The sequence below is a fragment of the Crinia signifera genome, chromosome 5 (assembly GCF_055691185.1).
Source record: "Crinia signifera chromosome 5, ASM5569118v1, whole genome shotgun sequence".
In the NCBI taxonomy this organism is placed as follows: Eukaryota; Metazoa; Chordata; class Amphibia; order Anura; family Myobatrachidae; genus Crinia; species Crinia signifera.
In genome coordinates, this window is record NC_139221.1 from 98,936,944 (window position 1) to 99,188,805 (window position 251,862).

A 251,862-nucleotide genomic window follows, 5' to 3' on the forward strand; every position below is an offset into this window, starting at 1 on the left:
CCATATTCCTAAGACTGTTTCTGTTTAAAATGTGTGTTACAAAAGAACCTAGTTATAACCGGTTCTTGCTGCTATTTACGACCCCTGACGACGATGCCAACACACAAAGGACTCCAAAGTTCACTCCCCCCCTGCACCTTTGCAAACCAGTTGTATTACTTTGCCCCAATCACAGAGGACTTGACATACGAACCCTGACCAATAGGAATGGCCTTTGACCTCCCCCTTCTGACCCTATAAGTTAGGTGACCCTGGGAGGCCTCAGTCACTTCGGCACTGCTTCTTTCCCTGACCATTGACCGGGCTATAGTTCAATCTGAACATAGTGAGCTCCGACCGGACTGCGCTGCGCTATTTTCCCTGACGGTAAACATTTGTATTCCCATTTTATGTAATGTGGCTGATTATGATTGTATCTGTTTCTGCATCTTTGTAAGTGTTTTAAGGTACTTATTCATTGTTAGACAATTGCATTACGTGTTTTCTGTACTTTTCCTATTTCTGTAATCCCCTGTTGTCCATTAGGGACTAAATACATCATTTACGGAGTTTCTATCTCCTCACCTTTATACTGTGGTCTCGTCTGTTATTCGCATATAGCGATAAGGTATAGTACGGACATTGTCCTTAAAGGTGTATTCGCAGATTAGAGACAAAGTACTGCGAAGGGATCTCTTATTAATACATTGGTTCTACCGTGTACAATACACGATAAAGGTACGCTACGCTGCGCTACGGATTGTTCGCACGTAGCTAGAAATAAAGGGTACGCAGGTTACGGACATAATACGTAACCTACGCTTTTCACTTATTGTTCTTTGATCATATAAATATCAGTATTGATAGTACTTACGTGTAAGATACGGTTCTGTCATTTTTCCCTTTTATTTTATTTCTGAAATTGCATTTAATCTTGTGTGTACATTTAAAATCATTTATCTTGTAACCATTTTCTAAAGCTCTGTAGTATTTCTAGGAATAAATAATACATATTCTCAGTCCTGGTTCTGTGTTCTTAAGACTCATTAGCCTCAGAAGAGTGGTCAGCGTTACCTTAGTTTAAATTGTATTGTGTGGTCTGGTGTGAGCCAAGCCGCCCCTTGCGCAGTTTCAAGTGCTAAAATCAGGTTTTGGCTGGTGGCAGTATACCTCAAAGAGGGGACCCGAGTGTCCAAAGTGAACCCCAGTCACGGCCGGAGCTGCTCAGATTGACGTATCGGAGCAGGCGACCGGAGGGTCCATGACATTTGGCGGCAAGCGGTGGGGTGGAGAATTCATTTTTCTCTTTAAGAACTTAAGTGAGTGTGGGTAGAATTTTGTGAGAAATACCCACATCACCAGACTCAGAACTCAGAGCTTTACTATAGTTTTAAGAGTCACACAGTGGATGCAATCTCTGTTCCCTCCCTTTTCTTGTTTTTCTTTCCTATCATTTTATTTGACAAGTGTGAGACTCAGGATGGCTGATTACCAGCAGATGAGGAGAGATGACCTGGCAGTCGTGTGTATGTAGAGGAATATCCCTTGGTCTGGCCAGAGTAGAAAACGTTTGATTCGGGCACTCGTGGATGCCGATCGGACTAGCTGCTGGAGGAAACCAGGCCATGGACAATCCTTCCCCAGGGGCTCAGTCAGCACTGGACAGTACAAACGATGCCGCGCCAGGGTAAAACCCTTCTGCTGGACCCAGCAAGTCTACACTGCAGAGCGACCTTCTAGTTGCTATCAGGCAAATGAAGAATGTGAACCCCGTATTCGCTTTGCAGCTGGTGCAGCACTGCCAAGCCATTGTCGACAGAGAGGCTGCGGAGCGCAAACCCAGACGAGAGGCTGAGGTTGCTGAGTGCAAAGCCGTACGAGAGGCTGAGGAGCGCAAAGCCGTACGAGAGGCTGAGGCTGCCGAGCGTCAGGCCAAGCGTGAGTACCAGTTGGAACTGGTGAGGCTCGGAGGGCTGATCGCTGTTGGTGAACCAGTGGAGGGTGATACAGGGCATCATGATGGCAACCTTTACGCGAGACTTTGTCTGCCGTGGCTACTGAGTTAGCAGGAGATGGGCTTCGTACTGAACTTTTACTGTCTGCGGAAGTAAATAATGTGTTGGATCATGATGTGGACTCTGTTATCAATCATGGGGAGCCTAACAAGGGACAGAGGTCCCAATTGACCGCTGACGCGAATTTCACCGGACCGCGTCTTGCACAGTTCCCTGTCTTGGAAGCAGACAGAGGAAGCCAAGTGAGTGTCAGCTTGGTTGCGAATAATGAGCGGGTCCTGGACACTACAGCCGATGCTCAGAGAGCTGACATCTCTGCTAGCACCAGGGAGACTGTAGGATGTGGGGCAGTCAGGGAGACTGCGGAGTACCAATCCCCTACGGTACCGGAGGAGTCCAGTGGGTATATTGACCCAGTGGAGGATGATGATGTGTTTACCCTAATGAGCACAGAGGAACTAACGGAAGAATGCCAGCTGCAAGGTATCGCCTGCCACAACCATACTCGTGGGGAGATGATCACGCAGCTCACCCAGGCAAGGGACGATGAGCCTTCAGCCAGTATCGTGCAGCATTTCGTGTCTGGGGTCCATCTGCATCTCCTGGGGTGCTGCTGAGAGAACTGGGAGAATGTTACCAATTCGCGCAGCAGGAGGTCGATGCTTGTAGAAAGCTGGATACCCCATTTTGGAGAGATCAATGCCGCCGGGTAGATGCGGAGTGGCATCGCCTAGAACAGCTGCTGTTACCAGGTCTGGAAGCAAAGTCCAAGTTTAAAATGCTGGGAGAGGGGGGCGTGGCCTGACGGAGGAGCAGAGAGGACGCCATTCTGCAGAGCTCCCTAATAAAACCTCCACAAAAAGGCACCCAGTGGCTACCCTAACTCACCCCCTGCCCGGCATCCACCTTGCCTACCCGGCGGGGTCCCCCTGTAAGGAGACTCGCAGCGCTGCGGAGCCGGGGGTGGGAGAGATCCTACCTCGCAGGTTGCGGCCTGGAGTCCAGAGGAAGCAGCGGCCTCAAGTTCAAGCTGCCCCCCGGCGGCCAGGCTCCACTGCGTGCACGTGACGCACTCCGGAGCCAGGAGCACTCCAACGGACACCCAGAGCCAAGCGGAGGCCCCCTCTACTCCAGGGACGGAGCTCCCCCATAACACCGCTCAGCAGGCTGCCTGGGGAGAGCCCGGAGCTCCGCTGTGATTCATCTCTCCTGCCGCGGCGGCCATTTTGGATTCGGCCGACAGCTGCCTGACAGCCTAGCAGCGTGAGGAAGGCGCAGAGACTGTTGGAGGGTTGGAGCTGGACCTCCCTGCACTTCAACCTGAAGGTACTGAGTGCCCCAGTTCCCCCAGCCCTATTATCAGTCCCCTGGGTTTGGGATCACCCCCTGGGCACCACCTTCCAGTGGGGAAGTGACCCCTGGTCCCCCCTGAGGTTCCTCTGGGCAGGCAGCCTATAGCTGTTCAAAAGCACAATTCAGAGGTGGACGGAATCCATCTCTGATTCACCCCCGGCCGTACCACGCAGCGTCGGGGCCGTATAGTCCACAGACCCGGTGCCCAGGACTCCTGCCCAGACTATCAGGTATCTGCACCCCCGAGGCCCCAACTGGACGAAACTCACCTGCCCCACTATACGGCAGTTTAGAGCTATCACTATTCAAGAAGGGATATACTGCTTAACAGAACTGAAACCATATAAAGGTCGGGGTCCCCCCCTCCCCCTCCCCAAGGGTCAAAGGAGAAGACGCAGTATATACTTACTTGGGGATACAATTACTGAAGGGCCTGACTCAGGAGTATTTACTACACACCTGGACATATTAACAAAATTTCGCCACATTCAAGTGCCCATGAACTCAACAGCTTCAAATATAGCACAACACTGCCACCCAGAGGCCTTTCTCTGCAACACCCTCTAATATCAGCTTTTGAACTCTCACACTTTCTACATTGCAAAGTGTCTTCCCAAATTCGTCAAAGTACCTGTGGGAGCAGGCAAACCCCAATGATGTTCTAAACCATCTCCATGCTTGTCCACCCGGAGCCTTTGCAGATTAAAACCAGTTTACCGCCTGCATATTGTGCTTTCCACCATGTCCAGGCAGCAGCAGAGTAAAACAAAAAAAAACGCCCAACAGGGCATCATGCAACATCTATCCCGCACGGACTCTGGCCCATCATCAGAATCGCCCCCCCCCTCACCAATGAATGCAAATGGTCACTCAATATCACCAGACGCCTCCTTCGCCACCAAAGAAGATATCCAGGCGATGATGACGGAGTTTAGTAAAACCCTCACGAATAGCTTCCAACAAATGTTCACTGACTTGAGAAAAGACATATAATCCCTTTCCACCCGCACGACTGACCTGGAAACCAGGATTGAATCACATGCCAAGGATTTACAAGTTTTCTCTCAGGATATAAACTATCTGTACCGAGAAGTGGAATTCTTACGCGACAAAAATGAAGATCTTGAAAATAGGGAAAGACGATGCAACCTCCGCATTCGCAACATCCCGGAATCCGTCGCACCCAAGGATCTCGATCCATATCTACACCGTCTATTTTACAAATTGGTCCCCACTCTAAAGGTTCAGCCCCTAAACATCGAACGGGCACATATAGCACTTCGCCCCAAAACCAAAAGACGGGGAACCCCCTCGAGATGTCGTTCTAAAATTCCTATCATTCAAAGTCAAAGACCAGATTTCCTTCTCCTGTAGATCGCTGCCCCATATCTTATTCGAAGATTCCCATCTGCAGATTTTCCAAGATCTGGCCCCATCTACTATTATCAAAAGGAGAGAAATGAGAGACACCACCAAGGCCCTCCGGGATAATGGTTATAAATACAAATGGGGATTCCCATTCCGACTAATAGTTGAGGTGAATGGCCGACAAGTCACAGTGAGGGACCCCAAGGAAGGGAAAGAATTACTCCACAGACTCAATCTTTTCGAAGCAGACACCAGTTTGACCGCCAGCGGCCCCGGGAGTTCCTGAGCCAGACTGTCGCGATCCCTCCAGAAGTTATCGTAAAGTATTAATGGACTGCGTCCCTTAACTCGTAGTCTTCTGCTTTCCTACTTACTCTAGGGACTAAGGTTTCTCACAGGAGTAACCAGATGACCCTCTACTGACACTTTCCCTGGCATATTGTCTCTGAGGTGGAGGATGCTGTCCCCAACAAGGCTTGTCCCCTGCACTTAGGTGCAGTGGTCAAGTACTCATCCGATCCTTATCCTTACAGTTATAGATGTTTTTCAATGTCATTCTGTTCGGACTAGGGAGGCCAATCCCGGGGCATTTTTTCAATCCCGGGATTCGGGATTGAAAAATGCTCAATCCCGGGATCCCGGGAATCCCGGGATTGGCCTCCCTAATAAAAAAAAAATGACCCCCCCCCCCAAATATCAATATAAATGCCCTCTTATTCGCCCCGCCTGCCCGCCCGCCACTCTTCCCCATCCCCCTGCCCTGCACTGTCACTTACAGAGGTATGGTGACAGGCAGCAGCAGGAGCGATGTCCGTCCGTCCATCCATGCAGCGGCCGGGCGGGCGGCTGAGCACTGTGCTTGTGCTGAAGTGCACTGACAGGCATGGCGGCGGACGGGCTTCGCAGCGTGGCGTGATGTCAGGGGTCACGCTGCACAGCCTGGGCGCCGTAATGACACTGACAGCGGAGCGGACCAATCAGCCACCGGGGGGTACGCAGCAGACAGCCGGGCAGCATCTGAGCCATTCTAAAGTGCTCAGCGCTGGAAAAAAAAAGTGCTCAGCGCTGGAAAAAAAAGTACAATTAGCACTGGGATACTAATCCCGAAATCCCGGGATTGAAAGCTTCAATCCCGGGATTCAAATCCCGCCGATTTTAGGCCTAAATCCCGGGATCCCGCCGATCCCGATCCCGGGATTGGCCTCCCTAGTTCGGACTATGTCACTATCCATGTATTCTGTTGTTTGGATATAAGTTCAAATGTTATACAAGTTCTTTAATTATTAACAATTTGCAGGCCTCACTATATTTTGGCTCCGGGTGGACGGGCTGAGGCACTGTCTCCGTTCGGCCACCCCCCTCCAATATTAGGGACTACTGCAAAGGTTGGGACTCTCTTTCCCACCTTCTTTAAATTTATATAGTTCACAGTTAGTAAGCAGTCCCTATTAGCGGGTCCACTAGGTTCGCTTACCGAGTAAGGCTTACCTGTTACCCCTAAGGACCCGCTCAAGGAGATCCTCGGGCCCCCATCTGAGGTCCCCAGAATTCTCTTCTTCATTCTACTTTCCTACACCCTCTCTATTCTCTCATTTCTATCTTTCTCTCACGCTTACCTCTCTTTTCCATACCCACCCCTCTCATTTTCCCTCCCTTGGCTGCCAGTCTCCGCGGGACGGACGACCGGCGAGTTGCACCCCACCAACATGCCCATTAACGTGATCTCTCAAAACGTCAAGGGGTTAAACACCCCACACAAGAGATCCCTACTATATCGCACACTCAACTCACTGCATGGCGACATTGCATTCATACAAGAAACGCACTTCAAGCACAACGCACATCCCTCACTAGTTTCTAGGCGGTTCCCCACAGTGATATACTCCTCCCACTGCACCAAAAAGAATGGAGTAGCAATAATGATTCGCTCTACAATACCGCTGCAGATTAACACCACTAAAATAGATAGAGAGGGTCGGTACATCATCCTGGTTTGCCAGTTAGGTCCTCATTTCATAACTCTGGTGAATTTATATGCACCAAATACAGGACAGGGGCTCTTTTTTCGAAAACTTTTCTTAGAACTTCAAACGATCCGCAAAGGTGCACTATTGATTGGGGGGGATTTTAACACGGTTATATCATCAGACCTAGACAAAAGTAACCCCACGAGCCAGTACCAACACAGCCACCCCCCGGGCAACCTAAGGAAACACATGTCCGAAGCTGGTCTCTTCGACACATGGAGGGCTCACTACCCGACCTCCAAAGATTATACTTTCTTCTCGAACCCCCACAGAACTTACTCACGCATAGACATGATTATGGGTTGTAGTAGTATATTGCAGTCACTGCTAAAAGTGGACATTCTTCCCAATGTTTGGTCAGACCACTCGAGCGTCTTAGCTACTATAGACCCATTGGGTACTCAAAAAGGCCTTCAGACTTGGAGGCTGAATGAAACCCTCCTTCGCATACCCCAATTTAAAGATCAAATTAACACCCAGATTCAAGATTACTTTCAATCTAACATCACAGACGGTATCCCCATGCCCACAGTATGGGAGGCACACAAGGCGGTGATCAGGGGAGCGATAATTAAATATGCCACACACAGGAAAAAAACTCAAAACGAAAAGATCTCCTCTCTCACCTCACAACTCTCCCAACTGGAACAAACACACAAACAATCCCACTCCCCTACCGTTCTTACACAGATCCAAGGGGTCAGAGGGGAACTGCAATCCATCTTAGCGGAACGCACAGAGAAGTCTCTTCGGTACTTAAGCCAAAGATTTTATGAAAAAAATAACAAGTCAGACTCACTTCTGGCAGCAAAACTTAGAGCCCAGAGAGCTTCTCAAACTATTTATGCGATACGTAACGACCAACACACCCTTAGTTACGACCCTGGCCACATTAATGATTCCTTCTTTAAATATTACAAGTCCCTTTACAACTTGAAAGAACCGGCTTCTGGCCCTTCTTTACCATCAGCAATAGCACAGGAATACCTGGACACATGTCACCTCCCCAAACTCTCGAAATCAGCCATCGAATCACTCAACTCCCCCATATCACCAGAGGAATTAACTAGGGCGCTAAAAACACAGAAGTCGTCGAAGGCCCCAGGCCCCGATGGGTTTCCTATGTCCTATTACAAATCTTTCTCAGGCTCATTGATCCCACAACTCGCGGTGGTCTTCAATAAAATCATGCAGGGGGAGAGGTTCCACACTGACTCAATGAAATCCGCAAACATTGTACTGCCAAAACCAGGCAAGGACCCTACATATTGCACAAGTTATAGGCCAATATCGCTCATCAACGCCGACATAAAGCTTTTCGCGAAAGTATTGGCCACAAGACTAAACTCCTATCTTACCTCGTTGATAGATGCAGATCAAGTGGGCTTTGTACCCACAAGACAAGCTCTAGACAACACAAGACGAGCCATTGACTTGATCTCATACATCAACAAGACCAATCCCCAGCGATCATGCTTTCCTTAGATGCAGAGAAGGCCTTTGACCGTCTTTCCTGGCCTTTTATGTTCCACGCGCTGAGGACATATGGTTTTGGGGGAAGCTTTCTTTCTGCCATACAAGCTCTGTATCACGGACCAAGAGCAGTGGTCTCTACTAACGGCATCACCTCCCAACCCTTCAATCTGGGAAATGGCACCAGACAAGGTTGCCCTTTATCCCCTCTCCTATATGCCCTCAGCATCGAACCATTAGCAGCCCACATCAGAAAAAACCAAGACATTCAGGGGATAAATGTTCGGGGCTCCCAATACAAAATAAAATATATTCGCAGACGACGTCCTGTTATCTATATCTTCCCCACTGACTTCACTCCCAAACTTACAGGCCGCACTAACACTATACGGTAATCTATCAGGTCACAAAGTAAATAACTCAAAGTCAGAAGCACTGGCTTTTCATTTACCAAGCTCCACTATGGAAACACTAGAATCAAACTTCAATTACATTTGGCGCCCTCAATCGATTAAATACCTGGGAATACAGATAACAAAACATCACGGTCAACTATTTAAAGCTAATTATATACCTCTTTTGAACTCCATAAAAAAAGACCTTACAAATTGGACCCCCTTATGCATATCCTGGACGGGCCGGATAAATACAATTAAAATGAACATACTACCCCGGTTGCTATACTTATTTCAAACTATACCTGTGACGGTCCCCACTTCCTTCCTCCGAGCCATTCAGTCTCTATGCGGCAAATTTATATGGTCAAACAAATCTCCCAGATTAAATAGAACCTGCCTTGCGAAGTCCTCGTCCAATGGAGGACTAGGCCTCCCTATGTTTGAACGCTACTTCCAGGCTACGCAACTGAGCCACGTGGTAGCATGGCACACACGGGCGGGTGGCAAGAAATGGGTGACCCTGGAAAGTGAACTGGTGGATTATCATTCGGTTTGCTTCCTCCCCTGGCTACCGCCGAAACTTAGACCAGCCTCAGTACTAGATACCCCTGGTGTCCACTCTGTGTTAAAAACATGGGACCACCTAAATAAAAAACTTCAGTTGGCACCCTACCCATCCCCTCTCACCCCCCTATGGCGACATCCAGACTTCCCTCTAGGATGCATTTCGCCATACTCACAACCCTGGATCTCGGCGGGTATCACCCGACTCTCACATATAGCAGGGGAATTTGCCCCCCAAAACTTTGCAGCACTTTGCGAAAAATATGACAACAAGCACCTTAGGCATTTTGATTACCTCCAGATATCAAGCTTTGTTAACTCCCTCCTCAAAACTACCAAACCCAGATCACCGCTTCCCCTTGAACGGTTTTGTATGTACAACCCAGAAAGAAGAGGAGCTATTTCATTACTATACTCCCTTCTGGCAGGCAAACCCCCAACTAAAGAACCTTTTGAAATTGCATGGGAAAAAGATCTAGGTGTAACTCTGGAGGAAGAAGAATGGATAGAAATAAAAACACAAGTAGCTAAATCCTCAATTAACTCAAATATCAAGGAAAATGCCTTCAAAGTCTATTCTAGATGGTACATGGTTCCCACAGTAATACACCGTATTTTCCCCTCCAGCTCTAACCAGTGTTGGCGGAATTGCGGCTCACAAGGTACATTTATACACACATGGTGGGAATGCCCCCAAATTAGTTCCTACTGGAACGAGATTTTCTCTCTCATGGGGATGATATTCGATTCCCCGATCCCTAAATGTCCCCTGTCGGCTCTACTTTGCAGACCTGTGGAGGGGACAGTTAACCACAAAAGCAGGCTATGTGGCCAAATACTTAACTCCGCCAGATTGCTGATTGCAACAAACTGGAAACAAACCACCGCCCCTTCCATTCAGTCTGTAATTAACAAAGTTTGGTTTGCAGCCTCCATGGAGTATATCACTGCCCTGTTACATGACTCGGTTGGGAAATTTGTGTTAATCTGGACCCCTTGGTACGTACACTTTCAGAGGCAGATTCCAGGTGGGGTGTGACCGCTGGATCTAGTCCGCCGCTCGGTTAATGACCCCCGACAAAAGGAAACTACTACATACGCATGTTGGTGAACCCCCCCCTTCCCTTACCCATCTTGTTACCTCTTCTTGCTTTCCCACCTCTGTTCTTTACCCTTCTTACACGCCCCATTACTATTGATTCACCATTTGTTTGTAAACACAGTATAAAGAAAAAAAACAAAAAATGACAGTGGTTTACACCTCAGTTTGACTTTTATTAGTGCAAAATAATACAGTATCTGTTCTAACTAGAATGTCGGATTTAGCACTGTACTGTTGGATTTATTTTTTTATTTATATCTTTCACTGCTGTGTTGTTTGCCACTGTAAAAATAAAGAGTTAAAAAAAAAAAAAAAAATGCTGGGAGAAGCAGAAGCTGAGGATATCAGCAGCTTGCTCTCACCAGGGGTGCCCTACCAGGTACCTCTGCCTACTACAGTCGTCATGGAACCTGCTCAGGAGACCTCACATCACAAGGCCCAGTTTAAACTGCTGGAAGATGTGAGCAGCATGTTCCCATCCGTTGCTCCAGATTTGTTGCTGGAAGAGGCTGACTGCATAGTGAAAGTATGCAGGGAAGAGACTATGTCAGAAAGAGGAATTGGACTTTCTGACTGTATGCACACAAATGTGTGTGGGACTACTGATGTGGGACTTTTATTCACTCCACACATATCTGTCAATGTTGTCCCCACTGCCGCTAACCCTTCTGAACCCTATAATGTATCTCAGGTAGTATGTAAGCATGCTGAACATTACAATGTTGTTATTTTGTGTGAAGCCCCTGGGATGATCTGTGATAGTGCCGTACCTTCGGTGGAGGTGGAGGGTGAGTTAGAGACAGGTATAGTGGGTAATCCTTGCCAGTTTGTGGGGTTAAATGAATGCCCTAATCTAGTTGGGAATGAGACACCATCACTCACCAGTGGTAGGAGTGCTGCTGGTGATGTCATTCATGTTGCTGTGCTAGAAGTTAACCCTGTTCCTCCAGTGATGTCTGGTTGTGACATGGTGCCAGGGGACGCTAACTGCACAAATGGGACAGATCTGAGTTGGTTGCAGGCAGAGCCTGTACCTGCCAATAAGTTAATGGTGACAACATGCTCAGATAACCCCATTCCTGCTCAGAGACAATGGGATCCAGATATAGAGGTTTTGCCACGGTGCAATTGTAAGCCAGCAGGATGGGCCCCATGTGTTGTGGAAGATGCACAGGCTAATTTGCAGGTATTGCAGGATGTCTCCCCAGGTTATGATATTGATGTTACTGTTGATAATGTGATGTCTTGCACTACTGTGGGCAATGTGGTACCAGGTATAATAAGTGACCCGGTGGGTCCTGTGTGCACTGTAGACCTGTCAGATAGGGAGAGAGTGTCCCTTACTGCAGCTTTCCCCCAAACCCCCCTCCTTACTGTAGCCACACAAACACAGAAACAGGAACACAGCAGGGGTTCCCTCCAGACACTAAGAATCCTCCAGAGAGTGCATTTTTCCAGCGTCACTGGATAACGGATGCCTCTCCTGAGAACCTCAGTGGCACCACTCCAGCCACAGAACCTGCGGGTCTGGGAGGGAAGGTCAGGCTCAGGAAGATGTCCTGGACTGCCATGGAAAGCTTGGCTTTCCACGCAGAACTGAGAACCAACCCTGCACAGGCTGCCCTGAACGTACCAGGTGAGCCAACTCCCACTGCGGCTGCCCCATACCTGGGAAGTGGGAAAGATACCCATGGGTACAGTGAGAGGGTTGTTTCAGGAATAGAGCCAGTGGCTAGTAGGGAAGCTGCTGTGTGTAACCAGAAGGGTGGGAGGGCACGCGAAGCACAGGTAAACTCAGCTCCATTAACCTCGGAAAGGCTGAGCTTGGATGTTCCCAAGACAGGGGACAATGACCTGCTGGTATTCCCCCTTGCAGAAACGTGCCGTTCACAATTCACACACACAGACACAGAGAGCGAATCTCCTCACAAAAGGATGAGGTGTGAGGTGTTGAGTGAGTGGACCTTCCCCCCAGTGAACGGGAGGGGGGGGGGTCAGTCAGCTCAGGAGAGGTGCTGGGAAGACATGTTTAAATCTGTATATAGTGCTGGGAGAATGCCCCACACCTGTGATATAGTTAAACGTGCTGAGTTACGAGTCCCAGGGGACAAGGGTGACAAGATTAGGCCCATGGCTGAAATGATGTCCATCCTAATTATAGGTTACCTTATGTTGTTCCAAGGAACATTACAATCCCTGCTAGCATTGGCCCAAAGTCACCTTATGGCTGCCGAAGCTAAGCAGAGGTTCTGGGATGTCTACACCACAGGGGGATGGCCGTTTGGGGTGTGGCGGAATGGTCTGGTACTGATTTCAGTGAGTCAAGCCAAACTGCCAGCTGCAGGGGAGAGTCCATGCCCAGGAGTCCGACGCACAGCTGTGGTGGGCTGTGTCAATGCCAGCCAGGATGGAAAAGGGGGACACAGCTCCCACTATATCAGTGTGCTCATAGACTATGGGTTCGAGGACACCGGTGTGCTTTTAGTTTGCCCTCTCCTGGTAGAGGGGCAGGGACTATGCCCACTGCCCACCCTAGCCACGGCTAGGGCGTCAGGTGGTACCATGACAGACGTCAAGTATAAGGAAGTGTTTGTACAAATTCAGCAGACTCAGTGGCAGTCTGTCTCAGCACAGAGACCACTGCTACCCGTCCAGGTGATGTAGTTAATAGCTCACTGATGAGACGGTGACGTGGGTCACCGCCTCTGTGCGCCATTTTAAAAGGGGGAGGTGTAACGATCAGATCAGGTGATCGATCAAATTAACGTATGCCTCCTGTTATGATTATCTGTTCGATCAATGTATGTCTGATATTGTTGTAAAGTTATGTCTCCTGTGAGTATTGGAATCAGGACATGTCTTTTATTATGTGGGTAAACTGTAGGTGACCCTGGTTTGAGTTTGAGGCCTGTATTCCCTCTGGTTGACATCTGTGGACACCTCTGGAGTTAGGATGTAAGATAAGATCTAAGACCCCTCATAAACCAGATTGGGGGGAGAGCAATAGTGTCCAACCAACAGGCCAAAGTTGCTCTGGCCCTCCACTAAATTACCTCTTATCACTTGAGGAATGTATAAAATCTACTTCAAAGCAGGGACAATTTCTTTATGGGAAAGATCCTATATCTAGGGACCTTCACTAGGCTCAGCAAGGGAATGGTTAAAAATCCCAAGGGTGGCAGGGATGAGGGAGGCTGCAGATAAAACCTCTGTACCTTTGAATACCCGGTTGTCACTACCTGGGGGTGTAGCAAACCGGCTGTAAGCGACCAGAGATTTCTTGTGGAGACCCCCCCCCACGTCAGGATTGGTACTTACGTGTAAGATACGGTTCTATCATCCCTTTTATTTTATTTCTGAAATTGCATTTAATCTTGTGTGTACATTTAAAATCATTTATCTTGTAACCATTTTCTGAAGTTCTGTAGTATTTCTAGGAATAAATAATACATATTCTCAGTCCCGGTTCTGTGTTCTTAAGACTCATTAGCCTCAGAAGAGTGGTCAGCGTTATCTTAGTTTATATTGTATTGTGTGGTCAGGTGCGAGCCAAGCCGCCCCCTTGCGCAGTTTTAAGTGCTAAAATCAGGTTTTGGCTGGTGGCAGTATACCTCAAAGAGGGGACCCGAGTGTCCAAAGTGAACCTCAGTCACGGCCGGAGCTGCTCAGATTGACGTATCGGAGCAGGCGACCGGAGGGTTCGTGACACCCTATTATACAGTCTTTTTGGTTTAAAGTGTTTACCCTCATCTCTGAAGTCCTAGGTCTCACACTATCTCCGGACCCTCTGTGGCTCTATTACATTGGTATCCTAGCTCAGTACCACAGTCTGCCCGTTATGTTTTATGCCATATTCTACTATCTGCCAGTGCCACTATTGCCCAACACTGGAAATCTTTCATACCCCCATTTACCAAAGTGGTCACTAAAACTTAATTTAATTTTGAAATGGAGACCAAAAGGTGTCTCTTACTCCACAGTACTCTATTCTCCTGTTATGAAATGGCTCCCATGGCATGTCTATGTAACAGAGGGAAAGGGAGCTCCATCAACACATACCATGTCAGTCTCAGCCTTCTCCTTTTTATTTAAACAAGTCGCCCTCAACGGCCTCTGATGTCTAACATATTCAATGTACTTTGCTTATTTTACCTCCTTTGTCTTTTTCTTTGTTATTACCTTAAATCATCAATACCTCTGTATGCCCTGCTCCCCCAATCCCTACTCCCCTTTTCCTTTGTTATCCCCCTCTTTTTTTACCCCCTTGTTATTACTAAGAAAATTTGAAATAAAGATTTAATGTTGAAAAAAAAAAAAGTGCCAGAGTTTTCGGGTACTCCAAATAGATACTACTTTATTTCCATGGGAATGTCTTCGTGCATGTGGAGAAATTAAAATAAATTGACGTTTTGTAAAAACTCCACTTCCAGAGAAGAATTGGTGTATTTATTTGTATTATGTAGCCAGTTCCTAAGGTGACGGAACAAAGCGGCATGATTGTAGTGTGTTAAATGTGGAAAATGAATTCCACCATTAAATTTTGGTTGCTAAATTCTTAATAGACCAATTCTATGACGTTTGTGATTCCGAATAAATTTGAGGAAACACGTGTTAATGTTTTTAGCATTTTCAGTAAAAGAGGAAGGGATTGTAATAAATATAGTATAGGGATATAATTTTTAGCAAGTTAGCCCTATCCAGGTAGGAGAGCTGAAGATGATGCCACCTTACCTCATCTTTAAACAAGGATACAATAGATCTAGAAATATTCATGTGGTATAAAAAGGAAGGGTTTTTGGAGATTAAACCTCCTACATATTCAAAAGACTTAGTGGCCCACAAGAATGACACAGAAGAATGCCAGACAGGATCGGAATGTCCAGGCCTCAGATACATGGCTATTGATTTTTCAGAATTAACTTGAAGGCCTTAAAGAGAAAGAGGTCTCCAAATTTTTGTAATAAAGACAATAAATGGCAGACTTCCAGTGGGAGCCGGGTATGGTCGCACGCTCGTGGAGCGCTCGGCTCAGTGCAGAAGGGGCACGAGAGAGCAGCAGGAGGTGGTCAGGAGGACGGAGGAGGCCCCGGTGCAGGACGTGGCTGCGCCCCCCCAACAAGGATGCAGCTGCAGCCCCGGGGCAGAATGAGGCCGCAGCACCCCAATGGCAGGATGCTGTGCCCCCCCCCCCCCCGTCAGCATGGAGGACCACAGGCAGGCAGAGGAGGGGTAAGGAGAAAAGCGGATGGGCCTCCGGCGCAGGATGCGGTACCCCCCCCCCCCCATAAGCCTGGAGGACCACAGGCAGAGGAGAGGTAAGACGGAGGAGGAAAGCTGATAGGCCCCCGGCGCAGGCTGCGGTGCCTGGCCTAGTGCGGCACCCCGCCTCCCTTGCATCCAGGACAGCAAGACCTCCCAGCCGAGAACACATAGCATGCGCTGCTAAGGCAGCCCCATGGAGAGGAGGTATGGCTCCTGCACCAGGCCAGAAGCGGTGGATTCCAGCCCAGGGCCCAAGCTCCAACTCCTGGCCTCACAGACTTTGAGTATTCCCCCCCCCTCTCTCTCTGCACACTGGCTCCTTCCCCCCAGCTGGAGCCAGGGCCCTGACACACTACCCCCTACAGCTTTAGGATCCATCCTGCTGTCTGCTGTAGGAAAGATACCCTGTTGAGCCCCTCTACTGCTGTGTGTAGCACAATCAAAATGGCACAGCAAATGTCAGCCTAGGAACTGTGCCACTCAGCCATATGTAACCCTGTGTCTTCCCTGTCTCATACATTGCATAGCAATCTATAGCTGCACTGTCTCTGCTCATATTGTTACCTACCTGGCTGCTGCAACAACCAGTGGTGCCGCTGATGGCGGCTTAGGTGCTGTGTGATAATAGTACTGTCTCTGCTTATCTGTTACCTACCTGGCAGTTGAAACGACCAGTGATGCCACTGAAGGCTGACTAGGCATTGTGCTGCTCAGGGAATAGATGTTCCCTGTGTCTTCCCTGTACATGTCCATCACCCTCCCCAAGGGTACATCTAGCATATACCTGTATGTTACGAATATCTGTATGGTCTCTGCTTATTTGTTACTTACCTGGCTGTTGCTATGACCAGTGTTGCCGCTGATGGCTGCCTAGGCGCTGTGCAGCTCAGCGAATATATGTTCCCTGCATCCATAATCCCCAGAATATATCTACCGTAGATCTGTATGGGTTATGTATATCTGAACTGTCACTGTTTAACTGTTACCTAACTGGCTGCTGCACAGCAATCCAAATCCAATTCCTAGTACATGCAAGTATACCTGGCCAATAAAGCTGAATCTGATATGGGGCATAGAGGATTTGGTATCTGACCAATATAAAAGCACGTCATCAGCAAAGGCTGTATATTTAAATTTTGCAAGAGCCTATTGCAAGGCTTTTGATCATGCGATTAGCCTGCAATATTCTAAGAAAAGGGTCAAGTGACAGGTTAAACAATAGGGGTGACATAAGACACCCCTGTCTTGTTCCTCTGTACATCTGCACTCCCTCACTACTCTTTCCATTAATACGAAAGGTTGTTTTTGTACAATTGCAAAATTAATGAATAAAACCTATGAATTCCTGTCCTAATGCTCTTCGCGTAAGGACGTCGTATAAGTGTGGCCTCAGGACTGTATCAAACGCCTTGTATGTCAAGACTCTAAAACAGATTAGAGGTCGTAGTGTCTCTGGAGGAAGCAACCATAGCTACATGGCTATAGCCGTGCGGATGTCTTTATATGAAGGTCTGTCCTTCACAAACCCTAGATGATTCGGAGTTAACAAGTCTGACTGTAATCTAATGGCCATTATTTCGGCTAACATTTTAAAATCTGAATTTAATAGTTATAAGTCTATTTCAAAGCACTAACTTGGGTCCTTATTGGGTTTAGCTAAGAATATAGAGTGATAAACATCAAAAGAAGAATACTACAGGCCTATGTTTTAAACAAAATAAATCTGGTGAATCGGTTTAAAAGATGGCTTATACCGCTTTCACATTGCAATTGCTGGGTTGGACTTGGGATCACATTAAACCTGGGTCACCCATTATACACAAAGCAACCCTGGTTTTAAGGTGCATACACACTGTACAATTTTTTTGACCAATTTGGTTGAAAGACATTTCCATTGAACCCAGTGTCCTGGACGAAAGATGTTGACAAAAGATATTGTCAACAAACAAACGATGAATGATGATGCGCATACCCGCCAGTTGTTCATCAAGATTGTTCGTCAACTGCGCATGCAGCTCAATTTGAATATCTTTCAAAAAGAACCTATAAACTGTAGCTAGATCTTTCTTCTTTCGTCTGTCGTCAATATCTTTAGTCAACATCTTTAGTCCAGGACACTGGATTCAATGGAAATGTCTTTCAACCAAATTGGTCAAAAAAATTGTACAGTGTGTATGCACCCTAACCCTCCTTTTATCCCGGGTCGAGTTGCTGGGTTGGTTGACCCGGGATATAAGGTTTGGTGCTTTCACACCGCACCTCAACCCCGGCAATAACCCTGGTTTAAAGTGTGGTGTGAAAGCCCTTGGAGTCCAGAGTCCAAGGTACTTGAAGCCGCTTTTAATTCCTTACTGGCCTATAGAGTACTGCGATCTGCTGATGATGAACTATTAACTGTATCTAGAATCTCTTGGAGTCGCGCTATCAGCTTTGTTAGAATCTATGGAACTTCCCTGCATAGGCCTCCACTGTGGAATAATAAAAAAAATAAGCTTGTGTTTTGTTGTATTTATGTGCTGTAAAGGCAAATAATGCTATATATATATATATATATATATATATATATATATATATATATATATATATATATATATATATATATATATATATATATATATATATATATATATATATATTGTGGAAGTCTAGTTACACACACGCCATTTTAGGATAGTATGGCCGCCATTTTGGTTCGCAGAGTTGCGCAAATAAAGTTTCCATACCCGAGTATGTGTGACAAAGTGGACCAGAAGAGTAGCCATACTATCACACATAAATTCATAATAACATACTTACACTAAATGAAATATAGTTAAAGGTTTAGAACGCCACACATAGCTTAGTTAGCCCTGCACGCATCTGTCTGTATCATGTTTAGTACCGTTCCGTTCATTGTGCAAAGTATTCCGGTCATTGCGAATATTTCGCAATATACACGGCCCGATAGTTATGGACATAATCCATATTCCAGGGACAGTTTCTGTTGAAAGTATGTAACAAAGGAATCTGGATGAAACTGGTTCTTATCACTGCTGACGCCGAAACCATCAAACAAAGGACTCTTAAAGTTCACTCCCCTGCACCTAGTCAAACCAGTTGTATCATCTTACCCCCAATCACAGTGGACCTGACATACGATCTCTGACCAATGGAAATGGCCTTTGACCTCCCCCTTCTGACCCTATAAGATAGGCAACCCAGAGCAGTCACAGTCTCTTCGGCACATCTACCTTTCCCTGACTTTCTACCGGGCTATAGTTCATCCCTGAACGATAGCGAGCTCTGACCGGACTGCGCTTTGCATATTTGATGAGACGGTAAACGGTTGCATTAACGGTATTTATTCTTATTATATTGTTGGCTGATTGTGTCTTGTATCTGTTTCCTTCCCCCTAGCAGAGCCTGATTATAGTATTTTATTGTTAGTCTATTGTATTACCTGTTAAACCTGTATTTTCTATTCCTGTAACCCCCTTTTGTCCATTAGGGACTTAAATACAACCTTTTTGCGGAGTTCTTATCTCCTTACTTCTATACTGTGGTTTGTGTCTGTTATTCGCATTTAGCGATAAAGGTATATTACGGACACTGTCCTTAAAGGTATATTCGCAGATTAGAGACAAAGTACTGCGAAGGGATCTCTTATTAAGGTATCGGTTCTTGGTGTATAATATACAATAAAGGTACGCTACGCTGCGCTACGTTTTGTTCGCACGTAGTTAGGTATAAAGGGTACTCAGGTTGCGGACTTATTACGTAACCTGCGCTTTTCACTTATTGTCTCTCTGGTCATATTTAATCACCATTAACAATATATATATATATATATATATATATATATATATATATATATATATATATATATATATATATATATATATATATATATATATACACACATACACACACACACATATATATACACACACACACACACACACACACACACACACACACATATACATATACATACATACAGCAGGTGTGGAGGTATCCTTGCGGGCTCCAACGAACGGCACTTCAGGATTTAGGAGAAAAACGTGCGTTTATTACAACGTTTCGGGGCGACTTGCACCCCGTCGTCAGGTGACCTGCTGTCTACATTATTTCTGAAAAGGCACTCAGGTTTATGAATTCTCTGTGGCCGAGTGCCGGATCGACCTAGGAGATAGATATATATATATATATATATATATATATATATATATATATATATATGTATATGATTGCGCATGATATGGTGTGCAAAAAAAGACAAAAATATGAGCCAAACATACAATAGGTTTAACAGTTTAATTGCAGTATGAACAAATTATATCAAATAGAAAAAGGAGAAACAAAATTCCCCTTTAAATTACTTAAAGAGTATAAAATTACTACCAAATCACTGTTGTTGTAACTTCAAATATAAAATCCATCTCAGAGTTGTATCCTGATATCTTATAAGACAATGCTACACCACTTGCTATGTAAGCATTCATGATCAGTAACATAACGGGGTACAAAGTCAGAGTTCACGGTAACGGATAGTGGAAACATTAATGTTTTAATGCCATTCTGCTGCATGATAAAAGCTATGCTGGCCACGCAAGCTGAAAAACCAATAGTAATATTGGAAATATTGTAGCACTGCATTGGGTCCCAAGATAACAATGTTGGCTAAATCATGATCAAACATTGCACTGGAATAAGTGCCCCTTTAACGGTTTACCATTTGATAACCTAACATAGAAAAAGGATTAATAGAATTGATAAAACATGTTATTTTTTTCCACGAGCTGAAAATGACCAGATATAGGATTTTTTTTGTCTTGCATGATTTCTTACAGTGGTGCAGAAAATGTTAATATACTGTAAGGAGCAAAAAGTCTCAAAATACAGATTTTAGGTAGATACCTTATAAGTTTATAGTGCTAGGTGCCATTAATCTTCAATTCTGGAATACAGTACCAGCACATCACTTTTTCTACCCATGTTTCCTTATAAAGCACAACAGTCAGGCACTGTAATACTTTACTTAATTCTAGAATGTGCCTCTGCTTTGCATAGATAACATTACACTGAACACTATCAGCTATTAAATCAACACTGTTTGCCTATTAATTCTGTGCATACTAATGTGATCTCCATTGTGTTTCGTTCTTCATACAGACACATTTAGATAATCAACATGTTTAAACACCAAAATCTAGATTAGTAAATCAATTTTACAATGTTTAGAAGGTCCAATTAGAAACATCACATCATGAGGGATCACAACAGTTGCTTATTAATTAAGCTTTAGCTGGGTTATCTTTGGCAATTTGTATAGCAAAACTGTTACTGGAATCTACAAATCTACGCATCAGTGAGTGATTTAAAAGAGCGGACCGTTTCCGAAAATGATGGCCTTATTCACCGAATATAAATGAGCAAAAAGACAAAATGGATGTAAAGAAACTGAATAATAATTACAACACCGTAAAAGGAAAACAAATAAGGCAAGCAAGAGAAACAAATTGTCCATCAAGTTCTCTATAAATACATTTAATTTGTCCAGTCATTTTCACAGATTAATATAAATTGAATTAAAAAGTGAATATAGTATAGTGTATGTGAGGATACTGAAGTTGGTGGACCACTGCGCACAGATCAAACACTAAATAACTGAATATTTGGCCATTGTAATATGATCATATTTCTGGAGCACTAATTCTTCTGAAAGCACTTATTCCTCAGACATGTAGAAACGATACATCAAGGCAACAACAGCAGCCGATATAGCAGGGATAATCCAATTACTCCACCAGCTAAAGGAAAAACAAAAATATACACAAAATACATCGGTCAGTGTTTATTAACGAAAGCTCAACATGTCAAATAAGAAATGTTAAAGGAATCGATATTTATTAACCAGTAGCGAAAGCATTCATATTTAGATCGTAAAGCAAGTTTTCCATAGATAAATATACAAATTCCTATACAAGTGTGTATTAAGTGCTCACTGGCTTTCATGGATTGAAAGCACATATTTAACAGGTCCTTATCAACTATGGCCATGCACACGGGAAAGGCAATGCCAAAAACATGGGCTCTTTGGATGATGACTTTACCGTTTGAGTGCCAAGTGAATTTGGTTAAATAGGTGTGACAATTGCCAAGCAATCATTCGTATTTTGTCATAATGACTTGTAATGTATACCTTTATTTAATTATATAATACCTTTATAAAATCCTCTTACACATCGTATTTGAATTTATATAACAAACGTGAGCAATGCTTTTTAGCAGATATAATGCACATCGGGTACTTGTGAGTTATCCGGGCGTCCGATTTTTAAATCGGGTCGGATCGGGACATCGCATCGCATCGCATGCGACCATCGGATGCGATGCGATGACCCGATTTTTCCATAGGAATCAATGTTAAAATGGACTGAGTCCATTTTAACATGGAATTCAATGGGAAAAAGGGTCCTTTTCATACCCCTACTATCCAAGTGGGCATGGAGTTGGATATAAACCTGTGGCGAGCGTAGCGAGCCACCGAGCCCGAAGCGTGGCGAGCGTAGCGAGCCCCGCGAGGGGACACGGAATACCGTCCCCTCGCGGGGCTCGCTTCGCTCGCCACGCTTCGGGCTCGGTGGCTCGCCACAGGTTTATATCCAACTCCATGCCCACTTGGATAGTAGGGGTATGAAAAGGACCCCTTTTTCCATAGGAATCATTTTAACATTGATTCCTATGGAAAAATCGGGTCATCGCATCCGATGGTCGCATGCGATGCGATGCGATGCGATATCGCATCGCATCTGATTGTATGCCTTAACTTAAGGCATACATTTAAAAAATCGGACGCCCGGATAACTCACAAGTACCGCACATCGCTCACAGAGATATTGGCACTCAAAGAGTTGAAGCTGTATGAAAGTATCCATTTAAGCTCATATTACATATCCCTGTTTAGAGGCAATATTCTACTTTTTGGAGTTTAGTGCGATCTCTACACATTAATGAGCATCTACAATAATATTTTATGATTCAATAACAATTATTTGTAATAGATCTTTTCCATTCGTGGATGTACTGTACATAAAATAAATAAATAAATGCAGAGGCATAGGGTTGTATTCAATGTGGCCGGCGATGGGGTTAAACGTCAGGGGTTCGCAGAAAATAAGCGATCCGAGCTGTTTGACCCCTGCGCCAGCTGCTCACCCTATTCAACGTTCTGAAAACGAGGATTCCCCCAAACAGCGAGGTTCGCAGCCAATGCAGGGAGCCTGCTGCATTTAGCCACGCTGTTTTAGTGGCCGCATATGCCAATTCCCCCTCGTTCCAAAAACAGCGAGGGGGAATTGGCATATGCAGAGGGTCAGTTGAATACTGTATGCTGTTTACTTGTTACCCACCTGGCTACTGCACAGCAAACCGAAAACAAATTCCTAGTATACGCAAGTAAACTTGGCCAATAAAGCGGATTCTGATAACCTGATTACTGCATAAAAGCAATATTGCTAATAGAAAAAAAACCTCTTAGCCATTTGGTCGCTCCGTGTGTACGTAAAACTAAGTCTAAGTGCCCCTTTTTCATCAGCAACCAGCAATGGTTGCTGATGAAAATGAGACACTCTTGCCGGGGAAAGCCGCTGGTTGCAGAAGCATGCTCCTGCGACTGACGACCACTGCAGGGCTAGTCGCGGGAGTGCGCTCCCGGCAACAGTCGTTCCGTACACACAGAAATATGGTCATTCAGCGACTATATCCGCGGTGATTGTGGCTGAAATCGACTCTTGTGTACAAATCTTTAATGAAAGCTTTAATGTTTTACATAGAACCATCTTACATAGTAGAAAAGTGTAAATACCTTGAATCTGAATCGGTAGTGGTAATATAAGTTTCCTGGAAAAATAAATGAAATGTCAATTCAAGAGTTCTTTCAAACATGTGACTTGCAAAAATATGACACTAATTATTAAATCAGCAATTATGAAACAAATCAAACCACAAAGATCTGTACAAGGACAAATTAAGCTGGAGGGCCACAGTTTGAACATACCTGTTCTTGGGGGTTCTCCACTACAAAACTTGCAAACATATTAAATTTGTCCCTGTACAGATCTAGAACAAAACCTAACTCACTGTAAAACATGTAGCCAGTTTTGCCCATTGATCTAATGAGGCCCTTTCTGAGTAAATGTTTTTTTCCCCTTCAAGACTAGACCAAATTTTATTTGAGGGAGGTTGGTTTCTTTTGAAATATCTGTACTTTAATTGCCTAAACACTATGGGACGGATGCAGACTTAAACATACAAACAATAAATTTGTTGGTAGTCACAGATTCTTGAAATAATGCTTTATTGGATAATAGTGATATACAATGGGGCATACACACGTGGCGATTTCAAGGCATTTTCTAAGCGAACAGACTTGATCGCTTAAAAAAATGCATCTACATTGCTCCGTGTGTAGCGGCCATAGCAATGCTCGTCCCTATCACCCATCGTTTAATATCCAGCATGCTGGATAAATCTAGTTACATTGCTGGTCAGGGCCAGTGTTCTCACAGGAGAACACTGGCCCTGATAGATAACTGTGTACCGAGCGATCTAGCATCGTTTAGCACAGTCACCACTTGTGAAGGCCCCTTTGGACTTGAATTATTATAACACATCTTCAATCTTCTAATCAGTCATACAGCGTATTTAAATTAAGAAAATAAGTTGCTCTGTTTATTATCATCCTGTGTACCAATATGAACATGGATCAGAGAAAGAGCAGGAGAGAGATGTCTGACAGATCAGAAAGAAATATGTATATACAAGGTAGGGGGTAAGTGTCCTGTGACTACATTTGCAAATATTAAGATTAAAGTCCACGGGACTGTAGCCAACCTCTAGATGTGGCCTTATTGAGAAAAAAAAACAGGAAAGCGTCCAAAGAGATACAGCTGAACTCCAAGGTCAATGTCAGTAATTGGAGTGCACCATTCAATACGTTTTGAGTGACCATGAAAGAAGAACGAGGAGGACTTTAGAAAAAAAAAAAAAAAACAACATGAATTGAACCTGGAATTTTCTAAAACACATATGGACATAGTATTTTTGAGAGAATGTCCTTTGGATGAGAAGCCAAAATTGGAGCTTTTTGGGAAAACACATTAATCTAAAAAAACGAAAGCGGGGTTATTGAATGTCCGCATTATATAGGTAAGTCCGGATTTTTTGAGCTGTAAAAGAAAGAAACATCATACCTACTGTGGCACATGGAGACTTATTTGGTCATGTCTTAGGGGAGCTTTCGTGTGTCTAGCACACAGTGTTTGGAATATGTGCAGGGCACAATTAAAGACTATCAAGGCAAATTGAAGTGAGACATACTGCCCAGCGTCAGAATGCTGACTTAGTTGCAGGTCATGTGTCCGCCAACAGCATAATGATCCAAAGCACATAGCTAAAAGCACCCAAGAAAGTATAATAAGGAAACATTGGACTGAAATGAAGTGGCAGTCTATAAGCCACGATCGTAATCATATCGAACATCTATGGAAAGAGGCGATACATACAGTTTGGAGAATACATCCATCACACCTGAAACAGCTGGAGAAGTTTGCACAGAATGGCATAACTATCTGTTGACAGCTACAGAAACCACATTAAAAGCTACAGAAATATATTAGGAACCATAATTTACATTTTCTGTTGAATCAGAAATCTAAAGCAGTGATGGCTAACCTTGACACTCCAGCTGTTGTTGAACTACACATCCCAGCATCAATAGTGAAACTGTAGCAGGGCATTCTGGGATGTGTAGTTCAACAACAGCTGGAGTGTCAAGGTTAGCCATCACTGATCTAAAGCAAAGCCTAATTTGTCAATTTCAAGTTATTGCAGTAAAAAACATGGACTCTCTTAGTGTTCATTCTAGCACCCACCTTCTTTAAAAACCCATGCAGTTCCTGTTCCTTGCCTGGGGTGTCGCTGTCTGCTGTGGTGTTTCTAGCACAGGTCTGGTTTGCATATAAGTGCTGATATACAGGTCACACTATGCTAGAAACACTACAGCAGACAGCGACACCCCGGGCAGGTAAGAGGAACTGCATGGATTTTCAAAGATAGCGGGTGCTAGAATGAACACTATCTCGGATGATTACCAACAAATTTGTCCACGTCTGTGTGTGAGATATATATATATATATATATATATATATATATATATATATATATATATATATATATATATATATATATATATATATATATATATATATATATATATATATATATATATATCAGCTTGAGAATCAAACAGCGGCACTCCACAGACAAATTCAAAGGTGCTTTTATAGGTGTCCCAACATTTCGGGGGATGGATACCCCTTTATCAAGGTGTACAGGCACTTGTACACCTTGATAAAGGGGTATCCATCCCCCCGAAATGTTGGGACACCTATAAAAGCACCTTTGAATTTGTCTGTGGAGTGCCGCTGTTTGATTCTCAAGCTGACTCATATACCATTGTGCCAGGAGGCACCCGCAGCAGTTGTTTTGTGTATTGGGAGTGCCAAGCTGAACGTGATAGATATATATATATTCGTATCCTAAAAAGGCTTACACATCTTGGTTCTCGTATCCCAAGAGGTCTTACACATCTTGAAGTTGGATCTGATGTCACTCACTTGAACAAAATTGTCATCTGAATTTGTAATTCGCATCAAATTTTGTACAAACTTTTTTATTGAAAATTAGAATAAAATACAAATTTTATGTACCAATGTATGACTATTAATGTACTAAAGTGGTGAAATAGACAGAGCGCACATATTATACCTGTTTGCAGCACACATGTCATATGACTAGGACTGCCTCCAGGACCTACCTTTTTACATCTAAAAAGGTGCAAGTGCACAATAATGAGAGATAACTTTGTAGTAAGCCAGGAGCCTATGCAGTTGCAACTCTGCGCATAGGTGAGTACACCCTTTTTTTTCTGTGCATGCTTCTTTTCATTAAAGTATGCCCAACCTACATCCAACTCTGCACCTTGCCCTATGTTGTTAAACCAAAGAGTGCTGACATCATTGCAGAGTTCAGGGTCAAATGTATGAATTTAGTTTGAATCTTTTCATAACCAGCCCTGTTACACTGGTAAAGTAAATGTGCTCAAACTACAAGGCGAGACGTAGGTAAAGGGCTTGGCATAAAGATGCAAACAATGGGGGCTACAGCCATTTGAGAAGCTTGTGCAATAACTGTGTGACGCACACACATTTTTTTTATACATTTAATGACACTTCTGATAAAACCACATTAACAGCAACATTGGCAGGTATTCAATGCGTCTGGCGAGGGGGTTAAACAGCAAGGATTGCAGAAAACCAGTAATCCTCGCTGTTTAACACCCGCGCCGGCCGCTCGCTCTATTCATTGTTCTGGGGAATTCCTCGCCGTCACAGGACAGCGAGAATTCCGCGAAACACCGAGACCCGTGGCAAATGCAGAAAACTCGCTGTATTTAGCCGCAAGTCTTGCTGCTTCTGGAGCTGCATGCGCCAATTCCCCCTCGCTCTAAAAATGGAGCGAGGGGAAATTGGCGTATAAGGGGGCTGCGTTGAATACTGACAGGGTGAATGGTGACAGCCAGCAGGAAGCTCTGCTCGCTGCCGCTCGCCCACAGCATTGAATACCTGCCATTATATTTCAAACCTCAAAGAGTTTACATTTGAGACTATTTACCATGGGTAGTTTATGTACAATAGATAAATACATTGAAATGTACACACTCCAGGTGGAAGCGGATAAACTATAAAATAAATACTAAATACTGAAAGTGCAAAAAAAAAAAAAACCCTTTAACAGTGGGATGTGAACATGTATAGAAAAAGTGTGAAAATCCCCACATCATGGCAAATACAAGTTTACTCTTTTCTGTTCCTTTGCTACTTAGCACTTTACTTCTAGAATATGCCATAACTAACGTAAACTCATAACAAGCTGAGGGCAATAAGACTTGCTGTACTCTGCCACCACACAACATAGACTGGCAAGTACAGTCAGTACCCATCAAGATAATCTCATGATTTAGCTTCTTTTTTAGGTATTTGCGGCTTTATCAAGTGGAAAAAAAAAAAACACACTTACCACTGGCTTTTCAATTTTGTGTCTATCGGCCTATAAAGTAAACAAAAAAATATATAATTATTAAAACTACCAGTAAAACGTAAATTCACAGAGCATATAGTTTTTGACACTTAAAGCTCATGTAACAAAGAATCATAGAATTTGATGGTAGATAAGAACCACTTGGCCCATCTAGTCTACCCCTTTTAAAACATGTTACCTCAAACCATATTTGAGCCTTATTTCCACTACCCTTTCTGTGAAGTAATTTTTCCTCTAATTTCCCCTGAATCTTCCTCCCTCTAGTTTCAGTGCATGTCCTCGTGTTCTGTTGCTCCTTTTTCCATGAAGAATGTCTCCCTCTTGTACCTTGTTAAAACCCTTGATATACTTGAAAGTTTCGATAAGGTCCCCCTTTTCCCTTCTCTGTGCTAAACTATACATATTAAGATATTTTAGTCTTTTCTGGTAAGTTTTGTGATGTAGGCCATGCACCATTTTAGTTGCCCTTCTTTGTACAGTCTCTAATGCTGGGGTAGCCAACCCTAGTCCTCGAGAGCTACCAACAGTGCATGTTTTGCAGGTCTCCTCACAGAATCACAAGTGAGCTAATTAGCTCCATCTGTGTATCTTTAAAAATGTGTCAGTGATTAATGAGTGCAGCAGCTAAGTTGTCTGGAAAATATGAACTGTTGGTAGCTCTCGAGGGCTAGGGTTGGCTACCACTGCTCTAATGTATTTATATCCTTCTGGAGATATGGTATACAGAACTGAACACAGTACTCTAGATGAGGTCGTACCAATGACCTATACAGTGGCATTATTACTTCTTTCTTTCTACTGCGGATACCTCTACCTATGCAACCAAGCTTCTGACTTATCTTCTTCGTTGCTTTGTTACATTGCCTACCTGCTTTTATATTACCTGAAATAGTGACACCTAGACCACTCGCCTCCTTAGTAGTTTTAGCATTATAGTGCCATTTATACTATATTTAGTCTTTGGGTTTTTGAGACCCAAGTGCATGATTTAGCATTTTTTGGAATTAAACTAGTTGCCATGCTCTTGACCATTACTCTAAGCCACCTAGATCATCCATCATTTGTTTTACCCCACCTGGTGTGTCTACCCTGTTGTATACCTTTGTGTCATCGGCAAAAAGGCATATTTACCTTCAATTCCATTTGCAATGTCAAAAATAAAGATATTAAAAAACACTGGATCCCTGGGGTACTCCACTGGTACCCTTTCCCTCCTGTGACTGCACTCCATTTACTACAACTCTCAGTTTTCTGCCCTGCAACCAAGATCTTCTCCATTTAACCATCTTACAATCCAATCCCAACATTTTGAGTTTATTTAACAGTCTGCAATGTGGGACAGTGACTAAAGCCTTATTGAAGTCTAGATAAGCTACATCTACAGCACCCCCTTCATCTATTACTTTGGTTACCCAGTCAAAAAAGTCAATAATTAGTTTGACATGATCTCCCCCCAGTAAACCCATGCTGTTTAGTATCCTGTAAGTTGCTGGTTTTGAGATATTGTACAACTCTTTCCAACAATTTCCCTACTACAGATGTAAGGCTCACTGGTCGGTAGTTGCTTACCACTTGCTTGCTTCCACTTTTGTGCAGTGGGACTACATTCACTATTTACCAGTACTCCAGTAGCTAGTGACTGGTTGAATAAATCTGTTAATGGTTTTACCAGCTCCCCTTAAAAGCTCTTTTAGTATTGTTTAGTATGTAGTGTAGTTAACCCTTTGATTGCGGACATCTCTGTGAGAGATGTTAAAAATATCAGCTAAAAAATGTCAGCGTAGCTTATATGAATTCAAATTTAAAATTTTTAAATGCTGTGTAAAAAAAGATTAGATTTCCTATATGAGGTAAACATTACAGGTCATTATGATGAATAAAAATGTTTGCTTGCCAATATTCACACGTATTTTGACAAATTCACTTGGCACTCAAAGGGATAATCGATATAATAATGTCCCCTGCATAAACGCTCTCTGTGAAAGTCATTCTCTCCCATTTTCCAATTTCTTATAGATCTTCCAACCCTTCATTTCTATCTCTATCACACTTCCATAATATTCTGTCTGTTTTATTGGGGCCTTTTCCCATTGATATGCGCCTTGACTTGTTTGTGAGTGCAATTTTGCTCCCTGCACCTTCAGTTCCCTGCAGCAAGCATACACACTCAGAGCCAGATCAAAGGGCCTGGTGCCAGCCAGAACCCAGCTACCAGGACTCATGTCACACACTTGTGACTATTCAATTAAGGGCAAGGCCTTCCTGCTCAATGGACTGGCACCAAAAACCTATCACAAGCCAGCAGCCTGTCCATGGGGACAGCTAGCGTTGCTGGAGTCCACAAATGCCAGAAGGGAGGGGAGACCGCATTGTAGTGTTATATCAGGCTTCATTGGTACCATGTTAGTACTCAGAGGGGAATACATGTGTAAATAGTTTATTTGTGAGGAAATGCAATGGATCATTGTGGTGTAGGGAGTTAATAATACATATGTAATTAATAGGATGGCAGACTAATGATATTGACAACTTAATTAAAGAAGGCTTTATGTGGAATAAAGTGGTTAAAAAACTGTTAATTTATGGGGAATTAATGATGAAGGATTGGCATAAAAAATGGGCAGGCTATTCAAAATTAGAAAGTTAATGATTTCTTGGCTTGAGGGTTAATGATTATGAAGTGATGAGTCAATGGTAATGTAACAGTACAGAAAGGCAAAAGTAATAAAGGAGACAATAATAGAATAAGGAATGGAAAAGGCGATTGAGAGGGCATTGATGATGCCGACGAATGTGTCTATGTGTTTAAGGCATAAAAGGGACAATAGAAAATATACTAGAGGACGCTAGAAGGCAGCAGAGTAATTGTGAAAACATGAGATGCTGGCTGGGTGAGGGGGGGGTGCACACCAGGTGTCGAAGCCACTACTGCAGGCTAACAGAGGACATGGTCTACTCTGTGCAAGGTGCTGCCCCATACTGACCCTTGCCCAGGCAAAGGAGGGTAATGTGTCCTGGGTAACCCCAATATGTATCAGCACAGAAGTTGTATGCACAACATGTACCGTTACTTGCGCAGCAGCATATCATAACACTGACATCACTCCATACACACTGATGCTCCAACTTACTGCTGGAGATGCCCGGACCCCATAATAATGAGCGTCCACCTAGAACAACCTAGCATTCCAGCTAGTATGGGCACACCACCAGAATGAATAAAAATGGGGCAAGTCATTCACCCTCACTCCTCAAGAAGTCACAGCTTTTTCTGGGGGCTTGTGCGCAAAACCTGCCCTAAAAAATATCTAACGCATGTACAATTCTAGGCCTGTGCCCATCCCTATATAGAAAACATAGAAATCTGCTACTGGTTTGCTTATTGCAAGAAACAAAAATATTTAACATGAACTAAGAACAAACGCGAACAGATGCTAAATTACAAATATAATGTAGTTAATGTCTACTCACTGGAAGAAGTTCTCCTATAACAAAATCTTTAGACATGTTTCTGGCATCTGTCGAATGCCCAATATCTTCAAAGGTCTCTGTTGCATCTCCTCCAGCTTGTTCGCGTAGAACTTCCTCTCCTCCCGGATGCTAAAAGTAAAACAAGAGAAAGAATTTAGCTTTTTTTTTGTGTCTTCCTGCTAGACAACTGGCTGATGTAAGGGGGTGGATTGCCACATCTAACTGAATTCCTCAAAAAGTGTAAAACTGGGTACATCACCATTTACTTCCAAATACTGGAAAAAAAGACAATGATTATTCAGACAGATTGCATAAACCCATTTGATTTACCAAATTTATCTGATCAATCATTTTTGTCCATTTCGGATCAAATGGTTATCATTGCTTTCAAGTATTACCAAATTTCTGTCCCAATAAGACAGGTAAACCTTTAGGTGCGTACCCAGCCTCAGGGTATACACTAGAATAAGTGCAAGCAACTCGATGGTTCTCCCGATTTGCCTTTAACTTCGAAACAAAGGATCTATCGGTATGTATACATACATACATACATACATACATATATATGTATGGGAGAGGGAGAGCCGCTGATACACTGGAACAATCTGGCAGAGTCTACAAACCAGCGTCTCTAGACCAGCGTGATTCCCCAGCTCCAATCTTCAAAGGAAAACTGACGGTGACGGCGGCTTTATGGAAATTGTTTATATCATGAGAGGTGTTACAACTTTCCCTGTATACCTGACGGGGTTTGCACCCCAAAATATAGCAATAATCAGTTGTTACCATATACAAAGCCCTGAAGTGGTGTGGGGTGAGTTAATCCTCTAGGGGTTTGTCTACACTGAGCAAATGTGTGTATACATACTGTATATATATATATATATATATATATATATATATATATATATATATATATATATATATATATATATATATATATATATGACAAAAATACCTTAGTTTGCGCTAAAAATGACAGCTGCACACGGGATGCGGTCATTTGGTCTACAGCATGATGGTCGACAGTCATTAGGTCGACACCATTAGGTCGACATGGGAAAAGGACGACATGTCGTTAGTTCAACAGTGTCTAGGTCGACAGTCAAAAGGTCGGCATGGCGTTTTTCAGGTTTTTTTGAGCAGACAGGCGGTATTTCATGCCCTACCATCCACTAGGGCGTGGTGGGAGAATAAAATATAGTGTGCCGAGCGTATCAAGGCAGCGTGTCCGATGCTTTGCGAGCGCAGGGAGCGATGTGAGGGGATGCGGTGCACTTTAAACTGTGTCCATGTCGACTATGTATACATTCAGGTAAAAAAAACAGTGAAAGACCCCATGTCAACCCTTTGACTGTGGACCTAGACATTGTCGAACTAATGACCTGTCGAACTATAACCATGTCAACCTAATGACTGGCGACCATCATGCTGTAGACCAAATAATCCCAACCCCTGCACACTGTAGTGCCTCCCTGTTAGCGGACGGACAGATAGATGTATATAGAAATAGCATGCCTTCAATCAATTTCACAGTGGGACAACTTATTAAAACATAAAATAATTAGACACAATGGGGCAGATGTATTAAGCTTTAACAAGAGATAAATGCAAGGGTGATAAGGAGAGATAAACGTCCAGCCAATCACCTGCTAACTGCCATGTTACAGGCTGCGTTTGAAAATAGTCAGTTAGCAGGTGATTGGCTGAACGTTTATCTCTCCGTATCACCCTTGCATTTATCTCTTGTTAAAGCTTAATACATCTGCCCCACAATCCATTGCTCTGTTCTTTCAAGATGGATAGAAATCCTCTTGAAATAGCAAAACAATGGATATTTTTAAAAGTTGTAACACTGTGAACTTGTCTACATGAGAGTGATGATCCAGGCCAGGTTTTGGAGCAGTAGCAGAAGCAAGGTTGGGTAATCAGCAGTTAGTTTCCAGAGCACATGGCATTGATGGCGGATTAGCTGCCCAAGCGATAGGCTAGGGTGTGGGGCGATGGTAGGGACCACTGGAGCTTTTTCAAGAGTTTGTTCTATGCTGGATTACCTGTATGCTGCTGCCTGTAACTATGCTTGCCTATGAAATTAATCTGCTGTGACCTGCTTTATAAAATAAAGATAAAAGTCTCCATTTGAATCCCAGTGTATGTGATCATTTTCACAAATATTCTCTATCTATCTCCTGAATACAGTATAAACATTCTAAAAGCATTTCATTTCCTTATTTTTTTATTCAATTATGAGTCTGGCTTTTGTCTTGTGGAGAGGGAGTTTAGAACAAATTTCCTTTCAAATTTAAATACAATAAGCAGTATTCAATGGTTATCGCTCCCAATCTGCCATTAATAGTGACAGGAGATCACTAGACCATATTCACATTTTTCTCTTTTATCACACTCATTAAGTGTCAGGTTTAACTGCATAAAGCCATGGTGTATGACCTGTGACATGAAACAATCTTCCACTACTCCACCTTTGTAGCAGAGTTTGGGTGTTCCTCATCCAAATTTAAACCTCCTAAACAGCTGTTCCTTTTAATGACTGTTTTAACCTACATATCAAAATGATGGTCATTATCACCTGTTTGGTATGACTGGATAGTACTTCAAAATCCCTGACTGTGCAAGTGTACATAGAAGAATTGATGCTGTTTTAAAGGCAAAAGGTGGTCAAACCAAATATTGGATTTAGATTCCTGTTCAGTTTATTCACTTTACATATTGTTAATTGATCATTTGAAAGTATACTCTAATGGTAGCAGTGCCAGTATCGATAACCAGAATAGTCAGAAGAAGAAAAAAAACAAAAACATAATAACAATCTTTTATCCTTCAGTAATTATTCTGAGCATTTGCACTTCCCAATGTCCTGGTTGACTCTCTGGTACAATATCACACAGTTTTCACAGGTAAAGTTATTGAAAAATATAGACGATTAGCAACTCCTAGCGCAAGGACATCTAAATTCAGGGAATAACATTATATATGTATGTCTAGTGTTTGATTGTGTGTCTCTGAAATACTGCCATCTGTTGGCAGTGAGTGAAACTACACCTCTTTCTCTCTCACACATGCACAAACACAGAAATTATCACAAGGTAGAAGACTAGCTTTCGAAGCATTTGCTTCGAGCAAATAGTTCCAGAAGTTCAAACATACCATAATGTTAAGGTAACAATTAGTATGTGTTATGTAAGTCTTAGAATACCCATATAGGGTATCATCCACTCCAGATGTAGAGGCCAAGTCCAGCCTTCAGGAACTCTCCAGAAAAAGATGATAAGATATCATGCGAGATCTTTTAAAGCATTTAATACACACATCATAAACACACACTGGGTTCAGGAATTGAAGGTTATCTGAATACCAGAAGAAAGATAGCAATCTCAGATTGAGATAACCAATAGGAGAACAAGTAGTGCAACCCTCAACATGTTTCATCAAATGTGGATATTCTGGACTAGATCATGAGTATAACTGCTCAATAGCCCAGCAGCTCTTTAATCCTTTGAGCGCCAAGTGAATGTCAAACATGAAAGCAAACAATTTGCCGCATTCCAGAGGGCTGGAGCATTTGCTGCCAGCCCTCCTTGTGACCCTATTCAACGCCGCAGGGGCTTGCTGCCCCTGACAGTGAATTTTATCCCCTGCGGTGAACGCCACAGGAAGCCGGCAGCAGGCAGGGAGATGGAAGCCTCCCTGTCTGTGCCGAAATGTGGGGTGGGGGGGGGGGGAGGAAGGCTCCCGGGGACACAGGCAGCACAAGCCCCCCTGGGAGAGCTGACAGGGTCACTGTGGAGGGAGCCTCTGCACTGGTCCCACTTGTGCATATGTAATGAGCGGAACCAGTGAGAAGTGAATATCTAATGAGTGGCTCCCCGCCCCCTGCTGGCGAATGTGTAAAAAGTTTTTTTTTCAAAATAGATATATATATAGATATATATAGATAGAGATATAGATATATATATATAGATAGAGATATAGATATATATAGATAGAGATATAGATAGATATATATATAGATAGAGATATATATATATCTACCAGTAGTGGCCGGCACTCAGGTCCATGGAGATGAAGGTGCCGGGGTGCACAATGGGGTGATATATTTGTAGCAGAAGGGCATGTCACTCCTCCGGACTTGCAAAGAAGGGACACGACACACCCTGCTGTGTGTCGTGTCCCTTCTTTGCAAGTCCGGAGGAGTTACATGCCCTTCTGCTACAAATATATATATATATATATATGTAAGTAGGTGTATTGGGTTGGCACTCGTGGCTTCAATAAAAATCCGGTGCCAGGAACATAATAGAGCAATAAGAGACACTTACCCCCTCAGAGAAAGGATGGATCCGGCACACGGTAGTATAGGTGAAGATAAAGAGGTTTATTAAGAGAGCAACATTGCACTAATGTCAAAGTTCTCCATGCATGGAGAGCGTTTTATTTCGCTCTCCATGCACTCTCCGTGTTCCGGAGGGCTCTCTGCCACTCCTGCTCCCTCTATTCAATGTCGTTAAGACTCTCCGCCACTCGCGGAGAGTCTTAAACCCTGCAGGGAGCAGGGAGCTTTCAGGGAGCCGGAAGCAGCCAGAGAGATTAAAGTCTCCCTGGCTGTTCCAGAGGAATGTGGAGAGGAGGGGGGCTCTCCGGGACCCAGGCAGCACAGGCTGCCCCCCCCTATAGCCAGCGGGGGACCCAGTATTCACTGCACCCGTTCGTGCATACTATCGATCGGGTGCAGTGAATATATGAATATGTAATGAGCGGCTCGAGCGCTCCGGCCCCCTGCTGGCTGCACTGTGTAAAAAAAAAAAAAAAAAAAAATTAAATTTTTTTTTTAAAATTAAATATATATTCATGTGCTATAAGCACATGAATAAAAATAACATGCCCCTTCACAGAAAAAAAAAACCTGATTTTTTGACACCAAAATTTAAGAAAAAAACCTTTTAGTTTAAAAGTTCACATTCCAGCTCTCCATCAAAAGATGGAGAATTGCTACACGGAGAGACACGGCGAAAATCACTTAGAAAGACAGAGAGAATTTCACATTGAATAGGGTTGCTCGCTTTTGGAGAGCAAAATGCTCCGTCCAAGGCGAACAAAGCACAAGTTCTCCACAAAACACGGAGAACTTTTCTCATTGAATACTGCCCCATGTGACAGCTGCTGACCTGACAGCCGTTTCAACTGCTGAATGAAAACTGCACCCAGCAGTTGAAACGGCTGTCAGGTCAGCAGCTGTCACTTAGTGCAATGTTGCACTCTTAATAAACCTCTTTTTCTTCACCTATACTACCGTGTGCCGGATCCATCCTTTCTCTGAGGGGGTAAGTGTATGTATATATATATATATATATATATATATATATATATATACATACATATACACACACATACATATATATATACATACATACACATACACACACACACACACACACACACAAGAATATAAACAGTGCGCTGAACCTCTGATGAACCTGGGACTAATTAAGTCCAAAAATCCGTAAACAAGTCCAATGCTTTAAAGTATGACACTCAGGATCCTTTTGCCTGGCCGCTCCGTATCTCAAAACAGTAGTTTACCTGTATCCAACAGGTGAAGGATTTTCTAGACAAAAAGAGAACGGGCGCTGATAGTGCATGAATCAGTTTTAAAAACGAATTTTTATTCAGCACAAAGATAAAAGCAGGTGTAGATAAAACGTACCAACGTTGGCGGTTCTCATTCACCGCTGTCAAACAACATGAGGGTGGTGCGGTGCACCTGGTGATGAAGCCGGTTACACTCGTCTGGTCTCCAACGTACAGCAACAGTGGTGGGCTAGCGTCGTGATCAATCCCACCACTGTTGCTGTACGTTGGAGACCAGACGAGTGTAACCGGCTTCATCACCAGGTGCACCGCACCACCCTCATGTTGTTTGACAGCGGTGAATGAGAACCGCATATATATATATATATATATAGGCGGTGCTGCAAACACATGAATAAAAATAGCATTCCCCTTCACAGAATAAAAATTACTGCTTTTTTTTACACCAAAAAAGAAAAAAAAAAACTTTAAATTTAAAAGATCACATTCCAGTTCACCTTAAAAAGATGTCGAATGCAAAACAGTGAATCATGGCAAAAATCATGCTGAAAACAGTTCTCCATCCTAGCATTGAATATACTCTCGGCGAATCCCAGCGAGCATGAAACGGAGAACTGTCTGGCATTCACTGTTCGCTTTCGGCGAACAGTGAATAGGGTGAATCAGATTTTCAGTGAAAAAGATTCACCACAAGGAGTGAAAACAGCCAGATTCGCCGAAAAAAAAAAAAGGGTGAAACGGGAGCATTGAATACTGCCCATAGTCATCTATGCAATGAAGTTCATTGCAACAAGCTCCACAGGGCGTTATATGGAAACATATGTCATATGTAAGTCAGCGTGAGCAACTAAATAATTCCGCCTGGAGGAATAGACAGATTAGAATACTAATAGAGAAACAAAAAGAAAAAGAGGTAAAAAAGGACCAATGGGAGCTGATTATTTCCCCAAATGATATTTATTCATAAAAGTTACTCTGATAAGACATATATACACAAATAAAAATGCACACACAAACAATGCTAATAAATTAAGTAAAATATTGATCAAGTGATCTGCAAAAGCAGTATCAAAATAGTTAGCATAAACCATGAAATAACCATCTGTCCAAAAGGTCACAGCATCCACATGGAGGTGGATGCCATGACTTTTGGACAGATGGTCACTTCCCGGTTTCTGCTTTGGAGTCCATCAGAGTGTATTCAGAAGAATGTTCTATTTTCAACACCAGCGGCTCCCAACAGTAGTTATAATTTGGGGATAGAATATCCAGTGGAGGGAGGCTATATGACCCAGTGGAGGGAGGCTATATGACCCAGTCACACAGCTGTGTAATTTCGGGTCATTGGTAATTTGAATGCTGAAGGAGAAAATAGGATTTTAATACCTACCGGTAAATCCATTTCACGGAGTTCATGTAGGGTACTGAGGTCTTATAACCTTGGGGAATAGAGGGTATAACAGGAGACAGGCACATAACATTTTCTTCAACCAGGGTGTCTCCCCTCTACTTCCCCTTACTAGCCAGTTAAGAAACTGTGCACCAAGGAAGGATAACGTATGTGAGGTAGGAATTAGCATTAAAAAGGTATCGTGGTGAGATTCGTACCAGGACACCACAACAAACAAAACAACACTCTCAACTAAACTTAGTTAACACCGTCATTGTGTTATATTAGCATTTAACATATAGGGCAGTATTCAACGTGAAAGATTCTCCGTGCATGGCGAGAGATTTTTTCTCTTGCCATGCACTCGCCCTGTTCCTGAGGGCTCGCTGCCTCTCCTGCTCCCACTATTCAATGTGGTTAAGACTCGCCGCCACTCGCGGCGAGTCTTAACCCCTGCAGCGGACGAGCGTCCGCGGCAGGGAGCTGGCAGGGAGCAGCCAGGGAGATTAAAGTCTCCCTGGCTGCCCCAGAACATATGTAGAGGGGAGGTGGGCTCCCCGGGACCCAGGCAGCACAAGCTGCCCCCCCCCCTATAGCCAGCGGGGGACCCAGTATTCACTGCACCCGATCGTGCATATGTAATGATCGGATGCAGTGAATATATGAATATCTAATGAGCGGCTCGAGCGCTCCGGCCCCCAGCTGGCTGCTCTGTGTAAAAAAAAAAAAAAAAAAAAAAAAAATTTTTTTTTAATTCAATATATATTCATGTGCTATAAGCACATGAATACAAATAACATGCCCCTTCACAGAAAAAAAAATCCTGATTTTTTTTACACCAAAAAAAAACAAAAAAACCTTTTAGTTAGTTCTCATTCCAGTTCTCCATGAAAAGATGGAGAATTGCTACACGGAGAGACACAGCGAAAATCACCGCACCGAGGAGGGCGCTCAGTACCCCATATGAACTCTGTGAAAAGGATTTACCTGTAGGTATTAAAATCCTATTTTCACTATCATTCATATGGGGTACTGAGGTCTTATAACCTTGGGGAGGTCCCAAAGCTTCCAGAAAGGGCGAGAACGTGCAGAGCCCGTTGCAACACCGCCTGCCCAAACTGGGTATCATCCTTGGCCATAGTGTCAAATTTATATATAAACTTGGTATGTTGACCTGACCAGGTGGCAGCTCTACATAGCTGCAATGCTGACACACCCCGAGCAGCCACCCAGGATGCGCCCATGGCTCTAGTGGAGTGAGCTCTCACAGAGGCCGGAATAGTCAAATGGGCTGCCGCATATGCCTGCTGTATGGTGGAACGAATCCACCTAGCAATCAATTGCTTCGATGCCGTGCAGCCTTTCTTGTGTGCGTCATATAGCACAAATAGACACTCTGTCTTACGGACCCTTGATGTTCTCTTGACATAGACCTGCAAGATCAAGTGACTCAGGGATATTATGATATCCTGAACGAGAAGGCACCATAATCGGCTGGTTCATATGGTATGCCAAGACCACTTTCGGCAAGAACTGCTGTCCTGATGGAAAATCAGGTATGGGCTTTTACAAAAGAGAGCACTAAGCTCAGAAACTCTTCTGGCCGAAGCCAGAGCCAGTAACGTCACAGTCTTCCAGGTGAGGTATTTTAGGTCAATGGTGTCCACTGGTTCAAACCCGGATGACTGAAGATACTTCAGGACTATATCTAGGTCCCAAGGAGCCGTAGGGGCCACAAATGGAGGCTGTATTCTCAAGACTCCTTGCAAGAAAGTGTGGACTTCTGGATAAACCGCTAACTGTTTCTGTAAAAAGATAGAAAGGGCCGACACTTGAACCTTTAAAGACCCCAGCGGGAGTCTTTTATCAAGGCCCACCTGCGAGAAATCCGCTGGCGGAAAACCCATGTGCTTGCACCAAGACACATATCTTCGCCAAATCTTATGGTAGTGCGAAGCCGTCACTGCCTTCCTGGCCCGGGTCATAGTGTTTATTACCGAGGAATGAAATCCCTTTAGAGAGCTAAGATGTTCCGCTCAACCTCCAGGCCGTTAAACGAAGAAGTCCTAAGTCCTGATAGACAATATGTAACGTAACTATGTGCAGTTTATCACATATGGATATAACAGTGTGTAAATGCTTAACTAGCAGTGGGGGAACTAAGAGGAATATGGGGACACCAGCATCCTGTAACCTGGACTACCGACTAGATAGACCGGCTCAATGTACAGACACCCATATTATAACACGGTGTACTGTTATAAGTGGCTTATAGCACACTTAAAGCTATATCAAGCGCTATACTAGCTGTCTCTGCTGACTGATCTCTCTCCCTTCAAGGCTGCGCTGAGGAGAGATCTCTGCTCTGCTGTAATGGCGCCCACAGCATGAGAAGAAGCAGGAAACAGTGTACAGACGCGCTCAGGTCCCGCTCTGAGCTAAGCCCCGCCCCTTGTAATGGCGCCAGGGCTATACTAATTTTTATACTGGCACCTTGGGAACCTTGCAATAAGGATTACCCACATAGCGGTATATGCCCTGGTGGTCCAGTGGCAATGCCTGGCATCCAGTCTGTTGGCGTGGCTGCATTGTAAAAACAGCTGCGCTCGATCCCTGTGCCGCCATCGCCATTATGCCGCACATAAAACCGGCGTACCCCACTGAGGGGACCCGGTATTACTCACCACCGAAGTTTTCAGGCTGAGCCAGGGGTGTGTGGCAGCTGGGGGTGTGCTCGCTGCAGTGCAATGCCCCCGGTAACAGCACCCTCTCAGGTCGGTGGACCTGCAGCAGGGATCAGTTTGGTTCCTTGAAAGGCCTGCAACCTTCCCCCGGCTTCCTCATCGCAGGGAAGCTGTTAAGCCCAAACAGCAACCCGAAAATAACAAACTAAAATAAATTGAAGAAAAACTCTCTGGAGCTCCAGGAGTGTGCATCCTCTCCTGAGGGCAAATTTTCTAAAACTGGCTAGTAAGGGGAAGTAGAGAAGAGGAGCCAGCACACCCTGGTTGAAGAAAATGTTATGTGCCTGTCTCCTGTCAGATACCCTCTATTCCAAGGTTATAAGACCTCAGTACCCCATATGAATGGTAGTGAAATGTACATTTCAGTAAACTACATAGGGGATAGTAATTAAATTAAACAGCCTGGGATGGTTAATACAGATGCCCAACATTTTATAAGCTTCTCTGAAAATGAATTTTCGGGACTTGGGGAGACAATGTAATATGAAGGTTCATACATCTATTTTGTTATAGGATTTATCGGATGTAATAAAATGAATATACTTAAACATGATGCAGTTCATTAAAAAAAAAAAACACATGTACACCAGTAACAAATAATTCTGCAATATATAGCAAAAATGGTGACATTTAAAACTGCTTTGTAAATCCATGTAATGTTCTGAACAAAAACATTTACTCGGGCATAGAAAGGTGCTGTGTTAACACTTAATCCTGTTAAAAATAGAGAAATACAATAGGACACTTAATCCTGTAAAATAATATGTGGTACAAATAATACATGTAGTTGTAAACTACTAGCCAGGGCTCATTTATTATACTGGAGATTAGAATCAAACACTGGAGGATTTATTTGCATTATTAAATCATGCTTTAAAAAAGGAACATATAGTGAAGAAAATGTTTGGTTTTAAATGCATTATATATTGAGACCGCAATGAAAGTTTATGACCATGTAGAAGTTATTTACAGCAGTTATAAAGTAAACTATACGTGATGAGAAGCAAGGCTGCATGACTCAGCAAAACTAAAGCTAGGAGAATTAGAAAACTCGCACGCAGAAACAAAATGAAGCAACATTCAGCCCTGAGTGGCCACGTGATACGTCTCACCCTTGAACTGCAAAGATGTATGCATGTAGTTTGGCAAAGAGCAAAGGTTTGAAAAGTATAAAAAAACAGCTGGCAGGAGATTCTATTGATTTTCCCCTCTTGTTTTGCATTTTATGTATGAAGCAAGAAATATGTCAAAGGGAATAAAATGCAAGTTATTTATATTTCCTAACTGCCATCTATTTTTTTTTAAACACAATTTATTGAATGAATCACAATAAAATTGACAAACAAGACAAAATATAGTAGCAATAAGGCGGTAATGGGGCCTACACACGTAGCGATGGGAGCTTTGTGTTAGGCAATCTAGCAATACTCAGATTGTTTAGCACACAGCGCTGCACCAGAGGTGTGTGCTTAGCAATCTGTCACTGCCCGTGTTCTCAACAGAGAGAGAACACCGGCAATGACTAGATATATAAAGCATGCGTGAAACATCTAGGCCAGCTATAGTGCTGCGCGGGGCCATGCATCACTAACGCTATGGGGCATACACACACAGCGATTTGTGCTTAATTTTCAATGCGATCTAGTCAGACCGCTTAGAAATTAAGCAAAAATCGCTTTGTGTGTATGCCCCATAAATCAGATTACAATAAGGTAATCCAGTTTTAAAAGAGCAAAAGATGAAGGTAAGAACTTTGCAATGGCGGCGTGGCAAACGGTCAAAATGGTCAAAACAAGTAGTGCAATGAGAGGGATGAGAAAGCAGAATACGAGTACATGGTAGTAAAAAAATGGAAGAATGAGAAAGAGGAGAGAAAGAGATAAGGCGGGGCGGGACACCGCCCACAAGTCTGCAAAAAAAGGGAAACTAGTGGTCAGATGTTTTTTGCAGTTATCGAAATACTAAAAGTATATCCCCTTGGACCAGATTTTATTAAACGTTTTGGAGGAATTACGTATAAGAGTCATTTACTCTATCTTGTAAACATACCAAATACTGGATATTAACCGCCTGCATAGGGGATGGGGAGGACTTTTTCCAGTAAACAGCTATTTGACATAACAAATATTATGTAAAGGAACAGTTTATTTTGGTGCCAGGTAAGTACTGTAGGAAGTATTTATATCATATTGAATAGTGGTGAGGATTTCTGACAGGACCACCAGATATGTAGAAAGGTACCCTTCCCATGCAACCCCTCCAGCACCTAGTGTCAGGTGACAAGTGTCAGGTGTTTGGGATTGCCGTTTCATCTTGAATGTCCAAAAACTGAGGAAAACTGGTATCACAGGTAATATAATTGAGGTAATATATATTCCCTAATTGCCAGGTAGTAAACGAGGATTTACATAAACCAAAAAGAAAAGCCGGATTGTGGAATAATGGGATCAGAGGTAATGGATTTAGGGAAAGCTTTTTTAAAATGCTTATTAACAAAATCCCCAATAGCCAATGAGAGACCACTGGGTGGGAAAGGGTTACACAAGGGCATTTAATCCTGGGGAGCCACGACAGAGATGATATTGAAGCCAGTCCCAAATTCTCAGCTTCATTATTCACCCAGACCTTCAGTGCGCCCCCTGGACTGCACCATTGGACACACTGGGATAACTGTGCAGCATACTAGTATTTTCTAAAATCAGGTATACCTTAACCCCCCCCCCCCCCCCGGACGACACTGGAGCAGTTTAAGGGGGGTATTCAATCACCGGCGACCATCTCCTCGACAGCATTGAAAGGGGAGCTCGGCAGAACGAGCCAGACTTAATGGCCGGGAAGTGACAAGCTTTCAGCTCCAGCTCGCCTCTTCCTGGCGCCAGCTTGCAGCCACGCCCCCTTCCCGCCCCACTGCAGGCGGGACATTGAATCCCGTCTGCAAGGCCTCCACATCCTGTCTCAGTGCCTCTAAGATATGAAAATCAAGGACCTCAGTTTATTCACTACATAATTTTATGGGTTATATTCAACACGGCTGGCGAGGGTTTTTTTATGGCGGGGATGGTTTGGTTTCGGCGAGGATCTCTGAAAACAAGCCATCCTCGCCGTTTAACCCCCTCGTTGGTTGCTCACCCTATTCTATGTTCCGGGGAAATCAAGGACATTGAGGATTCCACCAAATGGTGAGGTTCGCCGTTAATGCAGCGAGCCTGGTGCATATAGCCTCAGGCCTCGCCATTTTGATGGCCACACTCGCCATTTCCACCTCATTACTTATACACAGTGAGATGGAAATGGCGAGTGCAGGGGATGTGGGTTGAATACTGAGGGCCGGCTCTGATGGCGAGCAATAGGCACGGCTCACTGTCATAGCTTGCCTTTTTGGCATTGCATATACCCCTATGACAAGAGTATTGAGATTAAAGACATATTTCAGAAAGGAGACAGGTCTGTGAGAGATTAAGTCGGGTCTGTGAGAGATTAAAATTATTATGTTCTGAAGGGCTTGTACGAACATGTATATTTTTTTATTTGTTACATATCATCGCTGCCAGAGGCTCCATGACAAGTACAAAAAGGAGTGGGAAGAAGGGACAACCCTGCCAGGTACCATTTGCAATGCCTAAACTAGCTCCATTGCATCGACAGAGACCAGCGCCATAGGAGAGTGATAAATCGCCTGAATGCCATCTAAAAATCTACCAGCAAAACCCATTTTAAAATCGAGAACAGCAAAAGCAAAGGGCCAGGATATACTGTATGGTCAAAAGTCTTTTCTGTGTCGAGTGCCAGGACAAGGGAGGGGAGCTTCTGTTTTTGAATAGAATAAATAAAGTCTATAGCCCTTCAAGTATTATCAGACGCTTGGCGTCCGGGGATTTGTCCTACCTGGTCTGTTTGTATGAGGTATTGAAGTAGAGTGAACTGCTCTATATTCTGCTGCATTAATAAATAATGCTCATGTGAATGAAGCCTGTTTTGAACAGACCAACTCATGGAAAGTACAGCTGGTGGGTCATTTATTTAGCATAAACAATTAAAAATCTGTAGCTATCTTTGATGTGAAAAGGGATTTTCAACTCCTTGAAAAGTTTTTTTTTTTTTAAAGACACGTAGCAAAATGTTGTTTGTGATCGAATCCAGTGGTTCTCAAACACTGTCCTCAAGGCACCCCCAGCAATACAGGTTTTAAAGTTTAAAGGTATATATGCATTTGCAGTTTAGTCAGTTTGATAATGAAATCTGGGCACCAGCAGTGATCTCTATGAAACCTGGACTGATAGGGTGCCTTGAGGACAACCCCTTTTCTAATCAACATGTACACAAAGTTCTAACACAATGTCATCAAAATAGTATTACAAATCTTGTTGTGAAACCATTTGTATTGGATTACATGATAAACTGTATAAAGCACTAAACGATTTGGAACTACGATTGTAGAAATTATAATGAACAAATGGGTACTCTTTACCTAGCACGGCGCCCATCGCGGGCATCGCGGCCATCGCATGCACTAAAAAACGGGTGCGACGCGATGGCCGCGATTTCCCATAGGGAACAATGTTAAAAGTGTCAATGGACGCGATTTTAGTGTTAAATGCCTCAATGCCCGTGATTTTTCCATAGGAAACAATGTGAAATGGGCCACAGAGCCCAAATAGTCCCCCTGAAGTCTGAAATGGCCCCCACAATTGTTAACACCACCCCACGATCAACGTGAACCCGAAGCGTGGCGAGTGCAGCGAGCCCGCGAGGGGCGGCGGTACGCGTCCTCCGACCTTTTCATACCCCCTCTATCCACGTCGGCGTGGAGTTGAGAATAGAATAGTGTGGCGAGCGCAGCGAGCCACCGAGCCCGAAGCGTGGCGAGCGCAGCGAGCCCCGCGAGGGGACGCGGATACCTTCACAGGTAAACGCGTCCCTTCGCGGGCTTCACAGGTGTCCGCGTCCCCTCGCTGCGCTCGCCACGCTTCTGACTCGGTGGCTCGCTGCGCTCGCCACACTATTCTATTCTCAACTCCACTCTGACGTGGATAGTGGGGGTATGAAAAGGTCGGAGGACGTGTACCGACGCCCCTCGCGGGCTCGCCACGCTTCCGGTTCATGTTGATCGTGGGGTGGCGTTAACAATTGTGGGGGCCATTTCAGACTTCAGGGGGACTATTAGGGCTCTGTGGCCCATTTAACATTGTTTCCTATGGACAAATCGCGGGCATTGAGGCATTGAACACAAAAATCGCGTCCATTGACACTTTTAACATTGATCCCTATGGGAAATCGCGGGCATCGCGTCGCACCCGTTTTTTTAGTGCATGCGATGGCCGCGATTTTTTACCCCCGATGACCGCGATGCCAATCGCGGGCGCCGTGCTAGGTAAAGAGTACCAACAAATGTTGATGCACATGATACACATGGACAGATGTTGAGTTACTGCCACATCATGCAAGCCTACCGTATCTTAATGGCAAATCAGCAAAATGATTAGGTCTTCTGTTAACAGAATCATTAAAATAAGCTTATCAATGTGAATCAGTAGCATTATTCTGAAATATTACTTAATAGGCATTAGCAACTCACTTTTTGTATATGCTTATTTGCAAGGGGTGTATGGACAACACTCCAAAGATCTACGGTACTAATACATCTCTTACGCAATTTGAAAGGTCTACATTATTTAAAGCCCCATACACACTAGCAAAAGAAGGGCTTTGTGTGTACACCCAGTTGTTAGATACACACTCCCAGGCGTCGTTAGCGACCCCCTCCCTCATCCAGAATGTCTGTATGAGGAAGGTCCTTGTAAATGAATGGCCATTCTGCAGTGGCAGCACAGCCATCAATCATCCCGGAGCAGGCGGCGGCAAGTGTGGATGCACTTGCCGATGCCTGCCCCCTTCCTCCTCGATGCCACAATATCGGCAAGTGTGTAGAGCTCAGATACACAAATTCTTCAATGAAAGCATAGACCAGGACAATAAAATGACTGCAGTAAAGTTTCCTATAATAAAACACAATACTGATAACCTTGTACTAGAAAGACAGAGATTTATCATTAACTGGTGCGGGATAAAGTACCAACCAATCAGCTACTGACATTTTTGCAAACACAGCATGTAAAAAAATTTGCAGATGGCCATCCCCCAACTTTATCTCGCTACAAGCGTTGATAATACTCCCCCACGGTTTCTTTTGTAAAGGATTCAAAACTGGTGTTTAAACTCTCCCAAAATGTAGCTTAAAAATAAGCAATACATTTGTTACTACAAGTCAACAAAATATTGTTCATTGGGCTCCCCAGGATCAATTTCATGGGCGCTCTATTTAGTTATTTTTTACATGCCACTCAGCAGGATCTTTCTCCAGGAGTCTGATGGAAAAAATCTGATTTGTGCTGCACTTATATTGCGGTGGCAGCCACAGTAACAGACACCATACCCCCATAATTTAACAGACAAGGCGTAGTTTGGTCAGCAGAAACACTGCAGAGAGGATAAAGGGAGTACAGACCTCCACTCTCAGCATACGTTACTTCTGTGTCCAGCCAGCAAGTGGGCAATATCTCCAAGAGACTCTAAAAACATACGTATTTAATTAAAAAAATTGTTCATCTCAAATGTAAATCAATATAAAGAGATTTAACACTTACTATTGCTACTTATTACACAGCCAAAATCCAGCTACTTCTTATTGCCGGCTGACTGGTAAAAATTTTTAGGAAAAACTAATTGTTATGGCTTTTACATCAAAAGTTGGAGATGCTTTTTCACCTGTGGCTTAATGGCATACAATAATATAAGAAATCTAAGTATAAGAATAAATCGTGCCAATAGTGGGATGTGGGCCACACTTGAGTGTCACCAAAGTGTTGACTGCTCAGTGACAGTAGCTGGGTGCTGCACTGCAACATTATATGTAGCACACGGCTCCTGCCGCTGATCCCCGAAAGCAATGCACATCTCCATGACCCCTGGAGTGATACATATGCCAGCCTATACCAAAGCCACGCAAACAGCAATACCACCCGTATGGGGTGTCACCTAAGGTAACACAAATGTTCATCATCTGCAAAGTTACTCTGATAGTCCCATACAAAACACTTTTACTACAGCAATCTCTGTGCTCATCTCAAAATATCCCTGCTCGGACCTCTTCGCTCCTCACAATATCTACATTGCTCATCCACACACATTACAAGCGCCCATTCACGATTGCAGGACTTTCTTCTGTGGAATGCCCTCCCACGCACAATAAGACTCACCTCCAGTCTCCAATTCTTCAAGCATTCCCTGAAAACTCATCTTTTCAGGCAAGCTTATCAAATTCCAGAAGCAGTCATATAACCTTCATAAACCTCTCCTATCCAATCACATTTATCTTCTTTCTTTTTCACGTTTCATCCTCTAGATCTCTGGCTTACACTGCTGGGTCACTATCATACAACCCACCAAGAACCTTTGCATTCTGGCGGTCTTTATGCAATAAAGAACACTTATCATTGTCTTTCAATTCCTATTTCCCTATAGATTGTAAGCTTGTGAGCAGGGCCCTCCTACCTTTTTGACTAACTGTAAATACCCAGTTTGTTGTATCAGTCTCCAATTGTAGAACGAAATGAAATATGCTGTGCTAGGCAAGAAACTGTTAATAAATAAAGTATTTTGGGGAAGAATAGATTTTCTGCAACATAATTTTTTTTATTGCTCTATGGCAGCAATGAACGGCCCTCCAGCTGTTGATGAACTATGCATCCCAGCATGCTTTGCATCAGTTTTGCTATTTGGCCTTGTTGAAACTGCTGCAAGGCATGCTGGGATGTGTAGTTCATCAACAGCTGGAGGGCCGCTCATTGCTCACCCCTGCTCTATGGGCTTCTTTCCACATCTTCACTGTAGAGGGAGCCATTTGAATTGCTCCCAGTATGCACTGCAACTCTCTGATCATGTGTAAGGGTCTCCCAGGGCTGACACAGGAAAGTGTGGCCATAGCAAAGTGGCAGGACGTAGCGTAAAGGCTTGGTGCATCCGACCCAAGATGTATATAAAAACCAAACACACAGTGTTGAAAGGTGCCTGAATGACTTAATTATTACCCATAGTAATTACTGCAAATACAGATTTAATCATATTTTTATATCAAACAATTAAGGGAAGCATAAATTGTTTTATGATGTCCACAGCTCCTGTGAAGTGAATTCAATTGTTTGTGTGATGGGTAGAAGTGAAATGGACACCCATCACTTATCACTCTCAAAATGTCCTTCATCACCTAACAAAAAGGAACCGCTGAAACTGCTACTCTGCTCTCAACCAGGACATTCAGATATTCTAAACACATTGTTTTGTGGCTATGAACAGCTCGGTATTGTTACAAAAAAATGTGACTTTGTAGGTCTTTAAATGCTAATCACATTGAAAATTTAGGTTAATGCTAGAATACATAGTTTGGGTACCTTAGCAATTGTGGCATTGTGAACAAAGTGACAAAGCTATATTTCATCTTATCGTGTGCAGATAATATTCAGTTACAAAACTTCACTGCCTTATTTCAGCGATGGACACTACTCTCATTGCCTTGGCAAATCACCTGCTGCTGCAGGTCAATCATACTGCGGATAAAGAGGCAAGCAAACTCACAGGGCAGTATTCAATGACATTTATCGACATGTGCAGCGAATCCTGTTTAGGATTTGCTGCACAGTCGCCGTGTTCCGGAGGGCTGAAGCCTTCGCTGCCAGCCCTCGCTGTCACAGTATTCAATGCCGCAGGGGCTCACTGCCCCTGACGGCGGTTCTTAACGCCTGCGGAGGACGCCGCAGGGAGCCGGGGGATGACGGCAGGCAGGGAGATGGAAGTCTCCCTGCCTGCCCCAGAACGTATGTGGGGGGGGGGGGCTCCCCGGGACCCAGGCAGCACAAGCTGCCCCCCCGGGAGAGATAGCAGGGGACCGGGTAGGGAGCCGCTAACACTGCTCCCGATCGTGCATATGTAATGATCGGGAGCAGTGAATATATGAATATCTAATGAGCGGCTCTCGGCCCCCTGCTGGCTGTTATATGTAAAAAATATATATTCATGTGATGTAAGCACATGAATAAAAATAGCATGCCCCTTCACATAATAAAATTCCTGATTTTTTTACACCAAAAAGCGAAAATCACTTCGAAAGCAATTCGCCATCTGCTCATTGAATACACTCACGGCGAATCACATTGAAAAACCACAGCGAATTGCGGAGACTATCAGATGGTGAATTGTCCGTCATTCACTGTTCACCGTCGGCGAATATTGCACGTTGAATAGGGTGAATCTAAAAAGAATCACCTTTTCAGTAAAAAGATTCACCTTAGAGCATGAAAATAGCACACATTCGCCATAGAACATGGCGAATCAGCCTAATTGAATACTGCCCACAGAATGCTGGCGGACTGCAAAAATTATTATTTCAGGATTGCAATCCCTACAGGCAATGTACCTTCAGCTCACCATCATGCAACGCTATTCTAGTGAAACACATTATAAGGAATTTAATTGTTGAATTGTGGCTATAAGGACACTAATAATTCTTTGACTCCTAGAAGAGGAGCTGAACTCACCTATTAACTGATACAGCATGCAGGATCAACTTTGTACAGGGTTATTCGTTTACAGATCATAAACGAAGCCAAGTCATGGCCATAACAGGTATTGAACTTTGAAGTTACTCTATAGTGAAATCAGACAAAAGCTTGCCAAAATAAATAGCAAACATTGTTTGTAACTTTGAACAAGCATTTAGGGAGTCTTAAAGATGGAATGGAAAGGCACACCTTCATTAAACGTTTTCATAATCAAATAGAAAACAAAATACAAGTAAATGTATCTACTCATCTACAGCTATAATAAAGCAATCATTCCAGATGTGGTATCAAAAAATAGCAGATCTAGAACAATTATGGCTGAAGGATAACTTATTTTTGATGGTCTTGGAGAGATAAGTACCAACCAATCAGCTCCTAATTGTCATGTTATATATAGGCTGTGTTTGTTAAGAGCTGATTGTTGGTACTTCTCAAAACTTTGATATATGTGTTCCTAAACATTATATACAGAAAAAGAAAATACAAGTCTACAAAACCAACATAGTAAATAATACAAATGTATTTATTTTTTGCCGGCAGCTGTAATCAGTGGGTACCGGAGTATAAAACACAAATAGAATATAAAGCCATGGCAATAAGGCATGTAACTATAGAGGACTAGAATATGCACATGACAGCTCTTGGATTAATTGACTATTATTGGTTGCAGCAAATGTGCCATTTGCCCTTTGTGATTCAACAAGAACTAGCCATTAAAAAAAAGTGGTAACAAAACAACATTAGATTGTCTGCATATGTCAAGCAGTATATCTTACAATTTACGTAGAACATAAATGAATAGATAAATGTGCACAAAATACATAAATGTAGGAAAGCCAGAAGCTCAAAACTCTTTAAAGGTCAGTCACAGATTACAGTAACTCCTGTCAAAGTTTAATAAAATTAGTGCAGAATATAGATAGTGAAAAAAAACCATAGGGTTTGATTCTGATGAGCAGCTTTGTATGTGACTGCATTCAGACTGCAAATATTCTGAAACGGTATACCAATGTTCGTTTACAGACATAGCCACCATGACTAGTTACTTGACTTGCACCTACCCTATACTCTACAGGCCATATTCAATGCGGCCGACGAGAGGGTCAAAACAAGCGATCCTTGCCATTTCACCCCAGCCCGCTTATCCTATTCAATGCGCCAGGGAAATCCTCGCTGTCAGAGGAAGTTGGGGATTCTTTCAAACATTGAGGCTTATGCAGGGAGCCCGCTACATTTAGCTGCGAGCCTCACTTTTTTAGCGGCTGCACACACCATTTCCCCTTCCGCTACAAAAGCCTAGTGAGGGGGAAACAGCGTGGGCCGGGGGTCAGTTGAATACTGACCCTGCGAGAGCTGAGATAGCCAGCAGTCAGCACTGCTCGCTGTTACAACTCGCAAAAAGCATTGATTTCACCCCTCTGGTGCAATTCATCCAGAAAACAGACACAACTCAGAACAGGATGCATACCTATAGTATTAATTAGCTGTCAGCTTTGATGCACAGCCGGTGCTATAGGTCTGAATTTAATTTACAGACATATCGGAGGTACACAGGCAAAGACCATATATTTGCCATTCACTTGAATGGCTGAGATATCGCCTAGTGTGTTCCAAGCTTGAAGCAGAGGACACCTTTAATGAACACCTTTGAATATAATTAATCTGAACTACTGAGTGCCAGATCTGTGGTTAAGAAAGATATATATAGTTTATAATCTGCTCCAAAAGTAGTACTGCTATGCATAGTTGTCCATAGTCCAGTGGTTCCTAAACTTTAAGTCACGGCACCCTAGAGCACTAGAATTTTTTTTCATAGCACCCCTAGGTCAAAAGTTTCTTATTCAGAAATTTTGAAAAAAAATTTAAGTAAATTGTTTTATATGTCATACATAGGTTTAACTATGGGTGATGGAAAGGATTAACATCTGTTTGTCCACATATTTTATTATTGGCAGCCAACCAGCAATTGTTTTTCTTTTTTACATTGACCATAAATAATTAGGATTATTCCTGGACCATCAATCAAAGGCACCCCTGCAAGTGTCACAAGGCACCACAGGGTGTGACGGGCACACAGTTTGAGAACCACTGCCATAGTCATTAAATTCCTCAGGGATACTAGACCCCAAAACAAATAAATTTCAGCTAGGAAATTGCTGGGCAAACCCAGGTTGTGAGTCAGTATGAAAGACTTGATGTAAGCGTACCAGGTTCTCATTCTGGGTCATTAGACTTCCTGAGTCATCTTTATGAGCCGGTAACATCTACTTTAAAAACTTGCATAGTTTTGCAGTGCAGAAATGATTGCCGTGTGAAAAGAGTTTGATAAGCTGCAATAGTGGTTGAAACCATGTTCACTGACTACGATCAGAAACAGGATTTTGGTGTGAAAGGGGTATTAAACCACTTTATCAACATAACTGTTACCACAATCTGCATTTTGGTATGAAGATTTGACAAGTTACCATGGTGTGCTTATTTTCCAAAGCTATTAAATTGTTAGCCAGGGTGGCCTGCAGGTCTTTGAGATATACCTGTAGTTCACAATCTGTAGAATGTGTCAAGAATAAATTCCTCACGTTTGAAAATGTGACAATTAAGGCCCATACACACTGGGCAATTTTGAGCTAAAAGCCACTCAAACACCAAGTTTAAGAGGCTTTCAGCTCAAAGCTGCATACTGTGTACGGCCTGGCGATGAGCGGTAATGTACTCTCCTGCATCAATCGCCAGGCAGGGGGAAAGTGGCTCAGTGTGTATGCACTGAGCTGCTTTCCCCCCAGCGATGACAGCAGTAATCGCTACCCATACACGCTGGGCATATTCGCCCAGTGTGTATGGACCTTAAGTAAAGAGTACACCTCTGCACCTGCTAGGTGGTCTGGAAAACACTTAAATAAATGTAAATCACTGGCTGCATGGTCTATTCCTAGACATAACCTTATATAGCACTCTTCCCCAGGAAGGCTCAATTATTTTTACCGGGTTCCTAGTGGATTAAGTGTATAGATCAGGCAATCCCAACCACGATCCTCAAGGCACACCAACAGTGCAGGTTTTGTAGATATCCATGCTTGAGCACAGGTGACTTAATTAGTATCTGAGGGATTCTGATTAAACCATCTGTGCTGAAGTCTGGATATCACTAAAACCTGAACTGTTGGTGTGCCTTGAGGACCGTGGTTGGGAATGCCTGGTATAGACCATGCAGGCGGTGATTGCACGTTTAGGTGTTCCATAGTGAATTATAAGGATATTGGTGCATTTTTAAACACATCCTAGTATTTTGTGCATGTTGTAGCCGCATACCTTCCTCATTATGTCTGCAATAACAAGTCAACAATAGTTGTTATTTTTAATTGGTGAGGACCAATATTCCATATACAGTACAGTTGTCAACTAAGGGGTATATTCAATTCCTGTCGGAACTGCCGTCTTATATGAAAGACGTCAGTTTCCGACTTCCGAAAATTATTTTTAGATCCTTTTCTCTAAACCTTTGCAAGGTTGTTTTTTTTTTTACATTCTTTACTAGTTCCGAGTTTTGTACCCAATTTCACTGGGCTACTGGTACTCTTTTAAAGAAATACTGACTTGATAGGGTTGCCGTAGGAGGTGATTATATATTATATACTATTTTAACTTAATGTTAGCTTAAGTGCCAGTAGGTACTGGGACACTGCACCATCAATCCCATGTTGCAGTGTCCCAATACTACTACAGAGAAAAGGATTTAATGGTAAGAGACCAAAAACCCTCTTTGATTAACATTTAGTGTCAGTGACTGGACACACATCTATCTATATTATAAAATGAGAATATCCATGGTCCAGTGTCTCACAACCTGCTACAGACAAAAAATAAACAGTAAAAATACACTTTTCTATTTTTGGAAGGCTGGTGGACATTGAACAATTGATCAACAGCTGCATGACCAAAGTGGGCCTTGTTGGAGGCACACAACATAAAAATTTGTAAATCTGTGGGAAAAGGACCAGATGTCATTACTGCCCTAGGGTAAACGCACTAACACCCGGACTGGTGCTGGACACCCCTCACTGGTACAAACTCGAGATATGTTGGTGGGCTTTGTAGCTGGCCAAGTGCATCGTAAAGAACAAGCAAAGAATTTGTGTGGCAGGCAAAAGAAGTCTTGTTCAAGTAAATCTGCAGTGCCCGAACTTGGTCTAGTAGAGCCAAATCATTCTGAGCTCTAGAAGGAGGAAAAACTGAAAATACAAAATCATGTTTTAAATTAAACACCAAAACAACTATTAGCTGGAACATAGGTATCGTACGGAGGATCCCTATATTATCATGAAGATGAGTTAAGTCGGCTTGCAAGACAAAGCACCGAACTTGAAAACACACCAAGCTGAGGCAATCACCATAAGTAAGAACATCTTCCAGGTATGTAAAATTTCTTAATTGCACCTGTTTAATTAAGAGCAGCTTGAAATAAAATGGACAGGGCTGAAACATGCATTTTCATAGAATGAATCTTCTAACCAATGTCCAAACCCTTGAAGGAAGGCCAAGAAACGGAGATTATATGAACTCTTCTCTGTTCACTCCACAAGAGTCCCATATTCTATGATAATTGCGCAAGTCATTGCATAGTAAAACTTTCGAGGAAGAAAAACCTTTAGCTTTAAATAGCTTGGTCTAAAAAGCCAGGCCACTAAACCCAAATGAGGAAGGTCCACATGTAGAAATGGACCTTGTTGTATGTAGCAGGTCTGGATGAAGTGATTGCTCGGCACCCCTAACAGGGTGATGGCAAGTAATGTCCCAAGACCAGGCCATCTCTGCTGAGACCAGAGTACTCAATGAGCTGGTTCCTGCCATGGAGACAGCTCCCCGCAATGAAACTATGTGCTGATACAAGCACCGCACAGACCTATGTAGAAATAAAAAAACCTATTAAAAAAAAATATATCTATAAAGGGTAGAGAGCCCTACCTTCTGAGACACCCAAAATAAACTGGCTTGATGGAATTGCAGTAAATGCCAGCTCCAGCCCCAACCTGCAATCCCATGGTCCAATGTCCCACAAACCTTGCTTATTATAATAAAAATAAAGTCCAGGTGCTAGAGTCCATTACTTTTAATAAGGATTAGTTAAAGATTAGAAGTAATAAACCAATGTGTTTACTATGCTAAAAGCAACTTTTTCGACTTCGTGATTCTTATTCAGTCTCAACCATTTACGATGTTGAAGGCAGAGTGTGTTCAACCACCCAATTCGGGTGTATTTCAGTGTGACCCGCACATCCAAGAGTGGTAAAATGGTCCATGTTGTTTAAATAGTTCTATGCGAGATGACGTAGGGAGAAACAATATACACAGCAGGAGGAATTAAAATAGTCTAGTTCATGTTGATTAAACAGAATATATTTTTTGGTGAGGATTGATGTCTTGTCCTAGGAGTTATGTAGTAATTTTGACATTATTATATTTATAAAAAAAATATTCTGGTCAGAAATGTGTATGTCTTTCAGTGAGGCAGTTATGTACTGCTGTCAGTGAGCCAATCACCTATACCAGTGGTTCCCAAACTATGTGCCATGGCTCCCAGGGGTTCTACAGAGCTGTCACAGGGGTGCCGCTGACGGCTCACATGAATGCAAGTCAATTATTTATTTATTTATTTATTAGCAGTTTCTTATATAGCGCACACAGTCAATCAGAACGACCACCGTTATCAAATATATGGGACCAATGAATCGGATGAGAAGTGCCCAAATCACACTAGTGTATGGGCACCTTAACCATCACTTTGCTGAGTACTTCAGTTTGGATTTCTTTTGCCCCTGTACCGACAATTCTTGTCCTCTTATACCAGAGGTAGCCAACTCCAGTCCTCGAGAGCTACCAACAGTTCATGTCTTCCAGACCACCTAGCAGGTGCACTCTTTTCTCACTGCCAAATTACAAAAGAACCTCAGGTAGAGATAATTAATACTTAACTTGTGATTCTGTGAGGATACCTGGAAAATGTTAACTGTTTATAGCTCTCGAGGACTGGAGTTGGCTACCCCTGTCTTATACCGTTTCACTGTCACTGCACTTTGACAGCATTATGGACACTTGGTGGCACCATACAAATAATAAAACACTCTAAAGAGTAGTCTTGCAGTGAGTGCACAAGTGATGCTTCCCAACTACAATACATTGCACTGAATATCTAATGTGTGCAAACTCACAACTAAGAAAAAGCCCGTTTCAAAAGCATTTGATCAAGTACCTGCAGGAATGGCTACATCTGATTAGTAGATGTATCCCAGTTTCATTAGGTCTGCTGTTCTGATTCCTGAGGATAACTAAATTACAACAATATCATTACACTGCGTGTTGCTGCTGCTATGTGCTGGAATCAGACAGCAGCAGCTACATGCTGCTCCTCTACCAGTTTTATGCAAGTGTCAGTGTATGCTTCCAGTCCCAGGGCGAAGTGCAAGGATTGCAGCCGAGTACGTGTCCGCGCAGGGGGATAGGACACCAGCTCCAGGGGCATAGTGATCCTCGCCATCGCAAGGTCAGACACAATAATAATGCAGCATAATAGACAGAGATGGGCGAGGCGAGTGACAGCACAACCAGATCCATGGACGCTCTCCACCCTGAAAACAAACACAGCGAGCCCAGGTACCACTCACCTCCTCAAGGAACCTAGTGACATCGTACACTTTATGGTGGATGATGATCCATGTGCTCTTGCTGTGATTGTGCTTCTGTATCTCATCTAGTGAGTAGTAAGTCACGTCTTTCTTCTGCTGGTCCGCCATGATGGTGTGGTCAACTGCTCGCAATCCTCCTTTCCACAGTGCACCAGTACTTACTGACTACTACAACAACTCCTAGTCCTTCCTGGCACCTAGCACCAGCAGTTCGCCGCCGCCCACAGCCCTGACATCTTCGCATTGGTGCACTGCTTCCTGCTAGGCAACAAATCATAGTTGGAAAAGCCGCGGCTTGCAATTGGACTCGACAAACGCTCCTTAACGTCAAAGAGGCGTCTGATTGGTTGGTTCCTGGGCGGGAAAGTTTCAGAGCAGAGAGATCTTGACTTGTGCGTAATCGTGATGATAATTAAGGATTCGGAGACGGGACGGGAGGCTGGCAATCTGTGAGGGACGGGACGCGGAGTGAGGAGGTGTGTGACTGTTCGACCCCTCTTGTGCTGCGCGGCACGCCCGTTATTACCGAAGCTGCCGTGTGCGCTGCGTCGCCACTGGAATCACTGGAGGTTTGGGTGAAGTTCGTGAACTCCTGAGCTCACGAGTAAAGTTAGGTCATTAACAGGTGACCAGTAACCTCACGCTGGCAAAATGACATGCACTCTTGTCATTTTGGATTGTTTATACACCGTTTGTGCGCACATTTTTCTGTAGAATACAAAATACTCCTTTTTGTTTTTGGGGGTGGCGGGTTAGTTACAAATCGGAGAGAACATGGTGGGGTGGGGGTGAATTCTATTGCCAGCTACTAGTTCGCCTGGCTGAGATCACGCTGCAGGTCACAGTGGTGTTATCTCGCTCAGTGTTCCTACCTCATAGGCGAATCTAGGGGGTGGTCCGGGGGTGCACAGGACCACCCATTAGCCCATTTTGTAGCTGAGGGATGGGGCTTTCCAACGAGCCCAGCCCCGTGTCTAGTCCCCTGGGAACCGGAGATATGGCCAGGCAAAGCTGGAACGTTTTCCCAATAGGATAACATGGGACCCGCTAATTCCAACTCCCACCCAGTTCAACGGCTGCCAGTGCCCCCTTCAGCATCACTGAAGCTCGAGGTTGATCTCAGTCGAACCCAAATTGCTGGGCCTTCAATCTGATACCAGGCTGGATCCATATGGGTTAATTGGTTCCAGGGATATTGAGGTTAAACCGTTTTTTTTCATGACTGTTTATGTTCTTTGAGGGCAGATTTCTCTGGAACCAAACAGCCCAGTTTCACGGGACCATAATCATTCAAAGCCAACTCAAAAGTTCTTCAATATGATACTGGTCTCATGTAAATGGGTCAGTTGGTTCCGAAGATATAGCAGCAGGTTGGTTAAAGGGGGTAGGGAGAGGGGAGTGGTTGTCTCTCCCCCTCACACCAGAAAATGCAGGGACTAGGCTGGTGTATAAGGGGTCAGCCTGGGAAGGTCCCTGCATGATCCTGGGACCATATTCCCGGGGGTATGGGTAAAATCCGGAATTGGATAAGACACCGGAATGCCGGACTGGACATCAAACTCTGCATTCCGGAGCTTGTAGTATCCGGTCCGGGGGTGTCCTGTCCGGGGGTGCTCGATCTGATGAGGCTGCTCTCGCACCTGTCACCTGGGAGAGGAGAGGGGGGAGAATACAGCCTCACCGCATGGTCCGGGGGTGTAATAAAAACTGGAACGGTCCAGACCACACGGGGAGGCTGTAATCTCCCCTTCCCCATGTCCCTGGTGTGAGCAATCACAGGCATCCCCCCGGACAAGACACCACTCGCATGGGACACCCCTCGGACCAGACACTATAAGCTCCGGAATGCAGAGTTTGATGTCTGGTCCGGCGTTCCGGTGTCTTATCCGGGTCCAGTTTTTACTTAGTCCCTATTCCCGGTAACTTCCTGCATTTTCTGTTGTGAAAGGGGTATTATTTCAAACAGCTTTGACCTGCAGTGCTCTGAATACAGCCGGGCAGCCCCCTGCTCTCTGCCCAGCTGTCAATTACTGTCACCCCTGCAGCTTCCGCTCCAATTCTTCTCCCCGCTTTCACCTCAGCCCGCCCCCCCCCCTTAATCATGTGGTGCCGGCGCCCAGCGTGTTCCCCCGACGTCATGCACAACAACAGCGCGCACAATATTTCAAATGTCCACTCGGCTAGAGGGGGGGAGTGGGAGTGTGCTCTGCGCTGTGCTCTGCTCCTCTCCCCATAGAAGCAGCTGCACCGCTCTGCATCTCTCCCTGCAGCAGCAGTGAAGGCTCATATAAAAATTTACAGTAAGTGGCACTTTTGGGGGCATTGCTTAAGGGACACTACAAGTGGCGGTATGTGGGGGCATTACGCATAATGTGTAGCTTAATGTGTAAGGGGCATTACGGTGTGCAGCATCATGTGTAAGCGGCATTATGTGTGCAGCATCATGTGTAATGGGTACTATGGTGAGCGGCATCATGTGTAATGGGTACTATGGTGTGCGGCATCATGTGTAATGGGTACTATGGTGTGTGGCATCATGTGTAATGGGTACTATGGTGTGCGGCATCATGTGTAATGGGTACTATGGGGCCATCAAGCAAGAACCCCCTAGCAATGAGCACATAGGTAAGCAGCACTTATGTGGCAAATATGTAATGGGCATTGCGGTTTGTTATATAGTATGTAATGGGCATCATGATGTGTGGCACAATGTGTAATTGGCATTACGGCGTGTGGCTTTATGTGTAATGGGTATTAGAGTCTGCTAAAATGTGTAATGGGCATTACTGTGTATGGTCTAAGTGTAATACCACACCCCTTTTTGTGATGACACGCCTCTTTCCCACAAGGCCACGCACCCTTTTTGCCATGCGGCTACGCCGCGCAAAGTTCCCCCTACTGTTATGTCTAGATCTGGAACCACCCATTACCATAATTCTAGATTCGCCTATGCTCATAGGTTAGCAAGTAGTTTTGAGTAAATCGGCCAGGCAAAAGGGGTGAGTTGAGCTGCCGTTGTCAGCTTGCGCCCTTTACTCTAAATTGCACCTTGTAATCTGTCTCCCCTTCCTACTAGTTTGTAAGATCTTCAGTGCAGGGCCCTCTTCCCTCCAGTTGTCAAAGCCCTCTTCTCTTCACAATTCATTAACAGCTCTCCCATAGTCACTCAGCGACCATCTTCATCCACATACTACTCTCCATCTTTGGCCACCAGCCCCTAGTAGCACATTAATCAAGTCCTCACTACTTACATTTAAGCTGTAATGTGTATTGAATTGTGGCATTTATTTTACCTGTACTCTATTATGTCATTCATGTACTGTAATGTTAAGTTTGTCTCCCTGTACTGTTCCTTTGTACAGCGCTGCAAAACACATGTGGCGCCTTTATAAATAAAATTGTAATAAATTACCAACCACTCCTTTGTCCTTTTTCAAGCAGACTTCCATGGCACTTATGACAACGAGGCTGAAGTTAGCTTCTTCTACAATCTCCAGTGTCTTATTTAGAACATTCACTTATGCAAGAGTTAATGGGTTGTATTCAATGCAGGTGGCGAGCCTCTGATGGCGAGCAGTGCCAATAGCTCACCGTAAGCATATTCAACGCCCCCCTCACTCGCCATTTCCACCTTGCCTGCTCCCTGAGGCAAGTTTGGACTGCGACCTTCAAAATGGTGAGGCTTGCCACCGTATGCAGCGCCTCGCTGTTCGGGGGAATCCTCGCCACCCTCTGATGGTAAGGGTTTCCCCAGAACGTAGAATAGGGTGAGGGGGCTGGATGGTGAGGATGGCTTTTCCTCGCTAGAAAAGCCATCCTCGCTGTACAAACCCCCTTGGTCCACAAATTTGACACTTGAAACTAAACTTTAAACAAAATCAATGTATACCAGCCTAAAGGGTTTCTTTTTATATTCAAATTTAAGATCTATTTATCACCAAAACTTGTGACCAAGGCTATGACCCAGCAGATAGACAAACCGGCAAGTCCATATGCAAAAATATATATTTTTAATAAAAATATAAATATAGTATTTTTCTAATTTAGTGTTTGATTCGTTTTTTTTTTTTATTTGTAATGTACTGTATACAATGATTTTTCCATCGATAAACATGACACCACTCTGTTGGGGTAGACCCCAGTGTTGATTTTAGGGTTAGGCTATGCAAAATATAATTGGGTTATAGGCTAGTGACACCCCTCTGTTGATTTCAGGTGTCAAATTTGTGGACCAAGACTCGTTAACCCTTGCAAAACTACAGCTACTTAATTAAAATGGTTAAATATGATGTATATGCATACTTGGAACAGGCAAATTTCAAGTGGATCATATGCAAGTTACCCCTCTCTGTTGATTTCTGGTCTCAAGTTTGTGGCCCAAGACTTTTTACCCTTGTAGCTAACTTCAGCCTCCTCTCATGACCTCAGTTATTTTGTTTTGTTCATTATCTCTCCTTTGGAAATGATGCTTACGGCATTTGAACATATATAAACCATGGTTGCCTACCTGACCTTCGCCTTCAGGGAGAGAATGCTCTTTTCCTGGACTTCCCTGGTAATGTATGATTGCTGTCACCTGTGGTGAGCTAGTTAATTGATAAAGGTGTTTCACCACAGGTGACCGCCATCATACATTACCAGGGAAGTCCAGGAACAGAGCATTCTCTCCTTGAAGGAGAGAGTCAGGTAGGCAACCCTGATGTAAACAAAGCTAAACAAACTTTAGATACAGATTGTGTCCTGATCCGGGTCTGGTTCTACGCGGCCCAGGAGTCGTCGCCATTACCGCCAGCACTACAGGCCATAGCCATGCCATTAACAAGCATACTTTCCCTCCAGATTGGTCTGGGCGTGGCCATCTTGGCAGATGTCACTTTAGTCTTTACAACCGAATTGCTTAACCAATCCCCTTCCACCTGTAGGGTTAAGAATGCTGGGTAAGCTGATGCAAATAGTGCTCACACTCTGGGAATTTATAGGGACTGGCAAATGGGGAGTAACCTTAGAGGAGATGGGAATTGGATGGCGGAAGTGTGGTGGACGAATGTAGTGCTTTCTCATGTACTAAAGTGCCGGATTAACGGAGGAGAGGTTGAACAGAGTTTAGAAGGTTTAATGATAATAAGGTCTTGCGGTACAGTCAATGAATAAACTGAAATAGCATCAATCAGTTGGTAATGTAGTCATTAAGCAACAATAATACAGTAGCAGTTCATATAACAAGGAATGGACTGTTGCATAAGACTTGGATGAAGAACTGTAAAGAGATTGAAGACTTTGGAGACCACTGTAAGAAGTTGTAAGTGATTGTGAGGACCTTGGAGAATACTGTAACGAGTTGGGAATGAGTGAAGAGCTTTGAAAATGTCTGTGGATAACTGAAGACTTGGAGCTGTGAAGGCTTGGAATAACTGTAGGTAGCTATAGCACTTGGTTACAACTGAGATTAGCTGTAGAACTTTGAGACGACCATGATTAACTACAGCACTTGGACACGACTGTGAGTAACTGCGTAACTTGGATACAAACTGAGAATAACTGTGGTACCTTGTATATTGCTGAGTCACTGTGAGCTTTGGAGAAAAAAATGTGAAGAGCTAGGAAGTAATCCCAACAGGAGAGAGGGGGGTCCCCTGCAGCATACTGGTGGGTCATTGCGGCACTGGTACCTTTTAAGGAATACCAGACAGGAGCATCAGCAGGTTAGCCAGGAACACTGTGGAGCGCAAAGCCACTGAACCACTCTCCAGGAGGTAGACTGAAGCACTGGCAGGGAGACATGGGCCAGACCCCTTTTTATCAGGGAAAGACACACTGGATTGGCTGGAGAAAACCCCTGGCAGGGGATTGGAGAAACCTTGGTCTCCAACATGGCTTCTCCCATACTGGAGGCACTGCAGAGAACCAGGCACACCTCCTCTCACAGCCACAGTCATGCAGAGGTCTGTCCCTCCACAACACTGTGCTTACAATGGCAGCCTCCGTTGCTGCACCACGCTGTTCGGAACCTGTCTCCTGTGTGCACCTGCTCCCCAGTGTCCCGACCACACCACGCGGCCCGCAGGGCAGACAGCGCAACCACTACCTGCAGTAAGCCTCTGTGCACTGATAACTAGAGGATAGGGAGCAAAAAAGAAAAATCTGGAATAGAATAAACAGCTCATGTAGTACTGTCTCGAGTACAGGAAAGCAATACAGACATGTCTATCTGGTCACTGTATATGAGGGGAAGACCCTGCCTTTCCCTGTATTCACTCCATTTGAAGTAGCAGAGGAGGAGTATTTACAGTCATATTGAAAGGGAGAGCTTCCGTTTTGTAAGTATTTAACTTATAATATGAGATGTTAGAGTAATCCCTCAAGACCTTATGCAGTTCAAACAAAGAAACTTCGGGATGCAACAAGCACAGAAGGATATCGTCAGCAACAAGGCTAATTTTATGGGGTATCCCACCTATTATAGGCCCCTGGATAAGTGCAGTGGATCTGAATTTTTTCAGCTAGAGGTTCTATGGCCAGTGCAAAAATAAGTGGGGACAGTCTTGTCTAGTGCCATTTGTTATGCAAAACCCTGAGTATAAACATCCATTCACAAACCCCTTCACCGAGGGGCAGTGTTCCCTCTAAGCTGTGCGCGCGCACACAACTCGACGAGCGTGCGCACAGACATTACAACAGAGCGCACAAAGCAGCAGTGGTCCCTTTTTGCAGTTGTGGACTCAATTAATGTGTGTTTCACCCATTAACTACATTGTGTGCTGTGTTTTAAATGTTTAATACCATTTTGAAGTAAAGTTAACACATATGCTGAATGTCATTTTCCAGTTATATATAAGTGACGCACAAAAATTAAAATTTCCTTCCAAAGTTGCACAAACAAAATCTTTTGCCGCACACAGCCTTCGTAAAATTAGAGGGAACATTGCCGAGGGGGCAGAGTACAAAGCAAAAATCTGCAACCGAGCGGCAGAATCAAGAGGGGAGTCTTTTTGAAATCACAACTCTCTACAATATTAAAAACTCAGCGGGTGGTATCCGGGGCCTGCATGCCCGGCACAAACCCAACCTGGTCGGCAACAATAAGTGAAGGTAGAAGGGGAGATATACGGTTTGCAATCTGCTTACATATAGTTTGAGGTCTGTATTTAACAAAGCTATGGGGCGGAAGTTCTGAACAGCTGTTAAAGGTTTTCCAGGTTAAGGGATCGCAACATGCTTCAAGCATCTCCTTTGGAAAACCTCCAGTATCGGAGGCCTTGTTAAAGAACTTCAATAGTATTGGAGCTAGGATCTGCTTGATGGATTTATAGAAATTAGAAGGATTCCGGGCTGGGAGCTTTGTTTCTGGGCATACAGTGAATAGCTGCTTCGACTTCAGTAATAGTCCAAGGAGAGCACAAGAACAGGCAGGTCCCTGAGTTCAACCGTGGCAGAGAGATGCTGCTCAAAAAATGATGAAGGGAGAGGCTGGGGGGGTGTTAGCATCCCAACTATGATTATAAAGTTGAGAATAATAATCTGCAAAGGTGTGGCAATGTCAAAAGGGTCAAAAACCTTAGTACCACTACAATTGTATAAATGGTGTATTCTTGCTCTTGTCTGATGTCCTCTTAAATTTTCTAGCCAATAGGCGTCTTACTTTATTTCGAAATACATAAAATCTTCGATTTAAGCGGAACAGATTCCTCTGTACTTCTCTAAGTGAGAAAGTATTCATTTTCTTCCAGTCTTTTAGAAGGAGACTAAGGAGATGTCTATTATGTGGGTCTGCCTTATGGGCGGCTTCCAATCTCAAAGCCTCTGCTTCTGCCTGACGAGCCTCAAGCATGTTTGCTCTTTTTAATCTAGCAGCAGCTTGAATTGCTGACCCGCGAATCACAGCTTTGAGAGAACACTAGTGATTAAATACGTTGGTATCATCGGGATTACTAGAAGTATTGTAAGCTAATCGGTAGTCATGTATTGCCTGATAGGTCTCAGGGTGATATAAAATATAACTCTCAACCTCCAGGGACCAGGGGATATTCTACGGAAGACCAAATCGCACTTGATCAATATAGGAGAATAATCTGACCAAGACATAGGCAGTATTTGCACTCTAAGAATGGAAGCTAGAGTCCATTTGTCAGTCAGCACTAGGTCTATTCTGGAGTATGACTGGTGTACATGGGGAAAAGAAGGTGTAGTCCCGACCGAATGGTTTTTTAGCCTGCCAGCCATCATATAGGTCATATTCACCCAGTAGGTGATGAAAACTAGGGGACTGATTCGGGAGAGGGGCATGACTCCTCCCGCGGGCCCAGATCTATCTACCAAAGGGTCAAGGACCATGTAAAAATCACCCAAAATCATAATAGCACCTTTTGGCATGTCTGCTTATCAATGTGCAGAGCTTCCTGCAAAATGGCATCTGTTTTAGAGTTCGGGGCATAGCATGAACCAAGTATTACCTCAAATCCCTCCATTTTACCAACTAATATTAAATATCTACCATCTGGGTCAACATATTGGGAATCTACAGAAAGAGAGCAACGGGCAGAGACCAATATAGCAACCCTGCTTTTTTTAAAGAGCCGTATAGCAATCGGGAAATCTATTGTCAAATAATTTAGGAGGTACAGACTACATAAAGTGAGTATCTTGAACAGCGACTATGTCAGCCTTTAGCTTGTGGAATGAGTTGAGAGCCAATTTACGCTTCTGTGGGGAATTTAACCGTCTACCTCTACGACCAGACCTTCTGAGACCAGGTCCATTCCTTCATCAGGATTTAGCTCGACTAACTTTCCTACAAGACTGTTTTTCATCAGGACTGAGTCTTCAGTCTCTCAAGGTTCAAATTTCGGCCCTGTCGATTTTCCTTTAGAAAAGAGTGGCGATGATTCCGGAGGTTCAAACCTTCCTTCAAGGGGTTACCAGGTTAAAGCCTCCATACAAACAACCTGTTGCACCATGAGATTTGTCCTTGGTGTTGGAGGTTCTTCAAAAAATCTCCTTTTGAACCATTAAGGTCGGCTGACCTAAAATTTCTAACTTAACAAAATTAACGTTTTTGTTGGCCATTTTCTCTGCAAAGAGAGTTTCGGAATTGGGAGCATTGTCTTGTAAGCCTCCTTTCCTTATTTTTCACCATGATAGGGCTGTGCTGAGAACCGTTCCTAAATTTTTGCCTAAAGTGGTTTCTTCTTTTCATTTAAATCAGGATATTGTTCTTCCTGTATTTCAAGAAAAGGGACAAATTGAGGAAGTTGTTTGCGCCTTGCGCATTTATGTGGACAGAGTTAAGGATTTCCGTAAGACTGATTCTTTGCTGGTGTTGTACGATGTACACAAGATTGGCTGGCCTGCTTCTAAACAGACCATTACTAGGTGGCTGAGATCAGTATTTCCTTTTGCATATACTAAGGTTGGTAGGCCTGTACCTGCCAGGATAAACGCACATACCACCAAATCAGTTGCTACCTCTTGGGCGGTGCTCCATGGGGCTTCGGCTGAGCAAGTATGCAGGGCTGCCACTTTGTCATCTGTTCACACTTTTACCAAATTCTATAGGTTCCATGAGTTCGCGTCGGAGGACTCATCATTCGGGTGAGTAGTGATGAGAACTGCACACCTGAGCTTACCCTCCCAAAAGGACCGGCTCTGGAACGTCCCAAAGTGAAGCTGTGTCACCAGGACAATTGAAAGAGAAAAAGGGATTTTTGTAAGAACTTACCGTTCGAATCCCTTTCTCTGATATGGTCCTGGTGACACAGCGATCCCTCCCTTACGCTCAGTAAGTATTGCCGTTTCATGAGTTGTCATGTTATAATGGTTAAAATTAATGTTTGTGCATATAAGATGTTCAGGTGTTGTACTGAGATAATGTATTCCAGTGGCTTTGAAAGTTGAACTGAGGATTCTGGTATGCGATGGGAGGAGCCTACCTCTCTCAAAGCTTTAGGATAGGTGCCTGGCTCCTGCGGACCCTCCTACATGCCAAATTGAAGCTGTGTCACCAGGACCATATCAGAGAAAGGGATTCGAACGGTAAGTTCTTACAAAAATCCCTTTTTCCATGCATACCACTGTAAAGGGTGCACCACTGGTGCCTCAAGTGATGAACCACTGGCGCACCACCATCCCCCATCACTGATCCTCCGCTTCGGCAGCACTTCAGGTGTACAAGCAAATGGCTGAGTGCTGGAACACCCAATTGGTCCCGAGCCCCCCAAGCAGCCCCGATCTACTTCAAGCAGGCAGCCAAAGCCAGGAGCAGCGAGTATTTCTCGGGCAGGACAAACCTCACCTGGTAGGTTTGCCCCGCCCCAGGAAAACCCACTACTCAAGGGGTTTAGGGTTCACCTAAGGCAGTCTGTTTATTATTTTGTATTCAGTGCCATCGGGGGGGGGGGGGGGGGCTTTTTATCCTGGTCTGTTGGAGGGTCCAGGGCTAACCTACGCTGCAGAGACCAGGCAGTGGGAGTAGAGCGCAGAAACTGCTGCAGCAACACATACTCTCTATCTCCCCCTGCTCAGCACACACTGCACAGTGCTGTGTGGGTGAGAGAGGCAGCTGCAGCAGTAGCCTTTGTGCCGGCAAACAGCTCGCACCCCCTGACATTTTTTTTATAGGGGCCCCGCGGCACTTTCAGCAGCCCTGGTTGCTTTCAGAAAGTCATAATGACATATCACATGCATGAAAACAACAGAAATAGCATTAAACCTTATGACAGAACCCTTAAGGGGTTGTCCGATTTAAACCCATCTTTGAACTTAGATCAGTGGTGTCAAACTCATGGCGTCCAGCTGTTGGTAACTACATGTCCCAGCATGTCCTGCCACAGATTTCGCAATCCATTATATACAATCTGTGGCAGGGCATGATGGGATGTGTAGTTTCACAACAGCTGAAGGGCCATGAGTTTGACAGCACTGACTTTGTCCCTTAATATGATAAGGTAGTGGAACATTCATACACATAATGTATTTTATGTAATTATAGTTATGTAGATAATGACATTTTTCTTGGAATACTCCATAACATTGTTACAAAAATGGGCCCCCTAGCAAGCCAAGCACCTACAAATACAACATGTGTGATTCATCCTTCCCCTGGTCTCGAAGAAACGTCCCAAGCGATCCATTAGAAAAAAAAACACAGGCAGATAATATTGAGCTGTCATTTCCTTTTCACACCACAGCAGCCGTATACAAATGGTGATGCACCCAAGTATACTGTATGCAACATTAAACAGTGCAAATTTAAAATTTTATTGAATGATATTTCTTCCAAAATCGAGCATGAACAGAAGACTTTGAATCCAGGAGGCAATCTTTGGCGAAGGTGAAAATAAATCATCACTTATCATATATACTGGGCCTGAAATGTGTGTGCCAAGGAGGTTGCCACAATTTTTGAATGTATCCTTAACATTTCTGGAAACTTGTATGACTGTCTATAAATGTTTATGCATGTACAGTAATATCCTTAATACACGTTGAGAAATTATGATTGGATGAAGCATACATTTTACATTGTCCTGCAAGAAATACAAAAACTACCAAAAAAGCAAAATTTTACAAGAGCTACTTCTGGTAGAAATTTTGTCACGATCCTGGGTGTGGAAATTCCCCATATATGCCAATCTGAGAATCACTGCCTATGACACCTTACTGATTATCATAGCACATGCTATAATTCAACGCAGTTACTGCCACCATTTAGAGTACAAAGTTTAGGGCCTAGCTCAGGGAAAGCAGACTCTCAACAGTATAAAGAATTATTAATACTCAAAAGAAAATGTAACTAATGGCTTGAGCCAGTGGTTCCCAAACTGTGTGCCTAGGCTCCCTGGGGTGCCTCGGAGCACTTGCAGGGGTGCCTCAGGTTGGTGGTCCGGAACCAATTCAAATTGTTTATGGTCAATGTAATGGGCAAAATCAGTGCTTGAGGCTTTCAATTATAAAATATGTGGATAAACAGAAGTGAATCATGTTCCTCACCACATAACTGGACCAAAGGACAACATTTAAGCACAACTTATTTAATTATTATTATTTTTTATTCTTGGTAACAAACTTTTGGCCTAGGGGTGCCCTGAAAAATAGTCTGATACTCTAGGGTACCGTGATTCAAAAAAGTTTGGGAACCCACTGGCTTGAGCCATAAGTTCACAGACACAGAACACAGAAACTAGAACTAAAATTCAAGTCAAAACTTTAAAGTTTAAGTTACAGAAAAAAGTTACAAGACATAATAGATAGAAAGTGACACACTTCAATTGTGTGACACCACTAGTCTGGTATTCCTATGGCTATGCACTGTTCTGTCTTTACAAAGGCCCCATTAGGGTTTAAACATCGATTTATATGTATGGATACTGAATAAAACTGCTGACTTAGCTACCTTGGTGAGTGCCTGCACTTTTTATTAAGCAATTTGGAGAATATATATATATATATAAAGGGGGTGGACTCGAGTTTAAATAAAATATTGGTCCTTGGTATTGGTAAGGAACATCTGACTAAATAGAGCAATGCTGTTCCAGAAGCATTTTCCAATCAACCCAAAGCAGAAAGACTACTTTGATACTCTTTCCTAACCTTCAATAGGGTTCGGTAAATGAAAGTGAAAACAAGGAACCCCTATCACAGCTGGAGATTGGTACCAAATAATCTATTCCTTCTGTCTTGGTGCCCCTGTAACATGACTAAAGCTGGGTACACATATATACAATTGTCGGGCCGTTCTGGGTCGGACAGCCGTTCAATTGTATATGTGTGTACGCTGTCCCGTACGAGCGATAAATGGCAAAAAACTGTCTTGACCGTCCATATTCGGTCGGTCGACGGTTCTTTGCGGTTTAATTTTCATCCGACAGGACGGCCCCATATCGTTACAAAAGTGCAGCGTGTACGCAGATTCGACTGATATGCTGCCGTCCTTGCGACTATACTGCCAAAGCTGGAATGCCCATGTGGGCGTTCCATAGCTCCATCATCTCTGGCAGGGTGACTTAAAAAAAAAAATGGCGTGGGGTCCCCCCCACAGCCGTAACCAGCACCAGGCTGAAATAGCCGGGCTGGTATTAAAAAATCAGGAAACCCGACAAATAGGGCTTCGCTAATTTTTTTAAAACCAGCCCCAGGCTCCAGGTCCGGGGCTGGTTCCTAAAATACGGGGGACAAAATGACTGGAGGTCCCCCGTATTTTAAGAACCAGGCCAAACCAGCCATCAGGGTAATGCCACAGCCGGGGGGAGACTTTTTATACAAGTCCCCCCGGCCAAAGCATTCAGCCCTCTGACCGGTCAGCCTGGCCAGGGGTCCTGGGGGAGTGGGGACCCCCCCAATTAAGGGGTCCCCCACCCTCCAGGACTTACCTGACCAGGCTGAAGCCTGGTGCTGTCCTCGATGCCCCTGGGCGGTGGGCATCGAGCTGATACTGGTGTAAAAAAATAGATGAAAAAACTATTGTTTTAAACTGTGGAACTATGAGTCCCAGCAAGCCTCCCCCCGCAAGCTGGGACTTGGAGAACCACAAGTCCCAGCCTGCGGGGCAGTTGTAGTTCCACAGTAAAAAAAATTGTTAAATACACACTGACACATTAGAAAAATAAAAGTTTAATACATACATTACACAAACACACTGATACTTACCTATCTTGATCCTGTAGGTAGGTCCCAGGGTCCGGTGGCTTGGTTCCGGGGCTGGTCCGGGGCTCCAGGGCTGAAGAGTCCGGGGTCCTGGATCCGTAGTAATCCAAAGGGGTACCTGGGGAAGGAAATCCTGCTCCTCTGGCAACCACCCCGGCATCTTCTGTTCAAGTCGCGCTGCTCCCGGCTGCTGGTACCCGCTCTGCCTCCGCTGGACACTGGAGAGACGCAGAGATCCTTCTTCCTCTGCGTCTCTACTCAGAATGATTTCTGGCCAATCAGGAGCCGAGAAAGTCAGCTCCTGATTGGCCAGAAATCATTCTGAGTAGAGAAAGTAGGGAAAAGTCCCTGCTCACCATTGTTTGCTGTGAGCAGGGCCTTTTCCCCTTATTCTTTTCAACTTAATTATGATAAATACTCCCAAGGTTTTTGTATCCATGTACATTTATATAGTTTGTGTAGTTAAATTTCATGGTGTCAATTTTACCCCCTGTTGATTTATGAATAAAAGAAAATGTATTAACGTTTACTTAACTCTTGGAGTGCCAAGGGGATTTGTCAGAATAGGTGTGAAAATTGCAAGCAAACATTTTCATTCATCATAATGACCTGTAATGTTTACTTTTTATATAGAAAATATAATACTTTTTTTACACAACATTTTTTATTTAATTATATATAAAAAATGTGAGCGACGCTGGTGTTTTTTAGAGGATATTTTGTGCATCTCTCAGATGTTAGCACTCATAAAGGGTTAAACAGCATCCATCATCTTCATATGTGCTTTTATAATTTGGATAATAGTAATAAAATAAAAAGCAAATAATGCGAATGGTATTTTGTGAACATACAATGTCTTGGGTGTGGTATAACACACCGACAGTCATTAGCCCGACGTCGGAATCCCGACTGCACATCGGGGGGAGCGCAACGAAGCCCCTTGCGGGGCTCGCTGCGGGCACAGTGGCTCACTATGCTCGCCACCTATTTTATTCTCCCTCTATGGGGGTCCAAGGGTGCAGTCGGGATTCCGACATCGGGGTAATGAGTGTCGGAATCCCGACTGTTGGTGAGTTGTCCGGCACCCAATGTCTTCTGGGGAAAAAACAAAAACAAGATACAATTTGTGTCACTTGTGAATCCTATTGCTTTAATGAAATCTTATTGTGGATTTTCAGATGCCAGAATCACTGTATTTTATGGATTTGCCAGATCTGGGAAGTCTCTGTGCTGTGAACATCATTATAAACCCAGAGACTATAGAGTCTAATATTCGAGATCTTCAAATAAAACTCTGCAGGTAAACAAACAATTTAATTTATCTATAATTCAACATAAAGACCATGTGGTAGATTTACTGAAGCTTAAAAGTTGTTGTCCATAAGAATATCAAATTCTACTTCTGATTTGTCTATTACAGTCTTGAAAAATATAGCTCAATTTGGTGGCTATGAGCAATGGGATTCAGTCATTATGTTGACATTTACTGTGTAGACAATTATAAGATCAACACCAATGACAGTTAAGTCATCTTGAAATATCAACATGAACCATGTTGACATCTGCAAAATGTGACATGTTAAATGCTGCCATTCACAGAGGGTTAGGCTGCAGGAGGGGAGATCAGGAGGATTATCAATATTCACCAATGAATCCTCTGCAGGATTCAGGAAACCACCAAATTCATAGTGTCGATGTGATGAATGTCAACCAAATATAGGGGATGCAGTTAAATTCCCGGCGTTCGGAATCCCGACCGCCGAAATACCGACACATTCTCTCTCCTGGGGTGTCCACGACTCCCCTGGAGGGAGAATAAATTAGCGTACCGAGGCACCGGGCCCGCTGCGTGGCGAGCGCAGCGAGTCCGCAAGGGGGGGCGATCCACGTCCCCCCCCCTTGTCGGCATTTCGGCTGTCGGGATTCTGAACGCCGGGATCCCGACCGCCGGGATTCAATACTGAATCCAAATATAGAAACCTATAAGCAATATGTGCTTTTTTTAAATGTATTCATTTCTCTTTAGTCCATCCTGGTGACACAGCTCAACTATATGTCATTTAATGCTATAGGCCAGTATTCAATGAGAAAAATTCGCCTTGTTTTATGGCGAGTTTGTGCTGTTTTCGCGTTGGAAGGAGCATTTTGCTCTCCAAAAGTGAACCACCCTATTCAATGTAATATTTTCGCCGTCTTTTTAAGTGATTTTCGCCATGTCTCTCTGTGTAGCAATTCTCCATCTTTTCATGGAGAACTGGAATGTGAACTTTTAAACTAAAAGGTTTTTTTTTTTAAATTTGGTGTCAAAAAATCAGGATTTTTTTTCTGTGAAGGGGCATGTTATTTTTATTCATGTGCTTATAGCACATGAATATATATATAATTTTAAAATATATATATTTTTAATTATTTTTTTTTTTTTTACACAGAGCAGCCAGCAGGGGGCAGGAGCTCTCGAGCCGCTCATTAGATATTCATATATTCACTGCACCCGATCATTACATATGCACGATCGGGTGCAGTGAATACTGGGTCCCCCTCTGGCTATAGGGGGGAGGCAGCTTGTGCTGCCTGGGTCCCGGGGAGCCCACCTCCCCTCCACATATGTTCTGGGGCAGCCAGGGAGACTTTAATCTCCCTGGCTGCCACCGTCCCCCGGCTCCCTGCCAGCTCCATGCCGCGGACGCTCGTCCGCTGCAGGGGTTAGCGGCGAGTCTTAACCCCTTCATGACAGAGCCAGTTTGTGCCTTCATGACAGAGCCCTTTTTTTCAAATCTGACATGTCTCACTTAAGTGGGGATAACTTTTTTTTGCTTTTACTTATCCCAGTGATTTTGAGATTGTTTTCTCGTGACACATTGTACTTCAAGTTAGTGGTAAATTTGGGTCGATACAGTCTGTGTTTTTTTGTGAAAAATACCAAAATATCGTGAAAAAATGGAAAATTTAGCAATATGCAAAATGTCACATTTTCTGCTTGTGAGACAAATAATCATACCACTCAAAATAGTTAATAACTAACAAAGACCATATGTCTACTTTATGTTGCAATCATTATTTCAACTTCCTTTTAATTTTTTTGGACACTAGGAGGCTTCAAATATGACTAGCAAATTCTCAAATTTTCAAGAAAATTTCAAACACTGATTTTTTTAGGGACCAGTTCAGTTCTGATGTGACTTTGAGGGACTTGTATGTGAGACACCCCCATAAATGATGCCATTTCAAAAACTGCACCCCTCACAGTATTCAAAACAGCATTTTGGAAGTTTGTTAACCCTTTAGGTGTTTCACAGGAATTAAAACAAAGTGTAGGTGAAATTTCAAAATTTCATTTTTTTTTCGGATTTTCAATTTTAATACATTTTTCTAAGGAACACAGTACATTTTACTAGAGAAATGTGACTAAAAATTGATTCCCCCAATTCTTTGGTTTTCATAAATATCCTATATGTGGCCCTAGTGTGCACGGTGACCAAACCACAGGCTTCATAATAGAAGGAGCACCTACTTGATTTTGGAGACTCCTTTTTATGAGATTATTTTTTAGGCACCATGTAGGTTTCTAGGCACCATAAGATGCTAAAAGTTAGGAACCCCCCCCACAAGTGACCCCATTTTGCAAACTACACCCCTCAGGGAATTCATCTAGGGGTATAGTGTACATTTCAAACCCCCAGGGGTTTCACCAATTGTGGTACAACTGGGCAGTGAAAATGAAAAAAAATAATTTTTCATTTTCACAGCTCAGTTGTATCAAAATTGGTGAAACCCCGGGGGGTTTGAAATGTACTCTATACCCCTAGATGAATTCCCTGAGGGGTGTAGTTTGCAAAATGGGGTCACTTGTGGGGGGGTTCCACTGTATGGGTGTTTCGGGGGTCATTCAACCAGAATCTGTGCTGCAAAATCCAAAAATCACTCCTTCCCTTCTGAGTCCTGCCATGCACCCAACTGGTATTTTTTGGTCACATGTGAGGCATTGCCGTACCCGGGAGAAATTGGGGCACAGATTTTGGGGTGCTTTGTCTCCTTCATTCCTTGTGAAAATGAAAAATTTTGAGCCAGATCTGCATTTTTGTGTAAAAAAATTTAATTTTTTACACAAAAATGCAGTTCTGGCTCAAAATTTTTAATTTTCACAAGGAATGAAGGAGACAAAGCACCCCAAAATCTGTGCCCCAATTTCTCCCGGGTACGGCAATGCCTCACATGTGACCAAAAAATACCAGTTGGGTGCATGGCAGGACTCAGAAGGGAAGGAGTGATTTTTGGTGGTGGAATGAATGGCGGGTGCTATGTCGCATTAGCAAGACCCCCGAAGCACCAATACAGTGGAACCCCCCCACAAGTGACCCCATTTTGGTCACCAGCTTTGGGAGGGGGGCTGGCGCTGCGGCTGGCGGGGGGGTGGGAGGGGTGCTGGCGCTGCGGCAGCCGGGTGGGTGGGAGGGAGGGGGGCTGCCGGGTGGGAGGGGGGGGGGGGCTGGCGATCGTTGGTGATCGGTGCGGTATACGCACACACACACACACACACACACACACACACACACACACACACACACACACACACACACACATATATATATATATATATATATATATATATATATATACATATATATACACACACATATATATATATATATATATATATATATGTGTGTGTGTATATATATATATATATATACACACATTTGCACATTATTTTTTATTTTATTTTATTTTTCACTTTTCCAGCAGCAGCATGATGCTGCTGCTGCTGCTGCTGCGGGGGGGAGGAGGGGAGCGCAGCGTGCGCTCCGGACGTAGCGGTGGAGCCGCTGGAGCTGCTGCTGCTGCCGGGTGAGTGCCCGGCGGGTGGGAGGGGGGTGCTGCCGCTCGGTGGTGATCGGTGCTGCACCGATCACCACCGTTTTCTGTGTTACCGAGCGGCTTAGCCGCCGGTAACACAGGAAACGCTGTGATTGACTGTTCAGATTTGAACAGCCAATCACAGCGATCGCCGACCGGGGGGGGCACCCCTGCCCCCCCTGGGCGACGAGGGGGGATGTCTGCTGTCAGGGACAGCAGACATCTCCTAACTGTCACCGCGTCTATAGACGCAGTGACAGTTAGAATCCATGACGTACATGTACGTCAAATGTCGGGAAGTACTTCCCGACCATGACGTACATGTACGTCAAATGTCGTGAAGGGGTTAACCACATTGAATAGTGGGAGCAGGAGTGGCAGCGAGCCCTCCGGAACAGGGCGAGTGCATGGCGAGAGAAAAAATCTCTCGCCATGCACGGAGAATTTTTCACGTTGAATACTGCCCTATAGTACATTAAATGCCATTATAAGCATCAAAATCGCATCCCATACCATAATGGCATGCGATGTGATGCGATTTCACTATGTTTGCGTACATAGTAAATTTGGGCGCTGTGATAATGCACAAGTACCTTATTTTATTAATATTTCACTACTTAGTGCAGGTGACCAGTGTGTTACTTCCACAGGAAGTTTATACACACTGAGAGCACAGCAGAGGCTGACAGAAGCGTGTCCTGTCAGTTCTCTGTGTGCAGAGGGACGCAGCTGCTTCTTCTGCACAACGCTTCAACCTCCATTACAGAGAGGTTTCCTGGGCCCCGGGGGCGTTCTGAACCGGCTCCCTAGGGGGATCTTGGGGGTCGGGTCCCCCGCTATGGCGGATGCCATTTTCAGGGGACTATAGGCTGAAATCCTGAAAAGGAGTTGAAGGCTATTACAGGAGTCCAGCGCAGCTGGACGCTTCCAAGTGGTCCCAAAAGGAGGGGTGACACTGGAGGTGAGGAGAAACAGTGGTGGGAGCGGCTGAAGGGGGAAAAGGCGCCAATAGGCTTCCTTCTCCGCTGAAGCAGGGACTTTTCTCCCGGGCAAGTTTCTCCTGGGCAGCGATTTCCCTGGTGATCACTGAGAATCCATTGCAGCAAGCAGACAAATAAGTACACTGCTACATTATTCTGTGCAATTGCCTGACATTGTACACTGTGTGTTATCATGACCAAAAGGTGTAGTGCTGCTGCTCTGGGGGAGCCATGTTAATTAACTGCAGATTTTGTGGTGTTAAATTAACCGTTGAACAAATGGATCAGGGGGATTTCTGCCCCTCATGTGAGTCTGTGCCCAGTGGGGCTCAAGCCCAGAGGTCTGAGCAGCCTGAACCTGCGTGGGCTGCTGCATTGGAGAGGTCTATGAATGCTTTGGTTAAGGCTTTAAAAAGGCAGAGAGATGATCTTGGGAAATCTCCTGGCCCTCTTTTCCCCTCTCAACCGTCTGTGCGCTCTATTACCCCATCTCAGGGGGACCCTGCTTTGTTGCAGGTCATGCAGGACACTGCACAGCGTGTTCATAAAATTAATGTGTTTATGGAACAACTTGCCAAAACCCCTGAGGTTACTTTTTCATGACACCCCTTATCTACACCCCCCTGTAGATTCTGATGAGGAGGGTGTGGAAGATGCCTTTTGGGACCAGAAGGAGGAAGTTAAATATTCTGTCCCGGGTATTGAGGATTTGATTCTGGCAGGTACGCAGACTTTAAATCTTTCAGAGGAAGATAAAGTACCTGCTTCTTGTGTTTTCAAGAAAATACGCTGAGATTCTGTGATAATTCCCTCGGATGAGGGCATGATTTCTTTACTGGGGGAAGCGTGAAAAACTCCTGACAAGAGGCTTCTCATGCCTATGAGGTTTGCAAACATGTACCCAATGCCAGAGGAACATGTAAAATTATGGGAGAAGATCCTTTTAGTGGATGCGCCTGTGGCCTGGTTGTCTAAATCCACAGCTTTACCTGTTCAGGGGGTACTGCATTTAAAGACCTGGTGGACAAGAAAATTGAAGGATGCCTTAAGGTGGTGTTTGAAGGGGTGGTATTTACCCTATGCTCTATTTTTGCCTCTGCGTGGGTATCCAAGGCTATGATTAAATGGGCTGAAGCCTTAATTAATCAGCCTAAGCCTGACTCTGAGGCCTTTGCATTGGCTAAAAAGCTTAGGTGTGTGGCAGAGTATGTATGTGAGGATGAAGAAGAAGGCACCAAGATGGCATCAAAATTGTCGACCACTTCTGTGACCGCAAGAAGAGCTCTGGCTTAAAGCTTGGGAAGCGGACAGGGAATCCAAGAAGTCTCTTGAGGCCTTTAGTGTTCCTTCTAGGGCAGCGTAAGGGGGTTGGACCAGGCCCGCCGACGTCACGGTTTTGGGCGGTCCCGGGCCGGCGGCGTGACGCAAAGGGGTGGGCCTGGCCGCCGGCATCAATGAAGGGGCGGACCTGGCCACCCGGAAGGCTGTACACTGCCAGGGAAGCACCAAGCATCGCTATCTACAGCGGCGCCGGGCTTCCCTGGTCACAACAGAGGGGACAGAGGCAGGCTGTTTAGCTAAAACAGCCTAGCGGGAACACTAGCCTTGGCTTTTAAGGGAGAACTGCTTTTTGGGACAGAGCTTGAGTCCATTATAAAGCAGGCCACGAGGGGAAAGAGGACTTTCCTTCCCACCATGTCAAAACATTTAGTGTCCAAGTTTGGGGCTTTTAAGCCGTCCTTTCATTCCTCCTTTCGAGGGGGTGCGTCTAACAGAGGACAGGCAGGAAGAGGAAAGTTTCCAGCCAGTAAGGGGAGGGCAATCCCGTTTCAGGGCCTTTGCTAAGAAGCACTGGTACTTGTGTATTTTGGCGGCGCCCATCGCATCGCATACCATAACGTATACGATGGTATGCGATGCGACGCGATATCGTACGATAGTGCACGATGGCATACAATTTTCAAATTGTATGCCATTGTACATGGCATACAATGCCATACGATGCGATGCGATTAAACATTGTATAAGCACCCTAATGGGTGCTTATACAATGTTAAGCACCCTAATGGGTGCTTACAATGTTAAATGCACCCCCACGCCACCCCCCCACTATAAACGTGAACCCGAAGCGTGGCGAGCGCAGCGAGCCCGCGAGGGGCGGCGGTACGCGTCCTACGACCTTTTCATACCCCCACTATCCACCGCGGCGTGGAGTTGAGAATAGAATAGTGTGGCGAGCGCAGCGAGCCACCGAGCCCGAAGCGTGGCAAGCGGACGCGGATACCTGTGAAGCCCGCGAAGGGACGCGTTTACCTGTGAAGGTATCCTCGTCCGCTCGCCACGCTTCTGGCTCGCTGCGCTCGCCACACTATTCTATTCTCAACTCCACGCCGAAGTGGATAGTGGGGGTATGAAAAGGTCGTAGGACGCGTACCGCCGCCCCTCGCCACGCTTCGGGTTCACGTTTATAGTGGGGGGGTGGCGTGGGGGTGCGTTTAACATTGTAAGCACCCATCGTACGATGGACATCGGGGGCACCGCCAAAATACACAAGTACCGAAGCACTCATCCAAGAGCAAGGATAAGTCCTCGGCATGACGGCATGGTCTCTGTGAAGGTCTAGCTTGATAAAATATTCTATTAACTTAATCCTGTTTGCTGATTCATATATTAAGGTTAAGTGGTACTGGTCCATTATGGTGACGGTGTTCTGAGATTTCATCCTTTTTACTGCTGAGCCCACATTCAAGGTTCTCTTCTATGTGTTCAATAACCACCTGAGTCTCAGGGCCTGATGGAGGAAAAGCTTTTCAGAAGGAGGCAGTTTTTCCTGGCAACAAATAGATGGAACAATATCATTCCTGGTGGGCTGACAGCATCTCCACAGATTTTATATATATATATGTAATATATAAAAAAAAATTTTTTACTGAAAATGTTGTGAAAGGCTTGGTTATTATGCACAATGGGACCCCCAAGAGAAAAATTTAAAGTTTGCTACAATCTAGGATGGGTGCATGTAAACAGCCAAGGTAGTCAAAAGATACTGATAAAGGAGAGAAAAAGACTCTTTGCTAGGGGCACTCAGTAAATACAATTATCTTATAAAATGTAACTTGTATTAATTTGTTTAAAATATCACAGCAAAAAAAAACATATATAAGTACATTCATGAATAATCCTGTATGTACTGATGTTATTTGTTGATATTTTAAACTAATTAATAACATTTTTATTTTATAAGATAATTGTATCTACTGAGTGCCCCTAGCAAAGAGTCTTTTTCTCTCCTTTATCAGTTCTTGTTCTTACTCTAGGGAAGCACCACCAATTTATTACTCAATACCAGTGTGGAGATACTTATAGTTTGGTATCTAATTGTATTTATACCTCTCAAAGCTCATTCATAACATCACTGACGGACCAGCCTAGAGGGAAGAATCCAGTTCAGAATCAAATTTCTTTGTGTTTGAAAGTCACAAGATACTGTAATAGGACTTTCAGCTGATGGGAGGACATAGAAGCAGGTTGTCTCACTGTAGAGAGTATCTGCTTTCATTACCAGACTCTGGCAAGGACGTAACTATCGTAGTTGCAGCTGCTATTTGGCCCACCTTACATGTTAAAGTAACATGTGCTTTATACATTTTTCATAATTGGGAGGCACATTGGGGGCCCTTACAAACATTTGCTATGGGGCTTAAAAATATCTAGTTATGCCCCTGGATACGACAATAAAGAGTAGCAACAGTAATTTTATGAACTCTAATAATACTGAAAGAGGATTGCAGAAACACAAGTGATTTTCCCAGCTCTTTAACTTTCTCAGTTCTCATTGGCACCTGAATCCAAAAAGCCATAAGCGATACTACAGATTTATCAGTAATAAGGAAAAATCAGTAGAAAATTATGATAACGCATCTTTTGGGTGTGTTCAACTACAGCTACACTAATGAATCCCTGATCAGCTGGCTTTTCTCATTGCTTGTGACAGAACAGCTAGTAAAAAGGTGACCTGCAGAAGATCCCACAATATATGCAAAAGCGTGTTTTTAAACATCCATTAATTTTTTCCTCATATAGGAGGCATGAATTCCCGACCTTCATGGATTCTTTAGATGTGATTTTTTAGTCAAGGAGCTCACTTGAAACTAGAAAATTGTGGTGGATCTTATTTTTTGCGAAGGGTGTAAGGTGCCGTTTTCACAGCACCCAATTTAACCCGATCTCTCACATTTCATTGGGCCGAATTTGCTTAAAATTAGGCGAATTCAGTTCAATTCAAATTGCGCCCAGTGCCGTGATGATTCGCACTTGCAAATCATCCACATTTAATAGAATTGACTCCACTGACTCTTCCTTTTTGTGAGCTCTTTCCGTACGGCAGAGATACACTCTGTACAAGGATATTAACTTGTCAAGCCAGCTCATCTTTGATTATTTCTGACAACCCTTGGCAGAAGTCAACCACCCAGATACCTTTTATGATATAAAATCGCACGCACATATGTGAGTGTGGTACGTCTTTCTTTTTGTCCCCCACATTTATTGAGCTCAACATTACTACAGATTCCTTTTCTTCTCTTTTTCATATGAAACATCGGTGAAGAGAATCAAAAGGAAAGAAACCACCTCATGGACAGCACTTTTATACACCTCAAAACCCTTGTTTATTGTATTATTGTCCTTGTTTGGTTGAACAAGTGTGGTGTTAGGACTCTGGAGGGTACCACCAAACCTGACCCCTAACTCTGTTGCCTCTCCTCATGGCTGACAGGCAGCTAGGACAGAACTCTGACTAGACTTAAACAGAACTATAACTGGCCAGGTAGTGCTGGCCAGAATGCCTTATAAAGGACTAAGGTGATCAGACACCTGTGCACAATCCAGCCCATCTCCCAGCAGGGATAATGAGGTCATTACCTCTCAGGCTTGTGAATAATTAAGTTCACAGAGGATTAGCTGCAATGGCACAGATCCACCACTGGAGGCCACCAGAGAGTCAAATACCAAACAAAGACTGAAAACAAGGCAGATCAGAAAATGGCTCCTAACATGTGGTTTGTATTGAAGCTGCATATCCATTTATTTGCGCCCTGATTTTCTCTGCCATTTATAGATTTTTTTAAAAGATCTAGTCACCATGACATGTGCAGAAACATGATAATAAGAATGGATCACACCTAGACATGCAAATATTGTACCAGATATTAAACATGATAAAGTCAGACAAAATACTGAGGTCTGGAACAAGAATTCCATACATACTAATCGGGATAACAGACTGCCTTTTACAGGGAGTTGATTATAATTTTAGGAGGAGTGCATGTTGAACAAATCATCACATTCTTTGCCAAAACTCTATAAACAGGTAGGGTTGCATTCCCCTATGGGAGCCATGACCGCCTGTTCACCTTGTACAGCAGGGAGAAAAGCAAGCAGGAGAGGAGTATGTCACTGCCTAGCCACTGATAGACCGTGCCCAGAGCATCCCCTGACCTAGTGAGTGAGCTCCAGATACCAGCACACTTTGACAAATAGATTCTAGATTTTTAACTTTTGGGTAAAGCTACAATACCTAATTTACTGAAAGGGGTATGCCCTTGAAGAAAAGCCTTGTGCTGATTCTTTTAATGTACATGCTCATCTTTACTAGACAGATTTCATTGCCTCTTCCTAAATAAGCCTTCAGTTGGGTGTCCAGTGGCAATCTTGAAGAGGGGGTGGGAGTACTGTGACAATCTAAAGCACAGGTTCTCAAAGTCGGTCCCCAGACTTCCACACACAGTGCATGTATTGCAGGTCTCACAGAATCAAGTGAAATAAATCACACAGTGCATGTATTGCAGGTCTCCTCACAGAATCAAGTGAAATAAATAGCTCCATCTCCAATTTTTTAAAATGTCAGTCAGTAATGAGTGCACCTGTTGGGTGACCTGGAAAATGTGAACTGTGCGGGGTCCTTAGGACTGAGTTTGAGAACCACTGCACTAAAGATAAATATCGAACGTGTGGCTTCCGGTTCTGCCGAGAGGATGTGAGGCGGGATTGTAGCGAGGCTCCATAGCTCCCCCGGCAGACCTTAGCATCACGCCACAGGCTGCCTAAACCAGCCGCGCATAATGGACATGGAGCACTCTTCTCCTTTCTTACCTTCTCCCTGAGCCCGTTTTGTCGGAGGCTGAGGCCGGATGCCGCCAACAGACTCACTCCCGCCCACCAGGACGGCTCCGACTGCAGAGAGCCAGGGGTGGAGCAGGGCTGCCCGCAGCTAGACCAGACACCACACTAGAGGATGCCGCCAGCTGAAAACATCCTGCCGCCGACAATACAGCGCTATAGAAGCCCCTACAGCTGACGCCAGCAGAGAACACCTGGCCGCTGTTAATACAACGTCACAGCAGCTGCCACCGGCAGAAGAGAACACCTGGCTGCTGATAACACAACGCTACAGCAGCCCTCACAGTTACAACATCGGCACTTGCAGAAGCTGTATGCAGAAGACCGCAGCGGGCGGGGAACAAGTCCGCAGGAAGCCAGCAGCTGAGCAGTACAAGCAGCAGTACATTAGAACCCTCTGCAGCCTCAGAGCTTTATTTGAGAGCAGGCACTGAGTCGCAGATAATCGAGAGAGGTGGCAGCAGGATCCATTTTCCACTTTGGACCCTGGCAGCAGAATTTAGCCAGTGCTAGATACCGCGCCACCGCTGAGGACTTATAATCAGAAGCCAGTAATTGGCGATGGCCGACTACATCTCTTTCTCTCAGAAGCCAGTAACATAATATAAACAGGGGTGGAGAGAATATTACTTCCGCAAGGCAGAGGCCTTCATAGCCAGCAATAGGTGGCAGCTGGCTCCATCATCTTCATCAGAAGCCAGCAGCAGAATACAATAAGTGGCAAACAGGATACCATTGCCGCAATATAGAGACCTTCATAGCCAGATTCCAGCAACAAATGGCAGTCAACTCTATTTATTATCTCTGATGCAAGTAATAGAACACAGTAAACTACTATAGCAGACCAGAGACTACAGTCAGACGTTAACAATAAATTATAAGTTATTAATACCAACTAAATGCACTGGAAAGCTCGAAGTCTTCTACAGTTAGCCAAATCTGTGACCTCTTATCTTCTCCCCCCCCATCCTCCGCCAGAGTGTGGGGAAGTGTATGATGAAATACTTCACCCCACTGATGATGGGGAAACGTACTTACCGTAAGGCAGGGAAGCAACATGCCCAGGCCTCCCCCAAGAGGAAACCAAGCCAGCTGGATAATATGGAAAGCGCAGTTGATACAGCGGACACCTCCAACTCGCCAGGCTCAGACAGCCAACAAGGAGCTAGTCCATCTACCAAAAGACAGCGGAAGAAAGCAGAGAGGAAAACAACTTTGGGAGACAGTCCACAGAACCAGTTGGGGAAACAAAATAGCAACAACCATCAGTAACAGAAGGAAACAAGAATAATTCAGAGATATGTACAAGCACAATTTCAGTTAACACCCCACCAACATGAAATCCCTCTTTCAAACACAGGGAAGGAAATAGCACAGTTTAAGACTCCTGAAATTCCAGAATCTGGAAAATCTTTATTCCAATCAAATGAAGGGAATAATGTTCTAAATTCCATGCCCTCAGCCTTACAAACTTCCCATTTAAAGAAAACTGCGTCCCCCACAGATCCAGTAATGTATGGGGATATGATATATGCAATCAGGGAGGCAATGATGCCCCTTTTACAGGCCCAAACAGAAAGTATAAACATTCAATTAGCCCAATTTAATACAAGAATCAGGGAAAACTTTTCTCGGATATAGCTGATATAAAAACAAATGTGATTAAAACCACACAAACCTAAAAACAAATATGGAGTAAAATCGAAGATCTTGAGAATAGATCTTGTAGGAAGATTCATGTATTTGGACTACCGGAATCTTTGAAAGATGAGTCTTCTCCAATTCTTAACTGTAACTCCGCCCACATTACTAAATATACAAGATCATTGTGCAAATATGGTAATTGAATGGGCCCACAGAGTGGGGGTACAGAGAACAAACTCAGATGTTAGGCCTCGCCCGGTGTGATTTCGTTGTTTAAGCCACACACATAAAGAAGCAATATGGCATGCATCGAGAAAAAAATAGAGGATATAATGTGGAAAAACCACAAAATAATCTTGTTTCGAGACTACTCAGCAGATTTGACGAGGGCGCGCAAAGAGTTCTCCCAGATTTGTTCCCACTTAGCAAAGACTGGTTGGAATTTCGCACTGCTATACCCAGCTCGGCTGAGGATATACAACGGATCCTCCTACGTCGAATTTCAAAGGCCAGACGAGGCACAGCAATATCTGGAAGGGAACAAACCATTAACTGACAATGAGTTGCTCCTAGCTCCTCCTTCTTCATTATTCTTCCCTTCTGTAAGATTGGGAACCTTGAAATAATGAAAAGGAGAGAGGGAAGAATAATATCCTTAGAGGAAAATGAACATTTTTTTTCTTTTTAAAGTTTAAAATTTCAAACAAATTATATACTCTGGCTGGAGAGGGATGAGGAGCCTCTCTATTGATTGTAGTCAGTTTATATAGACTACAATGTTCAACCGAAAGTCAAAATCTCAGTCGCTAAAGTTAGCGACTCAGCCATCAATACAGTTGGACTCGTTAGTCCATTTTGTTCGTGAGTGTTTTGTCTTGATGTTAAATGTTGTTTTAGTGTTGTTACTTGAACAAAGTTTATACTACCAAACACTGTACCAGAGAAACTTAAAATTATTGAGAGTCCTTGAACATCAAGAAAGTGAAAAAGTGATATTAATATGTACAAGTATCGAGACTCCCAAAATCAAAAATGGCAACTATTAATATAGCAACACCCCTAACATCAGATTTGCTAATTTACAAGACCAAGATACACCTAGAGCAATATTAGCCTTCGATGCAGAAAAGGCATTTGATACAATTCATTGGTAACATCTGTTTAATGCATTAAATAAGTTTGGTTTTACACAGGAATTCATTAGCACCCTATACAAATATTTTATGCAATGGATACCTCTCGGATTCATTTCAGATCCTAATAGGAACCAGGCAGGGAAGTCCAATGTCACCGCTTTTATTTGCAGTGGCACTGGAACCTCTGGCAATAGCCATGCGACAATCTCCATTATATCAAGGAATAGTGGTTAAAAATATAGATTTACGGTTGTTATTGTTTGCCGATGATATGGTGCTTTTTCTTACTGATCCTATAACCTCTCTCCCAACTGTTTTTGAAATTATATTACAATTTGGGAAAATAACTGGATACAAAATGAATAAAAATAAAATGGAATTGTTACCCCTGGGTCGAAATACATCATACATACCATTACCAATAGAATTACGAGATATTAAAATAGTTAAATCCTACTTCAGATATCAGGGTATAAGTATTCCCCGTCAGTTAAACAAACTATGGGCCTTATTCTAGCTCACTCCTCTGACAAAATCCTTCTTAGATGGACAAAACCATGTGCAATGCAGGTGGGGCTGATGTTACTTGTGCAGAGAGAATTAGATTTGGGTGGGGTTTTACTACAAAGTGAGATCTATATTGCAGTGTAAAAATAAAGCAGCCAGTATTTACCCTGCACAGAAACAAAATAACTCACCCAAATCTAATTCTCTCTGCACAAGTAACATCTGCCCCCCTGCAGTGCACATGGTTTTGTCCATCTAAGAAGGAATTGGTCAGAAAGAGAGAACTAGAATAAGGCCCTATATGAGATAAAATATATGCCCTTGATTGACTCTATCACTAGACAGATTAAAAGATGGATGCATCTCCCACTTTCCTTGATGGGACCTCTTACTATCATAAAATTATTTTAAAAAATGGCTTATACTATCCAGATGCTACCATTTCTTCCAACAAAAGCAGATACAGTAAAGATTAATACAATATTTCAAAAATTCATAAGGAAAGATGAACGATCTAGAATAGCCAGAGAGAAGATGCATCTACCTTGTTCAGAAGGTGGAGTTAATTTACCAAACATAGCTTTATTTGCTTATTCTGTGCAGTTCAGATATATTGGAGACTGGTTATTAGAGAAAGATATATATTCTATAAATGCTCTTGATAATGTAGTTTGTCATCCGTACGCTCCCAGTGCATTACTACATACATCAAGGCAAAAAATTCCTTCACATATTCTAGAAGACCTCTTCTTTAAATATACATATAACACTTGGTGCAGTATTCAATGCACATTAACGAAATGTGCAGCAAATCCTGTTTAGGATTTGCTGCACATTTGCAGGGTTCCGGAGGGCTGGAGCATTCGCTGCCAGCCCTCCGTGTCACCCTATTCAACTCGTCAGGGGCAGCGAGCCCCTGGCGGCGAATTTTAAACCCTGCGGCGAATGCCGCAGTGAGTGGGGGGAAGGCTGCAGGCAGGAAGATGGAAGTCTCCCTGCCTGCACCTGACACTAAGGAGGGCTGCCAGGACACTGGCAGAGCCCCCCCAGAGCTGGCAGGGGGCTGAGATCATCAGCCGCTGCACTCCCTGGTCCCGATCGTGCATATGTAATGATGGGGACCAGAGTGCAGTGAATAAATTAATATTAATGAGCTGCTCTCGGCTCCCGGACTCCTGCTGGCCAAAGTGTATAAAATGTATTTTTTTTTTAATTAAAATAAAATTAAATATATATTAATGTGCTTTAAGCACACGATTACAAATAGCATGCCCCTTCTTAGAAAAAAAATCAGATTTTTTGACACCAAACTTCCCCCCCAAAACCCTTTATTTCAAAAGATCACTTTCCTGTTCACCTAAAAAAGATGTCGAATGCAAAACGGCGAATCATGACAAAAATCATGGAGAAAGCAGTTCTCCATCCTAGCATTGAATACACTCCTCGGCGAATCCCAGTCAAAACCCCATTGAAATACTCCAGCGACTTGCAGCGAGCATGAAGCGGAGAACTGGCCCAGCATTCGCTGTTTGCTTTCGGCGTACAGTGAACATTGAATAGGGTGAATCACATTTTCAGTGAAACCGATTCACAGCAAGGAGTGAAAACAGCCCGATTCGCCGAAAAAAACTGAGAATTGGGAGCATTGAATACTGGCATTGGTGGGAAGTGAATAAAAAATTGAAACGAGATCCCACAAGTTCAAATTTCATACCCTTCAGAGGAAATCCTGGATTTACACCAGGAATAGAAAATTACTCATATCTCCAGCTGAAAAGCAAAAGGGATATGTAGAATTGCAGATGTATTCGATCCACGGGGAAAGCTTTATTCATATAAGAGTTTATCAGAGAAATATTTGCTGAACAATTATTTTCAATTTGCATATATGCAGATATCTCACTATATACAGTCCTTTATATTAAAAGGAACACTTACTCCAAAAACACCAGACACACTTCGTGATTTAGTAACTTCATTTTTGACAATTAGTTATTAAACACGCTCACTTTATTCTAAACTTATAAAAGCACATTTGGAGAAAACAGCCGAGAAGCATCTTTTTTTGCAGCTCGGATAAATTTCCCATTTACATGTGCAGACATAGGTGTGCGCACATAGAGTGTTAGGGGTGCACAGGCACCCCCTAATGCTGTGCCCGCCCTTATAAACACCTCCCTGCCGCTAGCAACCAGCAATACCTTCTACCAAAGACTTTTGCTTTCTATTGTATTCTATTGAAAGAAGAGCCCATCATTCAATTATGTGTGTTTTGCATTGTTAATTGTACTAGACCATTGCCATATCACTAGATACCTGTGTCATCCATTTATGTTTTTGACTTTATTTGCATGAACTGTTACAGAGAGTAATAAGAAGATTAAAAACTGACTGAAATAGGCAGGAGATTATGTTGTGGCTGAGAGACTTTTATATTGTAGTGAGTGCCAATAGATGATGGTAGACACGACTGTTTTTTGGTGTTAGACGCACCCAATGGGTGTTGTTAGACATACACAATAGGTGGTGCACCCCCTAATAAAATGTGCTGCGCACGCCTATGTGTGCAGATGGTCTGCCGCACACCTATATACCCACCATACTCGCACACAAAACAAGATGTACTTCATGGGCTATGCATTGCCGAAGGAGATGCTAATAATAATGTGACTAAACTGTGTATAATCTTTTTTAAATACTTGCTGCTAATATTTATTGCTGTTAATTAATAATAAATTATTATAAATGTCCAAGTATATTTTTGGTACTATTTGAAAAATGCCTGGAAAATACCTTTTTTTAAATAATGATTACTTTTAGATTTCATACCTTTTTTTTTTTTCAGACATTTGCTGTTTGTTTATGATCATATTAAGGCATCACCAGTCCCAGAACAACTCAATCAGATATTAGTAATAATGCCAGTAAGTTATGTTTCTGTCTATAAGTTGTTTAAATAGAATCAATAAATATTTTTCTTTTTAGTAGAGATGTATCTTTGTTTTTCTCTCCTCTCTTCCTACCTTAATCTATGCTAATGGATAGCTTCCCCATATCACTCCAGTGGTTATACTTGTGGCCTTGTCTCATTATTGTCATATCTGAATTCACTAACTTCGCCTTCCCTCTTTCTGACCATCGTCTGGTCTTCCTCTCTTTCCCTTGTTCCCCTTTTCTCTTCTATCAAGACTACACACTTTGCTGAATTTTCTTCTTCATCCATAGTTGTCCCATCATGGCTGCTTCCCTCTTAGCCTTAACTTCTTTTCTTCATTGTTTGACCTGTAACTAATGCTCAAATCTACACCCTAATTTTGGCATTATAGGCTAATTTACTATATCCAAAAATATCATCCACTCAGCTTGTTGACAGTTACTATGTTGATAAGCATAAGGTTGACACCATAATGTCAACATGGCTCAACATGTTGACATGCACCAAATGGACATACTCAGAATGTCGATGCATGAAATGTTCACATTCTCAGTCTAGCAATTGTTATCATTAGGTGGTGCTATAAAGCTACAGGAAGAAATTAGGGTTATGCTGAGAAGAGGAGAAGGTTATGGTTTGGAACTAAAGGGAGAGGTAGGGATAAAGGTTAAATACACTGCTTCCTAAGATGTCTGAACAGAAAACATGCTGCAGAATAAACCTCAGGAATACGGCTTCCCAGCTTTTTGAGAAAAAACAGTCCCAACCATAGAGGCATCCATTTCTACAAAAAAAAAAAAAAGAGAGAGCTTTTTTTGTCTTAAAATTTGGTTGTCTTAAAACTGAGGCTGTTTAGAAATGTTGCTTAAGTTGAGAAGACCCATTCTCAGGAGGCCAATCATTTATGTTCTGTGACTTCCTGATAGAAGCTATGATGAGAGCAACTACTGTACTATTTGTTACTGATTCATTGTCTGTAAGTTGCAAATTCTTAAAGCTCTGAATAACTGTTAATCTTGATGATGAAGCCATTTAGCTATGGCAGAAAGCTTAATGGACATTTGAAGTGAAAATAAGACTCTTTGTTGGGGCACTCTCAAAATAAACTTATTTTTATTAAAACTTTTGTATTTTATTTGTATACATTAAAATGTACAGAAAAAGTTCTCCTTTCTTACAGAAAAAAATTGTTATAGGTTCAGGGTTTGTGACAGGGCATTTGTAGCATAGGTATACAAAATTACAATCAATATAGAGAATACAGATTGTGAAAATACAAATTTAGAAACCTGAAAAGGCACATGAAAAAAATCAAGAATGTGTCTGCTAGTGTATGTCATTGATTTGCGATGGTTGGTAACATGCTATTCCATTAGTCCAGGATGACCTAAACTAGGGGTGTCAAACACAAGGCCCGCGGGCCAAATCCGGCCCGCCAGACCTCTTCATGTGGCCCGCGCAGCCGCCGCCAGCCTTCACCTTTTATTCTCGATTTTTTTTTTTTTTTAAACAAGAAAGCCGCCTCTTCAGCGCATGCGCGGCAGCCTACAAGCCAGAGAACGTCTGCCCTCTAGCGCAGTGCCGCCAGTCGTCAACCCCTCCTCCGCTCCCACCTGCTGTATAGGAGCCAGAGAGAGGGAAGAGCAGGTCCGTCGTGGTGAATGGTGCTGCTGCTGCTGTGCGCTCCAGGTTACTTACTGCTGAGTGTGCACTGCACAGTGACCGGGAGCACGCTGCCCCCCACTCCTGGATAGTGGGAGGAGCGCTACTCACAGGAGGGAGGGGGAAATGCGCCTGTGTGAGAGCGCAGCTGTGTCCTTGGTGGTGGAGCAGCTCAGACTGGAGTGGACTCATCAGAGCGGGTAAGTGTCAAACTCTCTGCCTATGTGTGTGTGTGCGCACTGGCACATTGCAGCCCATCATTAATTGCTGTGTCCCATGATAATAAGCAGGACATATGCCCTAAGACTGAGTGCTGCCCCCCTGTGCAGGCAGCGTGTGCCCTAATGCACTGCAGTTCACAGCAATAGCAGGAGGGAAATGCTACTGCTGAGTATACAATAATTGAATGCAGTGACAATAATTTATGATAATAAAGAGTGGACACAGTCCTACAGATACAACCGGCCCTTTGAGGCTGACCAAACTGCTGATGCGGCCCCCGATGAATTTGAGTTTGACACCCCTGGCCTAAACCTACAAATATACACAGAAAATGGTGTTCTTTAAAAACTGAAAAAAGGCAGAAATTATTTTTACATATTTTAATGGTACACCTCTAAATAGTTAATATATTAGTTAAAAAAGTTAATATATTTATGGTATCCAAATTAAAGGAACCAGAACTCTGAGACATGTATACATTGTTGAAGGAAATTCTAGCTGTAGAGAAACCAGCAAATTATACTCACCGATAATTCCATTTCTTAGAGATCCTATAGCCCCCATAACATTGGGATATCATCCCCTTCCTTTTAGTTTAGACAGAATGTTTTTCTAGGGACCGCCCACCTGGTGGTATATAACCTCACTTCTCCCCTTCCTCCCTGTCTTTTGAGTGTCTCCTTATTTAGGTCCCTTTAAAAACGCTACAAGGGGAGGGATTTTAATGGCTTGGTCTAATTCATTGGTTTCTTCTGCGATCCCCATGGCAGCCATAACATTGAGACAAGCCAAAGCAGATTAAAATGTGTGAAATAATAAATGCAATATGATTTACTTTGCAATTGCACCATGCAAGACGTGATCCCCAAGTGCTCAATCTTGCATGAGAGGTCACCAATCATTCTGAATATTGGGTGACTTTTGAACTACTGACAATTAGATACAGTTTTAAAGTTTTGTGAATAATATTATTAGAATTAACGTATTACTCCATTATTATTTAAATACCCTCCTGAGAATTCCTGACTGTGTATATAATAAACAGTCAGGGTTGCATAACAGACATAGATATTAGTATATGCAATATTGGTCAGAGCACAGTAGGAGATAGCGGAATATCTCTCCCTGTGTTCAAAAAATCTCTACAACAGATATTGTAAGTGGTATTTAATACAATGTTTCAGGGGTATATAGTATGGATAATAAATTAACTGTGTTGAAACCTTACACTATTACAAGAATAATGGTATATTCAAATAGGATTCCTGGTAAATACCAGTATAAATATAGGGAAAATGCTGCTGATTTAATGGATAGTAATTTCTTTATAAGGAATTGTATTTATATACACATATGTATCTGTGGTGCCTCCCAATGCGAAAGAACAGTCAAAAGAGTGACAAATGGTGGGAATGCAACCCCCACCGGTTTAGGGACTGCTACTTCTTGAATAGGGTTACCGAGGGTTTTTACAAATGAACGAGTGCCCTTTTCCTGAAAATTGGGGTAGAAATTAAAGGTATTACTTCTGTCCCTTTTCCTGACAGGAAAAACCCACTGTTGCTATAATGTCAGTGCAGGGGGTTTCCCTTTAGTACTGGAGATGAGTGAATACCAGTGAAAGAGCCGTGATAAGCTAAATAAAATGAGAATTAAAGCTTAGCCTCTTATATTTCAGAGCACGCTGGTGCTCCCCACTTGCCCTTAGGTATTGGTGGGGGGTGAGCGGCACTCCAAGAGATAGCGGGGTCTAATATAAGTGGAGTTTAAAGTAGAGGGGACAAGAATCTGCTCTTTGTGATCCTGTGAAGCAGAGTCCCAAAATTTCAGTAGGGAGGCACAGTCGCAAGAGACATACCTTACATATGCGTTGTAGGAGACGTTTTTATCAGGAACCCGGGGAGTGAGCCTGCTCTGAGGATAATGCTCCGTGGTCCGGGTCTCCGTATGTCTGATACCAGCGGTCAAAAGTTCAGGTTAGTTCATGCCGCACTCAGAGTGTCAGTGCTGGCGGTGTGCTGTGAAGTTCAGACGGACCGTTTCGCAAAGGCACACTGACGAAGCAAGCCTGCACAGCTATCTACTACACCACGCAACACAGTGATGTGTATGATCTGTATAGTGCAGATATAATCAGTGGCATCCGTAGCCCTATTGGTGAAACCCGAGTCGTGGCAGCGTCTGAGACAGTCCCTCTGTGGATTAGTGCTGCTAGAGATATTGTAAAGTAATGTACTTGTATTCAGGTCAAGTCAACCCCCTCCATCCCTGGGGGAAGGAGAGGAGGCGGTGGACTTCAGCTGCATACACATTACTCCCTGGAAGAGACAATAATGCAGTGGTACTGTAGCCAAATCAAGTCCTCTTACTGTACAGTACCAACACTTAATGTTTTCTAGAACACCTACAGTAGCTGGGGCACAGGTGTACTCGTTACTGACTGACACATTATAAATGATCCACAGGTGGAGCTAATTACTTCACTTACAGTATGATTCTGTGAGGAGACCTGTAAAACATTAACTGTTTTATTTGTCTAGTTTTGTTAAAAATGTTACATTTAATGGTCTGGTTTTACTAAATATCACTCTACAAAATATTCGAATAAAAGAAAAAAAAATTGACACCGTAATCGAACACGGGTCTCCAGCATGTAGAGCCGCGCAGCTATCTACTACACTACACAACACAGGAATGTGTACGGTCTGTAGAGTGCTGATATAATCAGTGTCATCCATAGCCCTATTGGCGAATCCCTAGTCGCGGCAGCGTCTGAGACGGTCCCTTTGTGGATTAGCGCTGCTAGAGATATTGTAATGTACTGTACTTGTATTCAGGTCAAGTCGACCCCCTCCACCCCTAGGGGAAGGGGAGGAGGCGGTTGACTTCAGCTGCATGCACAGTACCAACAGTCTCATTACACAGGAGCGTCCCATTATGTACGAGCGTCTCATGCTGTAAGCGTGCTCCGTACGGCGAATGGCGGGATTCCATTGGCACATTTCAGTACAGTATATCACTCCGACGCTAGCTTGATGGAGCATTAGCCACCCAGTGGTGGTGGATTGTGTTGCATGGCGTGCGCCCACGCCCCTTGGTGGACGGCAGCGCAAGAAGAAAATCGGAATGCCAGAACCTCCACCATGGCAATATTGAGAGGCGCTCCATCTGTATACTAGCCCCCGCTATCTCTTGGATTGCCGCTCACCCCCCAACAATACCTAAGGGCAAGTGGGGGGCAGCAGCGTGCTCTGAAATATAAGAGGCTAAGCTTTCTTCTCATTTTATTTAGCCTATCACGGCTCTTTCACTGGTATTCACTCAACCCCAGTACTAAAGGGAAACACCCTGCACTGACATTATGGGGGAAATTTACTAAGAATACAAATACGACATTTCGTATTTGTATTCTTACTACGACTGCATACGGCTGTTTCAGCCGTATGCAAAGTCATGTTCCGGAGGGGAACTTACAAAGCAGTCATATACGACTGCTTTGTAACCCTCCGATGTCGTAGTAATTCACTTACCCAGGTCTTCCTGTGAAGATCTGTATTCTTGATCCGATGTAGTCCTGGTCCTCTGTCACCTTCTGTGACATGCCGGTGACTCCATCAGCTCCCCGCATTGGACTGTCAGAGGCGCAGAGATGTTTCATCTTCTGCGCCTCCCCATAGAATGATTCTATTGGCCGCTAGGTGGCCAATCAGGTGCGGAGAAAGTCGGCTCCTGATTGGCCGCCCTTCCGCCCTCAGTGGAGAGGTGCGGAAGATGAAGATCTCTGCGCCTCTGACAGTCCGATGCAGGGAGCTGCTGGAGTTGCCGGCATGTCACAGAAGGTGACAGAAGACCAGGACTATGTCGTATCAAGACTACAGATCTTCACAGGAGGACCTGGGTGAGTTGGATTTCCTTCCACATGTCCCCCATGGATTTCTTCGGACCCGGATGGACGCCGACAGACGCCGCCGACATGGATCCGGAACAGGACAAGGCACCGGACCAAGACCCAGGGACCTACCTACGGGCTCAAGATAGGTAAGTATCAGTATGTATGGGCTTTGGATGTATTAAAGTTTTATTTTTATTGTGTCTGTTTATTTCACTATTTTTATTACTGTGGAACTACAAGTGTCCACAAACATCTTGGTTTTTTTGTGTGCCATATACTGCACAAATTGGCACACCTTGGACTCTGCAGAAGTCACGCTTTGTGATTGTTCTAAAAATTAGATTCTCTATTTTATTACTTTTTTTTTAATTCAGTAAAAAACACAGTTTTCTCACAGATATGTTCACAGTTTAAAAGTGAGTGCAATGCCTAATAGTCTCTGTTTATGGAAATGACTGTCCATTCCTTAGTACTCCCCAGAAAGTAAATATAGGTGCCAAATTGGTAGGAAATGTTTAATTACCATCCACCATATGTCTAGTTAGATGCTCTCGGTAACCTTCTATTCTCTGTGTGCAAGCTAGTTTGCAGGCTTGAATCAAGGTCCATTTTACCGTAGATGGAAAAGTTGAGCAAATCCTACCAGGTAGGGTGGTGGAGAATTCTGTTCCAGAAGTAGTGGGCACTTTGCAGATTGTATTCTCTGGGGCTGGTTCGGATCAGTCCAAGGTCCAAAATATAGGCAGCGGGCTTGTGACACGTTAAGGGGGGTATTCAATGTGAGGGTCACGGCAGTCGAGCTTGCTCGACCGCCGTGACCCAGTCCCGTTCTCGGTCAGCTCGACCGAGAACATGCAGGCAGGATTCAATGTCCCGCCTGCCGGGGAGTGAGAAGGGGGCGTGGCCGCGAGTTGCAGCCGGAAGGAGGTGAGCTACAGCCGGCAGCTCGTCACTTCCTGGTCATTCTCGGCAGAACGAGCCTGGCAGCTTGTGATGTCGGGCTCGTTCTGCTGAGATACCCTGCTCAATGCTGTCGGGGACATTGCTTGTCAAAATGTCTTTATCAAAGGTAGCTGTATGCTGTGCTTGTATGGATTTTTATACTGAATGGGTGTGGTAAGAATTGGTCACATGACAAACACTAATCAGTCCAATTTTAGAACAACAAATATATTCATAAAAAGGACATATAGTTATACCTTTGCAGCCTCCCTCCTTTCATCTGTTAGCTTTTTAACTAGATTGATGCTGGGCACTGGACAATTTAATGAATAGCACATAGTGATGGGGGAATTATTAAACTGACACAGAAATTCCACGCCGCCGTGGAAACTCCTGACATGGTCTGGTTGTTGTGAATGTTTCCCCTCCCTCCTCCAATTTTTTTTTTGTTGGGGGGGGGGGGGGGGTGTCTGGATTAGAGATCCTTATCTAACATCCTATGTATAATAGGTCTATTATACACGGGATCACATATAGGACACATGCTATTGATAAATCCAGGTGAAATTACACAATCTTCCACATACTTTTACAAACAATACAATTCTGATGCTGCTGTCTACATGTCAATACAAAATCTTTGGCACAGATATATACTTAGAAACATGAAAATTTATTTGATAACATAAAGGCAAAAGGGCACCTCCTAGTGCATTAAATTTATACTTTCCTGATATGATATTATTAGAATTTATTTATTTTACATCAAAAAATTGTTGCTACATCTATTCTGCTTGTTAGCACTATACAACTTGTTTTGCTTAAACCTTTTTTCCAAAATGGCAATAGTATTCTTTAATTTCTATACATTTCTTCTATTTTAGATCTCTTTCTACGAAACAGAAAATATTCAGTCAGTTCTCGAGAAATATGGAGCCAAAGTAAGTTTGTACCTTCACATTAGAGTTACTGGGGGAAATTTACTAAGATGAATTCGTAAAAAAAAACATCGTATTTTCATAGGAAAATACGATTTTTGGGGCGTATTCGTATTTTTGGCATTTAATATGATTTTACATATTCGTGTTGATGGGACATTTACTATGCCAAAAATACAAATATTCGTATTCATATTGATGGGACATTCGTATTTGTATTTCCAAATACGAATGAATAAACCATTGATAGAGTACGACAGGAATCACCATTCAAAAGAATGGTGATTCCTGATTTACTAAGCAGCCGTATTGAAAATACGGTCTCTAATTGGCATAAAACGGCCGCGAAAATACGCCAGAAAAATACACTTTATTTTCCTGTCGTATTTGGAGCCCCGGACTAAGGGACCTACTTACGGGCTCAAGATAGGTAAGTATCTGTATGAAAGGGCTCTTGATGTATTAAAGTTTTATTTTTCACATGTCAGTGTGTGTGTTTATTTGACTATTTTTAATACTGTGGAACTACAATTGCCCTTTAATGCCCCGCATGCTGGGACTTGTGGCTCTCCAAGTCCCAGCATGTGGGGGAGGCTTGCAAGGACTCATAGTTCCACAGTATTAAACAATAGTTTATTCTATTTTTTTTACACCAGTTAATCAGCCACAGCCCAGAGTCACCGGGGACAGCACCAGGCTTCAGCCTGGTCAGGTAAGTCCTGGAGGGGGGGGGGGCTTTATTGGGGGAGTCCCCCCCCTGGCCAGGCTGGGGCCCCTGGCCAGGCTAAGTGTCCCCTGGCTGTGTCATTACCCTGCTGGCTGGTTGGGCTGAAGGCTCTTTCAGCCTGGTGCTGGTTACAGCTTGGGGGGGGGGGGGGGGGGCACACCGTTTTATTTATTGATTTATTTTTCTATTTATTTTTTTTACACATTGCAGCTTGCACGGATCTGACTGATGCGTGCAGACTGCCTAGACAAATTCGGATTAGCGGCCGTATGTACAGTATGGACGCTAATACGAATCAATACGACATCGAAGGTTTACAAAGCAGTCGTATTTGACTGCTTTGTAAATAACCCTCCGGAACACGAATTTGCATACGGCTGAAAAAGCCGTATGCAGTCGTATTCATTCGTGTTAAGAATATGAATACGATATATCGTATTCGTATTCCTACTCAATTTCTCCCTCTGCCTTTTAAACAAGAACCTAAATAGCAATCCTCTAAAACTAAAATGACAGGTAGCATATAATGTATAACAAAACCTAATATTTATTCTATGCTCATATGTTGTTATGGGGGGTATTAAATACTGGCCAATATTTCATATACTATGGAGTCATAAAGTTTTATTAAAATTTATAAATGTTCTGTGGTGTAAACAGACTGACCTCCGCAATTAATAATATGCAAAAAGTTCCGAAGCTAAATATTATTGTAGCAATGATAATGAGATAATTATGTACTTAATCACTTATCCAAAAATTAGGGTGGTCTATTTCAAAAAAGGAATTATTGGTTGCTTTTACTATGTTTCCTCCATACTCCTATACTGCTTCTCATGCCTTTGCCTTCAGTACATAACACCCCAGTATTATGCTTCTTTATCCCACCCACTTGGTCCCCCCTCAACCCCATCTTAACTTAACCTTGGCTAAGTTGCTTTGCCTTGATTCTATTTCCTGGCACTCTTATATTTTAGCCAAGTTACTACCACCTAGTTGTTATTCAGTACAATGTCCCTCCCTTGATCAATTAGAATTCTCAGACACATATTGTTGATTTTCTCATGCTCATTGTCACCCTGAGCTAGCTTTGTTCTTAAATTTGTTGAGATTGCCAAGGGTTTAGTTAGGGTCATGGAAAACCTCATCAGCATAAAGAGATTTTGTGGTCAGTGTGACATATTTTAATGCCTGTGATGTTAGATTTGAGATGAATTCTGGCAGCAAGTGGTTCCATGATTAGCGCAAATAATAAAGGAAATAAGGGGCAACCCTGGTGGGTACCATTTTTTATTTGGAAAGGGTCAGAAACTAGGCCATTTACTAACATGGATGCTTGGATGATTCATCCTTAGTCCTACTTGTTATGTCCTCAATGATTGATTCATAAAATGTAGGAAATGTGCTTATTAAGCATTCGGAGCATCAACAACACTCTCTTCTAAATCAACATCAAGGTTTGCTTTGCCCTAATTACATTAAAAAAAAACTATCAACCATCTAGGGTCACTTGGTCCCAGCCAGGAAAATTTTCTTTAAATTATTCCACAAATGCTTCTATGCAATTTAAACAAAGACTTGGCTAGGAGACTACTACTGAGACAACCTCTTAATGCCATTTCCTTTATTCGCAATGCCTCTAATCAGGCTACAGAATCAATTTTGAAGTATTTGCAATCTGATCTAGAGAAGTGGATCAAAAACTATCTGCATTCCTGCAACAGCCAAAGCTTCAACTGAGGCAATTATAACGTTATACAGTACATGTACTCTAAAATCAAAGAAAAATAAATCATCTGTTCGTTATGCTCTATGAAAATAGGCTCAATCTCGGGCCAGAATAGCCTTCTATGATAAAAAGTTTTCAAACATGCTTGTTCCCAATTGGTTCTATCTCCTTTACATCAATCTTAGAAGGTAGTTCATTTGATTTTGCAACCTCAAAAAAAAAAACTCTGTGCAACATTTTCACTTCTATTCCGTTGTAGAATCTTGACTGAATTTTTTTTCTAAAGTTCTTGCTAGCAGACTCAACTAGGTTCTGCCTTCTCTTTTTTACCCAAACCAGGTAGGCTTTGTGCCAGGCCAAAAAGCCTAGAAAAATCCTGGAGATTAATCACCTTGATTCACAACATCATTGAATGCAGGCTGCCATCACTTCTTCCTTTGGACATGGAGAAGACTTTAATATATCTTGGATGACCTTTATGACTAGAGTGCCACGAACTAGGATAGCCAAGGCCTACCAGCTCGGGAATTGACTTGACCTGACACAAGGGAGCGGAATCTTACCGTGCTGGGGGGTATCTGCCTCCATGAGGGATTTGGGCTTCTGTGGCAGGTTCCTCCTTAGAGCTGGTATGAATGGAGAGTGATAGGCTAAAGAACACTGGAGCAGGTAAGTGAACCTATACTCTGGCAGGGAGTTCCTGCAAGAGACTTCCTTAGATAGGGAAGCGAATAGAAGCAGACGTATGATGACATCAGCTAATATTACACTGGCCCTTTAAATTTTCTTTAAATTATTCCACAAATGCTTCTATGCAATTTAAACAAAGACTTGGCTAGGAGACTACTACTGAGACAACCTCTTAATGCCATTTCCTTTATTCGCAATGCCTCTAATCAGGCTACAGAATCAATTTTGAAGTATTTGCAATCTGATCTAGAGAAGTGGATCAAAAACTATCTGCATTCCTGCAACAGCCAAAGCTTCAACTGAGGCAATTATAACGTTATACAGTACATGTACTCTAAAATCAAAGAAAAATAAATCATCTGTTCGTTATGCTCTATGAAAATAGGCTCAATCTCGGGCCAGAATAGCCTTCTATGATAAAAAGTTTTCAAACATGCTTGTTCCCAATTGGTTCTATCTCCTTTACATCAATCTTAGAAGGTAGTTCATTTGATTTTGCAACCTCAAAAAAAAAACTCTGTGCAACATTTTCACTTCTATTCCGTTGTAGAATCTTGACTGAATTTTTTTTCTAAAGTTCTTGCTAGCAGACTCAACTAGGTTCTGCCTTCTCTTTTTTACCCAAACCAGGTAGGCTTTGTGCCAGGCCAAAAAGCCTAGAAAAATCCTGGAGATTAATCACCTTGATTCACAACATCATTGAATGCAGGCTGCCATCACTTCTTCCTTTGGACATGGAGAAGACTTTAATATATCTTGGATGACCTTTATGACTAGAGTGCCACGAACTAGGATAGCCAAGGCCTACCAGCTCGGGAATTGACTTGACCTGACACAAGGGAGCGGAATCTTACCGTGCTGGGGGGTATCTGCCTCCATGAGGGATTTGGGCTTCTGTGGCAGGTTCCTCCTTAGAGCTGGTATGAATGGAGAGTGATAGGCTAAAGAACACTGGAGCAGGTAAGTGAACCTATACTCTAGCAGGGAGTTCCTGCAAGAGACTTCCTTAGATAGGGAAGCGAATAGAAGCAGACGTATGATGACATCAGCTAATATTACACTGGCCCTTTAAGAGTGCTTTTAATGCAGCGTGTGCGCCTTTATGAAGGCACGCGCCCACACAACCCGGAAGATGCAGGAGCCATCCCCACCGAATGATGGAGGATGCAGGGAACCGCTTGCTGCTACCCGGGGTCCCCATCAGAGAAGCGCTGACCAGCTGCCTGGATTCCCACTGCTACTGCCCACACCACCAGCGCCCCCGGACCCAATAAGTACATGCCGCTGTCCGGAGGGCTGTGACACTACCCCCTCCCCTAGGGGTGGGCACCAAACACCCCATGATTGGCTTGTCAGGAAACTTTCGGTGAAACTTTTGAAGTAATTGAGGAGCATGGACATAAGAGGCCTTAACCCAACAATGCTCTTCCGGACCATAACCTTTCCAGTCAATTAAGAAGCGGAATGACCCTCTGGCCAAAGGAGAGCGTTTGGAGACAGAAAACCAATTAATGATGAGTGGTTTGAGAAGTGGCAAGTCTCACTGCTACTGGACTAATTACTTGAAGGATGTGAAAAGGTCCAATAAATCTGTGGGCTAGTTTAATCAAAGGAGACTACTACTGAGACAACCTCTTAATGCCATTTCCTTTATTCGCAATGCCTCTAATCAGGCTACAGAATCAATTTTGAAGTATTTGCAATCTGATCTAGAGAAGTGGATCAAAAACTATCTGCATTCCTGCAACAGCCAAAGCTTCAACTGAGGCAATTATAACGTTATACAGTACATGTACTCTAAAATCAAAGAAAAATAAATCATCTGTTCGTTATGCTCTATGAAAATAGGCTCAATCTCGGGCCAGAATAGCCTTCTATGATAAAAAGTTTTCAAACATGCTTGTTCCCAATTGGTTCTATCTCCTTTACATCAATCTTAGAAGGTAGTTCATTTGATTTTGCAACCTCAAAAAAAAAACTCTGTGCAACATTTTCACTTCTATTCCGTTGTAGAATCTTGACTGAATTTTTTTTCTAAAGTTCTTGCTAGCAGACTCAACTAGGTTCTTCCTTCTCTTTTTTACCCAAACCAGGTAGGCTTTGTGCCAGGCCAAAAAGCCTAGAAAAATCCTGGAGATTAATCACCTTGATTCACAACATCATTGAATGCAGGCTGCCATCACTTCTTCCTTTGGACATGGAGAAGACTTTAATATATCTTGGATGACCTTTATGACTAGAGTGCCACGAACTAGGATAGCCAAGGCCTACCAGCTCGGGAATTGACTTGACCTGACACAAGGGAGCGGAATCTTACCATGCTGGGGGGTATCTGCCTCCATGAGGGATTTGGGCTTCTGTGGCAGGTTCCTCCTTAGAGCTGGTATGAATGGAGAGTGATAGGCTAAAGAACACTGGAGCAGGTAAGTGAACCTATACTCTGGCAGGGAGTTCCTGCAAGAGACTTCCTTAGATAGGGAAGCGAATAGAAGCAGACGTATGATGACATCAGCTAATATTACACTGGCCCTTTAAGAGAGCTTTTAATGCAGCGTGTGCGCCTTTATGAAGGCACGCGCCCACACAACCCGGAAGATGCAGGAGCCATCCCCACCGAATGATGGAGGATGCAGGGAACCGCTTGCTGCTACCCGGGGTCCCCATCAGAGAAGCGCTGACCAGCTGCCTGGATTCCCACTGCTACTGCCCACACCACCAGCGCCCCCGGACCCAATAAGTACATGCCGCTGTCCGGAGGGCTGTGACACTACCCCCTCCCCTAGGGGTGGGCACCAAACACCCCATGATTGGCTTGTCAGGAAACTTTCGGTGAAACTTTTGAAGTAATTGAGGAGCATGGACATAAGAGGCCTTAACCCAACAATGCTCTTCCGGACCATAACCTTTCCAGTCAATTAAGAAGCGGAATGACCCTCTGGCCAAAGGAGAGCGTTTGGAGACAGAAAACCAATTAATGATGAGTGGTTTGAGAAGTGGCAAGTCTCACTGCTACTGGACTAATTACTTGAAGGATGTGAAAAGGTCCAATAAATCTGTGGGCTAGTTTAATCAAAGGCACTTTTAAACGTAAATGTTTGGTTGTGAGCCAAACCCTGTCTTCAGGACTGAATTGTGGACCTCTCCTTCTTTTACAGTTGGAGAACTGCGATATGGTTTGGTCCTCCGACTTTGGAATTGCGTATTGGACTTCTTGTGACCCTCCTCCAACCACCACCACTTGGATATCCATGGTGAGAACCTCCAAGTAAACTACTCCACTCAAAATACCATCTAAGGAGAACCTAATATCACCAACTGGACTGTTTCATCACTACTCCTCCAGCGGTTCCTGAAACATACCATATCACCAGTGAGGCCCCTTAGGCTAAGTCGGGGTGCACAACTTCTTGATCCCTCTGCAGATTCTTCCAGCGGCACGAATTCAGGACACCTTATAAATAGAGAGGACCTGTGTTGATCCAAGTGAGGTTATCTGAGTGAAATTGGGGTCACAAACATCTTGAACCACCCCCCCAACAGATTCCTCCAGCGGCACCATTTCAAGACACCGTATCAATAGAGAGGATCTGTGTGGTTCCAAAATACCACCACTCAGGAACAGTGACCCATATCTGAGTCCCTTTTTGGTAATGTGCACTTACCTCATTTAAATCCCTACTGAGCAATTTCATATCTTATCCTGAGAGTGAGCTTGTCAAACAGCCATCCTTAATTAATTTTATTGTAAATTCATGTGTATGTTTTAAACAATTTTTCTATTTGTGTATTTTTCCTTATCTTGATTAGCTGCCACATAGATTCTCAAGATTTTTTCCAAATCTAGTTTGACTATTACTCTGTGGGTGGTAGGCCGAAGAAAAATTAAGCTTGATATTGAAAGAGGCTCACAAGGTTCGCCAGAATCTGAAATTAAACTGGACTCCTCTATATGACACTAAGTTTTGCGGACACCCATGGAGCCTGAAGATTTCCTTGATAAAAATTTCGGCCAACTTAGGGGCTGAGGGAAGACCCTTTAAAGGAATAAAATGGTCTGCTTTGGAAAATCAGTCCACTACCACCCATCGTGTTACATCCCCCACTGGTTGGAAGTTCAGTTATAAAGTCCATGGTAATGTCAGTCCATGGACGACTTGGAATAGAAAGAGGTTGTAATAACCCTACAGGAGCCTGAGCTTCAACTTTGTGTTGAGCACAAATTTTGCAAGCTGCCACAAGGCTCTTGACATTCTTCCTAATTGAAGGCCACCAGTAATCCTACAGAATTAATTCTATAGTCGTCTAGTGAACAAGGAAGAATTAATCCATCGGCTTGTAATTTCAGAGATACAAATGTTTTCCCAGCAGGAATTTTTATCTTTTTGATGGATGAAATAAACAATGAAGATTTCATAATGGGTTTTTGTTCATCCAATTCTTCAAAGAAAGACACGTTAAAAACTAGGGAGAGTGCATCGCCTTAAATAGTTTTATCACCAGGACAAAAGGTCAAAACTAGGTTAAATCGATCGAAAAATAGAGACCACCTTGCCTGTCTATAGTTTAGACAATGAGCTGTTTTTAAATATTGCAAATTTCTGTGATCCATATACACAGTCACTGGGAATTTCTCTCCTTCCAATAAATGATGCCATACCTGTAGTTCCAGCTTGGTGGCTAATAGCTCTTTGTCTCCCACTGTGTAATTTTGTTCCAATGTTTGGAACTTTTTTTTAAAAGTAACCATACGCATACCATTTCTTTGCAGCATCCTGTTGCAAGAGAACCACTCCCACTCTAACCAAGGATGTATCAACTTCCAGAAGAAATGGCTGGTCAGGATCAGGACGTCGGAGAATAGGAGATGAAATGAACAGTAGCTTAAGAAGAGAAAAGGCCTGCTTAGCTTCAGGAGGCCAGTTTTTAGTATCCTCCCCTTTCCGGGTAAGCTTTGTTATTGGAGCCACCACTGATGAGTAATTCTTAATTAATTGCCTATGAAAAAATAACGGAACCCCAAAAACCACTGGATTGGCTGGTGGTCTACTGGTTGGAGCCAGTTAGTTATGGCCGAGAGTTTTTCTGGGTCCATGCGTAACTCGTTTCCCGTGATAATGCATCCCAAGAATGGTATTTTCTGCTGTTCGAAGGAACACTTCTCGAGCTTACAATAAAGCTGATGTTTTTGAAGTCAAGACTTCTTGGACATGGAGACAATGCTTCTGGAGATTATCTGAGAAAATTAGAATAAATAGACAACAAATTTATTTAAGAGATCTTGAAATATGATCCATGTTTCTTTGGAAAACTGCTGGGGCATTACTCAAACCAAAGGGCATCACAAGGTACTCAAAGTGCCCATCCCGAGTATTAAAGGCGGCTTTCCACTCATCGCCCGTCCTAATTCGTATAAAATTATATGCTTCACGTAGATCCAGTTTTGTAAAAACTTGTGCTCCCTTAACAACTCTGAGATCAGTGGAAGAGGAAACCAGTGTTTAACCGTGATAGCATTAAGAACTCTATAATCAATGCAGGGTCTAAGACCCCAATCTTTCTTCTTCACAAAGAATAGTCCCGCACCAGATGGGATTTAGACTCCCTGATAAAGCCTTGTTCTAAATTATCTTTGATGTAGTCAGAGACAGCTTGGGATTCGGTCAAGGTTAATGGAAACCCCCTCCCTCGAGGGGGTATTTTTCCCAGCACTAAATCAATGGCACAATCCCACTCCCTATGTGCTGGTAGTCTCTCTAAGTATTGCTATTTATTCTTTCCAGCTGAACACATCAGCATAAACTTGATAGGGAACTGGCGCCAAGAAGTTGGATGACAAACTGGCTGAAGACAAAACAGGATTAGGTTGTTTGAAAGGCATGTCTGCACCCCAAGACAGAACTTGCAGCTTTTTCTAGTCCAGTGTTGGTGAGTGTAACCGAAGCCAAGGTAAAGGGTTCTCAGTGTACGGAAGCACAAAGAAAGAGATGATCTCCTTGTGGACCACTCCTATTTGCATGGGAATTGGTACTGTGCTGGACTGTATGCTGGATAATGGTGGCAACTTGTTCCCATCTACCCCAATAATAAGAGGTGTACTGTTTGGGCAGTAATGAAATTGCCATCAGCCCCAGAATCCAAGAAGGCCTTAAGAACAATGGGAGTCCACTGTTCTAGTAGTATCACATCAATAGTAAATCCTAATGCAGAAATTCAGCTAGGGGTGTGAAACAATGTACCTACACTACCCCTTGATCAGTTAGGCCTTGTTGTTTCCCAGAAGATTTGGGCAACAGGAAAGGAGATATCCAGATTCACTGCAATACAAGCACAGACTGTTTCTAAATCACCTCTCTCTCATCCATAGGAAGATAGTAACCCCATAGAAGCCTATGGGCTTTTCTTCACAGTGCTGCTGTGTGAGGGATTCGACACCGATCTCTCCCAGCATGCCTCGCGGCCACCAATATCTCTGCGCATACGCAGAGGGATTTCCCCCTTAGAAATGAGGAAGTCCAATGAGCAGCATGGATCGAAAAGGGCAGCTCTTATCGGGAGAGCAGCCCTTTGCATTGCTCATCACATATCTTAGTACATATGCGATGTTCATTGGTGCGATGGGTAGCGGGATGTACCTCCGCTGCTTGGTAAATCTCACCCTGTCTCTTTATTATTATGATTCAACACATACATAAAAAAAAACTATGTTTCGGAACTAAGCCAAGAGCGTAAAATGAAAAATCATCAGGGGTTATGGGTCAATAATAATGTAGGCAATACTAAAGATACTGAAGTTATGAGGTGAAACCAAGTAACTGCCACAGAGTTTTAAATACCATTCACAGGTTTAAATCTCCAGCTCCCTGTGATCATGATTTCAGTTGTCACCGGGCCACTACCGCAATTCCATGATAGCACTGTAAACTAATACCCCTATTACACCTAAAAGCCAGGTCACACCTGGGTTTTTGGACTCTGCTCCATCCAGGTGCGACTTGGCTTTTGACACCTTTTGCACCCGCATCCCCAACCTGCATAGTGCCAGGCGCATGATGTCACTGTATACGGAGCCTGAGCCAGTGCCGGGAGATGAGAGCATCTCCCAGTGCCTTTTTCATTGCAGTGAACAGGTCGCATCTACTCTGGTTTACCCGTTTACATTGCAACTCTATTGAACCCGTGTTCAACCCAGAACATTTGCGGAGTTGAAATTCTAGGTCTTATAGACCTTTTACACCGCATGCAAACCTAGGTTATTAGGGCTAGCTGTGAGGAGGATGGCTCAGACACTAAACAGAACCTAGTTTGTGATGAAGCAAGAAGTCAGGAGTTGAAAAACTACTACCAGAACTGGTAAATGAAAACCTTGTGACATGGATGGCAAATCATGACAGTATCAAACATTTCATTGTAAGCTTGGAACAGCCTTGTTATAAAATATATGTTGGACAAGAAAATGAATCTGCATAGTCAATTGTATGTCATAATTGTCAGATGATCCCTATAAGTAATATATTACCATTAATTTGGATTCTGTATGTATAGGGCAGTGCTTCTCAGGAATCTGTGTAATTGTATATTATAAAGAAAAAGAAGAAAAGGGATTCCTACAAGGGGCAATCAAGGCTGACTTATTTGTCTCCTTCAGCAATCATCTTTGTTTAATGATTTTCCTATAGTGTCCCAAGAAAAATGGTTATTATTTAACTTTTATTAATTATCAAATTCAAACACTGCAAAATATAATTAAAGTGCAAAACGTGTATTTAAACGTGGCAAGACAATTAAAATAGGGCTGTGCATTGTGTGTGTTTTCTATTTCAGTGTTTTCTATTTCAGTCTAATGACTTAATATGTTATCAAAAATTATTTAACTCTGTAATGACACTACATGTATACATTTCATGTATGTTCAATTCCACCTCAATAGTATGGTGTGGCAGTTGTATATATGAGACACTTCTCAGATTATTGTTACTCTGTTATTATGTTGCAGTTGGATATCAATTATCTGCAACTTTGTTTCCTAAATGTAACCAACAACCTGCCAAGAACTATCAGCAATGACTTCTTATAGTATGTTTTAGTCGATTGCTGATTGTGCCACATGGATCAATGAGATAATTATTTAGAATGATCCTCTGGGTGAGAGAGATATTTTAATACAGTTATCGATATTTAGTTGAAGAATTGCTACATATATATATATATATATATATATATATATATATATATATATATAGCGTGTATTAAAGCAAAAATAGCATTCCAACGTTTCGGGGTATAAGTCACCCCTTTGTCAAGGTGAATAGTGCAGTAACAAAAGAACAGTGTAGTGTGCTTACCTATATAGTAGAAGTGAGAGAGGAGGACGAATCACGCCGTTCAGCGTGCTGGAGCAGGGAACCCGGAAGCCCGGACAGAAGCCTCGGGGGGGAAGTGTGCGTCGGCGGATATCCTGTCTATGGAGCGCAAATTGAAGCGCATGCAATCGGTCTCCTTGGAGACCGGCTTCAAACGCCAGCTGGGGGCAGGTCTCTGTTCAGCTCAGCTCCGCCAGGCGTGATTGGTCCTGGTTATATTGTAACATAAAAGATCTGGTATTACATGTGACGTGAAACAGATTATCTGAGTGCCAAAGTGTTAGACTTCATGGTAAAGTAGAATGACGTATAAATATATAAATGCAACAAATTATTTTAAAAGTGACATTAAAACAAGTTGAATGTAAGACAAACATGGGTCACATATACGGGGGACACCTGGGGGCTGTCGCAGTGATATCTTAACCAAGGGGAACTGCTGCAATTTAGATATCAAGCGGGCATCTGGCCCTGAGTATGGCTTGTTAGGGCCTTATAACTGCGGTAGCCTATATCACTCTATGATTATGCAGCGTGCCGGTGGTGGTATAAAAATGTCGACATTGTACAAGTCGACTCTGCTCTACGTGTCTACACTTCTGTAACAGAGTCAGTATATATACGTGGACGTCTGTGCTATGTAAGATAGATTAATTTTATTAATAATGTTATATACCCGGAGGATAGCGAATCAGCTTACATCCACCATGGTCCGGTGGTATACCTGTACTGGTTTTCTAAACATAATGGGAAATACAAATGTGGGACAACTTAGGATAATTGGAAAAGGGAGCAGTGATAGAAAGATTAGCGGAGAAGAAAGAAAGAAGGCACACTAATATAGTCTCAGTAGAGTCTGGTCTATTGGTCTGTCGACACATTACTTAAGCGTGTCGGTTTTTCAGATACTGGTCTCAGTTAGCTAGGGGAACAAATAAATATATCTAATGTGGGACAAATGAACATACCTGGAAAAGGGGAACAGGGACAGAAAGTTAAGCAGAGAGGAAAAAAAGCACACTTCAGAAGTCTTCGTAGAGACTGGTAGGACAAACTGCCGTCAGCATACGATGCCGACTCTCGTCCATATCTGGGACCGTGGATTTACCGAAGGTAGGAAGCATTGGGGGACATCCCCCACAATTCGCTTCTTAAGAAGGTCTGGATAATGCCCGTAAAGGAGTAAAGAAAAATATCTAAGTCGAGGACAACTAACCGTAATCGGAAAAGGGTGCAGGGATAGTAATTTAAGCAGAGAAGAAAAAACAGCACACTGTAAGACTCTGTTGGGGGGTACCATTATAGGGTCTGTTAAATACCGGACGTCGCCACTGTCAGTATATGGGCCAGTAAGCTCTATGGTCGATTGGACCCGGTTTCTATGCACTGTCATAATAGACCTGGATAAACATAAAACTAATACTGGGTCTGTGACTAGCTGGGGGAGTGCCAGGTCTACATACAATCATATATATATATATATATATATATATATATATATATATATATATATATAGTGTGTGTACCACAAGTCGCATAAGTGTATTTGGTCCATTATAGGACCTTATGCTGTGGACAATATGTTATAGATCAATAGCTCATAGATCATTACCATTACAAAGGAATAATGATAAAAGATTTTAGTATACGAGATCACTGTCATGTTCACTCATATATTATTCCTAATAATTATTCACTTGGTGTTGCCAGGATGCTAGGTACAGGACGTCGGGCGTGAGCCCGTAGCCGGGACCGCTGGTTAGAACGGCCACAGCAAACCCTACACTCACTCTGTTGAGTACCTCTGGCAGATGTCAAGCCCCTGCGAGAGCTAGTGTTCACCTGTGGCCGCCGCGTTCGAAGGAGCGAGTTAGGCCCGCTCCAACCCCGATGCAGCTAGGTCTTATGTGGGGACAAAGGGCTAGCGATAGTCAGAGGTATGCTCAAGAGGTGAAACTAACTAGTGTGCCTAACTGGAGATGACACCCTGTCTGCCGGTACCAGGCCAAGGACGTGTATGCGACCCAGTCGCAAACACAAGTGGAAGGGTGCGGGGAATCACCACCAAACAGAGACTGTAAACAAAATAATGAAACCCCAAAACAACAGTAGCAAGAACAGGAACAATTCCCTGCCTGACGAGGACCCCCAAGGTGGGAGAGTCTAACAGAAATACTAAACCAGCCTCACTGATGGAAAGGGCTTGGACTGAAGCCTAAACAAAAGAGATGGGATTGGCAGCCAGAAAGACAACAACAGAAATAAAGGGCAATCTGCCACAGAAATGATAATGAAAAAAACCAGGCTCCAAAGGAGCACTTACATGACCTCAGGAGAGGGAGTGAACAGAAAGGATCCAGGCACTAGAGGCTACTAAGCCAGGGACTCTGGAAGCCAACGACCAGGAGCTGGAGGAGCGACCAGGAATAGCTGGGAATAAGCTATAACCGGCACCATATTGCTTGCGCCCATCCCTTAAGAAGGATGGTGCAGCCAATCAATGGCGCCGTCAAACACCCGACCTCCGGAAGAATGTAATTCAGGATGACCGAGCACGCCTCCATCGGCGTCCCCTGTTGCCTGGCAACCGCTGAGCGGCTGCAGGGGAATGCCGAGAGGCCTGTGCCGCGCGCCCCTGCCGGGCGGAAGTACTGTCACTCGGCCGGGCGGAAGTGACGGACAGATGCTCAGCTGAGCCGGGCGGAAGTGCTGTGTGCGCCCTATGCACACCAGCACCCTGCAGCCGAGCGTCCGAGACGCTAAGACTTGGATATACTTATGTATCACCAATTCACTAACAATATTGATAAATTCATTTTAGACTATGGAATTTATATCTGCAAAAATGCGGTAATAATATTGTGTATACATATTAAACATATATTAAAAACTGATAGTAGAGACAATAATAATCGACATTTGAAGACGTCATAATTAATAAATAATTAGGTACTTGTTTCCTAGCACGGCGCCCATCGCATACCATTACATAAGGTATGCGATGGTGTGCGATGCGATAATCGGGTAAATGAGCCGGATTGTACAATTAAATATTGCACAGCATCGCATGCCTCCAAATGGCATGCGATGTGATTTTTAATTGTACAACCCTGATGGGTGCTTTCAATGTTAAATGCACCCCCATTGTCCACGCCACCCCCACTATCAACACCAACCCAAAGCGTGGCGAGCGGTGGCGGTACGCGTCCTCAGACCTTTTCACACCTGCACTATCAACGTCGGCGTGGAGTTGATTTTAGATAGTGTGGCGAGCGCACCGAAGCGTGGCAAGCGGAATCGGAATACATTTTAAGTCCTCCGCGTGCGCTCGCCACACTAGCTAAAATCAACTCCACGCCGACGTGGATAGTGGGGTTATGAAAAGGTCGGAGGACGCGTACTGCCACCCCTCGCGGGCTCGCTACGCTTGCCACGCTTCGGGTTGGCGTTGATAGTGGGGGTGGCGTTCACAATGGGGGTGCATTTAACATTGTAAGCACCCATCTGGGTGCTTGTACAATTAAAAATCGCATTGCATGCCACTATATTGTATGCGATGCGATGAGATGTATAAGATGCTGTGAGATCAAAATCATGGGCGCCGTGCTAGGAAACAAGTACCAATAATTATGTATATAGAAAACTGATCAATCGAATGGTTACTGTAGAGAAGACATCAAACGAAACAAATGTATGGGCAAGGCTCCTATTAGATGATAGACCTGTCAATCAAGGGAACATAGATAAGAACTGATAGTAGAGATAATACCCACAAAAATGTGGAAATAATACTGTGTATACATATTAAACATATATTAAAAACTGATAGTAGAGACAATAATATCGACTTTTGGAGACGTCATAATTAATAAATAATTATGTATATAGAAAAACTGATCAATGGAATGGTTACTGTAGAGAAGACTTCAAACAAAACAAATGTATGGGCAAAGCTCCTATTAGATGGTAGACCTGTCAATCAAGGGAATCTAGATAAGAGAACCAATGAGACAGGCAGAAGGAAATAATTGACTTCAGCCCAGCCACACATTGGGTGAAGATCACATCACTTAAAGGGTTTTGAAATTGATTGGATACTCACTACAATAAAAACCCTTTCCAATCCGGCAGTCGGGTTGGACCTATGATTAAGCTATAATACGAAACGTACGTCAGGACGAAGGGGGGACACAGTGCACATGGTTTATGTGAACGGTCCGACCCGCTAGTGGCTGAACATTGCTAAATGTGTGTTAATACCAAATTGTAAATGATATAACTGTGTTGAGCGCTCTGTCCCCACCGGGGTTTAATTGAACTGTACTACCCAACCTTGATGGGCATGATAGATACAGCCCGGCAGGACAGTGCTCCGGCATAACATTGTCTTTAGCTATTGTAAGAACAGCAACTTCAATAGTTGTAAAGTGCGTTAACACGCACTGAGCCACTGCACCTTTGAGTGTATTTTTGAAAATTGGTGATTTGTTCATAAAGATAATATAGGATATATGGGGATCAAAGCGGATACTCAATATGTTGAAGTTTGTAATACAAACAATTAAGTGATTGCTAAAACATAGCAGCCGTTGAGAGTTAGATTATACTGGCTGCAGGCATATATAATAGCGAATGGCACAGGAGATTTATCTCCTAAAATCAAGTCACTATGGGCCTTATTTTGGTTCACTCTTTCTGACAAAATACTTCTTAGATGGACAAAACCATGTGCACTGCAGGGGGGCAGATGTAACGTGCAGAGAGAATTAGATTTGGGTGAGTAATTTTGTTTCTGTGCAGGGAAAATACTGGCTGCTTTATTTTTCCACTTCAATATAGATCTCACTTTGAAGTAAAACCCCACCCAAATCTAACTATCTCTGCACATTTTGCATATGCTCCCCTGCAGTGCACATGGTTTTGTCCATCTAAGAAGGATTTGGTCAGAAAGAGTGAACCAAAATAAGGCCCTATATGCTGCATAATCAATCACTTTAATATGATAGACTCTATTATTGATCTATAACATATTGTCCACAGCATAAGGTCCTATAATGGACCAAATACACTTATGCGACTTGTGGTACATATATATATATGTGTGTATGTAGTAAATTCTTCAACCAAATATCGATAATAACTGTATTAAAAAATATTCTAAATAATTATCTCATTGATCCATGTGGCACAATCAGGAATTGACTAATACATACTATAATAAGTCATTGCTGATAGTCCTTGGCAAGTTGTTGGTTACATTTAGGAAACAAAGTTGCAGATAATTGATATCCAACTGCAACATAATAACAGAGTAACAATAATCTGAGAAGTGTCTCAGATATACAACTGCCACACCATACAAGTGAGGTGGAATTGATTAAATTTATGCATGTAGTGTCATCACAGAGTTAGATAATTTTTGATAACATATAAGTCATTAGACTGAAACACAAAACACACACAACACACAGCCCTATTTAAATTTTATTGTCACTTTCAAATACACATGTTTTGCACTTCTTCACAAAAATTGTAATTATATTTTGCAGTGTTTTAATTTGATAATTAATAAAAGTTCAATTTTAACCATTTTTCTTAGGAAAATCATTATGCTGAATGAGACAAATGAGTCAGCCTTGAGTGCCCCTTGTAGGAAATCTATTTTCTTCTTTTTCTTTATAAATATAAAATATATGTATAATAGGTATAGTAGATGAAATAATAGATGAAATGCATGAATATCTTAAGTATTTGCCAAAACCTTTCCTTTAGACTGTATGCCTTGCAGTCAATTTAAAAATTGTAAAGATCCTCTAGAAATCTTTGAATCATAAACTTTTCATGTTTTTGCTCTACATACATAACCAAGAAAGAAAAGGACATAGCAGATGTAAATCTGTTGATCACTAGGGGTTTGATAAATTAAATTTAGTAATAGATTCTAAAATTGGAGGTAATCTACCGCACAAGGAATAGGGCCTGTAATTAAATATCATTGGGCGTTACAGCAACATCTACCACCCTTTTCCTGGTGTGGTGAATTACTGCATGCAATTGAATCCAGCTCTTATGGGGTCTACATACGTAGCGATACTACTGAGCATTCTGAGTAATGCTAGATTGGTCAGCAATCAGAACACTGGCACTGACACGGATATTAATCACTTGCCGATAGCGACACACGGGTCTGCTATGCCGACCATAGCTATGCCCCTACACACTGAGCGATGTAGGGAAATTTTAATTTCGATCCATTGAGATCACTTCAAAAATGCCCCTAAATTGCTATGTGTGTAGGCCCCATAATTCTCATAACCTGAGAGCAAATACATATTATCTGAAGTAAAAATAGAGCTGGACTACAATGACAAACTCTGAGGCATATTTACACTTTAATGCACCCTAGAGCAAAATGCACTAAACAAAACTTTAGATGTACAATCTTAAAATTCAAATTTGTAAACCATTGAATATATTTTTCTTTAGATGGAGAGACCTGAAAGAGTTACTTCAGCTAAATTAGAAACTTGCCTGTCTTACACATTAATAGCGCAACTTGCTCCGCATTGGAATAAAGCTGGACATCTTCTAATTCAAGGTCAAATTAATACTGTTCCACTAACCGGACCATATTATGGTTTTTGAGGCCCTAGCAAAACAATTGTCAATAAGATAGGCTAGTGGCTTTATTAAAAAGTATCATATGCATATACTCCCAGTACCAGGAATGGGTAAAGCACACTGTAGAATCCCTTGTTGACATTATAAAACCCAGAGACTCCAGGTCACATATGCCACAGTACACCCACACTAGTGATGTATCTATGTGGTGGCCCTCACAGTTTTATGGGGCCACTGAATGCCCTGTGGCTCTGTTCACATAAGTCATGTTTGCCAGACTTACTCATGCTTGAAATTTGTTGAGATAGGCTAAGAAAATAATGACTTATTGATAAAAGAAGTGCACTAAATGTCTGAATTGGTTGCATTCGAAGTTTCGTACGAAGCATAGATTCATCAGCCAAACTTCGATGTAATTTCCATTTACAACATTTAAACACAAGAATTTACCTAGAATTGTTTCGGAATTCACACCCGTAGATTAGTCAATTTGGATAAAAATGCACCTTTCAAATAGGCAATCCCCCTTTAGCTGTGTTTTTAGAGTAGCTTGCACAGATCTGGATTCTCTATGAGAATGGGTCTCAGTGAAGTCTCTCTCTTGTCCCTTTATTGTGGACTATATGACCATATTAATGTACAGACACAACCCAATATATACAATGCTTCCTTGATTCTTGATTTGTATGTGTCTCAAGCCAAAACCATCTGATAACTAGGAGTATCTCACTATTTGTTATACATTGCAACAAAATATGTGTCAACCACTGTCAGTATCACAGATATAATGTTGCTGTCTTTAGAACATCATGTAAACTGCAGCGGTAAGGCAGTTACATGTTGCCCGGGTGGAATTAAAGTTTAAGCAGTGGAAACTCCATCTGTCTTTATCCTGGTGGAGACACTGTGGATATTTACTGTTAGAGAAAATCTGTAGCCATTAATTGTGGCTATACTGATCGCATCATGTGTATGCTATGCCCGATATTTGAGCTCATATGCTGACTGTGGGGGGATTAAGAGCCTCTGGATACCTCAACAGGGTTCCCACACTTAGATGTACACTGAACCCAATTATTGGGTAAATAGTGATAATTGGCAGTGCCGTTTATAGGAATTAATATGTGTCCCTGTCACCTAGGAATCACATTTAGATTTGTTGGGCTCAGTTGGTCACATATGGCGTGGGTGTATCGGTGGCATGTATAATACTATATTCTTAGCCGGGTGGGTATCAGTGTCCATTTTGTTGCCAATCTAAGTACACGCGCTAGAGTGAGAGATGTGAACCGCCCTGTCAAAAGTAGGTATGAACAGAGATCAGTGCCGCCAATGTCTGCTGGGGGAGGATTTAGATGAGCCCTTACAGGACTTGCAGCCTGCACTTATAGGCACTGAACCACTCATTATGGTCATTAGGGATATGTTAGACCTCCCTTTAACTGAGTCTGTGGAGGGGACTCATTTTTTGGTGCCCAGAAAAAGCAGCCTATTGTTTAACCTGAACAGGCTGACTTGAGGACACATTCAATGCAGCTTGGAAGTCCCCAGAACAGCATTTTAAACTCACAAAGCGGTTTGTGTCTGCATTCCCTTTCGAGCCGGCTGGACGAAAGGTGTGGGAGGAGCCTCCTGTTGTGGACACGTCCTTATCACGCTTGTCCAAAAAGGTGGTACTACCGGTACCAGGGTCCTCGTCTCTGAAGGACAGCTCTGATAAAAAGGTAGAAGCTACCCTTAAGGCTGTTTATACCGCTAGCGGCGAGTTGCTGGATGGCTAAGGCTGTCCACACCTGAGCCTCCCAGATACTGGAAGGTTTACAAGGGGACATGACTGTGGTGCAGGTTTCAGAGAAATTGGGCCACATCCAAGATACTGCAAAAATGCTTTGTGATGTGCAAAAAGAATTAGGTGCAATAAATGCACGAAATTCAGCCATGGCAGTCTCAGGACGCAGAACCCTCTGGCTACGCCAGTGGGCGGCTGACGCTGATTCAAAGCGTAGCGTGGAAAATCTCCCTTATACAAGGGGGGGGGGGCAGAGTGTTTGGGAGCGAGTTGAATGATTTCTAAGGCTACGGCTGGGAAATCCACGTTCCTCTCATCTACTTACACTGTGCAACGCCGGCCCTTTGCAGGTCAGGCGCAGCAGTCCTTTCGGGCCACCAGATTCCTCCAGAAGGCGAGAGGTGGTTCCAATGCGCAGAGGGGTTCTCGGACAAAGTTCCATAAGGCCGCAGCCACTACAGGCCAGGATCGTAGCTCTGGAGCTACCGCATCCAAGCCCTCTGCGACTACCCAGCACCACCACGGGTCATACTCGAGGTGCGAGCTCGTCTGCTACACTACGACCAGGTGTGGGAGGCATCCTGTACCAATCCTTGGGTGCGGACTCTCATTTCGCAAGGCTACAAGCTAGAGTTTGCAAAGCCACCCCTGCACAGGTTCTTCAAATCAGGGATACCAGCTTTGAAAGAGACTCAGGCCACCCTGTTGCAGGCGATTCAGAGACTATTACTGTCTTGGGTGGTTATCCCGGTCCCTCCTCAGGAGAGGGGCAGGGGTTACTATTCCACCCTGTTTGTAGTACCAAAACCAGATGGTTCGGTACAGCCAATTTTAAACGTAAAGTCTCTCAATCCATTCCTAAAGGTAACTACTTTCAAGATGGAGTACCTGCGGGCGGTCATTGCGGGATTGGAGCAGGGAGAGTTCCTAGCATCCCTCAATGTGAAGGATGCTTACCTGCACATCCCAATATGGGTCCCACATCAGGCATTCCTGAGGTTTGCCATTCTGGAGGACCATTATCAATTTCAGGCCCTTCCCTGCACCCCGCGTATTCACAAAGGTGATGGCAGAGATGATGGTCTTACTCAGAAAGAGGGGGATAAACACCATACCCTATCTGGACGACCTCCTTATAAAGGCCAGGTCGTAGGAGGCTTTGAATCTGGAAATTCAGGTAACTACACAGGTCCTCATTGCACATGGGTGGTTACTGAACCTTCCCAAGTCCTCACTGATCCCATCACAGTGGCTTCTGTTTCTGGGCATGGTACTGGATACCAGGGAGCAAAAGGTCTTTCTGCCATGGGACAAGGTTCAGGCGCTCTAGATCCTGGTGAGTGATCTTTTGGCTGCGGTACAAGTCTCTGTCCTTCAATGCATCCGGGTCCTGGGCAAGATGGTTGCCTCTTTCGAGGCGATCCCATACGGGAGGTTCCACTGAGTGAGTGTTTATTACCTTGACCCGGAGGAATGGAGCATGAAAGACCAAATCTTTGCACGCATTGTGGATCGGTGGGGAAACCCACAGATAGATCTGATGGCGTCCAGACTCAACAAGAAGTTGGATCGGTACTGCTCCAGGAGCAGAGACCCTCAACGGAGGCAGTGGACTCACTGACAACACCTTGGTGCTACGACCTGGTGTACGTATTCCCGCCAATTCCATTATTGGCAAAGGTTCTAAAAAAGATAAGAAGAGACGGAGTGGAAGCAATTCTGATAGCTCCCGACTGGTCTCTCAGAGCGTGGTACGCGGACCTTCAAGCCATGTTAGCGGACGACCCGTGGCATCTTCCTCAAGAAAGAGACCTGCGTCTGCCAGGCTTTAGAGCAACTACGTTTAACGGCCTGGAGGTTGAGCGGCAGATTTTAGCTCAAAAAGGTTTGCATGTGTCAGTCATCTCTACGATGACTCAAGCCAGGAAGCCAGTGACTTCTGCACATTACCACCACATTTGGAGGAGGTATGTAGATTGGTGTGAACAGTTACAATTTTCACCAGCAGAATTTAAATTGGACCACTTTCTTTATTTTCTGCAGTCTGGATTGGAGTTGGGCCTACGTTTAGGTTCCTTAAAAGGTACAGATTTCGTCCCTCTCCATTTTCTTTCAGAAGAAATTGGCTTCCTTGCTTGAGGTCCAGACTTTCCTGCAAGGGGTGCTGCATAGTCAACCCCCCTTAGTGCCGCCTACACCTCCATGGGAATTGGAGGTTGTAATAGACTTCTTGCAGTCATCTTGGTTTGAACACCTTGAACTCCGTGGAGTTGAAATTCCTGACATGGAAGACAGCAGTTCTGTTAGCTTTGGCTCCAGCACGGAGGGTGTCAGAGTTGAGCGCTCTGTCTTGCAAAAGCCCATACCTTATATTCCATGAGGATAGGGTGGAGCTTAGAACAAATCCACGGTTTCTTCCAAAGGTTGTTTCAACCTTTCATTTGAACCAACCTATTGTGGTTCCAGCACTCGGAAATCCCTGCTACATTGGATGTGGTTCGGGCTCTCAGGTTGTACGTCCAGAGGATGGCTAGGCTTCGGAAAACAAATCCCCTCTCCATTTTGTACGATGCCCAGAAAAAAGGTAATCCGGCCTCAAAGCAATCCATTGCTCGCTGGCTTTGTACTGATATCAAACAGGCCTATGCTGTGGCTGGCCTGCCTGGCCGGCTCATTCTACCAGGGCAGTGGGCACATCCTGGGCAGCTGCCCGGGGTGTTTCAGCTCTGCAGCTATGTAGGGCAGCTACATGGTCGAGCCAACATACCTTTGTCAAATTTTATAAATTTTACACCATTGCCAAAGAGGACATTCAGTTTGGGAATGCGGTGCTGCAGCAATCTCTGCACGTTCCAACCCGTCATTGAATCTTGGCTATAATTCCCATATGTTAAGATGAATCCCCAATATCCCATATGGATGATAGAGATAATAGGATTTTAATACCTACCGGTAAATCCTTTTCTCGGAGTCCATATGGGATATTGGGCGCCCTCCTCAGTGCGGGATCTTGCTGCCTTGTTGATCCTGAATAATGGATCCTGTTTCTGTTATCTTGAATTACAGTTATAGGGTGACATTCTATGGGATGAGATTTCTGTTTTTTGGCGTTAATTAGTAAACAAAAAGGCGACATCGCATTTTTCTGTCAAATCGCCTATTTAATAGGATGCGCAAAGGGACTGAAATCGCATATTATGTGCGTTAAAGCATGCGGACCAAAAGTGCGTGCTAAATTCGCAATTATATCGCATCCAGATGTTTTCATACAGAAAAGTATACAAATCGCTTATTTAATGTATTGCGTTTTTGCAAATCGCACTTTTTAGGTGTCTAATACTCGCACTTATTTCAGACCAGGTTCTGTTTGGCGATTTGGCCCAGAACTCACTTTGGTCAAGTGCACACATGGTTAATTTCAGCACAGGTGCCCTCATTTTCACTCAGAAACACCCCTACATAAACCCCAACATCATTAAGGACACCTGTGAGGGTTTGAGACATGGAGACTTTGCAGAGTGGTTTGGAGTTGCTTATTTGTGATGTGGCCCATTTGGAGGAGCTGCGCAGGAGGGAGGAAGCTGCGCGCCAGATCCAGGTAGCCCCCCGACTACTGCGTACCCCACGTATGTATCGTGCTCGGCTGTACCTGGACTCCCTCTCGGATCAACAGGTTGTGGGGATGTTTAGGCTGAACAGCATTAACCTGTTGGACTTATATGAGCAGGTGAGAGATGATTTGGACCCTTTTGGGGGAGGCAACTATGCAGTGCTCTGGGCGGCACAAATTAATGTGTGCCCTCTACTATTTGGCCACAGGCTCCACTCAGTCTGTGGCCTCATGGTCCTTGGGGGTATGATTCGCTTCAACTTGACCTCATAGGACATGTAGCAGACAGTGGTGGGGCTTCCTCCGCCAGTCTTGGTGGCCTCCTCCAACTCCATGGCCATTTTACTTTTCAGCTGCCTTTTGATGTCATTGAATCTCTTCTTGACATTTCTGACCAGGCGCTTGTGCTGACTTACAGCGTTCACCGCCTGGGTGATGTCCTTCCACATAGCCCTTTTCCGCTGTGAATGATAGCCCGGACAAGCGCAGCATTTTCCTCGTAGGAAAATCTGACCTTTCGGCCACTTTTTGTGCGGCCAGCTTCTACCTCCTCCTCCTCATTTTCTACTCCAGCCATGTACCCCTCCTCCTCCATGCCAGTGTCTTTCTCCTCCACACCTCCATCTTCCTCCACCTCTGACATGTGGCCCTCCTGCAGATGCTGTGGGGTATGGTCAAGGTCTTGGCTATAGGATGGGGATGCCAGTGGATCCTCCTCCTGCTGGGGCTGGACACCCAGGGCCTGGTCTGGGGCTGGCCTTGCTGTGGCCATGCTGCCTGCCGCACTGCTGGCTCTCCCACTTGGATGGCTGCTGCCACTGCTCCCTCTGCCACTGCTCCCTCTGCCACTGCTCCCTCTGCCACTGCTCACTCTGCCACCAACACCTCTTCCTCTACTCACACTGCCACTGCTCCTCTCCATGCTCCTTACTTCCTATCAAAGAGTGAAATGGCACCAGTGCCCCTTTATATAGGGGGTGTGATGCATAATGGAGGGGACAGAGGTGGGCCAATAGGTTGGGGGGTTCTTAGTCATGCGGAGACAGTTTTGTAAATCGCACTCCGGTTGGTCCAAAACTCGCACATGACCGGCGTACAAAATCGCACTTTTTTGTGACTTAAATTCGCACCACTTCACCGCGAATCGCACCACTTCGCACTTTTCAGCCTCCAAAGCGCATCCCATTAAATATGCAAATTATTACAAAAAAATGCGTTTTGAAAAAGGGCGAATAGCGGCGATGTGGTGCGATATAAAAACATGCGCATTTATCTCAATCCATAGAATGTCACCCATAGTGTTTCTTGTTCCAGTTATATTGCCAATCTTGTTCTTGGCCATTATTGTGTTATGGGTGTGCTGGTTGCATGTCACCACTTTCATACATTTTATATGTTAACACATAGTTATATAATTTTGTCATATACTTTCCATTCCTTCGGGCACAGTTTTCATATTAACTGGTCTTGTGGGAGGAAGTAGAGGGAAGGAGCCAGTACACCCAGTGAAAGACCTTCTGTGTGCCTGTCTCCAGTGGATACCTCTCTTCTCCCATATGTTTAGATGAATCCCCAATATCCCATATTTACTCCGAGAAAAGGATTTACCGGTAGGTATTAAAATCCTATTTTTTTTTTTATATCCATACATTTTTATTACAGATTGTAATGTATACATAAGTAAACAGTTCATGGATTACAGAGACAGATTGTGTATAACAGACCAATCAAGAATGAACAAAGTAAAGAAAGTTTTAGGTAATTTGGGCTCTCTGGGAGCTATCCAAGGGTATAGTCTTTGTGGATGAGGGATTCCCAACAAGTGGATGAGTTAGCGGTTGACAGGTCCGAATGACATTGCCGAAGGGATCCAATTATGAAAATAAATTGTGCATCATGGGAACAATAGAAAAACATTTGTCTTCTATCCATCTAGAGTAGATTTGACATTTTTTTAACATTTTTTACATAAATGTATGAACAGATTATATATCAATGAAATCGAATTGTTGTTATGATGATTTGTGAAACTAGAAAATAGAAAGGGGGAATGGGGGATATGGGAAAAGGTAGAAAAGGAGGATAAAGGGCAACTTGGGAAAGAGAAAGAATCTGGTATAAAGGGGGAGGATTTGGGTTTGCGATGAGTCTCCGGAGGCGACACACCCCAACTAAAACGGGGGGGGGGGGAGCATGAAAAAAGCTGGTGGTATGGATCTATATTATTAGTGGTAACAAATTGTGTGGATAAGCTGGTATGACAACATAAATTTGAAATGGAGGAAGTCTGCTTTAAAGCATGATTTCCTTTAATGCCGCTGAGTGAGATGTGAACATTTTTGGAAATATCTGGTGAATTTGGTATGCCAGGGTTGAGGTGTTGATCTGCAAGGGTGAATGGTGGTCACTGGAGCTACAGTCAAGAGCAGATGTATATATATTGAGGTATTGTATAGGGAAGTGGATTGTTCATGTGAGAGAGAGAAAAGGAGACAGGAATGTGTTGTGCAGAGGGGATAATGAAGCTGTGTCAATTGCCTTAATGTTATGCTTAGTGATGTAGCCTTAGGAGGTAGAGATGGAGAAGCAGAGAGGGATAAGTTAAAGGAAAGCAGGTGATGATCAGAGAGGACAAAGTGGGATTTAGAGAATTCAGAAATAGCACAGCAGTGAGTGAGGTCTAGCTCAAGTGAGTTCCCACTTACCTGGGATGGTGAGGAAGTCCACTGGGAGAGACCAAATGATAATCTGAGGTTAAGGAGTTTAGAGGCAGAGGATTCTGTGAAGATATCAATTGGGATGTTCAAATCACCTTAGATTAAAGATAGAATGTCTGAATTAAAGAATGTTTGAAGAGAGAAAGTGAGTGAGCCATGAAGCAAAGTGATCAAGGAATTTGTAGGGAATGCCTGCGGATGGTAAATGACAGCTACGCAAAGGTGAACAAGTGGCATGGACCTCAAATGTAGACAATCTAAGGGATGGTTTTGGGTGCATGGTTTGGTAGGTTTAACTGGAGGACAGTAGGACCTCAACACCGCCACCTCATTGAGTACCAGATCGGGGTGTGTGGTTGAACACGGGGCCCCCAGCAGAGAGAGCAGCGGGAGAAGTGGTGTCAGTGGGGTAAATCCAGGTTTTTGGGATAGCTAGGAGATTCAGGGAGTTGGAGATGAAGAGGTCATGGTGGGGGAACAATTAGTTACAGACAAATCTGGCATTTCAGAGGGCACAGGAGTGTAAGAGATAATCTTTGGGAGAGATGTGAATGAGATTATCTGGGTTTCTGTAGCGTTGAGGTGAGTAACCTGGAGGAAGAGATGATGAGAGAGTAGTGATGGTGTGGGTGCCTGAGCTAGTAAGGGAGACTGCAGGAGATACTGTAGTATGGGAGAGAGTTCAATGTGAGGCAGATAGAGATGAGGTGCGATGACAGGGAGAGGAGGGAGTACACAGGGTTGAGTGATAGGGTCGTATGGCCATTGTTGGCCAGATGTGGATGAGAGGGAGATAATAGGAGAGGAGAGAAAAGGAAGCAGAAGGGTGGATGGGAGAGAGAAGGAGGCATAGGAGACTAGAATGAAAGGATAGAGATGGAGACAGGGTTTAAGACATAGGATTAAGTAGATAATGATAGAAGGAGCGAGTTGAATAAAACAAGAACATAGGGCCTGATTCAGCAAGGCTTGTTAAGCAGCGGTCGTTCCCTGCTTAGCGAGCCCATAAGGGAAGGAGTACATTAGTCTACTTTTTTATTTTATTTTAAATTTGATCATAAAACCTGCCACAGACAACATAAAAACTTTCTGCATCTCTTCTTCACATGCTTGTAATCCATCTATTTTTAAATAAATGTGACAGCATGCAGCCCTGCATATACATCCGTACCATACAGTATATTACACAGGGAAAATCTTGTAAGCAAAGATGGAGGCCACCACAATAGACCTCTCTTCCATTCTCATCTCTTCATTCACTAGCTGATTGGATTCGGTCTGGGAGGGTGAACCTAATTTCCTGTTTTAGAATATGATTGTGAATACATCTCTGCACCATTGCATTTTCTGGTTTAAAGTGATTGAAGAGCACTTTTTGATAGAGCAGTAACAGACAAGACAATAGGCAGGCCTCAACCTATTTTCAAGAACAATGAATCATGGTCTTGAAAAAGTTTATGGGGCTCAGTTCCACAGTGACAAAGAAAACATCTTTGTTTAAATATTTAAAATATTGATAGCTGCTTAGAAATAAGAAACATACTGTAATTAGTTTCACCAGTTAACAATGAAAGTGTTGCAGTTGATGGTTCAGAAAACTAAGCAATATGAGGTAATATACTGTACTATACTCCATGTAGGGAATTCAATTAACTGCAGTGTTTGTCTGCTCACATTACATTTTCCAGCACAACTTTCGTGGTATTAAAGAAAATTGATGATGTTACTGGTCCTAAACTGTCTTCCCCGGACTTTTAAAGAGGTTCTTTGCAGCCAACACACTGAACAGTTATTTTCAAACGTAAACTTGTGGATATAAAGAGCATCCTGTATGTCATTATTACTTTTGTGACACCATACCTATTTTTACTCTATTTTCTGTATAAATAACTGCATGGCTTAAAGTTGGAGACTCCTGTGGGATAACTAAGAGGGAGCTTGGATGATTTGGGGTTAAATGTGGAATTCACCATTTGATAAAGTTTTAAGGAATGAAAAATAAATTTTTAAGTGTCCCCAGAGTCATCACATAAGCTTTTAAAATGGCAAGCAGAATTCTTTTAAACATATTGGTGGTGAAGGAAGTCATATATTGGGCATTCATTTCACGCAATCAGTGCACAATTTTCCAGTGTACAGTAATGTAAAAAGTTCAAATCTAGAATTATACCACATGAAAGAAATACACCTGCAAAGACCACACTACTTTCATAGAACCAAGCTGCTAGCCTATGTAGAAGAGGAGATTATGATATGATAGGAGATTTAATATGACTGTAATGCACTACTCTTAATCCACGCATAACAAAGAATGCAACAACCTTCTATTTTTTTGTCATCAATTTTGAAAACACTGTGTAAAAGCGAGTGTGGAAACCAGTCTAAAAAGTGATGCACTAATAGTATGTGCTCCAGCCGCACCATACTTAAGAATGTGTAAGCATAAATGCTTTTCTAAGGAGAAAACAATTCTGCCTTTCCAAAAAACAAGGGAATTTCCCATAAATACATGTTCTCCACATCATAAATCTCATCTAAATAATCTTGAACAACAAAATCTTGTTTTTCTATATGGAGGTATACTAGCACTAATTTACATACATACCACTTTTTAATATGAGAATATCAAGAGAAGAAAACAACTAGATTTATTTTATGAAACATATGTGACACATGTTTAAATGTTTTATTATTGGTGGTTCAATTTGCTTATCCAGTAATATTTTTTATACTGTATTAGACCTAGCAAACATTTAGAATATAATTTAATTATCAGTTATAATTTTGTAGGAGAAGATTTCTTAGCAAAATCAGGAAAGCAGGATGCAGTTGGTAAGTAATTAATATTATAATCTCACAAATAAAATAGGATGAATTTCTGTCAGGTTGTGCACTCCATCCTTCTTCTAAACATAATTCTTCCTATTGCAGAATTGTTTAAAATATTTTACCAAGACAGCACTGGTGTAACTAGGGCTCTGCAGCCCTAGCGGTGGCAGGGGGGAGCAGGCACCATGGGGCACATGGTCCCAGCGCTGTACCCTGCGGGAGCCGCAGGCAGTCGCGTGTGCTATAGCTACACACAGCAGGGAGACATGACTCTCGCAGCTGCCTCACTGGCACAGGCTGGGGATATGGGGGCGATTTCCCCTACTAGGCCAGTGGCATTACTAGGGGGGACTCCCACCTGAAGTCCCAGTGCTGGGATGTGGTGCAGCTGGCGGCTGTGCAGGAGATCCTACAGCGCCTCCTAGGGGACCGGGTTAATGAGTTTCTGGTGAGCGTGAACAGGAGCCCAGCTGCGCATGCTCCCACTATCCCCCTGCACTGTAACCCCCATGTAACGTGGGTGTAAATAGATGATGTTACCCTATATAATTGTATCTAACATTGCACATGTTTGTAGTGTCTGTACAATACGCATGTATGTAGTGTGTGTGTGTGTGTGTGTGTGTGTGTGTGTATGAGACTACAGATATATATGGGGGGGGGCAGAGACTTTTTTTTAGGAGGGAGAAAAATGTATAGTTATGCCACTGCAAGTCATCATGCCTCTGTAAAGTCTAAATGTATTGGCCATTAGAGCAACATTTTATTGGCTTGGTACAGTACCTAAACATCTATGGAAAAGGTTGATGCTGTTGTCTCCAACTCATATCACCACTGGCACTGAGGGGGGGGGGGACTTTTTACCAGGGCCTGGGTCAGATGGAGAGGTCTGGGTGCCGGTCGACATTCAATAGATCGACCACTTTTGGTCAACACACAATAGGTCGACACAACAAAAAGGCCAACATGCTTTAGGTTCACATGGCCAATAAGTTTTTTAAAACTGACTTGTTCATACTTTACCATGCCAGTGGGCATAGAGGGAGAATAGAAGAATGTGCCAGAAACATAGCAAGTGGACACGGTACGCTTACACGGTGTGCATTTAGACATTAGACACCAAAAACATGAAAAACTTGTGTTGAACTTTTCTGTGTCAACCATTTTCATGATCCCATTTTGACAACATCGACCTACAGATGGAGCTACCTTTGTTTATACGAGCAGGGCGCCGAGATGGGGATGTGCGAACGTCTCACGCACTTGTGTGTACCGTTGCTGTGATTGTGACGTGCGAGCGCCGCACATACGTCCCATTCTCGGCAAACGGTGCGCCATGAACTAAATATATGGTGCGTCTGCGGGATGAACAAAGGTGGCTCCATCTGGAGGCACTGCCTAATGACTCATATCCATTATATCGCTAGTACTCCAAAAATAATTTTATTGATTGGGATTAAGACTATTAGGGTCAGGGGCGGATTGGGATGTAAAATCAGCACGGTAAATCTTTGAAAGCAGCCCTTGGGGCGGGGTCTGCCGAGGGGGTGGAGTCTTTCAAGGGGAGGCAGATCCTTACTAATAGAATCTGATTCAGAATTGCGGCCTGCCTTGTATTTTTTGATGCAGTTGTATATTCAACTTTATGCCAGGGTTACCAGGGAATTGCCTTAGGCGCTAGAGATTATATAGGTGCAATTTGCCACCCTGCAGCCACCACGTAACAGGATTGCCAGCCTCTAAAAAACACAAATACACAAACAAAGACGTGGGGCGCTCTTGGGTAACAGGATGAATAACAATTTATTAAAACACACGGTACTCTTTACCTAGCACGGCGCCCACGATTTTGATCGTGGGCATCGCAGGTAAAAAAAATCGCGGGCATTGAATGCACTAAAAATCGGGTGCGACGCGATGCCCGCGATTTCCCATAGGGAACAATGTTAAATGTCTCAATTGACCCGATTTTCATGTTCAATGCCTCAATTGACCCGATTTTTCCATAGGAAACAATGTTAAATGGCCCACAGAGGCCAAATAGCCACCCTGAAGTGTGAAATGGCCCCCACAATTGTTAACGGCACCCCACGATCAACGTCAACCCAAAGGGTGGCGAGCGCAGCGAGCCCGCGAGGGGCGGCGGTACGCGTCCTACGACCTTTTCATACCCCCACTATCCACGTCGGCGTGGAGTTGAGAATAGAATAGTGTGGCGAGCCACCGAGCCCGAAGCGTGGCGAGGGGACGCGGATACCTTCACAGGTAAACGCATCCCTTCGCGGGCTTCACAGGTATCCGCGTCCGCTCGCCACGCTTCGGGCTCGGTGGCTCGCTGCGCTCGCCACACTATTCTATTCTCAACTCCACGCCGACGTGGATAGTGGGGGTATGAAAAGGTCGTAGGACACGTACCGCCGCCCCTCGCGGGCTCGCCGCGCTTCGGGTTCACGTTGATCGTGGGGTGGCGTTAACAATTGTGGGGGCCATTTCACACTTCAGGGTGCCTATTTGGCCTCTGTGGGCCATTTAACATTGTTTCCTATGGAAAAATCGGGTCAATTGAGGCATTGAACAGGAAAATTGGGTCAATTGAGACATTTAACATTGTTCCCTATGGGAAATCGCGTCGGTCGCGTCGCACCCGATTTTTTAGTGCATTCAATGCCCGCGATGGGCGCCATGCTAAGTAAAGAGTACCAAACACACAAATATACAACACAAAATGTACAGTATTAAAAACACATCAGTTCACTGCAATAAAGAATTAATTCACTGAATTTTCTGTATATGTGAATCTTTTCCTTTATACCCCTTTAGGGTCAAGCATAAATATTTATGCAGGTAAATCAAGTTCAATCCCTTAATTGGGGCTGACAGTGTCCACTTTTTGTACTGAGACCATCTGGAAATACAGATGGCTAGTGTGCACACTTTTAGTTTTGCAGTATAGCGCTTGGCATAAATGGTGTATACAGCCAAATTCGGAGCAAGGACTTCTGTTTTTAAACTGTGAGAAATAGTGTCCGTCCTGTCTCCGTGTGAGCTCTTACCAGTGGGTATTGAAGGCAGTTCAGATTTTCACTCAGTGGAAGGATTTGCACCGCAGCACTCGCTCTCTCCGTTCTCCGCTTGGCTGTTTTGAAATGTGCAGAGAATCAGCCGGCTTTAGTAGCCCTGCAGGAGCCGCCTCCTCATACAGCCTTCCCCGTTTGTAGTTCTCACACGGCGCTCTGCCACAGCGTCCGTGGATGTGGGTAGACTTTGCGGCTGGAGGAGATGAAGTTTTCCGGCTCTGTGTCTGGCGGGTGATATGTTACAGGGGGCGTCCTTCCAGAGGTCCTTCAAGACAGCCAAGCGGAGAACGGAGAGCGCGAGCGATGCGGCGCAAATCCTTCCACTGAGTGAAAATCTGAACTGCCTTCAATACCCACTGGTAAGAGCTCACACGGAGACAGGACGGACACTATTTCTCACAGTTTAAAAACAGAAGTCCTTGCTCCGAATTTGGCTGTATACACCATTTATGCCAAGCGCTATACTGCAAAACTAAAAGTGTGCACACTAGCCATCTGTATTTCCATATGGTCTCAGTACAAAAAGTGAACACTGTCAGCCCCAATTAAGGGATTGAACTTGATTTACCTGCATAAATATTTATGCTTGACCCTAAAAGGGTATAAAGGAATAGATTCACATATGTAGAAAATTCAGTGAACCGATGTGTTTTAAATACTGTACATTTTGTGGTATTTGTATATTTGTGTGTTTTAATAAATTGTTATTCATCCTGTTACCCAAGAGCGCCCCACGTCTTTGTTTGTGTGTTTATGCCAGGGTTGCCAGAATCAAAAGCAATAGGTCCTGGTACTCTGCAATAGAAAAATTGGTGTCATAAAAAAAAACCTGTAGGGGTGGTTTATATACCTACCACTACATTACTGGCCCCTTTATACCCGTCACTACATTACTGACCCCTCTATACCCACCACTACATTATTGACCCCTCTATACCCGCCACTACATTATTGACCCCTCTATACCCGCCACTACATTACTGACCACTTTATACCCGCCACTACATTACTGACACCTTTAATCCCAGCACTACATTACTGACCCCTTTATACCCATCACTACATTACCGACTCCTTTATACCCGTCACTACATTGCTGTCCCCTCTATACTCGCCACTACATTGCTGACCCCTCTATACCCGCCACTACATTACTGACCCCTTTATACCAACCAGTACATTACTGACCCCTCTATACCCACCGCTACATTACTGACCCCTTTATACCCACCAGTACATCACTGACCCCTGTATACCCACCACTACATTACTGAACCCTCTATACCCGCCACTACATTACTGACCCCTCTATACCCGCCACTACAATACTGACCCCTTTATACCCACCAGTACATCACTGACCCCTCTATACCCACCACTACATTACTGACCCCTCTATACCCGCCACTACATTACTGACCCCTCTATACCCGCCACTACATTACTGACCCCTCTATACCCGCCACTACATTACTGACCCCTCTATACCCACCACTGCATTACTGACCCCTCTATACCCGACACTACATCACTGACCCCTGTATACCCACCACTATATTACTGACCCCTCTATACCCGCCATTATATTACTGACCCCTCTGTACCCGCCACTACATTACTGACCCCTTTATACCCGTCACTACATTACTGACTCCTTTATACCCGTCACTACATTACTGACCCCTCTATACTCGCCACTACATCACTGACCCCTCTTTACCCACCACTACATTACTAACCCGTTTATACCCAGCAGTACATCACTGACCCCTCTATACCCAACAATACATTACTAACCCCTCTATATCCACAAGTACATTACTGAGCCCTTTATACCCACAAGTACATTACTGACCCCTCTATACCCGCCACTACATTATTGACCCCTCTACACACACCACTGCCTTACTGACTCCTCTATGCACTGCACTACATTACAGATAACAATATACCCTACTCTACATTACCAAACACTCTACAAACACCATTATATTACTGATCCCTTTATAAGTTATACTACACTGTAAAGCTTTAGTGTACTACCTACAGTATGTGCGCAACATAAGTAAATCAATGTTCAATGACCATTGAATGATTTGGTGGGGGGGGTGGTCTGCGTAACGTCATTTAGTCCACACGCAACACTGCAAAATTCCCAGCATTGCGTGTGGACCAGAATAAGGTCCTAGGGCTTTTGTCACCTTGGTTGGCTACCTATTTTTATACATTTACAAACTTATTTGGACTGCAGTTGAAGAAAAAGTAACCAATACATACATAAAAGCATACACCTAAGCCTATCACATGAATATGTAGTCACACATACAGTATATACACATACTGTCACACACATACATATGCATACATTTACTCACAAATGCACACATACAGTTACATTATATATAGAGAGAGAGAGAGAGAGAGAGAGAGAAAGGGTGTCTGGCACTCCGGAGATTTAAACCCCCACAGAGGTTGAAGTGCCCTAGTGCACAGAGGAGACAATACTAACAAGGAGGGGGGGTTCCCGGCACTCACGGGGCATGCAATTATCAAACAGCAAAACGAGTAGTCAGATCAATGTTTCGGTTTAATCACCGTTTTCAAGATCACAAATGGGTGTATACAAGGACAGACATAAATACCTGTTACCGGACATCACGCCGCCGCTGCTGCCCACCGGGTTCGTTCCTGGCGTCGGCCAGAACCGCCCCTGATCCGGCGCCACCTCTGACGTCACGCTGCCGTGACGAGCACGTTCCCGTGCTGCCCGGCAGTGAGCATAAAAGCTTGCGTGCGTTGCCCAGCAACCACCTAAACAAAACAAGTGACAAATATAAGGCTCAGCCGTGAGATCATACCTAGAAGAAAAACATATATACATGTACAACAGTACAGCACAGCAATACAGGTATAACAAAACAATGTAAAAACTGTCCAGTCAAAACTGGATGCAAATGAAATAGGCTAAATAGAAGGGCAAGGAGTCATTCAGCAGATAGCGGGGCGGACTCGGATAAATGGCAAATGAACCAGTTACAATATAGTACTGGCAAGGTGAGTAAGTGAGCGGAATGGGAGCTAATGAGCTGTCAGCGCAGAGAACTCAAGGATGCTTCCTTTGAGTTCCTTTTGTACAGTCCATAAACTTATGAGTAATACATGCTGCGTTTTCCAACCAAACAGCGGAGAACTGCAAGTGAGACGCTGATCACACAGATATTGAACATGATGGGGAAAGATCGTGTGTTATTATTAAAACTATGTGATGTGCAATATTAAGCTAAAAAGACTATATTTTATCATTTATGAATGTGGAGTATGATTCTATGTGCATTATTATGGCTGCCCCTACATTCACACATTCTCCTTCTCTTTTCCATGCGCTCTCTACGTAAATATGCAAACGTAAATGGCATACATGTTACACCACAGAGTAGTACCCTTGTACATGTTAAGCTACACTAGAGCCACTTAAACACATACCATAGTAGATCCTCTCCTCATCCCTCATCATTATTCCTCCTTTCCTTCCCCCAGTAGCACACAACAGGGTTACACGGCACTGCACCAGTACACACACAGGGTTACCGTGAGCCTCAGATACAATGTGGGTTACAGTGCAGGGTGGATACAGTGCAAGTACAGCATAAGTCAGATACAGGCCCTTATTCTGATCGGTGCGGCCTGATCAGAATATGCGGCCAGGACCGTGCAGGCGAATCCCCGCCTTCCATACGGATCGCCACCTCCGTCCGTACGCGGATATGTGGCGGTCCGCATGAAAGTGGACGGGGATACGCCTCCTCCATCTTGGGAGCAGCCCCTGCATTCGATGGTCGCCGAACATCGAATGCAGGGCCGCACGCTCCACCAGCTCCCGCCACCCTAGACCACACGGACACTTGTCCGTATGAAATCATGTATGGGGGCGGGCAGCTGACATCCGGCGATGTCAGATGCCCGCCCCCTACACAAGCGTCACGGCTTCATTACCATGCATACGCCCCGCGTTTGCATGGGAACACCCATGAAACGCGGGGCGTATGCATAGGGTAATGAGGCTAAGTAGCCCTACACGCCCCTCTCCGCCCCCTGTGCGGCGTATAAAGAATACGTGCGGCGAAACCGCTTGCACATGCGCAGAGTGACCTCTGCACATGCGCAGTCCAAAAACATCGGCGGTACGACCGCATGCGGAGAAATCCGCACCGATCAGAATAAGGGCCACAGTGTGGGATATAGGACCTTATACTGTTGACTTACAACCTTGCGAGTCTGCTGTTTTCTGGGAATATCAAAGTTTTTGGTGATACTTTCTGCGCACTATTTTAGCTGAGAAGTCCCTGGCTGCCCTCTGCTGGCCAAAGGGAAGAGTAACACCCACTCTTTTGGAATTCACAGAAAAAACACAAGGGGCGAAATGTAATAGGGTGCGTTTTTTTAGACATGTGCGATTTTTGGTCAAAAACGGCCGAAATCGCACATTTTCCGAAAATCGCACATTTAATAGGTTAAAAATCGCGGTAAAAAGCGCACTTTTTACCGCGAAATCGCACATTTTAAAGATGCGATTTTCAGTCACACTGAAAATCGCATCCAGATGTTTTCCCATAGGAAACTATAGAACTCGCATATGTAATAGGATGCGAGTTCTAAAGTCGCATATGGGACCTTACCAAAAAACGCAAAAAAAATAGACCAGCTTCTTGCTGGCGATTTTTACAGAACCATGCACAAATCTGTGTGATCTGTGCATGGTTCTGTCCAAAAAAAGGCTAAAAGTTAAAGTAAAAAAAAAATACGGCGTGGGGTCCCCCCTCCAGAGCATAACCAGCCCCGGGCTGAAAGAGCCGGTCCTGGTTTCATAAAATCACAGGAACAAACAAGTTGGGGTTCCGTGCATTTTATAAAACCAGCACCAGGCTCAAGGGCCGGTCCTGGTTCCCAAAATACGGGGGACAAAATGACTAGGGGTCCCCCGTATTTCAAGAACCAGCACCGGGCCCAACCAGCCAGCAGGGTAATGCCACAGCCGGGGGGAGACTTTTTATACAAGTCCCCCCGGCCAAAGCATTTAGCCCTCTGACCGGTCAGCATGGGCAGGGGTCCTGGGGGAGTGGGGACCCCCCCAAAGAAGGGGTCCCCCCCCTCCAGAACTTACCAGCCCATGCTGAAGCCCGGGGCTGTCCTCGATGCCCCTGGGCGGTGGGCATCGAGCTGATATTTGGTGTAAAAAAATAGATAAACTATTGTTTTTTACTGTGGCACTACAAGTGCCAGCAAGCCTCCCCAGCAAGCTGGGACTTGGAGAACCACAAGTCCCAGCCTGCTGGGCATTAAAGGGCCCGCTGGCACTTGTAGTTCCACAGTTAAAAAAATAGTGCACAAAACACACTGACACACATTTTAAATAAAACTTTAATACACACATTACACACATACTAATACTTACCTATCTTCTTCCCGTAGGTAGCCCTGGTCCTGATGTCCTCCGGTCCTGTGTCGGCGTTCCTCTTCATGTCGACGTCCTTCTTGAAGTCGACGTCCCTGTCGGCGATGGCGTCCGGTGTCCGGGTCCGACGAAATCCATGGAGGAAGCTGTGGAAGGAAACCATACTCACCTGTCCCAGCGCGACGTAGTCCAGGTAAGGGTCTTGGAAAAAAAACAAACCGACACCCGAATCCAAGCGGACACGACGGAGACGCACGTGTGTTTACATCGTGCGGCTCCGCCTCCCGAATGCCGCTATTGGCCGCCTTGCGGCCTAGCGGCCAATCAGGAGCCGCTAGGCCGCAAGGCGGCCAATAGCGGCATTCGGGAGGCGGAGCCGCACGATGTAAACAAACACACGTGCGTCTCCGTCGTGTCCGCTTGGATTCGGGTGTCGGTTTGTTTTTTTTCCAAGACCCTTACCTGGACTACGTCGCGCTGGGACAGGTGAGTATGGTTTCCTTCCACAGCTTCCTCCATGGATTTCGTCGGACCCGGACACCGGACGCCATCGCCGACAGGGACGTCGACTTCAAGAAGGACGTCGACATGAAGAGGAACGCCGACACAGGACCGGAGGACATCAGGACCAGGGCTACCTACGGGAAGAAGATAGGTAAGTATTAGTATGTGTGTAATGTGTGTATTAAAGTTTTATTTAAAATGTGTGTCAGTGTGTTTTGTGCACTATTTTTTTAACTGTGGAACTACAAGTGCCAGCGGGCCCTTTAATGCCCAGCAGGCTGGGACTTGTGGTTCTTCAAGTCCCAGCTTGCTGGGGAGGCTTGCTGGCACTTGTAGTGCCACAGTAAAAAACAATAGTTTATCTATTTTTTTACACCAAATATCAGCTCGATGCCCACCGCCCAGGGGCATCGAGGACAGCCCCGGGCTTCAGCATGGGCTGGTAAGTTCTGGAGGGGGGGGACCCCTTCTTTGGGGGGGTCCCCACTCCCCCAGGACCCCTGCCCATGCTGAGCGGTCAGAGGGCTAAATGCTTTGGCCGGGGGGACTTGTATAAAAAGTCTCCCCCCGGCTGTGGCATTACCCTGCTGGCTGGTTGGGCCCGGTGCTGGTTCTTGAAATACGGGGGACCCCTAGTCATTTTGTCCCCCGTATTTTGGGAACCAGGACCGGCCCTTGAGCCTGGTGCTGGTTTTATAAAATGCACGGAACCCCAACTTGTTTGTTCCTGTGATTTTATGAAACCAGGACCGGCTCTTTCAGCCCGGGGCTGGTTATGCTCTGGAGGGGGGACCCCACGCCGTTTTTTTTTTAATTTTATTTTTTTACCCAAAATCGCATATATGAAAATGCGCACATTTTCATGACTGAAAATGCGCACATTTTCATGACTGGAAATCGCGGCAAATCGCATTTTTTGCCGCTAATTCGCATCTCATTACATATGCGAATTCGCGGCAAAAAACGCGATTTTTAAAGGTGCGATTTGGTGCGATTTTTTTTTAGTCTAAAAAAACGCACCCTATTACATTTCGCCCCTGGGGTGAGATTTAATAGGATGAGAGATTCAGAAAGTGAGAGATTTGGTGAGAAATCTTAGGTTTTTTTTAAAGTGGCAATCATTTACATGGCAAAACCAGTTTGATTTTGCAGTGTAAATGATTGCCACTTTAAAAAAACTGGAGATTTCTTACCAAATCTCTCACTTCCTGAATCTCTCATCCTATTAAATCTCACCCAAGGTCTGCGGAAATGGCACATAGGACTCTCAGCTGATATGTAGAAATGAATCTGGACCCATATGGGAATTATATTAACCAGTTAAAAAGTTTTATTACATTAAAATCACATACAATAAAAGTGCAAATGCAAATCAATGTTTTCAAAGTGCAAATGCAATGACAAGCAGGTATATTTAACAAGCTTATACTATTAGACGGGGATAGAATCAACAATTATATCACCATAAAAGGTGGGTGCAGTGGACTAGGTGCTCAAAAAGATGGTGGGTCCTGGGTAGCAGTTTTTTGCACCACCGCAGACAGGGCCGGCGCAACCCACTCAGCGAGGGATGCAAAGCAGGTAGGCGCCGCCGCCGACCAGTAGAGGCGCTTTTCCTGCTCTGCACCCTGCTGCTCCTGCCGGCTGCCACTGCCTGTCACACGCCATGACAGACAGAGGCGCCGGTAACATTATGCTCTCAGCCGCGCCGATGATGTCCTGCACGAGGGTCAGGGGAGGCAGAGCAGAGGAATGTGATCTGCAGAGGAAGGCTCTGCAGTACTTCTAGGAGCCACTAGATGCCCCCATGTGATCCCACTGTGTGGAACTGGGGCCTTATCAGTGGTGAGAGAGAGATGCTGTCCGGGACCCTACAGAAGAGGAGCTGCCTGCCTGACTGACTGAGTGAGTTTGTTTTTATGTCTGTCTGTCTGTCTATAGCTATCCATCTCTCTCCCCCTCTCTCTCTCCCTCTGTCTATACCTGTCTCTGTGTGACACTCTCTCTCCCTCTCTCTGTCTATACCTGTCTCTGTGTGACTCTCTCCCTCTCTCTGTCTCTCTCTCTCTGTCTATACCTGTCTCTCTCTGTCTATACCTGTCTCTGTGTGACTCTCTCCCTCTTTCTGTCTCTCTCTCTCTGTCTATACCTGTCTCTCTCTGTCTATACCTGTCTCGGTGTGACTCTCTCCCTCTCTCTGTCTATACCTGTCTATACCTGTCTCTGTGTGACTCTCTCCCTCTCTCTGTCTATACCTGTCTCTGTGTGACTATCTCTCTGTCTATACCTGTCTCTGTGTGACTCTCTCTCTCCCTCTCTGTCTATACCTCTCTCTCTCTCTCTCTCTCTCTCTCTGTCTATACCTGTCTCTGTCTATACCTGTCTCTGTGTGACTCTCTCTCTCTGTCTATACCTGTCTCTGTCTATACCTGTCTCTGTGTGACTCTCTCCCTCTCTCTGTCTCTCTGTCTATACCTGTCTCTCTCTGTCTATATCTGTCTCTGTGTGACTCTCTCTCTGTCTATACCTGTCTCTGTGTGACTCTCTCTCTCCCTCTCTGTCTATACCTCTCTCTCTCCCTGTCTCTCTCTCTCTCTGTCTATACCTGTCTCTGTGTGACTCTCTCTCTCCCTCTCTGTCTATACCTCTCTCTCTCTCTGTCTATACCTGTCTCTGTGTGACTCTCTCTCTGTCTATACCTGTCTCTCTCTGTCTATACCTGTCTCTGTGTGACTCTCTCCCTCTCTCTGTCTCTCTCTCTCTCTGTCTATACCTGTCTCTCTCTGTCTATACCTGTCTCTGTGTGACTCTCTCTCTGTCTATACCTGTCTCTGTGTGACTCTCTCCCTCTCTGTCTATACCTCTCTCTCTCTCTGTCTCTCTCTGTCTATACCTGTCTCTGTGTGACTCTCTCTCTCTCTCTGTCTATACCTGTCTCTGTGTAACACTCTCTCTCCCTCTCTCTGTCTCTCTCTCTGTCTATACCTGTCTCTGTGTGACTCTCTCTCTCTCTCTCTCTCTCTTTCTGTCTGTCTATACCTGTCTCTGTGTGACTCTCTCTCTCTCTCTTTCTGTCTATACCTGTCTCTGTGTGACTCTCTCTCTCTCTTTCTGTCTATACCTGTCTCTGTGTGACTCTCTCTCTCCCTGTCTATACCTGTCTCTGATTGACTCTCTCGCTCCCTCTCTCTGGGGTAGATTTATTATCATGTCCCTAATGTTCATTATGCTGCTAGCCTCGCTTCACCACTTTTTCGTGATGAAGCAGACCCCAGTTCGCCCAAATGTATCATACCTTACGTTTTCGTTATGGGAAGTGCGTTATCCCCACTCAACCAGGATACGCTGTATCCCATAACGGATGTGCGCTTTTCCCCGGCTGTGTGTTCTGCCCATGCGCCGGTTTCCCTGACACGCGATGTGTCACCGGCACTGGGACAGCTTATGCTTAAAAAAAAAGGTTTGCTGGCAGAGTAGCGTAGCGCTGTGAAGTAGCACTAGCGGGTGTCAGGACAGCGGCAGAATTAGCATTTTTTTAATGGGCTATGGAAGGGAAGGCGCAAAATTTTAGGTTGCAGGGAGGCGCCAGACACCCTAGCACCGGCCCTGACCGCAGAGGCTTTGATAAAGGTGATTAAAGATGGTATCCTCCCGTCAGTGTGTTGGCATCCAGCATAACATGTTTCGGAGTTAACGCCTTCTTCAGATGTGGATCTACATCCCCGTCTAATGGTATAAGCTAATATTTGCTAGGAATTAGGTGTAGCGTTAATTAATTTTTTTCTATGAAAAACATTTTTTTTTTTAGCAGTGTAGATTTATTCCGCAGCGCTCCAAGAAAAAATCATTATACATTTTACCAGCTAATTGTTGATACTGCAGCCAACTATTGTTTCCATTAACAGAGAAAAATAACAGCTGTTGGAAGTAAACCAGAAACAGATAAGGCAGATGGATGAATTTACTGTGAACATGTATACAAAATGTATAATAAAATATTTTGTAACTTTTCATCCACTTAAAAATTATAATTTATTTTAACGCTTTAAAAAATAAGATTTTTATGTAAAATACTTTCACATGAAAAGTATGTTTTTTATATAGAAAATAAAATTATGTACACAATGCAAGTGAATATTTTAAATTTTACAATGATATTATGGGGGGGGGGGTTATTCAGACCTGATCCCTGATGGGCGATTTAGCAGATAGCCGACACCCTGTCTGCGAATGGCTTGCGAAAATCACGCAGATCGGTGACTAGCTGCAAATTCATTTGCAACTCACTCACAATCAAATTATTTTCACAGTCTGTGCATAACCCAGAACCTAGTCTAATACCCCATTCACACCAGCCTTTTTTCCTATGTTGGCCCCAGGAACAACCTGGGTGTAGTGTTTGCGTGAATGGGTCCCGGGCCACAATCCCTGGAGCCAGGCCCCGGCATTTCAACCCTGGGAGCTACCAGGGTTGCTCCCGGGATCTTCCCGTGGTATGGTGCGGTGTGAATGGGTAACCTGGATTGGGCGACCCGGGTCCTGTTCAAAGTATGTAGGAGGCAGTGCCAGCAGCTCCAAGGGCTGCCTCCTGCCCTGACCCTCTACGACGCACCGTTGCTCTGCCCCACCCCTGTGTGATGTTACCAATCCCGCAATAAGCTGGGTCACATGGGGAACTTGCAGAATACAAATGCTGGGTCGCTCCTGGAATAGACCCGTGTCCTAATTCCGGGTGGGACTCCAGCACTTGCGGTATGAAATGGGTATAACAGTGTGATGGAAACAGGCTGATTGAGGCTGGAGCTGACGTCACAGACCCTTCCTAAAAAAGGATGGGTAACGCTTGCGGGTACTTGTGTAGTTTCACGGCGGCAGGCTGTGAAACTACTACAGAAACTACATTTTCAGCGTAGGCTAAGCTACATTGTCAGCGTAGCCCAACGGCTGCCTAGCGTAGTCAGCGTAGTGTTCCTGCGGCAGCCCTGCGTAGTCAGCACAGTGTCCCCATCAGGCAGCGTAGTCACCATATGGTCCCCATGAGCTGCAGCTCTGTCCCCGGCGGCCCTGTCAAGCCTAGTGAGCGCTTCTCCCACAGCGCCAATAACCGCAAGATCACCGGCGTTGGCAGACGCCAGCGCAGAGGCGCTCCATCTGCCTGAGATGCACGAACGTCTCAGACACAAGTGCATCTCATGCACAACAAAGGACGCATTTGCCAGTGTTCCATGTTACATACTGGCAAGTGCCTCCTTTTCAAACCCCCACAACGGTATGAACAGGTCGGGAGGACGCAGGAACACTACACTGATACACTACAGGGATGCTAACTACGCTGGCCACGGGAACACTACGCTGATTCTGACAGGGGCCGCAGGAACACTACGCTGATTCTGACAGGGACGCTGGCCACGAGAACGCTATGCTGATTCTGACAGGGGCCACGGGAACACTACGCTGATTCTAACAGGGACACTGACTATGCTAACTACGCTGGCCGTGGGAACACTACGCTGATTCTGACAGAGACACTACGCTGACTACGTAACTGCTGCTGTGAAACTACACAAGTACCCGCCTGCGTTTTTCCTGACACTCCCAGAAAATGACCAAGTGACACCCACAAACACCAGTTTCCTGTCAAACAACTTACAAAACAGCTAGCGATCAGAATAGGCTCAGGGTTTTGTCACTGTTTGGGCTTGTGCATACTTTACGATCCATACGCATGCAAAGTAATTCAATAATCGTCTGCCTTGCGAATTCAAACAGCAGTGATCTGGTCTGAATCGGCCCCTAAATTCAATGTACTGAGCAGATATAAATATGTCTGCATAATTATGATAATTTAGCAATAGCAATGATTGTTTTAAAATTTTCTGTGTACGTATAATTTTCCTACTTTTGTTCTAGCAATGCACATTAATGTGTCAGATACAGAAATCTGCATCAGTGTACAAGTGCAAACAATCCGACTTCCTCCTTGTGAGGTATAAAGTTTTACATTCTTATATTACTAGTACCATAACTTGTATAATGATTTTGGCGAGAGCTCCATTAAGTTCAGTGATGTTTAATTCACCATCTTGTTTAGATTGATCAACCCTTTTTGATATGAGGAAGAGATGAAGATAAATCTCCTGTTATATGATTACCCGAGTACACCCAGTCAGTTCCAGAAATAACTTCCTTTTACATGAATAAATAATAGTTATTCTAAAACACATTTTAAAATACACTTTGCCTCATACATGCATCATTGCCAGTTGTGAGACAGATGCTGTTAAAACTCGCTGACACCCGTACGAGCCAGTTGGCAGCTTGTGTAAGAGTGACAGCAAGTTTAAAAAACATCTGTCTCTTAATTAGGCACGATGCATGTGTGATGTAAAGTATTTTATATTTATCTATTTTTGAGACTCACTGTGAATGTGTCTTGATTCGTTTTATACAGAAGGTATATTTCAGATTTGTATGTATACCTGATGGTTTACACAGGGCCGATGAGAGACAACAATAACACCCCCCCCCCCCCCTAAATATTGTTGGGGTGTGGCCTAATCACGGGAGGTGGCCACGCCTCCCTTAATTAGGCCATGCCCCCAATATTTTACTGGGGCCTGGCATACTTCTCGGCATCTCTGGGTTTACATACAAATCTGATAGTTGTGGGACTGCAAAATACCTGTCCTGTGAATGTGCAGAATGTGTCTCACGAAATTGCATGCAGCCCACAGTCACCCACAACATAGATAGCATGCTGTAGCATTTCTGGGATGGCAACTGACAAAGTTTTTCAAAACTGAGGTGTGTCTCCACCTGTTTTGTCGGGTCAGCATCATCAGATGCAGATTTATTGCATACTTCCCAACTGTCTTGATTACAGTGGGACAGTTTTGCTATTTGAACACTGTCTCAACCAGCTTGGGGAGTGCTGGACGAGCCCCCAAAATTACGAAAATGGAGGTGGTGATGTGAGGCAACACCCCTCCATCTGTGATCCCTCCCACCCGAGGCATATCTCGTTTTTTGGTGCTGCAGGTCCCACTTCCCTTCCTGATAAAGTTGGAAGGTATGTTAAGGCCCATACACACTTGAAGATTTTCATTTCAAAAGACTTTGCCAAAATCTTTGATAGATATATCTTTCCCCAAAGTAGTTCGTACACACTGAACTATTTTCCCCAAAGAGCAAGAAATTTTCAGGAAGCGAAAGACTTTGCTGAAAATCTTTCATATAAAAGGCTATTTACATAATGGGCGGGTTTAGATTCCAAGCATGGGAGCAGGGGACATTTTATTCAGTTAATTAATGCTATCCATATTTAATTGTTATAACCTTATAACTATACATGCAATATGCTGGCGCAGGCTAGCAAAGTATACATTACCGCCACCACTGCCCACCAATGTTTATATATTTATATAACCACTGCCACCAATGTGGGCAATGGGCCAATAAACATTGGTGGCCAGTGTTGGCGGTAACATATATGTTGCTGGCGCATGCTAGCAATGTATACATTACCGCCACCACTGCCCACCAATGTTTATATATTTATATACCCACTGCCAGCAATGTATATTTATTTAAATACTCACTGACCACCAATGTATTTATTTAAATGTATATTATATATCTACAGTATATTGCTGGCGCAGGCTGCCAATATTAACCCCTTGAATGGTATGCCCGGAAATTTTATCGGGCTCAGCTGCGCTGCCGCAGCGGGCTGTCCCGGAAAATTTCCGGGCATACCACAAATATGAAATAGGTGCACGCCAGTGGTGTCCAGGTGTACACCACTGGCGCAGCACCTCTAGAGCCGCCACCCCCCCCCCCCCCCCCCCCCCGCTCATTTCCCCAACCCTCCCATCACCTGTGCTCCGGCGATCGCACGCCGGAGCTCTTCTAACCCCGCTCCCCCTGCCGCCATACTTTTAGTAGCATTGACGTTGGCGGCAGGCTCGGGGATGTTCAGGGGGACTCGGGAGTGCTCAGGAACCCGAGTCCTCCCGAGCCGCGGCGAACATCCCCCAGCCTGCCACCGACGTCACTGCTGAATGTGACAGGCCGGCAGCTAAGGCAGCGGGGACAGTGGCGGCAGGGAAGCGCCGGAGCAGAGGTGAGGGACGGGGGCTTCCAACTGTGGTGGGTTTTGCTGGGGCAGGACAAACCTGCCCTGACAGGTTTGTCCTGCCCCAGCAAAACCTACCACTCAAGGGGTTAATAAACATTGTTGGACAGTGTCAGCGATAACAGTGTTGCCAGCAGCATATATATCGCCATTTAAATAAATAAATTGGTGGCAGTATGCATATAAAAATATAAACATTGGTGGCAGTGGGCATGGGCATATACTGTACTGCACATATATAAGCATTGGTGGCAGTGGCATATACTGTATATACTGTATGTACAGTGTACAGTATATGCCCACTGCCACCAATGTTTTTATAAGTAAACATTGGTGACAGTTGGCATATAATTCACATATATAAGAATTGGTGGCAGTGGGCATATACTGTATATTTAAACACATTGGTGGCAGTGGGCATCTAAATGTATATATAAACATTGGTGGCAGTGGATATATTCTGCACATAAACATTGGTGGTGGCAGTGGCATATACTGTATATATGTACAGTATATGCCCACTGTCACCAATGTTTATATATGTAAACATTGGTGGCAGTGGGCATATGTTGTACATAGATATATACACATTGGTGGCAGTGGGCATCTAAAGTATACAGTATATAAACATTGGTGGCAGTGGGCATATGCTGTACATAGATATATACACATTGGTGGCAGTGGACATCTAAAGTATACAGTATATAAACATTGGTGGCAGTGGTACTCACTGCTGTGCTGCAGAACTTTTCCTCCTCCCTGCTCCGTGTAGTAAAAAAAAAGCAGGGGGAGGGAGCACACAGACTGTCTCTGCTGCTGCACGGAGACCTCTGCTTCTGCTGCTGCGGCTAGATCCGGGGGCGGGGAGAGGACAGAAGCCGGGCTGAAAGTCTATCATCTTTCAGCCCGGAGGCAGAGGTGAGCGTACACACAAATCGATGATGGCTCAGATACCAGCCATCATCGCTAGACATGCTGGTCAAACCAGCCGACGTGGGAGCGCGCATCATCGCTGATCTTCAGTCTGTGGCCCATACACACTGAAAGATTTTCATCTGAAAATCGCTCAAAACGGCTGTTTTGAGCGATTTTCAGCTGAAAATCGTTAAGTGTGTATGGGCCTTTACAGAGACCCAGGTGTCTGGATCAGTGCTTTCCTGGATGGTGACTTGGAAGTTTAAGGGGACTGGCGCAGGCTTGTTGCTGGGAATAATTGCTTACAAAGGTGTGTACATTGTCTAAAGATTCACCAAGCACTATTTCACTGTTAGAATCTACAGACGCTGTATGTACATCCGGTAAAATATGGCTTTGTAGCAACAGAAAGACGTACTCATGACTGTGACAAAAGATTGTGTTAACTGAGAATCACACCTAAATAACTATGCAGTTTATTTTAAAATGCTGACTGCAATACCCTTAGAATAATAATATAAAAAAAAAACGGAAATGTAATCAGTAGAAGCACAAAATAAGATACAATTTCTGGGTGCAATAAGATGCGCACTCCCATCACTCATCTCATCGCACAGCTCAAAAAGTATGTGGTGCACATACTTTTTGTACTAGATCTCTTCTAATTGCATTGCAAAACCTATGCAATGCGATCTAGTCCAAATTATATACAATTATTGTATGTGTATGGGCACCTTTAGAAAACTGCTTGCAAACAATTCAGACACTGATACAATGAATAATACTATAGAGAAGGCAACAGGCAGAAATATTGGCCCTTTTTAACAAGATATTTGTGGATTGGCAAAAATGGCTACAGACTGCCAATTTTTTACAATGCACAAAAAAAAAAGTCAAATCTACATAGACAGGTCCTTGCCGAACATCCAGGAGTGAATACTGATGGCCAATATTTCTGCCTGAAAGAAATAAATGCCAGGATTGAATGCTCCCTAACCAGGGGTTTAAGTGAGGGGTAATGGTGAGGTAGAACTAGTTCCACCTCTGCATTGGTGCTGCACAGTAATTATAACAGAAAAGCATTCTAGTATGCAGGGGCATGCCAAAAACTGTCCTGTGTTCTACCTAGTGGGGTAAGGGGGAATTAGGTGGCAGAGGGAAATGAGTTTCCCCACCTCTCCAGGACCATTTTAAGCCCTGCCCTAAACTGTTACTTTTCAGAGTGATGTTCCCGTCCATGTGACAAAATGCATTGGCACATGCCCTGGTCAGGGCTGAAATTAGGATTTTCATCACCAAGAGCAAGGCATTATTTTTGGTATATGCTATCTCCCCTTCACTTGCATGCATGTATGGGTATCACATCTAGCACCTAGGGTATTCCACCCCCTAGCCCCCTAGTTGCGGCCCTGCCCTTGTGCACAATTAATGTACAAGGAGAGTATTAGCATATATACCATTATTATGCCTGTCAGTTATGTAAATGTAGATTTATAGCATTACTTATAAATCTATTTGTTTTGAGTAAAGCCAAAAGTAGGATTAAGCAGCACTATACCGAATATTGGAATGTGGGTAATATAATCATACCGCACCTAAATTCCCTGCTGCAGTCACTAAAAGGGGGTGCTCAACCTTTAAAAATAACATAAAAATGAAAAAACGCTGCACAAGCAATTCTGTAATTTTACACATTTTTATCCCGTTATTTCTCCTAAGATGTATATACTGGCCAGTATCAACAATAAAACACATGAAATGTAGTAAGTTTCTTAGGCAACATACAGTATAAGCCTGTTTCTCTTGCACCTGCCGAGTAGGTCCTGGGCTACACACAGACTTCACACACACTGGAAAAATCATTTGATGGTGAGCAGCTTGCGTATGGATTTGCTGCGAATCACCATCAGCATAATTTTCTGAGCACAGCAATCCGCAGGCTTGCACAGGGCATGATTTCACTCTGACTTGGCGGTGATTACCTGATCACAGGGCTCCTCAAACTAGCAGCCCAGGGATCAGGTCTGATTAACCCCCTGAGTTTTTGCTAGTTTCTGCTTTAAAAAATAGCCCTGGTGTTACCCATTGCTTTTAATGTAAAACTGGGCATGCTGAGAATCTGTACATGAATTGGGATAGGAATAACAAATTCGAAATCTCTATGCATGTATAGCATCCTGCTCGTATTTTGTCCCCAAAATTTTACTAGGATTACATTTTATGGTACTTGTTTCCTAGCACGGCCACAATCTTATGGATCGTGTACCTTTAAGTTAAGGTACACGATCCATACGATGGACCCGATTTCCTTTGAAATCAGGTCCATTTTGCCGGCTAGGACACAATATCGGGGGCATCGCGTCGGTCGGGACCATTAACATTGGTCCCGACGCGACCGACGCGATGCCCCCGATATTTCCATAGGCTTCAATGTTAAAAAATATTTTAACATTGAAATCGTGTCGGGAAAGGTAAAATATCGGGGGCATCGCGTCGGTCGGGACCATTAACATTGGTCCCGACGCGATGCCCCCGATTTTTCCATAGGCTTCAATGTTAAAATATTTTTTAACATTGAAATAGTGAGAAAATGTGAAAAATGGGAAATGGGCCAATATGACCCATTTCACATTATAGATGTCCCCGTCGTCACCCCACGATAGACGCCAACCCGAAGCGTGGCGAGCGCAGCGAGCCCGCGAGGGGCGGCGGTGCGCGTCCTCCGACCTTTTCATTCCCCTACTATCCACGTCGGCGTGGAGTTGAGAATAGAATAGTGTGGCGAGCGCAGCGAGCCCGAAGCGTGGCAAACGCAGCGAGCCCCGCGAGGGGACGCGTATAACTTCACAGGTATACGCGTCCGCTCGCCACGCTTCGGGCTCGGTGGCTCGCTGCGCTCGCCACACTATTCTATTCTCAACTCCACGCCGACGTGGATAGTAGGGGAATGAAAAGGTCAGAGGACGCGCACCGCCGCCCCTCGCGGGCTCGCTGCGCTCGCCACGCTTCGCGATTCGCCATGCGATGCGATCGACCCGATTTTTCCGACACGACCACCCCGATGTGTGGCCGTGCTAGGAAACAAGTACCCATTTTATTGAAAAAATCTGTAACTCTATTCCCTAAGAAGCTTTAGCAAAGAAACTTATATTTCTTCTTCGGGTTCCATGGTTCCCACAGAGTGACATCGGGGTTGTAGGCGGATCCAGAGGACCGTGGCCCCAACCAGCGAAGCCCCTGAACTTTCCCAGGATGCCCAGTTCCTCCCCCCCCCCACAGTCCCGCCTCCATACCCAGCCCCCCAGTTTTTGTTTGGAAGCTGTAGCAGGTAATCCCAAAGGAAGCTTTTATTTTTTTATTTATTTCTCATTTTTACACTGTGCCGCTTCCGCTGTCAGTCATACTGCACAGGAGCAGGTAAGGCTCTCTATGAGGGAGAGAGCCACAGCAGCTGGGGTGGACACTGCTGCTTGCAGCAGGAACTCCACTAGACCAGCGGGGCTTGAGCGCAGGCTGGATATCCTTGGAGTCCATTTTATTAAGGGCTCATTATGTGCCGGTGGGGGAAGTCCAGAAATGGGGGGGTGGCGCCTAGCCTGCAGCACCTCCTCCAGCTTTGGGCGCCAATCTCACGCTTTCCTGCTTATCGCTCAGACCAGCAGCTATCTTCTACATGAGGCCAGTCTTCCAGAGTGCGGATACAGTCTCCCCTGTGAAACCGTCCACGCGCTGTTAACGATTTCACAGAAACCCTCGTCCCACTTACTCCATAGGGTACAGTGGTTGAATAGGGTGCTATAGCATTTATTTGCTTCAGCCAGCTACTTGGTAGTGACTGTAAAAAAAAAAGGAAGATTTAGAGGTGTATCCTCTCAGGTCACATACATTTGGTGTATCACTCTAGGTTTTCCTCTCAGGTTATACCTACTGTATACTGTGTTTCCCCTTTGGGTTATTTCAATATGGCCAACCAGGGGTGTGCTCTGACAGTTTCCCAAGCTCTTATCTTGTAAGGCTTGTGTTGCAGGCTTGTCTGAACAGGATGTCATCCCGGAGGGGCTGTGTGTTAATTGCTTTACCCCCCCTGGCCAGTCCTCTGCCACAGTGGTTTCCCAAGAATCTTCCTGGGCAGCCTTTCAGCAGTTGTTAGGCACCCTAGTGGATCACCTTCCACCTCCCACTGCATCTCCCCCTGTGGTCCAACCCCTCCACCATGGGTGGATGCCTTGTCAACCACGGTGCAGACCTTAGCACAGACCATGGTAATCATGCAAAAGTTATTTCCCTATACAGCATTACCTGCTAGGCCCCAGTCTGCTTCATTACTCCCAGTAGTACAGGATAATGACACTGATGAGGAGGAGGATGATAATGCAGATGAGGATGCTGATGATGATGAAGGACCTATTTTCCCAGAGGGGACCCCTGTATCACAGGTTGAAATAATGGATGTGTCAGCCCTCATTGAGGCAATCCATTTAATCTTATTGTCGGACTCTGAGGAGCCGGAACCAATTGCTAAGACTAGAGATGTTTTCAGAAAAAGCATCAAGGACAAATTTCCTCACTCAGATCAATTAGTTGAGATACGGACAGATCAGTGGGAAGCCTTAGGTAAAAGTCCACTATTTCCAAAAGGCTTTTATCCAGATATCTTCTGCGTCCTGAGGATTGTAAACCCTGGGAAATTCCTCCTCAGGTAGATTTTCAGGTCACAAGGCTAGTTAAGCCATCAGTACTCCCTAAAAGATCCTACGGATAGGTGCCTGGAGCATTCCCTAAGGGCCATATTCTCCTTCGCTGGGGCGGTCCATAGACCTACCAGAGCAGCATCCTTGGCTGCCAAGGCCATTTTACCCTGGTTACAGGTACTAGAAGATGAACTTACCCCTGATGCATCTGAGGATGCCAGATTATGTGTTCATCACATCAGCAGCATTATACATTATGGAGGCCATGTCAAATGCAGGCATTCTAGCTCCCAAGGTGTCTGCTAGCTCTGTACAGGACCGGCGTATTATTTGGTTAAGGCCTTGGAAAGCTGACCTTCAATCCAAGAAGACTTTGGAACTTTTACCGTTTAAAGGAGACAATTTATTTGGAGAAGAACTTAACAAAATTGTGGCTTCTCATTGTGGCTTCTCCGGCAGCAGCTAAAACGGAATGTCTACCTACAGCTCTGCCACAGCAATCTAAGCCCACCTCCTTTCGGCCCTTTTGTCCCCAGGGTAAGGCCCAAGGTCAATCCTATCCCAGAGCCGCTCCTGCTGCCAAAGCAAGCAAGGCCAAACCCAAACAGGCCTGGGCCGCTAGACAACCCCCAGCCAAAGCAGACATACTTCCTGCATGACGGGATGGGCCTCCCACAGGGGGACCCCCAAGGGGGAGGCAGACTTCTTCACTACGCCCAGCAGTGGCTATCCACGTCAAAGGATGCGTGAGAGAAGTTGTGTCAAGAGGTTACTCCATATCGTTCAAAAGAACCCCCTAAGAAAAGTTTGTTTTGCACAGGTCTCGCTCACAATCCACACAAAGCAGAGCAATTACTAAAAATCCTGAACTCACTACTACAGTCTCAGGTCATTATCCCAGTCCCCCAACATCAATGGGGACTTGGGTATTACTCCACCCTGTTTCTAGTCCCAAAAGCAAACGGGACTTACAGGCCAATTCTCTATTTGAAATCACTCAACAAAGTGGTGAAAGTATATCAAAACACAAACAATTAGTGAACTGGCACAGGTGGAGTGTAGATTAATTAAATAATCAGCAGCCTGTGGAACCCCCGGAGACCATCAACCTCCAAATGTAACGTGGATATTCAAAAAACAGGGTTTGGGGAACCACTGGCGCTTTAAAGATTAATTTTGCCTCTTTTTAGGTAAAAAGACTTAGATGCCAAGCCATCTACTCCAATACCAATGTGTGTGGACTTCAAAGTTCTGTGTCGCATGCACATAATGGTTTCTTTTAAACTGGACGTCTCTGCATACATATACTCTGACACGCTGACACTTACTTTCTAATTCAGTCATGCGTTCCCGTAACAGGTTCTTGTTATGGTCCGGGAACTCTCTTGCCACCCCTACCTCCGTTGCCTCCAACCGGAATTGACGGACGTGTGCAGAGGGCTAAGCTTCACCAATAATAGCCGCGTTCGTGAGAGCCCGTTAGTCAGGCTCCCACCTCGATGCCACCTGGTCTTACGTAGGGACAACACGACCGCCAAGGCTAGTGGAGTGCAAGGGTAAAACTATCTAAACCCACAGAAGGCAAGGAGGCCCCGGATACCCACGGGGTAGCCACGCAAGGGACAAGGCAGACCCAAGGGGTATATCAGACGTAACAATACGAAAAGGTGGAATAACTGTATAACAGTGGTAATAAAGGCAACAATGCCCAGAGGGTGGAATAGAATAATATAAGGTACTAGCAACAATGCTTACAAGATGGAATATAATAATATGAGATACAAGCAACAATGCTTACAAGATGGAATATAATAATATGAGATACAAGCAACAATGCTGACAAGATGGAATATAATAATATGAGATACAAGCAACAATGCTGACAAGATGGAATATAATAATATGAGATACAAGCAACAATGCTGACAAGATGGAATATAATCAAGGAACAAAAGGTAAGGACTTATCCGAATCACAGCAAGGATCACGGCATGGGGTACTGTAACGGAGCTGCTGGAACCAGGAACAGGGCACACCAAAGCTATAACCGGCGTCTGTTCCCAGCAGACGCCGGCTATTTATTTGAATTTGCCGCCTGTGACTGTGCGGACGTCAGCTGCGCTGACGCCGCACGCTGTCTGGAGACTCGGGGACGTTGCCTAGAAACGCCCCGATGCCTGGCAGCCGGAGCAACAGAGCCGGAAGCTCGGGGCACTGCTAGGCAACGCCCCCGACGCTCCCCCGGCGCTCCATCTCCGCCGCCCGTCCCGGACGTGACAGGACGCAGTGACGCTCTGGGACGGCGACGGCTGACAGTACCCCCCCTTGAGGAGAGGTCAACCGACCTCCAAATGCTGGCTTCAACGGATTTTGCCTATGAAATAACTCTTTTAAGGATGGGGCATGAAGGTCCTTGTCCAGAACCCAGGACCTTTCCTCAGGTCCATAGCCCTTCCAATGGACAAGAAAAAATAAACGACCGCGGGTGATTTTCGAATCAAGGATACTATCAATCACAAACTCCTTGATGCCTTGCCGAATGACCGGTGCTGGCCTGTAAGCACAGGGCCGATGGGCAGGTTTAAGTAAAGAGGCATGGAACGTGGGATTGACCTTCAGAGAGCGTGGAATCTGGAGACGGAAGGCCACAGGATTGATTCTCCTAACGATTTTGTAGGGACCAATAAAGCGAGGACCCAACTTCTTGGATGCCTGATGGATATTGATATTTCTGGTGGATAACCACACCCAATCTCCGACTTTAAACGAACAAGGTCTCCTGTGACGGTCGGAAAAGCGCCTTGCGGCCGTGGTCGCAGAGAGGAGAGCCCTACGGACCATAGCCCAGGTGCCCCTCCTACTGGTCACCCACCTGGGATTACCTGTTCTGGCGGGAACAGGATCAAAAGAATTAGCCCGAGGGTGGAAACCATAGTTACAGAAAAAAGGAGACATCTTGGTGGCAGAATGCCAGCCGTTGTTATAGGCGAATTCTGCAAATGGAAGTTTCTCCACCCAATCCTGTTGGGACTTAGATACATAGCATCGCAGGAACTGTTCGAGTGTCTGGTTCACACGTTCCGTCTGCCCATTGGATTGTGGGTGATAGGCCGAAGATGGACTGAGCTTAATCTGTAACGCAGAGCAAACAGACCTCCAAAACTTGGCCACAAATTGAACGCCCCTATCTGACACAATATCTGTGGGAAGGCCATGCAATCGAAAAATGTGGCATACAAACAAGGAAGCTAACCTTTCTGCGGAAGGTAAACCAGTCAAGGGGACAAAATGTGCCATTTTGCTAAACCGGTCTACCACCACCCAGATAGAGTCACAACCCTGAGATTGTGGTAGATCGGTTATAAAATCCATGGAGATATGTGACCATGGCCTCCTGGATATCGACAAGGGAACCAACTGACCAATCGGAGAACAACGGGGAGTCTTATTTCTGGCACAGACGTCGCAGGCAGACACCCATTCCTTGACATCTCTCCTCATGGTAGACCACCAGACAGCTCTAGATAACAAGGATAACGTTTTATCAATGCCTGGATGTCCCGCCGATCTACATTGATGAAACTCAAAAAAAAATTTTTTGCGGAGCTCTAAAGGCACAAAAAGTCTACCCTCTGGAATGGCCTTAGGAGCCGAGGCTTGTGCCAAAATGACTTGGTCCAGAAGGCTATGAGTAAACCCGGCAATAATACAAGAGGCAGGAATAATAGGCTCCAGCTGTAAATGGGGGTCTTGGACAGCAGAAAAACTTCTCGAAAGAGCATCGGCAACGACATTCTTTGACCCTGGCCTGTAAGTGATAATAAAATTAAATCGGGCAAAGAATAAAGTCCACCTCGCCTGCCTGGCGTTGACTCTTTTGGCTGATTGGAGGTATGCCAGGTTTTTATGATCTGTTATGATGGTAACCTGGAACCTAGCCCCCTCCAGCCAATGTTGCCATTCCTCTAAGGCTGCGTTAATGGCGAGAAGTTCCCGATTGCCGACGTCATAATTACATTCCACTGCGGAAAACTTCCGAGAAAAAAAAGCACATGGATGTAAGAAACCGTCTTGCCCATCCACCTGTGAAAGGACTGCCCCAATCCCTACCTCTGAGGCATCCACCTCAACAACAAAGGGCAGTTCAGGATTGGGATGCCGCAAAACCCCGGCGGAGAGAAAGGCTGCCTTCAACTTAGTAAAGGCTTTGACAGCGGCGTCGGACCAGACCGAAGGATTGGCGTCCTTCTTGGTTAATGCAACTATGGGGGCCACAATATCGGAGAAGAATGGAATGAATCTCCTATAATAGTTGGCAAACCCCAAAAACCTCTGGGTGGACTTGAGGTTTGATGGTTGTACCCAATCCTTAATGGCCTGAAGCTTTCCTGGGTCCATTTGAAAACCCCGAGGGGAAATAATGTATCCCAGAAAAGAAATGCTTTCCACCTCAAACTCGCATTTTTCCAACTTAGCATATAAATTGTTCTCTCTCGATTTTTTGAGAACTGCGCATACATGCAGGCGGTGTTGCTCCAGTGATGGGGAGTAAATCAAGATATCATCCAGATACACTACGACAAAAACTCCCAAAAACTCTCTTAAGACGTCATTAATAAAATCCTGGAACACAGCAGGTGCATTAGCGAGACCAAACGGCATTACCAGATACTCATAGTGTCCAGAATGCGTATTGAACGCCGTTTTCCACTCATCACCTGCTTTGATGCGAATTAAATTGTACGCCCCCCTCAAATCAATTTTAGAAAAAATGGATGCCTTACGTAGTTGATCGAAGAGGACAGATATGAGTGGCAGAGGATACGATTTTTTTACTGTAATGGCATTAAGCTGTCTAAAATCAATACACGGGCGTAAGGAGCCGTCTTTTTTCCACACGAAAAAGAAGCCGGCTCCGACGGGTGACTTTGAGGGCCTAATGAACCCTTTTTTGAGGTTTTCCTCAATATACTCCTCCATCGCCTTCTCTTCAGGGAGAGACAAGGAGTATAGTCGCCCCTTGGGAAGTTTGGCCTCAGGAACAAGATTAATGGCGCAATCATAAGGTCTATGAGGGGGTAAGACGTCTGCTTCCTTTTTGGAAAACACGTCAGAGAATGACCAATAAGGTTCAGGTACCTCCGAAACTGAGGGAGTCACCATGCGGACTGGAAGGGCCAGACAATTATGAGAACATTGTTCACCCCAACTTACAAGTTCCCCTGATTGCCAATCAAAACGTGGGTTGTGTAATTTGAGCCATGGCAATCCCAGTACTACGGGTGTAACAGGGCTATGAAAAATAAAAAAAGATAAGAGCTCAGAATGGGTGACCCCAACCTGGACCAGTAGAGGGACGGTACGCTGTGTAATAACCCCACTGGGCAAGCGATTGCCATCTAAGCCATAGACCGAAATCTCTGGAGATACTGGTATGAGAGCAATCCCCTGTTCCTGAGCTAACTGTGAGTCCAGAAAATTACCCGCAGCCCCACTATCAATAAATGCCTGGCCATCCCACCTATGAATTTCAGACAAAATACATATGGGAATTAATAAAGAATTACTGGGAGATATAAGAGATAGGCCTGACAGGATGTCTCCCTGCATCCTCAGGCCTTGGCATTTCCCGGACGCTCAGGACAGGAATTCACCAAGTGTCCCCGGACCCCGCAGTAGAGACAGAGGCCCTGGGAATGCCGTCTCGCCTTCTCCTGTGGAGATAAGCGAGCTGCGCCCAGCTGCATGGGTTCCCCGAGGTCGACGGCGGAGTCCTCGGAGACACTGGGCAATGGCGCCCAACCTGCCCCCCGTTCTGAACGTCTCTCACGGAGCCTGCGATCCACCCTGATAACCAGCTGCATCAGATCGTCCAGTGACGTGGGTGTGGGATACTGAACCAGAGAATCCTTTATGTGGTCAGACAGGCCTACCCTAAATTGGGAGCGTAAGGCTGGATCATTCCACCCTGAATCATTGGCGTATCGCCGGAATTCAGAGCAATAAACTTCTGCCACCTGGCGACCCTGTTTAAGAGATCTAAGATGAGCCTCTGCTGCGGCTGCCTTATCTGGGTCATCATATAAAATCCCCATTGCCTGGAAAAAGGACTCCACAGACCGAAGAGCCGGACTGTCTGCCTTCAGCCCAAAAGCCCATGTCTGTGGATCCCCCTGGAGCAAGGAAATCACCAACCCCACTCTCTGTAGTTCAGACCCGGAGGAAAGGGGCCGTAACCGGAAATATAATTTGCAGCTCTCCCTGAAATTAAAGAACTGATTTCGGTTCCCAGAGAACCGATCGGGAAGGCTCATCTTGGGTTCCTTAACCGACACAGCCATTGGAGGAACTGCTCTGCGAACCTCTTCCTGAGACTCTACCCTGAGAGTAAGATCCTGCAACTGCTGAGTGAGGAGGTGTAACTGATCAGCAAAAACCTGGGCCGGAACCCCCGCATTGGGATCCATGCTAAACCAAGAAACACACAACCACTGTAGAGGGAATATGGTTGTGTTACTATTATTTTGGGCCGGTTATAATGTTATGGTCCGGGAACTCTCTTGCCACCCCTACCTCCGTTGCCTCCAACCGGAATTGACGGACGTGTGCAGAGGGCTAAGCTTCACCAATAATAGCCGCGTTCGTGAGAGCCCGTTAGTCAGGCTCCCACCTCGATGCCACCTGGTCTTACGTAGGGACAACACGACCGCCAAGGCTAGTGGAGTGTAAGGGTAAAACTATCTAAACCCACAGAAGGCAAGGAGGCCCCGGATACCCACGGGGTAGCCACGCAAGGGACAAGGCAGACCCAAGGGGTATATCAGACGTAACAATACGAAAAGGTGGAATAACTGTATAACAGTGGTAATAAAGGCAACAATGCCCAGAGGGTGGAATAGAATAATATAAGGTACTAGCAACAATGCTTACAAGATGGAATATAATAATATGAGATACAAGCAACAATGCTGACAAGATGGAATATAATAATATGAGATACAAGCAACAATGCTGACAAGATGGAATATAATAATATGAGATACAAGCAACAATGCTGACAAGATGGAATATAATCAAGGAACAAAAGGTAAGGACTTATCCGAATCACAGCAAGGATCACGGCACGGGGTACTGTAACGGAGCTGCTGGAACCAGGAACACAAAGGCTGCAGGGCACACCAAAGCTATAACCGGCGTCTGTTCCCAGCAGACGCCGGCTATTTATTTGAATTTGCCGCCTGTGACTGTGCGGACGTCAGCTGCGCTGACGCCGCACGCTGTCTGGAGACTCGGGGACGTTGCCTTGCAACGCCCCGATGCCTGGCAGCCGGAGCAACAGAGCCGGAAGCTCGGGGCGCTGCTAGGCAACGCCTCCGACGCTCCCCCGGCGCTCCATCTCCGCCGCCCGTCCCGGACGTGACAGGACGCAGTGACGCTCTGGGACGGCGACGGCTGACAGTTCTTTTTCACCACAGGATCCTTATGTTCAAGAAACTCCTTTATTCACACACGGTTAAAATCACAAAGGGCTGTATGTACATGGGAAACAGCACAAAGTAGGCAGACAGGAAAGTGGGACCCCAGGGCAGTGTAGATGATCCGGCGGCCAGACGCTGCAGACGCTACCGCTGATACACAATCCTAGGCGCAGATCTCCTGTCCTCTTTGCATGCAGACTGTCTTAGTGAAAAGACAGAAAACGGCAATCAACGCGTTTCGGAACAGATGTTCCTTCCTCAAGATCTGCCATGATGTCTCATGGACTCCTTTTTACAGGTAATTCCTTCATCACGTGACTCTTTTCAGGCCAATGAGAGGAAACCTATAGCCTGGCTTTATTTCATTATTCTTATGCATAGTGATACAAGTTAAAACAAGTTAAAACAATAATATATAACAAAATTACAGATTAGTAACAAAATCTCCATAGGGGTATAAGCAGAGATAAAAGGCATAATTAGTATAAATAAAAATATTGTTATATATTATTGTTTTAACTTGTATCACTATGCATAAGAATAATGAAATATGGAGTCTTTTTCAAGGTCCCAAATGGGACTCAGGAGAGAGGTGCTGGGAGAACGTGGAGCAGAGACTGGTGATTTGCCCCGGGACAAATTACATGCGCTATATGAACTGGCGATCAGTTCCACCTACTCTGGTAATTTCTCTGCCTTTGAGACACTGAGAGGCTCTCCTTTTCATTGTTTATGTAAATCTGGAGATTCCATTGTGCCCAGAATTTGTATCCTGTGTAGTAAATACTTTGTACATAACTGTACTCCACTATATTTGTTCTTTTCCCGCATGGTACCATCTACCTAAATGACAGGGGGATCCTAAAGATTTGAACTTAACAGCGCCTGATTTAAGTTATGTATACATCTTTCTTGCACTCCACTTTATGAGGGTATATACGAAAACCCTCACTACATAACTAGTGAGGCTGCTGTGCGCACTGTTGGGGTTTTCACCACATTGTACATTTCTTCTCCAAGGAAAGGCCATTCAAAGTCAAAATCGGACAATGCCACTGCAGTGGCGTACATAAATCGTCAGGGGGGCACACGCAGCACAGCAGCTCTGTGGGAAGTGTCCAAGAACTTGACCTGGGCAGAACAGCATCTTCTAGCTCTGTTGGCGGTCTTCATCCCAGGTGTACTAAATTGGGAGGTAGACTTCCTAAGCCGTCAAGATATCCATCCGGGGGAGTGGTCACTCCACCCGAGGTGTTTTCTCTTCTAGCAGACTGTTGGGGTCTTCCGGACGCAGACCTAATGGCATCCAGGCACAACATCAAAGTGTCAACATTCGGGTCGAGGTCCAGGGATCCTCAAGCCAGCTTCACGGATGATCTGTCAGTACAATCGAATTATCATCTTCCATATGTCTTTCCTCCAATATCCATGATTCCCAGAGTACTCGTGAAATTCAAACAGCAAAGTGGGGATCTCATCCTGATAGCCCTGGCCTGGCCACGACGGCATTGGTATGTGGATCTGCAATAGATGTCATTCCAGCCACCATTCCAATTACCCCTCCGGGTAGACTTGCTGAGTCAGGGACCTTGTCTGCACCCAGACCTTCAGTGCCTATCTTTGACGGCATGGCGCTTGAGACTGCCTTACTGAAAGACAAAGGTTTTTCTACCAAGGTTGTCAGGACTATGATTCAGGCACGCAAGCCAGCGTCTGCCAGAATTTACTACCGAGTCTGGCACACTTATTTCTCATGGTGTGCATCTCGTAAATACGTCACTAAGGTGTTTAGAGTAGCCAGAATCCTGGCATTCCTTCAAAAGGGCCTAGACATTGGATTAAGACTGGCCTCTCTTAAAGTGCAGGTCTCGGCATTGTCTATCTGGTTTCAAAGAAAAATAGTACTTCTTCCAGATGTGCGTACATTTCCCCAGGGTGTCATACGTATTCAACCACCCACTACACCTTGGGACTTGTCCCTAGTATTGCAGGCTCTGGTCAAATCTCCTCTTTCGAGCATCTACAGTCCGTGGACTACAAGTGGCTCACTGCCAAAACTGTGTTTCTTTTGGCAATTGCATGTGCCCGACAGGTGTCAGATTTGTCGGCTCTCTCTTGCAGAATGCCGTTCCTTATATTCCATCCAGATAGGGCGATGTTACAGACAAGGCCATCTCACCTCCCCAAGGTAGTCTCTTTCACATCAATCAGGATATAGTGGTTCCAGAGTTCAACATTTATCTAGATCGTACTGCTTCGGTCAGAAAATCAGACTCTTTTGCGCTTTATGGTTTCCACAAAAAGGGTTGGCCAGTGAACAAGCAAACACTAGCTCACTGGATCCACATGCCAATTCATCAAGCCTACCAGCAGGCTAATCTTCCCATTCCTTTGTCAATAAAGGCACATTCCACTAGAGTGGTAGGCCCATCATGGGCAGCATGCCGTGGAGTGTCTGCCAAACAACTATGCAACGTGGTCGTCTGTCCATAAGTTCATAAAGTTCTATGCATTTGACATGTTTGCCTCCCAGGATGCTTCTGACACCTCAGGCAAATTCCCTTCCTTAAATACGGCTTTGAGACATCCCAGATGTTTTCCTGTGGGAACCATGGAACCCGAAGAAGAAAACAAGCGTTATGGTAGACCTACCTTAGGTTAACTCTCTTTCTTCAAGGTCCATGGTAACCACAGGGTGACATCGGGGTTGTAGGCGGATACAGAGGACCGTGGCACCAACCAGCAAAGTGTTAGGGTCGGGGTGTCCTCGCCTGCCCTACCTCCGTTGTCTCAGACTGGAATTGGCGGATGCGTGCAGAGCTAGGCTTCACCTCTAATAGCCGCGTTCGAAGGAGCCTGTTAGTCAGGCTCCGACCCCAATGCCACCAGGTCTTACGAGTGACAACGCGCCCGCCAAGGCCAGGAGAGAAAAAGGGGAATGCTAACTAAAACCCACGTGAGGCGAGGAACCCCCAGACCCCAAGGGGGCGACACTACAAAGCAGTACAGGAGTAATAATACTCAGGGATGGTATAAGTGAAATAAGACATAGGTAATGACCTATGCGGGTGTAACAATACACAGGGGAAATATAACAATACCCAACTGGTGTAACAAGACACAGAATACCTGACAGGTGTAACAATACACAAGGGATGTAATAATATAAATTTATTACAACTTATCTGTGAGATGGTAGAAACACCAGCATACGGACACTGGAATGCTGGGAAAGCCAGATACTGCAAACCGAAAGGCTGGACAGGCACAGGAGCAACCAGGAACCGGGCACACTCTGGATGCAAGGTCAGAACTATAACCGGCGTCTGATCTGCCCGCCCAGGAAGTTTAAATAAGGCAGCCGTCCAATGAGCTGCTGCTGCTGCTAATTACCCGACTGTGCAGCTGAGCGCTGTACCTCTTCCTCCCTGCGGCCGCCTGGCGTCCCCCGTCGCCTAGGCAACCGCTGCGGAAAGGGAAGAAGAGGCTGTACATAACATCCCGGGCGCTTAGTAACGCCCGCCAGATGTTCGGGCGTAATGACGAGGCGGTGTCCCGGCTGCCTAGCAACAGCCGGGACACGCTGCTTAGAGGCCGCAGAGCTCGCGCCGGAGCTGCTCGCGCGGCCTCTAACACAAAGCCCCTGAAGTTTTCCAGGATGCCCGGTCCCTCTCCCCCACAACCCCGCCTCCATGCCCAGCCCCCCAGTCCCGTTAACCTGCCGTTAGCAGGAAGCGGAGAAGGAAGAGGACAGATAGAACACATGCCCAAGTACTCATACACACTCTTATAGCACAGGGACATGACTAAGGTCGTGGAAGATCACAGTGTAGTATACCACACATAGGAATACCTCAAGTGTAAATTTAGGGTGGGCGTCCTGCGGTTACCATGGACCTCGAAGAAAGCGAGTTAACCTAAGGTAGGTCTACCATAACTCTCATTTATTGAGCAGTCATTAAACCATATAGTATTATATATTATGTGTATTTTTTATTACTGTTGCAAATACTCCTGCTATTATAAGTTACTATACTGTATGTTTTTTTTCTTACAAGCAAGCCTAGCAATAACCAAATTAACCTAACTTTACAAACATAATTCTAGTAATTGAAAAGCAAATGATAACATAAAATATCTTAAGGTGCCCATACACAGTACAATTTCTGGGTGCGATGAGATGCGCGCTCCCGTTACACATCTCATCACACAGCTCAAAAAGTATGTGCTGCACATACTTTTTGTACTAGATCTCATCTCATTGCATTGCAAAACTTATGCAATGTGATCTAGTCCAAATTGTATAAAATAATTGTACCGTGTATGAGCACCTTTTACTGTCATTTTTCCAAACCATTATGTAAACATTGATTTTGAACTTTTTGTGTTATTTTTCTTGTGTAGTTGTCTGATTTTGATGTTACAACAGGCCCCTTACAGAGTTTCATAAACCGAAAAAGCTCTGTTATCCAGAGGCATTCTATCGCTAATAATTGGTGTTACATCTTACCTAGGTAAAGTATACAAGAATGAGGAAGTGTGAAGTATAAACACAGTGATTTTCATGTTTGCATGACTATTATTTCTTGTTTGCTTTTTTTATATGCCCTCCTGCAAGTTTTACTACATGCTGTATTACTGGAAAACAAGACAAAACTAAGACCCCTTTCAAACCGCACATATTACCTGGTATTATGCCTTTTTTTTCCATTTCAAAATGGTAATAAAGGTCCAGAGTGAATTTACCATTTCCCAAAAAACAGTATTTGGAATGGTAAAAAAGCAGGGTCCTACCCATTTCAGACCCGTTTTTTTTTTGTTTTGCATTCTGAACGGGTCTGAAACGGTATTTAGGACCCTGCCAACAGCGAGCACAAATGGTCCCGCTCTGTGCATATCTAATGAGTGGGACCCAGCACAGTGAATATTTAATGAGCGAGTCCCCGCCCCCTGCTAATGGAATGAGCGGGACCCGCTCATTCTATGTGCAGGGGAGGGGACCTGCTCATTAAATATTCACTGCAGGGGGCAGGGACCCTCTCATTAAATATTCACTGTGTTGGGTCCCACTCATTAGATATGCACAGAGCGGGACCTCAGAGGCATGCGATGTGAAAGGGGTTTAACCTGCTTTGACCCATTTTAAGAAATGTTTAAAAAACTGGGTCACAGCAGGTTTTGCGGTGTGAAAGCAGCATTAGAAACAAAAATTTGCATTTTTTACTGTCAACCTTCAGTGGTTGACCCAATGCATGTCGACCTTTACGGTGTCAACCTAATGACCATATAACAGCCATTCGCAGTCAAGTAATTGCAATATAAAAAACTTACCTACACTTCAAATGGTAATAACCAGTATCATTGGGGTAAAGATATCCAAATAATTATGTAATTTGCCATTGCACAATGATATTACTGAGCTTATTAGCACTCCACTGCAATTAAATAATGTTAATTTTTATTACCATAAAACAAAAGTTCAATTTCTACCCCACCATGGTACATACAGGAGAAAGCTAGGCACACCCTGTTTTGAAAGAAGGTAGCCCCCTCTTACAAATCAGGTGTCTCAATCAAGGTGTCTATATGGAGAGGATTTAGGTATTTATATGGAGATTACTGTGATCATCAATAAAACAACACTGCACTGTATACAATTAAGAAATTCCACAGAATAAAGCTCCCCCTTCCTGGCTTCAAATTATTTAGGAGCAACCACATTTTAAAATACTTAAATATTTGGTTTATTTCACTGTTTACATAGTGGTACTATTTAGGAGCTAGAACAGGAAATTGAGACAGACAGAGTCATAAATTTGCATATACTAAAAGGTAACTATAGGCAGGATTTGGTCATTACTGCTGTACGCACAAGATGATAAACTGATGCGGAAGGTAAATTCTGGGTACACACTTGGGCAACGGGTATTTGTTCTGACATCATAATTAATAGGGCCAGACTGGCCATCTGGCACTTTTAGCAAATGCCATGCCACGCCAAATGTCTGGACACAGAGAGAGCTCTCTATTTATACTGTACATACCCCTTCTGCCGTGCATGCATTGAAGAAAGATGGGGTCATGCCGCAAGGCTAGGCCCCCCTGATTCCTGGCAGGGACCTTTTTCCAGACTTTTTAAAGTGAGCAGTGAACACGCCCCCTGTAACATACTGTATGTGCACACCCCATTGTGCGATGACCCTGCCCCCTTTCCCCAAAACATGCTACCAGGGTCGGAAAGCAGACCCAGCCGGTCCCTAGAAATAAATGCCTATAAGCCCAGATTGTGTGTACACACTAGGGAGATGTTGATAAAGGACAGGACTGTCATGTCCCATCCTTCATTAGCATACTACAGGGCGTTCTCAATATCATTAGGTTTAATGTGCAGCAGATCAAACCTGACAATGTTGCAATCGACTGCTGGCGCAAGTATATTGAGTGTACACATTGAGAGATGTAGGAAATATGTCATCACCAAATAACATATTGGCCCAACATCACTCCAGCCTGTACTCAGCTTATTTTCTGTTGATGAAAGAGATCTAATATAGGACAGACACAAAATAACCCTTAAAATAGGAACTGCCATTAACCATGTTATTATGTGTTGATATATACACTGGCAATCCAGTTAATATCTATATTTTATTATTACAGCATGAAGATGGGTCAAATAATAAACATCAGTCATGACATTCCATTGGAAAGCCCATTTAAATCATACAAAGACTTCCAGAATCATTGGAACATGCTGGTGAGATGAGTCCCAAACATTCCTGATTTGCGTCTACTCCCATACTCTATAAGGAAGCCAAAATAAAGCCTAACTGGGCAGCTGATTTACCTTTTTATATAAAATAGGTGTGACAGAGAAAATTGTTGGATTGCCTGCAGTCAAGAGATAAGAGGGGCCAATTTATGTATAAATGCAGTGTAGCCCCAAAAATCTACATTTCTTATCAATGGATTGGCAGCAATAGGGACCTTTTTGGGGACTTTTTAAAGTGGGGCCATCCGGCACTCCATAAACATTGTGGAATATCTGCAGTGAGCATCAGATTCAGCTTACAGCCCATCAAGGAAGGATCGCAGGATCCTGGTTGTACTACTTCAGTGAGGTAACAGGGGTAATGTCATCTTCAGATAATGTTACTCTATGCAGACAAGTTTTGAAAACCTCTGGTTTTCTGAGCTTGCTAAATTTCCCTACAGCAATATCCCCATATATATACATAAGTGGTTGGTGGTCTGCTGCAATTTGAATGCCAAATGTGGGAGAGATCTACAATTTGGGACCGATTCTGGATGACTAGTAGTGATCTGAATTTGGCCCCTGCCCTGATGGTCATGGTTTGTGCATGCGCATTTCTGAGCATGTGCAAACCCCGACTACGAATGGCCGCGGCAAGTTAGTCACTCGCCAAGTCACCAAGAAAATGCTGGGCGTTCCCATGGGTACGCAGGCGGGCCATTGACTTTTATTTGCAAAGGCAGGAGAAATCATTTGATGGTTGTCAACTGTCAGATTCTCCAGCGGCGGCATGTGAGACGGATGTGTCTTCATTACACACCCCCTCGCAATGGAAAATGGTGGGGGGGGGGGGAACAGGCATTTGTGTGGGCAGTGTTATATGAATTCCACTGCTTAGCAAATCAGAATCACCCCCTTTATATTATTTTCACCTTAAATAAATATAATTTTTATCTGAATAATAAAGAAACTTTGTGCTTGATGAATATGATCGTAGGTTTCTCTCTCATTCAATCACGTTTCTCTACAGTTCCCCAAAACTCTGCTACCTATGATTATTGATAATCCTTTTCTAGTTTACATCCATGTGTAGGGACTTTTATGTGATCTGTTGAGTGTCTGAGTACACAATCGCTTTTAGCAACACTCAACTGCAAATTCCCATGAGATGGACTCATTGCCATCTTAACTTACGGGCTCACTGCACAGCGAGCCACAATTCTAGGAGCCTTCAAGCCAGGACTGGCTGGATCAGGGGTGCCCCAGGAGCTTCTTGAGAGGAAGGTGGCAAATGCAGCCCGAATGCTCTGATGGGCCATCTCCCCATTTTACCGGGGCCTGGCCAAACTGTCGGCACTCCTGTTTGCCCCAGGCTTGCACAGAGCATGATTTTACTCTGGCTGAGTGGCAATTACCGGAACGCTGTTCAGGTCTGAATGACCTCCTATGTGCAGAGAATGCTTTGTTACATATTTTGTATGAAAACAAAATACCACAACATTAATTAAAAGTGTTGTGTCATTTTTCACAGTATGGTTATGAGCTTCCACAAATGCCTGAGCACGATGTGATTTACTGCAGTGTTCATTTCAAGTTGATTGGAGAGAGGCTGTTTACATATCCTTTATATTGTGTAATTTTATATCAAACAAACATTGGGGCCTCCATATGAAGTCCTAAAAAGTAATTTCACTAGGGATAATGGCAGTTTACCCCAGAGTATAGCTGGTGGTAGCTCCTAGCGATATATTCGGAGAATAGCATCAATAGTCTTAAGTGTGGGAAAAACGTGCTTATCGGAATTTCACTGAACCTGTCCAATAAAAACCATATACACAGGCACATCGTATGGACATAATATTTAATAATACATTACCACGCATCTGAATGTTGTTTGCAAAGGGCTGAGGTAACATTGTAATGGATCAAAAGGCACTGATGTGGTCACAGTAACCTTGTCTGTAAGATCCACAAAAGAATTGTAACTGTATAAGCCCTGAAGTGACAATAAGAATTTAAGAATCCCTTTGGATACAAAGCTGCCAGTAAATAAAGACATCGAAGTAGCAGCAAGTAATAACTTATAACATAGGCAAATTAAAGCCGAAGATCGTGAAACAAAAAGCTGACGCACATACATTTATCCTTCTCTTTTTTTTTAAGATTATTACTTTTTTTTTCTTTATTCACGAATCTATCTTTTAATATTGCTCTCAAGACAAGGTAACGTGGTCTCTTCTTAATAGACTTTTTATAATAAATACAATAAAAGTACATTTTTATTAAACAATTAAAAATTGATTCTCAGTGCACCCTTAAAGATACTTATTTTTCTTTGTGGGTGTTACCCTTAATAGATGTCTGCCCAAAGTAGATTTTCCTTTCCTCTCCATTCAAAAGATGTCTGCAGTAGTGACAGACCAGGCCAAGTCTTGAGCATTGTGTAGATGCAAATGGTTCATCAGCTAATGTGCTTTGATAGCACTGTAGGGACCACATAAACGCTATGCTCTTAGTGAGTCATTCTAATTGACTGCTTTGCAGCTTACTGAGTCCCTGAAAATCCCCGCCCCCTGCCACCGCTGTATCCCCTCGCACCCATGCGAGGGGATGGTATAATAAACCTTTGACATTTCAGGATACATCCATCAGACAGTGTGAGCTCATCTATGAAGGCAAATATTATGCTACAGATTCTAGGATATCTGCCTAGAGGATATTGGTCACCCTTGCAGTGCGATTTGAGACAATTGTCGGCACAATTTATCTGTCAAGATTTCGTCCTGTAGCTGATATTGTGATATGGTCATAGCAAATTGCATCAGTTTCCAATCAACCACTTCACTGCCCCACACTATGACGTAATTGCAGCATTATAGGCCTATTTTTTTCGGGCCAGTAATGATAATCTTACAACTTGGGGCGGGGGCAAATTGCTGCCTTGTCCTGAGTGACAAGAATCATAGTTACGGTCTTGACTGTTTTAATGTAATGTACACATTAACAACTTAAGCTGTGTACACACGGTGCAATATATTGCTCAGTGTCCAGTTTTCATCAGCGACCAGATATGGTCGCTGATGAAAAGGAGACTCTGCCGGGGGAGCCACAGAGGGAAACAGTTGGCCGCAGGAGCATGGTCCTGTGACCAACAACTATTAGGGGGTTGAAACCGGCGATTTATCACCGCAGCACAAAAAAAGCACTGGCAATATGGTCAGTTAACGACCATATTGTCAGCAATATAGCAGTGTGGGTACACAGCTTAAAAGTGCATATACCATAGACCAGTGGTTCCCAAACTTTTTTGAATCACGGCACCCTAGAGCATCAAAATATTTTCAAGGCACCCCTAGGCCAAATGCTTCTTATCGAGAAATTCAGAAAAAAAGATTAAATTAAGTGCATTGTGTTTATATGTCACAGTTATCTGGTGAGGGACAGGATTTGCTTCTGTTTGTCCACATATATTATGATTGGCAGCCCCAAGCACTGGTTTTGCCTGGTACATTGACCATAAATATTGTGAATTGATCCTGGTCCACCAACCCAAGGCACCCCTGCAAGTGTCCTGAGGCACCCCAGGGTGCCTAGGCACACAGTTTGGGAACCACTGCCATAGACAGATTCTCATTACAGATTTTAAATAATTTGTGAGGGGGGGTCCAAGATTTTGACTACCTAGGAGCCTCCACAGAGTTTAATCCAGCACTGCTTATAAGGTTTATTTAATTTATGTATAATTTTGTATACAGTAGTTTGTGCACTTCATATATTTCCATCTAAGTTCATGCATTCCTTAACTGTGAGATTCACATATCCATTTATTTGTGTGAGAAGTCAGCCTATCCAGTTTTACCCAAGGGTAGATCTTGTAAGAGTTTTGAATGCCTTTGTTTGTGATGTCAAGTCTAGAATATCTCATTTGTGTGGTATTCCAATGAGAATGATGAACAAACCAGTTTATCCAACTACTGAATTAACAACACTTCAATCACAGGTAAACTTAGTAGACATTATTTACAGTATGTGTTAAACATTATTAGTACAGCCACTAGAGGGAGTATGAAGCATATAAAAAAGGGTTCAGGATTTTTGCAAATAAATTGATCAGAAACATACTTAAATTATTAAAATTATGTATACAGTAAAATGCACACATGTTATCACTAACAGAGAGAGAATATATACAAGAACAGTTCTGCACAAATATTTTTTAACTGAGGTGGCTTACTACTCTTTAGGCCCATACACACTGGGCGACTTTGAGCTGAAAGCCGCTCAAAACAGCCTATTTGAGCGGCTTTCAGCTCAAAGCCGCCCAGTGTGTATGGCCCGGCGATGAGCGGAAAGCGCTGTTGCGCGCTCCCGCATCATCGCAGTCAGGGCCCCAGGGGTAGCTACTCAGATTTGACCCCGATTCTTCTGTGTTAAGCCACTTGTGAGGGGCCAGCATGCTCTGGCAATACAGCGGTATCTTTTCACATGGCCGCAGTAATTACAGTGGTTAGGCCTGCCGGGGCCTACCCAGGTCATGGTGCAGTGTGAATGGATAATCTTGGTTGATGCAACCCTGGACCCATTCACAGTATAGGTAGAGCCATCCCTTTGAAAAAATCTAATCTCCAAGTGCCGGCTCTGCATTTTCCTACAGTCACTGACCCGGTTATAAGCTGGATCCAGACGCCAGCCTGAAAGGGGTCTCAGTGGGGTCACATCTGATTGGACCAATGGGGGTTACTCAGACCTGATCGCTGTTTTGATATATCACAGAGCCCTGCGATCACTTATGCGCCGCCTCGCCAGATTGAAATCATGTCCCATGCAAGTCTACAAATTGCTTAGCAGTGCGTGCGAAAATTAGCTGGATCGACAATTAGCTGCAAATCCATTCACAAGCCAAGCTAATCATCTAATTATTTTTCCTGTGTGTGCAGTCTGTGCAGAGCCCAGGAATTACTCAGCAGCTGCAATAGAAACAGTTGGATCAGGCCGGAGCTGACGTCACACTTCTTCCCCTAAAATGTCTACGTGGACGCCGGCCTGATGGGGTTAAATCTTTCAATCCTAACATTGCTTTATACAGGAGAACTACAAGTACCAGCAGACCTTCCCCGCAGGCTGGGACTTGGAGAACCACAAGTCCCAGCATGCGGGGCATTAATGGGCCCGCTGGGACTTGTAGTCCACCTGTAAAAAGAATGTTAAAAGAAAACACACACACAGAAAAGTAAAACTTTATTACATACACACACATCTCACTTTTACAACATTATACTCACCGATCCATGATCCAGCGCTGTTCTCCCTTCTGCAGAGCCGGCTATCCCCGCACTGACTATGTATTTTTATACCATTTCCTAATATGGTGCAAAGCATGTTGTATGTTGCGACTTGGCTCAAATCAGAAATTAAGACTTCAGCTAGGACAATTATATGTCCTTCCAATATGGACTTCACGGGCCATTCATTAAATGTCTAAAGAAATATTGACATAGATTTGTTAATCCTGGTGAACTGATAGTGGCTGATTGCCACCAGCCAATCAGCCCCTACTTTACCTGTCAAGTTGGAAGCTGATTGGTTGGTCCATTATCACCGGCCAATTTATCACTTCACCAAGTTTAATGAATACATTCTCATGACATTCTTATGGCCCATTTCAGCCACAAGGCATTAAAAACTTTTACCCCCTGGCAAATTAACAGATGAGTTTCCGGCAAGCAATCTAAATGCAATACATACAGGAGGCTTACAGTAAGGATGCCAGTGGTCAGAAGACCGACAGCAGCTTCACAATGTTAAAAATCCTGTTCTAAGGGCAGCATTCATAGGCAGGGGTTTCCTTCTAGGCGTGCAAGCACTCGTGTGTGTGTGTGTGTGTGTGTGTTACGTTAAACCTTGACATAAAAAATAAACAATGTTGTATCCCTAGGTAAATAACCCGTACTTCGTTAACCTGACAAGAGAACTTCACTTCAAATCTGTTTATCAGCATTCAAACCATTCAAATAACAGTACAGAAACAAGACAGAATATGGTGCATATGAATGAACAACCATGTGACCTGACTCTTGAAAATCTGCACTCAGCATATGATCAACCATTGTCCTATGTAGAACCCATCAAATCTCAGTGTTCCTACTCATCTGTGTCTCCTATAGGAAAAGTAGAAAGATATGTGCCAGTGTTTCAGAGCAAGGTTTCAAAAGTTAACCAAAATTTGACACTTGCTGCAGGAAATACAAATTTTATCACTCCACAAGTTCTCAAAAAATGTAACAAATCAGACCGTATAATAAAACATAATCTGTCAGCAAACTATGTAAATTGTCAATTTAAAACTACTAAACCTTTGTTTAGTCATATTTCAGAAGATACAAGAAAAAAAGCAACAAGCACTTTGTTAAACAACCTCACAAATATGAAAAATACAGATACTTTTAACAAAGCTATTAATACTACAAAAGTGCCTGGTTCACTTGATATTGTAAGGAAGCAATCTGCTTCATCTCAAGGACAGCACAAGCCTGCCTCAAACTCAAAGAATGCTAAACTTTCTCAGTTGGCAGCAAATGTCAATGAATTAAAGGAGATACCGACTTGTGCTTCACATAATAGAAAGGCTCATCAAAATGATACTGAAAGTGATAATAAATCCATCACAAATGTTGCAGCATGCTTAGCTCCTGACAAAAATATGCAGGTAAGGGCGAGTTATTTACTTTTGTAAAGATATCATATTTATCCTTTATGGATTCACCGAATTGTATTCTATTCACCCTCACTGACTCCACACTTAAACCAACAAAACAGACTGATGATGTGTCATGGGTGAGCAGGCATTAACAAATCATGTGATCCGCTATACTCCAATCCATTTAAACTTGTAGCATCAAAGGAGTTTCATGTTGACACACATTTGAAAATTCTAAACACATGTGTTTATCTACATTGGGAATGTAGAAAAATAGTTAGGGACATAACACATCACAATTGGAATGTTATAGTAGAGTATAATCTAGGATATTTCAAATATTAAGCAAAATGTACCATATTTAGATGCTAATGAGTGCATACAGAATCTTTGGCTTTGGAAAAATTAGAACAAAAAAATATTTTTATGGCTAACAATTATTTGCAAGCAAAAACGTAACCGTTGCAACATTGCTTTGGTTCTGCTACATTTCATTTCTACAAAAGCAACAAAATAGACTGTCATTTACAGAGGTATTAATATAATGCAATACAAAATATCACTGGTGACAAGAATATTGGAATCCTGGGAATTTATGTTTTTTTTAAACACAATGTTAAAAATCTATTGAAGCTTCAGACACTAATAGGAAAAAAATGTAGAATGACAGTCTCCACATGTTTATTCCCAAGATTACATACTCATATGGACCATGCGAGAAAGAAAAATTAACAAAGTTTGTGTAGAAACTTCTTATTTTTTTTGTTCAGTTTTATTGTTATATGGACATCAGCTTACCGGAAATCACACAATAATGTGTGGCATCTCCCATATAACTATTGTTACATTTAATAGGAAGCTAGGCATGTGATTCACTGTTATCACTCACTGGTGTCAAATAGATTTGCCAAGCATATAAAAGGTTTATTTTCCAGTTCTGACAGGTATATAATAATTTATTGGTGCAAAGGTATTATATGTGTAGCACACTCACTGTTGCAACCAGGATTTGTCAAGCAATTTCTCTCACACTTTTCCTTAAATGTATAAAGATGGACTGCGTACCCTACTCACACTTTGCATGGCTGATATGAAGCATACTGTATAGCGGTTTCTTTTACACCTTAATTCTGGACTTAATTCTTCCAAACTTTTCAGTAGATTTCTACAAATTCAAAAATGTATATCCAGAAAAATGTATTAAACAAACAAAACAGAAGGGGAATGCACTTAATACATAAAAAAAAATTCCCAAGATCCGATAAAAATTAAATACAATAGGTAATAACAAGTCCAATTAAAAACATTATTCTGAGGTACATATTTAGCTGGAAAATTAGTTTGTAATACGGTAATACCTGTGGATAAAAATCAGTTTGGCTGTCCACACTCCTGAAATTGGTTGATCCGTTTTGGTCAGTTGACCGAAGGGGTTTTGATAAAGGTCAACTGACCGAAACATCTTGACCAATTTCAGGAGTGTGGACAGCCAATCTGTTTTTTATCCAGGAGGTATGACATCTTTAGTGTACTTTTAAATATGTTTCTATTTTAATTTTACAATATAGTTGTTTGATATACAGGAAGAATATTTGGATTTACATCCTAAAAAATGCAGAATAAATCAAAAACTTAAAGAAGTGGATGTAGAAAGTCATGCAAGAAATAACCAGGTATGTTCAGTGTATTATTTATTAATAAGGTCTTAAATAGCACAGCATATTCCATTGTGCTTTACAACTGCAAACAACATTGATTGCACAAAACTGGCTAATAACAGACAAAGAGGTATCCTGCTTGAAACTTTAAAATCTGTATAGAAATAAGCATTGATACACAAGGATAGATTTAATTTATTGCTAATGATCCATTCAGAGTGCATACCTTCTTGGTGGGCTGTATTATATAGTCACACAACAATGTTGGCCAGGGGTTAAATGGATCTGTACAGATGGGATATAATTAGAAAGGAAAGTTTATCAAGGTTATGTGGGCGGTTCCAGATTTTGTCATGGAATGCTTGAAGGTTTGTAGACTAGAGGATAATATTATTGTTAATGGGAGGGCATTTCAGAGTGGGTGCAACATGAAGAAAATCCTGCAATCATGAATTGGAGCATGCAGTGAGTATGGATGAGCACACTTGGTGTCAAGGGAGGACACTTTTACAGGGCCCAAAGATTCCAAGAGCCTCGGCACCTCAAGAATCTTGAAGTTCCATTCATGTGTCCTTGATTCAGAACAGGCAGCTGCAGGAAGCAGGTGACCAGCATGATAAAGTTATTTTTGTTGATGGCACAATGCATGTGGCATCATAATGTTATGCTGGTGGAGAGGATAGGAGCTGAGCCATGTGTGATAGGAGCCGCAGTCTCAGATAGAAATAGGAGATTAGTGTAGACTGTGCTGAAGAGACATTATCAGGGATTGGAATGATTGGCGAGATACAGTACTAGCAGGAGTTGGGGGTATGAAGTGACACTAGCGGTGGCTGAAAGGGGCTGGAAAGAAATAAGCAGGGGTTGGGGGGCCTGGAGGGACACAAGTGGTGGGTAGGCGAGAGATGTAGTGTGACATGGAATGGAGCTTAAAACATAGATGTTTGGGCTGATACACAGGAGAGTAATGATTCTGAGAGACACTGGGATGTAAAGCCGAAGGGACATAGAGTGAGGTTGAGAGACAGAAGTTGAATTTGAAGCTGAGAGACACATGAGTTAGGCATTATTCTGAGACATACAAAGGATAAGACTGAAGTTGAGAGACTCAAGGATTGTCTTGAAGCCACTAGAGAGGGATGGGGCACCAAGGAAAGTGTGCTGGTCCCTAAGACTTTTGTTGCCAGAACTTTGGATGAAAGATGCAGGTCTTGTGCAGAGTGAAGAGCTGTGTACATTCAGTAGTGCAGTATGTAATTGGATAGCTTGTAGTGAGGGCAATCTTATCTATCTAATTGTACCCCTTTATTCCTAAGTGGACATTGAATCAGTTTGTGTACAACTTATGGGATCCATTTAGCATCCCGGCAGTCAGAATCCCAACATTGGTCAGAAGACCAGTGCTGGAATTCCAACATCTCTCACAATGCCGGCACCAGATCCTGATTGTCATCATCCCAACCATAAAGTATGCCGGAGAGGTTTAAGGTTAGTCTGCGGGGGAAGAGGTTAGGCACTAAGAAAGGACATTTAGGCCCTAACGGCCTGATTCAGACCTGAGATCACTGACCTGCAAAGTTGCAAAGGACTGCGAGGAGATAGCAGCTGCCCAGACATAAAGAAAACCACTCTGTTAAATTGCGAGAGAATTGCGAATGGATCGCTATTCACGATCCACACGCAAATTCATACGCAATTCCTGAATCATTGAATGATTTTTCATGACTGTGTACTGTGAGTAAGTCTGACCCTTTCACAAATCTGTGACTGAGACAGCCTGATCGTGGCTAGAGCTGACATCAGACTCTCCATTAAAACACCTTATTTTTTTGGACACTCACAGAAATCATCAGGTTTCCACCCCCACATGTCGGCTTCCTGTTAGCCAAGCTCTGAATCAGACCCTAAGTAGGGTTAGGATTAGGCAGTGGGAGGTAGAGATAGGGTTTGGCACTAAGGGGGAGGTTTAGAATTAGGATCGAGGGATGGGTTAGGCTGCAAGCAGGGAAGAAACCACCTGAGTGTTGGGATCCCGACCAATGGGATGCCGATGTCTGACTTTTAACAGTCAGCATCCCATGCACCAGTGTTTGCAACATAGAGCTTTGAACACTTTTCTGCAGATCTGGTGTTAAAACTCCATAGCAATGAACCAACAATGTGAAAGTCGACAGTCAAAAAGGTCGACATGAGATAAAAAAAAAAATCCAAAACAGGTGGTATTTCATACTCTACCATCCACTAGGACGTGGTAGGAGAATATAATAGTGTGCTGAGCATAGCAAGTAACCATGCCCAAAGCCTGCTGAGCGCAGCGAGCCAGCCAAGGAGACGCGGTACTGATACAGTGTCCATGAAGACTTACGTTGATATTCAGGACAAAAAAAATTGTGAAAAACTCATGTCAACCTTTTAACTGTTGACCTTCCCATTGGTTAGATCCAATACAAAAACTGGGCTGTAGCAACACTTTTGCATACCTTGATAATTGGAGTATCATATTGCTGCTATGACCACAATTTTCACCTTGGATTCCATGTGTATTTACTATCTATATCTGGTAATAGTCTGATTTGTATGGAATAATGGCAGTGGCATCTTTATTGATGTTGGAATTCTAGTGCCAGTCTCCTAACGGCAGTGGCGATGCTGGCCTTGGTATTATGATTGCATCCTGTTAAAGTATTAAAATATTTTAACTTTCAAGAGTATTCTTCTTTGTTTTGAGTCACTTTGAGAGAATCCTGAGATATCAATCTGATGAGAGGCCTTGAAGTATATGGAATTCTTCAAAATTCAGTGTTCCACAGATATGCCTGATTAAGTGCTTCAGTAGAGTTAATACATAAAGGAGACGATTCTGGTTCACTCTTAGTGAACTGAATTCGGCCCCTGCCCTGATGGTTGGGGTTTGAGCATGTGCATTTCTGCGTATGTGAAAACCCAATTGCTTCGGCAATTTACAATGTAACTCGGGCTTTCGCAACATGGAGGGAGGGACAGGGTGGTGGTGACACTGGGCATTCCCATGGGAAGGCGGGCGGAATGAAGTCTGCCATGGGAAGGCAACTGATGTCTCATGACGTCAGCAGCCGCCCTGTCTTCGTCCCGGAGCTCACAAATATAAGTCAGTCTCCACTGACTTATATTTGTGAAGGCTGGAGAAATCATTTGATGGTCGGTGACAGTGTCACAAGGACCTGGAGAAATCATTCGATGGTCAGTGACAGTATCACAAGGACCTGGTAGACTGTGATCTTTGCAGCGTACCAAGTCAATTAGAATCAACCCCAAAGAGTGATCCCAATGGACATTATGGGGGTGGATCCATGATGCTTAATAATTTCGTCTGGTGTAATAGCCCATGAGAAGCAGGAAGTATGAGACTTTTTCCCTCATTCTGGTTGGCTCGCAAAGCAGCGTGATGAGCCTTGTAGTGCTGTTCACTCAAAAGCCTGCCCCACGCTGTTCACATATTTTACTTGGAGTGCTGCAAATGGATGATTTGAATATACATCTATTCGCAGCCTTGCACGGGTCCCCGAAATCATTCGATGGTCGCCAACCATCGAATGATTTCTGAAGTGCTCGTTAATCTAACTCACACTCTGCAAACAATGTGGGCATCTGACATTCGGTGAGGTCAGCTTCCCACCCCTGGAATGCAGGAAGCCACCCCTGTTCACATTTTCCTGGGTGCACCCAGTGTTTTCCTGGAAACGCCCAGAAAACGCTGGGCGTTCGCATGCGAATGCCTCCTGTATGCCCTTCCTGCTGAGGGTGCGTGCAGAGAAGACCTGCACATGCGCATTTTCGCCAATGATCTTCTACATCGGTCCCCGTTGCAAATTCACAAAAGGGCAAATGGATGAGAATGAGGGCCTTTGCCACTTTAAAAAAAAATGGAAGAACTCGCACAAAGATTATACATTGAAGATTTCTTTCATCACATCTAAGGGATGTATTGTGTTTCCTATTTATGTTAGCGCCTGTTTTGGAATTTTCATCTTTGTATTTCTTTGGTTTTTGTATGTGTTTGGTCATACTTAGGGGGAAATTTACTTTAAGATGGGAGTTCTATTTCACATTGGATATTGCTATGGTTAACCAATCAGAATCTACTTTTTATTTATTTAGCGCCTTCTAGAAGATAATAGATAGTATCTGATTGGTTACCCATACATAGCAATATCCCATCTAAAATAGAACTCCTATCTTAATAAATTTCCCCCTTAGGTTCTTCCTACTTGGGCTACTTTCAATGTACAATTGGAGGTACTCTACCCTTTCTCATATCTGCTTTTAGTATGTTGAGCATTATATGGCATATAGATATCAAAATGGAAATAACAGAGACGCAGTTGGTTCAATAATAGAGAAGAAAGGTCACAGTAAGAGATGTCGATTCGGATGTCATGAACATAAAGCTTAGACTGGAGGACACATGAGGAAATCATTTAACTAAGAGATGTACATTAAATTGAGAAAGCAGAATACCCAGAAAAAAAACATTTTTGTAGATCCCAATATAGTGAAATTTGAAGATAGAATTCGATAGAGACATTATAAGAGCATCCGGATAAGTAGAAAGTGAAGCATGAAAGTCATTTGGGACTAATTCATTGGTATTCAATTAGCATGCAAATGCAGTAGCGATTTCCTAGGCAACAGAACTTCTAATGTTAATAAAATTAAGCTGCCACCCAGGAATGAAAAGATATGTCCATCGGAGCTATCACAAACTTAATTGCAATTGCATATACATTCGCAGTGTATACGGACTAATGAGGAACAATGAGGTCTAAGCTTACCAGAATTGACACAGCAGTATTGATGCTGGCGCCATGTTTCTCTGAATAAATGATTGTAACTGAATACAGATACATCGGTCTATGTTTTTCCCACAACTCTCCAGGTTACTTCCTGTCAATCAATTTTCCATAAAATTGTTATTGCAAGCAAGATCACAGCGTTACCTTGGTTCATGCACATTGCAGATGCAGCACATGCGGACAAGAGGACCTTGGTGCCTACTGCATCCACTCTCGAGTGCTAACTGTGCTAATTTCTAGGTATAAGGCTCCCATAGAGACAAGTACCAGCTTCTCTGCAGGATTTAATGGGCAAGGTGTGCCAAATTGGGAGCTGAACTTTGGTACCCAAATTTAAGCTCCACCTATAAAGGAAGTCCTTGGGAATGCTCCTGTGACAGTATTTATCCCCAAACCATGCTCCACTATCTACTTGTGTTATATGGTAAAAAGGAAGGAAGCAGCGCCCCCTAGGGGGTGATGCTAGTAGCGCTTGACTGAGGGTGTTTCACTGAGCTGCTGCTAAATAGGGATAGTCAGTCCCTAGGAAGGGGTTAGCAAAAAGAAAAGATCCGAATAGCAGTGCTAATTTAAAATACTAAGACCAATTGGACTGGCTTCACAATAAAAAACACAATTTATTACACATGATGTGACCAAATAAAATAACATTTAAAATAAATAGTATTTTATATTGCTATGCAGATAATGAAAAACTTTTGGTTAATAAAAACCACTATAAAAATGCTAGTGCACTAGACTTGAGTCCTGTGATTCCTGGTGTAATAAGAGGATAAGGAAATTTTGGGGGGTCTGTCCGTTCCTATTAGGTCCTTTTAGAGCACTCCCAAGAATAAAATGAAGGGGGTGTTTGTTTACCGTCAACTTATGGGGCACAGTCCTCCGCTGTTGGCGGCCTCCTCAGCAGGTATGTACGCTGGTCCGAGTTGGTGTCCAGTTTACCTTGGAGGGTAGTGAGCACTCAGAGCTTGTTGGAAATTGGCTCCTGTGCTGGAACTCGTGGAGCTTTCAAATAAAGGGCTGGTTTGGATGGATCCCAATCAAAGATGGTAGATGAGTTCTGATACCAGGATTCAATGGGGTCTGGGTAACACTCCAGGAGTACTGAGTTATTTGCAGTAAAGAGGTATCTGGGGTTAAAAGACAGGTATGTTAGGTGAAGTACAGTAGGTTTGTTTGGCAAGCTGTGTGAAGTATCAAAGATAATACTACATTACTGTGATATTTTCTATTTGCAGTTATTTACACTGAAAAATGCTACTCTACAGGACTGGCTCAAGCAGCACGGGATCTCTACCAAGGCCAGAGACAAAAAAGAGCAACTGGTGACAAAAATCATGCAGTTTCTACAGGAATCCTAAGCAATTTAGCCTATAGTAAATCTGTGTGTGTGGGGGGGGGGGGTGTTAGAGGCATTCAAGGGGTTATTCTGGTTCACTTGCTTAGGCAAATTCACTCTCTAATGGAAAAAACCATATGCACTGCAGGTGGGGCTAGTGTAACATGTGCAAAGAGAGTTAGATTTGAGTGATTGTACCTTTGTGAGTGAACCAGAATAACCCCCTACATTTAGAATAAATACTCCCTTCTCAAGTAATGGGTCTGCAACTGGAAAAAGTCCCATTCCCATTATGACCTCCTAATTCTGGCATTCTATTTTCGGGTGATACATTATGTCCCGGATGCAAAAATGTCCATTCACTAGTGCAGGGTCCTATAGGTGCAGAATGAACTCACGCTTCAGACTGAAAGGTCCCCCGGAGTCAAGTGACGGTTGTATAAAATTCGATGTATGTTAATCTGTGGGACAGATGTTCATCACCTCCTTGGTATTGCATAAAAGTCTTGGGGTCTGGTTCGGGTATCCTAGTGTTGTTGCTGATTCAGTTTTCACAAAATGTGATAGGAGCAGGAACATGCCACTGGTGTGTTTTGATGAATAGACCCAGCTTTTTAGGATATGTGATGATATTGAAAAATATTTGCCCGATTATACTAATTATACTACTATAATAAGAAAACGTTCTAATAGTTACACAAGTTTATGGACATTTTCTTAATTTTATTGAAATATACAATTACAAGCTTTTGAAAGAAAATAAACTTCTAATATCCTTTATGATGTTCAAAAACATTTCTTTGTAACATGCTAATACATCTATTATTAAGTATTGTATACACTTGTCTAATGGCAAAATGTGTGGTCAATAAAATAAAAAAGGACATTTTCAGTTGTCCAGAAAATTCAAATTACAATTAATAGGTGTGAGCCCAAGAATCCCAGGCTACAGGTAATATAGAATATTGAATGCTCTGAGTCCCTATAAATAAACTGGATATCTCTATATGAGTATCAAGCATTGTAATTAACATCACAGAAACACCCAAAAAACAAATGCAAAAGGAGAAACTACAGTAATGTAAACAATATTTATTTGTTCATTAGATATATGAGTGTGTGTGTATGTATCTGTAGCATCTAGTTCATGGTTGTTAAGCCCAGAGTTGTTAAATGACTGGCTTTTTGTTGATATACGTAATACAGGTTGCTTTTCCAACACCCTTGATTCCTGGAATATCTGTTTGCCAGACTAAAAGAGGTAACTTTTTACATGTAGGACCTTCAGTACATTTCTAAAGCAATAAATGTTACAGCTTAATATTAGTTAAACAATCAAACTCAGTATGCATCCCAACTGTCCTGATTTTCAGTACATGTACAACAGCATCCTGGCAGTGGCATCCCAGCCATATTAGCACCACTGACACTTGCACTGTCCTCAGAAGCCATAGCAACATCAATTACACCGTCACTTGCATTGTACTTGGAAGCCATACTATTAACACTTGTGCGAAGTGTGTGCGGTGCCAATGTGCAGAATATATGTCTAAATTAAAAGAGGTGACGGACCATCAGTTGGCGGAAAATTGGTAGTGTACCAGTATTATAGATAACGGTGTCACAAAATAATACATGTGTTTTGTTTGATTTTGGTTGCAGCTGTCAATGTGTTTGTATACATTACATTGTCAAATATCCAAATAAAAATCCATTTAATTTTGACCCCATTTTACTCAATGTTAAAATATGTTATAGAGGTATTAAACCAATAAATTGCACATGATGGAGTGAATATCAATGGAGGTTTAAAAACAGGATTATACTAAGAATATTCTAAGAATATAAAATAGTACATAAACAAAAAAAAATGCATAATTTATATTGGCTACAGTATATCTATATTTAACAGATTTACACAATAAATCACCAAATGTTGAATGTATGATTAAGCTACCTAAACAAGAGTTAAATGATAAACCGTTCTAAACACAAAAATATTCCCGACCTTTGACCCAGTCAAACTTTTGTACCAGATAAATGTAACCACTGCCGACTTATTATCTGTCAACCTTTTGTACCTGTCGACCTTATTACTATTAACCATTTGGGGTCGACCCTGACTTTAAGTACTGTAGAGCTTGTATACTACGCTCATATTAATTATATGATCATCAGAAGGTGGTAAACTCATATTCTGAATTGCATTAATATATTTAAATGAATCCCACATTCATTGTGGAAATCTTAGGGGTGAGATGATAACTTTCTGCTGTAGTAATGGTTCCAGTGACAGACTGTTTTGGTGCAATAAAAACAATTGCAGGCACTATTAGTCCACCTAAACATAACTTTATAACATATACAAACACTGAGATTGGAGTTCATATCAGTTTTAATTTAACTTTTGCATACCAACCAATATAAATAGAAAAGGTACTTATTTCCTAGCACGGCTCCCATCTCATTGATTGTATGCCTTACTTAAGGCATACAATCAATACAATTGAAACGATTTTTTAATTGTATGGATCTCATTATGATATTATGCATTCATAAGATGCATGAGATCCATAAGATGCTATAAGAAAAAATTTGTGAGCCCCAATAACCATTGTTAACGCCACCAGCACTATCAACGCCAACCCGAAGCGTGGCGAGCCCGCGAGGGGCGGCGGTACGCGTCCTTCGACCTTTTCATACCCCCACTATCCACGTTGGCGTGGAGTTGATTATATATAGTGTGGCAAGCCAGCGAGCCACCGAGCCCGAAGCGTGGCGAGCCCCGCGAGGGGACGTGGACTACTTCACATGTATTCCGCGTCCGCTCGCCACACTTCGGGCTCGGTGGCTGGCTGCGCTCGCCACCATATAAGATCAACTCCATGCTGACGTGGATAGTGGGGGTATGAAAAGGTCGGAGGACGCGTACCGCTGCGCTCGCCACGCTTCGGTTTGGCGTCAATAGTGGGGTGGCGTTAACAATGGGGGGGGCCATTTCACCCATGAGGGGGGTTAGCAATGAAAATTGGGGTTTTGGGGGCTTTTTACATTGGAATAAATGTAAAATTGGGTCTCAGGGACCATTTCACATTGATTCCAATGTAAAAATCTCGTCGATTGCATCATCTCATGCATCTTATGCCGCACAAACACATAAGATGCATGCAATGCTTGAGATGTAAAAATCTCGTCGATCTCGTCGATTGTATCATCTCATGCATCTTATGCCTTACAAACACATAAGATGCATGCAATGCTTGAGATATCAGCCCGACACATACAATCTAGATCGTGGGCGCCGTGCTAGGCAATAAGTACCATAGAAAACAATAAAAATGTGGCTGTATATTAGCATAATCATTGTAGCCCCTATGTATATAAGGAATATTATGAACAAAACTCGAATAAAATCGTGTTTGTTATCAAGTAAATCCTGCAAAGTGCATCGATAAATGATAGCTGATACAAATTAAATCAGCTCAAATATTTCCCATTTAAAGGTTTTTTGTCCTTTCCAATTTCCTTGGATCATGTTGCCCAGCACAGGAAAATACATCTGCTGTACAAAGTTTTACAGCACAGATTGAGTATCCCTTATCCAAAATGCTCAGAACCAGAATCATTTTGGATAACAGATTATTCCGTATTTCAGAATATTTTTATCGGACAGATGTGTGAACACAAAATGCATTTATGTTGTGTAAAAACATCAAACACATAAAATACACACAAACTTGCACATATTTAGTGGCAGTTACTTATCATGCCCCCAGTAGTACCAATTACATATATCACAGTAGTGCTTTTAGCACCAAAGAAAAAAAGGACATTCCAAAAACTATGGTTTTCTGAATAATTTGGATAACAGATATATACGGATAAGGGAAACCTGTATATCATTATGTAGGCTGGAGCCATAACTAAGGGTGCGCGAGTTCTGCTGCCACACAAGACCTAGGGGGCAACCCCATTGTTCCCCCGTGGGGCCAGAGTAACAGGCATGGCAACATGATGATCACCAACCACCAGATGGCCATAAATCATAAGTGTTAAATTGAATTTCTGTTTGTCACACAAAATGGTGCATTTATTGTACATTGGGGCTTATAGTGTAGTGGGTCTACTTGTCTACATGGCACTGGTCACACCCCTTCTGCTTCTCATCAAATTAGGCTTTTTGTGATTGTAATTTATCCAAACCTAGTTTAGTTGTAAAACATAGTAATACTGTATCAGCAGCATTAAAGGCTTATGAATATAGATTCCTAGTTTTCTATTTCCTCTTCAAAGCAGCAAAAGGTCAGAAAGTTGGTAAATAAAGTCGATTTTTTTTTTTAGAAAAAAAAATTCAAATACAAAAAAACATAATAAATACTGTATGTTTTCATTTTCTAGTTTCTGTTCCATTAGACAGACTGGTAAGCCCCATGTTTAAAATTTCAAAGTTAATTTAGGCTGGAGCCTTTTAATCTAGTTGTAGTTCATTCACGTATGTTTTGAATTACAGGTGACTGCAGGCCAAATGCTAAAATCATCTCTCATTACCCCTTAAAACAAGCTTTGAAGGTGAATCACATGCATTTCAATGACCTTGTTCAGAAATGAAAAAAAAGCTGAGGTTTGTGTACAGCCGATATGTTATCTGAAACAAAACACATTTTACTAAAAGCAGAACAGCGTATTGCCGTGTCTCTGCAAAGTTGGAGTAAGGGCCAGTAATGTTACTCTAGCTTCCCCGGACTGCTGCTGCGATACAGTCGCTAGGTCAACACTATGAAGGTCGACTTATATTAGGGCGACCACTAACGGTCGACAGGGCTTAGGTTGACGCATGAAATAGGTCAACATGGCTAAGGTCGAAAGGTCAACACAAGCATTAGGTCCACAATGGAAAGGTCAACAGTCAAAAGGTTATTTCAAGACGACTTTTGCCGACAGGCGGTATTTCATACCCTACCATCCACTAGGGCATGTAGGGTAAATATTATAGTGTGCCGAGAGTAGCGAGGCACGTGTCCAAAGCATGGAGAGCGCAACGAGCCATGCAAGGGGACGCGGAACACTCATACGGGGTTCATGTCGACTTATGTCAAAATTCGGGACAAAAAATGGGAAAACTTATTTTGACTTTCGACCTTCCCATTATCGACTTAATGCTGAGCCATGTCAACCTATTTCATGTGTTGACCTAAGCCCTGTTGGCCTTTAATGGTTGACGTAATGTATGTCGACATTTATAGAGTTGACCCTATGACCCATACCCCTGCTGCTGTGGCTGAATTCAGCCAATCAGCGTCCGGCCAGTCTTTTCAAATTCAGCAGTGCTTCCCGCCACACCGCCCGGCAAATATCGCTACAAGCTCCCAGCTGCCACTGCCCGGATCCCCACTGCCTGGATGCTGCTGCCTGGCTCTGCTGCTGCACATAGGTGGTGGGGGGTCCAGGGACTAGCAGCAGCGGGTTGCATGGGCACAGTGCCACAGTCATCCTTACAGTGCTGTCCAGCTTACAACTCACAGAGACTCCTATCAGTGGTGGATGGTTTATCTCTGTCACGATCCAGGTAAAACAAACACTATTTTTACCTGTAAAGTGTCTCTCCAGACTGTCACTGTGCTCCAGGTCTATATATATTCAGTGTTGTTTGTGTGCAGATCACAGCACAGATTCCCACATTCATTCCAGTGATTACCTGATGCTGCAGCTGTGCAGCAAGTCGTGCCTAATGCCTCAGCCCACTACAGCTCGTTACTACTTTTGTTATAGGCCTCAGCCATGCAGCAAGCAAACAGACTTTCCCTCCATAGACAAACATGGGTGCAACCATAATTACCAGTGTCACATGGACTTTACCAGCCAATCCGATGCAGCTTCCCTCCTGGTTATTAGCCAGCCAATCCTTCTCCTACCTGCAGGTATAAGAGTGCTGGGAGGAGTCCTGGACTCTGTCAGAGCTTCCATTGTCAACCATTCAGTTGGATGTTTCTGGGTCCTACTGCTAATACCAGCTCCAGCACAGCCTGACTTGCTCTTGCATTGTCTCCTGCTGCTTCCAGGCAGTCTCCAAGCCTGCAGTTCCCATCAGCATCTATTCCGGCTGTCCCGGTCAGCTTCTATTACTACTGCCTCCAGGCTATCTACACGTCATCCATTTCTCGTCGGCATCCAAGCCTGCTGTTTCCAGTCAGCATCCATTCATGCTGTCCTGGTCAGCTTCTACTACTGCTGTCTACACATCATATGTTTCCAGTCAGCATCCATTGCTGCTGCCCTGGTCAGCTTCCACTACTGCTGCCTTCAAGCCATCTCCTTGTAATCCGGTTCCAGTTTATTCTTCAAATCTTCAAAGTTTGTTTGTTCTCCAAGTCCGTTTCCCGTGTTGTTCTCCATAGTCTTCAGTTCTTCGTTAAAGTACCACTGTCTTCGTGTTTACTTCAATAAAAACTTTTTGATTTATTTCACACCTTTGGGCCTTCCTTTATGTGTGAGTGGATGTCTAAGACCCTTTACGGGCTCCCAGGTTTTAATACACCTGCCTCTACGACTGAGGCTTCCCAGGGTCAGCTCCCACCCTCAGGCGTGACAATCTCACACCAGAAAATGCAGGGACTAGGCTAGTGTGAAAGGGGCCAACCTGGGAATGTTCCTACTTGATCCCTGGACTGTATAAGTCCTTGCATTTTCTGGTGTGAAAGGGTATTACATTCCTCCAGACCATACTGATTTATTCTGCATAATCCCAATTAATTCTAAAACACAGATCACAGGATGGCCATGCCCACTATGAAACAGCCATGTCCCAGACTCAATTCTGATTTCCCTGATGTTGGAAAGTACAGGACTGTTCAGTGGAGTGGGGCCCCCTGCTGTACATATGCAATCCATCAGAGTAATGCTGGCCTTACACTAGACCAACTTTCATCGCATCATGCAACTGGTAGGTTGGACTGAAAATCTGGTACTGTATGGGAGAAAATCAGCAATTTGCTTACAAACCCAGGAAAATGGACAAAAACATTCAGTCAAATTGTTTAAATCAAACCGGTTCAACTACAGTACCGTCTGACCAACGGTTTTTGGCCATTTCCAGATTTTGGGAGCAAATTACTGAATTACAAATTACATTTGTTCTCATCCATTACCAGATTTTTATTCCATCCAGCCAACATGCATAGTTGGATGAAAGTTGGTCTAGTGCAGTGGTAGCCAACTCCAGTCCTCGAGAGCTACCAACAGTTCATGTTTTCTAGATCATCCAGCTGGGGCACAGGTGCACTCATTACTGACTGACACATTATAAATGATCCACAGGTGGAGCTAATTATGCCACTTATGATTCTGTGAGGAGACCTGGAAAAAGTTAACTGTTGGTATCTCTCGAGGACTGGAATTGGATATCCCTGGTCTAGTGTATGGCAAGCAGATCAAGAGAGGAGAGCTTGCGCATGGCATCTCTTCAACGTTCACAGTGATCTCTGGCTACCCCCAACCCCCACCCATGGAACATTGCCACCTGCGGGAGAGACAGCAGGACAGTCTCCAAATAGCGGCACTGTCCGGTTGTAATCGGGACAGTTGGGTGATACAAAGTTAAAAGTAAGTTGGCCGTAATTGCTTTGCACATTGGACCTTATTCCGCTGTGTAGTGTGCGTGCACCCAGCAAACAGAATGTTCGCCGTGGGTGCACGTACCCTGCACATGCGCAGATGCACACCATCGGCCCCCCGTGCATTTAAATCAAAATAAGGTTTATTGTGTGCACAGAGCTAAATGTTTTTTTTGTTTTTTTTTTACCGATATACTGTATATAGTGTTACCTGTGAATATCCCCCATTACAGCTCAGTTACATCTTTTCAGCTGCAAGTGCATATGGAGTTGAAATGGGTACAAGGCATAAGGTTGGTTTAAGAGGATATGCATTGTGTGAACATACAAGATATATTTCTCAAACTAGCATACACTCCACTCCTAGTTCCGTAATAGAGAGTAACACTCTCTATCCCCATATGGGGTATTCAATCATTATTTAGGCTGAGAGTAGAGAGATTACCTCTCTCTATACCTATATGGGGGTATTCAATCATTATTCAGACTGTCGGAATGTCGAATTTTTGTCCATTTCCGACATCAATTCAACAGTCAGAATTCAAACTTTGTATCTCTTTAAGAATAAAAATGATTATAAAGGAATATTAATTAAACAACAGTAAGCTTATAACTTTATGGTTTGAGTAAACCACAACTTACTCCACACTTCTGTCACTATGGACATGAGAAAGAGTAAAAATATGCAGCTCTTTATTTTATATTTCCCTTTATTAACCCTTTGAGTACCCACATCTCTGTGAGAGATGTGCAAAATATCTGCTAAAAATGTCAGCGTCGCTCACATTTGTTATATAGAATCGAATAAAAAACATTGTCTAAAATAAGATTATATTTACTATGGGCGAGATGTATCAAATGGAAAATGCGGTAAAACCCCGGTTTTACCGCATTTTCCAATGTATCAAAAATGATACAGCAGTGTAGGGTATCGCCACCTTTGGGTGGCGATACCCTATAGAAGCCTTTGGGCTTATTTTTGCCGCCGCCGACGCAAACCCGCCCCCTCACCGACCCCCCCTCTGGCTTACCTTCCTGAAGGGTCCTCCTGGACCCTGGAAGGTAAACCCCTCCCCCTAGTGACGCAGCCGGACGTCCTTCCGGCTGCAGGGGGGAGGAGGAGGCGCCAGCTAAGCAAGCTGTCCCCGGCGTGAGGGATTCAGGAGCCGGCTGGAAGGTGACGGAGGCGCCCCCGCACACCACATTCCAGGTATCGCGGGGGGCCTCCGTCACCGCATCGCGAAGCCAGCCGCATATGTTAGTACATATGCGGCAGCATCGCGTGGCGGGGGGGGCGCGAAGGGCGGCGATGTATTTTAATACATCCCGCCCTATATGAGGTAAACATTACAGGTAAATGTTTGCTTGTCAATTTTCACATCTTCTGTGATAAATTCACTTGTCACTCAAAGGATTTAATAGTCCACTTAATTCCAAAACACCTGTAAACATACTGTATATGGTAACTAAAGCCCCGTACACACAGGGGATATATATAGCTCAGCAACATATGGCTGAGCAATATTTTGCTCTGTGTCTCCTGTTCATCAGCGACCAGAGATGGTCCCTGATGTAAAAGAAACTGCCGGGGGGAACCCGGCAGTGGAAATCAGCTGGTCGCAGGACCAGCGATCACTACAGGGGTAAAAACGGGAGCACGCACCCGGCGATATATCTCTCAGCGACCATATTTCCCGCGATATTACACAAAATCGCCCCCGTGTGTACGCACCTTAACACCTCTTGATGTTTCATATAGTTACTTAGGGTCTATGAGTTGCTTTTCTATATAAGGCCATTTAAATAATTCACACAAAATGCTGATTTTATAGTTTTTGCAGGAACGCATTGTCCTTGGCAGTCAGCATTTAAATGAAGTTATTTATTTATTGCTTCACTTACTGATGACTACTTAATAAAGAATGATGGACTGCCAGGAACTTTTAGCTCGAGGGAAATACTGTATGCTACTGCATACAAGCACAATACTTACTCCTGAAATGTCTGTGCCTTGTTACTACTCTATGTCCCATCTTTTCTTGATATATTTGTACTTACTGTATATAGTTCTTTCAGTATGTGAAATTGTGTTTTATGGCTCAGTGCAACTGCAAACACAACAGATTATATAAGAAGCTCTCCTTTCCATCTTAGTAACAACTGTCCTCCATCAGATGTTGTGTTTTAACCTATTCTCTAAATACAAATGCTCAAAGCAACTCATTCCTCTACCATCTTCACGTAGAAAAACATATACACCCCCTGGAGATATACACATTTAAACCACTAATTGTATCTTTATTAAGTACATTAACAAACCAAATGCAACATGTTCGGGTAAATTTACTAAAATGGGAATTCTATTTCACATGGGATGTTGCTATGGGCAACCAATTACAATCTACTTTTTATCTATTTTGTACCTTCTAGAAAATACTAGATAGTATCTGATTGGATGCCCTTGCCCATATCAACATCCAATGTGAAATAGAACTCCCATCTTTGTAAATTTCCCCCATTATGTACATTTGACGAGGAAGGCCATAACTATCAATTAATTGCACAGAAAATTACATTGTACATTTGAAAGTCATTTGATTGTAGTGCTGCCCATACACTTGTGAAATATTGCATGCAATCATTCGATTTCGACCACATTTGGCCGATAAATGAAATGATTGTATGCATTTTTAAGGAACCATTCAACGGGATGCGCGGGCAGGCTGTTGAATGTCGCGTTGATAGATCTTATGTGCTGGACATAAGATCTTTCGATTTGCAGGAGCGATTGCATGTGGTTTTTAACCACATGCGATCATTAGAATGCAATCCGTGGGTTGGGGGTGGAGGGAATGCTTTTGTGGCATGGGGTTTGGGGAGAGGTGGCCTGTTGGTGGCGTGGGAGAGGGCGGCAGAGCATAGCACTAGAAGTAGCGCTAGCGGGTGGCGGGGGTCAGCGGTGGTGGCAGAATTGTTTAAAACACTGGGCAACCCTCTGATTGGCTGAGAGAGCCCAGCTAGCGCTGCTTCTAGCACTACGCTACAACGCCGCCCTCTGCCCGCCCTCTTCCAGCACCCAATGGGCCATCTAAAGATTGCATGAGACATCATACACAGATACACTTATGCGATCGGATTCCATGCGACATCGCAGTGCGATGTCGCATCGAATCCGATCGCATAAGTGTATAGATAGCATTTCAGATTATTGATGCAGAGATTTGCACAAACATTAACTCTTTTTGACCTTCTGACACAAGCAAAGTTTGTCCAATTGTAATGTTCTGCTTTGACCTACAGGTCTGTTCTGGTAAAAAATCATTAAAGGGATAGTCAGTATACAATGACTCGCCAAACCGATAATGCTAGAAATATTGGCTAATTGAGTCTGATTCAGAAATGTACACTAATGCATTTGCAGCTGCGATTCTATGCGGATGTGCGAAAATATAGTAATGCTGTAACCTTAGCAGTCACAGATCCTTCAGTAATAAACCATGTGAGTAAACCTATGGTTGTGAAGAATGGATGTGGGAACAGAGGTGCTTTTGCCATGTTTTCTACTTATGGGATTGCAGTTGTAGGCTAGTCCATTGCTGCTGAAACCTCAGTGGAATATTGATAATACAACTAGTTTACAGAATTGGTCCATGATGGCCCTAGGTTATGGGGCAGTATACCACATCTACTTATTTCCCCCAGCAGTCTTTCCCATACCAGTAGCAATGCAAAATAATAAGCCACTCTCTATTCAAAACCATTAGAAACAAGTTACTTTCATCGACATGTTTAGCTGTTTCCATTATATAAATGAAATAAATAATTGTACTTGAAAAGTAGACACGCTAATCCATTTAACACAAGTTTAAGAATCTTGGCAGAATTTGAAAGTAGTAGAATCACTTTGTAAAGCAGCTTACTAAAAATAAAGAAATAAATTGTTGAGCTGCAAACATGTGGATGCTTATTAATCTGTGCAGTCCCCCATCCATCTACCCCTCTCCCCTAGTTACACGCACATCACTAGTAACAAGTGCAGAGAAAGAGTTAGATTTATGTGGGGTGTGTTCATACTGTAATCTAAATTGCAGTGCAAAAATAAAGCAGCCAGTATTTACCCTGCACAGAAGCTAAATAACTCACTTAAATCTAACTTTCTCTGCACATGTTACATCTGCCCCACCTGAAGTGGATAAGCATGCTTTTGGCCATTTTGCAAACAAATATGTCCTACGATCAGGTCTGAATTAGGCCTAATGTGTGCACCCAGCGAGATCTTTAGAGATGGCAACAGATGTTGGTGGGCCATATCTCTGGTTGCCGGGCAACCAGAGACGCTAGTTCTCCTTGTGGCTTCCGCCTCTGGCGGGGATCGCGTCTCTGGTGCCGGTCGTTCTGCAACCAGAGACACTCAGGCACTTCCAGACAGCGGTTCTTCCTCCAGGCTGTTGCCAAGGCAACGGGGGATGCCGGGCCGGCTCACCATTACTCATGTGCAATATTAGGCAGCGGAGGATAGTCAGCTTGGCCACTGACTATTGGTCACTGAATCCATTTTAAGGGATTCAGGCCTGGCCAGCCTCTGCTGGTGATAGTTCTTTCTCCCCTGCAGGTCCTCTTTACTGGCCTGGCCTAGCCATTAGGCGCTTGCGGTCCAGCAGCCAATCAGAAGCAGCATTGCTCACACTCAGTGTGTGAGTGGGTTGCATTCCCCCTTGGCAACAAGCTATTTCAGTCCCCCTGAAGTCCTCCTTGGCATGAAGCTATTTCAGTCCAGCTTGGCATCAAGCATGAAGCCCCTGGCATCGAGCAAGCAGTTCCTAGCAATGTAGGTAAGTTGCACTTATGTGTCAAATGTGTAATGGGCATTACGGTTTGTTATATAGTATGTAATGGGCATCGTGTGGCACTATGACTTGTGGCTTTATGTGTAATGGGTATTACAAAGTTCCCTAAAATGTGCAATGGGCATTACGCCCCCTTTTTGCTGTGCAAGAGCCTACAAATGGGGGCAGAGGGCATGAAGCATGCCCTTGCTCCGGGCACCATGGCACCTATCTACACCACTGATTCTAAGGTATATCATTCTGATGCTGACCTGAATAATACGTAGTACACATTGTATAGTGTGTACACCTGATACGTAGGGCCAGACCTTCGCTTATTAAGTGGTCCCAGTGAATGTGTTGCTCACCCAGTGGCACAAATAAATAACTGACTGTGGCATCATTGCATGATAATGTACCAGAATTACAGCAATGCGCTGTAGAAAATACATAATTTTATTGTGCATAATTTAGTTACATATATATAACGAGTGCCGGGTATACTACAAACTATATATATATATATATATAGTTTGTAGTATACCCGGCACTCGTCGATCATGTGGTGGAGTGCTCCGGTGTCTTCTGCCTTCTTTGGATATATATATATATACTGTAGACTGTGGGGTGGACCGGCACTCTGTCCAACTTGCAGTATCTGCTATGGTGCCCTCCAATGCAAAAGGTAAGAAGTAAGAAAAAATGGCGGCACTCAAAGTTTTTTTTATGTAGCCATCAAAAAGGTGCAAAAGGTAACTGACATTTCGGGGATGTCCCCCGTTTTCAAGGTTCAGAGTGTAACAACAAGACAAGTGATAAGACTCTTACCTTTATCAGGTATGAGAGAGCAGAGGCGGGAGCCCGTCAGCCGCGTTCGTGGCCGGCGTGTAGCAGGAAGCGGCTGGTGTCTCACTTCCGGCCCTTCCGCCGGGAACACGCAACATGGGTTACCATGGCAACCTGTGTATACAATGGGGAAAACATGAAATACGGGTGATGGTGTACATTTCAAAAACAGAACCAGAGGATCTTGCAATGGATTATACATTAGAAAAAAGTGTAGCGCCGCATATCGTCTGAATATACTTATAGACAACCTATGTCGACATGTGAAAAGCGCTGGAGCCTGCTGCGTCTACCTGCATACAAGTAGACCAGTATTAAACCTATGTCAGAGACGGGTGGCTTAAAAGAAGTCTTGGGTGTCTGCTGACTACGATGCAGTCGCCTAGGCGCAGTCGCTACCTGCATGCACCACTATAAATAAATTACCTATTGGGGGGTTCGCTGGCGGCTGCTTGCAAATGTTAGAGAGTCATCTTCTCTAAAAGACATTCCAGGGCATTCTTTCATTTAGGCCGTGTGAAAAGGTAGTCACCAGTTTGAAGATCCAGCGGCCTTCGGATTGAAGGAGCTTCGTGTCCCGATCGCCTCCTCTCAGATGGGCTGGCACATGGTCGATAATCTGGTGCTTAAGGTCACTCAATTTATGATCCTTTTCGGCAAAGTGCCTATATATATATATATATGATGCATAAGTCACGTTCACAGTGTGGAACCTGATCCCTTACGAAAAAGGTTAGACCCCAGGCAGTGCGGCCCATCAATGGTTTCTATGTAACATTGTGGTGTCCCCTGTCTGACACTTGAAATAGGTCCTGGAAGTCACTATTCACACTTGAGCATAGTCCACACCCTGCATAAGGTGGATATAAAGACAGTCCTGTAACAGCCACTTCACCTGGGGCCTTAGTAAGAGAACCCTTCTTAATCCAAAATTATGGCTACTGCTAGATGGTGATATTACAAAACTAGTAAGTCCACTCAAAGCAAATGCTTTGAAAGCTACTAAGGAAGCTAAATAGGTAAGTTTACACATTTTAGTAACGACTATATACTGTTTACAAGCAAATCTTGTGCCTAAATATTAAGTTATAATGAGTTTGGTGTAGTGTTATGCAGCAGGTTACAAAGAAAATATTGCATATAAATTCCAAGAATACATAACATGAAATGTAGGGGCATGAATACATTCCCAGTGTTATTTTTCAAACAGCCTGGAGAGTGCTGCTACCTTGTGATTGCCTCTGTGAGAGAGAGAAAGAGATGTAGTTTTACTTGCTGCCAAACAGATGGAGGTGTTTTGTGACACACAGACATTAGACATATCTATATATATATGGGGTGTACGGTCCGGCACTCTCCCTTGAAATATAGCTGCCTCCAGTGCCCTTCACATGAATGGACACTTGCAAAAATGAAAGCTGGCACTAGAAGGGGACTGTAAAAAAAAAACTTCCCAGATGCTGAGGGCAGCTAGGATCACTAGTAAACGGACCCAATTGCCCGGTGTACTTGATGATTTTGTCTCCAGATTTGAAGACAGAGGATATCACAGAAAAAACCCTCCTATAACAAAAGGAGGAAATCCTCAAAATCGACAGACGATCTACTTCATCCAAGGATGGTCAACACCACCCCAAGAGACCACAGGGATGATGTGATGCCTTTCCTGACCCATTTCAATACTGCAAGTGCCATTTTACCGAGAGCCACGAGGGCCTTATTGTAAAGACAGATAAAGAGTTGCCTTGCTTTAAAGGAAGAAGACCCATGCTGTGTTACACTCGAGGCAAGAGTGTAAAAGATTTTATAGCCCATAATGACATCACAGGCTTTACATCGAGTCCCAGGTCCAACAGTCATTTCCTCACTCGAGCTCCAGGCTGCTATAAATGTTTGAAAAAGTCTAAAATGCACAACCTGCAAGCATATGGTCACAGACACAACTTTCACACACCCCATGGACCTTTGTGAATTTAAAAGAAGATCCCATCTATCTTGCTTGTCCACACGTGGTTTATGTAATAATATGCCCATGTAACCTATTATATATGGGGAAAACTGTGAGAGAACAAATGGCGCTCCACAGATCGGCCATACATCATGCACTTCAAGGCAAAGGCAACAATAAACCAGTGGCCAAACATTTTGTCACATACAAACACAAACTAAGGAATTTAAAACACATGGTAATAGACCAGGTTCCTTCTTCCATCCGTAGTTAAACTATAAATACTTTAAGTCATGCAATTCATGCAAACAGGGAGACATGTGCGAGCCAAGACATCCTGATATACATGTTTTCCATGTATTTGTGCTAATCATAACAAGTGCAACACACTGAAATAGTTATAGGCGACCTGTAACATTTTCAGTATCTTTTAATACAACCCTACATTAATTTAACATTTACATTGTGACAGCTTTATGACTTACTTCGCCCCCACTTGTTTAAATACATTTATACACTAGCATGGATGACAGCAACACTCGTGTATATAGCTTCCTTTTTTAATCATATGCATCATACAATCACCTTCATACACACACATCACTCCAATTCCACTACCTAAACCCAAACCTTTACACATGTACTTTGTATTTGCATGGATTTTTTTAATATTGAATAATGCATATTGATGTTCCTATAATTTCACTTTGATTGCACTGTTTTTTTCACAATCTATCCCACAGCCTCCCAAGCCGAGAGCAGCCCCATATACATCCCGCTGAAAGGAGGTGCCGCTTGGAGCCGGCAAAGGCGTGCGTATCACACCACAGCAACCGCCCTCCATGCGTTTCACAGACAGGAAGGCCGGGAACGTGTTTCCATCCACCAGGACCCGGGCGACGTGGTGGAAGGAGGGAGCGGGTCTGACTATGACTTCTGTTCACCTTATTTAAATAGTAAGCTCACGATTTGTTATTTCACTTCACTTTGGGGGTTATTCTAGTCCATTCTTTCTGACAAAATCCTTCTTGGATGGACAAAACCATGTGCACTGCGGGTGGGGCAGATGTAACTTGTGCAGAGAGAATTAGATTTGGGTGGGGTTTTTCTTCAAAGTGAGATCTATATTGAAGTGTAAAATCATGCAGTCAGTATTTTCCCTGCACAGAAACAAAATAACTCACCCAAATCTAATTCTCTCTGCACATGTTACATCTGCCCCCCTGCAGTGCACATGGTTTTGTCCATCTAAGAAGGATTTTGTCAGAAAGAATGAACTAGAATAAACCCCTTTGTCTTTTAGCCTTGAAAATGGGGCGTGCCAGCCCCCGAAACATTGGCGTAGTCTTTTATGCACTGAATTATAAAAGTTTTTTACACAGTCCCCTTGGAGTGCCTGCTTTCATTTTTGCAAGTATATCTATATATCTATATACATATTTCTTTGACAATGAATATTTTCTTTATTTAATAATATTGGAAGAAATGTATATTATTTATTGGTTAATCATATAAACTAATTGTACAAATCTAATTATTATTCTTCTTCTTTGCTATGTAATGACTTTTTGTAGATCATGTCCTGCTTAATCAGTGCTGATCTTTAATAAAAATATTTTAAATGATAGTGATCTACATGTAAATAAACATTTAAATAAAGCACATAAATCATTACATTCAGTGGTGGAGTGAGGCTGATGAAGTCACAGGCAGCCTTTGTGATGTCACAGGTGTGATAAAAAAAAAGGCTGTGCTTGGCACAGAATCCTCAGTTATTGGATGAGAGTGAGCTGTGTGGTAGCTTTATTTTTGTATTGCTATACATATGCGTTTTCTTATTGCTTTAACGCTATTTTAGAATGTGGAAGTCTAAGGTAAGCTTATTTTTTATCTGAATATTACAAAATAGTTTAGAGTTTTGTTTTTTGTTCCATTTCATAATTCATTTGTTGCAACTCATCATTATCAATAGAGTTTTCTTATTAAACGGGATTTTCTATGCAAATATTATAAATATTCCCTTATGAATGTGTTTGAGGATTATAATTTTTTGTTCCCATATTCAAATTGTTTAATTTTGACACAATGGGCTAAATTTACTAAGATGGGAGTTCTATTAAAAATGGAATGCTGTCCGTAACAAATCGATACATTTTAATTTATTAGCATCTAGAAGTTATTAAATAAATAAAGCGTATAAACTAATTGGTTGCTATGGACAACATCCCATCTTATGTTTCCCTTTGAATCTGTTTAAGATTTGTAATTTTTCCTCTACTATTCAAATTATTTCGATTTGATTCATTGGCTGGTTTGGTATACATCAGGGGTCTTCAACATGTGACCCTCCAGCTGCTGTGGAACTACACATCACAGCCCTATCACAGGTTTACATGCATTAATAGCAAAATGATTGCAGGATGTGCTGCGATGTGTAGTTCTACACCAGTTGGAGGACGACATGCTGAATACTCCTGGCCTACATAATCAAATCGAGGATATTTTAATACAGAAACCCTCTTCATTAAAGGGCTGATTCAGAGCCAAAAACCCACGTGTATTTTTTGTTGTTGTAAGTGACATTAGTTTAGTATGTGCAAAAAACTTGAATTATTTTAACATTTATTTTATATTTTTCTAACACCTGTTTTTCATACATATTTACAGAACTTGTGGCTGCCTTATTTAAGGCTGACATGGACGGATAGACTCCAAATTCTGTCAGACATTGGTCTGAGTGACCGAGTTATTGATGCCGCCCAGAAAATACTGCGGAAACAATTTAATGTAGAAGGTTTGCAGTCTACAGTGAGAGCAGCGTCTGGCTCTTTCACCCCCATCTCTGGGCCAGCAGTACAGATCCACCCAGATACGGATCACAATCACTTTTACGTGTCCTGTTATCATAATGGACAAATACAAATTGCGGACAGTGATGGATGGCAAATTACCCCCTGTGCTAGCAGACAACTGCGAGAACTCTATGGGAATGTTGTGCCAAGAAAACTGCTTCAAAGCCTGGAAATCCTGGATGTGGAACAACAGAGGCCAAACACAGCGGATTGTGGACTATATTCAATAGCCAATGCTGTGCAGATCCTCTTCACTGGCAGTGTCCCCAGCTGCAGATACAACTATGCATTAATGACGACACATCTTATACAGTGCCTGGAGACTGGAAACTTTACTCCATTTCCTAAAATTAGGAAAAGAAGATGCCATTATAAATCGGGGACTCTTGATGCAGACAGCAGCCTACACACTGGAAAATCTACAGCAATTCCAGAATCAAGGAAACGGAAACACCTTGAAGAAGGCGGAAGTACCAAACAGTGGAAACGTTCCGGGTATTATTAGCTGCAACTCAACATTAACTCTGAGGTGCAGCCGTACCATCAGCTGTCTGGTATGATTGGACTCTAACGTATATGAGCAGTCATGCATCTCCGATAAGTGTAGTGGCGACTCCATATCACTGTGGCGTCATTAGGGGAACATTAAGAATATCTGGGGATTATGGCTACTGGCGACACCCCAAAAAAAAACCGACACCTGGCAGCCACCTCATGGGTGTGTTGAAAGAGCTGCTAAGCTGCTAAATAGTTTTAAAATATTGACAGCAAGTGGGCCTATACACGGGGGGATGTTGCTGAGCAGAGCTGGCCTTAGGCATAGGCAAACTAGGCAATTGCCTAGGGCATTTGGAATGCCTAGGGGCACCAGCAGCTTCTGCTGATTAAAATGATATGCAGCATGCCTATAATCTCTGTGTGAGTGAGGCTGTATCTGCATATGAAATAGTGTATTCATCGAAATCACTGTAACATATGCAGGTACAGCCACAGTCGCACACAGAATATATTCATGCCACATATCATTTTAATCATCGGAAGCTCCTTGTGTGTGCTGGTCATAACAATGCAAATAAGACGAATTTAGAGCAAAAAAGGCACCCAACGTTAGAAGAACTGGCCAGGAGTTGCATGGCCTATTGAGGCAAGATGTGTGAGGAAACATCCCCTTAAGTGACAGCAGCAGCTGCAGCTCTTCTCCTCTGCCCAGCACACACAGATTTGTGCTGGGTTGCAGTGTGGCCATGGAGGTGCTTAAAATACTGTGAATAATGTGAGCAATAATGTACATAAGGTAAAGTGGTACTACTGTGTGATGTAACGTGAATAAGGGACACCATCGCATGATATAATGTGAATAAAGTTGCACTACTGTGTGGCTTAATTTTAATTGGGGGTACTATTGTGTGGCCATGCCCCTTCCCAGCAAGAAAACACCCCTGTTTGGGCTGCGCACCAAATGTGGGCACTGTTTCTATTTAAAATATTGTGGGTAGGAGCACCAAAATGATGACTGCTTTGATGAGGGTTGATGGTGCTGGGAAAGGGGAGCAGGGTCAGAGGCGGAACTAGTGGCGGTGCTAGGGGGCACCAGCCAAAATCTTGCCTAGGGCGTCACTTAGGCTAGGGCCGGCTCTGTTGCTGAGCGATCTGAACAATGTAGATCACTCAGAATTGCTCAGCAAGAGTGCTTAGCACACATCGCTGTACAGCGATATTTCAGCAATGTGTGCTTTGTGATCTGACAGGGCCAATGTTCTCCGGTGAGAACGCTGGCCCTGACAGGTGATTAACTAGATTTATAAAGCATGCTGTATCTTAATTGCCTGATGATAGCTAGGCGTGGGGCCGCGCATCGCTATCATTATTGCCCCTACACACGGAGCAATGTAGGGGCATTTTTGAAGGTAGGGTTGAGGTTGTAGAGTAAGTACACTCACCTGACTTCAGTCGGGATTCCCTCCATCGAGATGCTGGTTTCGGTATTCTGAGTGCCTACATCTTGACTGCAGGTCATCCATATGTATCCCTCTAAAATATTAAACAAGCCTGTATACTTATAGAAGTACTGTAGTACAAATCATTGTAAGAGTGTACCTATTTTTTCTATACATACTGATGCTCAATAATCAAAGTAGATAAAAAAAACAGTGATTCATATGGTGTAACATATATATATATATATATATATATATATATATATATATATATATATATATATATATATAGTAGACGATTCAAACAAGCTCTGTCACTCCAGCGGTCTTTTAGTGCAAAAAGGTTTTAATGTGATCCGACGTTTCGGGGCTACAACAACGCCCCTTCTTCAAGGTGTACAAAAAACAAATAACTGTGGGTGCAGGCTTACCTTATATACAGGTGTGAGTGGTGCAGGTGTGCTCCGTAGCAGGGTCTGTCCGGCAGCGTGCAGCCGAACTTCCGGGTGGCGAGGGGGCGGGTGCCGGTAACCCACGTGTACTAGACGTCAGCATGGTGTTGCGGGGCAACCACTGTGTGTATATGTTTACGGGTTGCTATGATACTGCTCACCTCTGCTCAGGCTGACTGCAGACAGACTCTGTTAGGAGAAAAGTGACAGAGATTAGTACAACGCAATTATAATGTGCACGATCAAGTCATATGAAATACATTGCATGTATTATTGTGATCATTATGAGAAAAGAAAAATACGTGAAAAAATATAAAAGACATTAGTTAAAAAGCATTGATTAAAAAGCAGTTAATTATGTAGTTCAACAGTTTAAAGCGGGGTCAATGATGCATGCTAGTCGGAGCTTCCACTTTGTAGTCCCTTCTTCTAATGGACATTGAAGTATATATCAAGCACAAGTCCTCTGTTCTTTAAATGAACATGTTGAAGGACATCCTTTCATTCAGTCCGTGGGGATTACAAGTGTTTAATATATATATCCATCTTGCTTCTTTTTTTCAGCAGTTTGCCTGCTCTGTCACCACCACGTATTGAATATGGCACTTGGTCTATAACTATATGCTTTAAATCAGACAGCTTGTGTTTCTGTTCGAAGAAATGCCGGGCTACCGGTTGTTCTGAGGTTTTGCCCATAAGGGCTTGTGATATTGCGGACCTATGGAGGGCCATTCTTTCTCTTACAGTTCTTGTGGTTTTACCCACGTATAGTAATTGACAGGGACATGATATAATATATACTACGTGTGTTGACAGGCAGTTTAGATTGTATTTTATGTGAAACTCCTGATCTCTGGAGGAGTTTTGAAACGTTTTGCCTGTAATCATATGTGTGCATGTGGTGCACTTTAGACACTTGTAGCACCCTGGTCCTTTAGTGAGAAAGTTCTGTATTTGTGGCTTCTTGGTAAGTCTGGATATATCATTGTGTACCACTAGGTCTCGCAAGTTCTTGCCCCTTGTGTGGCACACCATGGGTCTGGTATTTCTCATAGATGGTAAATCTTTATCCGTGGTAATTATGGGCCATAAGGCTCGGGATGCTCTAGGAATTACTGCACTGGATGTATTATATCCCGTTATCCATGGTATTGCATTTTTTTGTGTTTTTTTCTTCGGTTCTAGTAACGTGGCTCTCGGAATTTTAAGGACCTCCTCTTTTTGGATGTTTAACTGAACTTCATCGTACCCCCTCTGTGCAAATTTTTGTACTTGCTTGTCAAGTTCTTGTGGGAGTAGGTTGCGGTCACTAGTAATTCGAGCTGTCCGTATCATCTGTGACCTGGGTAAAGCTGTTATTAGTGGTCTTGGGTGGTGACTGTTTCTTTTCAATAATGTGTTCTTGTCTGTCGGTTTTGAATATACCGCTGTTGTTAGTTTACCCTCTTGTATTGTCACCATGACATCCAGGTAATTCAAATTAGTGGTGGAGAACTGGTGGGTAATTTTAATGGGTGATGGACGGTTATTGATATACTGGATGAGTTCCAGCAGCGCAGGTTCTCCCCCTGTCCACAGGAGGAACAAATCGTCGATAAATCGACAATAGGCAAGGATGTGATTGGCACTGGTTGGTTGATTAAAGAACATTTGTTGCTCCTCTTGGAACATGAATGTATTAGCAAATGCTGGCGATACATTACTGCCCATTGAGCATCCTGTACGTTGTATATAAAATTCATTGTCGAATAGAAAATAATTTCTTTTTAGAGTTAATTCAAGAAGGGTGACAAATAAATCTATGTCCACACTTGTTATTTTCTCTTGTTTAAGAAACTCCTTCATGGCCTGCAAGCCTGTGCTGTGTGGAATGGTTGTATACAAGCTGCATACATCCATAACGCAGATTATGGTCCCCTCTGGTACTGTCCCGACTCCATTGATTTTATTGAGAAAGTCCGTTGTATCTTTTATGTATGATTTTTGTTTGATGATTAACGGTTGTAAAATGCCGTCCAGGAATTGAGATACCGGTTGATACAATGAGTCTTGTGCAGATATAATGGGGCGTCCTGGGGGTGATGTGGAGTTCTTGTGAATTTTTGGTACTGTGTACAGGATGGGTACTACCGGGTGCTGTTGTGTTAATGCAGATTTTAATTTCGCCGTAATCAACCCATCTTGTAGGGCTTTTTCCAATATTGCATCCAGCTCCTTCTTATATTCCATTGTTGGATCCTTTGGTAGTTTTGCATACGTGTTGGTGTCAGCCAGTTGTTGCACTATTTCATTGCGGTAATAATCTATGTCCAATATTACTAGTGCCCCGCCTTTGTCCGCCGGGCGGATTATTATGTCTGTGTACTTGCTCAGATCTTGTAAGGCTTGCCATTCACCTTTTGACAGGTTGTAATGTTTCTTGTTGTTTTTATTTACATCCACATATTTAGTAACAGCTTCGTCCATCAACCGGATATACGATTTAATAGAAGGATTGGTCGAGTTGGGGTCAAATTTGGACTGGGACCGGCTATTAAGAAAGTTCTGATGCGGTGACGGGATTGAGGTGTCAGGATGGTTTTGAAAATATTCTTGTAGGCGGAGTTTTCTTGAGAATCGGTGTATGTCCGTTTTCCACTCAAATTCATTGAAGCTTGAGGTGGGCACGAAAGATAAACCCTTATTTAAGACTTGTGATTCCAGTGGTGTTAATTTTCGTTTGGAGAGGTTGCAGATTGTATCTACTTGGCTGTATTCTTTTTGGTGGATCCTCTTGTTTTGACGTCCCCGACGGGGGGTCTTCCTCTGCCTCTTGGGGCTCTTTTTGGTTTGGTCGCCGGTTCTAAAGGGACATCTGATGTAATTGCTGCACCTTCTGAATCAATTTGTGCGGCGTCTGTGTCGCTGTTAGAGGATGGTGCTTGTCCAGCCCTTATTTCTCTGCGTCTTCTCCATCCTTGGGTAGTTCTGGGTTTGTAATTCCGTGGCTCTTCTCCTCCTGTTAGCCACCTATACACTCGATTTTTTTCATAATCCTCCTTCACCGTTTGGTATTTGTTACGTTTGAACTGTAACAACTCACGCCTATATGTATCAATTTGGGTATTCAATTTATTCATCCAGTTCTGCGTGGTGTCATTGGTTAGTACATGCAGTTTCTCCTGCTCAAATTGGGCAATATTTTCTTTAGTTGTGGCCAGTTCACGGCCCGATTCCTCGATAACAAGGATAATAAGATCCAGGCTGCATTTGTTCAATATGCTAGTCCATTTTTTGCAAAACTCCAAGTTGTGTCGCCCTATTGTGGGCGTGTTTCTGACACGAAATCCCCTCGGGATCATACGCTCTCGGTAATAGTCTGATAGTGATACGCCATGGAGGAGAAAATCTACCTCCCGGCGTTTGAGTTTGAATAATTGACGGTACAAATCTTCTGGTCCAGGGTTGCCTTCAATTTGGGACAGATTGTTTTTAAAAAGCACTCTTTCAGCTTCATCATCTGTATACCCATGTACGCTTCCTCGGTCCAATCTTATGCCGCTGCATGCTGCTTGTTCATTGAACCCTGCGAGGACTGGTGATTCCATATTGGGCTGCTGTGACATAGTGAATACGTGCTGTGAGTGCTCCGTGGGGATGCTAGTGCTCAGTGCTGGTGCTCTGTTTCTGCACACTCTTGCTGTGTATAGGTAGAGATGGGGGTCAAACGGGTGCCTTGGCTCAGGAGGAGATTTGGATATCCCCAATACTGTAGAGGGAGAATCAGCCTGGCACTCCCGATGCTTGAGGTACAACTGCCGCGGGTGCTCGGAGGAAACAAATTTGTAGTAGACGATTCAAACAAGCTCTGTCACTCCAGCGGTCTTTTAGTGCAAAAAGGTTTTTATACACAGTTATATACAGTTATTTGTTTTTTGTACACCTTGAAGAAGGGGCGTTGTTGTAGCCCCGAAACGTCGGATCACATTAAAACCTTTTTGCACTAAAAGACCGCTGGAGTGACAGAGCTTGTTTGAATCGTCTACTACAAATTTGTTTCCTCCGAGCACCCGCGGCAGTTGTACCTCAAGCATCGGGAGTGCCAGGCTGATTCTCCCTCTATATATATATATATATATATATATATATATATATATGAAGAGAAGAAGGTGTAGAGGTGCGCTCAGAAGATGGTTTCACCAATCCACAATTGTAAAAATACAAAAATATTTATTTCATACAATAAAACAATTAAAATACTTAATAAAAATGCTTTAGTTTGAAATCATTCACAGAAGTTGTTGGTATGTCATTGCAATTCAATGTAACTTCGATCAGAGGTGTAGACTGATCATGCAGAACCCTACGCGTTTCATCCACTAGGGACTTCTTCAGGGGTAGTACACCAGAATCTAGAAAGGTGGTAAAACAATACCGTAAAGAGATGGAACTTAAAAAACTTATTTGCAAGAAAATTCAGGATATAGAGGACTAGAGGAAGAGACAAAAGAGGAGAGCAAGAGGAGAGAAGTGAAGATGGGTAGTTCCTCACAGGGAACTAAAGGGAGGACCATAATTTCCCAGATCCACCGTAGTGAGAGAAGAGGGTACACAAAATGAACATACCTCTAAATTTTATATACCTCAATACAGCATATAAATGTAACTATTGAGGAACACTTTTGGGTGTTGTTTAAGGGAGGTGTGGTCACCGCAGTTAAACTGATGACCCTATGAGGCTCCACTTGATAGAAAAATAAAATCTGAAAATGGATACAGTGCCAATATGAGAGCGATGCAGACCTTAATATCCCCAAACCACCAGTGAGGAAGGACAATATATAAATAGAACATACCTATAGCCTTTATATACCTTGATACTATGTATGTATATAGGGGAACACTTTACATACAGTGTTATTAAGGGAGGTGTGGTCACCGTGGTTAATCTGATAACTTTGTGGGGCTCCACTAGATGGTACCATAGGATCTGAAAATGAATGCAGCATCTATGAGCAAATAAACGAAAAGTGCAGACCATAATTTTCCCGATCCACCAGTGAGAGAAAAGGGGGAATATATAGAGTAAACATACCTATAGCCTTTATATACCTTGATTCATTGAAAATGTATATATATGGGAACACTTTTAGGTGTTAATAAGTGAGGAGTTGTCCCTGTTGATAGTCTGATAATTCTGTGATGCTCCACTTAATGGTATAAAAAAATGGAACCTGAAATTTAATGTAATGCCAGTAAGCATATAAACAGATAACCTGGATATATATGGGCACAAAATGCCGATGGATTCATTTTTCATACAATTTCCAAAGTTTCAAAATGACAGTTATTTCTCTATTGTCTTTATAATCATACAGGTATTTTAGATGTGGCACAGTTGAAAAAAATATACACATCCAAAAATCAGGTGTAATGTAGTACCTTCATATAGGGCCTTATTTTGGTTCATTCTTTCTGACAAAATCCTTCTTAGATGGGCAAAACCATGTGCACTGCAGGTGGGGCAGGTGTTACTTGTGCAGAGAGAATTAGATTTGGGTGGGGTTTTACTTCAAAGTGAGATCTATATTGCAGTGTAAAAATAAAGCAGTCAGTATTTTCCCTGCACAGAAACAAAATTACTCACCCAAATCTAATTCTCTCTGCACATGTTACATCTGCCCCACCTGCAGTGCACATGGTTTTGTCCATCTAAGAAGGATTTTGTCAGAAAGAATGAACCAAAATAAGGCCCATAGAGTTATACTTATATGGACGTTTAAAAGGTGGGGTACAGTGAAAAAATGTACATACCAGAACAGGAAGCACAATATAACACCTCTCTGTTAGATGACTTATTCTCCCAACTGTACAGTCAATTCTAAATGTTAATAAATAACAGTCTGTTACACAATGGTACATAGATACATATAAAAATAACAATTTGTCAAACTAGAAAAAATGATGGAACAAAGTATTAGCTGGCTGAGCGGTACCAACCCAGAAGATGTCATTTTACTGAGATATCCGATGGCCAAAAAAATAAATAAAATAAAAGAATGAAATGATATACCCATAGGTAAAATATTACATAGTATTCCATAATGGTAAACAGACTGTCACTGGTGGCCTATTAGTTCCCCGAAAAATAGGATATAACGTTTACTTTAAGTAGCACAGCTAGCAGAAAGTTATACCAGCAGATATTATGACAGGAGTTCAGTGTGGGGAGATACAACACACTATTGATGTGTGCCCCATACGGGTATTTTAGGTAATCATAAACCAAAAATAAGGTGCCTTGTCTCATATCCCAAACAGACATCCTAAATGCACATCCTAAACGGACAGTGAACATATACAATGAATAGTTCCAACATAGATAATAATTACAGATATACAGGACCAATTGGGCGCAACCTACCTGGATCAGCTTGCCAATGTCACAGTCAGCGTGGAGAGAGATAATTTCCCTCTGTTATGAGGGGCTTTAAATACCGTCCTCTATGTGACGTCACTTCCGGTTTTTAGGTAGTGAGTAATGGCACTAAAAAATACTATAAGAGGGCTTCTAATGAGTATGAAGAGGAGGACACTGGGTGATATGATATAATCCCTCTCTAAATTCGGGGGTTCGGGCTGTGGCAGTGAAAGGATAAGATAAAAAGACTGAGTGTAGTAAATTGACTTACTTCCAGGAACGCTGTGCGTTCCAATGTGCATGTCAGCCCTCTGATAGGGTACTGGTCATGTGGGTGGAAGCCACAAATCGATAGGAGGCTTGAGGGGGTGTGGAGGGGAGTGGGCGTTCAACTGATCACGTATTTCGTGTCAGTTTACGCTCCACAGCTGATAAATAATAGCTATCAGGGTACTCTTTACCTAGAACGGCGCCCGGCGCGGGCATCGCGGGTACATTTATGTATGGCCGCGACGCGACCGACGCGATGCCCGCGATTTCCCATTGAAACCAATGTTAAACTTTGAAATCGTGTCGGTCGCGTCGCGGCCGTCCATAAATGTACCCGCGATTCCCGCGACGCGATCCTCACGATTTCCCATAGGAATCAATGTTAAAAGGCGCGATGGACCCGATTTTACTGTTAAATGGCTCAATCCACCCGATTTGGCCATAGGAATCAATGTTAAATGGGCCACAGAGCCCATTAACCCTTCAATGTCCCCCCAAATTTTTAACGCCACCCCACGATCCACGCCAACCCGAAGCGTGGCGAGCGCAGCGAGCCCGCGAGGGGCGGCGGTACGCGTCCTCCGACCTTTTCATGCCCTACTATCCACTAGGGCGTGGTGTGAGAATATAATAGTGTGGCGAGCGCAGCGAGCCACCGAGCCCGAAGCGTGGCGAGCGCAGCGAGCCCCGCGAGGGGACGCGGATACCTTCACAGGTAGACGCGTCCCCTCGCGGGCTTCACAGGTGTCCGTGGCGAGGTGGACACCTGTGAAGCCCGCGAGGGGACGCGTCTACCTGTGAAGGTATCCGCGTCCCCTCGCGGGGCTCGCTGCGCTCGCCACGCTTCGGGCTCGGTGGCTCGCTGCGCTCGCCACACTATTATATTCTCACACCACGCCCTAGTGGATAGTAGGGCATGAAAAGGTCGGAGGACGCGTACCGCCGCCCCTCGCGGGCTCGCTGCGCTCGCCACGCTTCGGGTTGGCGTGGATCGTGGGGTGGCGTTAAACATTTGGGGGGACATTTAAGGGTTAATTTGGCCTATTTGGCCCCAAATCGGGTCCATTGAGGCATTTAACAGTAAAATCGCGGTCAATCAGCCGTTTTAACATTGTTCCCTATGGGAAAATCGCGGTGATCGCGGTCATCGCGGTCATCGCGGCCATACCGATTTACCCGCGATGCCCGCGATGACCGCGATCACCGCGATTTTTACCCACGACGCCCGCGATTTCAATCGCTGGCGCCGTTCTAGGTAAAGAGTACCGCTATCAGTGCTTCCATCAGTGCTAGCGCTTCCGGGCGTCCCACTGAACACGTGCTGCGTGTCAGTATGCGCTCCACCGTTTCCATGGTGACGCTAAATACATATGGACGGGGTGCATGTAAAATGAGAAGCAGATACCCTTAAAGGGACAGAACGCTACTTTTATGTATGTCCATATAATTTAATTATATAAGTGCTATTGGATAACAATGTGTAAGTAAGTGAATAATAAAGGGGGTGGGACCCTATATTATATATGGGTGTTCCATAGATATTAACCCTATGATGTGGCCAGTGGATATCACCCACTGGTCAGATCCTATGGAATGTGTATATATATATATTTATATATTTTTTATTTAATTAATTAATATTTATTATTATCCCTAGTGATGGAGTGTACAATTTACAACGGGGTATCCCCATACACTTAATCCTAATGGGGTGCTGGGGGCTGAAATATACTCAGTGGAGTGCTCTAAGGCTGGAATGTAAATTCCAGTTAAGTGGGACAGATATATATCTGGTGAGAGGAGGTGGGCAATGAACCTTCTCTAGGGCTAACGTGACCATAGGGAAGTAACAATGCTAGTCCCACGGGGTGTGTCATTATATCTGTGAGGGGGGGGGGGAGGGTTTTTTTGTGTCAACAGGGAGGCACCCTAACTCTTAATCGAAGAGAACAATTTAGGTGGAGCATATCGATTAATTAATTAATTAATTAAGCGAGGTTCCAATAACGAGTTTTTTAACCCTACTGGTCCCATATGTACATATCTTCAACATTCACCTATCTAGGTGCTTAGATTAACAGAGAATGAGCAAAAAAAAAAAAAATATGGAAAAAAACGTGAAAAGGGGGGAAAGAAGGCTAAATGTGGACTATAGGATGTATTTATAAAAAAGAAACAATATCTATATTCTCGTTGAGACCGTTGGGGGCAAGAGACCCCAAGGTGAATATCCAAAAAGTCTCACGTTTGGATAGAGTAAGTTCCCTATTACCGCCTCTGGGATTCAGGGGGATATGTTCGAGGACGGTGAATGAAAAGTTCTTATCCGGATTGGAACTATGTTTATGGAGAAAATGGCGGGGTAAATTATGGGAAATTAATTTATTCTTAATGCTTCTCAGATGTTCTTGAATTCTTATTTTCAGCATTCTCTTAGTCTTGCCTATATAGTATAGGCCGCATCCACAAGTGATTCTATATATCACGTAGTTTGAGACACATGTACAGGATTGATTTAAAGTATGCGATTTGTTATCGATGGTCTTCCATAAAAATGGTTGCTTTTCCATGTACTTGCAACAAATGCATTTGGTGCAAGGGACACACCTGATGGTATCCTTCAAGAAATGATCACCCCGTTTAGGTGTTGTTTTATCTGGACAGAAATGGCTCGGGGCAATAAGGCTTCTTAAGTTTGGAGCCCGTCTATAAACCACATTGGGTGATATATATATATATATATAATATTGACAGTGCCAGTAGTCAACTTTGTGAATATAGCATTTATAATCCCTCACCCCCACACTAACCTAATCGCAGTTTAACCTTACACCTTACCCTAACTGCTGCAGCATAACCCTAGCTCTAAAACTCTAATGCTGGGTACACACTACATAATGGGCCTAATTCAGACTTGATTGCAGGGTCCATTTTTACTTTAAATGGACAAATCCATGTAAACTGCAGGTGGGGCAAATGTAACAAGCAGTGCCATATTAAGGTCTAAATGGGCCTGGAGCTGAAAATGATCAAGGGCCTATTATTCGCAATAATAGGGGTTGTGGCCATCACCTAATAATGTGGGGGGCATGACCACTGTTCTGGTTGGGTGGTCTGCTCATGGGTGTGTCTCTATTTGTGTAAATACTTTCAACTAATTATATATAAATTGTGTGTGTGTGTGTGTTTATGGGTGTGCGTGCTGGAAAAGGCAGGGAGCTTGCATAGGAAAAATGCAAAGAGTTTAGTATAGGGTGGAAAATGGCAAATAGGTTGGCATATGCAAGGGCCTGGCACAGAAAAGAGGGAAAATATAAACTGCAGATATACTTACCTTCCATGTATCGCCAGCACTGAGAGCATCGGATTATATATATGCACACTCCCTCCAGCTAAAGAGTGCAATGTATATATATAATCTGAGTTACCCCCTTTGGGGTGAGTCCATTCTATATGGTTGCAGGAAAGGCGGCACAAATAAGGCTCCAAATTTATTAAGAAAAGTGCTGGTGCAGTTTAATGCATATTGTATATACAAATTCCGACACCCGCAGGACAACGATGTCCTAAAATACTTGCGGGATGAGGCAGCACTCCAGTCATAACAAAATACTGAAAGCCAAAACTTGTAGACAACATTTCAGCACCTTTTATGTGTTCACCTTAGTTTACCACACCATGGAGGTTATTCTGGTCGGAGCGGCCAAACGTGCGTACGTTCGTCATTACCGCACGCTAGCCGTACGCGGCCGTTAGGGTTAAGTCCACCCACAAATCAGCCGCTTACGTACGGGCAGAAATAACGTAGAAGGGGAGTGGCGTACAAATGAGCGTACGGCAACGTACGCGGACGGGCCAGCCCTTGCACTCCGACAACAGGCGTACAACTGAGCGTACGGCGCCGTGTACGGCCGTCTTTCCTCCGTCTCCCCACCGACTTCTTGCGGAGATCTGAGCGTACGCCAGTTTGCACGGACGGGTCCCTATTGTTTTCAATGGAAAACTCAGCTTATGTCACCGCTCGTGAGAGTGAGCGTACGTCCGTGCACGCTGGCATACCCTTCACATATATGGACCTGCAAATCTTGCCTTTCAACTAGAATTCTGACAATTAATTAATTATTCTAATTGTTATTCAATTATTGTTTTCTATTAACTCAATTGAAGATTGTGTGGAAAATAGTGGTCATGGCCTTCAAACATTGCTGAAACATCCTTTGTAGGTGTTAGATGTGGTTTATGTTATTGTATCCTAAATACAAAACCTATGTTAGTATTAGAGTGAACACGTTGACACATGTCGACTTGTGTAGATTGAGTGTGCTACTGCGTAAAGTCTATGAAAGCACGTAGTGAATGTGTCTGTTTATCAAATACCTACCTTAGCGTATAAAAAGATTCTTACCTTAAATTAAACAAACCTTTAAATGTGGAGAAGTATAGAAACATAAGCTTCCAACGTGTTTGCGTGCTGTATGTGTGGCTTGCAGGCAGTGAAATCATGGTTTGGAGTTAATAGACTGCAGCATTGCTTATTACATTCAGGTGTATGTGTTTGAGTAGTAATCAGCGTTAATTAGCCAACTCAGGCGCACGCTGGCATGCGGTATCTGTAGGGGTGGTTTGAGCTGGCGGGTGGCGGCCGCCTGTTTGGTGTCCGAAATGAACGGTGCCTTAGTCGATCGTGCGGTAGTAGCACCGCTCATTTTTGGTGCACACCCCCGTGTACGCCCATATTTACGCCCATTTTCCCTCATTATTTCGGCCGCTCCCATCAACACGCCCCTATGCCGCCCCATTACCCGTACACTCGCGTACAGGTTTTTTCGCACGTTGAGACACCGGCCGTAAGCGTTGTGGGGTGTTCGCGCCGGCGCATTAGCGTATCTGCACATGCGCAGATCGTGAAAAACCCCGGGACGTACGCGTACGGCCCGGACGCTCCAACCAGAATAAGGCCCCATATACCCTATATACAAATCATGTAACACAATGGTAACCCCCTTATACAGTACTTACCTCTTACACATTATGCCACATGGAATGAGCCAAAATTCACACCGACTGAACCAAAATTCACACTATGGCACACAGATTGAGTCAAAATTCACATTATGCCACACAGATTAAGGCAAAATTCACATTTTGCCAAAATACAAACTATACCAAACGGATTGAGCCAAAATTCACAATCTACTTCAGAAACAGGGACATTGCGCACCAAAGGCGCGCATTAAAAATTTACACCAAAATGCCCTTTACATGTTAAGCCACACACCATAATCTCCATTATGTATTATGCCAAACACCATAATGCCTATTAAAAATTATGCTACAGAAGTGCTGCTTACCTACGTGCTCATTGCCAGGGGTTCCATGCTCATTGGCAGGGATTCCATGCTCGTTGCCATGTGGGATTACATGCTCATTGCCAAGGGGAATACATGCTTGAGGTAACTGGGGGACAGCCGCCGCTGAGCAGAAGTGACAGCCATTGAAAGCCAGGCAGAGAGCGGGGGGCTGCCTGGCTGTATTCAGAGCACTGCAGGTCCCGGTTATTTGAAATAATACCCCTTTCAAACCATAAAATGCAGGGGCTGGCCCCTTTTATACCTTTTACGTTACAGCTTTGCCCAGCTGTATCTCTGGTTCCCGAGGGACTAGCGACACAAGGCTGGGCTCGTTGGAAAGCCCCAGTCCTCATCTACAAAATGGGCCTATTTGGAGAGTGGGCCTGGAGCTGTAGCTCCATCAGGCCTATTGTTAATCCGGCCCTGTACACCTATTTAAGAACAAGCTATGGCTTTGAGTCTATCAAAGGAATTGCTGTGGAGCCCCAGAAAATTAATTTATCCCTAGGCCTGAGGTAGTATTGTTGGGGACATTTTTTTGTGACTGAACACAGTATAATTAAGAAGATTAAATATTTTTGTAATATTTATTTTAATGCATTATGGAAGCCAGTCTGCAAGTGTAAACAAGTAATAAAAGTAGAAACTGCAATTGGCATGCAGAGTTAGCTACTAAATGGGTGAAAGTTTGGCATAACTTTACTTTTGGAATGTTTAATGAGTGTTGTCTGAGCTTTAATGAGGAAAGATTCTATCCAACTCATTAGTAAGCAAAACCTGCAATCACTATACTAGTGCCATTGTCAGCAACTTGGCAAGTGCCTTAGCATAAATAAATAAACTGAATTATGCTATGGTATCTTTTAAAGTTTAAAGTGAGCAGTAATCTATAAATAAATGTATCTATAGGGTAATTGAATGTCCAATGCTTTAATTATACTCAAAGTAAGAAAAAATCATTTTGCGCTCTAATGCTGACAAAGTATATTCACATTGCTTCTCTGTTTGTGTTTTCTTTGTGAATACGGAACTATTTTGTTTAAGAAACATTGTAACATAGGGATGTAACCAATAGCGGTAACTTATTAGCCGCAAAACAATGTGTTTTCACACTTTCACCAGGACCCTCAGGGTCAGTTTGAGTTAATAAATCTGTCCAGCAGGGGAAACCCAGATATTGCTGTGCACAGATAGAGTCTTTTTTCTTGTCTGCTCACTTTGTTCAGTTGAATGCTTAGATAGCAACTTAATTAATACAACAATTGCAACAGTTGCAGTAATACTACCAAGGAACATAATTGTTTCAAAATAAGCCTGTCTGCTTTATGTAAAAATACACTCAACACACACAGAACGCCCGCACGTGTAATTTTAAGCAGAAATCACTAGTCACTTGTCTGTCCAAATGTGTTTTCTTTTTTAAAAAAATTCACTTGCAGTATTAATTGAATTAATAAAGGTTATGTTTTAAATAATCAATTCTTCCCAGTAGGTGCACCACACATGACAATTCTTTCCTTTCCTTCTTTCCTTGATTGTACTTGTACATTGTCAGTGGTGGCACACCCCTGAATTAAGGTACTTTTAAGGTCTATTTTACTATATGCAGGGGACCTTTTTGTTGAAAATGCTTTATTAAAAACACATTGTCTTGTGCGATTGAACCAACCCAAACTCTCTTGTACTCTATTGTGGCTGGCAAAGGGAGGAGTCCTGGGAAAGCAGGGGACTTGCCCACCTTCCTGGTGGTCTGGGAGGACCACCAAATTTTTGGGAGCCTCCCTGCCATTCTGGAATGTTAGGCAAGTATGCCTTAAGCGGTGGCAGTATGGAGTGGTGCAATAGGTTGAAGTTTTGCCTAGGGTGCTGAGAAGCCTTGCACCGGCCCTGGATAAATCCCTAATTTAGAAAATATATGTTGGGATTTGGGACAGAACTCTGGGGAAACCCCAATGTTTTCTTACTGCACATGCGCTGGTGCAGAAATGCCTCGGCAGCCCCACATACAGTATTTACCTTCATGGGTGAGAGTGGCTGGGAGCTGTGAGGAAGGGCGGCTGTGAAGCTGGCCATGGAGAGTTGAATTGCTGCTGGAGGTGGCCATGGAGAGTTGGAGGTGCGCCTGGGATCCAGGCGGGCAGCTGGAGCTGGGCCGTGGAGCGATGCAGCTGTGGGCGGGCAGAGCGACTGTTTGGCATGTGCAATGTGACCTCTGACCATCATGCTGCATAGAGCCCCAGGCCAGGCATCAGGAACAGACGGGCAGTGCGTCTGAACGAGTGCTCAGACGCTGCCCAACTTAGACTGCACATGCGCAGTCTAATCCCGAAATCCTGGGATTGAAAACTCCATTTTGGGGGACAAATCCCGGGATCCCGCTGATCCTGATCCCGGAATTGGCCACCCTAAGCACAATGTGTACTGTAGGACACTGTAATGTTTCATAATCTGAGCAATATAATAAATAATTTTGAAACACTGCAGATTGCTATATTTAAACAAAAAAAGTTTAACCCCTTCCCGACATTTGACGTACATTTACGTCATGGCCGGGATGTACTTCCCGACACATGGCATAAATGTACGTCATGACTTTAAACTGTCACTGCGTCTCGAGACGCAGTGACAGAGGGACGATGTCTGCTGTCCCTGACAGCAGACATGTCCCTGCATGCCCAGGGGGGGCTGCGATGTCGCCCCCCCGTCGGCGATCGCTGTGATTGGCTGTTCAGTGTGAACAGCCATTCACAGCGTTTTCCTGTGTTACCAGCGAATCGGACGCTCGGTAACACAGGTGTCAATCACTGCCGGGCGTCAGGGGGCATGAGGGGGTCATCGGTGACGATGACACCTCACCCCACCCTCACCCCACCTGCCCCCAAGGCTGTGATTGGTCCGTGGGACCCACGGACCAATCACAGCCAAGGCGCGACATTTAAACTACCGGTGACTGCGCTGCAGACGCCATTCCGGTCTGGAATAGCGTGCAGAGCGGTCACCGTGCCTATCTGCCGTGATACTGACCTGATCCTTGCTAATACTTACCTGATCCTTGCAAATACCTTACCTGATCACTTGATCACTGCTTGTAGCGTGCTGGACGCTTCCTGGATCTGACTTCTTGGGACTTCCTGCTGCTGCTGCAGTGTGATAGAGAGATAGAGAGATAGAGAGAGAGATAGAGAGAGATAGAGAGATAGTGACAGAGAGAGCTATATTTTGTGTCTGCTACCCCCCCTTTTTGGGGGTGCAGGGTTTTTTTATATATAAATAACTGTCACTGCTGCTGCTGCAGTGTCATAGTGATAGATAGTGATAGATAGTGAGAGATAGTGATAGATAGTGAGAGATAGAGAGATTTGTGTCTGCTACCCCCCCTTTTTGGGGGTGCAGGTTTTTTTTTTATATATATAACTGTCAGTGCTGCTGCTGCAGTGTCATAGTGATAGATAGTGATAGATAGTGAGAGATAGAGAGATAGAGAGAGATAGTGACAGAGAGTGATAGAGAGTGTATATTTTGTGTCTGCTACCCCCCTTTTTTGGGGGTGCAGGTTTTTTTTTATACATATAACTGTCAGTGCTGCTGCTGCAGTGTGATAGATAGTGATAGATAGTGATAGATAGTGATAGATAGTGATAGATAGTGAGAGATAGAGAGAGATAGAGAGAGATAGTGACAGAGAGTGATAGAGAGTGTATATTTTGTGTCTGCTACCCCCGCCTTTTGTGCTGATCACTATATCTGAGGTGATCAGCAACTTTTTGGGGGCGCAGAGGTTTTTTTTTTTTATATATACCTGTCAGTTGCTGCCAGTTGCACTGTCAGTTGCACCAAAGGTTGTGCACCTGCTGCCCCTCACTGGTAATCAGTGTTGCATCACTGATCACCTTTTTTTTTTTTTGAGGCTGCTGTGGGTCTTTTTTTAATTTTTTTTTTACACACACTGTGATTTTGTGGGTGTCCTGTGGCCACTGTGCGCTGATCAGTGACGTACATCACTGATCATCTTTTTCGGCACAGGGTTGATCTATTTATTTTTTTTTTTGATCAAATTCCTGTTGCCTTTGAGCGCTGTTCAGTGACGGACGTTACTGACCAACATCTGTGCTCAATTTTTGGCGCAGGGCCTTTTTTTTTTTTTTTTTAACCCCTTCAATTTTTTTTTTTTTTTAATTGGGTTCAAATTCCTGTATAAAGTATTTTTTTTTTTCTACACTACATACACACTACACACTACACACTACATACCCCCCGGGTTGAAATAAAGTTTGTACCCCCCCCCTACACTATACACGTGTTGAAACATTTCACTACCAGTAACACAAAAATAAAAATGGCATCCCAAATGTCATCCCAAATGTCATCCCAGTCATCCAGAAGAATGTATTCAGCGGAGGAGGCATATGCCATGCTTGCCTCTGATTCTGACACAGCCAGTGAGGCAAGCGGGGAATTTGAAGGATTCATCTTAACCTCATCTTCCTCCTCTAGTGATGAGGGACCCCCTCAAAGACGCCCCCGTAGAGCAGCTGAGACCCCCCCCCCAATAATTGATCTCGTATGGACCCCACCACCAGACAATTTTGAGCCCCAGGTTCCTGAGTTTTTGGCCATGCCAGGAATCCAATTTGATTCCACAGGTCTCAGAGAAATTGACTTTTTCAAATTATTTTTCTCTGATGATTTTATAAATTTAATTGTGGACCAAACTAATTTATATGCCCAGCAGTTTATTGCTCAAAACCCCACGTCATCATTTGCTAGGTGGACCCCTGTAGATGCAGTAGAGATGATGACGTTTTGGGGTCTGGTGTTTCATATGGGCATAGTAAAAAAGCCAGAAATTAGGCAATATTGGAGTACAGATGTTCTGTACAGCACCCCATTTTACCGTATGGCCATGCCCCGGGCTCGATTTGAGACGATCCTTAAATTTTTGCATTACAACGATAATGCACAGTGCCCACCCAGACATGATCCCACCTTTGACCGGCTATTCAAAGTCAGGCCGGTCATTGATCATTTCAGTGCCAAATTTGAAGAGATGTACATCCCAGATAAATTCATTTGCATAGACGAGTCCCTTATACATTTTAAAGGAAGGGTTAAATTCCGCCAGTACCTTCCCAGTAAGAGGGCAAGGTATGGCATAAAAATGTATAAGCTGTGTGAAAGCACCTCAGGGTACACCCACAGGTTTAGGGTATATGAAGGGAAGGATTCAAGAATTGAACCGCCAGAATGCCCCCCCTCCCTCGTAGGTGTTAGTGGAAAAATTGTCTGGGATTTAGTGCACCCCTTCCTGGATAAAGGTTATCACCTCTATGTGGATAACTTTTACACCAGCATCCCCCTGTTTAAGGCCCTTGGTTCAAGAGGTACAGCAGCTTGCGGTACTGTGCGCAAGAACCAAAGAGGCCTCCCAAAAACGCACATTGCCCAAGTAATGAGAAGGGGTGAAAGCAGGGGAATATGCACCGAAAATATGTTGTTGGTCAAATATAAGGACAAGAGGGATGTCCTTATACTGACAACAATTCACGGAGACAGTACCACCTCCGTCCCTGTACGAGGTACCAGTACCCACACCTCCAAACCTAATTGTATCCTGGATTACAATAGGTACATGGGCGGAGTGGATCTTTCAGATCAGGTACTGAAGCCGTACAGTGCCCTGCGGAAAACAAAAATCTGGTACAAGAAGCTGGCCGTGTATACCATCCAGATGGCACTGTATAACGCTTACGTGCTATTCCGTTCTACCGGCCAGAGGGGGACATTTATGCACTTTCAAGAGGAAGTCATAAAGGGCCTAGTATTTGGGAACCAGCAGGCAGAGGGCCCCAGTACTTCTAGTACTGGCCCCCGTATTGTACCAGGGCAGCATTTTCCTGATGAAATCCCCTCCACTGGAAAAAAGGGCAGGACACAAAAAAGGTGCAAAGTTTGCTATAAAAAGGGAATAAGAAAGCAAACTATTTTCCAGTGTGACACTTGCCCCGACAAACCCGGCCTATGTATAAAGGAGTGTTTTAAAATATACCACACATTTATGGATTTTTAGGTTCATCATTTCACCGTGCTTCGGGGGTCTTGCTAATGCCACATAGCACCCACCATTCATTCCACCAGAATCTGAGCCGCAAAATCCAAAAATCACTCCTTCCCTTCTGAGTCCTGCCATGCACCCAACTGGTATTTTTTGGTCACATGTGAGGCATTGCCGTACTCGGGAGAAATTGGGGCACAGATTTTGGGGTGCTTTTTCTCCTTCATACCTTCTGAAAATGAAAAATTTTGAGCCAGAACTGCATTTTTGTGTAAAAAAATGTAATTTTTCATTTTCACTGCCCAGTTGTATCAAAATTGGTGAAACCCCTGGGGGTTTGAAATGTACACTATACCCCTAGATGAATTCCCTGAGGGGTGTAGTTTGCAAAATGGGGTCACTTGTGGGGGGGTTCCACTGTATTGGTGCTTGGGGGGTCTTGCTAATGCGACATAGCACCCACCAACATTCCACCAGAATTTGTGCTGCAAAATCCAAATATCACTCCTTCCCTTCTGAGTCCTGACACTTTTTGGTCACACATGAGGCATTGCCGTACTCGGGAGAAATTGGGGCACAGATTTAGGGGTGCTTTTTCTCCTTCATACCTTCTGAAAATGAAAAATTTTGAGCCAGAACTGCATTTTTGTGTAAAAAAATGTAATTTTTCATTTTCACTCACCAGTTGTATCAAAATTGGTGAAACCCCTGGGGGTTTGAAATGTACACTATACCCCTAGATGAATTCCCTGAGGGGTGTAGTTTGCAAAATGGGGTCACTTGTGGGGGGGTTCCACTGTATTGGTGCTTTGGGGGTCTTGCTAATGCGACATAGCACCCACCAACATTCCACCACCAAAAATCACTCCTTCCCTTCTGAGTCCTGCCATGCACCCAACTGGTATTTTTTGGTCACATATGAGGCATTGCCATACTCGGGAGAAATTGGGGCACAGATTTTGGGGTGCTTTGTCTCCTTCATTCCTTGTGAAAATGAAAAATTTTGAGCCAGAACTGCATTTTTGTGTAAAAAAATGTAATTTTTCATTTTCACTGCCCAGTTGTATCAAAATTGGTGAAACCCCTGGGGGTTTGAAATGTACACTATACCCCTAGATGAATTCCCTGAGGGGTGTAGTTTGCAAAATGGGGTCACTTGTGGGGGGGTTCCACTGTATTGGTGCTTGGGGGGTCTTGCTAATGCAACATAGCACCCACCAACATTCCACCAGAATCTGAGCTGCAAAATCCAAAAATCACTCCTTCCTTTCTGAGTCCTGCCATGCACCCAAATGGTATTTTTTGGTCACATGTGAGGCATTGCCGTACTCGGGAGAAATTGGGGCACAGATTTTGGGGTGCTTTTTCTCCTTCATACCTTCTGAAAATGAAAAATTTTGAGCCAGAACTGCATTTTTGTGTAAAAAATGTAATTTTTCATTTTCACTCACCAGTTGTATCAAAATTGGTGAAACCCCTGGGGGTTTGAAATGTACACTATACCCCTAAATAAATTCCCTGAGGGGTGTAGTTTGCAAAATGGGGTCACTTGTGGGGGGGTTCCACTGTATTGGTGCTTGGGGGGTCTTGCTAATGCGACATAGCACCCACCAAAATTCCACCAGAATCTGAGCTGCAAAATCCAAAAATCACTCCTTCCCTTCTGAGTCCTGCCATGCACCCAACTGGTATTTTTTGGTCACATGTGAGGCATTGCCGTACTCGGGAGAAATTGGGGCACAGATTTTGGGGTGCTTTTTCTCCTTCATACCTTCTAAAAATGAAAAATTTTGAGCCAGAACTGCATTTTTGTGTAAAAAAATGTAATTTTTCATTTTCACTGCCCAGTTGTATCAAAATTGGTGAAACCCCTGGGGGTTTGAAATGTACACTATACCCATAGATGAATTCCCTGAGGGGTGTAGTTTGCAAAATGGGGTCACTTGTGGGGGGGTTCCACTGTATTGGTGCTTTGGGGGTCTTGCTAATGCGACATAGCACCCACCAACATTCCACCACCAAAAATCACTCCTTCCCTTCTGAGTCCTGCCATGCACCCAACTGGTATTTTTTGGTCACATATGAGGCATTGCCATACTCGGGAGAAATTGGGGCACAGATTTTGGGGTGCTTTGTCTCCTTCATTCCTTGTGAAAATTAAAAATTTTGAGCCAGAACTGCATTTTTGTGTAAAAAAATGTAATTTTTCATTTTCACTGCCCAGTTGTATCAAAATTGGTGAAACCCCTGGGGGTTTGAAATGTACACTATACCCCTAGATGAATTCCCTGAGGGGTGTAGTTTGCAAAATGGGGTCACTTGTGGGGGGGTTCCACTGTATTGGTGCTTGGGGGGTCTTGCTAATGCAACATAGCACCCACCAACATTCCACCAGAATCTGAGCTGCAAAATCCAAAAATCACTCCTTCCTTTCTGAGTCCTGCCATGCACCCAAATGGTATTTTTTGGTCACATGTGAGGCATTGCCGTACTCGGGAGAAATTGGGGCACAGATTTTGGGGTGCTTTTTCTCCTTCATACCTTCTGAAAATGAAAAATTTTGAGCCAGAACTGCATTTTTGTGTAAAAAAATGTAATTTTTCATTTTCACTCACCAGTTGTATCAAAATTGGTGAAACCCCTGGGGGTTTGAAATGTACACTATACCCCTAGATGAATTCCCTGAGGGGTGTAGTTTGCAAAATGGGGTCACTTGTGGGGGGTTCCACTGTATTGGTGCTTGGGGGGTCTTGCTAATGCGACATAGCACCCACCAAAATTCCACCAGAATCTGAGCTGCAAAATCCAAAAATCACTCCTTCCCTTCTGAGTCCTGCCATGCACCCAAATGGTATTTTTTGGTCACATGTGAGGCATTGCCGTACTCGGGAGAAATTGGGGCACAGATTTTGGGGTGCTTTTTCTCCTTCATACCTTCTGAAAATGAAAAATTTTGAGCCAGAACTGCATTTTTGTGTAAAAAAATGTAATTTTTCATTTTCACTGCCCAGTTGTATCAAAATTGGTGAAACCCCTGGGGGTTTGAAATGTACACTATACCCCTAGATGAATTCCCTGAGGGGTGTAGTTTGCAAAATGGGGTCACTTGTGGGGGGGTTCCACTGTATTGGTGCTTGGGGGGTCTTGCTAATGCCACATAGCACCCACCAACATTCCACCACCAAAAATCACTCCTTCCCTTCTGAGTCCTGCCATGCACCCAACTGGTATTTTTTGGTCACATATGAGGCATTGCCATACTCGGGAGAAATTGGGGCACAGATTTTGGGGTGCTTTTTCTCCTTCATACCTTCTGAAAATGAAAAATTTTGAGCCAGAACTGCATTTTTGTGTAAAAAAATGTAATTTTTCATTTCCACTGCCCAGTTGTATCAAAATTGGTGAAACCCCTGGGGGTTTGAAATGTACACTATACCCCTAGATGAATTCCCTGAGGGGTGTAGTTTGCAAAATGGGGTCACTTGTGGGGGGGTTCCACTGTATTGGTGCTTGGGGGGTCTTGCTAATGCGACATAGCACCCACCAACATTCCACCAGAATCTGAGCTGCAAAATCCAAAAATCACTCCTTCCTTTCTGAGTCCTGCCATGCACCCAAATGGTATTTTTTGGTCACATGTGAGGCATTGCCGTACTCGGGAGAAATTGGGGCACAGATTTTGGGGTGCTTTTTCTCCTTCATACCTTCTGAAAATGAAAAATTTTGAGCCAGAACTGCATTTTTGTGTAAAAAATTTAATTTTTCATTTTCACTGCCCAGTTGTACCACAATTGGTGAAACCCCTGGGGGTTTGAAATGTACACTATACCCCTAGATGAATTCCCTGAGGGGTGTAGTTTGCAAAATGGGGTCACTTGTGGGGGGGTTCCTAACTTTTAGCATCTTATGGTGCCTAGAAACCTACATGGTGCCTAAAAAATAATCTCATAAAAAGGAGGCTCCAAAATCAAGTAGGTGCTCCTTCTATTATGAAGCCTGTGGTTTGGTCAACGTGCACACTAGGGCCACATATAGGATATTTATGAAAACAAAACCCATTATTAAACCCAAACCCACCTCATCAATGTTGTTGCAAGTTGCAATATTGCTTATTCCATTGTGGTGTACTGTTCAACAAGGCTGTATGTTTTCACTGTTATCACATTTTTGTTTTAAAGGAAACATAAACATCAAACACAAACGTTTAAGAGATTTTTTTGTGTTTTGTTTTAATATTTTAAATTTAGATACTCTGAAGGAATTAAAATGAAACAATGAATGCTTACTATATTTAATTTTAAAGTGCCATTTACCACATCTGATTTGCCTATTCCTGATATAATGTGCCTTGTTCTGCCGTCTCACAGTTATGTAAAGCTGGTTTTTGTGACCATTCGATTCCCAATTATGCAGGAATTTTGAGAGAACAGAGCAGTGTGGGTCCAGTACATCCACTGAGAACCTGGTAAATAGGGCATTCAGAATCATGAATGGGAATGTCATAGGGGATCCGCTAAGCCTGTTTCCAGAAAGAAGTGTGAACGGAGCATTGTGGTCTGACTATAGCAGATGTGGCAATAGTCCATTCAAGGTAGTTATCATTTAGTTTTAAAATAAATCCTGAAATTCTGCCCCTTCAATGTTCCTAGTTTTGCACGGTGTTTTCCTCCCGAGATCTCAAATGCAATAAATACAATATAATTTACTTCCTTCTGTTTTCAGTTTGCAAGTATGCAGTTACACTGAGCTACAGCAGAGATAAACAATCCTGCTCATACACTTCAAATCTTCCTTATAGTGTGGCAGAGTGGAAGATTTTAATTTTTTTCATGGTACACCAATAAATATATTTTTTTGGACGTCTTTTGGGTATGAACCTTCATCTACAAAATAATATTGTGAACACGTAAAACAAAACCTTTGGTGGCACATAGGGCACTGCTCATAGGTAAGTCCTTGATTTGAGGGGCCTGTGGAGTGGTGGTCCATCTGTAGTGTGGTGTCGATTGTGACCATACAGATTACCAAAGATACCTTGATGTGGACGTAGGGCACCTCAATAAGGTCAGTGTTTGCGGATACCACATATCACGGCAGCAGTAGAGAGCAAGTTCTTTCCATTTGGTTGAGAGGGAAGACATCTACCTATTCAGAAAGAAACCTTTACGTGCATATAGGGTTCTGACCTAAGGTTGGTTATCATACTTAGCCCTATCTATTAGACCAAGCATTCCCAACCACGGTCCTCAAGGCACACCAACAGTGCAGGTTTTAGTGATATCCAGGCTTCAGCACAGATGGTTTAATCACATTCACTCAGATACTAATTAAGTCACCTGTGCCCCAGCCTGGATATCACTAAAACCTGCACGGTTGGTGTGCCTTGAGGACCGTGGTTGGGAAAGCCTGTACTAGACATTGGAGAACATTTTCACTTATCATACATTTGTGTGATTCTGTGGAGGTACAGAGCTGGTGTGGGTTCCAATTTGTTTGTGGCTTCACCTGTGCGCGCACCACCTGTGAACCTGATTTGCTTTTGCCGCATAGAGCCATAATAACTATTCATTCTATCACGGAACACTGGGGACAATTCTATTATTATTATTATTATTATTATTATAATTTCTAGCAATGGTGGAGATATTTTTATTTACTATAAGGAAATTGATGGGATTTTTATTTATTATGAGTTTGGAGAAACTACTCACCCATTTACTATGGGAGAAACACTTGTGGAACTATAAGTAACAATGGTCCTGAGTCAGGTAGGTACAGCAATGCTGCTGCTGCATCTTTCTATGCACATACTGTGTTAAAGTGTGCAAATGTCGCAGCCACCGGGATTTGCACAGAGACGCCCACTGACAGCTTTGCAAAGTGAGAGAGTACAAAGACGCAGAAAAGACAATGTACGGTGACAGCGTACAAAGACGCAGCAATGGATACAGATCAGCAGATTATTGGCCTTCTGAGTAACAGCATGGCTACTGAATGGCCATTGGAACTCATGAGACGTGAGCACCAGAGAAACTGCATACAAAATGGTCACGACACCCCCATGTTTTTCTAACCACACTCCTTACCCCAGGCATTCCCAACCACGGTCCTGAAGGCACACCAACAGTGCAGGTTTTGTAGATATCCAGGCTTGAGCACAGGTGACTTAATTAGTATCTGAGGGATTCTGATTAAACCATCTGTGCTGAAGCCTGGATATCACTAAAACCTGCACTGTTGGTGTGCCTTGAGGACCGTGGTTGGGAATGTCTGCCTTACCCCATTATCACCCACATGTGGTACATATGGTACTGCGCTATATAAGGAACCGTAAATAAAGAAATGTGGATGGCTATCCCAAAGGAGGAAATCCCGACAGGGGTCAGGTACTTACTCTCCCTCTGCCCCCCCCTCCCTCTCTTCTAGTAGCATCCTAAACATAACACTACACCCCTGCAGCCTGACCCTAACCCTCCCGATAGAGCCTAATTATAACCCCCGCACCCCACTGCCTAAACCTAACCCTCCATACCGCAGCCTAACCCTTCCGCCATCTAAGTGCCTAACTGTAAACCTCCCTCCCTGCAGCCTACCCCCCCCCCCCCCCCACGCACACACTCACACTAATATTACCATCTATTGGGCCTCTGACTGCACATCCAGGAGAATATGCACTACTTTGTTTCCGGACCAGAACACCTAAAACGGGACGCCTCCAGTACATCTACTTAAACTATATATCTTGATCAGACCCTGTGGAGGTGCAGTATATTATTAACTAAAGCTCATTTTTTTAAATTTTATTTGATACTTGATGCATGCAATCATTATATGTGTATTCTTATATTAAGACTTTGTTTATGCCTCAGTATAGCACAAGCGCTGTTCTACATTGTTTCCTTTTTTGTTTCACTATACACTTGGGGAATTAATACAAACACCCCCCCCCCCCCCTTCAACAGCTGCTGATTGAATGCACCAAGGTCACACTTTTCTTTTTGCATCATTTATTTTATTAACAGTTTATTATAAAGCACAGCAAATTGCATCAAATTGCTTTTACTTATCTCCAGAGACATTGGGGTTGATAGTGTAGGAGGTATTCAAACCGACATGTCTCTCACCGCACCCACACAGCACTGGTCACACCTCCTCTGCTTCTTAGAATAGGCTGTATAGGATCCTGTTCATCCCCTGCTCCACGTGTCCCTGCTGATGACCAGGCATGAGCCACAGGTGAGGCAAGTATTCAGTAGTACATTAAAGGTGTGTACACATGGCAGGATATGCCGTGAGATGTGAGTCCCGATGTGATCAGATGGCATCGGGACTCGCATCGCACGGCATGCTAGAGGGGCACAATTTACACTATATAGTGCAGATCTGCACTATATAGTCTTGCCTGCCCTCTATCTGGCTGCCGATTTGCGCTCACACGGGAGCGCGCATCAGCAGCGCATCGGGCTCGCAAGCCCTAAAAAAGCATGCGATTTGGCTTCCGATGTTCCCTATATTGGTTGTTGTTATACAAATAATCGGAACAGATAATATACATGGTACTTAAACACTACATATATGTTAGGAATACTGACCAAAGGGCTCATTAACATCCAGTTGTTGGTATATTAGTGTTCATGGGTGGGATTACTTGCTCTTTAAATGTATATATTATATAAAATGTTTGTCTTTCTTACTGGATTCCTCAGTCAGCAAGACATGCAAAGCTAAAACAACAATATGAAGACATAATTCCATTACTTCAGGGACCATAATGTGGGCATCTGACAGTTTTATTATCACTCTAGCATTTGTGCATTTGTTATCTTCCTTTTCCTTTCTCCGCATTCCCTCCCTTCAGACAGAAAATCTTTATTTTAATTTGTTCTACTTGCTGATCGTACAGTTTCCCGACAATGTGGTATAAACTTAGACTGACATGTTGTGTCTGCGATGTCCAAAATTAATTGTGTTTAACGGTATTTATACAAGCTTTGTACATACCTGTGCAGTTTTAATTATTACTGGAAATCTCCATCATTCATCCAGTGAATATGCTATACAGGAATAGAGCACTTGTATTGTTCTGTACTATGTGTACAGTGATTTATCTGCCTTTTCTTTTCTCTAATAACAGTGCAGTCTCCATAGGTTTTAGTTATAATTACCTACCCTTCCAGAAAGGCCAGGAGGCCCGGAAAGGAAGGCAGGTATCCGGCTTTCCTGGCAGCCCCTAGCACCCCTACCCCAGCTACCCACAGCAGGGCGGTTCAAGTGAGACACAATGACACCATTTGCGCTGAATCATGTCTTGCAGCCCCTGCAATACAATCTAGCAGAGGGCAGATCCAAACAAGCCACCCTTGCATTTAAACCCTGCGCCGGCCGCTCAACCTATTCAATGTTCCAGGGGAATCCTCGCTGTCAGAAAACGGTGAGGCTTGCGACTAATACAGGGAGCCGGCTGCATTTAGTTGTGACTCTCGCTGTTTTGGCAGCCACACACGCCGTTTCCATCTTGCTGTAAAAACCCAGTGAGTTAGAAATGGTGTGTGCAGGGGTCAGTTGAATACTGACCCGCGAGCTGTGCCGGCGACCAATCAGCACTGCTTACCGTCACAGCTCGCGAAAGAGCATTGAATACTGCCCATAGTAAGGTTGTGAATGTGTGCCCCTCACATTTCCCCTTATTTTATCTTTTATCCTACATTCCACATGATCTCTACTTCTCTCGATTGTTAATGGGAAATATTACTACAACATAAGGCAATTCAATCAAAGGTTGTGTGTGCGGTTCTAGGATATTTTATTCTGCTTAGGGCGGGTGAATTAATTGGGATGTTACAAACTTTGTTAATATGGTATATAACAAACATATTGGTTCCCTCTGCTGTATTTTGATATTGATGTGTACCCTGAGGCCGGGGCATAGTCCCCAAAAGTACTCGGTCTTTCAATACAACTATGCTGCTATGGATATTGGGTTTGAAGTGCCTTCTTTCTGGATCTGTGTGTGTGTGTGTGTGTGTATATATATATATATATATATATATATATATATATATATATATATATATATATATATATATATATATATAGAAAAAGAACAATAGTGCGCAAATCCTTAGCTGTAATTATAGGTAACCCAACTGGTCCCAGACAATGATAACATCAAATGCACTTGAAATCACAGTTCAGGGATCGGCTGCTCCCGGTGTTCACTTAACTTAATGAATTACGTACCAATTCCTGCGGGTTTAGACAACCGTGGCATTAATAGCAAGAGTCTCAGACACAGCGGTCTGGCTGGAGTGGCTGCATTCTCACCCAGGAACAACGCTAGGCCATGTCCCTACACGTTTCGACATGGAGACTTCGTCAGAGGTAGATTTGACAAAGTCTCCGTGATGAAACGCGCAGGGGAGTGGCCTAGCGTCGTTTGTGGGTGAGAGTGCAGCCGCTCCAGCCAGACCGCTGTGTCTAAAACTCTTGCTTTTAATTACATTTTAATTGGCATACATACTGTATGGGGTATATGAGGGGTATTTCTACGCGATCTGACTAGATCACTTAGAAATGAGGCACAAATCATGTATACTCGTGTGGGGCAGTACAGATGTTGTAATGGTTAGCATTACTGCCTCACAACACTGAGGTCATGGGTTTGATTCCCACCATGGCTCTAACTGTGCGGAGTTTGTATATTCTCCCCGTACATGTGTGGGTTTCCTCTGGGTACTCCGGTTTCCTCCCACAATCCAAAAATATGGATAGGCTAATTGACTCCCAACAAATTAACTCTAGAATGTCTGTGTGTGCATGTACATGTGGTTGGGAACATATGTAAGCTCTACTGGGGCAGAGACTGATTTGAATGTTCAAATATTCTCTGCAGCAACGGCAATGCCTGACTAGATTTATACTGCTTGCAGTATGCTTCTAGTGTGTTACAAGCTGCCTCTGGTGGGCCTGTGTAACTGCAGCCTGACTCCTGTATGTGTGCAGCCTCACATGTCACATAATTAGGCCATTACTTCTAGTGAGTCACTACTACGAGCTGCCTCCGGTGGGTCCGGGTAACTGCAGCCTGATTCATGTATGTGTGGCCTGTCCAGTCTCAGCTGCTACATAATTAGGCCATTTTCTCTGTGTGTTTGGTTGTCCAGCTGCAGTTAATCTGTGTATCAGGAGGCTTGTCCTTTCCCAGCCATCCTGATTGGGACTTGATCCCTATATTACCCAGCCTGCCCTAGTCTCAATGCTGGTTATATCCATACAAACTTTGGTCCTGTCTGGGTGCATATTGACCAATCCTGTGTGATCCGGTATACTGACTCAGTGTATCCTGACAAAGCCTGATGACCCCGAACAGTTTGTGTATACCTGTCTATCTCAAACTGATCCTGTATTCTCCAGCATGTATTTGTTCTACTAAGAGCTTCAGTTTGTGTCCTGACTGCTACTGTATGTGGAAGAACAAAGAATTTTGTGTGTACCCAGCGCTGGACTGAGTGAGCTGCTGGTCTATTGCAATGGGTTAACGCCCAAACCCAAATACATACAGAGTAAACAGAAAAATTTGGCAATAGACTAGCGCTGTATAGAAACCAAATAAAGTGTATCTGGGATATGGTATATAAGAGTCCCCGCTTCAGAAATCTTCCTGGTGCTATATGAGTTTAGACTTACAATTTAATTCTAGCAGGTGTTCACATAAGAGTTTCTTTATATGACTTCAAGGTAGCGGAGAAGTGGCAGGAAATATCAGCATGAAATAGACTTACATTTAGGTTCTGTCTCGCGTGCATAGAAAGGTTTCTTTACCAGCAGAGTCCAGGCGACAGGTAAAACGCAGGTTTATTAATACAAAGACATCCATATAAATCCAAACGATAAGACAAGGTTAAAAAAGTTCATGGAAGCAGGTAGTGGCGAGAGTAGACGATCAGCGGCGGCTGTTCCCTCAGTGACTGGCGTGCTGCAGACTGCGCCGGCAGAGGGGCTCCGTGTGTTGCCGCTTGAGAGGTCAGACTCGCTGCTGCTGCTGGACGCTGGCGGCTAGATCATCAACGCAGTTCGGATATTGTATATCCTTTTTCAAGATGTGCCGCTGTCAGGGCTGGGAGGTGCTTTTAAGGAGGTCCTGTCCAATCACATAATTTCAGGCAAAACCTCACGTATTTGACCTAGCCCGGCTTCAGACATTTAAAATACGTTTCTATCTAAAAATGCTTTGCAGTATGCTTAAAATACATTTTTGAAAGACTTTTAAAATACATTTAAATAATCTTCAATAAAAAGTTTACACAATAAAAAATGACATGATTATAAAAACATGATTATAAAAAACGGGAAGATAAACAATTTGCACAATAAAATGGCATATACATAGCAGCACTAATAATTGCACATATAATAGTAATAGTAATCTGACTGGTATTTAACTCATATGAAGCCGGACATTTGTGAGGGGAAGAGAGCACAAAAAGGAACATGGTTAATATTATACAAAATAACACCATATCCCACCTCCCACCTCATTGTAATTCATATGAGCCATTTATATTCATAATCTGCATTTAACCCTTTAGGAATCATGGTGTTCAAAGAGAAAATGCATTTCATTTCAGTCTTAGCTAACCGTTCTTCAATATCATTTTTTCTCCAGTCAGATTTGCAAAGTTTGATTCCACAGAAGGATTTAAGTCCCCTTATGTCACAATTATGCTTCTCCTTAAAATGTAGTGAAACGCTGTGCAGTTCATAGCCCTTCTTGACATTGCGGGCATGTTCTGCTAGGCGGTCTTTAAGATGTCTACTAGTCCGCCCAACATACTGTGCCCCGCAATGACATTCTAGAAGGTACACAACGTTTTTGGAGTTGCATGTAATAAACTCATTTATACTAAAATTTTCATTGTTAGTATTAGACATATATTCAGTTATTTTTGGTGGAGTTTTACATACTTTGCACATAGAACAACTACCGCAGCGGTAGAAACCTTTAGATAAAACCCTGGTGGTTCTTTTAGACACGGCTTGAGCACTCCTAACCAGGATATTTCCAAGGTTATCTGCCCTGCGGTATACAAACTTGGGGCGATGTCCCACATGTTCTTTGAGGATAGGGTCCCTAGTGAGGACTCCCCAATGTTTAGAAATAAGTTTTTCAAGTTGTACATGTTGAGATGTATATCTAGTAATGAAGCGTACCTCTTTGCTTTCTGGTTTTATAATTTTTTCAGTAGGGACAGCATCATGGTTTTTATTATATGCCTCATTTATCCAAATGGGATTATACCCTTTCTGCAGAAAATTTTCTTTCATGGTATCAGCTTGAGTCTCATAGTCACTCATATTAGTGCAATTCTTTCTGAGTCTGTAAAACTGGCTAGAAGGTATACTTTTTATCCAGTTTGCATGGTGATTACTCATGCTGCTTATGTATGAGCAACAATCGGTAGGCTTGGTATAGTTTTTGGTGCAAATTTTTAAGTTATCAACAAAAATAGTCAGATCAAGGAAATTGACTGTAGAGGGGCTGATAGTATATGTCAAGTCAATATTTTGGTCATTATTGTTCAGGTACATACAGAAATCATTTAAAGCATCTTGACCTCCCCTCCAGACGAACAGGAGGTCATCTATATATCTGACCCATAGCACCAGGCTGGCACTCCAGGGGTGGTCGGACCAAACTTGTTGGTCCTCCCACCTTGCCATAAATAAATTAGCATAGCTGGGTGCCAGCCTGGTGCCCATCGCAGTTCCTGCCGTCTGGAGGTAAAAGTCGCCCTCGTACCAAAAGAAATTATTATTCAAAATCATGGAAATGCCCTCCAAGATAAATTCTTTCTCTATACCATCTATATTGGATTTTGCTAGGTGGTGTTCCGTGGCTGCAATTCCATGATGATGCTGAATGATAGTGTAGAGGGCTCTAACGTCAGCGGTGACAAGAAGGTCACCCTCTTCCCATGCCAGTCCGGATAGTTTCTCTATAACAGCTGTTATAGAGAAACTATCCGGACTGGCATGGGAAGAGGGTGACCTTCTTGTCACCGCTGACGTTAGAGCCCTCTACACTATCATTCAGCATCATCATGGAATTGCAGCCACGGAACACCACCTAGCAAAATCCAATATAGATGGTATAGAGAAAGAATTTATCTTGGAGGGCATTTCCATGATTTTGAATAATAATTTCTTTTGGTACGAGGGCGACTTTTACCTCCAGACGGCAGCAACTGCGATGGGCACCAGGCTGGCACCCAGCTATGCTAATTTATTTATGGCAAGGTGGGAGGACCAACAAGTTTGGTCCGACCACCCCTGGAGTGCCAGCCTGGTGCTATGGGTCAGATATATAGATGACCTCCTGTTCGTCTGGAGGGGAGGTCAAGATGCTTTAAATGATTTCTGTATGTACCTGAACAATAATGACCAAAATATTGACTTGACATATACTATCAGCCCCTCTACAGTCAATTTCCTTGATCTGACTATTTTTGTTGATAACTTAAAAATTTGCACCAAAAACTATACCAAGCCTACCGATTGTTGCTCATACATAAGCAGCATGAGTAATCACCATGCAAACTGGATAAAAAGTATACCTTCTAGCCAGTTTTACAGACTCAGAAAGAATTGCACTAATATGAGTGACTATGAGACTCAAGCTGATACCATGAAAGAAAATTTTCTGCAGAAAGGGTATAATCCCATTTGGATAAATGAGGCATATAATAAAAACCATGATGCTGTCCCTACTGAAAAAATTATAAAACCAGAAAGCAAAGAGGTACGCTTCATTACTAGATATACATCTCAACATGTACAACTTGAAAAACTTATTTCTAAACATTGGGGAGTCCTCACTAGGGACCCTATCCTCAAAGAACATGTGGGACATCGCCCCAAGTTTGTATACCGCAGGGCAGATAACCTTGGAAATATCCTGGTTAGGAGTGCTCAAGCCGTGTCTAAAAGAACCACCAGGGTTTTATCTAAAGGTTTCTACCGCTGCGGTAGTTGTTCTATGTGCAAAGTATGTAAAACTCCACCAAAAATAACTGAATATATGTCTAATACTAACAATGAAAATTTTAGTTTAAATGAGTTTATTACCTGCAACTCCAAAAACGTTGTGTACCTTCTAGAATGTCATTGCGGGGCACAGTATGTTGGGCGGACTAGTAGACATCTTAAAGACCGCCTAGCAGAACATGCCCGCAATGTCAAGAAGGGCTATGAACTGCACAGCGTTTCACTACATTTTAAGGAGAAGCATAATTGTGACATAAGGGGACTTAAATCCTTCTGTGGAATCAAACTTTGCAAATCTGACTGGAGAAAAAATGATATTGAAGAACGGTTAGCTAAGACTGAAATGAAATGCATTTTCTCTTTGAACACCATGATTCCTAAAGGGTTAAATGCAGATTATGAATATAAATGGCTCATATGAATTACAATGAGGTGGGAGGTGGGATATGGTGTTATTTTGTATAATATTAACCATGTTCCTTTTTGTGCTCTCTTCCCCTCACAAATGTCCGGCTTCATATGAGTTAAATACCAGTCAGATTACTATTACTATTATATGTGCAATTATTAGTGCTGCTATGTATATGCCATTTTATTGTGCAAATTGTTTATCTTCCCGTTTTTTATAATCATGTTTTTATAATCATGTCATTTTTTATTGTGTAAACTTTTTATTGAAGATTATTTAAATGTATTTTAAAAGTCTTTCAAAAATGTATTTTAAGCATACTGCAAAGCATTTTTAGATAGAAACGTATTTTAAATGTCTGAAGCCGGGCTAGGTCAAATACGTGAGGTTTTGCCTGAAATTATGTGATTGGACAGGACCTCCTTAAAAGCACCTCCCAGCCCTGACAGCGGCACATCTTGAAAAAGGATATACAATATCCGAACTGCGTTGATGATCTAGCCGCCAGCGTCCAGCAGCAGCAGCGAGTCTGACCTCTCAAGCGGCAACACACGGAGCCCCTCTGCCGGCGCAGTCTGCAGCACGCCAGTCACTGAGGGAACAGCCGCCGCTGATCGTCTACTCTCGCCACTACCTGCTTCCATGAACTTTTTTAACCTTGTCTTATCGTTTGGATTTATATGGATGTCTTTGTATGAATAAACCTGCGTTTTACCTGTCGCCTGGACTCTGCTGGTAAAGAAACCTTTCTATGCACGCGAGACAGAACCTAAATGTAAGTCTATTTCATGCTGATATTTCCTGCCACTTCTCCGCTACCTTGAAGTCATATAAAGAAACTCTTATGTGAACACCTGCTAGAATTAAATTGTAAGTCTAAACTCATATAGCACCAGGAAGATTTCTGAAGCGGGGACTCTTATATACCATATCCCAGATACACTTTATTTGGTTTCTATACAGCGCTAGTCTATTGCCAAATTTTTCTGCTACTGTATGTGCTCCTCAGCCCGGTCTCTGTATTTAGTTATTTTTGTAGCTATTAGTGGCTACTCCTTTCTGTTTGCCTGTCTATACCAGATCTGCTCCACAGCACTTTCCTGTTATTGTCCCATTTGTGTCGCTTTAGCGCCTGTGCCGCTTTTGCGGATACCATAGCAAGTTGTGGGTTTTTTGTCCGTCTATGTGATACCTATATCAATCACTATTTTGTGGTTATTCCTGCATTCCAGCTGTGTGTGTCTTGCTATTTGCAACTGTGAACACTACAGCTTGGCCATTGCGGTCCAATAACCCTGTACGTAGACAGTAAATCTACTGTACAGTGATGCTAGTGTGCACCATCTGCTGCAGTGGTCCGGTGCCAGTTGCACAGTGTACTGTTTGTCTTGTGTGTCTGGTCCTTCTTCCTGTGTCCCTGCATGACTCCAGTCCTGCTTTCCTTGCCTTGCCCAGCCTCTGATTGCAGCCATGTCCTTGTTGAGACCTGGGGGCATCCGAGTACCAGGGGGACCTAATTCTCCTGGGAAAGGTGGCTGCTATAGGTGAAGGCTTTGGCTGCAGGAGGCTAAAATACACTAAGCAAAATGCAACAGTGCCACCTTTAACACCTTTGTGGCAATCTGAACAGTGTTCTCTCACAAGAGAACACTGGTCATCGCCATCACTGTGCAATCTGCTCACTCACTCAATGGCCAGTATTCAATGCTGTAGATTTGCCATAGTTTACAGCGAATCTGGCATTTATCCGGACTAACAGGGAATTTTTCCTCTGAAAAAAACGATTCTCCCTATTCAATGGAGACAATTTAATGCAAGTGAAAAGCGAATGTCTGCCAATTCGCTGTGTGCGATTCGCCAGTGGTTTTCAATGGGGTTTTTACTCAAATTTGCCGAGAGTGTATTCAATGCTCAAATGGAGAACTGCTTTCTCCAGTGATTTTCGCCATGATTCACCTTTTTGCATTTGTCATCTTTGGATGGAATGTGGAATGTGATCTTTTAAAATAAAGGGGCTTTTATTTTATTTTTGGTGTCAACAAATCAGAATTTTTTTTCTCTGTGAAGGGGCATGCACATGAATATAGATTTAACTTTTTTTTTTATTCGCCAGCAGGGCGCACACTAATATTCATATATTCACAGCACACTGGTCCCGATCATTAAATATGCAGGAGCGGGACCAGTGAGTGCAGCAGCTGAAGGTTCCCTATCCCAGTCCCTGCCAGCTCTCCCGGGGCTCTCCCTGTGTCCCTGCCAGCCCTCCTTCACCCCCACAGTGTCCGGCGCAGGCAGGGAGGCTTCCATCTCCCTGCCTGCCGCTGTCCCCTGGCTCCCTGCAGCATTAGATGGGGGGCTAAAATTCGCCGCCAGGGGCAGCGAGCCCCTAAGGCGTTAAATAGGCGGTGAGTGAGGACTGGCAGCGAATGCACCAGCCCTCTGGAACCTGGCGATTTTGCAGCGAATCCAAAACAGGATTCGCTGCACAGGGTGAATTGTGGCATTGGATACCTGCCATTGTGTATGGGGCATAAGTGGTACTGTATAAAAGGTCCCATTTCTTGTCTAAATATAAATAACTCAAAGCATTGGTTCAGCACATGGTAAAATGTTTACATTTCTCTAAGGAATAAACTTATTTGTAACAAGGGAATGCAGTGCTGCCCCAGCACACTTACTGCCTGTTTTCACTCATTAGGCCTAGCACAGCATTGGACTGGTCCATTGGGGCACAGGGGAATCTCCCAGTAGGCTCCACTTTCGCTGGGGATCAGGTTCCTGACTGTGCACTTGAGTCATACTTTCCTTCTTTTGAAATACACATTTCAGAGAGATTGTGAAGGTAGCATTTAGAAGTGTGGATGTGTACTGCTACATCTGTGAGGATAAAATAACTTCCATCCAAATGTGGATGAGTCCCAAAAATGTAAAAGCTGGATAATAGGTGAAATCAGGGCGATTGCAAGACTCTTTAGGGAGTCTCCTGCATAATGTAGGAGGGTAGGCAACTATGACTTAAGTTATACATTATACTGCACAACTATGGTGTATTTTCTACAGTGCATTGCAGTTAGTAATCTGGTACATATTCATGCATGCACAAACAATGTTTACCACACAAACACACATCAAGGGGCCCAGCCCATGCACTCTCTAATGATTAAAAAAACCTCTGTGGTTGCTGCATACGCCCTCTGTGGAGACTGGGCCCCTACCACTGAATTTCCCCCTTGTGGTCCCGTCATGATGCAGTCCAGCACTGGGCAGACAGGATTCCTTTTGAACATAAAAGATTCCCCCATGACAAACCCTAAGTGCAAACTAAGCAACAAGTTCATAGTATACTATGGAATCCAGGAGCCTGACCTCTGTCACAGTCTTTGTTCTAGTAGTTGTGTCTCACAAAAAGAACAACAGTGTAGCTACAATAGGAGCAACAGGTCACTGCCCCACTAATCATGCTGAGGAAATCAGTGAGCACAAGGTCACAAACAAAGTGAAGACTGGAATATTTTCAGATTACGGTTAAATTTAATTAGATAATAAGAATAGGACAAAAAGATTAGAGATACAGGAACAGACAAATAAGAGCTGACATCCATTGGCAAAGCTAAACAGTGATTAGACATTGTGAAATTCTATTTTAAATAGGTTTATAAATCTAGGTATCCTACAATAACCTTTGTCTTACATGACAAGTGGTTTAGTTAGTATGTTTACCAGCTTTGTTAGTTTCGTCATCTAGTCATTAGTCATGGTTATTTTTGTCTAACTTTTTTCTCACACATCACATATCGGGGGAAATTTACCAAAATGGATTCGTAAAAAATAGGTGTATTCGTAGGCAGAAATACACCTATTTTTTACACATTTGTATTTTCGGGATTGTAAATCAATTCGTATTCCTTATGATGGGACATTCGTATTTGTATTTACAAATACGAATGTCTACACCATCGATAGGATATGACAGGAATCACCATTCAAAAGAATGGTGGTTCCTGATTTACTAAGCAGCCGTATTGGTAATACGGCTGCTAATTGGTGTAAAACACCCACGCAAATACGACAGGAAAATACACCTTGCTTTCCCTGTCGTATTTGCTTTAAGCCTGCACGGATCAGTCAGATCCGTGCAGGCTTTAGTGTAAAAAAATAAAAAAAAATAAAAAAAAAACAGCGTGGGGTCCCCCCCACAGCTGTAACCAGCACCAGGCTGAGAGAGCTGGGGCTGGTAATTAAAAATCAGGGAACCCGACAAATAGGGGTTCCCCGATTTTTAACAACCAGCCCCAGGCTCCAGGTCCGGGGCTGGTTCCCAAAATACAGCGGACAAAATGACTAGGGGTCCCCCGTATTTTAAGAACCAGCCCCAGGCCAAACCAGCCAGCAGGGTAATGCCACAGCCGGGGGGAGACTTTTTATACAAGTCCCCCTGGCCAAAGCATTCAGCCCTCTGACCGGTCAGCCTGGCCAGGGGTCCTGGGGGAGTGGGGACCCCCCCAATAAAGGGGTCCCCCCCTCCAGGACTTACCTGACCAGGCTGAAGCCTGGTGCTGTCCCCGGTCCGGGGCTGTGTGGTGGCCACCGGGCTGATCTTGGTGTAAAAAATAGAACAGTAAACTATTGTTTTAAACTGTGGAACTATGAGTCCCAGCAAGCCTCCCCTGCAAGCTGGGACTTGGTGAACCACAAGTCCCAGCCTGCGGGGCATTAAAGGGCCCGCTGGGTCTTGTAGTTCCACAGTAAAAAAAATAGTTAAATAAATACACACTGACACCTGAAAAATAAAAGTTTAATACATACATTACACACACTGATACTTACCTATCTTGATCCTGTAGGTAGGTCCCAGAGTCTTGATCCGGTGCCTTGTCCTGGTTCCGGATCATGTCGTCTTTCTTCACCATGTCGATCTTCATGTCGGTGTCGGCGTCAGGTCCGGGCCTGAAGAAATCCATGGTGGACCTGTGGAAGGAAATCCAACTCACCCAGGTCCTCCATGGAAGTTCTTCTGGCTTGGTCCGACGTTGTCCAGGCATTCTTCCATCTTCTTGCATCTTCTGGCTTCTTTTTCAAGCTGCCGGGCGACTCCGGCAGCTCCCCAACTGTCAGAGCCGCAGAGATGTTTCCTCCTCGGCGTCTGGACTAAGAATGAATTCTGGACAATCAGGAGCCAACTTTCTGGGCTCCTGATTGGCCGCTAGGAGGAAGGAAACATCTCTGCGGCTCTGACAGTCGGGGAGCTGCCGGAGTCGCCCGGCAGCTTGAAAAAGAAGCCAGAAGATGCAAGAAGATGAAAGAATGCCTGGACAACGTTGGACCAAGCCAGAAGAACTTCCATGGAGGACCTGGGTGAGTTGGATTTCCTTCCACAGGTCCATCATGGATTTCCTTCCACGGGTCCACCTTGGATTTCTTCGGACCCGGACCTGACGCCTACGCCGACATGAAGATCGACATGGTGAAGAAAGACGACATGATCCAGAACCAGGACAAGGCTACGGGATCAAGATAGGTAAGTATCAGTGTGTGTGTAATGTATGTATTAAACTTTTATTTTTCAGGTGTCAGTGTGTATTTATTTAACTATTTTTTTTACTGTGGAACTACAAGACCCAGCGGGCCCTTTAATGCCCCGCAGGCTGGGACTTGTGGTTCACCGGGTCCCAGCTTGCAGGGGAGGCTTGCTGGGACTCATAGTTCAACAGTTTAAAACAATAGTTTATTGTTCTATTTTTTACACCAAGATCAGCCCGGTGGCCACTGCACAGGGCCACCGGAGACAGCACCAGGCTTCAGCCTGGTCAGGTAAGTCCTGGAGGGGGGGACCCCTTTATTGGGGGGGTCCCCACTCCCCCAGGACCCCTGGCCAGGCTGACTGGTCAGAGGGCTGAATGCTTTGGCCGGGGGGACTTGTATAAAAAGTCTCCCCCCAGCTGTGGCATTACCCTGCTGGCTGGATTGGCCTGGGGCTGGTTCTTAAAATATGGGGGACCCCTAGTCATTTTGTCCCCTGTATTTTGGGAACCAGCCCCGGACCTGGAGCCTGGGGCTGGTTGTTAAAAATCGGGGAACCCCTATTTGTCGGGTTCTCTGATTTTTAATTACCGGCCCCGGCTCTTTCAGCCTGGTGCTGGTTTCAGCTTTGGGGGGTCCCCACGCTGTTTTTTTTTCTATTTTTTTTTTTTTCTATATTTTTTACACACTGCAGCCTGCACGGATCTGACTGATCCGTGCAGACTGCCAGAAAAATCTGTATTAGCGGCCGTATATATGGCCAGCTAATACGAATGAATACGCCATCGGAGGGTTACAAAGCAGTGGTATATGACTGCTTTGTAATTTCCCCTCCGGAACACGACTTTGCAAACGGCTGAAACAGTCGTATGCAGTCGTAGGGAAAATACTAATACGAAAAACTAGGTTTTTCATATTAGTAAATTTCCCCCATCATGTCTTTAAATAGATTTGTATCCCGCTGTCAAGTGTTTCAATATTAACATACCTCCCAACAGTCCCACTTTTCTGGGACGTTCCCACGGGTACAGTACATAAAACTTACAAACAATTCCAGCTGCACAGTGCAGAACAACATGACCCCTTTCATCGGGTACAAAATGCTCTGCTCCTGGACTTCCATATTTATGACTGCTGTCACTTGTGTTGAAATACCTGTTTCATCAATAAACTATATCAACACAGGTGACCACCATACTCCCCAACATACTGAACAGAAGAAGCTGGATTCCTGCATGCAGCAAAGCCAGTCACTCCTGAAAACGGGGTGCGGCCTCTGCAAAAATGGGCATTGCATTCAATTAGGCCCCATTATATGCCAGACTCAGACCCCTCAGACATGCCCATCTTTACGCCTCAGCTCAGAATCCCCCTGATTTTGTGGGAAGTGGCAACCTTCCGACATAGGAACGCCCAACGTTTCATGGGCATCCCCACGCAAACGCTGGGTGTTACCATGTAAATGTGGCAGTGATGCCCTGTCTTCATCCCAGAGTCTGTAGATATAAGTCAGTCTACGCAGACTTATATTTGCGAGCCCAGGAGAAATTATTCAATGGTCGACAACCATTGAATGATTTCTCCTGCTGCGGGCACATACGAGCTGATGTGTTTTCACAACACATCCCCTCGTATGGTTGAGGTGATACGGCGGCAGTGGTGGTTTCTGTGGGGTGGGCACTCTGGGACTTAACCAGAATCAGGCCCATAGTCTCTGTGCCAGAAAAACTGAACCCATATTCTTTACCTTTCTCTAACACTAAAATATATACAGTTAAACCTTAGAGGCTTTTTTACCTATTTTCTTGAATGTCTGATAATATAACTTTAAGAAACATTGCTGCATATTTTTGAGTTTTTCTAAATAATAAATAATCGTTTGGTTGATTTTAAAAACTGCAAACATTCCTTAAGGGATGTAAACTTCTCTAAAAACAGCCCTGGGGTATACAGTACACTATGAGAAATGGAAGATTTACAACCTTTCTATGACACAGTGCTGAATGGTGCGCTACTGTACATTGACATTGAAAAATTACAATAAACGTGGAGAGTTGTGCTGCACAAGAAGCTGCATTTATGGGAAGATACATAGGAGGAGTTTTCTTTCTGCTTGAGGAACTTAAGGGCGGTATTCAGTGTTGGGCGCTATTTACGACAGGGGAAATACCGCCCGCCACCTATTCAATGCTGCCATTTCCGACAGCATTGAAGGCGGATTTCGACAAAACAGATCCAACTATAAAACAAGTCAGATCTGTTTTGTCGGGGTGACGTTAACAATGGGGGGGGGGGGGGGGCATTTCACACTTCAGGGTGGTTATTCAATTCAATTTGTGGTCTGGGGGCTATTTAACATTGTTCCCTATGTAAAATCGTGGCCATTGGGTTGATCTGGTTGATTGGAAGGTAATTTAACATTGTTCCCTATGAAAATCGTGGCCATTGGGTTGATCTGGTTGATTGGAAGGGAATTTAACATTGTTCCCTATGTAAAATCGGGGTCATTGGGTTGATCTGGTTGATTGGAAGGGAATTTAACATTGTTCCCTATGTAAAATCGGGTCCATTGGGTTGATCTGGTTGATTGGAAGGTAATTTAACATTACAAACACATAAGATGCATGCGATGCCTGCGATTTGCGGCAAGATACCCGCGATATAGATCGTGGGCGCCGTTCTAGGTAAACAGTACCGAACAATTGAATACCGCCTATCGAGTTGCAGGCAAGCTGCCCGGGATTCTGACTGTCGGGACGTTCTGACAGTCGGAATCCCATATTGAATACTCTCCATAAAACCCATTTATGGGGTGAGAAGATTCCAAAATCTCTGTCATAGGACGTAGATTATTTGGCCTCTGTGATGGGTGGCTTGTGAGGCACAGACGGTGCCGCAAGTCACCCCATGGTGTTGCAGTTATCAGATTGTGCATCCTAGGACGCAGCTCAGATCACTACTGCAGCAGATGGCATCAGCATGGAATAAATGTCTGCTGCTGCATCACCATAAGATGTTATCACTATACAGCATTTCTCACTACTTATTCTTCTAGATCTCTCAGCTGCCTTTGATACTGCCGACCACTCTCTTCTCATACAAACACTACAATCCCTAGGTCTTCAGAACACAGACAGCCCTTTCTTGGTTCTCTTCCTATCTATTTAATCGCTCTTTCAGTGTTCGCTTCTCTGATTCTACCTCCTCCTCACTACCTCTGTCTGTTAGAGTACCACAAGGCTCAGTCTTAGGTCCTCTGCTTTTCTCAATCTACTGTATGCCTCCTCACTTGGAAAACTAATAAACTCTTTTAGATTTCAGTATCACCTGTACACTGATGATACTCAAATCTATCTATCATCCCTGGAATTGTCAACTTCAGTATTGCTCCGTGCCTCTGAATGTCTTTATGCCATTTCCTCTTGGATGTCATCTCACCACCTCAAACTCAACATTTCCAAAACAGAATTAATTATATTACCACCAGCCAAGAGTAGTTACCAACCTGATATCTCTATCACTATTGAGAACACTACAATTAATCCTACTACAAAGCCATCACTCTGACTACACCGACTTATATCTCTTCATTTATCTCACAATATATCCCAACCCGACCTCTCCGCTCTGCACAAGATCGGCGTCTCTCATCCACACTCATTACTCGCTTCCACTTACACTTGCAGGACAGCACCCACCGTAATGGAATGCCCTTCCACACACACTAAGACTCTCCTCTAGCCTCCAAAATTTCAAGCGTTCCCTGAAAACTCACCTCTTCAGGCAAGCTTATCATATACAGGACCCCCACATAACCTCCAGTAGCAGTCATATGTAATTGCATCCCATCAGGACTGTCCTGTAATCTGGTGGGACTGCCATGCTAAGGAATTCTATCCTTATTTATCCCTCCTATTATCCCTTTAGATTGTAAGCTTGCGAGCAGGGCCCTCCTACCTCCATGTCGGTTTGTATCTACCCAGTTTGTTTAATCACTGTTGTCTCCAATTGTAAAGCACAACGGAATATGCTGCGCTATATAAGAAACTGTAAATATATATATATATATATATATATATATAAATAAATAATATACAGCAACTACAACCAAATGTGGCTCACAGTGTCCACAATACAAATTATGCCACATTGTAGCTTCACAGTTCATACTATGGGGCGCATTTATCATTCTATAGCGATCCCGGCGTGATGACAACGCCGGGCATCGCATTGCGGTATCATCTGATACCGCAGGAATTTATCATTCTGGGGGCGCAGGGACAGGGCTCCGACAGGAGCCCTTCCCTGCGAAGCCCTAACCCGGAAGCCGGGGAGTCAGCGCATGCGCGGTTATGCGCTGACCCCCGCCGACCTTTCTGACCGCACTGCCCGAGCAAGTGTAGCCATAGGCTACAATGGGCTATCGCCACATTAGAATGGTGATAGCCCAGGGATGCGATGCCGGGCTGCCCGATGTTGATACATCGGGCAGCTTTGCGTCCCCCATAGAAACCTATGGGGGATGCGGCCGGCGGCGCTGCAGGGAGGATCGCAGCAGGGATCTGAGATTCCTGCTGCGGTCCCCTTTAATACATTTCAGGGATACATAATATTTGCGGTTAACCCCCAAGGATGCAGGACATATTCTCTACATGAGCCGTCGCCCACATTGGACATGTACCCTAAACATTGGGTTAGCGTACAAGTGTGAATCACGCCACCAGTAGGATTGTGTCTACAGCCTGGTCTGAAGTTGCATCCCTGAAGGATTGGACAAGTGTGTACCCACCTTTACACAGAAAAACAATTGTTGGAAAAGTATTTTGTTATAATTGTATATTCTCCATTTAGGATACTGTATGTTGCAGATAGAGATATGATGATACAAAAGACAAAAATGTTATATTGCTAACAACAGTAACACATTTGTCACTTTGCCTCCAAAAGATACAGTAATGGTAGACATAATATACATAGGACATACAAAGGTTACATATTTTCCAGATGGTTAGTTCTGGTTCTCCCACTCCCCAGACAGAATACCTGGATAGAAAGAAACTATTCCCCCACACTTGGAACATCCATGTCTCAGTATCAATGTCTTGGAAGCATTTAGGATGCATGGTAAAATACTCTGGTAAAATATGCAATATGACACAGAAACAGAGAAGTGAGTAGGATTTATCCCCTCAAGCTTAACTACACTGTACATGGACTTTATTAAAAGACTGAGTGGGGACTTATGGATATGTTAATAGTAATACAAATAGAAGTGTTGGCTTTTGTTTTAAATATATTCAATCAGCCCCAAACCTATTCAGGCACAACATCAGGGAGGAACTGTGGGGACTGGAGTCCCAGGCCCAAACTGAGAGGGGGCCTGTTGGCAGCAATGTTGGTCAGTGGCGCCAGCTGATTGCAGCTGCAGCACTTGGTGGTAGCCAGAAAGAGACAATGCCATATGAACCCAACCACGAGCCATTCAGAGCTTGCAGACTAACAGCCAATCAGTAGCCACCATTGTAGCAGCTCCTGATTGGCTGCCAGTCCTTGAGTTCTGCTTCATGACTGATTCTGTGTTAAAGTATTGTAGGGAATGTTCAGTATAAGCAGGTTTTCTGCAACTTGTGAGGATTTATATTTGGACATTCCGGCAATGGTGGTAGCAGCAGCAATGTTGCTGGCGGCACATGACGGGGTATGTTTTACAAAAAATACCCCAATAATGCTGCAGAGAATCATCGCGAAGACAAAGCTTTTTTGCAAGCAATCATTGATAAATCAATGTGATGTAATCAATTATTTCATTGCAGATCTGGCTGATATTTTCACATGACTTTCGCATCCTCAGATGCGGATGATGATAAATCTGCCCTTAGAAAGTCACTGATAATGTGGGGCTCTTCTCTGTAGCTGCGAGGGTTGTTTCTAGCCTAAAAAAGGACCAGTTTCTGGTATATGTCTGTTTTATTCTTTGTTTTTTTTAAGAATGATTTATTGGTGTAAAGTGCATAATTAACATTACAAATGTGTTAGAAATTAATTAAGGTTTGGTAACATTGAGTAATTCCTGTCAGAGAAAATGTTTTTTTAAGCATGTTTAGACAGACATAGGTTATTAACTCTCCATAACAAGGATGCAGTAGGGTGAAGAATGTTTAAATATTATTTTATGCTGAGAGAAAGAACCAAGGCATGTGCTGGTGGCACTGGGCCAGATGTCTTCAGAAGTAACAACATGCCGCTTCTGAATTACAATTTGTTGGCTCATTGTGTTACAAGAATGGCATCTGCTCATTCACAATGGCACTCGGCGACAGGAAGACGTGTTTGGTGAATTGCAACAAATATTCTTGTCAAACAATATTCTGGGCATGATTCAGCATCAGTTGGAATTTTGTGAGGATTCGCAGCTGTTAAGTAGCGAGGGGGGGGGGGCACCAAGCACAGGGCTAGGCCATCCCAGTCGCCGGGTCTCTCCCCACGCGAAATACAACATTTTTCATTTTCATCTCTATTGTGCGAGGACTTCGCTATACATTAAGGACAGACCCCCCTGACTGGTTGGCGCATGCGCAGATTGCCGAAAAGCATGATTTTCGAATTGTGGTAATTTGCGCACAAACCTGAACAAGGTCCTCTGGGCCGATTCAGTTTGGGATTTTTTGAAGATCTTGAAGATCTGCGCATGTACGGGCCAGAAACTGTGGTCGTTTTGCAACTGCAGTCTAAGGCACTACACGGTGACCACTGCAGGGGCGACGATGCAGTATTGTAGGGACGCAGTAGGGCAATGGAGGAGTATACAGCACATTTCATTTTGTGGGGAGGGGGGGGGGGTTGGGGGGGGGTAATGCATGACTGAAGTCGTGTTTGCGGAGCCTACCACCGTGGGTTGTAGTTGTGCAAATCCTCGCAAAACAACAACCCAAGCTGAATCATACACTCTATACTAGTGGTTCCCAAACTGTGTGCTGTGGCACCCTGGGGTGCCTTGGAGTAGTTGCAGGGGTGCCCTGGATTGGTGGTCCATGACCAATTAAAATAATTTTTGACCAATGATATAGGCAAATTGAGGACAAACAGAAGTGAATCCTGTCCATTACCTCATAACTGACCCTAAGGATGACCTATTAAAACACAATTTCCTTAATGTATTACTTTTTTCCCCTGATTTTATCAATGAGAAACTTTTGGGGGTGCTGTGAATACACTTTTGATACTCATGGGTGGTGTGATCGAAAAAAGTTTGGGAACCAATGCTCTATACACATCCTTAAATGGAAAATGTAACATTCTGTTGTATTTTTCGTATGCCAAAATAAATGAAAAATATTTAGAAACAATAAATAATGTACAATATATCTATTTTGTACCCTGCATTACAAGGGGTGAATTCTAAAATTTGCATTAGCCCTCTTAGCAGTTGTCCCTATGCTTATGTTAGCTTGTACCCATATTAGCAAAAACTCACAATTGTGGACGGCAAAAAAACAACAACATGAAACGCATCAGCAACCATATCTGAACGGTTTAAAAGTGAAAGTAAGCTTCAAATGATGTAAATGACAGATGTTCTACTGTATGCACAACACTATGTATTATGAAGTCCCTATACGCAATACAAATAAATTATTATGGTGGTGATGACATTACTACTGTTACCACTACTACTACTATTACTACTGCTGCTGCTACTACTACTACTATACTGCTATTACTTCAACTACTATCCTGCTCCTACTACTTCTGCTGCTACAAATGCTACTCCTCCTCCTACTACTATTATTTCTACTACTACTGCTACTCCTATACTGCTGCTTCTACTAGTAGAAATACTACTAATACTACAACTGTTGCTACTACCACTACAGCTACTGTACTATTACTACTGCTGATGCTTTTGCTTGTTCTACTACTGTTGCTACTACTGCAGCTACTACTACTGTTCTTATTTCTGCTGTTGCTAGTACTACTAGTGTTGCTGCTGCTGCTTCTTCTACTAGTACAACTACTACTACTACTGCTGCTGCTACTACTACTACTCAACTATTATTGCTACTGCTGCTTATGCTGCTACTACTACTATTATTACTACTACTACTACTACTACTACTACTATAACTGCTACTGCTACTACTACTGCAGCTACTACTACTACTGTTCTTATTTCTGCTGTTGCTAGTACTACTAGTGCTGCTGCTTCTTCAACTAGTACAATTACTGCTGCTGCTGCTATGCTACTTCTACAGTAATAATAATTCAACTATTATTGCTACTGCTGCTTATGCTGCTACTGCTACTATTACTACTATTACTGCTACTACTGTACTACTACTGTACTACTGCTGCTACTACTGCTATTTCTTCTGCTGCTACTACTACTATTATTACTACTTCTACTACTACTAACACTACTACTGCTGCTATTACTGCTACTATTATTACTACTATTGATGCTGCTACTACTACTATTACAGCAATAAAAGTTTCCGGTGACATGATGACATCTATTTGTATATCTGTAAGATATTTAAAACGTAATTATTGATTAAGTGGATCTATATATCAGTTATACACATCTGATAGTGGCTTACCCAAAGATACCACATCATTGACTGATTACTGCTGATTAGTTACTGCATCCCCCCCCCGTCCCCCCCCAAAAAAAGTCCTTTTCCATATAGACCTATTGCTTGTGTTGACTAATTTACAGGGTCAACATTGTGCATATGCATGTTGCATGTTGACCTTTTAATGTCAATGAATTTACTGTCCACTCTATTGGTGTAGGTAACCCATATGCCTCTGAATGCTATACAACCACTTGCAAGTTTCCTAACTGTTACAACAGTCAGGATAATGTGTAAACCACTAAGATTCATCTGCAGGCACTATGAATAAGATCCAAAGCATGTGCAATAAAAAAATATATCTGTTTTTCCAAGACCTCAAGCTGTAAAAATGTAGTGTGAAAATTGACAAATGACTGCTAGGACAAGCCCTGAAAATCCATGACTGCTGAAGTGTCTTACACATAAGAAATGAATGAGATTTATTAATCCATATTTTACAGTCAGTGATAAACTTGGCATTTTCTGTCAGTTAACTTAATGACTGTACAGTTAGTGAACGCACTACATTCTGCTCACATCTATGCATGCTCATTCATTTTATTTGACTCCAGTGATGTTAAAAATGGACAGGGAATTTTAGATGTAGTAAAGATCTGATGCTGATGAAATCCGATGCTCAATGGAGTGTAGAAAGAAAAAAGAAAACCATTGACAGGCAGGTAATATAAACCTTGATCCATTCCTTACCATGGGCCTAAATCTGTTTTGTATGTAAACCTGATGGCTTATGTATAAATCTAAAGGCTGTGGGGCTGCATAGACCTGTTCTGGGCATGTGCAGAATGGGTCATGTGATATAGTTCACAGCCCCGTCAGCCTCAACATGAATGACATTCTGTGGCATTTGGGGGATGAGTGAGCACTCAGAATCATCTTCAAAATGATGATGTGTCACCCCAATTTTGAAGATTTAAAGTGTCCAAGGTATACAGTACGTCACTGATGCGGACTTACTAGCCATGGTGTCCAAATCCGACGGTCATCCCAAGTAAGTTTCAGCCTACTGGTGGTAGCAGTGGTGACCCGTGGCTGTACCTCAAATGTACATAGATCACTAAATTGCATGCACATGTCACCTATCTCTTACAGTGCCCCTACACTGAGCTGATTTGGGCTGATTCCGACGAATCGGGCCGTGAAATTGGTCCAAATCGTCTCAGTTTGATGTCCCCTCAGGTCCGACGCGTGTCCGACCACCCGACCTGGGATCTCTTTCCCTGTGCGGCGTGGGACGGGCAGCGTGGTCCGTGGGGTGGGCAGCTCCTAGTGGGGTGAGCGGGCAACTCATAGTGCTGGGCAGCGGGGTCCGCCCGAGCAGCCACTTGGAGCTTGTAGCGGCATTTTGCCAGGTGGCGGGGCGGGATGTGGTTGCTAGATATTTTGATATGACTGGCCAGACGTTGATTGGCTGAGAGAATTCTCTCAGCCAATCAGATGGGACCCTGCTGCCTGGACCCTGCTGCCCACCCCCTGCCGCCACAGCAGCTCCTCGGGAGTATTACATGCAATAAATCGCATGCAATATATTGCATGTAAAAATGGAACATCAAGTGCCAGATTGCATGTGAGCCTCCCGTGGAGCTGCTATGAGGCTCTCAAGGTCAAACTGGTCCGACTTGTCCTTAGGACCTTAGTGTATGGGGTCCTTTACACACACCTCCTGCTGCGATTCAACTTCAACTACATGGCATTGCACCGCCGCTTCCCTGTGGCTGTGCAATTCCATTTGGTCTATTTACTAAAGGTCGATTATCATAGATTTTTATCAATAACAAATCAATGTTCAACCTTAATCAGTGTTAGTTTACAGTGGTTTAAACACACATTTACTAACAGATATATTTTTTTAAATGTTAGTACAATTGTGTTTTTGTCCTGCAAGCACAGCATCAATGTAGATCTATTGCCATTCATTTTAAACCAATAATAATTGCTAAAAATCAACCTATAGTAAATACCATATACCACTTATATAAGCAATAAAGTGTTGTACAAGGGTATTTTAGGTACTGCCTAAAAGCCAGCCCCTAGGGCAGTGCGGGGAAATCTTTGCCCCTCCTGCTGTTGTTGAACTACACATCCCAGCATGCCCTGCTACAGTTTTGCTATTTGGCCATGCTAAAATTGTTGCAGGGCATGCTGGGATGTGTAGTTCAACAACAGCTCTAGGGCTGAAAGTTCTCCATCCCTGCCCTAGGGGTATACACATAGGATTGCAGCAACAGCTGGAACTCAAACATTCCTAGGCTTGTTCAGCTTCCAAACTGACTGTAACACTGCTTTGCTTTTGAATAATCACTGCTAAAATCATTTCGCTCAAAGTTGTTAGTTCACATAATTATTAGATCATAAAGTACCTGGAAAGGTACATAAGCAGCACTCTGGTATCTTCTAAGTGGTGGCACAATGAAAATAAAACATAAATTTAATATCACATTGCAAATTGCTAACATCACTGTAGTGACACACAAGAGAGTTCTGCGTACCCAATAAAAAAGACCTTGACATACTGATTTTTGTTTCTCTGAAAAGGAGATGTCTCTGTCTTTACACTGTCCATGACTGGAGCTGTCACAGATCCTTCTCTGAACTCCGATCAGCATTTACCCAGTGCTTGTGACTGCCTATCTTAAAATATTTGAACAAACAAAAGTGAATCCTTTCCTTCACCACCCCTATGGGTGACATAAAAAACTAAATTTACTTAATATTTTTTTTTAACGCATATCTCATAAAGAAACTCTTGGCCTAGGGGTGCTGTGAAATAATGTGACATCTCTTAAGACTGTCCAGCAAACTATTCCCCCACTACCACCTAGCGGAATCACAATTAAAGTATTGACACATATAATAATAATTTAAAAAATACAGCTCAATGCTCAAAGGACTGGGGATCCTCACAACACGTGGGTTAGCATCATTTATTGGTCACCCAACTTATGGCTTGATTGCCTCCTCTCCTTCCTCTGATCACTCTCTTCCCAATGTTACCTAAAGGATTTCTCCTCCACATCTTGTACTCTCTGAAATACATTCACGCACTGAAACACACTTTCTCCCAGCCTTGCAGCCCTTAAACACTGCCTACATTTGATGGTTTGTCACCAGATGGGCTTTTATTGACAAAGTCATATTCAGCCTTTGGTGTGCCTCCCCCCCCCCCCCCCTTTCCCATATAATACTTTGGGGTAAATTTACTAAGATGGGAGTTCTATTGAAGACGGGATGTTGCTATGGGCAACCAATCAGAATCTACTTATTTATTTAGCACCTTCTAGAAGATAATAGATAGAATCTGATTGGTTGCCCATAGCAAAATCCCATCATCAATAGAATCTTAGTAAATAAAACCCTCAGAACATAAGCACTGACCACCACAAACACATATTTGTCTGGACTTTTGCATCTACCATAGGACATGTGCATGTACAGTACACACTGATGACGATGACGACGTACTGTATACACGTGCAAAGATATTTTTCTGAAAACATTTTTTTTTAATGACTTCTAGAAGGTGCAAAATAAATAAGAAGTAAATTCTGATTGTTTGCTCTGGCAACATCCCCTATTTAATAGAATTCTTATTTTTAAATGTACCCCTTTGTGTCCCAGAATACTGTGTAAATTGCATTCTGGGAAACATTTACAGAATAAAATTGCAAACTTCAGTTCCTATCGGAGCACTATGCTGAGGAGGAGTAATCCACCCTGCATGAAGAGGACAGTGAAATTCCCCTGGGGGAATATAAGGGATGTCATGGGGAATTTAATGACACTGGGGAATAAATATAGCGTCCTTGAAAATCACATTATGTATCATCTTGACATTATCTATCGCCCCACTTTTGTGGATATCCTTCAAAATAGAGAGGAAACATTTTTTTGAATGAAAGCGAGCCAATAAAGTATAGAGATGATTAAGGGCGAGATGTATCAAATGGAAAATGCATTTTTCAATGTATCAAAAATGATACCGCACTGAAGGGTATCGCCACCTTTGGGTGGCGATACCCTATAGAAGCCTATGGGCTTCTTTTCGCCGCCCACCGACGCAAACCCGCCGCCTCGCCGACCCCCCTCTGGCTTACCTTCCTGAAGGGTCCTCCTGGATCCCGGAAGGTAAGCCCTGCCTCCCCCTAGTGAAGCAGCCGGACATCCTTCCGGCTGCAGGGGGGAGGAGGAAGCGCCGGGGACAGCATGCATAGCTGTCCCCGGCGTGAGGGGAGAGCGTGGCGGCAGGGAGGTGACGTAGACCCCCCGCACACCGGTGTACAGGTATCGCGGGGGGCCTCCATCACCGCACCGCGATGCCAGCCGCATATGTTAGTACATATGCGGCAGCATCGCGGCGGGGGGGGGGGGGCGGCGAAGGGCGGCGATGTATTTTAATACATCCCGCCCTAAGGGAGAGAGGTTGTGTGGCTAAGATTTGTAAAGATAAATATACGCTGGGTGTTTTTGCTCAGCGTGTATGGACAGCGATAAAAATTGCTCAGTTGCATGCACGCTGCGTCTCAGACAGATGGAGCGCCTTTCCGCCGGCGCCCACATGATCCCCCTCTCTTCCGGCGTCCGCCAACGCAGGTGATCTGGCAGTTGCCAGTGCTGTCTGAGAGGCGCTCACTAGGCTTGCCATGGACGCCAGGGACAGAGCCATGGACGCCGGGGACAGAGCCGAGCTGCGGCGGAGTCACTATACTAACTACGCTAGGCAGCCGTTGGGCTGCCGCGGAGTCACTACGATAAGTACGCTAGGCAACCGTTGGGCTACGCTGACAGCGTAGCTTAGCCTACGCTGAAAACATATCATAGCCATGCACCGTGCTATTACACAAGTACCTTTTTTATTATTACATTTCTTTCTGTTAACTCAAAGACATTACAGTTACCTGTCCTATTACAGCTTGTGTGCATTATATACTGAAATAAACTTACACTCCTGCTCTAGGGTCTAATTCAGATATGATCACTCATCTGCAAAATTGCAGAAGACTGCAAGTTGTTAACTGCCCCCCAGACAGAAAGATAACTCGCCCCATGTAAATCTGCAAGTGAATTGCGAAAATATCGCTGTACAGTATTCTGTTGCTCATCTATATGCATTTCACTCACCATGATGATTTCTTCAAGTCTGTGAGTAAGTCTGTGAGTAAGTCTGTGAGCAAGCCTGTGAGTAAACCTGACCCTTCCACAACTCTGCAAAAGAGACAAACTGATCAAGGTCGGCACTGACGTCACACACCCTGACATAAAACGTGTAGAGCACCTATGTTTTTTTGGACACTAAACGAAAATGGCAGGTCACCACCCCCAAATGCAGATTTCCTGCCAGTTAAATTGTGAGAGGATTGTGATTAGGGTTTTTTTGTGCTATTTTTGATGCTATTTTGACTAGCACATGCGCACTACAATCCATACGCATGCACATACCTCCCAACTGTCCCGCCTTTCCGGGGGGTTGGGGGTCGTTGGGAGCCCTCCTGCCTGGCATTGCAGAGTGGAGAATAGATGCATGCGCACAGCATCTATTTAGAGAGGCAGAGGGGCTGGGGGCATAGCCAGCAGTTTACACAGTGCTGCTGGCCATGCCCACATAGGGAATGGAAAAAAGGTGTGGCCTGAGGCAATGGCATTCCCGCTAGGCCACAACCCCTTTCCCGGCATTCCTACAGTATATAAAAGGAATCTGTTAGAGGTCATGATAGCTACAATCCTTATATTCATCTACAGTACATTTGATGAAAGGAGTTTTTTGCCCTGCCTTGTGCATGTTCTTTGATGGTCCTTAAAGGTAAATAATTGTAATATGGAAACTTTTCACAAAAGGTGGTTCTTCGCATGCAATGAATAAATAGAACTGCCCACACAGGCTCTAGCAAGTACTGTATACTGTAAATGTGAATGCTATGGGTTCCTGATTTGGGTAAGACAGATATAAGGAGAAAATCTTCATTAAAGAAAAACTGCTTTTAATTATACATTAAAAAAAAATGAAAAGAATTCTGAAGAACCAACTCTTACAAACATTCCTTTACATGGTAAAAAACACAAAGCTGAAGAATGACTTTTTTGCAAAGAAATCTTTCTCCTATACACGAATGTAGGCATTAATGCCATGTATTATGGCACATGGTGCTCACCGGTATATATCATGTAGATTTTTCTATATTCTTATATTTCCATCATGTTTATCTAAGCAACCTCCACATTGCTACTGGGAGTTGCCCCTTTCATTTATATTAAATTAATCCAGGTAGTGTAATTTTTTGTATAATTCACTTAATTTTAAATTGTGGTTTATAATATCTGTTTTTGCGCCCAATTGTTTCTATGTTTGATTAGGCTGCAGCCTAGGGCACCCAGACTGGGGGGGATGGGGGGGGGGGGGGGGACCGAGGAATAAAAATAAGGCCTAATTTATTCTTCCATGGTCCTCAGCTGTCCCTCGTTTCAATGTTCCAAAGGTGACGGCCAGATGGCTGTACCAATGTAACCATTACTTTATGTACATTGGGCTATAGCGCCAGCTATATAACCCAAAGCCTCTTTCCCATACCACAAGCATTAGATCCTACAGTCCATTTTGTATACCGTCCGTTACATGCACATGGGCAGTATGGATGGCGAGTCCCTGACCGCCCATATACATGTGTTTAGCAGCATTACAAGGGGTGCTACATGTGTATTAGCCTAGGGCATCCGTTACTCAGGCCCTGCTTTTATGTATAGTCCTTCGTTTTCATATCCAATTGACAACTCTGTTTGTCCCTGAATTATCTACACCCTTACAAATCAATACTTGTAATAATAATAGTTTATTTTACTACATTGAAATTAGCAGACTACAGCAAGTTCAAGGTTGAAGTTTGAGCTAGTAGCTTGTGCAAGGCCATAATGAGGGATGTGTGACTAGTGCCCAGGTGGCACCAGTCTACGGCTTGTGGCTTACCTGAAAGGGCACCCTGCTGCCTGGAGATGTGCTAGGTGCATCCTGATTTCCTGCTCATGGATTCTCCTCTGTGACATCATGATGCTGCCTGTGTTGCTGTAGCATGCAGCTAGAGTGGCGCAGAGCACAGAAATGTCCACACCTCTGTGGCGTTACAGCTCTGCGGTGCCCTCCAGGAGGTAACTGCTGGGACTGTGCCTGTGTGCAGGGATGACGGTACTTATGTAATATCTGGGCTCCCGTTTTTCTTATGAGACCGTTGCGCTCGCCACGCTTCGGGCATGGTGGCTCGCTGCGCTCGCCACACTATATAAAATCAAAGCAAAAGCAATTGCATCCTCCAACGTTAGGCCACTGCCCACAGTAGTATAGCCGCTTGTAAACATAATGCCCATAGCAGTAGTACTCCTTACACAAAATGTCCACAATAGTGCCCT

The 251,862-nt window shown here is 43.7% G+C and overlaps 2 protein-coding genes across 12 annotated transcripts; one reads left to right on the top strand and one right to left on the bottom strand.

The window, feature by feature from the left end:
• Nucleotides 1-19,820: 19,820 nt before the first annotated feature.
• On the bottom strand, nucleotides 19,821-57,515 carry CYB5A (cytochrome b5 type A). Its single transcript, XM_083187743.1, has 5 exons — nucleotides 57,168-57,515; nucleotides 31,154-31,282; nucleotides 27,662-27,691; nucleotides 23,388-23,422; nucleotides 19,821-21,330 (listed from the first exon to the last, which is right to left on the bottom strand). Exons 1-5 carry the CDS (start codon nucleotides 57,294-57,296, stop codon nucleotides 21,249-21,251), a joined length of 405 nt encoding a protein of 134 aa, XP_083043869.1. The 5' UTR covers nucleotides 57,297-57,515; the 3' UTR covers nucleotides 19,821-21,248.
• On the top strand, nucleotides 56,820-182,113 carry C5H18orf63 (chromosome 5 C18orf63 homolog). Of its 11 annotated transcripts, XR_014474878.1 has the most exons (15): nucleotides 56,823-57,664; nucleotides 72,005-72,126; nucleotides 88,973-89,051; nucleotides 96,665-96,721; nucleotides 114,711-114,822; nucleotides 125,752-125,793; nucleotides 140,734-140,810; nucleotides 160,446-160,555; nucleotides 162,702-162,798; nucleotides 164,327-164,410; nucleotides 166,610-166,795; nucleotides 168,731-169,501; nucleotides 171,061-171,165; nucleotides 177,221-178,582; nucleotides 181,832-182,113. XR_014474878.1 is itself a non-coding variant. In XM_083187737.1 (14 exons), the coding sequence occupies exons 4-14, from the start codon at nucleotides 104,734-104,736 to the stop codon at nucleotides 177,341-177,343; spliced, it is 1,782 nt and encodes a 593-aa protein (XP_083043863.1). In that variant the 5' UTR covers nucleotides 56,821-57,156; nucleotides 72,005-72,126; nucleotides 96,665-96,721; nucleotides 104,633-104,733; the 3' UTR covers nucleotides 177,344-179,123. The 11 variants fall into 11 exon arrangements, 10 of the variants coding, with proteins under 10 accessions (XP_083043868.1, XP_083043863.1, XP_083043860.1 ...); XM_083187737.1 differs by lacking the exons at nucleotides 88,973-89,051; nucleotides 181,832-182,113 and adding an exon at nucleotides 104,633-104,808 and having other exon boundaries at nucleotides 56,821-57,156; nucleotides 177,221-179,123; XM_083187734.1 differs by lacking the exon at nucleotides 181,832-182,113 and having other exon boundaries at nucleotides 56,822-57,797; nucleotides 177,221-179,122.
• The last annotated feature ends 69,749 nt before the right edge of the window (nucleotides 182,114-251,862 follow it).

Coding starts and splice junctions, on each gene's coding strand:
- CYB5A (XM_083187743.1), bottom strand. CDS start 57,296: ATGGCGGACCAGCAGAAGAAAGACGTGACTTACTACTCACTAGATGAG. Junction 31,283..57,167: donor TCACTAGGTTCCTTGAGGAG/GTGAGTGGTACC, acceptor TTTTACTTTTAG/CATCCGGGAGGAGAGGAAGT. Junction 27,692..31,153: donor TTATAGGAGAACTTCTTCCA/GTGAGTAGACAT, acceptor TTTACTTTATAG/GCCGATAGACACAAAATTGA.
- C5H18orf63 (XM_083187734.1), top strand. CDS start 72,005: ATGCCAGAATCACTGTATTTTATGGATTTGCCAGATCTGGGAAGTCTC. Junction 125,794..140,733: donor AGGAAAGCAGGATGCAGTTG/GTAAGTAATTAA, acceptor CTTTTGTTCTAG/CAATGCACATTAATGTGTCA. Junction 164,411..166,609: donor TGATTGGAGAGAGGCTGTTT/ACATATCCTTTA, acceptor ACTGTGAGATTC/ACATATCCATTTATTTGTGT.